The sequence below is a fragment of the Gouania willdenowi genome, chromosome 20 (genome assembly GCF_900634775.1).
Source record: "Gouania willdenowi chromosome 20, fGouWil2.1, whole genome shotgun sequence".
Taxonomy (NCBI): domain Eukaryota; kingdom Metazoa; phylum Chordata; class Actinopteri; order Blenniiformes; family Gobiesocidae; genus Gouania; species Gouania willdenowi.
This window is the reverse complement of record NC_041063.1, coordinates 6,548,063-6,836,420: the sequence shown is the minus strand read 5'-3', so window position 1 is coordinate 6,836,420 and position 288,358 is coordinate 6,548,063. Positions and strand designations below refer to the sequence as shown.

Here is a 288,358-nt window from a genome sequence, read left to right as displayed (position 1 = left end):
TTTAATTTTAGTTTTCCCCAATTAATTTGGAAAAAACACAATTCTTAATATAATGCACACAACATACAAATATTGTAAGTGCCAAATAGCACAGTGACTAAAAACGTTTTACAGGACCGCACTAGCCGACGACATTTGAATATACTGTAAATAGATACATATGGATATACTGTAAAGCAGTGGGTGTTGTGCCAATCTTTTGAATTTATTTTGGCAGGTCAATAATACAGCTTTCAAAACTTATGTTACAGAAATGAGAATTAAAATAAAAAACAGTTGGAATGGTACATTTGTTTTAATTCCTTATTTGTGAAGCGACACTCGAGACGTTTTATATATTTCATTCTTTTTTTTTGACCGCCCCTGGCAAGAATCTCAAACTCTGCCTAATATGTAATGCCTAATCGCAGAAAACGGACGGAAAAACACAAAAAACACTTCCTGAAAATGAAAGGCAATATTTTACCTTCTACATTTTTTTATTTGTTTTGGTTTTTTTTTAACAGAATTAAGCAGAAATTTCAATATCAGTTTAAATATAGCCTCACATGTATGTTTTGGTATGAAATATTACACATTTACTCACTTTTTGTCTTCATAAACAAGTGGACAGAGACAGAAACGTCATTTCTCGCACTAACTTGACACGATTTCACATACTGAGAGGCACAAGCTGAAATTCTAGTAAATCTTTATTCAAAATGTAACTATAGTGAACTGTAACTCATCTTGTTTTTTATTAAGCTACCAATCAGGGCCAAGGGGGCGTATCCACCAATCAATACATCAATCAATAAATCAATCCATCAATCAATCACACTGATGGGAGTGTCAGGAAGTAGCTGCTATAAGCATCCAGAGGAGAAGTTGTAACTGTTAAAAACATCATTGAACCAACACAGCATGTTTAACCTGAGCTAATAATTAGAGTGAAGTCCTGACTCATGTGTTTTATCATGATTAACATGTAAATGTTAAAAACACACCACAGACTGTGTTGTGATAGACAGATGACTATCAGCTAGAAATGATCAATTTTAAGAGTTCATGTGTTAAAAAAATGAAATAAAAACAGTTATACATAATCAGTAACTACTGGCTTGCTAGTTAATAAAGTGATTATTGCCTTTAAAAAGTGTTGTTCAATAGCAAGTCTGTTCACCATGAACTAAAAAATGGACAAAATTAATGAAACGATAATTCAGAGCTGCAAACATCCTCCTTTTTTTAATCGTGACCCCATTTTGACATCAACAATTTCTGGCAACCCTAAAGACATTTTTTTCTATAAATGCATTTTTTCATCATGCTACGCACATGTTTTTTTTTTATATTTTATTACAAATACAGAGTAGCCAGGATTAGTAGCAGCTCAGATAAAATTTTTGACTGTGTTTTAAATAAAATTATATGAAATTCATATTCGACAAAGTGAAAGTATAGAATTCAGTTTGTGTTTTCATTTAAGAAAGAATAATAAATAAAAATAAATAAATAATCAGTAATACATATGTTTTTATTATTTACTAGAAATTTCTGGTGACCCCAAGGTTGAAAAACACTGCTTTAAAGACTTGGAAGAAATGTATATCATATTAATAACCACACAGTAGGTCACTATGTATAGACACACGTTTCTTTGAGAAAAATCACAACAAACCAAGATTTGAATGTTTGAACTTTTGCAATGACTAGAGAGATTTTTCTTAATTATTTTTCAAACTGATGTTAAACAAGATCCATCTCAAATTTAACATGGGCTGTGTTGTAAATGTCCCACTCCATAGTACACACTATGTTATAATACTGTAATTATGATTATGATGAGGAGCGTTCTCACTGAACTATACTTCCGAGTTGCTAACTTCCTGTTAACTTCAGAAAAAGAGCCTTATTTACAAAAGAGTTTTAAAAAAAAACTAATGGAAGACAAGAGTAGTACGTTAGTGTGTGTAGTACGTTAGTGTGTGTAGTAGGTTAGTGTGTGTAGTACGTTAGTGTGTGTAGTATGTTAGTGTGTGTAGTACGTTAGTGTGTGTAGTATGTTAGTGTGTGTAGTATGTTAGTGTGTAGTAGTTAGTGTGTGTGTATGTTAGTGTGTGTAGTATGTTAGTGTGTAGTATGTTAGTGTGTAGTATGTTAGTGTGTGTAGTATGTTAGTGTGTAGTATGTTAGTGTGTGTAGTAGGTTAGTGTGTGTAGTAGATTAGTGTGTGTAGTACGTTAGTGTGTGTAGTACGTTAGTGGTGTAGTACGTTAGTGTGTAGTAGTACGTTAGTGTGTTGTAGTACGTTAGTGTGTGTATGTGTACGTTAGTGTGTGTAGTACGTTAGTGTGTGTAGTAGATTAGTGTGTGTAGTACGTTAGTGTGTGTAGTACGTTAGTGTGTAGTAGATTGTGTGTAGTAGGTTAGTGTGTGTAGTACGTTAGTGTGTGTAGTACGTTAGTGTGTGTAGTAGGTTAGTGTGTGTAGTACGTTAGTGTGTGTAGTACGTTAGTGTGTGTAGTACGTTAGTGTGTGTAGTAGGTTAGTGTGTGTAGTACGTTAGTGTGTGTAGTATGTTAGTGTGTGTAGTAGGTTAGTGTGTGTAGTAGGTTAGTGTGTGTAGTAGGTTAGTGTGTGTAGTACGTTAGTGTGTGTAGTACGTTAGTGTGTGTAGTAGGTTAGTGTGTATAGTACGTTAGTGTGTGTAGTACGTTAGTGTGTGTAGTACGTTAGTGTGTGTAGTAGGTTAGTGTGTGTAGTACGTTAGTGTGTGTAGTACGTTAGTGTGTGTAGTATGTTAGTGTGTGTAGTACGTTAGTGTGTGTAGTACGTTAGTGTGTGTAGTACGTTAGTGTGTGTAGTACGTTAGTGTGTGTACTACGTTAGTGTGTGTAGTTTGTTGGTGTGTGTAGTATGTTAGTGTGTGTAGTATGTTTGTGTGTGTAGTATGTTTGTGTGTGTAGTACGTTAGTGTGTGTAGTACGTTAGTGTGTGTAGTAGGTTAGTGTGTGTAGTACGTTAGTGTGTGTAGTACGTTAGTGTGTGTAGTATGTTAGTGTGTGTAGTACGTTAGTGTGTGTAGTACGTTAGTGTGTGTAGTACGTTAGTGTGTGTAGTACGTTAGTGTGTGTAGTATGTTAGTGTGTGTAGTATTTTAGTGTGTGTAGTACGTTAGTGTGTGTACTACGTTAGTGTGTGTAGTTTGTTGGTGTGTGTAGTATGTTAGTGTGTGTAGTAGGTTAGTGTGTGTAGTATGTTAGTGTGTGTAGTATGTTTGTGTGTGTAGTACGTTAGTGTGTGTAGTATGTTAGTGTGTGTAGTACGTTAGTGTGTGTCGTACGTTAGTGTGTGTAGTACGTTAGTGTGTGTAGTACGTTAGTGTGTGTAGTACGTTAGTGTGGTAGTAGGTAGTGTGTTAGTAGTTAGTGTGTAGTACGTTAGTGTGTGTAGTACGTTAGTGTGTGTAGTATGTTAGTGTGTGTAGTACGTTAGTGTGTGTAGTACGTTAGTGTGTGTAGTACGTTAGTGTGTGTAGTACGTTAGTGTGTGTAGTACGTTAGGACGACATTTACAACCAGTGTTTGGAATAACGGTGTTTAAAATAACAGCGTTATGTAACGGTGTTTGTTTTTCAGTAACGGGATAATCTAACTAACTACTTTTAACACCGTTACAACGCTGTTATGGTTAATGAACGTTAAATGCGGTGAGTTACATGTATTGATTGAATAAACTTTTATCCGAAAGCATCCCCGGATTCATACTCAGCTGTTGGTTAAAAACAAGTTGAGCGATTATGATTGGCTAAGACGACGTGCCAGCACACGCGACACACACAGACACACATACACACACACACACACACACACACACACACGCACACACACACGCACACACACACACACACACACACACTACAGATTTGATGAATCAGCAGTGATGGCGAGCGTGGAGCAGTCTGATGAAAAGTTATTTAAATTAAATTAATTGTGGTCAAAGACAAGAACGTGTATGTGAAGTGTTCATTATATCCAGGAGTGAAGAATTTGTCCACATCTGTTATAAGCAACTCAAATTTAATGAAGCACCTCACGATACACGGATCTAAAAAATCTGAATTCTTTGACATAGAGCAACTTTTTTTTAACAGTAACGCAAATAGTTACTTTCCTTGGTCATGAGTTACTTTTATTATAGAGTAATTTAGTTACTAACGCAGTTACTTTTTGTAACAAGTAGTGAGTAACTATAACTAATTACTTTTTTAAAGTAACGTTCCCAACACTGTTAGTAACACAGCCTGAGTCTTAAGGTCTGTCTTTGGTTAGAATTTTGTTGAAATCCATTCAGTAGAAAAACAAAAAATAAATGAAAGCTGGTAAAAATATAAATGTTCAGTTACTGTAGCTTCACCTTAACTTTAGATAAATGTTTAATTTCCACCTGACTATGCTACAGTAAGAGTAGAAAAGCTTTTATGTCCAATGCCAAAATTGTCCGGATTTTGGAGTTAAAAGGATTTACCATGTTTTTATAAAGTATTTTTTTTATTATGAAAATGATAAACTTCTGAGCCCTTTTCATAAATCCACTGCAGTTATTTGTGACAGAATGAATGCTGTGAGCAGATATTGATTAGCAGAGTGCTGAATCTGACCTGAGCCCCTAAGCCATCCCTCCATCACCCCCCCCCCCACCCCCCCAGCTGTCAATAGAGCTTGATGGGCCTTTTAGACACTTATCAATATTTAACCAGCATCCCCCAGTGACTCAGCAATTACTCCCTAATTGATCTTAGATTGATTATCATTAGCACCATCATGGTAGAGTCGGTCAGAAAAAAAAAAGAGCTGCAAAAGCCAGAGGGAAAAACAACAAACTATACAAATATCTTCAAGTCGTTTTGAGTAGAAGAAATGAATGAGAGATAAAGACGTAAAATAAACTGTAGAGACGGACAAGAAAATGTGACTGTATCTGATCACATGATCAACAAACTACAACATTAGAATAAAGACGAATCAAAGCATTAATACAGGAAACTACAAATGTTGTATTTCTCTTATTTTGTTATTTTCTCTTCTTTTGTTTTTGGAGTCATTTTGCAGATTTTTTTTTTTTTAAATCAATCAATACTTCATTTATAAAGTGCTTTTCATACATAAAATGCAACTCCAAATGAATTAAAAGATTTAAAACGTTTGTCATTTTTATTTATTTTTTTAATTCTCATTTTGTGTAACTCCAGCAAGACTCCTTTTGTCCTCTTTCTGAACAGTATATTCCTCATTTTGAGTATTATTTTGTACTTTTTTGTGTTTGCAGACATTTTGTATGTTTGTGGCCATTAGGTGTGTTTTTGGAGTCTTTTTGCAGGTTTTTGATATTCTTACCAATTTTTTAAAATCTCATTTTGTACAATTTTGCTGTCATTTTGTATATTTAGAGACATGTTGTGTGTTTATGGACTCATTTTGCACATTTTTGTATCTTTTGAGAGTCACTTGATGCTTTTGTTTTTCCTCTCTCATTTTTTAATTGTATTTTTTTCTGGTGAATTCAGTCATTTTTTTGTTCCATTTTTGTTGTAATTTTGTGTTTTTGGAGTCCTTTTTATGTATTTGTTGTTGTTTTGTACAATATTCCACTCACTTTGTTCTTATCATTTTTTGGAATCAATTTGCATATTTTTTCTCATTTTGAATATTTTTCTGTCATTTCATTTTGTTTTTGTATATTTTTGAAGTCGTCTGTTATGTTTTGCGAGTAGTTGTGTTTTTTTGGTTGTTGGTAGTGGCCGAGGGTGTGACGACCCTGCCTGACACGAGTCCCGGGCTCAGCTGGCTCCAGCTGACAGTACCTGGTATGGGCCCCTGTCCTGAGTAACGGATACCGTTCCGCTGCCTTGCGGCTCGTTTCTTTAACCAAAGGCTAAAGGAAGGTGTAACCCTGACAGAAAACCCGCGTTGCGCCCAGCGATCGGTGGCCCTCAGCAAACCAGGCTGCCGGCAGGACGTTGCAGTCGCTCTCGAAGCCAGTTGTTGTGGACCTCCCCATACCGCCGCATCACTTCGTAGGTGACCAAGTTAGTGGATCAAGGCCAGCGCACCCTCCCGCCACTTAAATCTTCATTGCTCACGTCTCATTGTGCGCCCCTTCCAAGTCCAGCGGCGATGGGCCTGCTGGTTGTGGATGCAGCTGGAAGCCCTCAGCCAACAACCCTCACGTAGGCGGCCCAGACAAGATGGTCTTGGGGGCTGGGACCGGAGCAGCAGCACCCCTCGGCAGCTATCTGGGCGACTGAGCAGTCCACTTTAGGATCCGCACTGCTTACCACGGGGAAGGGCCCAGAAAAGGTGGCCTAAACATTGTCTGCCTCTCAACTTCCTAGGCGGGGAACCGCACCCGCCAGGACATCCCTCTCAGTGGTCGAAAAACAGAAACAGAAAACGACAGACATACCGGATTGCCAACTGGAACGTTAGAACAATACTGGACAGGACTAGCAGTGGGCGCCCAGAGTGTGCACACGGCGCTCATTGCTGCGGAGCTGCGTTGTTTCCACATCGATACTGCAGTTCTCAGTGAGACTCGTCTTAATAACTGAATAGTTTCATCTGATTTCATTGACAAGTAGAGTTGTGTATCATCAGCATAGCAATGGGACTTTATATTATGTTCTGATGATGTTACCTAGTGGAAGCAATAAGTATTTATAATGTAAAGAGTATTGGTCCCAAAACTGAACCTTGTGGAAAAATCTGTGACCGCAGAGGGTGACAGTTCCAACTCTGCTGTTTCATAGATGGCATGAAGAAGAGCTCCGTGCATGTAAATACAAGCAACCAGGATTGCACTGCTGCTCTGTGCAGCAGTATAAGTGATGGTGTCATGGTTGCCTGTATTTACATGCATGGAGCTCTTCTCTTCTTCATGCCGTCTACAAAACAGCAGTTTTTGACTCTCAGATTTAGTTTTTCAAATGTCGGTAAACAAAAAAGGTTTACATCGACTTTTTTAACTTTTACTGCAGCACAAGTTTTCATTTTGATTGAAAAAACTGCTAAATGATCCTGAATGCTTCACCTCCGATAGAAGGCTATGCTGACGACACACAATGAGGCTGAAGGGGAGATTGGCATCATCAATGACGTCATTTCAACATGGCGACGCACAGGGTAAAGTAGTTTGTCAGTTTTAAAAGTTAATTAAGCAAATACGGTGCAAAATCATGCGTTTTGTTAGGTATAGATCTTCTAATAAGGACATTTCAAAGGTTTTAGGCCACATTTGTAAAAACAGTGGAAGATCCCTTTAATAATTGCAATTGGCAAAAGCTTCACATTTTGGTGAAATTTTGATTAAAGACTTTATATGGACTTTTCTCTCACGCAGAGAACAAGATGTATTTGAAAGTTAAAGAATAGAGATGAAAAATGGACGTACAGGGTCTCAAAGGTGTCAAATCTCTATCACTTAATCCATTTTATGAATGAAAAGTCCCTCTGTAGACTCAAAGATCTTCATGATGTACAACAGTCGCATCTTAAGTTCAAACCTTCTTGGTTTAACTGTGGAAAGTCTTCCTCAGAGCTCTATTAATCTTAGTCCAACACACTGTAGAGCAAAGCAGCTCTCAGAAGACCATTCAAGTCCCAACACTGTGTCCAATATATGATTAAATAGAAGAACAAACAAACTTTGAGGCTTTTTCCACAAAGTGCAGCCATAAAGATTGTATAGAATCCTGTCCAAGCTTTAGATTCATCACAAACACTTTGAATACAATACTGCAGCTTATCACTGCATATATGATTCTCAGTGTGAAACAAATATCTGATCATTAAGCAGCAAAAAGAAGAAAGTCACTTTGGTTTTTGATTAGGATGCAGAACAAGTGACGTTAGCTGCTCAGCCAGAAACACAGCAAACAAGCAACTATTTAACTGTATTTACTCAGAATTGTGCAAACCAAAGCAGGAACTAAAAGCTTTAAATGTATCCAAACATCAAGGCTTGGAAACATGATGACAGCATGTGAAAACACTTTGATTTCTGGATTCTTACAAGAAAAAAACTCTAATCTAATTTAATTTAAATGTCAAATAGAGAGAAAATAAATAAAAGCTGTAATAGCAAACCAATGCAAAGTGATCCTAACAACATTTAATATTGACTCTTTAAATCTGGGATGGGCAAAAAAATCTGAGCGTCATATGACGTTATATTTAGAATAATAACCAATGTGTGCATTAATACAGGGAAGAATGTTGTTTTACATTTTTGTCATTTTATATATTTTTCTATGATTTTGTGTATTTTTTGTACAAAATATTGTCATTTTGTGTTTTTAGAATATTTTTTGTTGTTATTTTCTATATTTTTCTCTCATTTTGTGTATTTTCGTTGTCATATTTTTGGAGTCATTTTGTATATTTATGTTCTCATTGTGTGTATTTGGATTTATTTCATGCATTTTTGTTCACCTTTTTTCACAATTTTGTATGTTTTTGAGTAATTGTGTATTTGTGTGCATTTTTTGTACTCCTATGCTTTTACTGTACCACCAGTTGCCCATTTCTACTTTAAATAATACATGTATGACAACTGACGCAAGCTGTTATTTAAAGCTTAATATAATATTTTTATTAAGAGTTAGATGGAGCATTAATGACAGTTTGACTTCATCTTTATAAATACAATCTATTTTTTCTGCAAGAATCACCATGAAAGACACATGCTCAACATTTGGCTACTGTTCAAACTATTAAGTAGCAAAGTGTCAGACAATAACAGGAAAATTAATAATGTATAATCAACACCAGTTTCCTATAATATTTACAAGTCACATGTTTGCCGTCCTTGCTTCAGTTATTAACTAAAGGTTGCTGATATTTGCATATTTTTTACTTTAAAATTTTAGGATGAGCACAAACATAAAACCATGGGCTGAATATTAATAACATTTAAAGACAGTAAAGCTTTTTTCTACTCACTTTTAAGGAGAAATAGTCTATGGAAGCCCAAAAGAGTCATAATTAAATAAATAAAAACAACATTTTGAAATAAATCCCATTTTGATAAATAAAAGATATATAATATGACTATTAAATTGCTCAATAAGGTAATATTATTGTGAAATATGTTTTATTATTCTTAAATATCTATTTCCACAATGGCCTTTTTTATTTCATAATGTCGTTTTTTTAGCAGAATGACTTCAGTCTGTCAATCAAAGAACATAAGGCGGAGCCGGTGAAGTGATTGGCTGATCTTTTATACAGACATGAGCAGCAGCACTTGCAGTATCGATTCGTGGAGACTTATCACTAATGCTGAGAAGCCTGAGCGCCACGAGTGCATCACACGTTAGAGTAACACAGTCTCATCCTCAATTCTTCACATATTGACCATCGCTCAGGACCCCTTAGCGTCAGTGTTCCACACACGGGGTACCCCTTTGGTGTTTATTTTAGACACTGAGGGTCCGTGTTCCACCCACAGGCAATGAAAAACATGGCGGACATGTATATTTTAATAGCAAATTGCCTTATTTCAAGATAGATTGTGGCTTTAGAAATGATTTGATGACATTTCTAGTGAGAAATGTACCCTTACATTTCATAGAATCCATTTGGTTTATGTAAACAATCTGTAGTTTTTTCGTTACAACGTACATTTGTCGGTGGTTGCTATAACAACTGCAAGCCAAAAGCAGATAAATATCCATTCACAGACTGAGTCATGTTGTAATTCTCTTGTGAAAACCTTTACTGTTTTCATCTTCTAATCGTGGTTGGGGGACCCAGGGGAGGTCCTTACTCTCCAGAGCTGAATGTAGCTCCTCCTCCCGTGTTAAATCCTCAGATAAAAGTGGAACCGCGCAGAAACAACAGGCTGTGTTGGTGTTGGAGAACTGTACTTTATTAACTACCTGCGTTTGTTTTATATGTTTTTGTTATTTTTGTCATGTTTTTGTTGTCCGTTTGTGTATTGTTGCTGTTTTGTGTGTTTTTTTTGTTGCCATTTTGTGTTTTTGTGTTTTTGGAGATAACTTTGTGTGTTTTTTTTGTTAACATTTTATATGTTTCTATCATTTTATTAATTTTTGTTGCTATTTTGTGCATTTTGTGTGTTTGGAGACATGTTGTGTATTTTTGTTGCCATATTGTGCATTTCTGTTGATGTTTTGTATCATTTGGGAGTCACTTTATGTGTTTTTGTTGTAATTTTGTGTATTTTTCTGTCATTTGGTATATGTTTTTTGTACGCCATTGTGTGTGCTTACTTAGGGGGCCACACAATATTAAAGCGAGGGGTTCATGTGGCCCCCAGGCGGCCAGTTGTCCACGTCTGTCCTCCATGTAACCATATTGTGTTGTGAAATTCATTTAGTTTTCATTAAGGCAGTGTAATCAAAACATTAACTTTTACAGATTCTAATCTGATAACCTTTATGATTTGAACCATTCCTTTCTTGTTTTTTGGCACACAAACATTCACCTTTAGTTTCACAAACAGCCATAATTACAGGGGAAATAAAAGGATTTCATGTCATGTTAGTTTTTATTCATCTAAAATGTGATTTTCCTCTTAACCTTTTCAGCTTAAGTCGTCTGCTTTGCGCTGATTTCATTTTGTTGATCATCTAACTCGTCTCATATGTTTGACTTTCATGCTTCATCTTTCTTTTCTTAAAAAGTCAATGCGGGTTACAGGTAGAGTGTCTGATTCAATGTACACTCGAGGGCGGCTCCTATTCTTTAAAAGTGGGGGTGGTCGTCGTGTACATTTATCCAAGCAATGAATAAAGAAGCACCCATAGAGGCCTCGGCTGAGCCCAAAGTAAAGGGACAAAAAGCAATTACTGTAGGGAAAGTATGGGCTTCAACCGGAGCTTTTTTAGAACTCGCAAAGATCAACAAAGATCCAGGAACTGTGATCATCATTTTAGGAAGCAGTACCGGGTCAACGGGGGCGTTAACCCTCGGCTAATCATCCAAGAGATCAATAAGTGGTAACCTTGAAAAAATCAAAGTGGTAAACAAAAGAACTCAGAGAATCAACCCTCCTCTAAGATCCAAATCTCCTCTTTTCCAGATATCATCAGTTTTCTGGATCATTGATCCTGATCATAGAACAATCATTATTCACACTTTAAAGGCTTGGAACATATATTCACATAAATTCATGTCCGATCCTGATGAAACCTGGTGGGATAAGTGATCTTGAATCAGTTTATTAATCCAGATTAAAATTTAATGGAATCTTCCATGATATAAAGTATGGTGACCATACGTCTGGATTTACCTAGACATGTCCTCTTTTCACGTCTTGTCTGGACCGTCTGGCCAGATTCTATGACCGCGATCCGGGTTCCTTGGTTATCTTGAGGTACACGTTACTGTAATTTAAAATATTTTCTCAATCTGAGAAATAAATGGATGCTTGTAATGTGTGAGAGACTTTTAGAACTGTTTGTTTAAACTCTGTGTGTGTGTGTGTGTGTGTGCGTGACCATGTATTTCTCTAGTTCACTTTCACTTTTCCTTTTGATGAAGATGTTCACTGTGATGACAATGTTTAACTCTTCTTTTATTTCTTTTTATTTAAGTCTTTAAGGAGAGTGGACACGTTCCTCTATAGACATGAAATCCATAAACTGACCCTGGACAGTTTCCATCACATGGTCTAGACCACATCACCTCCCGTCTCCATGACAACAGACAGGATAATGCTCATAGTCGGCACAGGACTATGTGATGTAAACCTTCACAGTCATGTATTAAAGTATATATTTAATGAGTATTTATTGTTCTGTAAACCTCAAGTTTTTTGTTAGAATTTAAATTTCTTGGAGGAGACGTTTTTCATTGATTGAGAGATTTCAATGTGATTTTTCAAGGACAGATTGTTATAATGCATAAAAAAAGGGGATTGACTTGAGTTCAGATTGTTTTTTTCAAGTCTTTGTTATAAGACTGCAACGATTAGTCGACATAATCGATAACGTCGACTACAAAAATGTGTTGACGCAGATTGTTTAGCGCCGAGGCGTTGTTTAATCTTGTAAACAAAGGACAAAAACTGGCGCTCGGCCACTTCCTGGTGCAGGTTTCTACATGAACTGCGGGGGGCAGTACCACTCCCACCTCAACGTTTAAATGCTGGAAATTGGAAAATACAAGCGAGGCAGAATGGCAGACCAAACTGTTGAAGAACCTAAAGTTTCTAAAGTGTGGGAACATTTCAGCAAAGATAAAACAGTGAAACAAGTTTGATGTATAAACTATGTGAGACGTGTACAACTGGTGAGCGCAAGCCGGTGTTCTTCATGTCCAGTGGAAAGGTGAGATCATAAGTCACGTTGATAGCTCAAGAATCTTTAATCTTAATCACATGCAGATTTGTTCGTTAGCCAACAAACTATGATTGGAATAGTTATTACGGTTATTTTACGCTTATCTGTCAGAAAACTACGAAAGAAGCTTGCTAAGTCAGCAAACGCCAGTTCAGTTTTGTTTAAGCATAATTTACTGCACTGAACCTGCTTTGAATTAAAATACCTTGTTTTCTGCTTATACTAATATTAATTATGAACAGTAAAATGCTTTTATCTACAATTTTGTAATTTTATATAATATTGAAAAATGAATTTTTTTTTTTTTTACTTGTAGGTAATCTGATCATTTGTAATAGGTATTTTATTGTGATAAACATATGGACTTGATTTTATATAGCGCTTTATCACCACACTGAAGCAGTCTCAAAGCACTTTACATATCAGCTCATTCACCCAATCACTCTCACATTCACACACCAGTGGGACAGGACTGCCATGCAAGGCGCTAGTCGACCACTGGGAGCAACTTAGGGTTTAGTGTCTTGCCCAAGGACACTTCGACACATAGTCAGGTACTGGGATCGAACCCCCAACCTCTCGATCAGAAGACGACTTACTACCACTACCACCTGAGCCACGGTCGCCCGTATTCAAATTGTGAACTAATATACATCTTTCTTTTTTTTTAAAATAGTGCTCTTAAGCAAAGGGGTTTGGATGAGTTTGTCACGAGGAAAGGTTCATGCACCCCCCAAATGGCTAAAGTACAAACAGAAAACAAACTGAATATGATAGTCATTGATATGAGACCAATATTAATGGTTGAGGATGATACAGACCTTCCATCCAGATTACACCTTACCATGCACAACTCTTTAGTTGAGCCTGTAAGGCAGATTAGCAACATCTTTTGTTACTTTTTTTTTTTTTTTTACAGTGTTTCCGTTATGAGTAGTTGCACTTTGTTTTATTTCATTTATTTATTTTTTATGGCGTTCGCAATTTTTCATGTTGAAAATACAACTATTATAAAAGTGTTATTTTTGTCCTGTCATTGTTTTATTTCCTTTCGGTAAAACATGCTCAGACTACAACAGGGTCACTTTCCCACGTGTGAGGATTTAAGCAGGTGGGTTAAAATAGCCATTTTAAAATATGTGCTCAAAACAAAAGCAAAAAAATTATCGTGATCAGTCGACTAATCGGAAAAAATAATCGATAAATTAGTCAACTACAAAAATAATTGTTAGTTGCAGCTCTACTTTGTTATAAAGAAATAAATGAATTTTTAAACCTCATGGTGAATAACAACTTATTTACTGTATTTACAGGATTATATTGTATTTTGTCTTTATAAGGTAGATTCAAGAAAACGTCGTGTACTTTTTCAGTGTGTCGAGGTCACCCTAAGTGTCCTCTTCTTTGGAAATTAAAATATGGTCACTCTATGTAAAGTCTCTTTAGACGTAATCCTACTATCAGACAAACAAATAGATAAATGCTAGTGAAAAATATTTCCTCCTTGATCTGATGACACAGACACACCAAACATCAAAGTAAACAAGCAGAAATCAAACAATTTAAGGATTTGGACATTTTGAAAGACATTTTTTCAATCTTGAATACAAACTTTAAAAAAAGAAAATGAAATATCCCTCTCCATAGAAATGGATCAAAAGAAAATACCACCTTGGAGCGTTTGACACTGTGGAAACATTTTAATTAACTCTAGAGGTATTTCCACTCACAAGAAAAACCAAAGTGAAAGAATGTGAGGCTGGTGTTCCGACCATTAGCTTCATCCATGCCTGGAATTCCTTCCGTGGCTGCAGTGCTCATTAAGCAGTGATATAAAGCACAATCTCATCATGACTAAAGATGTGGTGTCTGCTAAGCACTAACAAAGCCATTGATTGGTAAGCAAACTAGGAAAGGAGACCAAGTGGAAAAGGAGGAAATTATAATGAGGGTGGGGGGTGGTGGTGGTGGGTGGGGGGTGTGAGCATTTAGTTGGCAGACAGTTTCCTGATTCAGCCAGGCTGGAGAGCAGGGGTAGCTGTCTTCTTCCATGTAGCTCATCTATCACTGCCTATTTCTCAGAGTCTAACCACACACACAAACACACACACACACACACACACATGCACACACACGCATACACACGCACACACACACACACACACACATGCACACAGGAGGAAGCCAGGCAGAATTCAATCTGTCCCTGCCTCGCAGTCATCTGCAGAAATGCATTCATTGGCCGATTGCGACGACCCCCGAAAAGCTGCCAGTCTTCGCCCCTGGGCGGGAACGAATGACTGCAGGTGACCCCGGCTCTGCTTCTCAGATCTATTTCCCTCTGTGAAGTCCCACAGGTTAGATCAGGAGCAAGTGGATAGTTATCAGACACAGAAGGTGGCGACACATGAAAACGCAGTCCGCTGTAGACAGATGAAAAGATAGAAATGAGGACTCAGCTGTAGGTTCATGAACACTTTGTATCAAAGGCGACAACAGAGAAGTCGCTCTGGAAACATGTTTACTGTTTCAATCGCTGCTAAGCTAACGAGCCCCAAAGAACAGATGAAGAACAAAGACAATTTCTGCCTCCAAACTCGAGTATTAGCACACTTCTACCATTTCATTTGAGAAAATGATCTCAGTAAATGATAGTGTTCGTAGTAAATGTTTTACTGTATTTTCTTCAAGTTCGTATTTGTTCGTAGTACTTGATAGTGGTTGTTGGGAAATGTTTTACCTTGTTTTTTTCACACATCTTTTTATAAATTCCAGTATAGGAAACAAATCAGATTAAACTAAGGGTGCTTTTACACCGGTTTAGTCATGGACATGGTCCGAATAGGTGGAGGACAGGTGATAATTTGATCATCTTGGTTTGGCCTGAGTAGAGACTTCTCTAAGCAGAGAAACACAAACCTGAAGAAGAGGCTCTCATCTTCTTCCTTCTCCATTTGTTCTTTACCAACATTTAACAATGGAGCAGCAACAAATTGTTGTGCTTTTCATGGTTTTAAAGCCCTGGTTTGGACCGTCACCGGGTCTTCACGACCACCCACAATGCAGTGCGCTCTACGTCATCGCCGATACTTCCTGTGTTTGATCAGAGCGGTTAGTACTCCTAATCGCTCTAGATTTCGATTGGAAACGCTCCGAGACCTCTGCTACTTACTTTGTCAAAATGATCTCAGCATATGATAGTGGTTCGTAGTAAATGTTTTACCTTATTTCCTTTAGGTTTGTATTTGTTCATTTACTCATGAGGTTCACAGTTGAGTGGCTTTTGCACATCACATATAAATTCCAGTCTGTGAAACAAATCAGACTAAACTAAAAGTTTGGCGTGTGCACGTAGTTTAGAGATGGGCAACTTTTATTACAGCTGGGCCACAGAAATGTAACTAAATCCAATCTGAGGGTCACGTTATCAACATGTTAGCATATAGAACAAGAGCGCGAACCTCCACCAAGTTTAGAGGTGCAAAGTCACCAGCAGGTAGTGCTGTAGAAGCAGCCAGACATCCACATTATGCTCCAAAAGTGGTTCTGGATACTGTATCCACAATACCTGTGGACCTAACAGGATCATCTCCAAAATGAACTTGTTCTTCCTCTTGATTTTGTCTATCAGCTCTCCAATTTTACTTAAATCTATTCGAAACGTTTTGAGATATCTTGCTAACAAACTTGTACGACACTGGTATGCCTCCGTCTACAGAACTTCACATCCCACAATGCAATGCACCAAACTTTTCCAGGAATGTCAACAAACCGAGTGTTAATAGAAAACCCAAATATTTGCAGAAAATTATCTAAATTTTTGATAGTGGTTTGTAGGAAATGTTTTTATTCGAATGTTTTACTTTATTTAAGTTCATATTTGGGTTTTTTTTTTACACATAACGGTCAGAGTTGAGTTGCTTTTGCACAAATTCCAGTATGTTATGTTAAACTTTTATTACAGCTAAGCCCCAGAAATGTGATTGTGTCTGATCTGAGGGTCACATGATCAACATGTCAGCATTTTGAATAATAAAATGCATTTGCCATTTGCAGTGAAAAGAAACCACATTGGAATATTTGTACAAAAATACACCAGTATGCACCAGAGACAGCAACAACAAACACAAAATAATTTAACACAGTCAAAGTTCAAAAGGGAAACATTTGACACTATGAAGCGAGGTAATGAAAACACACATATAGCCTATACTTAAAACTATACAACAATAAAGTAATACAACAACAAAAGTGCAAAAACAGCCTTCAAAGTGCTTTGTTCAGCCTGATAACAGCTTGTGGGAAGAAGCTGTTAATGTGGCGAGGTGTCCGGCATCTCAACGAACGATGTCGGAAAGAACAAAGAGCTTGTGTGTGTTTGGATGTTTTCACTGAAAGTTACAGCAAAACAATATGGCAGATGTTTATTTTGGGGCTTGCACGGAGAGATCAGAATCCATCAAACAAATCTCTGTCCTCCTCGAAAAAGAGAAAAAAACACAAGAAATCACTGTAAGAATGAAGGGAAAACACTTCTATGCATCCGTCTACGGGACTCCACATCCCACAATGCAATGCAGAACGTTAGATCTCACCTCATTCCTCACAAAATATTTCTACTGTTCCTTTGATGTCCTCACTTGGTCAAAAGATAATCTGTCATTTGCTACAGAATATCATCAACTGTTGATCATGCTAATGTGTCTACTGGAAAATTTAAACGCTGTCATACTCTGAACAAGTTTACTTTATATAATTTCATGTCAAATTCCTCCTGGGTGGGTTAGATTTGATATTAATTGAAAAATATCCCATGTGGAAATATCAGGAAAAATCAATGGAACTATTAGATGTTCTTTAATACCAACGACGTTGAGATCAATACTATTTCATCTCTTTAAAAGACTGAGACTGACAGTTTCTGAGTCAAACCTAAACTTCTCCATTCTCGTGTCTTTACGTAAAATCAAAGGAGAGCAACAATCAAAGACGATCACGGCTTTGATCCGAGCCTTTCAAACTCTCTCCAGACTCTTTCCTTTTCCTCACTTCTTTCTCACACATTTGCATAATCCCTGTGACACTCCGATTAATAACTCCGGTGTCATTTGCATATCTATGCCTGAAATTGAGGACAGACATTCACAGTCAGTAAATACAGTCCACGTCCAGCCAGAAACAAACCATTAAATCTTTGGTTTGGTGACACATTTCTATAGAGAGTGACTTTTAGTTTTAAACACACACACACACACACACACACACACACACACACACACACACACACACACACACAGGGTCATAAATACACTAAAGAGGTACTCGTGGTTTTACATCTTCAACCTTAGAATAGTGCTTTTCTCCTTAAAAACACAGAGAGGCTGCAGGAGGAGACTTTTTAAAAACTGTGTCCAAAGCTCAAAGCTGGTTGTGTTTCATCTGTGTCACACACACACACACACAAACACACACACACACACGCACACTAAGACCTGGAAAAGGGCTAAGTTTGCTTCAACAGTGACCCCTAGTGGCAATAAATTAAAAACCCTACCATTTAATCATTAATTTGACAATTCCATTAACTCTTATGTTTTTATTCTGTCATATTTTACTAATTATACCTTATATATAACTATAACAAAAATAAATTAAAAAACGTGTCCCCTCTAATAGTCAGAATAGCCAATCAAATTTGAGTTTAAATGTGATATCAGTGATATTAGGCATAAGTAAAGCTCTACTAGTACTCACCAAAGAAGTAAATATACTCAGTTTCAGTTTATTAGTGTGCAAGTACACTTTATAAGTGAAGCAAAAAGTTTCACCAGTGCGACAAGTAAGTCTTATATGCTAATAAGGAGGCTGGGGAAACTAATTCAGGCTTGCTTTTAAAAAGATAACCAATCATGGAGCTGGATTAGATTATAAACCCATTAACTTTATTTGCATTAGGTCTACTAGTACGAGTGATTACTAGTACACAATTGTGTGTACTAGTAGGACTACTAAAATACGTTGCTTGTAAAAATTGAAAGGCTTTACTAGTACTACTAATGACACAAAATTGTGTTCTAGTAGAGGATTTTTCTTTATGGGTAAGGGCTACTCTCGCACTAGCAAACCAAAAACATTTTTTTTTTTTGTCAACTATACTAGTAAAGCCAAAAATAATAATAATAATAATATTAACTGCCAACATGCAGACTGTAAAGCCACTGATGAATCACAAAAGTTGTGCAAAACTGTCTTTCTTTCAGAAATCTAAAAGAAAGTTGCTCAAATTTTAAACATGGACACATTTCAAAACGTAGATGTAAACATAAACTGGTGACTTCTCCCAATGTTGTCACTTTGTAATTAATACTGATGATTCTAAAGTAGATTATAACGCAGAAAGAGCAGCACGAAGAGACAGGATCCCCACGTAAGAAAAAATTTGATGCATCAGTTACATTTTAGAGCCTGAACGATTAATCACCGAGCGATGAAATCTTCCTGAGTCATCAGTCAAGCTCTTGTGTGTAGAACCAGTCCACATGCATTTATATCAAGTCAAAGAATGCAGTGATACGATGACTGAGATGAAGCGTCTCACAGAAACCAACTGTTGCCTCCCCTTAGAGACCAATGGACAAAAATAACAAGGGGACAATGAGCTAATGACGTTTCCTCCGGTGTAATGTGAACTAATGCATGTGTGTGTGTGTGTGTGTGTGTGTGTGTGTGTGTGTGTGTGTGTGTGTGTGTGTCTGACCAGCTGTGGTGACATCTCCTCTGCTCTCATCATCAGGTACAGCTTCCACTGCGGCTCAGAACTAAACCACAGACCAGCGGCTGAATAATTAAACACACAGTGTTGAGTCTGGGTGGAGCAGCACGGCCCTGAGGAGGAAGAGGAGGAATGGTTTTAGACCCAAAAACAAGCTGCAGTCCAGCGTCCTGTATCAGATGAAAGCGTCTCATGTTGGTTTGGTGGAAAATGTCACAGTACTTTCCTCATGTTCTGAGCTCCAAAAACACGCTGTATGTTCTACTGCAGTCGTCCCAAAGGTCACGGCTGTCTGTGGTTCTTTGTTTAAAATAAAAACCTTTGACTTCAGACTCTCCAACATTCACACTGTAAAAATAGATCATCTTTATTTATTATTTTAGCCCAGCAGATATGTAGTAATATTACGCTAAGACGGGGATGGACAACTCGAGGGCCACAAAAATATGACCGTATCTGATCCAAGGGCCACATTATCAATATTGTCGTTTTTTGTCTTTGTCTGTGGTTTTGTCAGTTTGTAGTTATTGTGTTTGTTTTTGGAGTCATTTAGTGTGTTTTTGTTATTTGTTGTGATCTTGTTGTAATTTTGTGTATTTTTCTGCCATTTTCTGCATTTATTTTGTCGATTTGTGCGTTGATGTTCCTGTCATTTTGTGAAATTTTGTTAACACTTTGTGTGTCTTTGGAGCTATTCTGTAATGCATAGTTGTTGTTTTTTTTTTGTTTTTTGTGTTTTCATAGTCATTTTGCTTGTGTAAGTGGTTGTTGTGTCTGTCATTGTTGTCCTTGTGTGTTTTTGTGAGTTATTTTGTGCATTTTGCTGTCGATTTGTGTGTTTTGGGAGTTCTTTCGTGTATTCTTTTGGGCTTTATGTTCCTTCCAACTTCTTGAAATACAATTTTTGGGGATTTGCCGCCAGTTGCCTATGTCTGGACTAAGATGTTCACTTCTGGAAGAATGCATCAAAATGTGTACATGGGTTTTTTTTAGTATGCTGAATCTTTTTTTAATGGGATCCACGCTGGCAAACCAATGGTTCCCACTCAAAATCAAGAAATCCAAGATGGCCGCCATCTGTGTTGCCAATTTGGATATTTTGTAATAACTTGTTCTATTTGACATAGAAGCATGATCTCAGTGGTGAATAATAGGTTTTCAGGGTCAAGCAATTCAATAATATATCTTAAAATACCGTAAATTGTGCTCAGAGCAAGATCCAAGATGGCCGCCATCTGTATTGCAAATTTCAATCTTACCATAACTCTGGTTCTGTGAGATGTAGAAACACGATCTTTGTAGCAAAATGTAGGTTTTTGGGGACGAGGAATATCATGACATAGCTTAAAATACTGTAAATTCCATCCAGAGCCAGATATTAGATGGCCACCTAGGGCTCGAGACTGCAACCAAATTGGTCGCATATACGAGTATTTTTTCAGTGTGTGCGAGTGGAAATTTAATCTGGTCGCATCTGTGCGAGTGTGTAGGGTGCACTTCTCCCTCTCTCTCTCGTTCCATGCTGTGGGTGAGGAGATGGTGGGCGCTCACACACTGTGGATATTGCAACGGTGAATGTGCCAAGTATAAACACCAATGCGCTCCTTTAGAGTGCGCTCGCGGTCCGTGAAGCCAGGCAAAAGTAAAACGAGCCCTTCAGAGACAGTGCGCGCTCACATTGAGGGTAGCAGTGAAGGAAGAACGCGCCGAGCGCGCCAAGCAGAGCGATAGAGCTTACATGTGCAGCGAGGGCCAGTCTTCATACTGATACTGTGGAGGACCTCATCAGAATCAGCATCGAGGGACCAGAACTGATGGACTATGATGCCAGGCCAGATGTTCAGCTGTGGTTTTCCCAGGGGAAGAGGGTATGGAGACCTCACTATAAGATATATATTATATTAATATATATTATTGTTATATAAGTGCTGGACCCTCTGAATTGAATTCTATGGGGTGAAGCAATGCAGATGCTAAGTTGGTTATGCTACTGTAAAGTTAATTCAAGTACAGCATTTCTGCGAAATAAAAAAAACAGAATACATTTAACCTGTTGTTATGCTTTGCTGTTATTTAAAACATTTTTGTTACGTCTTCTTTTAAAAATTATATAAAATAAATGACCAGTTATTTCAACCACTGCTTGTTGCAGAAAAACTTAATATCAACACTTTACTACATACAAAACTACGATACGCCAGTTAAGTCAACTATTCATCAGCATGCATGGCTATGCTGTACACCCCCCTCCCACCACCCCCGCTCAAAAATGGGTGCGACCACATTTTGTGCCACCACTTGAAAAGTTTGTGTAAAGCCCTGCCACCACAACACTTTACACATGGAAAAGGTGGAATTTCAATTCAATTTCAATTTGAATTAATATATCTATTTTCATTTATTTCTCAGGAAGATTTTATCCATTGTGATCCTGTTGCATACATGAGCATTAATCTGATAGTGTTTATTTTGCAGCACTTGCCAACATTTGCAATGATTAAACTCAAACTTCTGATGTAGATATTTAGTTATATGTAGTTATGAAAAAATATCCACATTGGCAATACGGATGGTGGCCATCTTGCCAGCGTGGATCCCATTAAAAATGAATTCAGCAGACTTAAAAATCCCCATGGACACATTTTTGAGCTTTCTTCGAGAAATGAAGAATTTTTGACATATCTGCTGCTTTTGTTTTTTACTTTTCTACATTTAAAAGAAAAAAAAAAAAATATATATATATATATATTTTATCAGGCCAGTCTCTGGGTTGCCATGGAAACAAATTGAGATGCCATGCTGGCATTTCTCCCTCGTCCTATACCTCATGTTAGCAATGCCACACACACCTCCTGATTCCCCAGGAAAGGGTGTCAGTCCAGGTTTGTGTTTGCTGTGCGTGTGTGTTGTGTGTGTGTGTGTGTGTGTGTGTGTGTGTGTGTGTGTGTGTGTGTGTGTGTGTGTGTGTGTGTGTGTGTGTGTGTGTGTGTGTGTGTGTGTGTGTGTGTGTGTGTGTGTGTGCGTGCCTGCGTGTGTGCGCAAGTCAACTGACCTTGGAAGACTGTCCCTGTGCAGTGGAGAGAGACGGGGGGGGGGGAAGCAGGTATTCAGACACACACACGGCGAATGCCACAGCAGCAGTGAGCTGAAACAGACGTGCGAAGGCCACGAGCTGCCCCCTGACACCATGTAGCAGTGTATGTGTGAGGTGTGTGTGTGTGTGTGTGTGGTGTGTGTGTGTGTGTGTGTGTGTGATGTGTGTGTGTGTGTGTGTGTGTGGTGTGTTGTTTGTGTGTGTGTCACTGTGCACAAAGTACGTTTAACAAGAGTCTGTTCTGAGAACTCAAAAACTAGTAAAGAAAACGGAGTAATAACCGTCGTCTCAGTCAGTTTACCACGTGCATCTTTGAAATATTTGCTAATAATTGTATCCACTGTTATCCAGGACAGCTGTGGCTACAATAGTAGCTTACCACAACTAAGTGTGGAGTGAAAGAATAATGCCTTATTTCTGTAAAGCGCTTTGAGTGTCTATGATAAAGCGCAATATAAAATCCAATGCATTACAATAATTATTATTTGGGCCATCATATAAAGTCATCTTAAAGACGTAAATCAGAATCAGTAATCAAAGATAAAATGGGTTAAAAGTGACCAAAAATGGTGGAAAAGGGGGTGAAATGGGATTTTAAAAACCACAGAGATTGGTTCAAAGTCGTATATTAGAGTGGGCAAAAACAGACAGAAAAAGTGGTAAAATGGGTTCAAAGTGTCAATACTGGCTTAAAAGTTAAAAGTGGCAGAATCCTCAATGTAAATTGGCAATTTAAGTGACAATCAGTGACGTGCCATCAGGGTAGGCAAGGTAGGCAGTGCCTACCCAAGGGTGAATTGATATTTCGATTATTTAATAACAATTTTTTTTTTTTTTTTTTTAATTATAAATTATTTATTTTTCCATTTCCAATAGCCTACAGTACCTATAAGTTTGAAAGTGTCCGAATTTTGTGCGTTTCATAGCCTAAATTACTAAACAGCGCTGTTTCCTGAAACAACTGCAGTCTTTTTTTTTTGTTTTTCGCTCCGCTGTAAGGCAGAGGGAGGCCACGCCCCCTCCCAAAGGCAGGTCGCTCCTCTGCCTCTGTTCCCATTGCGTGATTTTACGTGTTTGCGCATGCGCAGTCAGGTTCCCAATATGACATCCATTTACGTGCAAAGGCAGCGTAGAGAGCTGCCTTTGCACGTAACCGCACTATGCTAAATGCTATACGTAAGTTCACAGTGAATGGATGCCATGTGACCGCTGCTGCTACGTTCTCTAGCTAGTGGGCTGGACAACACTAAAGTCATGATGACAGCGCTAGAGATGATAGAGAAACTTTGTTTTGAGGAAAAACGACAGCTTTTAAAAGATGGAGACCAACACCTGAGCTACCAGAGCTTCAGCAAAGATAAGGTCAGAAAATGTTTCATACTTTTCACAGTGAATGGAACAAAAGGAAGGATTGACTTTGTGGATGCTCCTCACTGAGGCTGTTCTAAGTTGTTGTCATTTTCTCTGTGTTTCTGTGTTTCCAACACAAACAACAAATGCGCTGCCGTGTCATGAGATATATCTTGCTGGGAGAGTATGGAGGCTATATTACATAATTGTTTATGTTTCTTTAATGGTGTTTATGATGTTGATTTTGTTAGATGGCTAAATACTTGTTCATGTGGATCTTATTGGGTTTTTTCTTTCTTATTATGAATTTTACATTTTGATAAGCGCATTGAGATGACTTTGTTGGAAATTGCTTTATACAAATAAAATTGATTTGAATTAAATTAACACTTGACAGCAGAAACATATGAAATTGTCATTGGTGGTCTCGATTTGCAACGTGCCTACCCAGCCCTAGTGGTTACGGCAAGTCACTGGTGACAATAATGGGTCAACATATATGACATTAGGTGTAAACATGGTGGAAAGGATTTATAAGTGCTGAAAATGTCTTGAAAGTGGATAAAATGTGCAGAAAATACATTGAAATTTGATGGAGAAGTGTCAGAAATGGGAGTAATGTAGCAAAAATGCATTAAAAGGAGCAAAAATATGTGAAGAAAAAGTGATGAAAATAGGTTAAAATATGGCTAGTTTGGTGTAGTTGCAGAAAAGAAGTAAAAATATGCAAAAATGGGCTCAAATTATTCAGAAAATATTATTTTGGCGACCCCCTATCAGTGTCTCTCTACCACATGGGGTCCGGACCCGAAGGTTGAGAACACCTGCTATAGACTACAAACTCAATGAGTATATACTGTCTACTATATACTATAAGTATGATTAGGATGATGAGCGTTCCCACTGAAGTATACTTCCACATTTCCCAAGATGCATCCTACAGCGTTAAAAACCTGAATCACACTGAGGCTAAATATCTCTATTGACTCTCCACCTTTGTTTTGAAACTTCTGAAAACATTTGAAATGGGGGTTTGGCCCGGGGGGTTCCCTGTTCTGCGGTGGTGCCCCTGGGGCCCGGCGAGCCTGGCCGGTGGGTGCTCGGCTGCTTGGGGCTTCCTCGGATGTGTGTGTTGGGGGCGGTGGCTGCCTCTCAGCCTGGGATCTTGGGGGCGTCTGGGGGGTTGCTCGGCCGTGGGGGGGTGGCCTGGGGCTCCCTGGCCCCCACTCTTTCTGCTGGCCTGGCTGCATCTGCGGGCCCAGGGCAGTTCCTGGGTTTGCGGTAGTGGTTTTTTGCACATATACTGGTATACGATGCACTGGCACGCCTTGGGATGTGGGATAGAATTCATACTGGGCTTAACTTAAGACATGTTAATCCCAAATACCTGCTTTAGATATTACCACACACTCATTCCCCCTGTTTACAGGCAACATTATTATAGCTAAGCTTCACACCTGTCACTATACTGGCTTGATTACACAACATAATAAGCACAATATATTCGACAACTTCATATCTCACCCTCACTGTAAAACAATCTATTCTTCCCCACCCTTTTTATTTCCTATCTTGAGTCTCTCCTCCTTGCTCCCTTTCCCCTCCCCCTCCCCCTCCACTTAGGTGTAACACTGCTCTCCCTTTTTATATCCTCCCTATAATAAAAGATTTCTTATCCTTCCTTAGGGAGGGCTGGTGATGGTCACAAATAAGCAATAAAATAAATCAATTTATTTTATTGCAATAACAAAACATGCGTTGCTGTCTCATAATGATTGCACTTCTTGTAGTGTTGACCTTTGACAGCATGTGCAGACAAGGAAGAAAAAAAAAAAAAAGAAAACATTTGAAGTGAGAAAGTGACCAAGTAGAATATCAACATGTGCTCGTTTGATCCATAAAACTCACGTAGACACATTTCGCCATTTACTACTGACAACATTTCCAGTTAACCTTATTTACAAAAGAATTTAAACACTAGGATGAAAAGAAGAGATGCTTTTATTTTGAAAAGGGAATGTTAGATTTTTTGCTTAAAGCTGGTCCCAGGTCCATTTTACATTCCGCTCGCAATGAATCATGGGACAGTTGAGTAAAAAATATCGCCATTTAGTGTAAATCTGGGTATTTCTCATGTACTGAATCGTTTCATACTATCTAATGTGAATGCACTACACACACATTTAGAAGTCACACTTAGTGTGAGTATTACATTAGTATGACATTAACAACACAGCCACAGTGTTAGTTAGTGATGCACATTTTATTAATGATTGTTAAATCCTACATTAAAAAGGCATGTGTGCGTTTCTCTGCTCTTTAAAATTCAAACACAGAAGTTATAACACAAACTGGTTTTGGGAGAGTTAAGAAGTCCAAAAACTGAAAGTTTCTTTTCCACATTATTACTGTCATTGTCCGAAACCTTTTAAATGATAACATGATAATATGTATGGTAATTTTGTGTTATTTATTTCTATTCTTTACAGATGATGACGTGTTGTAAATAACTTTCAAGGATGATGGTTCTCTGTAGAAACCTTCACTCCCTGATTACGTATTCATCACATTTTTCAGAAACATCTTCACGATAAATGAATAAATAAATGTGTCAAAGCTTTCCAAGTCCTTGTCACCACCCAAAAGTTTGAACGTGCCAATCAATCAAGTGCGACGTGGTGGCAGAATAATGTGCATTTTCTCCCTGGAACGCACGCCAAAGGAGTCGTTGTCATGGCTGAAACTTCCTGTGGACCCACTAAGGTGTCACAGTGAGCTCAGCTTGTCAGAGGCCTGTCATTGGCTGGGTTGAAAGCAGGAAAAATCCCCCTCCCTGGGGACAGGAGAAGAAGAAGAAAAAAAAAGTGTGGGTGGGGTGAAGTCCTTAACTCACTTCAGCCTGTTGCATCAACCCGTGTCACGTCTCTCCACCCAGCGGATCCTCCTCACCTGACGGCCGTATTATTCCACCTGACAAGCTCTTCAAACACACAGATCTGAATCTGTGGCTGATTGAACGTTGACAGTTTTGACTCTGGGCTAAACACAAAACACATTACATCCCTGAATGCCATTATTATCCATTCAGGATTCCATTACAAAGACATTTTGTCAGATTGACGTTTGAAGATTTACTGTCATTCATATCTGATGGGGATGTCGTTTAGCTTTAGCTTTAGCTGACAGCTACGTCTGAAAAGGAGAAACCCAGAGATCCATCACTGTTTAGTGTGTGGTAGCATCAGTTAGTGCAGTGGTTCTCAACCTTTTCAGCCAGCGACCCCTCAAAATAAAGGTTCCAGGAACCGGGGACCCCCAGCAAAAGGTGGTTGAACACAGACATGAACATCAAAGAACAGTCATGTAGAGACAGGGTCATCTATAAGAGGGAATAAAAGGGACAGATTTTTGGGGTCCATCCATAAAGTGCAAAATGATGGTCTATTGTTCAATGAATCTGTGATAAACACATTTATTTATTCATCTGAATAATATCCACTGTTATCCAGGAGCGTTTACTATTATTTGGGCCATAGTATATACTGAGAATGTGGGTAAATTGGCAAACATAAGCATGAAATATGGTAAAAAGAAGTTAAAAGTGACAATAATGGGTCAACAAACGTGACATTAGGTGGAAAAGTGGTGGAAAGGGTTTATAAATGGTGAACATGTCTTGAAAAGTGGAAAAAATATGCAGAAAAGGCATTGAAATGTGATGTAGAAGTGTCAGGAAGTGTATTATTATTTGGGCCATAGTATATCTTAAAGTTGTAAATCCTTGTTTTAATCAGAAAACCAAAAATGGTGGAAAAGTTGGTGAAATGGGATTTTAAAAACCACAGAGAAATTGGTTAAAAGTTGCAAATTGGAGTGGCCAAAAACAGACAGAAAAAGTGGTAAAAAGAGTTTAAAGGTGTCGTCCGCAACTCTTATAAAAGTGACTTTTTGTCATATTTGCTAAAGCTGTCACTATGTAAGGACAGCTTTACATCAAACTAGTAGTTTGTGTGAAAAAAACAGACTTATTGAGTCTGACAGCTGTTGCTCACAGTCCCCGCCCCTTTCCCAGGGCTGCAGCGCCATCTTTTTTACAGTGTATGGTCTGGAGGAGTAGAAGATGGAATTAGCGACTTTTCTGCTTGAAAGGTAAATACTGCTGCTTGATTTACATTATGTTTGATTTGTAATTGTTACACTAGAACTCTGTGGTGCATGTGTTGCTCATGTGCGCAAAGCAGCAGCCTCTGTTTGAGCTTCTGTAGTGACACTGTGCTGCTGCTGCTGAGGTGTGTGCACATTGAAAAAGAGAAGCACTGCAGTGATATGCTTTTAACAGAGCATGTCATATTACTATGTTGTTGTTGCTGACTAACGTTAGCTTGTTAGCTCCTCTGGGGGAGGGACTTTGGAAAGTTTGGAGGCCGGGCAAGAGAGCAGCGGGAAGGGAGGGGGAAAAAGGGATCTAAGAGTTGCGGACTGCACCTTTAAAGTGTCAATAATACAACAATTAGTTTAAACTGGAAAATAAAGGCAAAAAATAATCATGAATTATGGTGAAAAAGGTTAAAAGTACAATAATGGGTCAACATACAGTATGTGACATTAGTTGGGGAGAGGGTTTCTAAGTGCAGAAAATGTCTTGAAAGTGGTAAAAATGTGCAGAAAAGGCATTGAAGTTTGATGGAGACGAGGCAGAAATGACAGTAATGAAGCAAAAATGCATTAAATGTAGCAAAAAATATGGCAAGAAAAAGTGATGAAAATAGGTTGAAATATGGCAAGTTTGGTGTAGTTGCAGAAAAAGTGTAAAAAGAAGCAGAAATGGGCTCAAATTGTTCAAAAAATATTTGTAGTTTCTTGAAACCATCTGGCGACCCCCTCCCAGTATCTCGCAAGCCCAAATGGGGTCCTGGCCCCAAGGTTGAGAACCCCTGATTTAGTTAGCTTAAAGTTAGCTTACTGGAGCTAACTTTAAGAGACATTATCCTTTACTAATGCCTAATAATAAAGATGGAGCTTAGAGCATCCAATGATCAATGGTAATTCATATGTAAAAATTGATTTAAATGTGCTCATTTTGTATTATTTTATATTTGATTAGAAATCAGACGATGTCATGGCTCTGATTAGGATCAACTCTGTAGATTCTCTGTTTCCATTGCTTTGCCTTGATGTGATCCACAGAGTGAGAGATTCCATACATTCACTGTCACTCATATCAGAGTGATGAAAAACGCAGGTTTCCATTTAAAAAAAGATAAAATACCAGCTATCAGGTGGTCTTAGCCATGGACTACAGATCTCAGCATGATCATTAACGCTGCTACACACACTCACAGGGACACAGAGGGCATGCACGTACGCACGTGCACTAGTAATAAGTGCAAAGGGTTTAACTCATAGAAAACCTGCATGTGTGTTAATATCAAAGGAGGATCTTTGTCTTTCATGCAAACACTAAAGTAGACATAAAGATAATGATACACAGTTAGCATTAATGTTGCTTAAAGAAAACTAAGGAAATGTATTTATTCAATGCAATTAAATTCAACTTTATTTAAATAGCGCAAATTATAACAATAGTCATCTCAAAGCGCTATCAAAATATAGAATTTATCAAAGATCCATGACATGTTTCATGATAGCTTCAAACTTTATTAACCATGAAACAATCAAAGATAATACAAAGAAACATCAGGAAATGAAATAACTTTCAGTTTTTCAATTATAGTATTATTATTATTATTGTAAGATTTTCTTTCTTCAAAAATGATTTTGAACTGCTTAGTTTAGTTTAAGACAGGGGTCTGCAACCTTTATTCTCAAAGGAGCCATTTTGCCTCATTTCACCTGGATTAAAGTCCTCCCAAAAAAATACCTTCTCAATGATGACAATACAGTGTATTCAATTCTATACAGTTAAAATTATACAGAATAATGATTGATTTATAGTGATCATGTAAATGGCAACTTAAAAGGAGTTTAAAATAAAATAGAATAAATTGACATCAAGGAAATCTAGCATTTTCAAATGCTTACACATGAACACAATATTATATAAAGAAGATATGGTAGGTGGCTGAGTCATTGCACAACGTGATTTATTTTTAGGTTAACAAATTCTTATATCATGATTTCATTTGTCATTAATCATTAATAGCATCTGTAAAACAAAAAAATGACTATTTATTTAATCAGTTTTTTAAAGCTATAGGGAGCCATTGCATAAGAGTCAAAGAGCCACATTGGGCTCCAGAGCCGCAGGTCACAGACCCCCTGGTTTAAGAATATACAGATAAGATGCATTCTTTTTTTTTCTTCTTTCTTTCTTTCTTTCTTTCTTTCTTTCTTCTTTTTTCTTTCTTTCTTTCTTCTTCTTTCTTTTTTTTCTTTTCTTTCTTTTTCTTTCTTTCTTCTTTCTTTCTTTTCTCTTTCTTTCTATTCTTTCTTTCTTTTTCTTTCTTTCTTTCTTTCTTTAAACCTGTTCATTAATCTGTTTTTTAATCAAAACTCTCAAACTTATTAGAACAATCTACTCCCCATTTTTAGCTCAGTTGACCCCAAACTTACTACAACAAAAAACTTCCAGACTGTGCCTACCACAAACCAACCAAACATTTATATTTATTTTAAAATTGAACTACAGGTGCAATCAAAATGTTTGACTGTAAAATGGTGATGTAACATATACCTGCAAATTTAAGCTAAATACATATTCACTGCTCATTAAAATAATTGACAAAATGTTAGAGTCATTGTGAATGATGTTTGGAAAATATCAGAATTTCATCTCAAAAACTGAACTTTTTACAGCATTTTCAATTTCGCTCACATTGGAAAATTGGAGTCAATGCCAAAATGTAATTTTTTCAAACGTCAGTTTTTCACTTATGGAGCCAACGTCTCCATGCTGTATCAATGTAATTTGTGTATTTTTGGATTTTTGTATTAAAAACTGAGGTTTTGAGAGCCGATTGAAGTCTGGGATTTTTAATACCACAGAAATTGGTTAAAAGTTGTAAATTGTAGGTAATGGAATTTAAAAATGTACAAAAATGTGGTTAAACCACAAATAATGAGCAAAAAAACATGTGAATGTGGTTAAATTGGCAAAAAATAAACATGAAATAAAGTGAAAAACTGTTGAAAGTGACAATTATGGGTGACAACATATGTGACATTAGGTGGAAAAGAGGTGGAAAGGGTTTATAAGTGCTGAAAATGTCAGAAAAAGTGTTAAAAATGGTTCAAAGGGTCAATAATAGAACAATTGGTTTAAATTGGAAAAATAATGACCATGACAAATCGTGAATGTGGTTAAATTGACAAAAAATACGCATGAAATATGGTGAAAAAATGTTGAAAGTGACAATAATGGGTGACAACATATGTCACATTAGGTGGAAAAGTGGTGGAAAGGGTTTATAAGTGCTGAAAATGTCTTGAAAGAGGACAAAAATGTGCAGAAAAGGCATTGAAATGTGATGAAGTTTCAGAAATGGGAGTAATGTAGCAAAAATACTTTAAAAGGAGCAAAAGTATGGCAAGAAAAAATGATATAAATAAGATTTTGCAAGTTTGGTGCGGAAAAGAGTTAAAAAATTGGCCAAAAAGATTAAAAAACAAATTTTCTTAGTTTATTGAAGGCATCTGGCGACCCCCTCCCAGTGTCTCGCGACCCCAAATGGGGTACTGACCCCAAGGTTGAGAACCCCTGACATAGAGGATTGTCTCTTGTGCCAGAGAATGTGAGTTCAAGCCTAAACTAATGTAAAATAACATCAGAATGACACTTCTTCCTTCACTTGTTGCTCAGAATTTTCAAATTTTAACTAAATTGCCTAATTTGTTACAGTGTTTCTCCATCAAAATTAGTTATTGTTGATATAAAACCTCAAAAAGCCAACTTTATAATGTGAAAACATCAATCGTGTGCTAGGATGACCTTTCAGGGTGATAAATCTCTCAGTAAAATTCACTTTTCATTAAACCTAAATGTTCTTGTGTTTGCCTTTGAGCAGAATCAACTGCAATCGTCTGTAGAGGAAAATGACTGACAGCACCCCGTCACCCCTCTCCAACTCTGATGATTGAGGTTGTGACTGAGAGTTGGTCTGAGGGTCTGACAGCTGAGTGGTAGACGGACCCGACTATGGAAAGTTTGTTTTGTCTCATAAAAACCAGCGGTGGGAGGTGGACCCATCACTGCAGGTCTTTGTTTTCAGACTTTAAATCTAAAGCACGTGGATGTAGGTGTAAAATTATAACTGACCTGACTCACTTTAAAACCTCTAAAGCCCCAGCCACTTTTCTCCCAAAATCACATTACAAATAACGTTTTTCTAAGCTTCTACATGAACGACATGGCAATTTTTTTGTTCAAATTGAAGTAGGGCTCTTAGTGGTTACATGTTATCTAAAATTTTGGAAATGTATGATACTGAGTGACAATAAATTATGTTTTAAATACAGAGATCTGTAGTCCGCCTAAAAATCTAGAGATTTACATCAAATATAAAGCCAGTTATGATTATCAAAGGCTAAAAAAGCAGGAATAATTGAACTAATGTTTATACATCAACGACAAACACAAAGTTTGGTGATAAAAATAAACATTAGGCCAAAAATACATGTTTTTGTACAAAAAAGTTCAGGTGGAAGCCCACTTTGCTTATGTTTGACCAGGTCTTTGCGGTGCCATGTGTAATGCTATTTTTGGTTCCACTCTTTGGTGGTGTTACGCGTGGCTCTAGTTTAGCAATGCTTTGACCAATCAGAATGATTGACACAGCGTTGTAAAGCTGAGACCCTGTACAAATTGGTGATATCAAACACTATGGGGGCGGGCTTTAGCCCTGGCCAATCAGAGATAAATAAAGCAGGGACAGCCATTTTACACACTAGCACTAAGTGCTCATTGGACGGATTTCTCGGCTGAGGGGAGCTCAGATGTGTGTAACGGCGGATCTATCTGACTGCACGATTTGGATTGATCAAAATATGGAGTTTTATGCACATTGAAGCAACTTTTTGTGTATTTTCTGATTCTGTCAGGTTGTTTTGGTACGTAACATACCCGACCTGTATATCAGTGGAATCAGCTCAGCCTGTAGTTTCACGTAGGCTGTCGTTATAAAGCTCTTTGAACATAATGTCCTGGTGTGTGTGCTGTGGTCTTTTGATCTGAATGTGGGTTGGCTACAGTTTTAGCTTCTATAGTTTGTTAGGATTACAGAGAGCTATAGAATGTGTGATTTCATTCATTCTTTACAACATTTAGACCCGTGACAGTCACTGAAGGTGGAGCTGCCCCCGCCGGCGGGTCCGTTGTTTGAACATCAGATGATGATTTCCACTCGACTGAGTAATGAGTGCTGGCTGCCTGACAATGCAGTGCTAATAGAAGGGAACTGCAAAAGGCTGCCTCGGGAATCAATTAGAGATATCTAAATGGGATTAATATAAACAAATGACTACCTGTCAGTGACTGACTGCACAACAGCATGTTGAACGTTAGCCTCCAACAGAGACTGACAGTGGAGTCCCCAACATTCCTGCTAATTATTCTTCAAACACAGATTAAAATCAAATTCAAGGTACAGGTCTGAATGACTCTAATCCATGTGCCGTTCGTTCTTTGGTTAAATCAAAATAACAAATAAACGGTGTGATTATTTAGTTTTACTGACTTAAAACCAAAACAGAAATACAGAAAAAATCAAAAACCTGACAAGCAGTGTTTTTCTGTTTTAAAATGAAATCTTGTTCTGTTTGTGAGATATTTGGATATTTAAGTGAAACTAGGATGAGAGTTTCAAGTTTTAATCTCACCACACAGAGGGGACACACAGGTGGGCAGACTTTTACAATAAAAAAGAGCAACGCATAAGTCACATTACTGATGAACTGATGAATTGAAACGTTATCAATGAATAAATATTTTTTTTTTAAAAAAGGATGTTACGTAAAACGTGCACGATATGTGATTAAAGGAGCCAAAGGTGGTGTAATAAATCTACTGGTGCTCCTCGTATCTTGTGATCAACTTTCCTGTGTTGACTGCTGCTGTTAGCGGCTAGCAGTATTATTAAGTGCAAAAAATATATATTTTTACTGCCCTCAAAAAAGCTGTAATTGTTTTTGCAAAAATTAAATGGTAGAAGTTCCTCACACCAGCCTCACAGTCAATAGTCGCCAGAAGATTTGGATACAAATTGGACCTGAACACTGTTCGGTATAGTTGGCAGATGTTCACAGATTCAGACTTCTAGCATCAATAACTCTTTAATGAAATGTCATTGACACAAATTACGCCTCTTTACCATCGGTATGAGGTGAAAAACATGTAAGGGCTATGATTCAAACAAAAGGTACTCTGTCCTGAGTAGTTTAACACATCTAGATGTAAATATCATGAAAGAAAAGCTGGAATTCTGAACTTTTGTGTCATATTCATGTTTTTATCTGAAACCCAAATGTCTTCAGTATACAACAAAAACAAAGGAAATGACATTGCCATTCTCATACTTTTGGAGGGGACAGTAATTTAAAAAATAAACTAAATTTGGTTGGTTGAATTCTGAAAAAAAAAAAAAAAAAAGTGGGTCGTAATTTAATGACCGTGACAAAATGTGGGTCCCAGGGTGAGACCAGTTGAGAACCCCTGATCTAGATTGATGCGATGGAATAGAATGGAGCTGCTTTCCCAACTTTACTCTGTAACTACACTTGAAACAAGCCAAGGACAAGATGCTAAATATTGCACACAAACAAACACACAAATGAACACATTTCCCACTATTACACGACCTGTGCTGACTCAGCTCCCCCATGGCTGTCGGCTAATGATTGCGTCTCGTCGTGGATGGATGATGTTGGACAGTGAAGGCGAGGGCGAAGGCCGGCGTAGCCACATTAGAGCTCTACAGCACGGGCCTGGCTCTGTTTGGCATGCTGCGTGGCCTCCCTGCGTTAGTCACACGGTCACTGGGGGAATACTTCCCCAGCTCTACTGATCACCGGTCTGCACCTCCCGGCCCTGACAAATCAACACTCACGATTTATAGATCCGCCTCCACTTGGCCGTGCTGCGTTTGTGGCCCATAAATAGTTTTACAGCTTTGCTAATGCCCCCAGTGGGAATAAACAAGGTTATGGCACATGAGATGAGGAGGAGATTTAGTTGGCAACTCGGACGGCCCCGGAGCCACAAGGGTGGGGCCGTAATGTCAGAAAGGGAGAGCGTTAATGGTAAAGTGGGGGGGGGTTTACTAAGCAGGTGATGTGTGTATGTGTGTGTGTGTGCGTGTGTGTGTGTTTGCTCCACATTCACTCACTGCACACATTTAAAGGGATCCTCCACTGTTTTCACAAATGTGACCTAAAACCTTTAAAATGTACTTATTAGTAGATCTATGTCTAACAAAACACATTATTTTGCACCATAATTAATTTGATCAACTTTTAATAAAACAGTTTTAGAGCATGTGTTCCTCCATCTTGAAATCACGTGACTGATGATGTCACACGGCCCCATTCCCAGTAAACATCCCATTGTTTTCTGTTGGAGTGACAATTTTTAGATCATTTAGCACACACATATGTGAAACTCAAGGCCCGGGGGCCAAATCCGGCCCTTTACGTCATCCAATTCGGCCCACAGGAAAAAGTTAAAATGACAGAGAAAACATGAATCATTGCATAAATAAACAAATATCAAAATTGTAGCTATCTTTGTCCCTCAAAATACACAAATTTGATAAAATGGCACAATATTTGCTGTGGCTTTTTGTGCCTATATCACACTATCACACGACTGCAGTCTTATTTTATTGGAAATTGTGGAAATAACTACATTTTTCTAAATTCCAAGCATTTTCCCACAAAACTCGTCAAAATTACAAATAATTGGTCACAGAATCAAGTATTTTTGAAGTGTTGATCTTGCAGAGGCTGATATCCGTCATTTATTGCTTGGATACTGTCTGCTCCTTTCAAACTGTATGCATCAGTTATTTAATCAAATTCAACTTTATTTGTATAGCGCAATTTACAACAAAGTCATCTCAATGCGCTTATCAAAATACAAAATTCATAATAAGAGAAAAAACCCAAGAAGATCCACATGAACAAGCATTTAGTGACAGTGGGAAGAAACAACTCCCTTTTAACAGGAAGAAATCTCCAGCAGAACCAGATTATACATGGAAGTGAAAACTAGGGCACATTAGTGTTAAAATTGCACTTCATTTCTAGCTAATCTGCGTCCCATTTGAGCTCAAACTGCACTATATATGGCCCCTGAGCAAAAATTTGTTTGACTCCCCTGATTTAGCAACCGTCTGTGATTACTCGCTAACACAGCCACCAGAGCGTGTCAGCACACTGTTTAATGGAGAGTAAAGGCCCATAAGAGAGCTTGTCTTCTCTGTTTCATTGTATACTACCAAATCACAAAGTTGGAACTGTCGCCCTCTACGGTCACAGATGTTTTTCAGGGTCACAAATATTTTTTTTATCCTCGTTCTGTGAACAAAAGAGATTCACATCAACATCTTTACATTTTCCTGGGTATTTAGAGCAACCAAAAGCAGCACATTTTGCCCAAAAAAGCTGCTAAATGATCTAAAAAAGCTGCTAAATGATCTAAAAAAAAAGCTGCTAAATGATCTAAAAAAAGCTACTAACTGATCTAAAAAGCTGCTAAATGATCTAAAATAGCTGCTAAATGACCTGAGAAGCTGCTAAATGATTTAAAAAGCTACTAAATGATCTATAAATCAGGCTGAATGTTTCACTCCAAAACAAAAGAGATGTTTACAGGCAGTGGGGCCGTGTGACATCATCAATCACATGATTTCAAGATGGAGGAACACAGGCTCTAAAACTGTAAAGTAGTCCCGTTTATAAAAGTTAATAAAACAAATGTGGTGCATAATAATGTGTTTTGTTAGACATAAATCTACTAAAAGGTACGTTTCACAGATTAAGGCCACATTTGTAAAAACAGTGGAGGCTTCCTTTAAAATATGTCAGCTTTACACTTCTATGAGATCAAGGCGGAGCTAAACTGCTACTCTGTGTGTTTAAAATCGATACGACTCCTAAACAAGTGAAATACACACAAATGACGTGAATAAATGAACTTTTCACTTCATGAAAAAACATGACCTTGGTTGGACTACCTATTGCAAATTAATTATTCAAGCACATTACTTCACTTGAGTTTTAAACACTACTCATTTGGACAACTTCATTAAACTTTCATTCTCTAAAGTCATGAAAAATGCATGGTGGAGCCATCACTCTCTTCATAATGAATAAGCGTACCTTAGAATTGACACATCTGCTCTGAGGGAACCTCACCAGTCTGACGACATGTGTGGCGTGTGGGCTCGACGGAGCGGAGCGTGTTCTCTCACTGTGAAGCTGAAAGGTTACATTAGCCCTGGGAATGGAAATTAAATCAGCTTGATCAGGTGTTTGCACTGGTTTTAGATGCAGGGGGAGGGGAAACATTTTTATTCATGAATAAAGTCATGACACACAATGTTCTTTTGGACTAAATATGATTTATTCTGCTGAGCTGAGATGAAGAACATGAAGGACATGCTTTAAGCTAATGATGAGATCAGGAAATATTACTACTCTCTGAAACAAACACTATTTCAATTCAATTCAACTTTATTTATATAGAACACATTACAACCATAGGCATCATGTAGCACTAATGAAAATATCAAATTCTTATAGAACAACAGCCGCGCCCGCGCCGAATAGCACGTACCACGTTTGCGAGAATTCAGTCAAATGACTCAACCGGATAAAAAAGATCTCAGAGAAGTTCTTGACATCTGCTCATAGAATATCCATGTCAAATTACAGCCCGATTCAACAAGCATTAACGGAGGAGTAGTCATTTGAAAAACACCCCCGTGGCACATACGGGGTAATGGGCCCCATTCATATATTGGTATGTGCCAATGATTCGGTATCACCGAATTTTAGGCTCTGAGCATTGAAGCGTACACATCCATAGATTATAGCTACCAAATTTCAGCATGATCCATTCACGATTAACAGAGAAATAACGATTTTAACAAGAGTACACAAGAAGAAGAAGAAGAAGAAGAAAGTGAGTAGTGTTTTGAGTCTGGTTGCCCAGCGTAAAAACCCACATGAACAGCATCAGCTACAGTGGGAAAAAAACTGTTTTAATAGGAAGAGCAGCAGAACCGATGTCATGGACTGAGTTTACCTCATACTGAGATCGATTATGAGCATATATGCCGGAAAATACATTTTTGCTAAAAATAATAATTCAGTTTTGTTTATTTTTGTTTTCAAAGTGAAAGGACGTGTTTTTTTTTTTTTAAGGATTTTTTTAGGCTCTAGTGGCCTTTATATGACAGTTGCTTGACAGGAAAGGGATCAGAGAGAGCAGGGAATGACACGCAGCAAAGGGTCCCAGGCCGGGAATCGAACCTGGACCGGCTGCAGGTGAGGAACTACAGCCTCCGTACATGGGGCGGGCGCTGAACCCACTGAGCTACACACCACCCCGAAAGGACGTGTTTTAATAGTTTATTGGATTAGGTTAGGATTAGGGTTAGGGTTGCATGCGCATATATGCTCATGATCGATCTCAGAAAGAGGTAAACTCAGTCCGTGACACCAAGCTCAGAGGATACATTACATTACAGCTTTTTGAGCAGTAAACCAATAGACCAAGCACTAAGGGTGTAAGAAAAAATGTTATATCAGGATTTTTCAGCACATGATTATCATATTGATCCAAAAAATGTCCAAATCATTTTTTTTTAATCATGTTTTTAACAAGAAAAACATGACTAAAAAAAAAAAGCACGTAAACTCCTGGTCACTAAGTGTCAGTGAACGCACCATCAGACCTTGTTAAACTACCTCACTCTTCAATGCATTTTAGCTGGAATTTGATTGTTCTTTGTTTTCATAAAACATACTGGGCACTTTGATACATGTATTACTTTTTAAGAATTTAAGAACTTAACAGAATCAGAATCTGTTGTAGAAGCAAAAGTTAAACTTTTTTGAAAAATGTAATTTGACACTTTGATAAATAGTTCTTGGATTACAGTTAGTTGCCATTCACTTGTTCTCATGAGTTTAAAAAACTGAAATAAATTGTATTTCATGCCATGTTGTACTTGTAAAGGTAAAATTTTGTCATTATTGATATGGCAATATACATCGTATTGTTTAGTATGTTGTATAGTGACAAGCCAATCGGGAATCGTATCGTATTGTCAATAGAGCTGCAACTAACAAATAATTTCATTATCGGTCAATATATTAATTGATGAATCAGATTTTTTTTATAAAACACAGTCTATCTATAAGGCACATTTAAACCCTGCTTAAGCCGATTAAAGTGAAATAAAAGTGTCTCTCACGCACAAACGAACGCGCGCCACACACAAACACTGGCACAAAAACAAATACTTGTGCATGCACACACTATAACACTCATGCGCGTACACACAAAAAAGCTTGTGCACGCACACACAAACACACAAAAACTTGTGCGCACACACAAACACTCATGGTGCGTGCACACTCACTATAATATCACAAAGCCTATGAAATAATAATATAAAAGAATAACCCATCCCACACTGAATGGACTGTACCTGCTCTCTGGGGGAGGGGCCAATTTTTTTTTCAGTAATTCCAGAAAGTTTAAAAAATAAATTGTAATAAAGTTGTTTTGTGCAATTTTCCTAATTTGTTTTTGCAATATTATTAGTTTTGAAATGAAAAAATTTAATTGTCACTTGTTTAGAATATTTTAAAATTTTTGACATATATATAAAGTATTTTTTATGTTTTAATTTTATTTTAGGGTAACTATTTTGATTGGGTTCTTATTTTTTATTTTATTTTTTAATGATCCTACAACTGAATGTTTGCATTTGGTCCTGGTCTAGATTATTACCAGGATAAAAACTACAGCAAACTGTCATGAAAACCTTTCTCCAGAGATAAATGTGTGTAAAAGAAGGAATAGTGAGTTTATCTTTGAACATCTGCTCTGATACGAGCCAGCTGTGTCACATTAGAGGCCCAAAGCTCCTTAACGGCTCCTTAACAGTCCCTTAACGGCTCCTTAACAGCTCCAAGCTTTCACTGCGGGGGGAATCTACGGGAAAATCCTGCAACTGGACGTCTCTGACTTCACTGAATTCACTACAACTCTAATGTCACCTTGGCTTTAGAAATAACAAAGAAACGTGTGTTTGAAATATTTGGATCACATTGTTTTTTTAGGGATATTCTCACAATAAGTGTAATTATTAAAGGGACAATATCTGTTGCGATGAAATATATAATATAAGATATTAAAACATCACAATATCTATTGTTAATGATACGAGTGAACCCAAGTCTTAAATTTTAAAACTTAAAAAAAAAATAAAAAAATAAATATTGTTTTGAATATTTATCGAATCGTTCTTGTGAGCCTATTATCAACTATTACAGAGATGAGCAACTATTATAACAGGGGGCGGGACCACAAACATGTGTGACCTTCTTATCTGAGGGTCACATGATCAACATTCAGTCAGAATTTAGAATAAATCCAATCAGATCATTAAGAAACAAGAAAAATGGATTTTTGTTGTCATTTTTAAAATGTTAATCTGATGTTGATGAGTTTTTTGGAGTAAATTTGTGTATTATTGTTAACGTATTGTGTTACTTAGTAGTCTTTTGGTAAGTTTTTCTCAAATTTTGTGTATTTCTTATGTTGTTTTGTGTATTTCTGGAGTCATTCTTTGTATGTTTGTGGTTGTTCTGTGTGTTTTTGGGGAATATTTGTGTATTGTATTGTTGTTTTGTATATTTTAATGTATTTTTGGTTATTCTGTTTGTTTAAAATCAGACCAAAACAGCATTGTAAACAAGATAAAACCTCTTGGTGAGTGTGTATAGTGTGTATAGTGAGTTCATGTCATTAGATCCACTCCAGAGAAGAGCTGAAGTGTGACATTGAGCTGAGTCAGCATCACCAAACTGTAGCAGACAGGATTCATCAAAGTGTTTAAAAATGTAAGACCTTCTGCTTCCAGGGCTCGTTGATGCACACTGGGTGTTTGAGGAGCCAAACCTGGCCCTGGAGGGCTGCAGTCCTGCAGGTTTTATGCCTCCCTGCTCATCAGCCCTGGTGGTGTCATCAGCAATTTATCATTCTGACTTTATCAGTAACTGTAGAGTGTGAATCATATATATATATACATGTTACATAAAGCATGGCTGTTCCCACGGCAAGTAAACTCCTCCCATTCACATGCCTTTATTAGAGAATTAATGAAATAGCCTGAGATAAATTCATCACCTCGCTCACATTAAGGAAATATTGGAGGATTTTGACCAATAGCAACTGCCTTTACTTCTTATTATTAGCTTTTATTGGAATATTTATAGTATTCTGATTATATCTGATATAATTGTGTGGACAATTTGTGTGATTGTTGCAGTTGAAAATGCAAAACTGAATTTTCCGCAGCTTTTTCAAAACTATCGTGACTTTATTGTCTGCAATAAGTTTGCATAAATTAGTTAATTTCCACAATAAAAAAAAAAAAAAAAAACATTGGCTTATTTCCTAGCAATAAAGTTGAATCTGTGATAACCACATTTATTTATTGATCTGAATAATATCCAATGTTATCCAAGAAGTTTATTATTATTTGAGTCACATAGTCATCTTAAAGATGTAAATCATTGTTTTAATCAGAAATAAAATGGGTTAAAAGTGAGCAAAAATGGTGGAAAAGGTGGTGAAATGGGATTTTAAAAACCACAGAGAAATCAGTTAAAAATTAGAGTGGGCAAAAACAGACAGAATAAGTGGTAAAAAGGGTTCAAAGTGTCAATAATGACTTAAAAATGGCAGAAAAAAAGAAGGAATAATTAGTTTAAACTGGCAAATAATGGGTATGATAAATAGTGAATGTGGATAAATTACCAAAAATCAGCATGAAATATGGTGAAAAGAGGTTAAAAGTGACAATAATGGGTCAACATATGTGACATTAAGTGTAAAAGTGGTGGAAAGGGTTTATAAGTGCTGAACATATCCTAAAAGTGGGGAAAATGTGCAGGAAAGCCATTAAAATTTGATGGAGAATTGTCATAAATGGGAATAATGTAGCAAAAATGCATTAAAAGGAGCAAAAATATGGCAAGAAAAAGTGATGAAAATAGGTTCAAATATGGTGAGTTTGGTGGAGTTGCAGAAAAAGGGTAAAAATAAACAAAAATGGGCTCAAACTGTTGAAAAAAAATAAAAATATACATATATATATATATATACTGTATATATATATATATATATATATATATATATGTACGTATGTATGTATATGTCTCTAGTCCGATGTCATTCGGACTAGAGAAGTGTGGTCGGATGGTGACTAAGAGAGGGAAGGTAGTCCACACAGAAGGGGTCTCACTCCCAGAAGGAACAATAGCAGACATTGAGGACAGTTACAAGTACCTCGGAATCCCACAAGCAAATGGCAACCTCGAAGAGGTGACAAGGAAAGCGGCTACGGCCAAATACCTCCAACGAGTAAGACAGGTCCTAAGAAGCCAGTTCAATGGCAAGAACAAGACCCGGGCAATAAACAGCTACGCCCTGCCAGTAATCAGATACCCTGCAGGAATAATAAGCTGGCCAAAGGATGAGATACAGACCACAGATGTTAAGACGCGAAAGCTCCTAACCATGCACGGAGGGTTCCACCCCAAATCCAGCACTCTGAGACTGTACGCTAGCCGGAAGGAAGGAGGACGAGGACTAGTGAGTGTGAGAGCCACTATCCAGGATGAAACATCCAAGATCCATAAGTACATCAAGGACAAGGCTCCAACAGATGACGTGCTCAGTGAATGTCTCAGACAATGGGGAACAGAAGATGAGGTGCTGGAGGTTCCGTCATAGGAGGACAAGCCCCTACACGGGATGTCCACCGAAAAATAACTGAAGTGGCGGATATCAAGAAATCCTACCAGTTTTAGACAGAGCCGGACTAAAGGACAGCACAGAGGCTGCACAGGAGCAGGCCTGGGAGCACCAGAGTAATAGAGGCCCAGATCTATCACACCAAACAAGACCCCAGGTGTAGACTGTGCAAAGAGGCCAATGAGACAATCCAGCACATAACTGCAGGGTGTAAGATGCTGGCAGGGAAAGCTTACATGGAGCGCCATAACCAAGTGGCTGGTATAGTGTACAGGAACATCTGTGCAGAGTATGGGCTAGAAACCCCAAGGCCAAAGTGGGAAACACCTCCAAAGGTCGTAGAGAATGACCGAGCTAAGATCCTGTGGGACTTCCAGATACAGACGGACAGAATGATAATGGAGAACCAACCAGACATTGTGGTGGTGGACAAAGAGCAGAGGAAAGCCGTTGTGGTCGACATAGCAATACCAAGCGACTTCAACATCAGGAAAAAGGAACACGAGAAACTAGAGAAATACCAGGGGCTCAGAGAAGAGTTGGAGAAAACCTGGAGGGTGAAGGCATCAGTGGTGCCCGTGGTCATTGGGGCAGTGACCCCGAAACTGGAGGAGTGGCTCCAGCAGATCCCAGGAAATACATCAGACATCTCGGTCCAGAAAAGTGCAGTTCTAGGAACAGCAAAGATACTGTGCAGAACCCTCAAGCTCCCAGGCCTCTGGTAGAGGACCCGAGCTCGAAGGAAAAAAGAGAGACCGCCCGCGGAGGGTGAGGAAGAGATTTTTTTTTTTTTTTTTTGTACTCAGTTACTGGTTTCTGGTGACCCCAAATGGGGTTCTAAAAAAAATCCCCAAAAAATCCTAAAATAAGCACCCATGTTATCGGCCACTGCTACCACGGTTCTTTACAATATCATTAAATTTCTATTTTTGTGTTTTTTTTTTTTATTTTTTATTATTTTGTTTATTTTTGTTTAACATTTTATGTATTTTTGGAGTCATTTTGTGTAGACATTAAATGCATTCAATTTTGGCATCAGGGTTCTCAACAGGAAGTTTTCACATCATAGGAGGATCGCGTGGCATGCGAGCGAGCACCACTGGCGCGCACAATTTTAAAATGTATAGCTCTCTGAGGGCCAAACGTCTTCTCAACGTTGGTTTGCTTATTTAAGAAATAATTTCATTATTTCTTTAAAAAAATCGTGTGAAATACAACTGGATATTAACTTAGTGACTGTAAATAATTCTGAATAATGATTCGTAATAAACAGAAGCACATGTGCGTGCATGTTTGCAAGGCTGTGAGAAGATATCATTTCAAATATTTAACATCATATCAACATTCTGATGAGGTAATGGTGGTGATGTTCAGATACCAACCTATTTCAGATGTTGTCTAGACGTAGAGATGTGGTCCGGACCGATGACAGGAAAGTGACCTGGCGTTCCAGTGGACTTCGGATGTTTAGCGGGATGCATTTAACGTCAACAAGTGGAGATGAAATAAATTTTAAAGCAGCATTTTCAACCTTTGATATCTTGTTTTTAAACATCTTCAAACCCCAACGGACCCGCCAGCGGGGGCAGTTCCAGCATTTGTGACTCTGACAGGTCGAAATGTTGTAAAGAATGACTGAAATCACACATGCTATACCTCTCTGTAATCCTAAGAAACTATAGAAGATAAAAGTGTAGCCAACCCACATTCATAACAAAAAACCACAGCACAAACACCAGGACATTATGTTCAAAGTATGTCGACAATTCGGAAACATCTGCCTTTTTCCACTGCTGTGAGTCACAAAATAAACACAGAGTGTTGGAAACTCTGTCTAAAGACTGGCATGCTGGCCCTTTAAGGGGCGGAGCCTAGCCCACCAGTGTGTAGGATGCAGGAAGAGAGAGAAAAGAAGGAGAAACTAGAAAGGAGACAGATCAGAGTTTAGTTCTTAAGTACTTTAAGTATAGTTCATAGTTTGTTTGTTTGATGGTGTTTGTGCATGAACTACAAGTAAGTTGTGTTTATTGCTATAAACCGAGTTTGTAGTGAAATGTACCGTTTCCACTGTTAGTTGGTGCTATTCTCAGTTCACATGAACATTTAATGAGGAGCTACTTCTGCTGTTGTTTATTTAAAGTGTGAATATTGCTGTGCCAGTCAGTTTATTGCAGTAGTATTTGTATTCAATAGAGATTGACATATTATTATTTCTGTTTTAGAACCACACATTAGCATCAAAGTGTAAAAGACAAACTACAAATTCAAGTCTGCATTAAAACCCATCTAAATCAACTAAGGACTGCTTTTTGAGTTCTGACCGGACTCACCACAGTGATTTGACCTTATCCACCAGCATTATACATTCACTAGTTTTACACAGAGCTCTATAACAACAGCCTACGTGAAACTACAGGCTGAGCTGAATCAACTGATATACAAGTCGGGTATGTTACGTACCAAAACAACTCCACAAAATCAGAAAATACACAGCGGAAAAAGTCAGCAATTATGACAAACTGTCTTATTAAAACTAGCTCCAATGTGCATAAAACTCCATATTTTGATAAATCCAAATCATGTAGTCAGATAGATACTGCCACTATACAGTCGAGAATTCCGTCCAATAAGACGCATAGCGCTCGTGCGTAAAATGGCCGGTCCCTCCTTTACCCAGCTCTGATTGGCCAGGGCTAAAGCCCGCCCCCATAGTGTTTAATATTACCAATTTCTACAGGCTCTCAGCTTTACAACGCTGTGTCAGTCATTCTGATTGGTCAAAGCATTGCTGAACTAGAGCCATGCGTAACGCCACCAAAGAGTGGAACCAAAAACAGCATTACACATGGCACCGCAAAGACCTGATAAAAATGGATATTTGTTGATTTCAAGCCAAATTGCAACATCTAGTGGTCAAACATAAGACTAACAATGGTTGGAACCAATTTGACTGACATATTACAGTTACACACTTGTTTCCAAACTTGTGGAAAACTTTGTCACAGTTGTGGCAAAGTGGGCTTCTGCCTGAACTTTTTTGTACAAAATCACCAAACTTGCTGTAGTTGATGTCCACACATTAGTTTTAATTATTTCTGCTTTTATAGACTTCGATAATGATAATTGGCTTAATATTTGATTTCTGTGTTTAAAACATGATTTATTGTCACTCAGTATCTTATATTTCCAAAAGTTCCCATCATCTGTAACCACTAAGGGTCCTACTTCAATCTGAACAAAAATTAGCCATGTAAATCATGTGGAAGCTTAGAAAAATGTTATTTGTTTTGAGTAAATGGTAAAATGGACTTGATTTTATATAGCGCTTTATCACCACACTGAAGCAGTCTCAAAGTGCTTTACATATCAGCTCATTCACCCAATCACTCTCACATTCACACACCAGTGGGACAGGACTGCCATGCAAGGCGCTAGTCGACCAGTGGGAGCAACTTTGGGTTCAGTGTCTTGCCCAAGGACACTTCGACACATAGTCAGGTACTGGGATCGAACCCCAACCTCTCGATCAGAAGATGACCCACTACCACCTGAGCCACGGTCGCCCGAGTATGTGATTTACAGAGAAACGTGGCTGGGGCTTAAGAGAGGACCGACCGACCGACATGGACGTAATGCGTTCCAGTGAACGTCGGATGTTTGGTGGGATGCATCCAACGTCAATAGGTGGAGATGAAATAAACCTTTAAGCAGCAATTTCAACCTTCTACATCTTGTGTTTTAAGCAATTGATCTTTGATTTATTGATCATTGAGGCCTCCAATATGTCTTTATCCGATTGAAAAGTTAATGTATTTTATATATATATATATATATATATATACATGTTTATTTTTTGCCTCCAGCAGACTTTGGGGGACTTGGGGGGCCCCAGGATGCAACCGAGTTATTGGACGTTTCTCAGAAGGTCGTCTGTTTCACTTTTTAAAGATCTGTGTAAAAGTGAAGATCACCACATGAAGGTTAGAATCATTCACTCAATCAATGTGAGAGCGGCCGACCGTCCTGGTGTGAAAGCCACGCTAGTCCTTTAGCGTTGGGTCATTAGCTGAATTTTTGATTGATGGCTCGCAAAGTTTCCACGTTCAGCTCAACTATGTCAACTTTCTAACGATGAACTTAATATGACAAAAGGAGAGAAAAACACAGACAAGCCCAGAGCCCCATCGCAGAGAGAGTGGGAAACAGTGATTTATGCTAACTTATGACAGATTTAAAATTCAGCTGCGTTGTGACTTGGCAGTAGCAGAGCACCAAGACAAATAATAGACTTTCACATGAACACAGAGACGCCCACAGGTGGATTCAGACATCAGCAGAGACACCAGGAGACGTGGCGTGTCCTCAGGCGAGCTGATGCTGCATCACAATTTCTACTTTTTAAACAGTACCAAGTATGTTTTCAGTGAATAATGTCCTTGGTTTGGTAGATAACTGCAGTTTATGTGAGGAAATAAATTCACAAGTTGACCAAAAAAAAAGAGAGCTGAACTTTTGGCAGCTGTTGCTTTAAACAGTGCGCTGACACGCTCTGGTGACTGAAGTTAGCATTTAAATTACAGACAGTTGAAGACACACAAACCCTAAAAATAGAAGGACTTTCGGGTGGGGAGTCCTTCAACTGTCCGCGATTTACACTCTAACTTCAGCCACCAGAGCGTGTCAGCGCACTGTTTAAGGGAAAGTAAAGGTCCCTTAGGAGAGCTCTTCATCTCTGCTTTATCAACTACTACCAACACTCAGTGTTGGAAATATTGCCCCCTGCGAACATAGATTATTTTTCAGGTCACAACAGTTTTCTGTAAACAAAAGAGGTTCACATTGACATCTTTAACTTTTACTGATTTTTTAGAGCAAACAAAAGCAGCACAAATTGTTGTTTTGATCAAAAAAGCTGCTAAATGTCATCGTTTTTGTGTAAGGTTCTTATTTTGTGTTTTTAGTGTCATTGGAAAACATTTTTGTTGTCCTTTTGTGTATTTTTGTCATTTTGTGTGTTTTTGGAATTATTTTGTGCATTTGTGTTGTATTTTTGTGCACGTTTCTGTCATTGTGTGTGTTTTGTGAATCTTTTGTGTGCATTTTTGCTGTCATTTTGTGTAATTTTCTCTCCTGTGTTTTTTAGTGTTATTGCATTACTTTGTGTTTACATTTTGTTTACCTTTCTGTCATTTTGTGTGTTTTCGGATCTTTTGTGTGCGTTTTTGTGTAAGGTTCTCCTATTTTGTGTTTGTAGTGTCATTGTAAAACGTTTGTGTTTTGCTAATGTGTATTTTTGACATTTTGTGTATTTTTCTGTCATTTTATGTGTGTTTTTTTTTTGTATTTTTATGTCATTGTGTATTTTTGTTGTAATTTTGTGATTTATTTCTGTCTTTTTGGAATCATTTTGTGCATTTGTGTTGAATTTATGTGCACTTTTCTGTTATTTTTTTCATTTTGTGTTATTTTCTCTCCTGTGGTCTTTTAGTGTCGTGAATTTTTGTTGTCCTTTTGTGTAATGTTCTGTCATTTTGTGCGTTTTAGTGTCATTGATCTAAAAAGCTGTTAAATGATCTAAAACTCAGGCTGAATGTTTCACTCCAATAGAAAACAATGGGATGTTTACAGGCAGTGTGGCCGTGTGACATCATCAATCACATGATTTCAAGATGGAAGAACACAGGCTCTAAAACTGTAAAGTAGTCCCATTTTTAAAATATGAATATGCTGAAAAATAATGTGTTTGTTAGACATAGATCTACTAATAAGAACATTTAGAAGATTTTAGGGCAGATTTGTGTGATCATATTTTTATTATATTAGTGTGTGTTTTTCTGACATTTTGTGTGCTCTTGGAATCTTTTTGCATATATTTTGTTGTCTTTTCATGTATTTGTCTGCCATTTTATGTATATTTCTGTCTTTTTGTGCATTTTAGTGTAATTGTAAAGTTTTGTCTAAATTTTGTTGTTTACTTGTGTCATTTTGCGTGTTTTTGGAATATTTGTGTATTTTAGGGACATCTTATTTGTTGTCCTTTTATATATTTGTCAGTTATTTTGTGCATTTTTGGATCTTTTGTGTGCGTTTTTGTGTAATTTTCTTTTATTTAGTGCCACTTCAAAAATTTTAGGCCACATTTGTAAAAACAGTGGAGGATCCTTTAAAATCCAACTCAAACTTTACCAACGTAATGAAACCCAGTCGAGAGAATAAAAGCATGGGCATACGTCTTTATCTGTGTCCACTTTACCAAAGGTTATGTTTCATATGCTAGGCTCTGAGCTGATGAATGCTACGCTAACTCTTCATATTTCCACTGCGGGAGAAACATTTGTCATCGTTGAGTTGGCGGCAAAGCGTCGGGCACAGATGGGAACTCCACCCTCACACTGGCTTTGACATACGAGCTGCAGGTCGGAGCAGACGTGCACGTGTGATTGATGGGGGAGCGAGGAGCACGTGGAGGTAAAGGTAACCACAGAGAAGCTGAACTCCTGAAGAGAAGCAGAAACTTAAACCTGCCATTAGCTTTAATATTTATCAGAAAACAAACATCTACGGTTAAAATCATCTTCTGCAAACTTTAATAACACTAAGATTGTTCAATAACTTCATTTAATTATTTGTCTTTGTCACATAATACAATGTAGCATTATAGTGTGCTAGCAAACCAAAGCTAACTCAGTTACAGTAACTTTCCTGAGGAAAATAAAAACTTTTCTTTCTTTGGTCTGGTATGGAGGGTAACCCTAACCCATCAGGGCAACAAACATGTGACTGTATCTGATCTGAGGGTCACATGATCAACATGCATGTCATCATTTCGGATATTTGCTGAAAAAGTTAATCAAAATCCAATTATTAATTTCATAACATACCTCCTTGATGGAGCGTTTGTGTATTTCTGGACTCATTTTGTGTGTTCTTCTATATTCTTGTTGTTTAGTGTATTATGGTTGTCTTTTGACTTATTTTTCTCTCTTTTCTGTAGGTTTTTTTTAAATGCATTTTTGAGTAATTGTGTGTATTTTTCTGTCATTTTGTGTGTTTTTGGAATATATAATATATTTTTGCTGTCATTTTTGTCCAGTTTTCTCTCATTTTGTGTTTTGTTGTGTCATGATGTTGTGCATATTTTTGGAATCTTTTTTTGTGTGCATTTTTGTTGCCCTTTGCATTTGTCATTTTGTGCATTTCAGTGTAAATGTGTATTTTTATTATAATTGGTGTGGTTTACTTCTGTCATTTTGCATGTTTTTGGAATATTTTTGGAATTTTTCTTTTTGTGTATTTTTTGTTACTTTGTGAATGTGTTATTGTAATTTTGTGATTTATTTCTGTCTTGTGTGTTTGTGGAATCTTTTTGAGCATTTGTGTTGTCGTTTTGTGCACTTTTCTGTTTGTTTTTGGAATCTTTTGTGTGTTTTAGTGTCATTGTTGTGCATTTGTTTTGTCCTTTTATGTATTTGTCAGTCATTTTGTGTCTTTTAGTGTCCTTGTGTATTTAAGTTGTTATTTTGTGGTACATTTATGTAATTTTGTGTATTTTTGCTGTCATTTTTGAACAATTTTCTCTCATTTTGTGTTTCGTTGTCATTTTTGTGTATTTTTGGAATCTTTGTCAAATTACATAAATGTATAACTTATTTTTATTCCAATGTAATTCTTATTTTGAGTATCAGTAACTTCCAGTATAACCAGTAACCATGTGGCTAACAGGAGACGGTTGTGCCAGACGTTCTGGTTCCCAGGTTAACAAACAGAATAAAGCATCTTCACCTCAGGCTGAATCAGACTTTAAACTATAGGATGAGAGCAGCGTAACCATGGAAACGGATATGAGCACAGACCTGAGTGTGGGCGGAATCATAAGACTTCAAGTGAGAAAATAAATTAAAATAGAGATTCTTACCTAGACATAATAATACAAGTTATTTACATTTTTTCAACAGTTGGAAAGTTAAAAATAGGAAAGTCTAAATGTGTATTATTATAATTATTATGTGACGTTGGTTTAACTTTGTCATTTATTCTTCATTTACATCTACTTGATGAAACTTTTCTATACGTTTACAGACAAAAAAAAAGGAAAAACAAATGAGAAATAATTAAAAAATGCTTCTAAAAGAAGTAAGACTAAAATAAACACAGACCAATTAGTGATATAACTTTAGCCTTTGCTTAGAAATAGTCATGAGAAAAATTATTATTTATGGCTGACCTTTAGATTCTATCGTGCTGTGTCATTGTTACAGGTGAGTGAGGAGACAGAATAAGCTTTCAGTGTGTGTGTGTGTGTGTGTGTGTGTGTGTGTGTACAGGCTCCCTTTGTGTTGGCTAATTATGAAAAAGGTCATTTTTACTTTTACTCTAACGTAACTCAACACAAACAAGGACGTCCTGCAATCACAAAACTCTCCTTGACTCAGCGTTTGTGTATTTCTCGACTCGTTTTATTTTGTTTATCATGGTTGTCATTTGCTTTATTTTGCTCTCATTCAACATGTTGAAATCTTAGTATTTTTGGTGTCCTTTAATGTATTTGTTTGTGATTGTGTGTGTTTTAGCATTATTGTGTATTTCTTTTAGTCATTTATTTCTGTTTGGTGTGTTTTAGGATCTTTAGTGTGTATATTTGCTTTAATTTTTGTGTAATTTTCTCTCATTTTGTGTTTTTTAAGTGTCATTTTTTTGTCATTTTGTGTTTTTGGAATCTTTTTCTGTGTATTTTTGTCATCCTTTTGGGTTGGGTGTAGTATTTGTCAGTCATGTAGTTTATTTCTGTCATTTTGTGTGTTTATGGAATCTTTTTGTGCAGTCGTGTTTTCATTTTGTGTTTGTTTTTTTAATATGTTTTGTGTATATTTACATTCCATTTATGCATTTTTCTGTCATTTTTGTTGTGTTTTAGTGTAATTGTGTATTTATGAATAAAGAAAGGCAGTGGAGTTGTGTGTAAAACTACACACAGCTTTGTTCTTGGTTCACACTTTTCCTGAGAGCCAGATTTTGATTAAAACTATGAAACGTGTTGATGTTTTCTAATAATGGTGTGAGGATGAGGCCATGTGAGGTGAGGTAAACCAACGCTCAGTCTACAGACTGTTTGCTCTGCTTATTTTTCCTCTCTGTGTTTAACTTCTGACAGCCTCCATCTGCTGCTCTGCTAATCCACATCATAAAAACCTCAGCGCTTCGCTCACTGTTTACTCCAGGAGTCTACAGACAATCAGCGGTGATGGTTTTGGCTGAAAACGCTTCCATAAACGAGCGACAGAAGGAAACCACGACCAGAATTTTATTAAAAAACACTTTTATTCACTCACACAAACGGACGACGACGCGTTGTGATGATCAGCACCTGAAATCCAGTCAAATACAGAATACAGTAGAAATCAACCAATCATAGAGCAGCACCGTCACGACATCACTGCATCTTTAAAAGGATATTTCACATTAAGGATACAAAGGCTTCAGCGGGGCCACAAAATCAAGCCATGGCATCTTGAATAGACAATAGTGACATGAACACACCGTTACACTTATCAGACTTTCTAAAGTACACACAAGCACAAAGTATCTGCAGATTTCTCTCTTTTCTGCACATTTCTATATAAAGAAGGGGTGTAAAACTTATTTTAGTTCAGGGGCCAAATACAAAGTAGTTTGATCTAAAGTGGGCCACAGATTTTATGCTGGAAAACAAGTAATTTCAACATTAATTTCCCCATGTTTGCACTTTACACGACTTATAAATGATACATAAATTATATAATGGTAATATCCAGGCAATAAGTGACAGATATCAGTCCCAAAAGGATTTTCTCTTTTAAATGTCATTGATTTTGTGACCAATTTTATCTAATTTGGGGAAATTATGTGAAATATATTCAGGAAAATTTAGTTATTTGAACATTCTCAGATTTAAAATAATTGTAGTCATGTGAAAAAAGCATGGGGGGAAATAAAGATCATCCAAATATTGTGTATTATTATTATTTTTACATTATAACAACAGAATAATTTGGTAATTTAGACAATGATTTATGATTTTCTCCTGTGGACCAAATTGGATGGTCTAAAGCAGGGGTGTCAAACTCATTTTAGTTCAGGGGGCCAAACAAGTAGTAGTTTCAACATTATTGTGCTTAGTTTGAAGAAAGCGACCATATCCAAGCAGTAAGTGACATTTATCAGTCCCAAAACGATCTTCAATTTAAATTTCCTAGATTTTGTGACTCACTTTTATTTAATTAAGGCAAATATTATGTAATGATTTTTGGAAAATTTAAGCATTTTGAAAATGACTGGAATCATGTGATATAAGCACTGACAAAACTGTGAGCACCTCCAAATATTGTCGAGTTTCATTTACACAATGATTCATGTTTTCTCTCATTTTTATTTTGTCCTGTGGGCCGAATTGGAATCTCCAAAGGGCCGGATTTGGCCCCTGGGCCATGGGTTTGACATGTTTCTTCTTTGTTTAACGTTTATGCTTTTTATGTGTAATATTCCTTGAGCAGCTGTAACAAAAGTAATTTCCCTCTGGGATAAATAAAGGACTTCTGATTCTGAAGAACCAATAATGGCACATATTATGTTTATTAGTTGAATAAATCCAATGGGCATCACATTAAAAGCAGTATTAACCTGTTATTCCCATAAAGATACACATAATATGACCTAAAGTTAGGTTAAAGGGGGAGGAGTCTATCTATATATCGGTGTTAAGGATGTAAAAAAAAAATCGATTTAGTGATATTTTGCGATATTTCACCCCATGATTAAGATCCAAAAAACATCCAAATTGCTTACTATTTTATTTTTTTAGGAATTTAAGAACTTAAGAATTTAAGAATCTGTTGCAGAAGCAAAAGTTAAACTTAAAAAAAGAAGCAATTTGACACTTTGATAAACACAAACCACTTGTTTTTTATATTTGTGCTTGAATTACAGTTGGTTACTATTAACTTCAGTGGTTCTCAAACTGTTTTGGCTCTAAAACCACCTTTTATCTTATTTCTGAATCAAAGACCCTCCTTTGTCGACTACAACATTTTGCTTAAAAACAATTTAAAACATTCATTATATCATTATGTTCTATAGATGAGTGATAACACACATTTTAAAGAATCTATTTTTGTCGCGACCCTATTTTGATATCAAGAATACCAAATACATTTTTTTCTAGAATTTGTTTTTAATAATGTTTGAACTTTTTTCCTCTCTCTTTTATTTCCTTTTTTTTTTTTTTTTACTGCAATTTAGCTGAACTAGATTTATATTTCACAAAGTGAAAGCATAGGAATGCACTTGTTTAAGATTGAGTATTGTTTACAAAAAAAATTAAATAATTAATACAAAATTTCAAAAATCTATTTAAATTTTTCAGAAATTTCAGGTGACCCCACATGGGGTCCCGACCCCAAGGTTGAAAAACACTGATTCAGTGGCTCCTGAATAAATTTATTTCTATAGTTTTTATCATCTCATGTCTGGGGTGGGACCAACACTGACACTTTGATCATTTTCCACTCTCTCTCTCTGGTACCCCATGTAGTACCATCGCATACCCCTAGGGGTACACGTACCCCCATTTGAAAAACACTAATTTACATGTTCTCACAAGTTTAAAAAAAATGAAATAAATGATGTTTCATACCATTTTGTACTTGTAAAGGTGAAATTTATAATTATTAATATTGTGATATATCGCAACGTATATCGGAACACATTGTATAGTGACATTCAAATTGTGAATCTTATCGTCAGCTTCATGGTAGTGCACACCCCTAATAGGTATCGTTAATATTGGCAAAAAGCTAATATTAAACATCTCTAAACAGAACGGTTTGATTTTGTCATAATAAAGTGGTTTAATATTTGCCTTAAATGTGATTTAAAATGAGTTTTTAATCATGTTAGAGCTCAGATTTTACACAAAAATGTAAAGATCACAGCAGATAAACTAACTGGCATGTTGTGAGTTGTACTTAAATACTAATCTGTGAAGGTTTAATATGTTCTTACCTGTGATCTTCAGCGATGTTTGGCTCCTCTCTTAGACTCACCGCTCTCTGCTTTGGGTCGAGCAGAACGAGCAAACTGCTGCACAGATCAGGTTAAGGTAGGTAAATATTAAATAAATGTAAATATTGTTGTGCTTTGTGACACTCGCTCCTTCACAATCCAATAGGACAAAAGGTCACGGCTGTTTGTTCATAAAGGTCAGGAGACGTTATAAGAGCTTCTCAGAGTCACTCAGTCACTGCTGCTGTTAATCTCACAGACTGACGAAGGACTCTGACCTCTGCTTAGAAAAGGAAAGGAAGAGGGGGCGGAGCCAAGCGTGGGAAGTCAGTGAAGATTAAAGGGAATAAAAGCAGGAAATATAACATGTTTACCTCAAAATGTGACACTTAAAAACCAAGAGAAGAACCTAGAAATGTTCATCATAAATGGAACCAAAACATCTTATCAGATAAAAACATTTGCTAAAAAAATAATATGTAAAAAGTTAAAATTGTTTTTTTAAAGACTTTTTAACAATCTGATGTAATAAATGTTAGTAACGCCACTGAACATTTAACACAAATGCTTTTCAACCCTTTTTTACTTCTATCATCAGCCTTTTTGTCCATTTTTAAGCAACAGAATTCCATTTATTCCTTTTTGTTCCTGAAATTTGAGCCATTATAACAATTAAAATGTGTCACAAATTGATTTATAGTTTTGAGCTCATGTAACCTTTTATCAAATAATAAACTCACCAGATGCCTTCAAGAAACTACAAATATTTTCTCAACAATTTGAGCCCATTTTTGCTTATTTTTACCCTTTTTCTGCAACTTCACCAAACTTGCCATATTTTAACTTATTTCGTCACTTTCGCTATTTATCATGTCCATTATTTGCCAGTTTAAACTAATTGTTCCAATATTGACACTTTGATCCTTTTTACTACTTTTTCTCTCCATTTTTCCCACTTTAATTTTTAACCAATCAATTTCTGTGGTTTTAAAAATCCAATTTCACCACCTTTTCCCCCATTTTTGGTCACTTTGAACCCAAGTTATTTCTGATTAAAACAAGGATTTACTGTGTGTGTATATATATATATATATATATATATATATATATATATATATATATATATATATATACATATATATATATATACACACTATGGCACAAATAATAATAAACTTCCTGGATAACAGTGGATATTATTCAGATGAATACATAAATAAATACATAAATGTGGTTATCACATGTACTCCAAATGTGAGTAGAGCTTAATAATAGATGACATGTGTGGTTGGAAAAGTTCTAAAGGTGACGTTTAACTTCAGAGGGATGAAGAGGAGGAGGAGGAAGAGGAGCAGATGGTGCCTCAGAGCTGCCAACAACACATCTGTGAGGGAGTGTGTGTGTGTGTGTGTGTGTCCACCTGATTCCAGACTGACCCTCCACGTGCACGACATTTTGTGCACGTGGGAGCGCAGCCACAAATCACCTTAGTTTTCACGATTCAAATAGTTACCGTTTTAATTTGACGGCACATACAGGGAGATAGAACCTACACACACACACACACACACGAGAGGGAATAAAAGGATACAACGACGAGCGGTTTGTCGTAGAGAACGTAGCCGTTGGTTTCCCGCAGAGCTTTGAGGGCGCTCTGCTCACTGGGGAGTCCAACGAAGGCCTGTCCTTTCATCCTTCCCTCCTTCATTAACACAATGTCAAACCTGAGAAACAAGCCACAGCACGCACACACACACACACACACACACACACTCGTCATTATAACACCACGGCTCAGACTGTGGGATACGGAGGCTTAGGGAGAAGAAAGAAAGAATATCTGCTCCTGGAACACATGATGCAGCAGCTATCAATCACTACCTGTCACTGCTTTATTCAACAATGATTGGAACAAACGGAGCAGCTGCAGCTAAAACACAACTAATGTCTCTCTCACACACACACGCACACGCACACACGCTGTAAATTCATCTCTTTATCATGGAAACTGTTGGAAGCTCATTTTGTCCTCATTTGATGCTTCTGGGAAACATTCTCCCAGAGAACACTGGGTTCTCCCTCCCTGGGTTGGACCAGACATAGGCAACACGCAGCCCTCGGTCTAATTTTATGCAGCCCCCAAAGTAAATGTACAAAATGAGAGAAAAATACACATAAGTGCAAGAATACATAAAAAAAATACAAAGAATTACAAGGAAAATACAGTAAAAGACCAGAGAAAAACACATAAAATGACAGCAAAACTACAACAGAAATACACAAAAATGACTCCAAAACACACAAAATGGCAGCACAAATACACAATGAGTCCAAAAAACATATATTTTACAGGACAAATACACAAAAGGACTACAAAAATGTACAAAATGCCTCACAAGTAAAACAAAAACAAACATACACAGAATGACAGAAAATCACACAAAATTACTAAAAAAAAAACCTTTGTGTTGTCATTATTCATGTCAACATTCATGTCATACTGACATGAATGTTGATCATGTGACCCTCCAATCAAACAAACACATTCCACACAGCCCTCGCTGTGATAAAGGTTGCCTACCTCTGGGTTAGACATTTAGATTATAATGAAACGCACACATTCATATATTGTCACCCTCAAAATAAAAAGTGCTTTAAGTAAGTAAGTAAGTAAAGTTTATTTATATAGCGCTTTTTTCAGACCAGGGTCACAAAGTGCTTCACAATTTACAGTTTAAAAAGGGCGCAATGCATATAAAAGTCCACTACAATGATGCTACAATGTATAAAAGAGTCCATTCACAAACAGGAGTGTGTCAAGAAAGCCTCCATAAAAAAGTGAGTCTTTAGATGACTTTTAAAAACATCCACAGAGTCCAGCATCCGCAGAGTGTGTGGAAGAGCATTCCAGAGACGAGGAGCTACCGCCTTAAAAGAGTGATCACCTCGTGTTTTAAAGCGGGTGCGGGGGACCATCAGCAGGTTTTGAGAAGAAGACCTCAAGCTCCTGTTTGAAACATAGGGCTGGATCAGACCCTCAATGTATTCAGGCGCCTGGCCATGAAGGGCCCTGAAAGTCAGCACAAGGATTTTAAAATTCATCCTGTAGATGACAGGGAGCCAATGTAGAGTTTTTAAAATAGGAGTGATATGGGCTCTCCTACAGGTATGGGTCAGGAGGTGTGCATCAGAGTTCTGGACCACTTGAAGACGAGCCAGATCCTTTTTGCTAAGGCATGTAAACAGACTGTTACAATAGTCCAACCGTGAGGAAACAAACGCGTGGATGACCATCTCAAGCTCAGGACCAGAGACTATGTGTCTCAGCTTTGAGATGTTTCTCAGGTGGAAGAAACAGTTCCTGATGAGCTGCTTAGAGTGACGTTCTAGGGACATCCCTTCATCAAAAATTACTCCAAGGTTCCTTATAGAACTTTTAACAGTGCTACTTAGGGCGCCAAGGTGCTGTTTGATGAGAGGAGCAATAATGTCCGGGGCAACGACTAGGGTTTCCGTTTTACTGGAGTTCAGTTGGAGGCTATTTTCATTCAGCCATTGTTTTACCTTTACCAGACAGTTTGTGAGGGAAAGCACATTTTGGGGTTCGGAGGGCTTAAAACTGCAGTACAGCTGGAGATCATCTGCGTATAGGTGATAGGAGACATCAGGGCACTGCTGGATCAGCTCACCGAGAGGGAGTAAATAAATCAGGAACAAAAGCGGCCCAAGGGCCGAGCCCTGAGGTACACCCCACTTTAAATCCGCAGTTTCTGACGTTTCGTTGTTGTGGTACACAGAGAATGTTCTACCGGTCAGGTACGATCTGAACCACTCCAACACAGGGCCTGACAAGCCAACCACATCCCGCAGTCTGCCAACCAGGATATGATGATCCACCGTGTCAAAGGCAGAAGACAGGTCCAACAGGACCAGGACGGAACATTTTTCAGTCCTTTTTTTCCAAAATAAAACACAAAGAAATGTTGCATTTACTTTATTCCTGTTCAAACACCAATCAGTGTTAACACAGGAAACACCAACGAGTTTAGAGTTTAGTGTGTGTTTTTAATGTTGTTATTTCATTTTGTCTGTTTTTTTTTGTTTTTGTTTATTTTTCTCTAATTTTGTGTGTGTTTGGTGTTTTTGGATTCTTTCAGTAATTATTTTCTTGTCATTTTGGGTGTTTTTGTTTTGTGTTTTTGAGGTCATTTGTGAGTATTTTTGGTATTGTGCAGTATATTTTTCAGTTATTTTGTTAATATTTGTTGGGGTTTGTCTGTTTTTGTTATTTTGTGTGTTTTTAAAGTCATATTGTGATTTTTGTTGCCCTTTTAGTGTATTTCTGTGTCATTTTCAATGTTTTTCAGAGTTTTTTTTAATTTATTTATTTATTTGTCATTTTTGGGGTCAATTTTTACCTTTATTTTTGAGGGCCACAGCCTCCAGTTGCTTATGTCTGATCCATCGTCACAGCTATTGTTTTTTTAACTTTATTTCTCTCGTTTATTTTGATGAATAAAACAAAATAAAATTCAAATTATAAATAAAGGATGGACTTTTGCATCAGATTTAGATAAATAGACGGCGTGAGGACAGTCCACCTCTGGTACCTTCCTGTTATTCACCCATGTCTGTCCTCAGAGTAGCTCAGGGTTTAATGACTGAAGTCCTGCTGATGCACGGACATAAAACTGTCCCTCATGACCTCGACATCAGTTCATACCACAAGACGTGGTCAGCATGAAATGGAAGGATGTAGAAATAGGTTGACGTACATTTTCCTTTCGTCTTCTGATGAACAGTCTATGAATCTCCCGTAGATGTATCTCAAATCCTGAAGGACAAAAACAAGCAACATTAAGAACGATAGTTCCAGGTAAAGAATCGATGATAAAAAGCTACAGATCAACTCACCTTTTCCTCCACTTGCTTTGCAACGTTCTTCACGTACAGTCTGCACGTCGGCTCTCCCGCTTCATAGTTTTTAAACACAGACATCCTCTTTATCTCTGTTTTTAGAAAAATAAACAGAATGGGACACAATAAATGATCCATTCAGTTTAACAGTTTCACGATTCCTCACTCCTGGTCCTAGAGACCATCTGTTCTGCTCGTTTTCACGTCTTCCTGCTTCAACACAAGAGGTCTGATTACACATTGATTAGATTTAGGTGTAATGGAGCAGGAAGAGATCTAAAACATGCAGGACAGCAGCTCTCTATGATCAGGAATCCAGTATATTGGGAGAATACACTTTATTTTCTACCTTTCCAGTCATGTTCAGGCATCCAACACTGGTATTTTACTAAGTGTCAGATTTAGACTATTAATATCTATACTGTCCTGTACTCCGAGGGAAAACTCCAGAGTACTAATCAATTTTAACACTTCAAACTTTACTAAATTTTGTTTTAGGTTATACCTAATTCTGACAACTTCTTTTTCAGGAAATTATATACTTTGGAATTTACTTTCCTTGAAAGTAAAATTTCACATTTTTCCTGCAAAAAAGTTGTTTGAATAAATAAAACCATAACATATTATTTCAAAAAAGAAGACAAAATGAACTCGCTGGAATTAAACCTATAATTCAGTTTTTTTCTGTTTTAGAATCACGCATTTCCATTTTATGGACTTTCTCTAATTTGATATAATTAGTGACAGATCAAAAGTCCCAAAATCATGCCGAAAATACAGAACAGGGATTAAATTTAGTTAAAAAATATTTTAACTTTCTATTCTTCAGAATTTACACAAGATTTTGTAGCAGTTTATAGTAGTCCATGTGTTTTTTTCCCTTCCTAACACCTAATACGTCAGGAAAATTGGGGGAAAATGTGTGATATCTTCCTAAAACATGTGAGGATATATTCTGTCAGAAAGGTAATTCCAAGAATTCCTTCCAATTCCTGTAATCAGAGGCCCTATCCTATGAATTGTAGATTATCCTGAAAGTTCTCGCATCTGGTATCATGGATGTTTTCTTACAGCCTTTAAAACTTCAGAGTGTACTGTGGTTGTTCTAAGTCAGCGTGTCACAGGCTGGTTTACCATCTCTGGACAGCCGTCCCTTCTCCAGCTCCTTCCTGGAGATGACGTCTGACAGCAGACCCTGGTCATCATCACTGATCTCCTCCTGCTGCTGGGAGCACTGGGTGCTGGGGTAAAGCTTCCCAAAGCCTTCTGCTTCTGTCCGGTCCTCACAGCTGCTGGGCTTCAGCTCAGGGTCAGCGCCTTAGAGACAGGGAGGGACGCATGCTAACTTTAGCTTTGATACGCCTTCAATGGCTCATTTTTAGCATCACTATTTCAACTTTGTTGTTGCTTTTGCATGTTTTTTTTTGTTCCAGCTCTTTGGTGAAATGTAGCTGATTGTGTTAATAATATAGTCTTAAATTAATCCGACACCCCCAAATCGTGGCAGATGTTGTGGTATCAGCAATTATCTAAAGAATCAATATTGTACCGTATGGTCATGAAAATGGTTATTTACACCCCTGCGTATTTCATTCATTGATTAAAAAGACAAAACAATGTAATATTAACACAAAGGTTCCCTTGTCTTGAATAAAGAAGAATAATCTTTTGTAATCTGCCTCTTTACACCATTTAATCAATTTACAAAGAACACAAAACGGAACACGACAACAATACAATAAGCAACAAAAATACCAACAATAATAATAATAAAAAAAAAAATTAAATAACTGTCACTGAAAAATCCTAATACAACAGTGACACTCAGGGTGCTTTCACACATATAGTCCCATGTGACCAGTATGAGGAAGAGAGACAAGTCAAATAAATTAATGGAAGAGAGTGTGGAAATGTGTTTGTTTGTTTGTTTGTTTGTTTGTTTGTGTGCTGACAAAGCATCTCTGAAAATGGATAAACGGATGGATGGATAGATGGATGGATATTTGTGTGTGTGCTGCCTAATGGAGCGCTAGGTTGTGTGTGTGTGCGCGCGTGCCTGTTTTCGCAACGGCAGTGTGAGTGATTGCTGTGTTGCTGCTGAGCTGTCACTACATGGAGTCGCTCCGTTCCTCGGACAAAGATCTTCTCTGCCTTTTTTTTGCTGGCTCCGCCATGATATAAGTTTGAGAAAAGTGAATTTGTAGACAACCGTGAGCAGCCACAGGGCTGGTCATAATCTAGCATTAGTGAGTACTGGGCTGACGTAAAGCAGTACGTTTTGCCACCAGGTCGGAGGCAGGGGAGTTGCAAGTGCGGTTTTCAGGCCAGAGACAGCAGGGGGAGATTAAAGACCCCCCAATCACCCCATAAACAATTTTATTACCCTCACAGGGACTACGAGAAAGATTTATTAAGATGAAAAAGTTACTTAGTTCTGCTTTAAGGCCTTATTTTTAGATTATTTTTTAAGGATCTACAGGAACCCTGTATATAAAAAATGCATCTGAGAGAGAAAAACTAGTGACAGGAAGATGTTCCCGTTTCAAACTAAGGAGCTGGAGTCACAATCACTATATACTGCTGGTTTGCAAACAGGAGTTAGAAAGGTATGGAGCTATGGAGCATGAACACACCTACACACATACACACACGTTGATGGAATTACCAGAACCAGTGAGCCTGTACTAATCCATAGGTGTGTGTGTGTTCTAGAACTAGATCTCTGCACACACTGATCCTTCTCTCTCTATCTGTTCCAACCTCTGCTCCTTTTCATTTAAATGACTTGTTTATCGAATCCACCCCTCCACCCTTCCCGAAACAAGACTAATGCAAAAAGCCACCTGTCGTAGTTTATCTTTCCTCCGCCTCCAGGAAATCTTTTGTGTTTGACTTTGAGATCTTGTTTTACTTTGTGCAGTGTAGAGAGGAGCAGAGATAAGGAGAAGGAGCAGCTGAGGAGTAACACAGACCAAGCCCTCACTCACATTTCCATACACAGATAGGACGGTAGAGAAAGGTGTGATCTCACAGCATGCAACACTCCGCTCTGACTTCAGCCATAGGAAATGCTTTAACTCAAAGCAAATCAAATCTCCTGCTTGGATAATAATAATAACTAATAAGTTTTATGCACAATAATAATCACATTTTTCATAGATTTAGTAAAGACTCCCACTTTAAATGTTTTTCCACTAATCCGCAAACAAATGTAATTCATCGATTCGATTCCAATTATTGAACTTTCAAGTCAATTACAAACTATTATTAATGATTATCAATTAGATTTTCAATTATTGCAGATCGCACGGGGCGACCGTGGCTCAGTAGGTTGTCCAGTAACCGAAGGGTTGGGGATTCAAATCCTGTTCTAACAGAGTCATTGTCGTTGTGTCCTTGGGCAAGGCACTTTACCCACATTGCCTTGTATGAGTGAGTATGAATTGTGCGTGAATGTTGGTGGTGGTCAGAGGGGCCGTAGGCGCGAAATGGCAGCCACGCCTCTGTCAGTCTGCCCTAGGGCAGCTGTGGCTACATTGTAGCTTACCACCACCGGTATGACTGTGTGAGTGACTGGTGTGAATGAATAATGGTTTCTCTAACGCGCTTTGAGTCTCCTTGAAGATAGCGCTATATAAATCCAAGCCATTATTATTATTAGATCAATCATATTTTGTTTAACATCAGTCTGCTGCTAAAGTTAAAGAATTGATTCATAATCATCAATAACAACATTGCGATAAATCAATTATCCATTTTATTTTTTAATGAATAACTGTTGTTGACGCACCAAAAACGGAGGACATTTTGACGCAAAACAAGAAAAAAATAAGTTCCCTAGAACTGATCATATGCCTAATTACCTTAGCTAATTCAGAATTAAAGACCGTATTGATTAAAAAAACACCTGTAAAAAAATACAAACACAAACAATTTGATGCTTGGGATAATGGCCACAATATTTAAGCTAAAAGGCAGCATTCCTACATCTAAAATCCAGGGACCACAGATGAAAATGATCTTCATAGCTAACTCTGGCTCAACAGTTTTGTTTTGCATGGTCCCTGTCAAATAAACCAATAGACAAATAAATTAAATTTGTTTATCCTCAGCTGCACCATTCACTGGTTTCCATATTTAGTTTCTAATTACCGAGGTGATTCAGTTACACAAAGACATACAGAAATATGGTGGATTAAAGTGTTATTCTGTCATTTTTCAGATTATTCAAGGTTTAAAATTGTTCCAAATTTCTGGTTAATTCCAATAAACAATTCCCATGAATAGTTTATATTTCTTAATGAACTCTGGATATTTGGTATCATGTTCCTGTGGAAATGCACCGTCCCTTTGCAACCTTACTTTAAATCACCACTTTCTGAGCACTAAAATGTTCCATTAATTTAAGATATTAAAAAAAATTAACTAAATTAACACAATGTTGTTTCCTTCCAGTGTTGACTGACCCCTAACATTTGTTCGAGTGTGCAGCCATAAACATAGAGACATATACATAGAGTGATAGACATAGAGACATAGAACAGCTGAATACCGCGCAACAATGGGGGACGAAATATCTGGCGGGAAGTTTTACTTTAAAAAGTTTACTGACAGCTCTATGGAGAAAACAAAAGTCATTAAACTTGTCTTTGAATTAAAATGTACTTTCTGTGTATTATTTCGACATTAATTCCATGCTTTCCCATATTTACATAATATCTATTATAAGCTTCAGTCTTACGTTAAAAAATGCCATTAATCACAAATAATTACAGAAAATTGTGCGATTAATTAGTAAATTTTTTTAAAATTGATTGACAGCCCTACTAGGACCATAATCATAAAACATTTAGTGCATTTGTTTTACAGACCAGTAGGAATGACAGTGTGATGTGTTTGTTCTGCAGTCGTTACCTCTGACATCTTCATCAGCTCCACTCACACCATTTCCAGTCTTTTCCGATGCAGAAATGTTAAACTCGATTTTCTTTGGTCCGATTGGCTGAGGCTGCTCAAACACGTCAGACGGCTGCAGCGCCACCGCCGCCGCCGCACTGAAAACAGGAAAAAAAATCCTGAATAAAGTCTCATAAAGAGCCGTGAGCAGCTCGTGCTTTGGGATGTTTTCTGTTTTCTTCTGGTCAAATCGAGACAAACAGACAAACATCCCAGATGCACACAGAGCACGTGGTGTCATTAAGGGAGTGTGTATAAAACAATAAGTCTCTGAGCCACTAAGGCTGTGGTTATGAGCAGGACTGATCGTCTGGAGGGTTGCCTTGTCTGTTTTTAGCTGCCTTTGAAGACTGTACGTGAGGACAGCTCCGTGCATCAGTGCCTCTGGGTTTTACCTCTGAGAGTCGCTGAGTTTGGGAGCATAGAGCAGATCCTTGATCTTGGGCTTCTTTCTTTTTGTGGCTGTTTTTGGTCTCGAGGGTCTCTTGCACGCTTGGTTGGCCATCAGACCCCTCAGATGAGCAACGCTTGAATAAAGCAAAAGCAAGAACACATTCATGATTGGCCCACCTTTGTGATTTCAACAAACATTTTGATTGCATTCGTTTTGTTGTGATATGGAGATATTTTGATATCACAATATTGATATAAACCCCAATTTAAAATTTCTTCCTTAAAATTACATGAAATGAATAAAAAATGCCATTCATTATATATTTTATTCCATGTAAAAATAGTTTCTATAAATACATTGGTAACATGACCTTTTCCTATTTCTCAGTACCTTTACAATTTCTGAAATTGTTAAGGCCTAAAACGCCTGATTTTGGAGCAGATTTTTCCAAATATTCTTTCAAAAGTTGTGACTAAGGTTACTTATTTTATCATAATTATGCTTTACTATATTCTATAACTTTGCATAGACGGGCTGCACGATTATGGCCAGAATGATTATCATGACTATTTTGATCAATATTGTAATCATAATTATAAACACAATTATTTATCATGTTAGGGAAAAATCTGTACGTCTTTTGCACTACTTTAAAAAAAAACAAAAAAACATCAATAATGCCCACTTCTATTGTTTTAAACTGTACCTTTAGTGCCTTTTTCAAAAATCATACTGTAGGTAGACGTTTTTATATCACACTACCACATATCTATTGTTATATAACACAGTATTAGAACAGACTGACTGTAGCCATGTCCTCCTCTTCCTCACCTGGCTTTTTCTTCATCTCCACTCTCATACTCTGACTCCTCCTGACTGGACAGGTCCATCTCCTCTACTGGTAGGGGGGGGTAGTCTGGGGGGAAGGGAGGAGGCATGGGGATGTGCGGAGGAGCAGGCAGCATCTGAAACAAACACACAATGTTTAGCTCTGAGATCAGGTGTGTCAAATGTATTATTTTAGATACATTTGAATAAATGAAATACATTTAATAAATCGATATGAATTTTACATTTAATGAACTGCTGCAGCTGTGTAGGATAATTTTTTTCATTAACAGCATGCATGTATAATAAGTGCAGTTGCAATGGCTCATTTTTAATTTTTAAAAAGAGGTATCTTACTTTTATAAACCTACAACATCTTCCATTGAGTCATTTCACTGCTTGTTGTTTTACTTTTCCAAAATATGTCACATTCCAGCTTCAGTCCACATCTGTTATTCCCTCCAATGTTTTAGTTAAAGCTGCTTAAGATGCTTAATGTTTTATAATCAGATAAAGACACAATGTTGGCCTCATAGATCAATCAATTTGAAAAGTTGTTTAAAGAGTTAGGTGCATTGTATTGTGGGATGTAGAGTCTGCTTTTACTTCATTCTAATCACTAATTGGAAGCTATAAACTGCTGACCTATTAATGTAAAGGAGAATCGGGGGCGAGACAAGTGGGCGGAGCTTATCAGGACGTACAAAGCGCTCCGTCTGTGGCGCAAACATGTGATCACTGTACCTCTGTAAGCACTGACAGCTGTCTGTGTGTTACAGCTGAGTATGCAGCTGTTTGACTGGGAGTGAAACTACAGAACATCACTATGCAAAAACATGTGAGTGACACTTCCACACAGGGATTAAGAGCAGGAATATTAGTATAGAGTTGTAATTATTAATGATAACATTTCATAGGAAAAGAGATGTTCTTTCTTGCAGTAATGTACACAGACTGCTTTGCCTCAGTAGCTGAATGTAAAAGAGCAGTAGTTTGTGTTTGATCCCATTTCAAAATTTATTCTTCAATTCTCAAGTCTGCATGGTTTACATTCTACATGTTTTACAGGTTTTTCTTAGCACCTCTGTTAGCACTGAGTCTATAGCCGTTTGCTTTGACTGGGAGTGAATCTACAGAGCGTCACTATGCAGAAGCCTGTGAGCAACACTTCCACACCGGAAATAAGAGCAGGAATATTTGTATAGACTTGTGATTCATAATAATACCAGTATATAAAAAATAGAGCTATTTATGAAAATAGAGGTATTCATAAAAATAGAGCTATTTCCTGCAGTAATGTGCTTTGCCTCAGCAGCTGAATGTTAAAGAACAACAGTTTTGTCTGAACATATTTAAATTTATTCTGCACGTCTCTCATATTAACACTGAAGTTTTATAAACCTGTGAGTTAGAGACTTTGTACATTTTAACTTATGTTATTTTCTTTAAATAAGTAATATTTTTGGTAATAACAGACTTTCCCTCCTTATTTCCTTTAATAAAACTTAAACCTCTAAAGTCTACATGGTTTACATTCTAAACATTTCACCGAGATAAATGAATAAATAAAGAATACCTATGTCATAAGTTGATAATTCAGTGTGCCCTTCACAAATTGAGATTTGCAATTATGAATTAATAGTTTTTAATCGATTCAGACCACTACTATAAACATATTTGGGTAAAAATCTTTCATCAAACACACACTTTTATTTGTTCATAGCTCACCAGAGGCGGCCTGGCAGTGACCGGACCAAACGGGCACGGTAGATTCATCTTGTTCATCAGATGGAGCACCTGTATAATTTAAGATATGAATGTGAGGAGGCAATCTGGCAGCATCCAAACACGGCTGCAGCCTGTGACTTGGACTCCATATGCAGAAACAGATTGCAGAGCTTCAGAATACAAATTTATGGATCAAGGTGAGATGGAGGCTGAGGTAGGAGAGCTACAGTGGGGGCCAATCTGCAACACGCTAGCACCACCAAGATGCTAACGTGGGAAGTAGCAGTGCAGACAGACAGACAGACACAGTGTAGCTCAGAGGAAAAATTTTCAACATATAATTCATGCCTCCCACATCAGGTTTAATATTAATACATCCAAATTTACAGTTTTAAAGGGCAAATGTTTGATCTTTAGGTGTTTGAATGCAGTTCAAACACCTCAGAGAAAATATAAATTATTCAAAACATTAACCTGAAGGCAACACATGCTGTGTCGTTTTAAAATGCGCACATTTTTACTTTAAAATATATATATATATATAATTACAGAATTTTTTTAATATTCCGACATGCACAGAGCAAACAGTCAGCTAAACAAACAAACATCGACCTCAGACTTTAACTGCAGAATGTATGGAAGAAAGTGAAGCACTGTTTACTCACTTGAACATAAAACCTGGGCACGCTGATGAGAGCGTGGCTTATATTTGTCAGGATGTCGTTGGAGGGAGGAGGGTATAAATATTTCAACGTGGGGTTCGGCTGAAATTTCAACCTGCAGGAAACCGACGGGAAAAAAGGAAGTTACGGAACAACAAATATCTAAAACATCCAATTATGGTGCACCAGTTTAGTTTTTTTACCTGATAGAATAAAGACTGTGGTGATTTTAACTAGTGAGAAGAAAAAGAAAAAGAAAAAAAAGGAGGAGGAGGAGGAGGAGGAGAAGGAGAAGGAGGAGGAAGAAGAAGAAGAAGAAGAAGAAGAAGAAGAAGAAGGAGGAGGAGGAGGAGGAGGAGGAGGAGGAGGAGGCCGGCTGGCACTAGGACCTGGAGACGGGGGAAAATGCATCCCCGTACTGCATTCACAGGCTGTAATATCACCAGGTTAATCATTTTATCTGTTGTTAGAGTTACTATCTTTACTAGGGAGCAACTATTTATTCCTGGTGATTATCTTCCAGAGTTTTACTGGGCTTTTTAGCAGTGATTAGTTCCTATCTCTCTTCTACTCTGCGGTCCAAACTGAAACCGTATGTTATTGTCCAGCTGCTGCTTCCAAATAAAATCAAAATAAAAGTGAAAACAGTTCTCACATGTGGTCTTCTGTGTTATGGCCAACAATAAAAGGTTTGTTGTGTGTTTTTCCCGATAAACGATACGTCACATTCTCCCCCTGTCCAATCAGAGCCTTCCCAACCCCCAGACCTAAAGCGGAATTGAATAAAGCCGAATAAACCGGTTTTCCATGTAAACCTCAATTAGGGAATTATTATTTACATGTAAACACGAAGCAGAACACTTTAATTCAGAATGATTTAATTCAGAATAACTCATTCTGAATCAAAAAAACATCACGTAACCATGGTCAATCACATGTTTGTGGCCCTGCTGTGATAGAGGTTGCTCATACCTACAGTTTATCTATTTGAATGTGTGAAGAAAACATTCAACCATGAAAACACTTCTCCAGCATTGACATCGCTATCAGTCACAGTGGAGGGGCGGGGCCTGTATACTGTCAGATCCTGTTCACAGCTTTTCAGGTTTGATCCATGATGCAGTCACTGCTCTCATCTACGCCTGAGTAACGATGTTTCACTCGAGGGATTTCCAGAATTGAAAATTTACACAAGTTGTAGAGCCTCTGATTTTCTGTGATTATGAAAAAAATGAACAGAAAACACAGAAAAGTATCTGAACCACGGTTTTCTCTTTCTTTTAAAAAAAATCAGACCCCAACATGACAATATCACACATTTACACACTATTTTTCCACCAAATAAGGGGTGACTGAATGTTTAGTAAGTATAGCAAACGACCGAATACATCAATTTATCTCATAATCTACGTGTTATGGTTCGATTAGGGATCATGTTATCCTGTGGTTGAAAATAAATGCAGAGCTACATCTGAAGCGTGTTTTAATGTGTTGGTTCATATTATTATGATTGCATTCAAATGTGAAAGAGTAATTGATGGTTTATCAGCTGAACTGGTGATAAGTTTACCTGGTGACATGTCACAGCCTAAGCATTATTGCACGTTCACACCAAACGCGTCCAAAGCGTCAGGTGTACCTACTTCTAGGAGCGTCAGAAGTAGGTACACATCCCGCACCTCCTGTGAGGCGTGTTTTGAGATTTCAAGCTTTTGACATGCGTCTGTTACCTCCAACGCGGCCGATGCTAGAGTTGGGATTATTGAACTTTTGGGGCAAATCGCGGTACGGCGACCAAACAGGAGCGTTCCCCAACCGTGAAAAAAAAACACTAACCGGAGGCAGAGACAGATGGACAGGCTCTCTTCTGCTGGAACAGAACGCCTAAAGTTGGTGTCCTGGTAGGAGATGCAAGCGCCAATGCGGGTCAGCAGGTTGTCAAACTGGACAAGGGAGAGACGGAAGTAGCGCTGAAAGCGACTCTCATCCGAGCGCAGCTCTGGTGAATCCAGAAACGGCGCTGAGGCGCAAATAAAGCCAAGCCACTCTCTGGATAATGTAGAGCCCATGAACGGGAGTCAGAGGCGGCGTGTTCAGCATGAAACGTTTTATTCTCCATTCACCCACACTTCTCTATAGCCCTCTAACATCACAGAGCACACACTGAGTCACACCAAAATACATCTGACCAGAAACACCGCCTTCTCTACACAATAATGTTTTCCACCACTTCAGTCACTGGGTGAATTATAAACGTAACTGATCGCCACAATATCATCCATTGTATGAACACCATCGGTAACAGAGAAGCCCCTCCCCTAAACGCGCTCTCTTCCCAACTTGTTTGGAAGCTTGCCCAGAGCGTCTTCGACGCTGGTGACAAGCGTCTGTGATTCAACGAGCACAAGCGTCCAACTAGGGGCGTGAGGCACGATTTTGACGCCCAAAATGCATTTGGTGTGAATGCAGCATTACACCTTCAAATTAACGGTGGAAGGGGGATTTTGTGAAAAATGTGATGATGATGATTCCCAGTTAGTGATAATTATCATATCACACATTTCCACAGGATTTTTCCTGTAAAACATGTCAAACGGACATTCCAGAGTAACATCAGATGACGTTACTCTCGTAAAGTCATCTGAAGCATATAGATACAAATCAATAATTATTTTTGCTACAGAAAGCTTAGACCACTGGTTCCCAAACTGTTTTGCGTCATGACCCCATTTTCCTTTTTTATCTACTTTTTACAACGAAGGGAGCACACCAAAGCAGTGTTAGGGTTCAGTGCCTTGCTCAAGGGCACCTCGGCAGTGCCCTGAGCTACTACTGTCCTTACAAACACAAAGTAGCCACGATTAGTGCACAAAGTGGCAAGATATATTATACTGCATTTTATTTGAGAAATTGAAAGTATAGAATACTTTTGTTCATGATTGTGAGTGGTGAAGAATAATATATTAGTTTCTTTTTTCCCCCCTTTTTTCATTATTATTTATCAAGAATAATAATTTTATAATAATAATTTAAAAAACAAAAATTTCATTTTAATCAGTATTTTTTTTTTAATCAATTACTAGACATGTCAGACGACTCCATTTTAATTCCAGGCGACCCTACATGGGGTCACGACCCCAAAGTTGATACACACCAGCTTAGACGTTTGCCTCTATCTTACGTTCCATCCATACGATCACACTCAAATATTTCAATTGTTCAAATCGCTACTGGAGTGTTCAGTAATGTCTTGGTTAATTTCCAACATTCAGAAATATTTTGGATCAATATGTTTTTTGTGTTTATTTAATAAATATACTGGAAAAAAAATTAAGATTTTTCTATTTATAACACAATTCTAACACCTTTGTGGTTTATTTATATGTATAACTGTTTAGCTTATAGATTGTAAGGATTCTAGGAATATAAAGTATTTGAAGATACTCCAATGAATGGCATCAAAATGAGCAAAAACACTAATTTAGGTTGTGGCAAACCCTTACTATTACTGTCCTCAGAGTGTTAATAGCTTCTGTAATCACAAAATACTGAATAAAATCTACTTTTTCTGGCCTCCTTTAACCCTCTGGGGCCGACGGACGCGCCGGCGCGTCCTGATCACATGATCGTATTAAAGAGCCAATAGCGGAAAAGTGCAGCGTCCTTGGATCTCCGTTTCAAAAGTGCGGATGTCAACCTACAAACCAGCTTTAAATCATGTTGATAGGCCAAATAGAAGTGGAGTTATGAGGAAAAATGTGCGCGTGTTTTTTTGTGACATTTTCTTGAGCTGTCCGTGCAGGAAGACCGCTGCAGAGCACGTCTAAAACGAAAGCGAAAGTGTTGTGCAGCAAGAAAGAACCACGCTGAAACCTCTCATTATAGCTGCTTCCTATTGGTTGAGAAGAAGAAGGCCATCGTCCAATCATAATGTCCACATATAGCGGGAATTTTGTTTTCAAGCGACAGGTAAACAGAGACGGAGAAAGAGAGGGTGAGTTGAGAGATTTGAGATAATAGTGATTATTACTGTGATTTGACTGTTTAGTTAGTGTGTAGTGAGTGAGATTAGAGTGTAGTTTAGTGTCAAATATATTAGTTTATTGTTTTATATCAACACAATGAGGCACAAATAATTTGCCTTTCCCTGTATTTGTGATTCATACTTTTTTGTAAATAGTTGTACAAAATCACCTTAGACATTGCTTCCATTTCACTGTAAATAGCTATATATAACTGTGTTTTTTGATTCATCTGTATATACGTTTTTGAAATATATAGTTTAGATTTGCTATACAAGCAATAAAAATGATTCGTTAAAAATGTTTGTGACTTTTATAGTAAAAAAAACTAACTTTTTCCCACTCGAATTTTAGTTTTCATAGTGGTTTTAGATCCACTGTGTTAATAAAGTTGCCGTATTAAATAAAATACTTCACAGTCATATTTGGGAGGTTCTCCTGAAAAAAATGATACCAAACATGCAAGGTTTATGGATTTCCTTATATGAAATATAAAGGTAAAATCAAACACAATGAAAAAACAGCAAAAACGTCTTAGGCCCCAGAGGGTTAAACACAAGCGCCTCCTCATCGTTCTGAAATTCCATTTTTCTCGTCTTTCTGCCAATATCGAGCGTAAATTGTTCAGCAGCTTGTTTATAAGAGAAAACCATTGGTGAGCTCCTTTGACCATTTACGGTAGAATGTGGGTGTGTCCAGGGCTGTGATTTATAAACTTTTAGTATTGATTCTGATCTCATTTCTTACCCCAGACTTGGTGCGATGCCCGTGTCGATGAGGGGAATACGAGGTATTTTCATTTCCTTTTTCTTCCTCTCTTCCTTTACATCAGCACCACTGAAGAAGAGTTAAGAGGAGCTGTAAAACTGTTCTCTATACGTATGAAACCCTCTAATGCTACACACCTGTCTGATAAAGGCGGGTCCTTTAACACTGTGATGTGATCCTGGCCTTTAGCAAACTCTACCACGAGAGTCTGACCGAGAACTTCCAGCTGGTGTAACCTGCTGAGAGCCTGGAGACCAGGTGAGAGAGAAAACACACACTCTCACACACACACAAATCACAAGAATAGCAGCAGATTGAACAAATAACAAAAACTCACGTTTGTAGCCGACCTTTCATTTCTGAACGTTGCAAACGCCGTGTGTTTCTGTGGAGACACAATGTTTCTATGAAGAATTTTTACAAATTTTCTGCAACTATACCAAACTTGCCATATTTTAACTTATTTTCATCACTTTTTTTTTTGCCATATTTTTGCTCCTTTTAATGCATTTTTACTACATTACTCCCATTTTTGACACTGTTCCACCAATTTAACCACATTCACGATTTGCTATGCCCATTATTTGCCAGTTTAAACTAATTGTTCCCACTTTTAAGCCAATAATGCCACTTTAAACCCTTTTTACCACTTTTTCTGTCAGTTTTTGGCCACTCTAATTTGCAACTTTTAACCAATTTCTGTGGGTTTTAAAATTTCTTTTCACTTTTAACCCATTTTATTTCTGATTAAAACAAGGATTTACAACTTTACTTTAAGATGACTATATACTATGGCACAAATAATAATAAACTTCCCAGATAACAGTGGATATTATTCAGATAAATAAACATTATTATAACATTTATTATTACATCCTTTAGCTTTCTCTCATCCGTATTGAGCAAAAAGCAGTAAAAGTGCTTTAATTTATTACTATTTAATTTGTGGAAGTGTTATTTAATAATTTAAAATGAAATTAAAGGAACAAAATAATAACTGGCCTCAAACAGGAATACAAAAAATTATTATTTTAATAGCTTATATTATCGTAATATTATCGTATAACAGGATATTTTAAATTTATTTTTATTTTATTATTCACCGACACCTTAGTATTAGAATCATTTTATTTGTACATTTTAGTTACTTTATTAGTAACGTGTTTTGTTACGAGAACATCCCAAATATGGAAACAAACTATAATTCAAGACTGATAATATGTTTTCGAGTTATTTCACTGATTCAGGCAAATATAACCGTGATAATCGTTAGATAAAAATTATTTCTCGGACAATTCTCGTACTAATGAAATGTGTAATCGTGTCACGCTCCTTACCAGTCGCCCCCTGGTGGCTGAAACCCGGACACATTCTGCTCCAAAATACTTGAGCAGGTCCACCTTCTCGTCCACACTGAGCTCAGCAGGAAGGTGACGCACCAGCAGCGTTTTACTGCCTGGAGCCGGAACATCACCCATGGTTTCATGGCCCTCCATCACACTGCAAGAGAGGCAGACAATTAAAACTGAAACTAAATGGAAAAATGGAAGAAAATTACAAACAATCATTTGTGTACAAATCAGGCTGCAAAGCGGCAGGAAAGATCTGGTAAATGAATTCCACAGGAACAAAAGCTCTGTGATTCTGGGAATATTCATGAATTCATTTTCATAAACTTTTCATAGGATTTATTGGAATTAACTGGAAAGATGGAGTAATTTAGCAGATATTCTCTGGCCTTTTGCAATCCTAATTATATTTTTTAAAAAAACACTCATCCTAACAGCTTGAGTTTATTGAAACATTTAAAAATATGACCCTAATATTACTGATTTGCATCTGGAATATTGTAAAAATTAAAAACATTCATTGTTAAAAAAAAAGAAAAAGAAAAATGGTGAAAGAGACCAAATATAAATCTGAAAACATCACTTTTAAATCTGAAATTTTACCTCAAACAAGATAAATTCAATACACTACAGTCTCAATCATTGGCTGTAAGGAATGCAATTTTCTGTAATTTTTTGTGTTTTTAAAATAATTGTGTGTGTTCTGTTGTTTTTTTGGTCTTTTTTATACTTCTCTTTAATTTTGTGTTTCTCTGGAATCATTGTGTATGTGTTTGTGTGTTTTTGTTGTCTTTCAGTATTTTTCTGTCATTTTCTCTGTTTGTGGAATCAGTGTGTGTTTGTTTGTGTAAGTTTATTGTATATTTCTATATTTTGTGTGTGTTTGCAGTTGATTTGAGTATTTATTTCTTTTTGTACTTTTCCTTCATTTTGTGTGTTTCTGGAATCATTGTGTCTACGTTCGCTATTTTGTATATTTTTGTCATTTTGTGTGTTTGTGGAATCATTGTTTATTTTTCTGTCATTTTGGGACTGTACTACTAAGCTAGATAAGTATATCCTGATCTCTCTCCGTTAGCTTCACCTATTATTGTTGTTATTCACCTGGAAAATTTACAAAAAAAATAAATAATAATAACTTCTGTCTAAGACACCTGAGGGGTATTCCATAAAGCGGGTTATGTTCAAACTCTGAGTATGTTCAGGCTCAAATGACGGAAACTCTGAGTATCCCATTCCAAAAAGCGAGGTATGTTCTTCTCTGAGTATGTTACCCGGGCAACATTGTCCGTGAACTAAACCTGGTCGCTGGCAGGTTTTATCAAAGAAACCCTGGGTTTCTACCCGCCCACCTGAACACCGTTTCTGAACACTTTAATAAACCTTAACACTTTTCTCTGAAACACATTATTAACATCACACACCACAGACGTGTTCACATCATTACTAATGTGTTGCTTTACGTTTTGTTTTGTTTTTTGTCCAAACGGTAGTTTTCTTTCTAACATTGTGGATACAGATCATTAAGTGAAAGACACTGAGAGGTTGATCTGCATTAAAACATCTACTGACGTCTGTAGTAAAGTTCACTGGATACAAACCTGTGGATAATATAAAGGAGGAGATGATAATCTAAATAAATCCACTTTTAAGGCTTAATTGTTGTTTTATATTGTTAGACAGTTAAATCTGTAGATCATACGTCTTTGAAGTTATGATGGTGCAGTGAAGTGTGACGCTGTGCTTGTTAGTGACGAGTTGCGGGTTCGCGTCCTGCTTCAGTGTTTTTTTATGACATTTTTTAGGACGTTGAGATGACTCTGGTGACAATATTACATTAAAAACCAATATAAATGATGCGATATCAAGCGGCATTTACTGTATTTATATCCAGTGTAACAGGAGGACCCTCTATGCAGCCATCCTATGCAGCTGCCACGTCTCCTCAGACACATATTATTTATATTATTCACCGCTCGTCACGTCACTGAAGCAATAAAGTGATGAAGTGACCAAAAAGTGTGACTAATTACAGGTGATTTAAGCCACTATAGTCACTGAAGACTGAACACACCTTTAGAACAGGCTCATATTCATCAAACAACGGCTTATTTCACCCATTACGGTGAATAAATCACTCTTTTCCGTTTGGTTGCCATGGCAGCTCGATTAAATCTCTGATCCATTGATGATGGCTTTTTGTCGCGCGTGCACGTAAGTAACCCCAGGTTTACATACTCAGGGTTGATTAACCCACTTCATACCAGCTTTAATGGAATCAGATACCCAGAGTTTCCCATCGTGGGGTATGTTGACCCAGAGTTTATGGATAGACTCAGAGTTTGTTAACCCGCCTTTATGGAATACCCCTCTGATATATTGAAGAAATCTGAAAATATCGCTTTTATATCTGACAATTCAGCTCACACAAGATAAATTCAATACACTGACTACAGGCTCTATCGATGGCTGTAATGAATGTCAATCTTTCAAGTTATTAAGCTTTTATTTCGTTGAGAACAGAACATTTACTGAATTCCACTGATACGCAGCAGGAACAGGTAGGTTTGCTGGTTTGGAAAAAGTTTCAAATTATTTTTAGTACTGAATAAATTGATTATTTTGATGTTAGTCTCATCATTGCCACTTTTAGAAAAGATGTGCAAATTGTTAACCTGCAAATTTATAAAATCTTACGAAAAAGGAGCATAAGGCTGAAAAATCTTTATTCTTCAGTTTATCACACAAACAGCAGCACAAGGTGCTAATCACTGCTGGGTTAGCTAATGCTAATGCTGCAGTATGAGCCTATATCGTGTATATAAATGTGGTTTATTCTTCCCTTCTAGTGACTAAGTAGACATTTGGAAAATATGTATATATATTTCAACTATTTATAACAAAAAAAAGTAGAACTACTATAATAGATATAGAAAATAGCAGATGTTTTACGTACCTGCTTTATAGTCACGGAGTATACACAACTTCCGGTTATTCTTCTTCTGCAGAAACCAGCTGCAAACATGTGCATTATCGCCACCTGGTGGATATAGGACATAACTAGGAAAATAGTAATAATTATTATTATTATTATTATTATTATTATTATTATTATTATTATTATTATTATATTTAAGAGAGATTTTTGAGACACACGTTCTTATGGAAACACATTTGATAGAATAAAAGACAACCCATTGCATTTATCATAATTCAGTTTTATTTGTTATGTAGGATTATATTACAGTTACATGTATTTTACTATGTTAGTTTTTTTTTTTTTTTTTTTTTTAATGCAACGGTCTAAATGATGTGAATTTCCCTAAACTATTGATTGCATCTTGTTGATAACTAAATATTTGCCATTTTGTATTCATATTTGACATTCAAAATGGTCAACCAAACTGAGGCTTTAAAGAAGAAGAAAAAAATACGTATAGATAAATCTATATGTATAGACTTATACATAATTACATGGACATTAGAAAAAAATACAGCGAATATTGTTTATACAAACTAAATGACAGAGATGTCATCAAATCTATGATTTAATAAAAATAAATTCATTAAATAAAAATAAAAATTAAATGAATTAAAAATTGATGTTTTAAAGACAATTTTCATATTTGGTCATTTCTGCTGCGAGCATGACCTGTTGAACTACTAAAACTGTAGGTTCTGTGTTTCACCACTAGGTGTCAGCATTAGTACATAAAATGAGCTACTGTAGGAGTTGTGAAATAACCCACTTCTTTTTTTTTTACCCTCATATGTTCAGTGAGATTATCAAATGTTCTTTTAAACTAATACGTCTTAAAGCAAAGTGTAAATATAGCTGATTTTTATCTGATCATAAGGTAAAACTGCACCCCCATCATTAGAATGAACTAATGTTACTATAGACCCTGTGTTGACCTACACAAAGATGAGTGCTAATTTATGCCAGTCAAAGGTTTAATAGAATCATTTATTCTTCTTTTTAAAGTCTTGTGAACATCCTCAGCCCCCTGTAAAAAAAAAAAAAAAAAAAATCCACCCCTACTTCTCGAGATGCCTCCAAATTCCAGGGCAAATGAAGCCTTTTCTTTGACAAGCAACGCAGGGGCATTCCTCACCGGGGGGACACAATGGCCCCTTTCACCATGGTCTGGCTCTGAAATTTCACAGGTGATGTGATGGAGGACCTGTGGACACTCGATCCTTCGTCCTCACCCAACACATCAGGCTGAGGTAGAGGAAAGGAATTGTAGAGATGGTAAAACACACTGGATATGATGGAGGAGTGACTCCTTTTTAAACTCTCAAATACATGAAATATTTATTTATCAAAGATGGTTCTTCTTCTAAATGTAAGGACAAAATATTGGTTTTACATAAAGATAAATTCTAGTTCCATTCCCATACAATAGAGATGGGCAACTTTAATCACAGCGGGGGCCAAAAAATATGATTGTGTTATCTGAGGGTCACATGTTCAACATTCATGTTACCATTTAGAATAATGATCATTTTAGAAATTAATACAGGAAAGAACAAAGGGTTTTATTCTCTCGTTTTGTTTATTTTTGTAGTCCGTCTTGTACATTTTTTTAAGTAATTTTGCGTGTTTCAGGAATCATCATGGGCCTGTACTACAAAGCTAGATCAGTATATCCTGATATGTCTCCGTTAGCTCTACCTAATCAAACATTCTCTGTCACAGAGCAGCTGTACAACAAAGCAAGATATAAACACGTTCACTTAAAGGTCCATATCATGCTGATTTTCACTCATCTCCATTTGTTCTAAGAACCCCAAAAACATAGTTTTTAAGGGTTATTTTCCCAAACTCTCCTGTTTTCCAGAGTTTTAGCCTCTGAAAAGTCACTTTCTGAGCTACTCTACACAAACAGGCTGATTTTCATCCTACTTATGCATATTCATGAGTGGGCGTGTCTATAGACGGGACACTGACTTCCTCCTCCCCGCACGGTGACGTAGGGCCAGAGGACGGCCCGCCCTCTTCCCACCCACTCTGTAGCGGAGCTCATGCTGCTTTATAAACACGAGACAGAGTGTGGGGGCGGGGCGTTCACCAGTACATACATAGACTGTAGAAAATACATACATAGCACTGTGTGAAGGACGCTGAAATGCTTACCTTTGTGGGTGTGTCTGTTTACATGTCAATCACGGCAGAGAGCTTCCTGGAGGCGTGGCTTCTCCAGCTCAGTGCCACGTCGAATTCGTCATCAAAGTGGGAACGCGTCATCATTATTGGAGCAAGGTGTTTGGGTTCACCCTGTAGTAAGAATGGAGCAAATCACCCTCTAGCTATTGATTGAGGGAATCAATGAAAAAACACTTTGGGAATGTGTATGAAGCCTAAATAACACTTTATGATGTTTAAAGCTCAAAAAAATTAATTTAGCTTAACATGGGCCCTTTAAGACAGGTGCGTCCAGCTTGGCTACGTGCGTGTTCGCATGAAGCGGGCGGAGATTGCATCGCCAGACCAATCACAATCACAGAGAAACTTTGGAGAGCAACTTATGTCACATTTGTGGAATAATTATTTAGAAAATCCATAATTCAGACCAAAAACAACACTGATGCTGCAGAAAAAGCAGGAAGAAAAGAACACAGGCAGGAAGCTGATGACACTGTTAATGATGATCAATATTAATCCATTGGATGATAAACTTTATTACAGCACACACGTGTTTCTATTCAGGTAGTCCTCCTCAATTTATCACACTCACACTGGGATGAGACACATTGTTTCACTGTATTATGTTCCTGCTGATGCTGTCAGCCTCACTATAGCGTATGAAGGAATACATGTATGAATAAGTTGATGGTGTCTCTCCACAGGCTTCATCAGCTGACTGTAGATCAGTCCATCAGATATGAATCTACAGTATGTCTTTCCTAAATGATGTCATCACTAAATGAAAGGATTAATTAATCTGTTAATAATCTCTCTTTCCTAAACTCAGCTGTCTGATCTGCACCAGCCAGGATCAACTAACAATGGGCAGCTCAATTTACATAAGAACTGATTGGAGGCGGGACTTTAGTACTCGCACAGATCTGATCCACTTCATAACCTGGTCCTGACCAGATTAGGTGTTCAGCCTAAATTGCCATGGTGATTTAGCCTTGGTTACCATGGTGATATAGCCCGGTTAGAAGTTAGCCAGTGTCGTGGTACAGCACACACCGATTAAATCCAGGAAGTTAGCGCAATAAGAGGAAATCCAGCTTCGTAGTACAGGCCCTTAGAGTGCTTTTGCTTTGTGTATTTTCTGGTCCTTTTTTGTATTTTTCTGTCATTTTATGTGTTTATTGTTTCTGGAATAATTATGTGTGTTTGCTGTTGTTTTGTGTATTTTTGTTGTGCTTTTTATATTTCTCTGTCATTTTGTGTAGTTTTGTGGCTGCACAAAATTAAACCGAGGGCTGGATGTGGCCCCTGGCCCCTGGCCCGCCAATTGCCCATGTTTGTAAATGTAGCAAATATAAACGAAGAGCACTTGTATTTTATATAAAATGTTGAGGTTTACATGCTGCTAACAATTAACCTTTGCAAGTTTTTGTGCTTGTTTGAGAGATAAATCAATAAATAAAAACATATAAATATGGAGAACATGCACTCTCTGCTCTGAGCAGTGCATGTGCTCGTGTACATTGTGCATCATCAGCAGTTAAACTAACAGTGTGGACAGTGGACTCTGGTTGTGACTTTAAATGGACTCTTTCATGGTGAAGGAAGGAAATGAACCAACCTTCAGAGTTTTTCTAATGGTCCAGGTTTCAGCCAGGGACCTAGATTGAAAACGGTGATGATGTCATCGTTGTGAAACTATGGATAAAGTGCCAGCATCACACAGGACTTCATTCAGATAGTTAATCAGCTATTCACAGTGTCATGCTATTATTGAGACACCATGTTTTAAGCTTATTAAAACCCAGAATTAAGGTGTATGATCGACACCAGATGTTATCAACTGAAGGCCTGGGGGCCACAAGTGGCCCTTAAAGTAGACGCACAAATTGAGTCCAAAAAACATACAAAATTACAGAAAAATCCACAAAAATGCATACAATTATCGCAAAAACACACAACAATTACAGAAATACACAAAAATACCTGAAAAATATAGAAATAACAACAATAACACACAATCCTTTTGTTCTTTCTTGTGTTCACGCTCAGATTAGTTATTATTCTAAATGAATGTGGCCCTCAAATCAGATACTCTTGTTTTTTGTCCCCTGCTGCATAATAGGTCTTGCTCATCTCTGATCTACACAATACTTTTATGGAAGGACAAGATGTCAGCGTTTGCTGAATCCCTCTTGCCTAAACATGACTAATCTTGTATACTGAGTTACGGTGATGCCACTGAATAAAAGATTAGATTTTTGAGAACGGCCTGTGGAAAAAAGTTGCTGAACTTCTACAGATTATACATTTTCATTTTCAGACTTTCAGTGTTTGGAATGTAGAACTAACTCTGTCAGATATACCTCCAAGGATTCTGGTTGACTTTTTGTGAATCCATGAATCAATAATGATTGTAGCAATAATATGCTGTATAATATAGTATACTGTAATATAATATAATATAATATAATATAACATAATATACTATAGGTCAAGTTGTGCTGCAGTGGATCAGGTCTGACTGATCATGTTAATATTTCTCTTCGCTCCGCTGTGATTGTACCTGATCTGAGGGTCACATGATCAACATTTATATTAGCATTAGAATAATGACCAATCAGAGCATTAACACAGGAAACAACAAAGGGTTTGTGTTTTTTTTTTTTTTGTTTTCTATTTTTTTTGTATTTTTGTTATTTTGTATATTATTGTGTCAGTTTTTGGAGACAGTTTTGTGTATTTTTCTGGAATTGTAGTGTGTATTTTTTGTGTCGTTTTGGTGCAGTTTTGTGTGATTTTTTATTTTCTTGCCATTTTGTGTTTTTGGAGACAATTTTGTGTATTATTTGTATATCTTTCTATCATTCTGTATACTTTTGTTGCTATTTTATGTTTTTAGAGACAATTGTCTGTATTTTATGTATGTTTTATATAATTGTGTTATTTTTGTTTTGTGTGTTTTGGAGTAATGTTGTGTATTTTAGTTGTTCTTTTGTGTGTTGTTGCTATTTTGTGTGATTTATTTTGCTATTCTGTGTTTTTGGAGACCATTGTGTGTATTTTTGTGTTTTTTTAATTGTCGTTTTATATAATTGCATTATGTTTGTAGTCGTCTATTTTTTGTTGTCCTTTTGTATATTGTTGCTGTTGTATTTTTTTTTTTTTTGTTATTTTGTGTTTTTACAGACAATTTTGTGTATTTTTCTAGTGTTTTTGGAGTCAGGTTTTGTCGGTTTTTCATTGTCGTTTGATAAAACTGTGTTATTTTTGTAGTCGTCTCGTGTGTTTTGGTGTAAATTTGTGTATTTTTGTTTTTCTTTTGTATATTGTTGCTGTTTTGTGTGATTTTTTTTTGCCCTTTTGTGTGTTTTTTTAGTAGTTAAGTGCTTTTACTTTTGGGCGCAAAATTTAGGCCAAGTTAGGCCGCTAGCTGCCTATGTCATGTTTAGACGATAAGGTAAAGAAAAGTTGGGGAATCACTCACATTAGGACGAGCTCTGAAAGTGAGGAAAGGTCAAGAATCCAGAATGTGAGGAATGTCGTCCAGAGAGGGACAATATCTCAATATCTTCAGGCTTCATGAATGAAGAAACCCAAAAGGTAAAGGTTCAGAGTGATTCTGCTTCTCCTCAATCCCATCAACGAAACTCAAACCACGAAATGATCAGAAAACATCTGCCTGTCTGTATTTAACTGAAAACATGTTTTCGTCCCTTTGAAATAATCCGAGGTTCTTCATCTGCACAGCGTCGACAGCACTGAGCTCAGACTTCACTCATTATATCATCTGTAACCTCATACCAACATTTGTGATTACGCTGACATCATCATGTAACTAAGTACACGTGCGGCATTTTAAGTGTTGCAAAGAAACCTTTTATGACACTTTGGGGCCTTTGTTGTCTTGATGAAAGACAGATTTTGTTTCAGATTCTTTTCTTAAAGATTCTTATTCAGAGCAGCAGTGATGTGGGCAGAAAACATGGAAAACGAACATGGAGACGCTGAACACATGATTAACGTTTAGAATGAACGGTGATGAAAAAGTGTCAAATACATGGAAATGATGACGAGTCAACAAAAATATTATAGTTTTCAGTTTAAAACGTACAAAAGAAGTACAATAAAACAACAAAGGTAGTTTATTCTCATACAACACGTTAAGCCCAGAAGCTAGTGCATAGCTTAGCTTTGTTTAATTCAAATTATAGATTAAACTAGTACAGTGCCCGTCGGAAGTATGTATTCATATAGTGGGAGGAGCTTAAGTAGAGTTGTCAATTATGGCCAGATGAGTGTGTGTTTGAAAGTTTCATGTACAAAGTGGTGTACATACTCTGTTCTCTGTAGTGTTATAAAGGGGTATATTTGCTGGTGCAAAGTAAAATAGTGTGTACAATTTCCCTGGTTTAATTCTATGGGACATGCGCATGATAAATGTGTTTGTAGTTTTTTATTACTCATTTTTATATATTTTTTTGTTTGGTGTATTTTTCTGTAATGTATGTTTTTTGGAGTCAATTTTGTGTATTTTTGTATCTTTCTGTTGTGTTTTTGTGCATTTTTTGTACAATTATTGTTTTTTGTTGCCATTGTAGTGATTCTGGAGTCATTTTGTGTATTTTTGTATCTTTTTTGGTAAAGTTTTGTGCATTTCTGTTCTCATTTTGTGTTTTTTTGTTGTTTGGTGTATTTTTCTGTAATGTATGTTTTTTGGAGTCATTTTGTGTGTTTTTGGAGCCTTTTTGTATATTTTTGTGCATTTCTGTTGTCGTTTTGAGTACTTTTTGTATAAATAATGTTTAGTTTTTTGTTATTTGTTTATTATTTTACTCATTTTGTATATTTTTATTATAAATACCTAATGTGTGGTGTGGTGAGGGCGTGTTTTGAGAACTTGTTGGCAAAAGACTCACCAGTGGCTGACGGTTTCAAATGATCTATTCAGAGAGACGCTGACGGTAGCATGGCATAGTGATAGAGACAACTATTTAAAGGAAATTTGGGATCACGGGAATGATTAAAAATAACCATGAAATATTAACGTAAATAAATTTTAGTACTACAGAAACGTTTTTAATAATCACCTAAACCCAAACAAACTGCGACACAGTGACTCGGCAACCCGGAACCGGAAGTAGCGCGCTTAATACCGAGAGGGAGCCGAAATCTTAAAATTAAAACGTTTGAACGTTTTGCAACACCAAATTACTCCAAAATGACGCATGCGCACACTCTGGCTATGTGGAAGCCTTTGACAAAGGTTCAGGCCAAACACACACACACACACACGCACGCACGCACGCACGCACACACACACACACAGACCTTTCTTGCATTATAGATGTGAGGATGAGGACTTAAAAGTGGTGAACAGATTGCACTTCTTGTAGTGTTAACCTTCAACAGCATGTGCAGACAAGGTAAAAAAAAATTAAAAAAAAGTGGTGAACAGGGTTCAAAGTGAAAATATTGGAAAGATTATTTTAAACTGGCAAATGTTAGACATTACAAATGGTGAATGTGGTTAAATTAGCCAAAGTAATCATGAAATATGGTGAAAAGAGGTTAAAAGACAATAATGGGTCAACATATGTGACATTAGGTGGAAAAAGTGGTGGTAAGGGTTTATAAGTGCTGAACATGTCTTGAAAGTGGAAAAAATGTGCAGAAAATGCATTGAAATTTAATGTTAAAGTGGCATAAATGTGCGTAATGTAGCAAAAATGCATTAAAAGAAGCAAAAATATGTCAAGAACAAGTGATGAAAAATATGGTTTGGTGTAAAAGGGTAAAAATAAGCAAAAATGGGCTCAAATTGTTCAGAAAATATTCTTAGTTTCTTGAAGGCATCTGACGACCCCCTCCCAATGTCTCGTGACCTTATATGGGGTCCCAACCCCAAGGTTGAGAACTCCTGGTTTGAGGGAAGACAACGTGGAGAACATTGGTGGAGAAATGAGCTCTTCTTTTTTCAGTCTGTTGGTGCTCTTGTTCGCAAAAATAAAAGTCCTCGCTGTTGCTTTTCAACCATTTTTTTCTTTTTATAAATGCGCTGACATTTCCAGTTCCTGTTCCATGTATTCTACTCTTTGATATTTGGTATTGCATTGGCTGTGCCAGCCTACCATCTCCATCTGTAGCTACTAATTATGGCTCTAATACGAGGCCTCCACCCCAGGCTTCAGCTCTGCCACGTGCACCATGCACGGGGAATGGAGGGATGATGATGATGATGATGATTATGATTATGCTTACTGTAAGCAAGAGCTTGGCTAATTTTAGGACATAAATCACACATTTTGTCAATACTGATTATTACCTCCTACAAGTAGGTCATAGTTTGGCCAGCTTTTTTTTAAAGTTTAATTCCTTTATCTTTCAACAGTCAAACTCAAAAACTAATGGAGTAATTTAGAAGAAATTTCAGAAAATATTGGAAGTGGCATAAGGATAAATAAGAGTAAAACGCCACAGATCTGCTTTGTTTATTGTATTCCCTAGTGTTCTAGTACTCCGGACCACAATTTAAAGGTCTTGGTCTTGTCTCGATATTTGCGCCGTTGTATATAGCCATCTTAAAGATGTAAGTCCTTGTTTTAATCAGAAAAAAAATCATTTAAAGTGGCCAAAATTGGTGGAAAAGGTAGTGAAATGGGATTTTAAAAACCACAGAAAATGGTTAAAAGTGGTAAAAATGGTTCAAAGTGTCAATATTGGCTTAAAAATGGCAGAAAAAAGTAAGAACAATTAGTTTAAACTGACAAATAATAGGGATAACAAGTTGTGAATGTGGCTAAATTGACAAAAATAAGCATGAAATATGGTGAAAAGAGGTTAAAAGTGACAACAATGGGTCAACATATGTGATTTTAGGTGGAAAAGTGGTGAAAATGTCTTGAAAGTGAAAAACTGTGCAGAAAAGTAAATGAAAATTGATGGAGAAGTGTCAGAAATGGGGGTAATGTAGCAAAAATGCTTCAAAAGGAGCAAAAATATGGCAAGAAAAAGTGATGAAAATAAGTTAAAGAGTCCTGTAGACCAGGGGTTCTCAGCCCCTGGTCTACAGGACTCCACATCCCACAATGCAAGTCATTTCATCCATTTGCATCTTTATTTGGATCTTTGATTTATTGATCTATGACCCCTACATTGTGTCTTCATCTGATAAAAACAAAACAAAAAAAAACAAATAAACAAAAAAAAAAAACATTTCTAGCAGATTTCATAAGATAATTAATAATGTAATTCTTTTTAACAGCGTAGCTGAGTTGAATGGATGAGATAAAATGAGCAGCTCCATATGCAAACAGAAGCTACCGCGACATGCTTCGTCTTGAGCTGTGGTGACCTGTGGGGGTCAGAGGTTAACCAGGGCAGCTGCTCACCAAAGCAGCGTGACACCCTTTTTCACTTACACACCCTTTAAAGAGAGGTCAAAAGGGTTTCATCCCAACCCTGAACTGGTTATGCAACCATCAACCTCCCAATGTTTCACTTCTCAGCTTTGATTGAATTATTTGGAAAAAAGACTTAAACATGTTGAATGTGTCTTTTGAACATAGTCAGTCTGTCACTCTTTATATGACGTGCGCTTCAGGCTGTGGATGAACAAACACAGAAATGCAGTGAGCACCAGCGTGCAGGAACATGTCATACCATCACATACAGTAGTAGCTAAACCTTCAAAATGAAATATGCTGAATGTTCACCTTTTACTATCACTGCAGGCTAATCAATAATCAATGCCTTCAGGAAGCAAAGAATTGCCATGAATAGTTTACAATGGAGCTTCAATTGTTTTTATTACCGCAATAAAACCAACATGGATTACATATTTTGCCTTTTTTTTAATGTAATATTGAAAATAAAAAAGTTAGAAAAAGATTTTTGTTGAATTTGTGTGAACTACAATTTTTTTTTATGAAAAACAAGATATTTTTAGGGCCGCTATCAGTAAAACAAGGATTTTCTGACTGCAGTAAATGTTTGATTATTCAATATTACAAACAAGAAACAATATGTTGGTAATGATTGGTTTAATAGAGCAGGTTTTAAGTTAAACATATCTAAAAAAATACATATACAGTATATATACATATACATATATATATATATATATATATACAACGAAAGACATGGAAAAAAATACAAAATTACCCCAAAAACACAAAATGACAACATAAACACAGAAATCTAATGTTCTTTCCTGTTTTAATGCTCAGATTGTTGATAATGGGGCCCTCAAATCAGACAATTGCATTTTTGTGGCCCCCGCTGTTGATAAAAGTTGCAGATTTCTGTTATTGAACATCTACCAGGACTACATTTACAGCTGCCAGGAGCAGCAGTGGGAATATAAGCTGCATCATTACAGATTATAGTTTGGATATAAGGACAATATGCAGGAAAAAAGACTTGTTTTTAAAATCAAATGTTAAAAAGGTTCTTGGAATGGACGTTTTGAATCATTACCAGGAACAACCTTATGTAATATCATAATCAACAATGATGGTAAAAGGAAGTGGAAAGCCTCATTCCAGGTCTCTTATTTTGAAAGAGTAGAGTCAATTATGCTTTATATGTGCAACAAAGACAAGATCCGTGAACAGATTTTGTTGTTTTGTTTTAGGGTTGGGGTCAATTACATTTTCCAATTACAAATATATCGTCAATTATCTAAGCTCAATTACAACTCAGTTACAATCACAGTGACTGGCATTTTAATTACAAAAAGCGTTCTCAATTACCAAAGTTCAATTACAAAATGGTGGTCCATTGTTCTATGAATCTGTGATAACCATTTATTCATCTGAATAATATCCACTGTTATCTAGAAAGTTTACTATTATTATAGTCATCTTAAATATGTAAATCCTTTTTTTAATCAGATATAAAATGGGTTAAAAGTGACCAAAAATTGTGGAAAAGGTGGTGAAATGGGATTTTAAAACCCCCAGGAATTGCTAAAAAGTTGCAAATTAGAGTGGACAACAGGGGACATAAAAAGTGGTAAAAAAGGGTTCGAAGTGTCAATATTAGCAGAATTATTTTAAACTGGCTAATAATAGGCATGACAAATGGTGTATGTGGTTCAACTGGCAAAAAAAAGCATTAAATATGGTGAAAACAGGTTAAATAATGACAATAATGGGTCAACATATGTGACATTAGGTGCAAAGGGTTTATAAGTGCCAAAGTTAAACTGAAAGTGGAAAAAATACACAGAAAAGGCACTGAAATTTGATGGAGAAATGGCAGAAATAGGAGTAATGTGGCAAAAATGCATTAAAATGAGCAAAAATATGGCAAGAAAAAGTGATGAAAATAGGTTAAAATTAGGGATGTAACGATTCACTCCCGATACTCAACTCCCAATACGATACGATTCGATTCGATTCACGATACTGGGTTCACGATATGGTTCTCTCACGATTAATTTTACAAAATGGGACTGTAGACAAATAATTATTGAAAAATATTCCTAGAAATAACGGTACTATTTTCCTTTTATGTTTCATTGTCAAAAGAATCCTTTGATAAACTATTCAATTTAACTAAAAATAAATCTTGAATGAAATAAATAAAGGAATAATACAAATGAAGAAGAAGCCTATTAATTTAAATTCTGGTTCTATAGTAAACAATGCAAAACTGCATAATAGTGCTTTTTAAAAATGCAACTGAAAATGTATTTTGTGCCTTAACAATTGGACTTTAAAAAAAAAAAAAAAACAGTCTGAATTGTATTTACGTTAGATATTTGTTTAGAACCAGCAGAGGGCGCTGGTAACCCAGTGGTCGGTTGGCATGTAGCTAATCTGTGCAGCAGACAGAACTAATAGAAAAACGTGATTTTTACAGATATTCACGTAAGATTACTGATATTTTTTCAGTGCTAAAAGGTAAGGAATCATTTCTGAACATGTTTAAGAGTAGAAGGCGGCCAGAAAGAAAGTAGTAGCAGTTTCCGCCCACCGCCTCAGCATTTGGACAAGAGATAGATAAATAAAAAAAATACTGCGATTCAATTTTCAGAAAATCGATATCAACCGTGTTACCTATGAATCGATTTTTAACTGCCGTACGATTAATCGTTACATCCCTAGTTAAAATATGGCAAGTTTGGTGTAGTTTCAGAAAAAAGGTAAAAATAAGCAAAAATTGGCTTGAATAGAAATTATTCTTAGTTTCTTGAAGGCATCTGGTGACCCTAAATGGGGTCCTGACCCCAAGGTTGAGAATCATTGCTCCAGAGAACTGACAGGTAGTGGGAAAATTTGATATGAATCATAATTTAATAACTATTAACTATGAATGTGTAGGCAATAGAAATGTACTATGGTTCTATGGGTTTGTGTTTAAATAAATTGTAAATGTAAATGTTTTTTATAGAATTTCTATGCCAATTACAAATATTTTCAATTACAATTGTAATTATAATTCTACAATCACTCCTAAAGCCATAAGTCATGAACATGCTTTAGTGTGACACGTATCCACAGCCAACCGTGTTAATTCCTTCAGTGCATGAACAGTGAAATACAGTTGAACATCTACCAGCCATCACTCTGCACACTTCCGGCTCTGTGGACTCCCAGTCAGAGGCCACAGTATTTCCAGTGGCTCCTCCCAGTCCCTGCATACCAGTACAGGACAGTTGTACAGCTACGGCGAGGGAGGAGGAGGGAAACTAATGAAAAGGAGCTCTATATGAATGAAGCTCCACTCCTGCTGCTGCCCATAGAACAAACCCAGCAATATGAGAAAGAATATTTTAGTCAGGCTGTGGCTGAGAAGAGTAAACCTCTGCTCTATGTTGGAGATGTCCCTTTAAGACACTGGGAGGGGGTCACCAGATGTCTGAGAGAAACTAAGAATATTTTTTGAACCATTGGAGCGCATGTTTGTTTATTGTGTTACCCTTTTTCTGCAACTACACCAAACTTGCCATATTTTAACCTATTTTCATCACTTTTTCTTGCCATATTTATGCTCTTTTTAATGCATTTTTGCTACATTACTCCCATTTCTGACACTTATCCATCATATTTCAATGTCTTTTCTGCACATTTTTTACCTAATGTCACATATGTTGACCCATTATTGTCACTTTTAACCTCTTTTCATCATATTTCACGCTCATTTTTACAAATGTAACAACAATTCATGATTTGCCATGCCCATTAATATTAATATTCTAATATTGACACTTTAAACCCTTTTACCACCTTTTTTGTCCACTCTAATTTGCAACTGTTAACCAATTTCTGTGGTTTTTAAAATCCCATTTCACCACCTTTTCCACCATTTTTGGTCAATTTTAAACCATTTTATTTCTGATTAAAAGAAGAATTCACATTTAAGATGTATGAAACTTAAACTTCATGACACTTCATCAAATTTCAATGCCCATTCTGCACATTTTTTCCACTTTCAAGACATGTTCAGCACTTATAAACCTTTTACACCACTTTTTCCACCTAATGTCACATATGTTGACCCATTATTGTCACTTTTAACCCTTTTTCACCATATTTCATGCTTATTTTTGCAAATTTAACCACAATTCACAATTTGTCATGCCCATTATTTGCAAGTTTTAACTAATTGATACAACATTGACACTTTGAACCCCTTTTTTCTGTCCGTTTTTGCCCACTCTAATGCACAAACTTTTAACCAATTTCTCTGGTTTTTAAAATCCCATTCCACCACATTTTCCACCATTTTTGGTCACTTTTAACCCATTTTATTTCTGAGGGTTAGGGTTAGGGTTAGGGTTTCTATCTTTAAGATGACTATAATAATAATAGACTTCATGGATAACAGTGGATATTATTCAGGTTGAAATGGGAATTTTTTTCCCCAGTTTGACAATAATAATGAAAAGCTTTATTGTCCTGTTTGGTTAACAAGTATAGAACGTGTTGTCGTGACCTTAAATAAACGTGAGCCTCTCCACCTGTGAACCTCAGTCTGAACTCTAATATTCTGTCCCTCAGCCACAGCTGCACAGTGTGTTCACAGGATAATACGTCTATGACTGCTTTACACTCCACGTGCAGTTCATAGTCCTCGCTAAAGTCCACATTTCTTTTCCCTGGGGCTCAGTGAAGACACGCCCTAACCAGGTGGTGAGAAAACACGGCCCTACCTTCACTTTTATGCTTGACTTGAAGAGGGTTTGAAATTGTTCTCTGAAGGCAGGGAAATTTGTGCAGCCTACACACCAATTACCTTGAAGACGTCTGGTAGATTGAACATGCTGTATGTCGAACTTTCTTTAAACCTTTAAGCCTGTTGGGCTCCTATGAAAATCAAAGGATGATATTCAGGGTGTTTTGATTTATTTTGAAGGAGATAAATGCAAAGAAATAAGATTGAAATAGTTATTACTAGGGCGCACGGTGGCTTAGTGGTTAGCACGTCTGCCCCACAGCTAGAAGGTCCTGGGTTCAAGCCCTGGGGTGGACTTGGGTCCTTTCTGTGTGGAGTTTGCATGTTCTCCCCGTGCTGCGTGGGTTTCCTCCGGGTCCGCCGGCTTCCTCCCACAATCCAAAAACATGACTGTAAGGTTGATTGGAGTCTCTAAATTGCCCAGAGGAGTGAATGAGAGAGTGAATGGTTGTCAGTGTCTGTGTTGCCCTGTGATGGACTGGCGCCCTGTCCAGGGTGTACCCCCGCCCAGCGCCCTATGAGAGCCGGAGATTGGCACCGGCAGACCCCCTGTTAAACGGGAATAAGCGGGTATGAAAATGGATGGATGGATGGATAGTTATTACTACAGTTAATAGTTCTATATTTTTCAGTCAGTCTCTCTATGAAAATTAGGTATAATAGTTTAGATTCTTAGTGTTGTAAATGTCACTCTCCACACTACAAACTACAAACTCATTGAGTATATACTGTCTACTATAAACTATAAGTATGATTAGGATGATGAGCGTTCCCACTGAAGTATACTTCTAAGTTTCCCAAGATGCATCTGGAACCTACACTGTTAAAAACCTTAATCACACTGAGGCTAAATATCTCTGTTGATTCTCCACCTTTACTTTAAAAGTTCTGAAAACATCTGACGTGAGAAAGTGACCAAGTAGAATATCAACATGTGTTCATTTGATCCATAAAACTCACGTAGACACATTTTGCCATTAACTACTGTCAAAATTCCCAGTTAACTTCAAAACAAGAGCCCTATTTACAAAAGAGTTACAAAAAAAAGCTGATTGAAGACAAGAAGAGAGGCTTTTATTTTGAAAAGGGGATGTTTTATTTTCAGCTTGAGGCTGGTCCCAGGATCATTTTACATTCAGCTCCCACTGCATCATGGGACGGTTCAGTATGACTAGTGTGCCCACCGTGCATACTTAAACAAGTTTGGATAAAGTTTGTTCATTTGTCCCCTAACGGCCCCCGTGACACATACGGAGTAATGGGCCCCGATCATTCTGCATATTGCTATGTGTCAATGATTTGGTACCATCAACTGTCGCAATATTTTACTTGTAAAAAAATGAGAAATCGACTTTTTTTCGACTTTTTTTGTCAACATCCATAGATTATAGCTACCAAATTTCAATTCGATCCGTTCGATCAGAGCAATTTTAACTAGTGTACACAAGAAGAAGAAGAAGAAGAAGAAGAAGAAGAAGAAGAAGAAGAAGAAGAAGAAGAAGAAGAAGAAGAAGAAGAAGAAGAAGAAGAAGAACCAAGTGAGTGGTATTGTGAGTTGTGAGGTATTTCTCACGTACTCAGTCTTTACATACTAGTTCTCTGCCTCCGTCTACAGGACTCCACATCCCACAATGCAACGCACCAAACTTTACCAACAATATAAATAGCAGAGTGTTTACAGTGGAGAAAAAAATAACTTTTGAGTGACAATTCAAACCTTTGACATCTTTTTTCAAGCAAATAATCTTCAGTTATTATCGATCTTTGATCTATGAGGCCAACTATCGTCTCCATTAGATAACTGACGTAGATCAATAAATCAAAGGTATTTCTTCTGAAATAATTTAGTTAAAAACAAATGTCGAGGGTTGAAATCACCCCATGCAAGTTTGGTTTTGACTCCATCGCAAACATTTGGTTTTTGACAAATGGTCATGCTACTTGAACTTGAATTTCAATCTGTGAATATTACATTTGGCATAATTAATGGAAGAGAACAACTTTTAGATGAAATACAGGCACAGTTTAAAAGATTCAAGGATTTTTTATTTGTCATTATGTCATTAAGCCCCTGAAAAATACATAGAGTAAAGAATAATACTATAAAAAATTAAAAATAGAAAAACAAATCAGAATCAGAAATACTTTATCGATCCCAGAAGAAATAGATTTTTTTTTTTTTTACAGATGCTCCAGAATTTTTTTGAATGAAAAGAAGAAACACTAAAACATAGAATTGAAAGAAAAGAGAGAAAAAAAGAAAACACATAACTAAATAAAAGATAGAAAAATTAAAAATGAATACATATAAATAGAAAAACAAATAAAGAATAGAAAAACACCAGGAATATAAATAGAATATTTCCCAAAAATAATACAAATATAGAATAACAATAATTATATAATATACAAAACAGTTATTTCACTATATACTAGTATATTTTCTAATCAGGTTTTCTTTTTTTTTTTAACAAAATAGCAACTAATTTCATTAGAGTCTAGGTCTTTCCTGCTGAAAAAAGACATTTTAGATGAAAACTGCTCAGTCTACTCCAAGAACTCAACTGGATGGGGATCACTGATCAATGGAAACTGGATTAATTAAAGATAAATAATAACAACGAACAGAGCCGATGGACTTGCAGTTCTCCTAGTTTATCCTCTTGGCTCAGAAACAAGTGTCGGTTCTATAATATTAACGTTTTCCTGGTTCCTTACTATCATTTTCTCCACAGAGAACATAGTCCACGCCTCACACAGTCTAAATAAAACTGTAATCATACAGTAAAGTCACAAAGCAACATCAGCAATTTGGACATTGATCAATCCAAATCTTTCTCTGCCTCTTTCAGCCGTTCTTTATAAGAAAAGCACATCAGCTGCTTGGTGCATGTGTTTTGGTTTGATTTCTGCTTTGTGAAACCAGGCTGGTTCCCATTATAAACACCTGTAGCACAGTTCCACTGCCTGGATCTCATTCTATGGGTTTTTGTCTTCTACATGAGTGAAACAGGGCAACAGTTTTCAAAAGAAACGTTTCAAATCGGCATTTTTAGCTAAACAAATGACAAAACTCATTTCTTAATGTTTAGATTCTCACATAAAACACAACTTAGAGTACAAATCATGAAGATTACTAAAGAATAAATGGTTTTTCATTCAGTTTTGGGTGTATAAAGAGATAATCTGGTTTTGGGTTAAATGTTATTTCCAATTTGTCTGTGCTTTGATGAAAGAAGAAGCCCTAAATTAGGCCTGAATAAACCACATAATCCCCATTGGCACAAACTCCACATAATTGCATATCTTAGGCCTGCGTGCATTATCTAAAAAAAAAAAAAAGACACCAGATGTTATTCCTGGTGAGCAAAACGGTCGACCACAAAGAAAAAACAGTTATCACAGACAATATAAGACAATGAAATGTGTATTTCTGACACTGCAAACATTCCTGAAACCGTAGCAAAGCTTTTCCAAAGTGAGAATTCCAAATGTTAAATTGATAGAAAAATTATAAATGTGTTCATTCTCTTGAAATAAAGTGGAACGGCCAAAAATAACCTTGGTGTGGACTGTTTGTTGCTTGTGCTGCAGAGGGAACCGGGGTGACTTTGGAGAAAGGGGTCTTTATTCTTTCTGCTCTGCTAGAGCTCCAGTAAGCAAACACTGGCCAGTGGTTGGCTCCAGTTTGCATTTGAAAGGTTTTAATGTTTCAAAAGCTTTTCATTTAAGCTCAAAACAAGTCAAATCACCATGTTACCAAAACCATTTCTACCCACAAGATACTTTTAAAGTCCTTTTTTAACCTGAACCTAACAAACTTTTCCTGGAAGCTTCAGATCTCACTTTTTGCCAAAAATATTGGATTAATTGGGTAAATTCGGTATCTCCTGAATGTAAAAGTCTAACTAAATCTTTATTATGCAATGATTTATCCTTCCGTTAGTTATTCTAATATTGCCTGGGCCAGTTGCTCACCTAACTAAACTGGAGCCAATATTTTGTTTGCAAACAATGAGAATTACTACTTTCTCAAATCCAAGAAGTCCTTCATTAGCCCTCTTTCGCAAACTTAACATTTATCAAAGCATTACACTTCCAATTGCTTAATTTGTACCTGGTTCATTAAATAAAACACGCCCACTATTTTTGAAAAATTATTTTACAGCCAATAGAGGGTTTTCAGCTACGTCACGTTCTGGGCAGTAACCCAGATGTGCGGCCATATTGGAGGCACTCGGAGGTAAACACTGCGATGGATAAATGTCTTAAACTACAGAAAAGCTTCTGAAAATGTGTTATAGATGCAAAGGCATACAAGGAAGGACTTGGTCAATATATGGAAAAGTTAGGGTTTATTAGTGATGATTGGCTTCCTCGTCTTGGATCAATGACGACCCGGAGAGTCTTCCATGGATATGGTCAACTACCTGGTTATAACCCTAACCCAGTCTAGGTCATCCTTTAGATAAAGTTCAGACCTTTTATCTGGAATACAATGAGAAACGCAGCACATTTTAGCTCTACATTTTAACAACTGTGTTGCTACTGTAGCAGACGATTTAATGTGATTATATTAAGTCAATAATACCACATGCAGTAGCTTGATATGAATTATATTATTATCATCACACTGGAAATGAGTTAAGAGCTGCTGCTATCAACAATTCCTTTACCTGACAAGAAATGGGACGAACTAATTAGGATGTTGTCCAGATTTTTGTCTCGTACAGATCCTGGTTTAGCGTCGCTAGCCAAAAGTGCCTCCTTTCCTCTGATAACTTTTGAATTTGTTCTCCCTGATTTATTCTAACTTTTGGCAGTCTATGAAACTCCAAATGTTTTTCACGGTCTGACTGATTGGTACAGCCAAAAACACGGCAATAATTCACCATTTCCTTTTGTTTGACGTTCGCGATCTGCTTTGTTTATCTGCTGATTAGGGGTGGGAACCTCTGGGTACCTCACGATACGATACGCGATGCTAAGCTCACGCTAACGATTATCTTACAATATGAAGAGACTGCGATTATCGATATATGGGTCAGAAATCAATATGACATAACGAGAAAAAAAAAGATTTAGTGAAAAAATACAATTTTTATTTTATATCTCTGAAAGACAATAAATTGAAAAAGTGTCCTATGAACAGTGACACTATTTTAGTGCAACATTTCTGTAAATTAGTGTCAACATACCAATGTAAACTAATAAGTATCTCCAATAATGCTTTCTGTAAACAAAAAATAGGGTCTTTCTTACCAGTGACACCATTATAGTGAAATATTCCAGTAAACAATATATTGGTTCCTTCAACAAACAGTGACAACATTTCTGTGAAGACGTACCTGCACATTTTAGTAAAAAAGCAGAAAAGGTTTTGAAAAAAAATAACAATTAATTGATACGAGCATATCGATAATCGATCGTGCGGAAAAATATTGCGATATATTTCCGTATCGGGATATTGTCACCTACTGCTGAATGCCTCCAATATGGCCACTTTTGGTTTAATATATGATTAATATATATAATTTTCCTACCCAAACAGCTCTTAACCCTCCTATTATCCTTAAATATCACTATTTGGTGACTATTTGGTTATTCTGACTAGGGATATTTGCCTCCAGAAAATTCAGAAAATTATTGACCAAGTTTTTGTGTCAGACACTTTGTTTATTTGTTAAATACATAAATAAGCCGATGATAATGAAATCTTGACCTGTTCTCTAGCGCCACCATCAGGAGAGGTAAAAAGGTAAACCATTGATTTCCACGACTTCACACTTTTCTGTTTTCTTTCTGCTTCATATTCTTTCCCTGTTTAGTAGCTAATAAAGTTATTGAAACCACACCAAAAATGTTAAGTACGGTCAACTACTGGTATTAATATTGATGTTTTATATTTTAAATAATTTACTTAAACTGGTTGGTTGAGCTGAAATCATGTGAGACAATGTACCCAGAACGACGTTAGCCACACTGCTAACCCTCAGCTGCCCGTTAAATGGAAAAAAAATCCATAAAAATGTGTGATATGATCCCAAAACATTATTTGTGAAACCTTTAATTACCTCCAACAGGAGAATCACCCTCACGTTTTACATGGAATCCTTGCTTTAATTTTTTTTCTCACAGGTTGACATGATTACTGCTTGAATCATAATGTAGCACGAGATATTGAACTTACTAGACATTCAATCATTAATTTTTCAGTAAAAAAAGACTGCATAAATGCAGGATAATGTCCCAAAACATGCATGTGTGGCTTTTCTGTGTCATGTTGGGGTTCATTTTTACCCTCCTATTATCTTCAAATATTACGAACACATTTGACTCTTGGGGTCATTCTGACCCCAGAGATATTTGTCTTCAGAAAATGAAAATTAAAAAAAAAAATGATTGACCAAGTTTTAGTGTCAGGCACTTTGTTTATTTGTTGAATACATAAATAAACCCTTGATAATGGAACCTTGACCTGTTCTCTAGCGCCACCATCAGGACATATTAGATTGAATTGATCTTGAATCAAAAGCAAAAAAGGAAAACTATTGGTTTTTCAATGATAAACATTCAATGGGGTCAAATGGAATTTATTTCTTCCTCATTTAATTTAAATCTACTGTTTAATGAACAATCAAACAATGGTTGCTTATAGGGTTTTTTTTTGTTTGCTTGTCTAATGATGTTAATGTTGTTTTTGAGTGAAGGTCAAGGTCACACATTGAAAGGACATGCTGTTCAATGGTACTAGTGGCCAAGTTATAGGGCCAATCGTAGGTCGTACAGCTTCGGTCCAACGAAATAAAATACTACACTTGAGATGAGCTTTTCATAAATGTAAGCATTAAACTTGTACAATAAATATTCATAGAGATATGGAAAATTGTTAGATATGACACTTGACATGACCTTCACCTTGACCTTGTGGCTCCATTAAAGGTCGACTGCACATCTTTGACATTACCCCTATGAGATGACCTACTGTATGTGTCATTAGTGCTGCATTAATGGCCCTGGAGGAGTTCAAGGACAAAGGAAGAAAAATAATAAGAAGAACTCCTGAGAACCATGTATTTGGCAATTTTCAATTGTCATAATTATATGTGGCAATTTTCAATTGTCAAATACAATTATGAAGGGGGTACACATGATTTTACAAAAATGCAAAGGGGGTATACGGGACAAAGAAGATTGAGAACCATTGCAGTAGATTAACACTGTACAGTTAATAAGAAGTTCTAAAGTTTGGTTTATTCTTTTCCTGGGGGCTCATCATCTCCAACCCACAGCTGATGGGTGGTGGGTGGGACCAGCAGGAGAATTTCCAGCCCCATGATTTGCTAATCGGGGGCTGGTTCCTGTGTCACTTCTCTGTAATCGTGGCTGTGGTTTGTGGAGCTCGCCCAGCCCTCCTGTCCTATCCTATCCTGTCCGTGAACGCGCACAGTGGAACCGACTGCGCTCTGTGCGTAACCACCGCTTTAAAGCGCGTCTACCTTCACCGTGGAGTGGAGGCTGGGGAAGGAGGACCTGATCTGGAAACAAAGCCTAGAACTAGAGGCTGGAGCTCCTCACGCATGGCTTTCCTCTAGGAACGTTTCCATCATCGTTTGGGATTGTTGGAAGGAAAGTGGTTTGAAGTTCACCTGAAAAAGAAGAAGAAGAAGAAGAAGGAAAGAAGAAGTCCCACAGGTTGAATTCACTCCCACACGATGGAGATGAGAAGGTGGAACACGAGGTGGAAAACGAAAAGGTGGATTATGGATTCCACTGTGAGCGTGCTCATCACTGTAACCCTGCTCATGCACGCGGCTGCTGCTGATGTCACAGCAGGTAAGATGTCCATGATCAGTGCGCACTGAGGAAAGGATGGAGACGCACACTTTACCTGGACAGGACACGCACACACACTCGCGCGCGCGCGTTGACATTTTCGGGGAGCAGGCGCGCGCTCACGTAAAAACTGCCTTTATTCCTTCAGATTAAAATCACCACTACCACCACATGTTAACGACCACATGTGTGTTATTATTAAGTTCTCTGGCAACTTTACGCACGGACTTCACAGGTTTTGAGAGAGAAAAGAGAGAGGAAAGTCATTATGAGAAACACAAGGAAACACTATTGGACATATTTTAAGCATTGGAAACACTTAAGCCAATTCAACCCCCCTCTCACTGTTGGTCTGTGTCTATAAAAGTCAGGAAACAAAGCAAAACTGCATGTCTTTGTTTGGTTCACTCCATTATAAACCAGTGCTTTTGTGTTTCCTGTTAGACTCAGAGGTGTCAAACAAATACAGAGCACTGTGATATCAAGAAAACAAGAAATTTCAACATTATTGTGCCTTAGTTTGCACTTCTGTGTATACATAAAATACAAAATATGTAAGAATGCGACCATATCCAAGCAATAAATGACATATATCAGTCCCAACAGGATCTTCACCTCAAATTTCCCTGGTTTTGTGACCAAAATATTTTTAATTAAGGGAATATTATCAGAATCAGAAATGATTTTCTGTGCTAGGTACAGTTTAGAACAGTACAAGGAATTTAACTTGGTAGTTGCAGCAGAAAGAACACACATCAACACACCGCGGCTGCCATTTTCAGAGTAATTTGAGGAAAATTGAAAGACTGTAAGAATTTGGCGTTTTTTCAACATTACTCTGCATAGATTGCACTTCTACGAATACATAAAATATAAAATATGTAAGAAAGCGACCATATCCAAGCAATAAGTGACAGATATCAGTCCCAACAGGATCTTCAGTTGAAATTTCCTTGATTTTGTGACCAAATTCTATTTAATTAAGAGAAATATTATGTCACAAACTGAGGAAAATTAAAGGATTTTGTAAGTTTTTTCGACAGTTTAACATTAAAAATGACTCGATATAATCACTGGGAAAACTGTGAGTTTAATTTACACATTTTTACTTTCGCCTGCGGGCCGAATTGGATGCTCCAAAAGGCCAGATTTGGCCCCCGGACCTTAAGTTTGGCCTCATTTTGTGAATTGGTGTGTTGTGGATGTATTTACGTTAACCTGCGTCTCCAGTTGTCTGCTGGCCTTAATCCCATAATAAAAGGAGGAGGGTAGACTAAACAGGATGAGTGATTAATTGAAGGGTGCATGTGTAGCAGCACCCATCATTGTTTATCCAGACGTTTGATACGCAGTGACAATAAACAGCTGATGTGGGACCCTATCTCCACACTGGCCCGGTCCACCACACTGAAGCCCTCTGCTGCAGACCCCCCCCCCCCCCCACTCCCCCTCCACACCCCTCCAACCTGCAGCACCTCTGCTACTTTGCACTCCCAACATTGCACTTAGATGTTTGCTGGACTGCAGGACAAAGCCGGGTTGTGTGAGTGGTGGGAAGAATGCTTCCCCTCTAAGTACTGAGGTAGTTATTTGATGACGGTCCTTGTTGCACTTCCCTATGATTTCAGTGCCTTCAAAGAGCGAGCGAGGCCTGCACATGGAGCTTTAGCTTATATACGAGTCACACATATATAGCTCAGGCTTGACAGCTTTGCTCATGGATAAGATTTACAGCAGAAATAAATTTTTATTTTGTGTTATCACTAGTTTACTCCCAAAATATAACTGAGATAAGTTGAATTTTGACAAACCCTTGTTTTAATTAGAAATAAAATGGGTTAAAAGGGACCAAAAATGGTGGAAAAGACAATGAAATGGGATTTTAAAAACCACACAAATTGGTTAAAAGTTCAACGTTTCAATATCGGAACATTTAGTAGTTTAAACTGGCAAATAATGGGAAAGACAAACCGTAAATGTAGTTGAATTGGCCAAAATAAGCATGAAATATGGTGAAAAGTGACAAAAGTGGTGGAAAAGGTTTAAGGTTTAAAGTGGAAAAGAATTGCAGAAAAGGCATTGAAATCTGAAGAAGTGTCAGAAATGGGAGTAAAAAGGGATTTAAAGGAACAAAAACATAAAAAGAAAAAGTGATGAAAATAGGTTAAAATATGGCAAGTTTGGGGTTAGTTGAAGAAAAAGGGCAAAAATGGGCTCAAATTGTTAAAAACTTCCTTGAAGGCCTCTGACGACCCCTCCTAGTGTCTCACGACCCCAAATGGGGTCCTGACCCCAATGTTGAGAACCCCAGATCTAGATTACCACATCAATAAATCAGGTTTTATTCCTTGACAGATTTAATTTACTAATTCCCATTTTAACTTCAAACACTTGTCTTTCCTCCTAAAGTTAAAGTATCCTCCTGCACCAGCAGTGCTCTTTATGGCAGCTGAAGTTATTTGTGCAGGATGCCCTCTCCACTCTCCATCCAGCAGCACTGTACAGACACGTTTTCTCAGCCCCCAGGGCGCAGGCTCAGATGTGCATTCCAAGCAGACAAAGCTTGCATTTTCACAGTTCCTCTCCCCCTAATACGCTCCACGGAGACCATCGGCTAATCAACTCCATGCTGCACCTTTTGTCTGCAGAAGCTTTTTCTTTTCCTCGCAATCTTTTCGTCTGTCAACAGAAGTGTAACTTTAGATTTCTTATGGATTATTTGTGAAGAAGAGAAGTCTATTTCTGACATTAGAGGTACCTGAGCATTATGGAGTTAAGGGACCCTTTAAGACACAACGTGAGGAATGAGAACAAGAGGGAAAAATGCTTTTAAATAATTGGGAAGAGCTGTGTGAAAACATCAACATAAGGCTGTCTTGTTTTAGCTGGGTAAAGGAAGGAGAGAGAGAGAGAGAGAGAGAGAGAGAGAGAGAGAGAGAGAGAGAGGGAGCATATAGGCAGAGAAAGACACACTCTGACTGAAGATGTTATTGGAGTCTCAGGGAGCAGCAGGTGGAAAGGTCCTGCTTTGTTTTACAAGTTGTTTTACCTGCAAAAAGGTAGAGTAGAATTAACCAGAGGTGTAAAGAGTACTGATATACCCTACTCAGGAAGTAGAAGTACTGTTACTTTATACTCGAAATTGTACTCAAGTACAAGTAAAAAGTAGCTCAAACAAATAGTATTTAAAGTAAAAGTTACTAGTTACTGTCAGCCCCCCATGATAATAACTCTTGGTACGGTTCCCTTGTATACAGTAAATATCTCATGTAGAAACTGAAAAAGGAAGAGACCAAATCTTACACAATTGGAACTTGATTTATTTGTATTAAATAAAAGGTTTGTCAGAATGTACGCTTCTTTTTTTAAATAAAATTACACCAATGAATACAAAAAAAATGAAAAAAATATACCATGTGGGTATGTAACAACATAATAGGTAGAAATCACAACCTGAACCCAAGAACATGGCTGGGCGTTGATCAGAAATGGCACGAGTAAAAACATATGGATTATGTTTAATGTGTCATTAAACAGAAATGAAAAAATGATCACAAGAAATAATAATTTACTCACTAATGTTTGGGTGTAGAAACATCATTAATTACATTACTTTTTAAAAAAAAACTTACTTAAGTACAAGTAAAATATCTGATTTAAAAATATATATTAACAAGTACCCATAGAAAAAACACAATTACAGTGACGTGAGTACATGTAATTCATTACTTTCACCTCTTGAATTAACCAGCAGCTGAAATAAGACTAGAGACTTTGATATAGATCAGGGGTGTCAAACTCATTTTAGTTCAGGTGCCAAATACGGACCAGGTTGATCTCAAATCGGCAGCAAATTTCACCTGCGAAAATTAACGATTTTTACATGAATGTTCCTTAGTTTGCACTTCCACGTATCAATGATATAGAAAGTATGTGAGGAATCTCCAATAAGTTACACATATCAGTCCCTGCAGAATCTTTACTTTAAATTTCTATAATTGATTTTCTAGATATATTTCATCTGGGTAAATTTTGTGGATCGATTGCTGAAAAAAATTGAGATTTGAGTAAAAAAAAAAAAAACTGCTATTGTGTAATATAAGCAATATATTGTGGAGTTTCATTGACTTTGTGTATTTGGAGGTACTGAGATATCTACAACTGAATTAGTTAGTCATTTACACAATGATTCATGTTGTCGCTGTCATTTTTTACTTTCTCCTGCTGTGGGCTCAATTAGGAGCTTTAAAGGGCCGGATTTGGCCCTCGGGCCTTGAGTTTGACACATTGAGACTGGGATATGATTTTTAACAGATGTCATGTCCATGTCCTTTGTGAACCCTATATGATATTGTTGATGTAGACCTATGTAAGATGAAGGCTCCATCCATCCTTCCATCCCACCCGGGCTCTTCACTATATGGCCTGTTTGTTCACACACTCGTTTGGTTCTCCTTAATGGATCGAGGCCATTGTTGACGTTTTCTCAGCACCTCTGTGTGAGGGTCGCAGCGTGGCCACGAGCCCCCACATCTGGAACGTGTACCGGTAGTTTAGACAGAAAGCAACTCTGCACGAGCTCACAATGAGCTCCTCAGTTCACTCTCCAAGATAAGTAGCTGGTTCTTCCTCAGCGTTGAAGAAAAAAAAAGCTCCCATTGTCCTCACAGACGGACATTTATGTTGATTTTATGGCTTGAAAGTAAATAATATTCTAACCTTAGTGAACTGTACAGTCAGAGGCTGACTTTGTTGACATGAATCCCAGAAAGCAGATAGGCTGTGTTTGCATTTCTTGTGAAATTAATCAACCTTTTCAGTCCACGACCCCCAAAAATAAAGGTTCCAGAGAGCGGGGACCCCCACTGTAGCTGAAGGTGGTTAAACACAGACATTGAAGAACAGTCATGTGGAGACAGGGTCATCTATAAGGGGGTATAAAGGGAAGAGATTTTTGGGGTCCATCCATAAAGTCAGTAAAATGATGATTCATTGTTCTATGAATCTGTGATAACCACATTTGTTTATTCATCTGAATAATATCCACTGTTATCTAGGAAGTTTATTATTATTATAGTCATCTTAAAGATGGAAATCCTTGTTTTAATCAGAAATAAAACCAAAAATAGTGGAAAAGGTGGTGAAATAGGATTTTAGAAACTGTAGAAATTGGTTTCAAGTTGGAAATTACAGTGGGCAGAAAATAATAATAATAAAAAAAAAGGGTTCAAAATGTCAATATTGGAACAATTTGTTTAAACTGGCAAATAATGGGCACGACAAAGTGTGAATGTGGTTAAAATAATCATGAAATATGGTGAAAAGAGGTTAAAAGTGACAATAATGGGTCAACATATGTGACATTAGGTGGATTAGGTTGAGAACCCCTGATTTAAGGGATATAACTAAAATAAATGTTAAAACAAAAGGAAATGAAGTAGTGAAACTGTACATTTAAAAAAAAAAAATTGATTTTTTTGTGAAACGTCCGTGTCATATGATTAAATGCAAGTAGGCACCTTAATGAAGAATAAACTGACAAATAATGGCCGTGACAAATGGTGAATCTGGCTAAATTGGGTAATTATAGGTCAACATATGTGACATTAGGTGGAAAAGTGGTGGAAAGGGTTCAATGTCAATGCCATGAAATTTGATCAAAAAAGAGCAAAAATATGGCAAGAAAAAGTGACGAAAATAGGTTAAAATATGACAAGTTTGGTGTAGCTGCAGAAAAAGGGTAAAAATAAGCAAAAATGGGCTTTAATTGTTCAAAAGATATTCTTAGTTTCAACCCCAAGGTGGAGATTGAGAACCCCTGATTTAGAAACAAACACGACAGTTTATTATTATTATTATTATTATTATTATTATTATTATTATTATTATTATTATTATTATTATTATTATTATTATTATTATTATTATTGTTATTATTATTATTATTATTTTTTTTATTATTATTATTACGTGTAACAGTCTGTCATTGGGTTTGTGTTTGGTTTTATTTATTTATAACAGTTCCTCCCATGCATGTGTTTGACTAGAGAACATTTTCAGTGTGTGTGTGAATCACATCATGTCTGAAGGTGGACTGTTTATAGATGTGGGTTTACATGATTATAAATGATTATAATGCTTTCTGGCTGAGTATTAAGGGGCCCAACCCAGGCCCCTCTATGTAAACTACCTCAGGTTGGAGAGGCTTATCACAGTAAGCTTAACTAACTCAGGTGTTATCAAATCACAGCTCTGATGGCATACAGGTTATTATGGTGTTTGGTTCAGCTCTGTTATAGAACCTTTTAGGGCTGGGCGATATATCGAGATTCAAGATACTGTATATCCAGTTTTTTTATTTTGTCGATATAGAAGGTCAGTTAGATCATCACTGAGGGCTCTATTCTCCCGTCTGGACTTCAGCGTTTTTTTGCGCGCCTGCAGTTACGCGCTTCTCTCTAAAGCGTATTCTCTGGTCCAGGTTTCTGACACGCCCACCGGGCGTAAGGTAGACCAAAAGCGCGTATGTGTGAATGAAGGCGGGTTGAAGGAAAGGGGGCGGTGATGTCATTTTTTTGGGCTGTTTAGAAATCACGGAACATGGAGTTTTCCCAACGCTTGTAAATGTCATTGAAATTTGGGAAAATGATAAACAATGTAACAGGTTGATTTGATCAGATTATTGCAGTGTGACTGAGTCACAGTTAAAATCTCTTTCCTTCATCATCATCACCTTCATCATCATCATCATCATCATCATCATCATCATCATCATCGCTGTAAAGCATGAGCGAGTTAGATGTGCTGGAGATATGAGGAAATAACGCGGCCGCAGAGCGTCCTGCTTTAATACAAGGGGATGTTTGCAGTGAAACAGAACTATTGACTTCCATAATACACAGTTTTATATATAAATAGTTTAAAGTGACCTGAGCTGAGCCTCCTTGAAATATGTCAATCAATCAATCAATCAATTATTTGTATAGCGCCAAATCATAACCAATGGTATCTCAAGACACTTTACAGTAGAGCAGTCTTAAGGATGGACTCTTCATTTTATGGATACACACATATGCATATATACGTATATACACATACATATGTATCCCACACCCACCATGAATTCATCATGTGTGGGAACAGTTTCTGGTAGGGATGTAATGATTCACTCAACTCCCGATACGATTCGAGTCACGATTCTGGGTTCACGATACGATTCTCTCATGATTTATTTTACAAAATAAAATACATTTTATTTTATTTTGTAAAATGTAAAATAAATGATGACTGAAATATATTAATAGAAAATAATGTACTATTTTCCTTTTATTTTTCATTGTCAAAAGAATCCCATGATAAACTATTCAAAACAATACAATTTCACTAAAAATAAATCTTGAATGAAATAAATAAAGGAATAATACAAATGAAGAAGAAGCCTATTCATTTAAACTCTGGTTCTATAGTAAACAATGCAAAACTGCATAATAGTTCTTTTTCTTTTTAAAATTGCAACTGAAAATGTATTTTGTGCCTTAACAATTGGACTTTAAAAAAAAAAAATAGTCATTGCACTGTATTTACATCAGATATGTGTTTGGACCAGCAGAGGGCGCTGGTATCCCAGTGGTCGGTTGGCATGCAGATATTCTAGCAGTGAAGAAGAGATGCTACGCGCTAGCACACAGAGCTAATAGAAAAACCTGACTTTTACAGATATTTACGTAATATTACAGATATTCTTTCGGTGCTAAAGGGGTAAGGAATCATTTATGAACATGTTTAAGAGTTGTAGGTGGCCAGAAAGAGAGTAGTAGGAGATGCCGCCCGTCGCCTACGCTTCTGGACAACAGAAGGATAGATAGCACCCTCTGCTGTTTAAAAAAAGTACTGTGATTCAATTTTCAGGGTATCGATATGAACCGTGATACCTATGAATCGATTTTTAACTGCCTTACAATTAATCGTTACATCCCTAGTTTCTGGTCCATCCTCATCCGAATATGACAGCTTGTTTCACTCTGTAGTGGGTCAAACTGTGACTTTACGTTGGACATGAAAATAGTTAAATCACTGTGACCAACTTGGACAGAAGTTTGCGTCTGTCAGAGTTTTAATTAATCGTGCAGCAGCAGCTGAGTGATCACAGCTGCTGCTGCGCAAATGTAACTAAGTCCATATTTCTAGTGCAATATAATGTTTCACCTTATCGGGGCGCTGCACTTATTTCAGGGTTAGAAGTGTGTAACAGAAAAAGGAATTACGCACACCGGAGAATGTTCGTAAACCCAGATTTGAATGGGAACACCCACATTTCAGGGGCGATCAGCCCAGTGCGTAACTGGGATGAAGGCGCGCAGCGACTGACTTAAGTACAAGGGGAGAATAGCATGCAGCCAGAAACAGTGCCACTGCGTGGCTTTTTGGACTTATGCACATGGGAGAATAGAGCCCTGAGTGCATCCTAACCCAGATCTACCACTAAACAAGCCACACTACAGAACTCACTCACATGTGCTGTCCCTTAGAGGAGAAAATGGCAAAAGTGGCACATATTGTGCAGCTGTTTGTTATTAAATGAGCCTGTGTGGCATTTTTTTTATCAGCAAATATAACCCTCATCATTGTAAGACTTTATTTGAATTAAAATTATTATGATTTATATGGTATATTGCCATTTTGAGAAAAAATACAAGTTTTGGCCCAGCCCTAGAACTTTTACTGAGTGTCTGCTAGGTGATATTTCTTAACGTAATGATTGATGAAGAAACCCATAAAATTCTGCTTTTCTTTTCATTTATGACATTGTTAAACAAAATTTAAAAGACAGAAAAAGAACCCTTTAGCTTTAGAATTAAATCTGAATCTGAAAAACTGAGACATTTATTTTTAACCAATAAGTTACTGACATTTAACCTTAAACAGAACAATATTCTACAGAAAAATAAAATAGATCCGTTTTAAAAATACAAAAACAAATTAGAAAACCCTGAAAAATAACTTCAGTAAATCCAATAAAAACAATGTCATATCGTAGATTGAAAATGATATAAACCTGATATTCCTTTTTTTGCTGAAAAAAAATATATTCTGCAATATATCGCGATATTTCAACACATGATTATCATATCCATCCAAAAAAAATTTATTTCGTTGCTCTGTTGCTTTGTAACATGTGCAGTGACAAATAAAATAATCATCATCATCATCATCATCATCATCATCATCATCATCATCATCATCATCATCAAAATGCTCAAATGGATTTTTTTAATCATGTTTTTTAACGAAAAAACCATGTCATTGTGCTAACATTAGCATAGCACGTAATGTCCCAGTCACTAGGTGTCAGTTGTTAAACTACATCACTACTCAATGAATTTCAGATGGAAGTCGATTGTTCTTTATTTTCATAAAACATACTGGACAATTTAATAGATGTATTACTTTAAGAGCTAAACAGAATCAGAATCTGTCGTAGATGCAAAAGTAAAACTTTTTTGAAAAATTTAATTTTAACAGTTATAATCATATCACTTTTTTTTTCTTTTTTCTTGAATTACAGTTAGTTACCATTTACTTGTTCTCACACGTTTTGAAAAAAGTTAAATAAAATGTACCAATTTGTAATTATTTATATTGCAATGTATATTGTATTGTTTAGTATTGGGATATATTGAGATATATTGTATCGTGACATGCAAATCGTGAATGGTATCGTACTGTCAAATTCATGGCAATGCACCCCTACATTGGAGCGATATCTAATTTTGATGAATAAGAGTTTCTATTATCAAATAAAGTACAGGACGTTCATTGGCTGCTTGTTGTTTAGTTGGTTAACCGCCCATCAGGTTTTATCTCATTATTGTTACTGTAAACAGGTTTATTGATTTAAATTGGGTTTTATTTGAAAGTTTTTGTCCTCTAAACGTCATGATCTAACTTGTGTTTTTAATTGTATTTTTGAACAGCAGAGCCAGTGGATGTCCTTAAAGTTTTAGCTTTTCAAAATTACCCCGAAGGAGTGACGAAAACATCTGGATTCTGTCCACACCGACGAGCCTCGAAGCCCGACTCAGCGTATCGCGTCTCCAAGAACATCCAGATCAGCGCCCCCACCACCCAGCTGTTCCCAGGTGAGAAAAACCACCAATATGTTCTATTACTGGTTATTACAACCTACCCTGGTAATTACTATTTTACCATCAGGTAATAACTGCTTCTGTCTCAGATCAATGGGGTCGTGGAGAGGTTTTTTTATATAATTTAAAGATGCTAGTGACAATAACAAACTTTTTTTTAATATTGCATAAAGACAGTGTAGGCCTCATAGATCAATAAATCAAAAGTATTTACCTGCAAACAAATGTCAAAAGTTGAATTTTCCACTCGCAAACCTGTTTTTGACTTAAACAATGGGTTTGTAAACATATGGTCATGTGACTTTCGCTTTGTAAACATTCTGAGCATTGCATTGTGGGATTGGGAATCTCATAGAACAGGAACTGTTTTTAGTTTAGGGGCCAAATACGGACCAAATTCAACATTATTGTGCCCAGGTTTACACTTTCACATGTAAATAATAAAGTATATGAGTAAATAAATGGGAATTTGGGGAAATTTTGTGGAATAATTTGAGGAGAATTGGCCAGAATTTGGAAAAATTCAGTTTTTTCAATAATTTAAGATTCAAAATGACAGCGGTCATGTGATATAAGAAGTGGAAAACTGAGCTCTGCAAATATTGTGTATTTTATTTTTATTTTTTTATGTATTTGGAGGGGCTGAGATATCTACAACTGAATTAGTTGGTCATTTACAAAGTGTTTCATGTTTCTTTTGTCATTTTTATTTTCTTGCGTGGTCCCCGGGCCTTGAGTTTGACCCATGTACCGTAGAAGAATGAAAACTTGGCGTCGAAGCACAAACAGATTCAAACAGACAGAAACAGACAGTTTCAGCAAGAGGTTGATTTGTCCGTTAGCAGGATAACGTCAAAAGTACAAAACTGATTTTGACTACATTTGAACCAAAGTCAGACCGTACACCATGGATGATTCCATAACATTTTGTTGGGGATCCGATCAATATATTGATTGTGATGCAGTTTGAAATGTAAAAAAATCCCTACTTCTCATCATTGACTGATCTTTGATCAAATTTGACCTAAAAATGGAAGTATTTACACACAGAGAAATGTCTAAAGTTGAATTTTTCTACTTGCAAGACTGTTTTTTTACTCAATGAGTTTGTTGACAAATGGTCATGTGACTTCAGCTTCATTAACATTCTGAGCATTGCATTGTGGGATTGGGAATCCCATAGAATAGAGATGGGAAACAAAAATCAAAAATGTGTCTGGTCTGAGAGCGTAGTTATTACAATCATGACCAATGGACATTAATACATGAAAAAAGAAATGAAGGGTTTGTGTGTTTTTGTGGTCATGTGTATTTTTTCATTGTTATTTTTGTAATCATCTTATTTTGGCTATTTTTGTTGTAATTTTGCATTTCTTTGTTGTAATTTTGTATTTCTTTGTTATTGTGTTTGTGTTTTTGTTGTTGTGTTGTGTGTTTTGGGAGTCAATCTGTGTATTTTGTTGTGGTTTTGTATAGTTTTCTGTCATTCTGTGTACTTTTGTTCTCGTTTTGTCGTTTTTCAGTTATTTTTCTCTTTTTTTGTGGTCAAATAATGGGTATTTTTCTGACATTTTGTGTTATTTGGATTAATTTTGTGTGTTTTTAGAGTATTATCTGTGTTTTTCTTGTCTTTTACTGTATTTTTCTGCAATGTTGTAATTCTTTGTCATTTTTAATGCTTATGTTTTGTGTGTTTTTCTGTTATTCTGTCTATATTTGTTGTTGTCTTGCTTGTTATGATTGTATTTTGTGCTTTTCTGTTGTTCTTTTGTATATTTATCCAGTAAAATTTGTGTTTTTGGAGTCATACTGTGTATTTATGTTGTCATTTATCTGTTGTCGTTTTGTTTGTTTGTTAGTACTGTGGGTTTGCAGAGTCATTTTTTGTATTTTTCCTGTCTTTCTGTGTACTTTTGATGTCATTTTCTGTAATTTTGTATTTTTTAGTCATTTTATGTATTTTTGTTGTTGTTTTGTGTTATTTGGAGTAATTTTGTTTTCAGTTTGTTCATTTTTGAAGTCATTTAGTTTTTCTTGTCTTTTACTTTATTTTTCTGCTATGTTGTAATAAAATAATGCATTCTTGCTTTTGTTTTGTGTGTTTTTATCTTTTTTCTGTGTGTGTTTGTTGTTGTCTTGCTTGTTATGAGGCATTTTGTGCATTTCTTTTGTCCTTTTGTGTATTTATCCTGTAAAATGTATGTTTTTTGGAGTCACAGTGTGTATTTATGTTGTCATTTTTGACATTTCTGTTATTGTTTTGCTTGTTTGTTAGTACTGTGGGTTTGCAGAGTCATGTTTTTGTGTTTTCTGGTCTTTTTGTGTACTTCTGATGTCAATTTCTATATTTGTGTTTATTTTTTAAAATTTTTTGTGTATTACTTTTGTCAGTTTGTTCATTTATGTAGTCATTTTGTGTATTTTTTGAGTATTTTCTGTGTTTTTCTTGTCTTTTACTGTATTTTCCTACAATGTTGTAATTCTTTGTATTCTTTAATGTATTCTTACTTTTGTTTTGTGTGTTTTTCTCTTATTTTGTATGTTTATTTTAGGGGCTGCATAAATTAGACAGAGGGCCACATTTCTTTTCATCCCAATCATCAGTTTGATCCAGATTGGATTCGGATTGCACATTTAATCCTGATTCCCTATGTTGTCTATGTCTGCCTTTAAAGCAGACATAGGCAACTGGCGGTCTGGGGGCCACATGCCACCCTCGGTCTAATTTTGTGTGACCCCCAACACAAAATTGTAAATCATAAAGTTGAAAGTTATATGAAAGAACAACGTTATACATAAAACTCCAGAAACACAGAAAATGACAGCAAAATGCAGAAAATGTCAAGAAAAGTACAAAAAGTAACAACAAAAACATAAAAAGATTTAAAAAAAATTAATAATAATAATAATAATAATAATTACTAAAATTATTCATTAAACCAACAACATGACAACAACACTAAACAACCATTTAAACACACAGAATTACTACAAAAACAACAAAAATACTTAAAAGACGCATGAAGTTACACAACATGACAGAAAAATACACAAAATGACAACAAGAACAAAAAAGTATAATTAAAACACACATAATGATTTGAAAAACGCACAAAAAGACTGCAGAAATGTGCCTACAAAATGAATTTAAAAACAGGAAATTTGTGTTTTCAAGCTTGTATTAATGCCCTGATTGGTCATTCTTCTAAATGCTGACATGAATGTTGATAATGTGGCCCTCAGACCAGACTGTTACATTTTTGTGGCCCCCGCTGTGATATTTGTTGCCCATCTCTGCTTTAAAGCCTTTAAAGCGCCAAATTCTCCTCTTTTCTAGATACTGTCAGTTATCTGGATTAATCTGCTCTTATTATTAAGAAACATTTTTACTTTATTCTTACTGTTATTCCTTGAGTTTTCTTTGCCAGCCAAGAAAGGCATTAATTCTCTTGACGTCATTATTGTTCTGGTTTGTTCATGTTGTCACCCAACATCACATCACATCACATCACCCCGCTAGACATTCCATTTCTGCTGGATTCTGGTGTTTTTTATTAAAGCCACATTACCAATACCCACCTGATTTTTTGGCATAACTTTTAAATCTGAAAACAGCAGAAATGTGACTTTAGGGGTCAAATACTGGCATCAGTAGTGGATGGAGCAACTTTTGGTTTTGAAATACAGGTACAGATTAAAACATTATAGGAATCGTCGCCAGCAGCTTTAAAAGATGTAAATGTAAATCCTTCTTGCGTTTTTAAATAAGTACAGTTTGAGGGTGTGCACAACTTTTATTTTTGCAATAGTAAGCTTGTTTAGAGTTATTTAAAAGTTGAAATTGTCTTTTGAGACTTCTGTCAAATCTATATTTTTATAGTTTATATGTTATATTTTGCCCATTAACCCTTCTATTAGCCTTAAATATTATTAACACATTTTACCCTTGGGGTCAATCTGACCCCAGGGATATTTTCCTCCAGCAAATGATTTTCCGAAAATTGCTGACCAAGATTGTGTGTCGGACACTTTGTTTATTTGTTGAATACATAAATACGTCCTTGATAATGAAACCTTGGCCTGTTCTCTAGCGCCACCATCAGGACAAACTTTTAAATTAGAATGAATTTATCTTGAATGGTTTTAATCCAAATATTCTCAAATTTACTGACAACATTAATGGGGACAAGAGTATGAACTCTATTGGTGATGGTGATGATATGACCTTTGACCTTTCCTGCAGCACCACCATCAGGTCAAACTTTCAGTTTTAGAGTTAGTAGATTTAGAAAATCTTTCATCCAAATCTTTTCTAATTTAAGGTTCACATTCATGACTCTTACATTTATTTATTGACTTATTTTTTTTTCCTTTATGTAATATGTATTGGGTTATTCACTATAAAGAACCACACATTCTCCTCTACATCACTTTCACTGTGAAAGAGCTGTTCCAAAACCTCACTGATAGTGAACCTTTTCCTAAAGGATATTTTCTAGAGAGAACGTGCAAATTGTAAAATTGGGTCTATTCTCCCATTTGGACTTTGCTCTTTTTTACGTGCCTGAAGTTACGCTCCTCTCTCTTTCACGTATTCTCCGGTCCAGGTTCCTGACATGCCCACCTAGCGCAAGTAGACCAAAAGCACGTAGTGTGGGAATGAAGGTGGTCTGAAGCAAAGGAGGCGGACTGGCGCATGCCATTATTTTTGGGGCTGTCTTGAAATCACGGAGCATGGAGTTTTCCCAATGCTTGTGAATGTCATTGAAATCCGCAAAAATTCTAAAGTTTACTTTTAATTTGAAATGCCTTTGTTGATAAACAATGGAACTGGTTGATTTGATCAGATTATTGATCAGATTATTGCAGTCACAGTTAAATTCTCTCCTTTTTTCCCCTCATACTAATGACAGATTATAGTTTGTTTGTGTGGAAAGCCTGATTTTATTAAGTTCTTCCATTCCTGCATTCATAAATGATCAGCGCATCAGCATCTGTCACCAATATGGAACCTGCTCTAAAGCGTGACCATGTGTGATGCGCTGTAGGTTTAAGGAAATAATCCTGCTTTAATCCAGTGGAAACTGAGATGTTTGCAGTGAAACAGAACCAGTGGCTTCCTACATAATACACAGTTTTAAATATAAATTGTTTAATGCCTTATGGAGCTGATGTGAGCAAGTCCGAACTAAAGATGAGCCTCATTTAAATATGTGTGGGAACAGTTTCTGGTATCCATCCTCTCATGCGCATTTCACCAACCTCTGCATATGACAGTTTCACTTATTATTTACTCTGTAGTGGATCAAACTGTGGCTTTACGTTGGACGTGGTATGAAAATAGTTGGACATCACTGTGACCAACGTGGACAGAAGTTTGCGTCTGTCAGAGTTTTAATTAATCGAGTAGCAGCAGCTGAGGCACAACTCAGGTGTGCACAGCTGATCAGCTCCACGACGCACAACCTACCGCCTCTGCAGAATAAAGAGTGGACAGCACGGATAAAATATAATGAAATGTAACACACTTGTGTGTAAGGCCAGTATTGAATGGGAACGCCCACTTTTCAGGGAGGTTCCACCCAGAGTGCGCAACTGGGATGAAGGCGTGCAGTGACTGATTTAAGTACAGGGGGAGAAGAGCGCACAGCCAAAAACGGCGTCGCTGCTTTTTACTTACGCCCACAGAGCCCAGTGTTTTATTTAAATGTAAAGTTACTGTATTTTATGATCCCTATGTTCCTTGTCCTGTATGTAATCCTTTTGTTTATTGTTTTGTGTCTCGCCTTGTTTAATTGTTAAGTGTGAATTTTTTATATCAGCCTTTCTAGGGACAACAGATGGAATATAGTCTATGGCTATAATCTGACATATTTACATTTGTTGATTGTTCATTGATATGTACTGTCCCTACTTAAATAAAAAGAATACATACAAATAAACAAGTTTTACACAGCTAAAACAGCTTGGGGTCAAATTGACCCTAGAGGAATACCAATGCAAGCAATATGTGTTCAGCACATTGAAAAAATACCAACATGATAATTATATGACATGATCATTTTTGTTTATCCATTAGGGCTGGGCAATATGAGATTCAAGATATGTTGAGTTTTCTATTTTGGTGATATAGAATATTACAATATCGCCAATACATATATATATATATATATATATATATCGATATTGGCAATATTGTAATTTAATATAATATATATATATATATATATATACATATTTTTTTATTGCTTATTTTGTTTCAGAAATACGTTTTAGGAGTCGCTGCTTTCACTACTTCTCAGAATAACATGTAAAGCTCAGTTAAGTGGATTTCTGAGTGCGTTCTAAATCAGACCTTCCCTTAAACACACTCACTCACATGTGCTGTCCTTTATAGGAGAAAAAGTCAGAAGTGGCAAATTTTGTGCTACTGTTTGTTCATAAATGAGCCCGTGTGGCATTTTACATCAGCAAATTGAACCCTGGATTGTATTTCTGGCAAAACATTATTTGAACTTACATTATTGATATTTATATCATATATCGCCATTTTAAGAAAAAATGTGAGATATGAGTTTTTGTCCAATCGCCCAGCTCTAGTACCTATCAAATGTGGAAAAGTTATGAAATATGAGGCAAAAAGAATAAAGTCCACTATTAATTTTTGAATGATAAACATTGAATGGGGTCAAATTGACCCTAAAGTTAAGAGGAGGATTAAAGACTTTGCATTTTATTGTTGGTCAACTTATTTTGTATTGTACTTGTTGTGATATCGACAGGTGGCGTTTTCCCAGAAGACTTCTCCATTCTGACCACAGTACGCCCTAAATCTGGCCTCCAGTCCTTCCTCCTGTCCGTCTACAGTGAGCAGGGGGTCCAGCAGCTGGGTGTGGAGCTGGGACGCTCACCAGTCTTCCTGTACGAGGACCAAACTGGCAAACCAGCCCCAGAGGATTACCCACTGTTCCGTACTCTCAACCTCGCTGATGGAAAGTATGTCTGATCTAACATCATATATCTCACAAAGAGGAGGGGGATATTTTTTTGTTTGTTAAAGATGTATATTGTTGTACATATTAGTTAACGCAGGGGTTCTCAACCTTGGGCTCATGAGACACTGGTAGGGGGTCACCAGATTCCTTGAAGAAACTAAGAATATTTTTTTGAACAATTTGAGCCCATTTTTACTTTTTTTTTACCCTTTTTCTGCAACTTCACCAAAACTTGCCATATTGGAACCTCTTTTTATCACTTTTTCTTGCCATAGTTTTGCTCCTTATAATGTATTTTTGCTACATTGCTCCCATTTCTGACACTTCTCCATCAATTTTCAATGCCTTTTCTGCACATTTTTCCACTTTCAAGACATTTTTGGTACTTATAAACCCTTTCCACCACTTTTTATACATAATGTTGACCCATTGTTATCAGTTTTAACCTATTTTAACAATATTTAATGCTTATTTTTGCCAATTTACCTACATTCACGATTTGTCATTTCCATTATTTGCCAGTTTAAACTAATTGTTCCACACAATAGGAATGTTTAGGATTTATTTCAGCATTTTTCTGGTCCTGCTCCTGTTTTCATTCAGTCTGTGGATGGTTCAGCTCGTATAAAGCTGCTCACGTTTATGTTTTGTTTCTCCGTGTTACGGTCCAAGTAGTATCTAAATAAACTGGTGACTGACTATTGACTGTGAGGCTGGTGTGAGGAACAATAGATGTTAGAACTTCTATCATTTGACACTTTTGCAAAAACTATTACAGCTGTAAACACACATGGAAGTTGATTACAAGAAACAAGGAGCACCAGTAGCTCGTTACACCACCTCTGGTTCCTCATATCATGTGGATGTTTTACATAACATCCCTTTAATTGGTTTTGATTTATTTATGTATTAATAATGTTTCAATTCACCAATAATGTGACTTATGCATTGCTTCTTTTATGTCCGGACTGGGAGCAAAACTACACCCTGTCACCAGTTTATCTGGATACTATTTGGACTGTAACTTTGTTCGGTAAAGTTGGCAGATATTCACAGATTAAGACTTTCAGCATCAATAACTCTTTTAATGAAAAAGAGTAAAAATCTGTGTGTGGGTCCCCTCTGCGTGGTGAGATTAAAACACGAAGCTCTCTTCCTAGTTTCCTCGTAAACATCACACAAACAGAACCAGATTTAGTTTTAAAACAGCTTGTTTTTTTCTGTTTCTGGTTTTAAATTAAAAAAAAAAAACCCCAAAAAAACCAATCAGTTTTTTCAATTTTTTTAATTTGGTTTTGAAAAGAAATATAACCAAAGAATGAAAGTTACTCGGATTTCAGATCAAGTCAAATTGTCCACCTTATATTTATTTAAATGGATGGGACACTCCTAATGTAAAATAAGAATTAATAATATTTTTTCACGCACACTTGTTTGATTACCAAACACAGTAAATATTTCTCATATGTCCCGCCTTGTTCTCCTGCTAAAAGCCTGAAAACAGTGCAGATCTTGCCCTCGTTGCACCACAGGTGCTCATCACCGGATTATCCGTCTCATCGGGAGTCTCCAGGCCCAGAGACAGGTCAGAGACAGGGAGACACTGGATTATTGGGGCACAGCAGCAAGCTGACCTCAACCATGAACTCCCCGCCTCTGTTATTTTAGAGAGGGAGGGGGGAGGCAAAGGGGTGGAGGTAGTACTTCAGAGCCCCCCCTTGGATTACCTCACCCAACCAGAAACAGCACTCCTAACCTTTTAGCATAAACCTGATTATGGCGGCTCCAGCCTCAGAAATGTGGGAATTCTCTCCCAGCATAGCTAACGTGACTACTGGGTAGGGGGTGCGGGGGAAGTGGGGGTGGGGGAGTTAGCAAACACACACACACACACACAGGCTAACAGTAAAGTGCATTTCCAGCCAACGCCAAACTTTTTAAACACTTTGAGCTTCCGTATCACAAAGAACTTTGTGTGCGTATGATTTCTACGCTGTTATGATAGAAGAAAGATTGTAAAATCCACCTCAATCCCCATGTCAACAATGAGCCTGTGCTATAAGCCTTTTTTCACTCTCTGAGAATGATACACACAACAAGTCTCGTCCTGTTTTTGACTCGTGAACTGATTTTTCCAGAGAGTCGCTGACAGTCAACGACCTCCTCTCTCAAGGATTTCTAACACTAGTTGGTCTGGATGCATTCCTACCCCAAGTATGTGTTCAAAATGACAAACTCAATGAGTATATACTGTCTACCATATACTATGGTTAAGATGATGAGCGTTCCCATACTGTATCTCTGTTACTTTGAAAGTTCTGAAAACATTTGAAGTGAGATAGTGACCAAGCAGAATATCAACATGTGCTCATTTGATCCATAAAACTCACGTAGACACATTTTATTCACACATTTAGGAGATTTTCAGAGACCCTCCATTGTGCTACTGACTAAACTTCCTGTTAACTTGAAAACAAGAGCCCTGTTAACAAAAGAGATGCTTTTATTTTGAAAAGGGAATGTCAGATTTTAGCGTGAAGCTGGTCCCTGGACCATTTTACATTCCGTTCGCAATGCATCATGAGACGGTTTAGTATCACTGGTGTGCCCACTGTGCTACTTAAACAATTAATTGAAAATTGCCAAATACATTGTTTTCATAGGAGTTTTGTAAATTATTTTTCTTTTGCATCTCTTTTGTCCTAGAACTCCTTTTAGGCTATTAATGCAGCACTAATGACATGTGTGTCATCTCATGGGGCAATGTCAAGGATGTGCAGTCGACCTTTTTTGGAGCTAAAATGTCAAGGTCAAGGTCGCGTCAAGTGTCAAAAACCAACGTTTTCCATATCTGAGAATATTTATTATACAATTTTGATGCTTACATTTATGAAAGCTCATCTCAGATGAAGTATTTTATTTCTTTGGATCAAAGCTGTAAGACCTACCAGTAAAAAGATCGGTAGGTGTCAAAGTTCATGACGTCACAAAAAAAAAAATATATATATATATATATACTTTTTTTCCCTATAACTTGTCTACAAATTGAGATACTGTGCTGAGACTGGTACCATTGACCATTTCCTTTAAATGTGTGACCTTGACCTTCACTCAAGGTCATATTTAAGGTGAAGTCAGTCTTCTGTTTTCCCACATTATTACTTTAAATTTCATTAGTAAAAAGAACAAATTTGTCAACGAATCCAGATACAGGTTGTCAATTATTTCAAATTTTTAATTGCCAAATACATATTTTCCTTGGGAATACAGGTCTTGCTTAGTTATTGTTGTTTTAGTGGAAAACAAGCAGAAAGATGCTCGTATTGTCTAAGGAATGTCTTTAAGTCCATTTAAGTTGAATTTGTAATTGTATTGAGCATAACTACGGCAAATTAAATTTTTTATGTGTTGTATGTGGGTATGTATGTTGATTAGTTGATTATTGATACTGCTTCTCGATTTGATTCCTTACCGATTCTCTTATCGATTCTCATTGGGTGAGGGAATTAAATAATACAAATGGATTTTGTTTGCTTTAACTCTTTATTATATTATATTTGTCTTTTTAATTTCCTGCAGGGATATCAGCTCTCTTTTAATCCACCAGGTATAGATTGTTTTCACTGAATAATAATATATACAAAAGCGCAATATAAAATTGCTGAATTATTATTATTATTATTATTATTATTATTATTATTATTATTATTATTATTATTATTATTATTATTATTATTATTATTATTATTTTTACATATGACACATTTTGGCTACAAACATTTGAGAATATTTACAGTGCTCCTTTTGAACTTGAACAACTTGATCCAAAACTAATTCAGAAATAAAACAAATAATTCTTCTGTAAAAAAAGAACATATTAACCAAAAGTACAGCTGCACCTATTATGTATTTAAACGGTAAAGCTTTAGTTTAGCCTTTGTTTACATTTCTATAAATGGACCTTCAGAGACGCCGTCCCCGTTGTTACATGTGACGTCATCAGGTGTGTGTGTGAGAAAGAGCAAACTAAAGAGAACGATCAGCACCAGTCCGCGTTTGAATACTTGTTATGAGGACATAAACTGTTGACAAGGTGTGTGTTCTTGTGGAAGTTTGTTGTTTTCGGAAGAAAAGTCAGAGCAAGAAGCAGCTTTATTGCGAGTGTACAGAACCCGGAAGTGAGTAGCGTAGCAACATAGACGCTAAAAACACAGCACGGAGGACAGCACAGCTGCGGGTGGACAGCAAACAACTATAGGGTGGACAGAGCTTCACTTGATGCTAGCATTAACACAATATACAGGACCTGGAGGAGTTTATCGTTAGGTATTTGCGACATAAGAGTAACCGATAACTGGAGTTGAAGTACAAGCAAACCGACGATTCCTAGGAATTGGATTACTGGGAGCCGGTTCTCAGAAAGAACCGGTTTTCGATTCCCTGTTGATAAAACACTTTTCTTTTTATTTTCTTTTATTTAATTGGAAAATAGGGTTTTTTTTTATTTCTCTCTGAGTTTTGTTTTAAGAAAGAGGACTCGTAAAGACCACAGGCATCTATTTACTTTATTATTTTATCTGTCAAATTGTAGTATGCCACCCTTTGTAAACTTTGCGTGATTGTTCCAACAAAAATACAAAAAAATAAAGAATAATGAAATAAATATCTCCATATAGTATATATTCGTGTATTTCTCGCGTACTCAATCTTTTCATACTATGTAATGTGAACGCACTACATACTCATTTCGATGTCAGGCATAGTATGAGTAGTATGCTAGGATACGATTTCAAACGCAGCCAAAGTCTTTGTCTTTCAGTCTTAGAACTCTGTATATCTTCCATTCAGGGTTAGGGTTTTACAACTCACTCAAGTCAACAGTTGCTTGTCCAATATTGTCCAAATAGCCCTGTTTGTGCTGTGGTGTCCACAGAGATAATGAAGTGTTTATTTTGCTTCTCATGGAGACTTGTCTGTAGGCTTCAGCCATGGGAAAGACTGCTCTAGAGTAACACGATACCTCTTAAACAATAAGTATTATTTATCGAGATCCAGGACCAGTTGTGTGTGTGAATCCCTGACTTGAACTGCAGAGTCTTCCGGGTCAGAACAATGTTTTGACTGCGTGTCTCCTGCCTGGCCGAGGCAGACCTTTCCTGGATCTTGACACACACTTTCCTCAATGTTCACCATGTCTGTCATGGCGAGTAAGTCAGAAGGAGGATTAAGTTTGGAGTTTAATGAGTGTAATCCTGTGTTAAACAGGGCCAAAGTGTGTGGATAAGAATGTGGTGGACTGCTGCCTGGGATGCCACGGGCTCTGAGTGCACTGGGAAACGGTCCCAAGGCTCACGTGTGACCCCGATTAACCCTTTGCATCCGTGACAGTTGTCCATCAAAAAAAAAAAAAAAACTCTGCGTGTAACTACAGGGCTCGTGTCTCTTAGAAGATTTACTTTTCTTCAATCACTCTGATGTTTTTATTTGTTCAGACACTTGAAACCTTAAAATTAGTCATTAAAGAATCTGTTTCTTTTTCTAGCATAAACATTTATGTAGCAAAGCTACGATGTGATGTCTGGTGGGTGTCTTTAGGAATAAAAGGAGCATAAAAAAAGACAGAAGGTACTTTTCCAATAGCAGTTTTTCGAGAAATAAAAGCAATATTTTTAATTAACGTATTTCCATTGAAGGTTGTTTTGGAGGCTGGTAATTCTGGTGAAATCTCATTCAGAGAGATTTCTCTGCAGGAAGATGAACACTCCAAACCTCCTTAGAACACTCTGCATTCCTTTGTTGTTTCACGTCTAATAGTATAGTAAATAAATTTACTCGGGCTGCGTTCGAAATCGTATATTAACTTACGACTCATCCTAACGTACTATTCATACTAACGTACTACTCATCCTAACGTACTACTCATCCTAACATACTACTCATACTAACATACTACTCATCCTAACGTACTACTCATCCTAACATACTACTCATACTAACATACTACTCATACTAACGTACTACTCATCCTAACGTACTACTCATACTAACGTACTACTCATACTAATGTACTACTCATACTAACGTACAACTCATATTAACGTACTACTCATACTAACGTACTACTCGTACTAACGTACTACTCATACTACTCATCCTAACATACTACTCATCCTAACGTACAACTCGTACTAACGTACTACTCATCCTAACATACTACTCATCCTAACGTACAACTCGTACTAACGTACTACTCATCCTAACATACTACTCATACTAACGTACAACTCATACTAACGTACTACTTATACTAACGTACTACTCATACTAACGTACTACTCATACTACTCATCCTAACGTACAACTCGTACTAACGTACAACTCATACTAACATACTACTCATCCTAACTTACTACTCATACTACTCATACTAACATACTACTCATCCTAACTTACTACTCATACTACTCATCCTAACTTACTACTCATACTAACATACTACTCATCCTAAATTACTACTCATACTACTCATCCTAACGTACTACTCATCCTAACGTACAACTCATACTAACGTACTACTCATACTAACGTACTACTCATACTAATGTACTGCTCATACTACTCATACTAACGTACTACTCATACTAACGTACTGCTCATACTACTCATCCTAACGTATGTTACGGCTGAATTTACGGTTGACCTCATTTGGAGACATGATTTATTGCTCTGGTTGAATGATGGAGTCCAGGCGAAGCATTGATGGTTTTATAAAAAAGGGTTTATTCTAAAACTAAGAAAAAAGGTACAAGATGGAACAAAGTGAAACAAAATTAGCGTCCGTCCAGGCGGACGTCCGAAGGAAGTGCCGCGCCCTCTAACAGTTTCAGCTTAAGGTTTTATACAGATAAGAAAAGGTCCCAACCCTGAGAGACAAAAGGGAGGGAGTCAGATGCTCCCACAGTGAAAATGTTGGAGGATGATGAAGACATGTATAAAAGTGAGGAAGATCGGGCGCCACTCTTATCTGTCCTTGATAAGTGTGTGCGTCAGTGTATATCTGCATGTGAGCAGAGACTCTGTGCTGCACTGAGAATAATACGATCTGTACTGTTTAATCATGATTCAGCTGTTCAAAAGTGTAAAGAGTAATGGAGTCGTCATGTATTAAAACATGACAAATTGTACACATGAACATACATTTGACGATATGATGATGAATATAAAAATGACCATAACACGTACTACTCATACTAACTTACTACTCATACTAACGTACTGCTCATACTACTCATACTAACGTACTGCTCATACTACTCATCCTAACGTACTACTCATACTAACGTACTGCTCATACTACTCATACTAACGTACTACTCATACTACTCATCCTAACGTACAACTCATGCTAACGTACTACTCATACTAACATACTGCTCCTACTACTCATCCTAACATACTACTCATCCTAACTTACTACTCATACTAACGTACTACTTATCCTAACGTACTACTTATCCTAACGTACTACTCATACTAAACTACTACTTATACTAACGTACTGCTCAGACTACTCATCCTAACGTATTACTCATACTAACGTACTACTCATATTAAGTGTGACGTCTAAATTAGTATGTATTGCGTTCACATTAGATAGTATGAAAAGATTGAGCATTAGAGAAATACCTGGATATATACCATATGGGGACAAGTATGCACGGTGGGCACACTAGTCATACTCAACCGTCCCATGATGCATTGGGAGTGGAATGGAAATTGGTCCAGGGACCGGCTTCAAGCTAAAAATCAAAACATCCCCTTTTCAAAATACAAACATCTTTTTGTCTTCCATTACGTTTGTGAATAGAGCTCTTATTCTGAAGGTAACAGGACATCTTGACAGAGGCACAATGGAGGGTCTCTGAAAATGTGTGAATTGTGTGAATGAAATGTGTCTACGTGAGTTTAATGGATCAAATGAGCACATGTTGATATTCTACTTGGTCACTCTCTCACTTCAAATGTTTTCAGAACTTTCAAAGTGAAGGTGGAGAATCAACAGAGATATTTAGCCTCAGTGTGATTCAGGTTTTTAATGCTGTAGGTTCCAGATGCATCTTGGGAAATGTGGAAGTATACTTTTATGGGAACGCTCATCATCCTAATCATACCTGTAGTATATAGTAGACAGTATATACTCATTGAGTTTGTAGTGGATAGTACGGAGTGTGACATTTACAACACAGCCTCGGTCCCCTCTTCTGTCCACACGTACCCCAACATGTTTTCTCAGGGAGAAGTGGTCATGTGACCAGGTACATCACGTCCTGTGACGTGGAATTGTATAAAAAGTCGGGCCGGCAATCAATTTAAAAAAACAACAACTAATTAATTGCAAATCTGAAAAAAAATAATAGCAATCAAAATTGCCAGCAATTAATGGCAGTTTATTGCATTGTCAGCTTCTAATAAACACGCAATAATGTCGAAAAAAAAGGTTTATTTTAACCAAATATTTGCATAGAACATTGATTCAAAAACATTGTTTGTGCAACATTGCACTAAAACATCAGTCACGAAAATGAATTGGTTTCTATCAGTAAATTCATGCAAAGACTGGAATTGTTTGGCAGTACAAAACCCTGTCCAAACAAAATAACCACCTGTCTTCTAGGGTTCTTAAAAAAATCTAAAACCTGTTTGTCCTGTACTAAATCTTCTGAGATGTATTTGATTTGTGCAATAGTTTAACAGCTTTCAAATGTTGAACAAAATCTGCAGTTCGCTTATTTGTTGTGTCAGCTTTGCTAGTTTAACCAAACCTATTCCTCTTTCACATTGAGCCAGTGCTGAGACACACCAGTTTCTCTACATTAGCAGAGAAGAGAGAAGCCCTGCTTTTCTGAATCACATGTCCTGAGAGGAACAGGACACAGTGGTGGCAGGAGCAACGGGTGCTAGTTTACCGTAGGAGTCCTTTCTCTTTAGCCACCACTGCAGAGGGCATTCATCCATCTTAAGTTTGGATTCTGACTTATTTATTTATTTCTTTGACAGGGACAATGCAGACAGACATAGTTACAGCAAAAAAAAGATGCAACTGATGCGATGCATACAGAGTGTATAACTAATGCTAATTCTCGACTCCTGTCCCTGGTTGAGCTTTTCCCTAGATACAAAATGTATAAACGTACAATGTTAAACACATATTAACTTATTTACAACAGTTATCCAGCATTTATACATTCCCACATTAAGCTGACACAGATACACACTAACTCTTCACACCGCACTATTAAAAACATTATTTAAAAGTGGGTACAACTTTGATTTGTTTTAAGCCACAACTTGAGCCTGGACGTGAACAATTTAAACTCTGTATTTGAGATGGTTAGGCAGTGAGTTCCACAGTTTGGCCTGTTTGATGGAAAAAGCAGACTGACCGAACGTGGTCCTACGGCTGGGGATTGTGCAGTTATTGCTGGAGGTGCTTCTGGTGACTCTGTTGCTTCTTGTAGTGATTCAACATATTTGGATGGTGTCCGACAAGCAATTGCATTGGTTGACTTGTCAATAATCTGTTTGGAAAGCGGTCTGCCTCTCACACCAAACTTAAGCGTGTGTTTTGAGCTTTCCAATGCTAGCTCAGGCTGTAGCAGCATTAGCTACAGGAAACGGAAGTGTGTCGTCTTCTTCTGTGAGAAAACTGTGCAGTGGGTGTCTATGTCACATCACTTCCTCTGCTCTGTAAGGAGTTTATCATTGTACTGCACCTAGGGAAGGAGCAGAGGTCAAAATTAATCTTAATTAAAATTAATTTTAACGCTTTAATATGAAAAAATTGACGCAAATCGTTAACGCGCTCATTTTCCCGACCCTAATAAAATGTTTTTCCATTGAGCTTTTTTTTGATACATTTCAATATGGAAACATCTGAAACACTTCCTCATGAACGAGTAAAAACTTTTTTGCGATACCAGTTTTTATTGCGTTGTTTAGCTTTTGCACATTTCCAATTTACATTTTTCCATTTCCTTTTCATCGTCTTTCCTTTTTTAAATGACTTTACTATTTATTAAAATTCCTAAAATTGTACCAAATCTGCTAAATAGGGTGAATAGAGTCAACAATTGTTTTTACAGAAAAAATCCTACGGAAGAGTGTGATATGGTCCCCAAAACATGGAAGTCAAGGTTATATAGATAGTTATATTTTATTTTAAGTGGAATACTTCCACAGTCAGGTGATTTTGAGCAAGATTTGACATATTCATCCATTTTGTTATACTTGCTCAACATTGATTCAGTCCCTCTGTGACGGCTCCAGAAACCAAGACGTGATTTATGATAAATAAATCTTTATTCTCACATTAACAAAAACAACACAATTTGACAATGTAACCCCAAAAATTGCTAAACTAAGGTCAACTTAAAGAAACCAGGAACCTAAGTCTAACTTACCTGGACCGACCGGCCTACAAATAATTAAAGGGTGAAAACAAACAAAATCATTTTTTAAACTCACAACTAAACTAATGAAACACAGTCTCCAAATAAAACCGTGTAAATAAGCAAACATTCAAATATAAGCTAAACTAGAATTTACAATATTTTACTCAGAAAATATTGAAATATAGAGACCAGGCTGTAGTTTCCTCCCTCCCAACGACTTCATGAAGTGGTTGATCCAACTTAAGCTCCGCCCCTATAAAGCGGCCATCTTGGGCGGAGTCACTTCCTTTAGGATCTGTGGAGACAACATGGTGAGTTTCACCTTAAACAAAGCAAACATTATCAAACTGCTCATAAAATTACGTGCACTCAACTTTATTAACTGTCAATTAATGTTTGTAAAGCAAAAATATGTGTGTGTAATCTTTATAAAAATGAATAAACTCAACTTAAGTGGAGCAATCATGAAGTGGGTCCACCACACACGTTTTCTGGGAAAACAGTCGTTTAAATCTGTCATATTGCTCTAAAACATGCATGTGAGATATTCCCGTCTCATATTGGAGCCTGAATTTCATGTTTTTTGTCCTTTTTCCATGAACAGGGAAAAATCGAGTCCATATAGCTACGTATATCTTACTTTTTTCTTGATGTTTTGGGCTGTATTTTGACACCTTAAAATGTAAGGTGTAAGAATCTGCATGTGATTTGACTTTCTCTGATGACGTACGTTGTCCAACTAAAAAACGTAGTTTGCGTGGGCGACGAGCTAAAAACTAACATCAGGTATTTTCCTCACGACAGAGCTTTTGTGTATTAGCAAAAAAGTTAATCCACCAAAGGCCTGCTCAGACATTAGTAGGTGACAGTATTCTACTGGCCTGATATGTCTGTGGCCAGCATTATAAAAAAAATCAGATACCCCTCCCTTCCCATGGTGGAATGAAACACAACTGTATTTTTTTAAGTATGATATATAAGAAGTGAGAAAATGATTCTTGTGGTCTCCGGAATTGATGGCAGTGGTGATATTTAGCGCATTTTAGATATATACAGTACCCTGGTGATGATTTTAGCAATTGATCAAAAACACGTAATTATTCAATAAATATATTTCAAAGATTTGTTTATGTCGTATTTGATATCGAAATATTGACAATGATGAGACACGTCTTCAACAAAACAATTTGAGTCGCTTCAAAATCTATTTTGTACTATGATAATCTGAATTCTGATAGACTAAAGTCTCTAATTTCATTAGAAAACATAATTTTGTTTCTAGCTTGTTTTGTTCTTCTGTAATCCGCAGTTGAATAGAGGCAAGTTTCACACAAATCGCCAGTTTGTGAAAAAAAGCTGAGAAAAACGTCTTTTTCTAAAAAAAACCTTTAAACCTTTAAAGCAATTTTTTTTTGCTTTAGTGACACCTCAACATTAGGTTCCTTCTATAAAACAACAAAAATAACACTGAGACTGGGCTTTGGATGGAAACATTATTATTATTTTGCTATCTAGGTCAGAATTGAATGGATTTCTTACTGTATTTTAGTATTCCTCCAAGTCTCTCCCCCGTCATTCTCCCCGCACGCATCTTCCTCCTCATCCCGGACATGCCGAGTGTCAGAGCTTGCCCCGTTTTTTTTTTTCCTCACCATTACAACACTCTCAATAGTTCCACACATGCTCTGATCAAGTTTGAGCTGCTGTGAGCTCCTGTGAACTTCAGCATCAACTCCCATAGCACCATTTTCTGTCTTGATCTCTCGTCTAAAGGTGCTCTGCTGCCACCTACATGGCACCAGTTGGTCACTACATTATGATACAAGTTAGATATTCACAGGAGAGCTTTGTCACGCTGTCTCCTAGCAACCCCAGCCGAAAAACACAATTAACGTCTTCAGACGTCTTTGGCAGTCAATGTTACTAAACAAAAAAACGTCTTTGGATGTCTTTGGCAGTCAATAAGTTAACAGTCAAAATGTTTTGACTTCCTAATTAATGTTGCACAAGATTGTCCATAACATTGTCAATATACACAAGGTAATGTTAGTTGGGAGGCTATATTATATTCACACAATAATTGTTTCTTCTTGCCAAAAGTATTGTTTTATGAGCTTGGGGAATGGACTGTGATGATTTTAAGACCTTAAATGATACTCTGCCATGTATAATGACGAATTTATCGACAATCTTGCGCAAAATTATTCCCAAAGTCAAAATATTTTTGACTGTTATTTAAAAGCGACCCAAATTGTTTTGATGCGTTTTGATGCGTCTCATCATTGTCGAAATCTTGGTAGAATCAAATTCACGCTTGTTGTTTAACGGAGAGCAGATAATCATCTGCAAACATGGACATGATAACTTAATTTATTGACCTATATTGATGCAAGTGATTAATTGCTTCTCCTGTGTTCTGCTTCCTTCCACCAGGTGGCACCGTGTAGCCATCAGCGTGGAGAAGAAGACCGTCACCATCATCGTGGACTGTAAGAAGAAGATCACCAAACCTCTCCTCAGGAACGACCAGGCCTCCATCAACACAGACGGTGTCACAGTGTTTGGGACTAGACTCCTGGACGAGGACGTGTTCCAGGTACGACTTATTTTATTTAATCTACATCACCTTCACAATCAGTCAGAAAAAAAAATAGTTTAAAGAGTGTACAGAATAGGTTTGTTGTTACTTCTTCTTCAGAGTTTGTTTTGGTCAAAAGAGCAGAAAATCTGATTTAATGAAAACTTAGCATGAAAACCATACAGCTGTTATGGTCATGAGACAACTGAAGCCTTTGTCTGGTGTAAATGATGTTCTTTTTTACCTCCTGACCTGAATTAGCATTGCTATTTAGTCATTAGTTATCTACGATAGCTGAGAAGAGCAAAACCTTTACAAATGTTGAAACAGATTTACAATGGTGCTTTGTAAGTGTACAAGTGTTTCCATTTTTGTTCATTTGTTTTGACTTTTTGTAAAAGTGTTGCAGTAATTTGTAAATGTGTTGTATGAAATCAAACGGAAAAGGGGGGAGATAGTTTTAAAAATAAAATACTATAAATAAAGGCGTAATTCCATCCATTGACAGAGGTTACCCCTGGCAGAGGAAAACACCCATCTTCCGGGGCCTCCAGCGGGCCCATTTCAGACTGTATCCAAAAACCGAGCACATATTCAGACTCAGGGGAATAAAACCTTTCCGCTGATACCACATTTTACACAAAATTAACACTTTTCTTTTAGCCCGAAAATTGTGCGTTTCCGATAAATGCAATATAATTTATATGTGATACGTGGTATCAACAAAAAGGTCTGGTCCCCTTGAGTCCGAATATGTGCTTGGTTTTCAGATGGAGTCTGAATTGCGCCTGCTAGAGCCGAAGCGCACCGTAGTTATCTCAGGCCGCCCGTGACAGCTTTAGCTCCCCTTTAATTTAGAACAAAAATGAAATTCTCTTTAAATTGACCTTGTAAACACCTAATTCCAAATGAAAATGGCCATTTCGAGTTAACCTTAAATCCGAAATAAGTGGTTTATTCTGATTTTAATTCCGAATATAAGTCCTTGATCTTGTAAACGTTTATTTCCAGTCGTTCTGCACATGCTCGTCCTGTCGTGATAACGCGATGGCGATGACATATTCTAAGATGGCCGCTCCGGACTCAAGACGAACTGTTTATTTTAATATGAGCCTTAGAAGACATGTATATAATGAAAAGAGTGGATGGACGGACGATTCAAAATGGGGATATTCGGTTATAAACCTGTTTTCCATGTAAGCCTCAAGTCGTAATTATTATTTTTATGTAAACACAAAGCAAAACACTTTAATTCAGAATTATTTAATTCGGAATAATGAAGTGTGAATTAAAAAACATCATGTAACCGTGGCCAAGTGTTAATAATAATAAGGACTGTGATTGTTGTGGTGTGTAGTATGTCCAGTTGGCAGCATGTGGTCAAGACGTTTAGAGGTTTAGTGATTTAATTCAATCAAATGTATTTTTATATGCAATGTGTTCTCGGGCAAGCCAACGAACATATTTAGCTTTTTATTAATGTTAATTTTTGAACAGATTTGTGATGATTTGAGGCAACAACACAACAACTGAAGGTATAACAGTGCTTAAGATTTTTTGTGATCATGGAAAACTGGAATTCACTTCCTGAAACCGAAACAACAATATCATTTTAAAAATAAATGATTTTTATTTATTTGTTTTTAAACAATACAAAACAGAAATTGTAGTATGACTCGTGAATATAACCGCATGTGCATGTTTTGGGAAAATATCACGTTCAATTCTGTTTTTGTAAACGAGTGGTACGGAAATGTCTTTTCTCGCACAAAATCTGACGTAATATGTGAATAATGAAATGTAAATGTCTCTATAACACGGACTAAACCTTTACCCACATGTTTTAGAACAATATCAAACATTTCTACCATATTTTTCACTGTAAAAAGATGGGCTAATGTTAGCTTTAGCATGTGTGGCTAACGACTGTACGTCAAATCTCACAAAAAATGATGCGTGATTTCAGCACGTGCTTGTTTTGGTTCATTTCTGCTTTGTATAAATATGAAAAAAGATAGTTAACTTCATTATTAGGTAGGGGTGATATTAATTTAGGAAGTTAAATAGCTCTACTAGATACAGATACAACTTACCTCCACCCGTGGGGTTATGTTGGAATAATTGTTTCTGTCTGTACTTTGAGTTTCCGAAGCAGAATGTAGCTCTTCAAATCTCCTAAATAAAAAATATAAGAAAATTTTAACCTGAAAAAACCACACGGCTGAAACAGAGAGCAATCAACCACCGTGGTCAGTGCTCTTGTCTGTAAACTACGGTGGCTGAGAAGTGCAAAACACATTTACAAGAACCACAAACAACACATTTACAAATTATTGCAACACTTTTAAAAATGCCACAACAAATTTACAATTTTGAAAACAAGTATACGTAATTATCTAAAAAAAACAATACAAATAGCAAAACACTTTTACAAATGTTGAGACAGACTTACAAAGGCACGTTGTAATTGTAAGTGTTTCCATATTTGTTCATTTGTTTTGACCTTTTGTAAAAATCGAATGTCGGTTGGTGGTACTGAATCATTGGCACATACCAATATATAAATGTATATATATATATATATATATATATATATATATATATAAATGCCCATTGCCCCGTACGTGTCATGGGGGCGGCCCCATTTTTTACTCGGTAGAACCGAACGTGGTATGTGCTATTCGGCGCGGAGACGTTCCACGGGCTCGGCTGTAGTTCATCCGATATCGTTTTGTGAGTATTTCATATCGTGTTCCCTATATCGTATTTCCTATCATATCGACTATAAAAAGATTTGCATAAAAAGAATGTAAAACAAAATGCTAATGTTACCATGCATTTGAGCTTCAGTTAGCAGGCTGTTTTGTCACAACGATTCTGGGTCAATGGGTCAAATTTCCTTTTGGATTTTACTTCATTAAAGTACCGGTAGCTGAAAAGTTGCAAGTCACGTGCAGATACAGTCATTGGAAATAGTAGAATCAGAATCAGATATACTTTATTTATCCCAGGGGAAAAAGTATATAAAAGACAATTTTTTATTTTTTTTAATTAATTTGCTTTTTTACATCAAGAAAAGGCAGGGATTTGGCCTTTTAACTCTTTTTTTGTGCTTTTATAAAACCGATAATCAAAATAAACCTTTATAATGATGATGTTAAGCTGCTGGTTGTGGTCAGCGTGTCGGTGTGTGGGTGTGTGGGTTCACTCAGGCCAATATTAGCCTCAGACTGTGTGTCTGGTCAGCTGTCGGTGTGCACACTAACAGGGTGTTCACTGAGTAAAGTCTAGAACAAGTCTCCTGTCTGTTCTCTGAGGGCCTGGTGCATGCTGGGATATTTAGTCCAAAGACTCAGGTACCTTTTCTTTAGCATCCGTGAGAGAAATAAAAGATGTTTTCATCTGATTTAATTAAAATTAGAATAAAAAAAACCAAAAAAAAAAAACATAATAATACATCATCAGATTCAGAATTAAGTGGAAACTGACAGTTTTGATTCCATTTGTAGGTTTATTGATTATTTTTTCTTTAGGGTAGATTTTTCCTGCTGGTATTTGTTTTTACAGTCCAACGTGTATTTTTCATAGAAGTCTATTCATGCCATCTATACCTGCTCAGGGCTGACCACCGTCGCTGGGGGATCTGGCTGAGATGAGATGAATGGGAGTCTTTCATTGCCCTGTCGTCCCCTCCCCTGCCTGTACACACACACACACACACTGCTGTAAAAACCTCTCCCTCCCTCTGCTCCCTGTGCTCCCGCCTTACTTCACGGCCTCTCCTGTACCGTGTGTCGCTCTATTCATTCCTCGTAGACAGTACTGTACCTACCTGAATCCAGATAAAAGTTACATTTCTCCTTTAAACAAGGACATTGTTTTGCTTGTTTTTCTTCAGTAACATGTTTAAATTAGGAATAAATTCAGCTAAAGTTTGGTAGAAATACAGACTTGAATAAGGCCACGATGGCAGAAAACAAACAGAAAAATCAATCTGATCAGATTTTCTCCCTCTTTATTTAAAAATGAGCCCAAACGTGACACAGAAAAGCTTCACATGCATTATTTTGGAATAATATCACACATTTACATGCTCATTTTCACAGAGAAACGGGTGATTGAATGTCTAGTGCACATGTGTCAAAAGTAAAAATGACAGAAAAAACATGAAACATTTTGTAAATTAATGACAAATTCAGTTGTAGTTATCTCAACCCCTCCAAATTAGGGCTGGGCGATATATCGAATATACTCGATATATCGCAGCTTGTAGTCTGTGCGGTGTTGAAAATGACCATACCGTTAAACTCGCGGACTTTTTTTTGATTTTTTTTTTTGAAATGTCATCTTAATGACAACATGCACAAAAGGGCACTATTTGTTTTAAAATATTGTAGTGGCATTATGTACAAAAAGTGCACTTTAATTTTGTGTTTTGAAATGCCATGTGAGTTGCATCCTGCACTAATGTCTTGTTTTGAAATGTCTCTGTGACAATTTTGCACAGAACGTGCACTTTCTGTTGACAATTTTATGTTTGAGCCACTCACTGTTTAATAAATACAGTTATGTCAACTTTGACTTAGTTGTGATATCCCCTTTTTTGCATGAAAGTTTAAAATTGGCATATATTAATGCAGTATGATCAAGAATGTTTTAATGTAGACATATAGAATCATCATACTGGTGTGATTTTGTGCATCAAAGTGTTAATTCAAGGGTAATGCAAAATATCGAGATATATATCGTGTATCGTGACATGGCCTAAAAATATCGCGGTATTCATAAAAGGCCATATCGCCCAGCCCTACTCCAAATACAAAAATTCAATTAAAATCCACAATATTTGCAAAGCTCAGTTGTCCAGTTCTTCTATCACATGATGGCAGTTGTTGGAAAAACTCTACATTTTTCCAAAATCTGGCAAATTTTCCTCAAATTATTCCTCAAAATTTCCCCAAAATCAGGTACATTTAAGTGAAGATCTTGCAGGGACTGATATACTCACATACTTTATCATTTATATATCATTTATATGTGGAAGTGTAAATCTGGGCACATTAACGTTGAATTTGCTCTTTTTTTCACAAAAAATCTGTGGCCCAGTTAAGGACGAACTGGTCTGTATTTGGCCCCTGAACTAAAATGAGTTTGACACCCCTGTTCTATAAGTTCAATATCTTGTGCTATGGTTCAAATAGTAATCATGTTATCCTGTGACAGAAAATGAATGCAGATATTCATCTGAAGTGTGGGGATTTCATGCAAAACATGAGGGTAATTCTCTGGTTGGAGGTAATTAAAGGGATCATAAATAACGTCTTAGGATCACATCACACATTTCCATGGGATTCTTTCTGGTTCTACTTAAAGCTCAGGGGGAAAAAAACAAAAACAACACTCAAATTATTCTGACTGTCAAATATTTTGTGTCCGTGTACCCTTCATTTTTTGGTTATTCCCTTTCAAAACCAAATCAAAATAACAAAAAAAAAATGGTATGGTTATTTTGTTTTACTGACTTCGAACCAAAACAGAAATACAGGTACATATACATATACAGTGATATTTGGATATTTAAGGGGAAACTATGGACGAGAGCTTCATGTTTTAATCTCACCACACAGAGAGGACACACAGAGGGGCGGATTTTTACTCCCAGACAAAAAAGGAGCAATGCATAAGTCACATTACTGATGAACTGGTGAATTGAAATGTTATTAATAAATTAATAAAAATGAAAATATGGATATTAAGTGATAGGTGATAATATTGCCATTTCCATTTTGAAAAGTAAATTAACGTCCATCTTCTGCGATCACGGAAAATTGGAATATTGTTGTTCAATGAGAAACAGGCTAAGTTTCTTCCTTCCTGTAAATCTCTCAATGTTTGAGGAGGTAAAAAATTAATAACACGTTAACAAGTCAATTTCCCTATGTCATATGTGTCAAACTCAAGGTCCGGGGGCCAAATGCAGCCCTTTGGTTCATGCAATTCGGCCCGCTAATAAAAGTACAAAATGACAGAAAAAACATGTCTGAAAACTACCAACTAATTCAGTTGGATATATCACAGCCTAGAAATTCAGCAAAACTCTAAACTATTTTCCATGGCTTGCATTTTTATATATATATCTGAGCTCAAACATGATCAAAAACAAACTCTAGAAAAAAAAGTCTTTGGGGTTACCAGAAATGGGGTCACGAACCAAAAAATGTTGAGAACCACTGCACTAATTACTGTTTCTTTTCCACTTAATTATTAATAATAATAGTGATAGTGATAATGATTATGATTATGATAATAATAATAATGATAATAATGATAATAATTATAATAATAATAATAATAATAATAATAATAATAATAATAATAATGATAATGATAATAATAATAATAATAATAATAATAATAATAATAATAATAATAAAAAGGGATAATAGTGAACTACTGTTATTAATTTTAGATCTGAAAAGTTTCAGATGATTCACATAAACAGGGGGTTACACTGTAACATGTCCGTTAGCCACACTGCTAGACCCTTAGCCACCTGTTTAATGGCATAAATACAGTGGAAATGTCTAATGTGATATCACATTAAAAAAAAAAAACAACCTTTGATTAGAACAGTGGTTCCCAAACTTTTTCTGTTGCGCCCCCGTTTCATGAATGAAAAACTTGCGAGGCCAAAAAAGGCGTAAAACAATATTTCTTTCAAATCTCATAAAAATAAATAAAATCTGCAATCACATATTTTAGAAGAGTAATACAATTATTTATTATTAAAATGCAAAGAAAAAAAAAACATTTACTATTTTTCATGCTCAAGGTTGTAGTGCCGCCCCCCCCACCCAGTCATGACGTCACGGGGATGCGCCCCCCAGTTTGAGAACCACTGAATTAGCGAGTCACCCATTTTTTGCTCTAAAAATAATGTGGCACCTTTATTTTGGGGGTCGCGAGCTGCAAAGGTTGAGAAACACTGCTGTAGACGGATGTGTAGCAGTGTTTTCACATTCATTTAGATTTAACTGCATATGTTATCAGGAGAGAAGTCTTTACATTTTACGCAATCTTCTCTCAAAATAATCTAATATTGCGGATTTCTGTACAAATGTGTCTATTTTCTTCTCTGTGACGTTGTCACATCTTTAAAATGAATCCTTTAAGTCCTAATTTTAATTTCTGGAGAGTTAAATGATTCTCAAACATCAGCTGTTGATCTTGACCTTGTGTTAATATTGTCTCTTTTTTTCCACGTTAACCTTTGACCCAGCAGTCGTTAGGACACAACCTCAGGGCTATATTTATGTGTTGCACTGTGCTAAGCTAATGCTAGGAGGGGCACTTTGCTCTGAAAGGCCTTTGTGTGTCTGTGTGAGTCTCTGCAGGTGTTTCACACAACAAAACATCTGTAACATCCCTGCAGCTGCTTCTATATCTATATCTGTGTCTGACTTTGGTTTTCTACTGTTTTCTCACTGTGTTGGCGTCAGATCAGTTTTCTAAATCGGACATGGGATAGTTGTGGTCCTTGGGCTAATTTTTTCTAGCCCCCAAAGTGAAAACACATAAAATTTCCTTAAAAAACCTACAAAATTAAAGAAAAATACACAAAAAAGCAAAAGTACACAAAATACACTAAAAAACAAACAAAAATCAATATCAACTGCGCAAGGCAAGGCAAATTTATTTGTGTAGCGCATTTCATACACAAGGCAACTCAATGTGCTTTACATGATAAAACATTCAACTGTTTAAAATAAGAACATTTTAAATCCTTTTTACATATAAATCATACAGTTGTGGTCTATATAAAGCAGAACTGCAATGCTTGGGTCTGAATTCCTCATTATTATAGCTCCACCCCTTTTTCTACCCTTTTCTGATGAGCTTCTGAGAGCAACTCGTTTTGGTGCTGTCTCTTTAAATGCAAATGAGACACTTCATACCCGCCCCCTCTTCAGGTTGCAGAGGTGACACTCGGTTCAACTCCACCCTGTTCGGCCATTTTTGTAGTTTGATAGGAGAGATGCGATTATTTAGCGGCACAGAAAATGTTTATTCACACGTTATTTACAAAATGTCAACAACAGAATACTTGTCCATCCAGCTTTACATGTTCGAGCCAGAGTCTGACCCGGTGGAGCGAGATGAAAATGAAGATGATGAACCTGCTGAACAACGTCTTCATATGGATGTTAACAAGCTAACGCTAGCGCCAAGCTAACGTCACAAAATGCATTTTAATACAGTCTTTTCGGAGACAAAAACAACAAAATGAAATGACTAATGAAAACTTTAGACTTAAATTAAACCACGTAGACCATATCATCAAGGATCTAAAACGAGCACACAGCGTTAACATATGAAGACGGTGCAACTGCTAATGCTAACAAAACAATGACAGAGACGTCTTATCATCACACTTTTTAGCGTTATTTACAGCTTACCGAAGTGCTCTGTTCGTCGTCTCTAAAGATAGAAGGAATTGAACCCTCAATCAGACAAAGTCTTTTGGCAAATCCTTCTTTATACTGGCGGAGGTTGCAGAAGCAGTCATCCTTGAAGTGCTTCGCGCACACAAAAATGACCTTACCCACAGATGTGGGTACATTTCTGTGAAAAATAAAACTCAACCAGGCACTTTGAAAAGGTTCTGATGCTGGGAGACGGTGTAATGAAGCGTGTGGGTTACTACATCCAACAACCCAACATTTTGACTTATCCTCTCGTAACTTCGGCATCCTTGAGCTTGGACTACAAAATAAAAGCGAGAAATAAAAATGGTGGATTGCTCGAAGTGTTGGGCCTGGAGTCGATGTACTAATTTGGCAGTTCCGCTGCAAATACTGTGACGTTATTGTTTAAAAAACGTAATAGAGAATAGAAAAATCAAAACAGAAAAATATGACCAAGACAGAATATAAAGATATCAACAGAGCACCTGAAGAGACTAATTTGAACTTTTCTGTACTTCTAAACACTCTAAATATACAACAAAATGCATTTAAGGGCTAAAAAAGTGGATTTAGCATGATATGTCCCCTTTAAAACTGGAGTAATGTGTTCTGACCTCTTTGCTCTGGCCCAAGCTGCAGCGTTCTAAACCAGATGTAGCTGTTTGAAGACCATTACAATAGTCCAGTCTGCTGGAGATAAAAGCATGGACCAGTTTCTCCTGATCTTTCTTAGTCATTAAACCTTTCACTCTGGAGATGTTCTTTAGGTGGTAGAAGCTGTTTTTGTGATAGATTTGATCTGACTGCTGAATGTAAGATCTGAGTCAATCAGAACACCAAGGTTTTTGACTTGGTTTTTAGCTTTTAAAGATTGAGACTCAAGATAATTGCTGACCTCAGTCCTCTTTTCATTGTTACCAAAGACAATCACCTCCATCTTGTCATGGTTTAGTTGAAGGAAGTTTTCACTCATCCAGCAGTTTACTTTTTCTAAGCAGTCACACAACACCTCTATGGACCATAGTCATCTGGGTTCAGTGATAGATATAGGTGTGTGTCATCTGCGTAGCTCTGATAATCAACCTTACAGTTCTGTAAAATTTGTCCTAAAGGAAGCATATAAAGGCTAAACAGAAGGGGTCCAAGAACAGAGCCCTGAGGAACCCCACAGGACATTGGTAATCTGTCAGATTCAAAGTTTCCAATGCTGACAAAATAACTTCGCTCCTCCAAGTAGGACTTACACCATTGCATTACTTTTCAATTTAGTTCCACCCATGTTTGCAATCTGTGAAACAAAATTGTATGATCTACAGTGTCAAATGCAGTACTTAGATCCAATAGAATGAGATACTTTTCCTGAATCAGTGTTCAACCTTATATCATTGATCACTTTGATAAGAGCAGTTTCAGTGCTGTGATGAGAACGAAAACCTGACTGAAATTTATCAAATACTGAAAATTGTGCCAAAAACACACAAAATTACAAAAAAATATGCAAAACAACAGCAAAAGTAGACAAAATTAGACCAAAAACATACTAAATGACAGAAAAACACGCAAAACAACAGCAAAAGTACACAAAATGACACCAAAAAACACAAAATGAAAGTAAATCAAACAAAATCACTCCAACAGAGACTACAAATATAGACAAAAATAACTGAAAAATATAAAAAATGACAACAAAACACAAAATGAGAAAAAAATACAACATACTCCAACAACACTCAAGACAACTAAATGTGCATTAAAACAAACTGATATAATAAAAAGTGATAACAAATATACACTGAAATATTGATATACAATGATAACACATACATAATAAAACAGTTTTTGTGTTTTTGATGTAGTGTGTGTTCTTGTGAGAAATGTTAATGTTTTAAGAGTTTCCTTGTCTTTATACCTACCTGCGTGCATGAATACCTGCCAAGCCTAGTGATGCCACCTGATTATGGGATTATGTCTAGTAGAAGGGAAGTAGTAGTGAAAAAAAACCATCTGGCTCTAATCACAATATTGAAATAGTTAAAGTAAGTAAGGATTATTTTATGTTATAGTAGTAGTATTTTTTAAATATAACCTATACAATCACACTTAAACATACATTTTAGATTACAAGTCAAATGCTAATATCCAGGACTCTTATTGTGAAAAACTAAAAGATGGTGTTAAAAAAAAAAAAAACACCTGTTATTGATGTATTTAATTTATTCATCATACCTTAGATTAGATTGGATTACTGTAGGTTGTACTTTATTATCCCACAACGGGAAAATTCTCTCCCAGCAGTTACAAAACAAGCAAAAAATACACAGATTACCCTTTGTAGATATCTCGTACTGAACTATATATATATATATATATATATATATATATATATATTGAAATGTTGTTCAATGGTACCAGGCATAGCACTGTCTCTCATTTTGTGGCCAAGTAATAGGGGAAAAAGTTTTTTTTTTGTGTGTGTGTTTTTTTTTTTTTGTGACGTCATGAACTTTGACCTTTACCGGTCATTTTACTGGTAGGTCACACATTGAAAGAAATTGTTCAATGGTACATGTTTGAGCACTGTATCTCAATTTGTGGCCAAGTTATAGGGACCTCTACTGATCTTTTTACTGGTAGGAGGTACAGCTTCGGTCTAATGAAATAAAATACTCCACTTGAGATTAGCTTTTCATAAATGTAAGCATCAAATTTCTACGACGAATATTTGTCGAGATATGGGAATTTTTGCTTTTTGACACTTGATGTGACCTTGACTTTGACCTTGACATTTTAGCTCCAAAAAAGGTCGACTGCACATCATTGACATTGCCCCTAGGAGATGACATATGTGTCATTAGTGCTGCATTAATAGCCTAGGAGGAGTTCTAGGACAAAGGAAGTTGCGGAAGAGAAATAATAAGAACTCCTACAATTACAGTGTATTTGCTAAATACAATACTGTACAAAAGGATTTAATAGAAGTAATCCTTATACAGTATATGTTCTGCACATCCCTGGGGAGTATATAAAGTGTGTGTATCATGTGCAGTGAGCTCAACTATAGAAAAGATTGTTAAAGTCTGATTCCCATTGGATGAACAAGAAGGAATTTGTCCTGTCGACTGAAAGGAGACAGCGTTGATGATAGATGATGGAAACGCAGAAAGAGTTCCATACGTGCATGTTTCTACTCATCTACATGTTAAAGAATCCATAGTTTACAGTGCACGCTCACACACATGCACATTCTCATGGCGAGTTGGAGCTTGTTTGATTCATCTCGTGTTTCTTTGTGAATCTACCATACTTTTCTCCAGCAGTGTCCACATGTGCATCACTGTGTTCATTATTTTGTGTATTTTTGTGTATCTTTGTGCATCACACTGTGTTTGACTCTTTGTAACCAAACACGTGTCCGTCACATCTGCTGTGATTTTCTGCAGTAAAATCATCTGCTTTAGTTTACAGTGAGTTTGGTTTACAATTAATAACAAATGTAGAAGTTGTTGGAATAAAACCAGGACTTTTATGTTCATTCTCACCAGAAGGAGAATCATTGAATTTCATTGATTTCCTCTCTTTTTACTTTCTGCTGATTAATTTATTTCAGACCAATGACTTGTAGCTTTATTTTTATCTGTTGGTTTTTATTGTACACTTTCGTGTTGATTCATGACGTTTTAATAACGGTCTACATTCATACAAACTTATCCATGATTTAAAATTGTTAAGTGATAAAATTATTGAGTGTTTGCGTTGTTGGAGCACCAATGTTAAATTCATATCTCGTCCACAACCTCACAGTTACATTTTGTCTGTTACTCCCTCAGTTTTATGACTTTTACATTCACCGAGTCAAATTCCTCGTGTGTACAACATACACTTGGCCAATAAAGATGATTCTGATTCTGATTCTGATTCTGATTCTGATGATTGTTAAAAACTCTGAACAAATCTTAGATCAGATATAAGCAACTGGTGGCCCGGGGTCCATATACATCCCTAAGTTTATTTCTGTAAGTCCACAAAAGTAAACGCATAAATTGACAGAAAATAGACAAAATGTACTTGAAAAACACTCAACACCAAAAAAATACAGAAACATTACGTTAAAAATATACAAAATGACTCCTAAAACACAAAATATACAAAACAACAAACAAAAATACACAGAATGACAAAGTAATGCAAATTCACTCCAAAATACGGTGGCTGGGAAGTGTCAGGTGACTGCATTTACATAAACGAACACAAATGCAAACCGGCCACAACGGAAGTGTTTCCGACGGACCGGTATTACAGTCGGACGGGTATTATGATATGATAGCCTGATATGAAAAATATAAGAGTATCCTAATCAACTTTCACTTACTTTCATACGTGTTTCGATGTTTTCTTCTTGTTCTTAACTGTTCTGGTGGGTTAAAAACATCTGCCAGAAACATGTCCGTCTGTAATACCGGTCCGTCGGAAACACTTCCGTTGCGGAAACCCGGTGGCTGGGAAGTGTCAGGTGAATGCGTTTAAAGAAATTAACACAAATGCAAAAAGGTCACAACACGAATGCAAAATGGTCGGAAACACTTCCGTTGTGACATGTTTGCATTTGTGTTCGTTTCTGTAAATGCATTCACCTGACACTTCCCAGCCACCGTACCAAAAGCACACATAATGACAAAAAACATATACAAAACCACAGCAAAAATACACAGAATGACAGAAACGTTTGCAAAACAACATAATTGAATTTCCCTAAATTTACAAAATCACAACATAAATTCACAAAATGGTCCCAAAAACATACACTAACATTTTTACAAAATAGAGAAAAATATACAAAATTACATTTCCTTTACAAAACACAAAATCACCAAATTAAAACACAAATTTACTCCAAAAGTGAAAGAATACTATAGAAAACCACCACAAAATGGACACAATGACAGAAAAACATAGAAAACAACAAAACATCACAACAAATGCATCCAAAATCACAAAAAAAATACAATGTATTAACAGCAATACACAATATGACTCCAAAGCACACAAGATGACTATAGAAATACACAAATATAACAGAAAAAATACACAAATGACAAAAAAACCCCCAAAAAACCCGCACACACCCTTTGTTGTTTCCTGTCTTAATGCTCTGATTGGTCATTATTCTAATGCTGACATGAATGTTGATAATCATGTGACCCTCAGGTCAGATACAGTCAGTTTTGTTGCCTCACTGTGATAAAAGTCTCTTGATCCACGATGATTGATATAAGAACCTCTCAATATGAGGTTACATTATAATAATACTTTGTTATACATTCTATTCTTCCCTGTCTTTCCATCTGACATGTTTGTGTGTGTTTTGTCTGCAGGGCGACATCCAGCAGCTTCTGATTGTGGCCGATCCTAAAGCAGCGTTTGACTTCTGTCAGCATTACAGCCCAGACTGTGACACCCCCCACAGTGAATCACTGCAGGCCCAGCAACCACTGGAAGAAGTAAGACAACCAGGGAGGGTGGGAGGGGCTAAATACAGTAATCAACTGATCAACAGGAACAGGCAGAACACAAGGAAATAGAACCTAATCTACCAAAACATGCAAACATACAGTAAACACCCCAAAATAAAACAAAAAAAAACACAAGAAGTCACTGCAAAAATTAAGTAAAAACACGCCTACAGGACTCCACATCCCACAATGCAAAGCACCAAACTATTCAAACAATGCCATTAAGAGAGAGTTTACAGTGGAGATAATAATTAAATGGTTTAATCCTGTTTGCCTTCAGTGAAGTGTGATGTCACACTGGAATCAGCCAATAGGAGTCACCCCTGACCCAAGCCTAATAAACGTACCTTTAATCCTAAAAAGCTTCTTTTTTTTCCATTTTAACTCAGTTTAACACACTTACAAGCATAAAATCTGTTATATGTGCTCACAAATCATCATATATTGATTATGATGGACAAACAGGAAGTGATTAAAAACAGTTCCTGGTTTAACTTTAGTGTCTGAGCTGGCTTTTAACATTTGATTAACACACGTTACTTATTCTTCTTTCTAATCATTCATTCAGTTTTTTAATAGTCATGATTGTAAACAGTATATTTTATCTAAAATATATATTTTCGATATGTTTACGACGGAGCATTAGGGCCACATTAAAATAAAAAAAGATACAAATCTGGGCACTAGGAGATTAAAGTGCTAACATTTTGAGAAAAAGTTGTAATTTTTACGAGATTAAAGTCATAATATTTTGAGGGAATAAAATTGAAATCCAAACAGGATTGAAATATTACCACTTTAATTTAATAAAATTACGATTTTATTCTCAAAATATTACGACTTTAATGTAATAAAATGACGACGTTAATCTCAAAATAATACAATTTGAATCTAATAAAATTATGACTTTATTCTCAAAATATTACCACCAGTATTATAGAATTACAACTTTAATCTCAACATAATACAATTTGAATCTAACAAAATTATGATTTTATTTTCAAAATATTACAACTCTATTCTCGAAATATTACAACTTTAATTTAATGTAATTCCAACTTTATTCTCGAAATATTACAACTTTAATCTAATAACATAACGACTTTAAACTCAAAATATTAAGACTTGTACTGTATGTAATAGAAAATAAATAGATGAATAAAGACTTGCATCTAATAAAATTACGACTTTATTCCCATAATTATACAACTTTAATCTGAAAATATTATGACTTTAATCTAATATAATTCCGACTTTATTCTCGAAATATTACAACTTTATTCTCGAAACATTACGACTTTAATCTTGAATTATTACAACTTTAATCTCAAAATATTAAGACTTGCATCTAATAGAAAAAAAATAATGAAAAATGATTCTTGAAATACTTAAATATTACGACTTTAATCTTGAAACATCACACCATTAATCGAATAGAATTACAACTTTATTCTCAAAATATTACAACTTTATTCTCAAAGTGCAGAGTTTTCTTTTTTTAATCTGGCCCTAATATGCCATTGTGCATGATATAAGAACACAGCATTACTTTTTATTTGGCGCGTTTCACTAAAAAAATTCATTATATGTAATAGGGAAATTAATCATTAGTAACACTCTATTCAGTGGGTTAAGATCAATAATAAACATTGAACCACTGTCTGTTATCATACTATTTAAGGGTAGTTTTATTTAATTTTATTCTTTATTTAACATTAGGTTAATGCACTAAGAGATATTTTTAAAAACACCTCCATCCTTTCTTATTGTTCTCCTGTTGTAAACGTTTTAATATTAACATGTGATATAAGCAGCATGCCTGAGATGATATTGTCTAAATGTATCATGGCCTTGTATTTACATCAGCTAACACCTCCTCTTTTCCTCTCCAGTACACTACTGATGATTTAGATTACTCTCAGTTTGATGATTACTCTGAGGGAGCCACTGACATCTTTCCCACCGATGAGTATTCTGAACTGCAGGTAAATGAAAGAAAAAAGGACAAAAACAAACACACACACGTCTCTTTGTGTCCAACCCTTCACTTCATCGTGTGTGTGTGTGTGTGTGTGTTTCCTCTTTCTGACACACTGCTTTGTTGACATACACACAGTGCTAGAAGGGATTATGACTTCAATACTTTGTATTTTTAATGCCGTACCTACAGTACGTTAGCATGCTTCGGCGTGTGCATGTTAGCAAACACACAGTGTAAGTCCTTTGTGTGTGTTTTTAATGTGTTTTTTTCTGCTTTAATTGATTTGCTAGTTTTTGAATTTAATTGTTAACTATGAAATAACACAAGCTGTTTTATTTCTGTGATAGCTCCAAAGTGTTTTTTTTTCTCTCTTTGTGTTTTTGTCAGAGTGAAATGTGTGTTTCTTGTGTGAGTTTAATTAATAGCTCAGTCCACAGTTGTTGTACAGGCCGTTCCAACAAAAAGTCACATCTCATCTTTATGGGATCAACTTCCTGTGTAATAGATAGATGGATTGAAGATATTATTGTGTATTAGAACACCCACTTCCACTTCTGGCCTTTCAGAATAAAAGATTTGTGTATAGTCCAGACATGGGCAATGGGTAACAATCAGCCCTACGTTTAATTTTATGTGGCTCCCAAAGTAAACTCTCAGAATACTAAAAATACATAAAAAGGACAACAAACTGACTCCAAAAACACAAGTGAAGACTCAAAATATATAGAAAAACCTTCAAAATTACAACAAAATGACACAAATTTACTCAAAAAACACACAACAATTACAAAAATACACAAATACAGTAAATTATGCAACAGAAATACACAAGAATGATGCCAAAAAGTATACAAATTTACAAAAAATACACATAAAACAACAAAAATATGCAAAATGACCCCAAAAACACAGATGATTGCAAAAATATAGACAAATATTCAAAATGACAACAAAGTTACTCAAAAACATATGATAATTCTGAAAATCCACAAATACAGAAAATGATGAAAAATGTATACAATAATGTTGCCAAAAAGCATACAGATTTACAGAAACATACACACAAAAATATGCAAAAGGACTCCAAAAACACAGGACATAATATTCTAAATTACACAAAATTACTCTAAAAATACACAAATACAGAAAATTATGCAACAAAAATACACAAGAATGATGCCAAAAGTATACAAATTTCCAAGAAATATAAATAAAACAACAAAAATGTGCAAAATTACTCCAAAAACACAGAAGACTACAAAAATATAGAAAAATATTCAAAATGACAACATAATTACTCAAAAATTCCAAAAATCTACAAATACAGAAAATTATACAAGATGACGGCAAATTTTGCCAAAATTTTGTCAAAAAGCATACAGATTTACAGAAAAATACACACACAAAAATATGCAAAAGGACTCTCAAAACAGAGAACACTAGAATAATGTTGAAAAAATATAAATTACACAAAATTACTCCTAAAACACACAAGATATTTTCAAAAACACACAAAGTACAGAAAATTATACCAAATAACGACAAATATACATGAGAATGATGCCAAAGCATACAAAACTCCCCAAACATACAGCAAAAATACGCCAAATTACTCCAAAAACACACAAGAATTACAAAAATACACAAATAAAGAAAATTATAGAAAATAGTGACAAAAATACATAAGAATGATGCCAAAGCATGCAAAATTAAAGATAAATACACTTTCACTTTAAAATAGAAAAATATGCAATGGAGCAAAATGTTGTATTGCATGTTTAATATGTAATAAAATACTACTAAGAGATATCCCTGTAACTTTAAACATATGCTATCTCTTCTATGACACAGGAAGTTGTGCCTGTCATCATAAATACTAAAGAGCTTACTGGTGGAACTACAGGACTCTAAAGCCTAAGTTTTTAGCAATTAAAGTAAAGAAGTGACTATTGGGTTAGAACGGAGTGTGTGCACCAGTTCTTTTCACTTGTGGGTGTTCCATGTTTGTCTTGGTGTTCTTTGTTGCCCGTCAGCGTCTCCAGAGAAAGAAACGTAGTGTCTCCATGAAAAAGAAGAGGAGCAGAAAGTCCCTCAGTAAAACTAAGAGCAAGCCCTTAAAGTTCTTGGCTGTGAAAAAGTCTCCAGCTAAAAAGTTTTCCTCTAAGAAGAAGAGACAGATGCCTGTGTACCAGGCCACAGCTCCAGCTCCACCCCGAGGCCATTTTAGGGTAAAGGTCAACCTAAAGAACAGCCCGGGACCCATCAAGATCTTCCCCTCCTCAGATCCAAAGGGAAGAAGATCTGTGATGGGCGACGTGGCGCTAGCTAGTTAGCTAGCTAGCCAGCTAACCTCTCCTGTGTAGAAGTAGAAGTAGCCCCGGCTTCAGCCAGCTCCAGGACACCCTTAACACATCCCTGCCGTCTCAGTCTTTGTGTTTAACCCTTATTCTTCTTTTCCTTTTCCCAACATGACTCAGCTAAACAATGTAGAAGGAGATTACAATACAGGCTTTGACTACGGAACTATAGATGGTACTCAGTCCCCCTTTGCCGCGAGTGGACCCAGTGAGGTAAATGTTCATTTTATTCAAGTCTTTTGCTTTAAAAAACACACTGTGTGGTTATTTGGGGGAAATATGAGCAAGGACGACTTTATCTGCGAAGGTATTTGGTAGAAGAAGACACTAGCGTTCATTGGTTCTTTGTGTTGTTGGGTTAAATGGAATACTGAGTTGCTAAACTGATTGACAGAAGGCTTTTGTACATGCATTACAGACACGGTGAAGCTTATCTGAGTTACATCAAGTATGTGAATACATACATAAAGTGAATACTTTTGATTGGGATACAAGAGAGAAATCCAGGTTTTATCCAATAAGGTCAGTAGTACAAGTATGGCACATTATGATATGCACTAGTTAAGGAGTTAAAGACTAAAGTTGTATTTTCTAGACAGGGCTAAAAGGCTTTCCCTGTAGCCTTGACTTTATAGACTTTCCATTGGGACAGATTTATCATCTCTAAAATTGTACAGCACCACACCAGTGCCAGTGAATGCATCAAAGTCTTTAAAGGGTACCTGTATTGGAAATGTATATAACAAAAATGTGTTTAATGTATTAGCATTAAACTAAATATGTGCACATTTTTATAAAAAAACACACACTATAAGGACTTTTTAAAATGATTTTATATCTTGGGACATAAACTATGGAGAGCCAACATTTTGGTCAGGATATGACACACGCTTGTTGATTCCTGTTATCTGTTGCTAGGCAACAGTGTTCCGTTGCTATAACAACAGCAGTTTCCTTTGTGGTCTCTGGGCCAAATAATGACACCAAGTCAGAGTTATCCAGATGTTGGCTCCATAATATCAGTACAGGATACACACTTAAAACATTAACTACTCAGCCATGGCTCGTTACTGCTGCTAACAACAGCTCTGTCTGTTGCTGAGTGGGTGCAGGGAGGCTCACAAGAAGCAGGAAGTTGGTGAGAAAGGTGCTATTTAATCCTTTCCTAATATACAACCTGGATGCTGCCCTTTATCACTGAGGCAGAGTTTTACACACAGCTGCTTAGCGCCAAGAGCTAACAGAAAAACTACACTTTCCACAATGTAAACACGCCTGTTGCGCCTCTACCTCCCACAATGCACCATTTCTTTAAAGTGACAGGCCATGGCGATCAACCAATGTGTGTCATATCCTGCACAAAATGGTGGCTCTCCATAGTTTATGCCCTTTTAAAAACCTTCTGAAAGTCTTTTTAATGTGTTTGTTTTCTTCATAAAAAAAGTTCCACGTATTTTGTTTATTGGTTGTTTTCTACATTTCCACTACAGGTACTCTTTATTACACACACAATTAACAAATTGCAATTAGTCCTATGCAGAAGTTGAATTAACGCTCTCTCTTTGAAGGTAAAAATCGCTGTAGTTGCAATCTTTCTTAGCATCTTGTCAAATTAAAGTCGTGGTCACAAATACAACCAAAACATGGACGGATTATTTATTCTTTTACTCTGAAAGAGTGTTGCAAATTTCCTTGTGTGCTTTGCCAACAATGGCAATAAACCATTTTTATTCTGATTGTGAAAGGTGAACGTTTGCTCACCTTCAAACTTAAGATGTGTGGGTTTATTACAGATCACAGAAATGGTATCATATCTAATGAAATGTGTGAAGTGTGTGTGAATCCATTCAGCTTTGACATCTGTTGGATGAGTCAGACAATCCATGTCTCCTTTATCACTGAAGAATTACCAAAGGTGAACTGAATTCTCCATGCTAGCATGCTAACATAGCTTAGTATTAGGGCTAAGACGCTTACTTTGCTTTTATAGCCTCATGGTTGAGTTGAAACATGGAGCTAAGATTCTTCTGAGAGCAAAACTAGTGTTGAATACACGTTAATACGTCACATACTGCACATGATTTGTTTGCTAAAGTATGTTTTTTTGAAACTGTGGCTTCCTTTAGTGACGGCCACATGTGTTGACTTACTGTATATCTACTGTTGGTAGAAGTCAATGTGATGTCAGATAACTTAACTCAGTGGTTCCCAAACTGGGGTCCGCGCCCCCTTGGAGGGAGCGTGGAATCATGACAATGCGCATGAAAAATAAAGTGGTTTTTTGTGCACTTTATTAATAAAGAGCTTTATTAGTGTTCTAAAATTATTAGTTATCAAAAGTTATCTTTGTGAGATTTAAAGAAGATTATTCCAAATTTGTATTTTTTTTCCAACAAAGGTCACGCTTTTTTTCAACCTTTCTTTATAATTAAAAATATATATATTTTGTTGCAATGGGGGGTCCCAGAAAAAAAAAAAAAACAATTATTTGCACTTTATTTATAAAGACCTTTATTAGTGTTCTAAAAGTATTAGTTATTATTAATTATTGGTATGAGGTTTGAAGAATTGTCAATTTTTTTTTTCAAAAAAAAAAAAAAAAATAGAAAAGAAGATCATTCCAATTTTGTATTTTTTGTACAATAAAGGTCACACTTTTATTAACCGTTCTTTATCATTTAAAAAATACAGATTTTGGTGCGATGGGGGGTCCCTGAGAGTTTTTTTATTCTTTGCACTTTAATAATAACGAGCTTTATGACAATTCTTGGTAATAAATAGTTATTCTAAGTAATAAATTGTTATTTTTATGAGATTTTAAGAATATTCCAAATTTTCTTTTTTTTCCCCCAAAAAGGTCACACTTTTTTAACCTTTCTTTTTTAAGAAAAAAAAAAAGTATATATAGTTTCTTCTTTGCACTTTATTAATAAAGAGCTTTATTACTGTTGTAAAATTATTAGTTACTAATGGTTATTTTTATGACATTTAAAAATTATTCCAAATGACATTTTTCTTAGAAAATAAAAAGTCATAATTACTTGACTTAACATTTTGTTTTGTTGGGGTACCCTGAGAGTTTTTCACTCTTCAAAGTGGGGCACATCTGAAAAAGTTTGGGAGCCACTGACTGAACTAATGATATTTATCGTGAAGGTTACTAGGGACAGATTAAAATACATATTTCCTAATTCTCCGTCTTTAAATCATAAGCTTGGGTTTGATCAATAGTTCTGCTTTCTTTGAAAAAGAACTATGATAAACGCGGCTAAAGTCCCCTCACAGCCAGCGCTGACCCTGCACTCTTTGATACGTAGCATTTTGCACATGCACAGTAATTACACAGCTTGCTAATTTGATGCATTAGCCGTGTAATTACCGTACTCGTGCTGCTTCATGTTCCAAAGCGTGATCCGGAGTGATCGCTATTTGGAAAGAAAGTGAGCGTAATGCCCAGTGGCTGCGGTTGTAGTAATTGTGCCAAACATGGAGTAGACCTGATTAAGTGAGAGATAAACTCCATCACACTGGATTTGCTCTTCCACAGATCTTGAATGGATTTACACGTGTCTTGATGCACAACTACTACAATCAGGCCATTATTAATGAAGCTTTAGTGCAAACTGCTGTTCGTTTACAATGCTTTCTTATGCTATTCAATGATGATGATGATGATTATTGTTAACTAGTAATCCTAAAGTCTTAAAAAGTACTTTAAACCAGGGGTTCTCAACCTTGGGGTCAGGAGGGAGAGGGGTCGTCAGATGCTTTCAAGAAACAGAATATTTTTCGAACAATTTGAGCCCATTTTTGCTTATTTTTACCAGTTTTCCGCAACTACACCAAACTTGCCATATTTTAACCTATTTTCATCGCTTTTTCTTGCCATATTTTTGCTCCTTTTAATCCATTTTTGCTAAATTTTTCCCATTTCTGACACTTCTCCATCACCTGCAATGCCTTTTCTGCACATTTTTTCTACTTTCATTTTCAGCACTTATAAACCCTTTCTACCACTTTTCCACCTAATGTCACATATGTTGACACATTATTGTCACTTCTAACCTCTTTTCACCATATTTCATGTATTTTTTTGGCCAATTTAACCACATTCAAGATTAGTCATACCCATTATTTGCCAACATTGACACTTTGAACCTTTTTTACCACTTTTTTTGTCATATTTTCGCTCCTTTTAATCCATTTTTGCTACATTACTCCCATTTCTGACACTTCTCCATCACATTCAATGCCTTTTCTGCACATTTTTTCCACTTTCATTTTCAGCACTTATAAACCCTTTCCATCTAATGTCACATATAGTGACCCATTATTTTCACTATATTTCCTGATTTTTTTTTTTGCCATTTCAACCACATTCATGACTTGTCATGCCCATTATTTGCCAGTTTAAACTAATTGTTCCTGCTTTTAAGTCAATATTGACACCATGAACCATTTTTACTACTTTTTCTGTCTGTTTTTGGCCACTGAAATTTGCAACTTTTAATTAATTTCTGTGGTTTTAAAATTCTATTTCACCACCTTTTCCACATTTTTTGGGCCCTTTTAACCCATTGTATTTCTGATTAAAACAAGGATTTGTTAAAATTTAACTTGTCTCAGTTAAGTTTTGAGTTTTAAGTAGTGAGAACACTTAATTTGGGGGTTGTGTGCTGAAAAGGTTGAGAACCACTGCTTTAAACAACTGTACATGTTTAAGTTTTCTCATTTGAGAAGCGATAAATCCAGGTTATTTGGCTTTATTTGTTACCATTATTTCTCTTTTTCTCCAAGGTAACATACAATTTCCAACAAATTTGAACAAGTAGACCAAGTGTTATTTTGCTTTGCATATCATCTTGTATCAGATGCTAATCTGCTTTAACATTACAGAGCAGACCAGTGGTCTGAGTTGCTTAACTAACTTAACTCCTTTTCCTTTGCTTGCTCACCTTTGCTTGTCTCTTCTGCACTTGGATAACGCCTGAAAGGCTGTGGAGGAGGATGTTGTCGGTGCTTATGTCACTGAGGCCGTTCCCGTCGCTCCCGAGCTCAGCGTTGTCCCAGAATCAGTGGACACAGTGGACACGGGCGCTGAGGCGTATGACTTTAAGGAGTATGACCTAAAGGAGTATGACTTGGGCACGGTTGACAACAGGTTGTATGATTACGGGGCGTACGATGAGTACGGCCAGCGTCCGCCCAATCCCGGCGCAGCCTATGACGATGATGATGATGGTGGTGTTGGGCCTGGGGTCGCTGCTGAAACCGGCCGCTCTGAGAGCACCGTAAGTATCGTGCACAGGTTGTGTGTGCATGTGCAGCATGTGTCTGGGAGTCCTTGTGGTTTGTGGTTAGTCGTTATAAGAAATATTTCGGTTAATAACCGGGTGTGGAATTAAGTGCAAAGTGCATGCGTTTGATTTTATCTGAAGTGATTTCTGTGTGAGCATGCTACATCTTTACACTGTGCACTCAACCAAGCAACATATACTTTCTTTGTCTATTTTCACACACACTTTATCTGTTAAGTATGATGAATCATTTCCCATCAAGCAGGCTATCTTAATCATTGTTTAACATTTTATTACTTGTGAAAGTTATACATTTGTAATGCATCCCTATTGTTGATTAATGCCAGTTTGACAGACATGGGCAACTAGCGGCCCCTGATCCTGTCCAAAGTTTTCAAAATTACTCCAACACACAAAAAGAAACAAATACACCAAAAAAGAAATAAACACAATCACACACAACATCAAATTACTCTAAAAGCCATGCAACAATACAAAAAAACACACAAATAGGAAAACACAAATACCAGAAATTACTAAAAAAAAACACAAAATCACATAGAAAGCAAAAATACACAAAATTACTCCAAAAATCATACAAAATTATTGAACAATACACAAAAAGAACAAAATGCAAGAAGTTACCCCAAAACACACAAAAAGGCAGAAAATGACTGTATAGAAAAGAAAAAGACAAAACCATTATTTCACAAACTCACAAAATGAAAGAAAAATTCACAAAAACAGCAAAAATAGAATCTGTGAGACTGGAATGGAAACAACCACACTCCCCCCTCCCATACCTCTTCAAACACGACTTTCTTCCTGTTCCCTGTCGTTTTTTAAAGATTTGAAGAATGAAAGTCCATATTTCAGGCCAAAAGCCACACTTGCCGCTGCAAAAGCAGGAAGGAAGGAATGCAGGAAAATGCCCACATCTTATTGTGTAAAATCATCAGATTATACAATATTAAGTCATTGGACAGCACTGTGATCAGTGAGAGCGCTGTCCGTTCTGTAGGCAGGCAGCTTTGCCAACAGAGTGCATATAAGTACCTGAGGTCTGAAAGCACCCTGGTAGAGGAAAACAGCGACCTTGCGGGGCCTATCTGAAAACCGAGCACATACTGTATTCAGCAGTTAAGCCTTTCCGCTGATACCACATTTTGACAAAATAAACACATTGTTTTGTGTTTCTGCTCTACCTGAAAACCAAGCATATAGTCGGACCAGACCTTTCTGTTGATACCATGTTTGATCCAAGCACTTTTAAAATTGTAATTCACATATAAATATTGTATTTATTCATGGTTGAATATGTATGTATATATATACAGTATATATTACATGTGCTGGGCTGCAGATTGTGCTGCAGTTACGCAGAGGAGCAATTTGGGAGCAGTTACGATCCAGTGGAAATCCAGGGTTACATTGAATGCAGCATGAGGACAGAGACTTCCTGGTGATGATGCAGCCTGTGGGCGGGACTAAGAATCCACATGTGGGGTGCAAACTGCTGATTGGCTGAAAGCCTTTCACTTAAGTCTTTCTTTGGGCTTGTTATTGGATGAACAGCACCTGGGTGGGCCTGGATTAAAACAGCTGACTACAGTCCATCAGTTGTAAATCTATACCTTTCCTATAGGATGTCATCGGTAAATGTAAGGATTGTTTTTATCCATAAATATTCTTTCTTTCCTAAGCATAGCTGTCAGATCTGCACCAACCAGGATCTACTAACAATGTGCAACTCAATGCGCAGGTCATTTTCCAAGAGAACTGATTGGTCAGGAGGCGGGGCTTCTTTGCTCACTCAGATCTTATCCAGAACAAAATCTAGTCTCGATCGGGTTAGCCGTTCAGCATCAGTTACCATGGTGATTTATCCCCGTAAGAAGTTAGCACACACCGAACCGAATAAATCGCAGAATTAGCGCAGTAAGAGGAAATCCAGCTTCGTAAGTCAAAGATCACTCAAGATGACTACAAATAAATAACTGAAAAATGTACAAGACATGAACAAAAACACACAAAATGACTCATAACACACAGAATAGCCATAACATGCAGGATTAGAGAACAATATACTAAATGTAAACGACAACAAAAACGTACAAAAGATGACCAAAAAAAAGACACAAAATGAAAAAATAAACATACGCTTTGTTTTTGATGCTCAGATGGGTCATTATTCTAATGCTGACATGAACATTGATCATGTGACCCTCAGATATTGTGATAAAAGTTGCCCATCTCTGTACTACTAATAGTTTATAAGAGTCTATCTGTGTGTACGATGGTAACTAAACGTGTTTTATAAACCTCAGATGCTTCTTAGCGTCTATAAAAAAAAAAAAACTGTTCCACTCAGAATATTGAAACCAGTTTAGACTCTCTGAGGCTTGTTGTGTTTCTGGCTCAGTTTAACCATGACTGCTAATAAAAAAGGCTTCCCTATGGCTGTGTGTCCTTGGCTATTGTTTGGATGGAAGGACGAGGCCTTTATTACGTCGCTCCACACACTGTAACTTTCTCCTCCTCTGCATGAGTAAAGCATAGTAAAGCCTCCACTGACTGAGACTGTGAATAATCCCGTGGTGAAGGTAACGTTGACTTTGGTGACTTCCTGTTACAAACATTCCTGGATAGCGATGCATGTGGAGCAGAGGTTTGTGTGTGTGTTTGCTGTGTAGCACTAACATCTTGTGTTTTTAGTAGTGGTTCCTTTGCCCTGGGCAGTCGCTGCAGTAGTTTCCTCTGAGTACATGATGCTGACTGAGTGTAATGTGTCCCCTAGTCTTCCTCAGTCACTTCATTACTCATCAGAGCTGCTTTCACCTGTGGGGCGTAACTGAAGTGTGAAGAATGCCTCCTCTTTTCCTCTAACTGCAGGTCGCTGGAGCAGAGGGAGTGTTTGGACAGAAGGGAGAGAAAGGCGATCCGGCTGTCATTGAACCTGTGAGCTCCACAATCATCTTTAATAATACGTTTACTCATGTGTACAGTAAAGGTTTGTTTATAAGTGCATTTATTTTGAAGTTTGTAAACCCTACACTCTGGTCTGGGATTTATTGGAATTTTTTTCAATGAGTAATAAATCATTTATTTTATTTATTTATTTTTTCCTTTTAAATAACCAAATGTGTTTTTACTTTAATTTAATATAATTCGATTGAATTTTATTGAATTTTATTTTATTCTATTTAATATTATTCTAATTATTTTTTTTTATAAGTAATGGGTATCATTTTTATTTTGTTTCATTTTTTATTTTACTTTACTTAATTTTGTTTTATTTATTCTATTTTTCATATTATTTTTTCAATATGTAATAGATCATCTTTATTCATTTATTTTATGACCAAATGTGTTTTAATTTATTTTGATTTAATGAAATACAATTTTTATTTCATTTAAATTTTTCAAGTAATAGATCATATTTATTTTATTTTACTTTACTTTATTTTGTTTTATTTTATTCTATTTTTCATTTAAATTTTTCAATGAGTAATAGATAATCCTTATTTATTAGTCTTTCCTTTCAAATGTGTCTTAATTTCATTTTAATTTCATTAAATACAATTTAAGTTCATTTAATTTGATTTAAAATTTTCAATGATTAATAGATGATCTATATTTTATTTTACTTTGTATTATTCTATTCTATTTTTTATTTTAATTTTTCAATGAGTAATAGATCATCTTTATTTATTTTTACCTTTTAAATGTTTTATTTCAAATTTTATTAAATGTAAGTTTATATGTTTATTTGATTAAAATAAATTACATTAACTTTTTTTTCCAATGAGTAATAAATCATGTTTATTTTAATTTACTTTAATTTTATTTTAGGACATTAATGTAATTATTTGTAACAATTTGGGACTATAGCAGAACTATTTCAATGAAACGTCATTGTCAGTAAATTTAAAAAAAATAATAATAATTAAAGAAATAAAATAGTGTTGGTCTGATCTCAGTTTAACATTAATATTGCTTGAATAGGGTTTAATAATAATTAATAACATTTAGTTTTCCTATCTTAGTCGTATATTGTGAATTCATGTTTCTTTCCTCCAAAGGGAATGCTGATTGAAGGACCTCCAGGACCCCCCGGACCATCTGTGAGTTTATCATATTTAAAGAGACTACAATATATTCAATGACAGACATTAAGCCATTTTTTTTAATTATTTTTTTATTTTAGGGCCTCCCAGGACCTTCAGGTCTGCAAGGCCCCCCGGGCACTGCTGGAGATCCAGGTGACAGGGTAAGTTTTCTCTTTTCTGACTGGACGAACAATTTACTTGGACATTTTAAACCTGGATATAAACTGAGAGCGTTCCTTTCCACTGTCGGGAGTTTAGTTTATGGTTTAACCAATGGAGGTATTATTATAGAGTGGTTCACACTCTTATTATTTTTTGGAACAAAAGTATTTTCAGATTGACACAGTTTTTGATCCTCTTCTAATTTTTTATTATTAATGCTGCTGAGTGATTTATTTTTGTCTCATTTTTGTTTTTCCTGTGTGTGTGTGTGTGTGTGCGTGTGTGCGTGTGTGTGTGTTACAGGGTGGTCCAGGACGCCCTGGTCTGCCTGGTGCTGATGGTTTACCAGGACCTCCTGGTACCATGTTGATGCTGCCGGTAAGAGCAGGTCCATCAGACACATCATTATCATGTAACAAACCAATGTTCCTTTAAATCAGTGGTTCCCAAACTTTTGAAGAATTAAAAACTCTAAATGCACTAAATGTTCCACATTATCCATAACGCACGATTGACCACAACACACACATTATGTTTGGTTTTCAATCTCAAAATATTACGACGTTAATCTAATATTATGACTTTCATTTTGAAATATTACGACTTTAATCTCATAAAATTACAACTTTATTCTTGGAATATTACAACTGTAATCCGAAAATTTTACAACTTTATTCTTGGAATATTACGACTGTAATCCGAAAATCTTACAACTTTAATCTCAAAATATTACAACGTTAATCTTGAAATATTATGACTTTGATCTCATGAAATTATGATTTTATTCTTCAAATATATTGACTTTCATCTTATGAAATTATGATTTTATTCTCATAAAATTACAACTTTATTCTTGAAATATTACGACTTTAATCCTGAAATATTGCGACTTTATTCTCATAAAATTACAACTTTATTCTCAAAAAATTACTAATAACTTTTTTCTCAAAATATTGTGACTTTAATTTCAAAATATTACAAAGTTAAACTTGAAATATTATGTCTTTAATCTTATAAAATGATGACTTTATTCTTATAAAATTAAAACTTTATTCTCAAAATGTTATGACTGTAATCCTGAAATATTATGACTTTGATCTCTTAAATTTACGATTTTATTAAGATACGACTTTATTTCTCGTAAAATTACAAATTTATTCTCAAATTATTATGACTAAATTTTTAGTGCCCAGATTTTTTTTAATTTTAATTCAGCAAGGCCATTCTAGCGCCTGCGCCCCTTGCGCCCCCGCCTAGGGTGCGTGCCCCAGTTTGGGAACCGCTGCTTTAGATATTCAATGATAAATCCACCTGCTTTGTGTTTGTGTGTGAAACAGTTCCGGTTTGGAGGTGACGGTGAGAAAGGTCCTGTAGTTTCAGCTCAGGAAGCCCAGGCTCAGGCCATCCTCTCACAGGCCAGAGTGAGTATGCGACAGTACCAATCTGTACGAGTCAGGCTCAAAAGCACTAAGGCACTAAGGCTGGGGAAAGCACAGCACACACACACCCTGCTTTCTACACACAGCTGTAGGAGATGATGGGATGTGCTGGGTTTGGCCTTTCAGGGTTAAAAAGAGACGTTCACTGACCTCTTTAAGCAGGTGGATGGGGGGGGTAGGGGTGTTAAAAATACTGTGGGGGGGCTGAGCAACAGGTGGAGGATGAAGCTGTGGGAGGCAAACACTTGGATTTATATTCCAACACTACTGCAGGGAGAGAGATTTACATACAACCAGTTTTGGGGTCAATTATAATTGTAAAAAACTCTATAAATCTATAATAATCAATTATAATTTAACACACAACTGTGGAACCATGCTACTGGTCTTTGTTCAGTTCTACTGACTTGTAGTTAACAATTATTAAAATGTGTTTCATATCAAGCTTTCCCACATTTTACCGTCTAAAAAAAAATCTGGGGGTGTAATGACACAAAACAGGCTCAGACGCCCACACTAAAAATATTAAAACCTATATTTTCATTGATTAGGAAGCCAAACAAGGTAACCAAGAGCTAGGAAATAAATTAGATAATAGATATTGGTGTTTAGTGTATTTTACAGCTGATTTAGGACCTGTTATCATAAGAGATGCTAACAGAAAGCTAACACAAGAGGAAGGTTAACTTTTATTAGGTTATTTATTTCAGGCTCAGTAATTGTGATTAATTGTAACTGCACTTTAGTAATCGAGAACATAATTGAAATTGACTTTCTGAGGATAAAAACAATTGTAATTAACTTGTAATTGGAAAAAAGGTTGGTCACTGTACTCGTAATTGAATTGCAATTGAACATAGGTAATTGAAAACGTAATTGTAACTGAAAAATGTAATTGACCCCAACCCTGTGAATCCATTTAGTCTCAAATAAGCACAACAAAGCCAAATTGATTTGTGCATCATTAGATAATGTTTAGACACATTTATGTGGTGTATTTAAGTGTCTGGACTGTGTTTCTGACCCACAGCTAGCCATGAGGGGACCCCCAGGACCAATGGGATTGACTGGAAGATCTGGACCAGTGGTGAGTCTTTGTTTTAAGGAATTAGAATTTAAAAGTGTTACCAATACCAATTTCTGGACAGAAATTTGTTGTAATACTTTTAAGATGACAAAAAAAAAAACCACAGACCTCTCCAAGACCTATTCCAAAATGACATGACATCTCAAAATGGTGATACGGGTACTCCAAGGGGTACGCTATGGCACTACAGACAGAGAGTGGAAATTTAACAAATAAAGTGTGAGTCTTGGTTCCACCACAGGTGTGAGATGACTGGAAATGATGAAAACTATACAAATAAATCCATTCAGGAGCCACTAAATCAGTGATTTTCAACCATAGGGTCGGGACCCCATGTGGGGTTGCATGGATTTTAAATTTTGTCGCTTGAAATTTCTGAAAAAATGTAAACAGATTTATTTATTTATTTTTTTTAATTATTATTCCTTTTTTTTTTCATTTTTTTTTTTTAAACAACACAATCTCAAACAACTGTATCTCTATACCTTTACGTTGTAAAATATAAATCTAGTTCAACTAGAATGCAGTAAAAAAAAATATTTGAGCTCGAACATGATTAAAAACTAATTCTAGTAAAATAATCTTAATCTCAAAATGGGGCACAATCCAAAAAAGGTTGGGAATCACTGCACTAAATACTGTTTCTTTCCACTTATTTACAAAATGAGATTCTTTAAGATGTGTGTTATCACTCGTTTATTCCATCATTTTGATCTATAGTTGTTTTTAAATAGTTTTCTAAGCAAAATGTTGTTTGACAAAGTGGCTACTTGGATTCAGAAATAAGAAAAAAAGTGGTTCTTAAAAAAGTTTAAGAACCACTGTTCTACAGTACTTGCAAGTAACAGAGACAATCAAGAAAAAACACTCCAGTAGATCCAGTTACTTTACAACCTCCAGAACTGGTTATATACAGTATATTAAAAAAATCTCTTTCAATCACCACCAATACCAATTTCTGGACAGAAATGTGTTGTAATACTTTTAAGATGACAAAAAAACACACACTTTCAGCTAATTCAATACAAAGTCCTCCACAGAACCCACATTACGCAATAGAAAATGCATAAAATAGGCTCCTCCCCAACAGACATCTGCTCTCAGTGCCTTATGGTTTTGCTCCCCAGTACAGTAATTTTTGGTCTTTAATTACTCTCCATTGTGGACTACAGGCAGGCATGTCTCACCCGTTGGGATTGCGGGGGATGTGACACCCGCGCTTTCATAAAAACTAAATTTCATCACCCTCACATTTACAGAGGGATTTGTTGTTGAAAACGTATTGGTCCAGTTATAGATTAATTGAATGGTGATCAAGCCAATCACAGCCAGCCATTTGACAAAGGTAAACACAGAGTTAACAGCAATGAGTAAAGTGTAAGTAAAATGACAAAAAGGTGGCAAAAAATGTTCAGTGGCAGAAACGTGACAAGAAAAGAGTGAAAAGTGACAAAAATGGGCCAGAAGCAGAGTGGCAAAACATTTTTACAAAAAAGAGGAAACAGAAGTTATTTAGTGGAAAAAAGGTAGAGCAAAATGTGGCCAACACTAGTGAAAAATGTGGAACAAAAATAGGCAAAATGTAGGGAAAAAGGAAACAAGTGTTATTTAATGGGAAAAAGGAGCTAATTTGAATTAAAAAGGGCAAAAAAAATGGTTAAAGAAGGGACAAAAATTGGATAAAAGTGTCAATAAGAACTTGCAAAAGTGGACAGAAATTACGAAAAAGGGGACATTTATTGGCAAAAGGAAGCTAAAATCTGAAAAAAACTAAAAAGTATCACATTTTTTGGTTATATTGTTTAGGATTATTAATACGTACTGTATATGTTTACCATATGTGAATATTTATGATGTTGTATGTTGTTTTTGTGTGTTGGATCTCTTGGATTTGAGCGAGTGCGAGTGTGTGGTTCAGCCTGTGTGTTTATTTTTAATTTTTTTGGCTCTCAGCATCAACTGTGTAAATCACTTGAGCATGATGAAATGTAAATGCTATAAAAACACATTGAGCTTGTGCCTGGTGCACTGTCTTAACTATTTAAAAGGTCTTAGTGGAGCATTTTGCAATTGAAAATTATGCAACGGCCTCTAAATATAAGCTTTGTTACCCCCTTTTTTCTCCAGTTTTTATGTTTGAAAAAATAAAATAATTTAGAGATGCTAATTTCTTTATTCAAACTTTTGAAATGTAATTCAAATCGAGCAAGTTTATCCTAAAAATAAGAAGAATTTATTGGGAGTTACGCTCTGTTTATCGAAATCACGGAAAACAGATTTTTTAAACTAATACTTGAGGAACTAACGACTACTTAACTGCACAACTACAATGTTGTCAGTCCAAGCCCTGGAGCATAATTTATAAAACATTGCGTAGGATCCGTACTAAAAGTGTGGATGCGCTGAAAATCTGAAAATTTTCAAAAACTATTCAGATTTCTAAAATACGTGCTGAGTTCACCTGCACGCACTCTTCCTTTAATAATCACAGCCCACCATGAAGTTTCCACAGGTGATTTCATCTCGTGTCCCACACTCGACACACCCACATTCTACCATATATGGTCAAAAGAGCTCATTATATGTTTTTTTTTTTTGTTGTTTTTTTTGCATCTAAACGAGCTGCTGATCAATGGGATTTTATGCTTCATCACGGCGAGAAAAACAAGGAAAAGGAATTTCAGCATGAAGAGGAAGTTTGTGAATAATGGAAGCCAGAAAAATGTATATGATATATTTGGTGTTCACGGTAGTGACATCACTAATTAATGCTGTGTCAGGATAAATAAATCATATCTTGATGCTGTAAATTTTCAGATTGTAGATTGATTGGCTCTCAGTTATCAACCTTGCGTGAAAACAGGTGCAAATCTGAGTTCACATTGTGTCGTACGACAGGACCAACGTGATCAGGTGTTGATAGATGCGCTGGCTAAATTCTATCGTCATTTACACGTTACGCCCTTAAATGTTCCTAGTTTGGAGGCTCCGCCCACTGAAGTCAAGCAAACAATGGCAAGAAAATAAAGAAAATCCTCACATCTGAGGTGGAGCGAAAGGTGTGTTTGCAGCGTTTTGCTGCTTGCTGTGCTTTTATCCCTGTGGGGCCACCGTATCATAGGCGACGTCTGCCCCCCTGTGCGCGCTGCTTACAACTTTACAGCAGAAATCCTTGAGACAGACACGGAAATATAGTGTTCATATCAGCATCAGTTGTTCACATGCTGGGGCAATACAATAACACATTAAAATAAATTAACGAAACACTTAAAAAAAGCCTTAAAATTAGTAAATGTTGTCCCTTAACTGTGTTTATTGTGCCTTGAGCCACGTTCACCTATAATTCATCATTTTACTGATGAAGTTTAAGGTATACTTTACATTTTATGATACACAGCAGTGTTCCCAAGGTCCATCACAGCAGAAGCAGCACTGCGTCCCGTGTGTGTGCACTCCTCATGAATTTTATTTTGTTTATTTTGATTTAGTAATGTGTTTAGATCTGTTCTGAATGTGTGTCTGCTTATGCTCCAATGATAGCTGAGGTTTGTTTAATAATAATTTTCAGTCTCAGTCACATTTTGCTGCTGCTCGTAGCGTACAATCACGTCAAAATTGATAAATACCGAAGCGTGTGTGAATTTGGTCATACACACGCCGTACGCTCAGATTTGAACGTACCAACGGTGGATAAAAAACTTTTTACGTCATGCATTCATTGATTGTGAACATATTAGCTTACGTGCAGCTAATGGCTAACTAAAGGAACACAGAAGACTGCAGGTTTGGCTATTTATGTTCACGTAGATTTATACCTCCGATATAAGACGACATTAAATGCAGGAGACGAATCTGGCTTGAATTCACCACCTCACCAGCGGCGCCGTCGTTTCCCCAAATGCTCCACCTGTGCTGCCCCCCAGGGATATGTTTGTACCTGTGCACATATGAACACAATAAAGAAACCCTCGCTCATCCTAATGAGTCAATGTTAAAGTTTAGGTCTAAACTCCGACTGTAGCAAACCAAACATCGCCACCTGCTGACGACCTTTTGCAGGATGTCTTTTGTTTTCAGACAAAGTGTTTTTGTGCTGATCGTGTTGCTTTGTCGTCTCTCTCTTCAGGGTCAGCCTGGTTCTGCTGGGCTGAAAGGGGAAAGTGGAGACCCAGGTCCACAGGTGAGGATGACGAATGAACCCACAGATGATGGAGAACCTGGAGATGGTCGGTCTTGAGATGTATTTGTGTGTGTGTGTGTCTGTGTGTGTGTGTGTGTGTGTGTCTCTACAGGGTCCACGAGGCATGCAGGGACCTGCAGGACCTGCTGGAAAATCTGGAAAGAGGGTGAGAGTGGACTTCATGTTTTATTAGTGTGTTTTTTAAGAGTGGGCTTGTTTTATTAGCGTTTCGTATTGTGTGCCCGTTGGTGGTCACTCCTCAGATGCTGAGAGGCTTAAACTTTCTTATTTTGCCTTCAACAAACAAATGATTAAGAGGTGGCTTAATGTGCTTTTGCTAATCTGCCTAAAAACTCCCAAATTATATATGAAAGTAGGGCGTCGTGCTTTGGACAGAGTGACACGAATCAATATCACATTAAACTGGTCGTAATCACATCTGGAAATAAAGTAAAATGAAACAGTAGTAAATACTTCAGCAATTTTATTTCAGAAAATGTAAAAATGTCTCTTTTTCAGCGTGTTTTCTTCCAATGTTTTAATGTAACTTCAATAGATTTATAAAAATGTTGCCAATATTGGCAAAACTTGTATTTTCCTATTTTAAGCGCTAACAATAAATACATCAAACCCACTCACATTATTATTATATCTTTCTCATGTAAGTTCTACCTGATTTTATTGTGATGCCCATCTCCATGTATTTAAGAAAATAAACATAAGCTGTGATAAACAAAAAAAACATATAATTCAGCTTCAGTTATGGAAGAAGTATATTTTTATGGCAAATATCAGCTAATAATATCAATTTGTTTTACTGCAAGATCATCTACAAGACTTACATTGTTTTTTTCTTTTATTGGTTTTACTAATATTATTTATTTATTTATTTATTTATTTGTGATCAGTTTATTATTATTATTATTATTATTATTATTATTATTATTATTATTATTATTTTATATTTTCACATTTTTAATATTTTTTTATAATTATTATTATTATTTTCTTCTATTATTACTATTATCTATATTATTTTTTATCTATAATCTGTGCTAAACTAACAACAATAATTCAGCTTCCATTAAGTGAAAATAATTATAGTATAGTATATAACTGATGCCAGTGACGTGCCGTAACCACTAGGGTTGGGTAGGCACGTTGCAAATCGAGACCACCAATGACAGTTTCATATGTTTCTGCTGGCAAGTGTTAATTCAATTCAAATACATTTTATTTGTATAAAGCAATTTCCAACAAAGTCATCTCAATGCGCTTATCAAAATATAAAATTCATAATAAGAAAGAAAAACCCAATAAGATCCACATGAACAAGTGTTTAGCCATCTAACAAAATCAACATCATAAACACCATTAAAGAAACATAAACAATTATTTAATATAGCCTCCATACTCTCCCAACAAGAAATATCTCATGACACGGCAGCACATCCGTTGTTTGTGTTGGAAACACAGAAACACGGAGAAAAAGACAACAACTTAGAACAGCCTCAGTGAGGAGCATCCACAAAGCCAATCCTTCCTTTTGTATCATTCACTGTGAAAAGTATGAAACATGTTCTGACCTTACCTTTGCTGAAGGTCTGATAGCTCATGTGTTGGTCTCCATCTTTTAAAAGCTGTCATTTTTCCTCAAAACATCATCTCTAGCACTGTCATCCTGACTGTAGTGTTACCCCACCCTCTAGCTAGAGAACGTAGCAGCAGCGGTCACATGGCATCTATTCACTAATGTACTGTGAACTTAGGTATAGCATTTAGCATAGTGCGGTTACGTCGAAAGGCAGCTCTCTACGCTGCCTTTGGACGTAAATGGTTGTCATCTTGGGGACCTGACTGCGCATGCGCGAACACGTAAAAACACGCAATGGGAACGGAGGCAGAGGAGCAACTGCCTTTGGGAGGGGGCGTGGCCTCCCTCTGCCTTACAGCGGAGTGAGACTGTGCAGCTGTTACAGGAAATAGCACTGTTTAGTAATTTGGGCTATGAAAAGCACAAAATGCAGACAATTTCAAACTTCTAGGTACTGTAGGCTATTGGAAATGGAAAAATAAATAATTTATAAATATATTATAAATAAAACAAATAATCAAAATATCAATTCACCCTTGGGTAGGCATTGCCTACCTTGCCTACCCTGATGGCACGTCACTGACTGATGCTGATGTCACTTGATATTACATTTTATGGCAAATATCAGCCAATAATATCATCAACTTTTAACTGCAAGATTATCTCTATCTAGATGTATGATTATTATTGCATAGGACCCTATTGTAATGCATCTCTTTTTTATTATTATTATTCTTACAAAAAAGTAATCGCATTTTTCAGGGCCTAAACATGTTCAAAAACTCATGACAATTTCAACACAGTAGGTCTGGCGAAAAATGTGATATTTTGGAGGAATTGGCCACGTGAATGGCAAAATGATTCAATAGCGCCTCCTTGAAAATTGTATTTGTTCCCAGCTGGAACAGATGACATCATCACTGTGGAACTTCTGCAAAATTCTGACATCCAACACTGCACTGTTAAAGTACTTCACACATTCATATTTTTATTTTAAATATACATGTTTATCTGGTTGTGTTATAAAACAATCTTGACAATAAAGTTAAATCTTTATAGATGTAAATATTCCTCTTAGCAGCCTTTTCACTTGGATGATGTGCAACAATTATGGAAGTTTGTAGAGCTAAGTAGATGCTAATTCATTATAGCAGCTTTCATTTCTGTCATTCATAGTCATAGTGCCACCTATTGATAAATTAAATCATATGCATTCTATTTCCACAGAACATTGCAGGAAAGTTTGTGATATAATCCTTGAAAATGGTCAGCTACGTCTCAACACTTCTGCCACACCCTGACATGCAACACACCTCAACGTGTGCCACGTCCCGACATGCGTGTGGTTGTGAGGGCCCGTTCATCGCTGCTTGCAGCTTTGATTTATTATTATTTTTACTCTTACTTTTTATTATATTAAGAATTAGTATTATTATTATTATTATTTTGATCAATGCTTTTACAGCAGAAACCATCCACACAGTGTAAGTTTTCTAATTATTTTCTGTTTTCTTAACAAAGCCACAAAGCGGTTTACAGCAGTGTGCACAGCACAGTGAGAATAAGAGGATTAGAGCTCTAACACTGAAGCAGAACAAACAAACAACCAAAAAACACCTAATTATCCTGAACACGCAGGGATTTTCTCCAACTCCAGATCTGCTTTAGCTATGATATGAACTCTTTTTTTTTTTTTACCCTGTGGTCATCGCATTGCTTTTCTTTCTTTTGTTTTGAAGGGTCGAGCTGGAGCGGACGGTGCCCGAGGAATGCCCGGAGAGTCAGGTTCCAAGGTACGAATGCCCTCACACACACACACACACACACATATTAACACACACACACATGTGCGGGACTCTAACTTAAACTAATTCTACTTGTTTTATTGCAGGGGGACAGAGGATTTGATGGACTTCCTGGTCTTCCTGGTGAAAAAGGACACAGGGTGAGGTCCTCGTTCACATCCACAAAATCATCCACTCATACTCAGCTGTGATATAGAAGTATATACCAGTAAATATGATGGAATGTATGGTACTTTATCAGTGCTTCTTTAAGGGTTAACTTCTGAATTTGTGTATTTTTATGCATATGACATCATCTGTAGTGATTACAAGGTGGTTATTTGGATTTTTGTAAGGTTTTTTTTTTTTGTTTCTTTGCCGAAAATGAGTAGATTATGCCAGTTTGAAATATTGGAAGTAATAATGATTTTTAAAAAATGCACAAAACCAAAAGTTAACCTTCTGTCAATCCAAAAGATAAACTTATTCTATTAAAAATACAGCTGTTGAAGTGACGTTTTGTACTGTATACTTTTATATGTGTGTTTTGTTGGTTGTAGAATTTAACTAACTTCTTTGTTACTTTTTTTTTAATGTGGAACCCTAACCAGGGATGGCATTTACGTTGTATGTCAGGGGTTTCAAACTCAATTTAGTTCGGGGGCAAATACGGCCCAGTTTGAGCTTGACTGGGTCTGAAAGAAAAAGATAAACATTAATTTTGCACTTCCACGTATAAATAACACACTGTATAAATGATAAAGTATGTGAGTATATCAGTTCCTGCAGGATCTTCACTTAAATTTACCTGATGTTGCGAATTTAGGGACATTTTGTGGAACAATTTGAGGAAAATTTACCAGATTTTGGAAACATTGAAAGTTCTTTCAAAAATTTTAGATTAAAAATGACTGCCATCATGTGATATAAGAACTGGAAAACTGAGCTCTGCAAATATTGTGGATTTTAATTGAATGTTTGTATTTGGAGGGACTGAGATATCTACAACTGAATTAAGTGGTAATCTACAAAATGTCCTGTTTATTTCTGTCATTTTTACTTTCTCATGCAGGCCGAAATTGATGCTCTAAAGGGACAGATTTGGCCCCCGGGCCTTGAGTTTGACACATGTGTTGTATGTCCTATGAAGCGATGGATTTGTCCCTGTTAAATGAAAAATAAATAAATTACAACAGCGCATTAGGGCCACATTAAAATAAAAGGGAATATGAGCACTACCAAATGAAAGTTGTAATAATATTACATCTTATGAGAATGGAATAATTTTATTAGATTAAAGTCATAATATTTTGAGAATAGAGTCGTAATTTTATGAGAATGAAGAATTCCTTGTTGAAGTGAACACAACTAACGACGATATCCCTGAAGTCGACCACTTCCACCCCCGTCCTCCTCCACAATAAAAGAGGCTATTAGCTCCAAATCATGTGGTTCTTTGGTCGGAACAAATGCAAACATCTGCAAAGTGTCTTTAAAGTCCTTAAAGTCATAACAGTGGTGACGATTGATTATTATTTCACCTAAGGTCAATAATAATCTCACTAAATATTCCACATTCTCCATAACGCACGCTGTGACCTGTTTGTATTTCTTTTTTATTCTCATAAGATTATGACTGTATTCTCAAAATATTACGAGTTTAATCTCGTGGTGCCCAGACGACAAACAAACAAACAAGTTTAAGGGATGAAAAGTGAAACATGGGGATTGTCTTTGTGTTTATGGCGTTGTCTTATTTCTTAACTCTTCTCCTCAGGGGGAGCCGGGGCCAATGGGACCCACAGGTGCTCCTGGAGAGGACGGTCAGAGAGTAAGTACTTCCTCTTTATTTTAACCACTGCTTGTTTGCTTTATCAGCAGTAGATCATCAGCCTGAGGGCTGCAGCAGCACCTGGGGAGGCACTGAGAACACACACACACACACACTACACGGACACACACCTTCTGCTGCGATCTGTCAAAATAAAACGTGAACAAAAGCGTTGGCCATCCTGACCAAACCCATGTCAGTTTTGTCTGAAAAAACACTTATTTAACTCATTTTAAAAAAGTACATGAGGAACACAATCAATCGATTGATTATTGTTTATTGTGGAAAAAAGTTTCTTACATTTCTACTGTTTGGTATATTTTTCTGTTATTCGTTTTTAGTCGTCTTGCATGTTTTATTTCTGTCTTTTGCATATTTACTATTTCTCTGTAACTTTGTCAGTTATTTGAGTAAATTTTTTGTGTGTATTTTTGCTATTTTATGCATATTTTTCTGTCAATTTGTCTTTTCTGTATTCACTATTTCTCTGTAACTTTGTATGTTTTTTGAGTCAATTTGTGTGTTTTGCTGTGTATTCTTCTGTTATTCATTTGAAGTTGTCTTGTGTCTTTTATTGTTGTCTTTTGCGTATGAACTATTTCTCTGTAACTATGTTAGTTTTCTGAGTCAATTTCTATATTTACAAAACAAAACAGTGTATTTTTCACTCATTTTCTATATTTTTCTTTCATTTTGTGTATTTTCATTTTTGTTTATTGTCCTTTGGTATATTTTGGCATATTATGTCATCTTGTTTCCTTTATTGTTGTCTTTTTTGTATTTCACCGTAACTTTGTATGTTTGTTGAGTCATTTTATGTTCTTTGTGTATTTTTTTGTAATTTTGTGTATTTTTTGGAGTCAATAGACCGAGGGCCGCATGTGGCCCCCGTGCCACCAGTTGCTTATGTTTGAACTTTGTCTAGTGACACCTTAAGATCAGTGCTTTACAAAGATCTCATTTTGCTTCATTATATAAAATGTGAGGTTTTTTTTTATCTCAGAGTTTAGTTGTTGGTTTTCTACTGAGACTCAGATCATTATCGTTTACTTTTGTCTGTCCTCTTGTTCTCAGGGCGAGGATGGAGAGATCGGACCCAGAGGATTGGCTGGAGAGAGTGTGAGACACTTTTTATCTTTTATTGATATTCACATCATCCAACCACCAGCTGGATTTTTGTAGTCGTGTCTTTAATGTTTTTTTTATTTATTTATCAGTGAATCTGAGCTCTTTTCTTTCTTTTTAGGGTCCTCGAGGTTTGCTGGGGCCACGTGGTCCTCCTGGACCCCCTGGATCCCCCGTATGTACATCACCTCCTTTCACTCCTTTCATTTGTCTACATCACTGGGTGACACTTTCTTTATTCCTTTCTTTTTATCTGTGCCCCACAGGGTGTTGCTGGAGTCGACGGACCTCCAGGCCCCAAAGGAAACATGGTGCGCATTTATCAAACTCATTCAATATCAAGACCTTTCAATATCAAGGCCATTCAATATCAATGTCATTCCCTCAGATTTCACTCAGTGTTTAGTTCAGGCTTGTGGAGGTTGATATGATTGAATAACTCTGACGTAGTGATTACTCAAAAAAGTGCTCCAATCACATACCTCATGCTCGTTTGATGAGATTAAAGGCTTCTGATGGTTGCCATGGTAGCGTTGACTTTGTGTTTTAAGGTGTCTTACTTATAGTGCATTGAGTACATGATACTGTCAAACATTTCTGCAGGATTTGAAGTGAAACATACGGAAGCCTATTGCATTCACTTGGAAAAAAAAAGTTTTTTCTGTGTAATTTATTTTTTTGGTTTGTTTTTTGGACAATTTTTTTACTCTTCTGTTTTTCATGCACATTTTTTCTGCTTTTTTGGACTAATTCTTTTCTGTTTTTCGTGCAATTTAGTTTTCCTATTTTTTGGACTCTTTTTTTTTTTGAGCGTAGAGGTTGAGTTCCAAAGTTGGCTGGCTTGTTTCATTTGATAAAAATGTACTTTGAACTTGGTTTTTAAGACACTGGGAGACAGTTGTCACTGTGGTTGTTCAGAAGGAAAGAACGGTGGGACACAGCAACATTTCTCCAGGATCAGTTGGACAGATATGGCAGGTTCCATGGATATAAAATGATGCATTTGTTCTCATGGGATTTTCAAGCATCTTGATAATTGTGAAAAACTGAAAAAGTACACTGAAAAACTGAAAACAAAATTGTGTGGAAAACAGAAAAAAAAAAATAGTCTGAAAAACTGAAAAAAATTTGTGTGAAAAACTGAAAAAAAAAATAGTGTGAAAAACAGAAAAAATTGTCTGAAAAACAGAAAAAAAGAATTTGTCCAAAAAATTGGCCAAAAAAAACTAACCAAAAAAATCAATTATTCAGAAAAACTGATTTTTTTTCCCTCTAAGTCGGGGGTCTGCAACCTGCGGCTCTGGAGCCTCATGTGGCTCTTTGACTCTTTTGCAATGGCTCCCGATAGCTTTCAAAACTATTGAAATGAAAAATTATTTTCTTACAGAGGGTATAATTGATTAATGATTTTGACACCAAATAAAATCACGATATAATGATTTGTCAACCTAAAAATAAATCACATTGTGCAATAACTGCCACCTTCCTACTTCACCTCCTGAAACATCTACAGACCATTAACTTTCTCTGCACCTTAAGTTTTAAATCCCAGGTAAAATAACTAAATCAACTAAAAGACTATTCTGGATGTAAATATACATTTTAATTGTGTGGGGACAGATTAATTTAACCGCCAACAGCTTAATATGCATGCTTGATATGTGGCAAGAAATTTGTTATTTTTTGTAGCCCTTCAAATACATTGTCTAAAAAATAGATATTTTCACATAACATTATCCAATATAATTTTAACTGTATAGAATTTTATCCACTATGTTGTCTTCATTGAAAAGGTTTTTTTTTTCGGCTCCGGAAGGACTTTATTTCAGGTGAGATGAGGCAAAATGGCTCTTTTGAGAGTAAAGGTTGCAGACCCATGCTCTAAGTGAATGCAATATGCTTCCGTAGAACCAAGTATAACATATATAAGGAAAAATGACTGACAGTGATGTTGTCTTTTTTCTCATCTTCTGCAGGGACCACAAGGAGAACCGGGTCCTCCAGGTCAACAGGGGATCCCTGGAACCCAGGTCAGGAAAAAAAACACTCCCAATGAAATAGAATAAACACTAGTAGAGGTTTGTGTTATCAAAGAATGTTACATTTAATAGAAAATGTAAATAACAAATTGAAAACATTCTCACAGTCAGAGCCAACGGTTTCTCTTCTTACAGCGTTGGTAAAATTAACATTTTTAAGATATCTTCTTGCTTCTGGGACATTCCATGTCATTTCAACAAATGGTCCATGCACTTTGATCTAAAAAAATCTGAAATTGTCCTAATTATTCAATAGTCACACTTTAATGTTTTAGTTTGATTTGATGAATACTTTTTGAGAAATGGACAGTTTAGTGAGGGGGGTGTGTCCTTATTTTACTTCCATTTTCAGCTTCCAATATCTCAGGAACTACATCACAGGAAACTGAAATATGGTATAGTAATATAGCTCCTCCTACTCTCTTAGAATATACAAAATATCTACTATACATCCTCTCTGGTGGACATGCCAGCTATTAAAATAGTAAATAAGTTTGTCAGGGAACATGTTTGGTCCATCAGTAAACAACTTAGCATATGCCTCAGCTCCCTGTAATTTGATCAGCAACATAGACTGTTCACATAACTAGTGATTAGTCATATATATACATTGGTTCTTGGGTGACACGCTCTGAAAAGGAGAAAAAATACTTTTTTTTTTTTTTACTATTTTCATTGACCCATAACTGCATGTGGGAATGTAAGAAAAAATCTGATCTGTTTTAAGGATTTATGGTATAAAGGTTACTCTTTCTTGGGATGTAAAACAATTTTTCTTCATATGACTTATTTTGGACCCCACCTTTAGGTTACCATTCCCAAATATTGGAATTTTTTTTTCACATGAGGCTGTTGTAGCTTTGCCTCTGTGTCTTATAATCATTTAATGTTTATTAGGTTTTCACTAGTAACATCGCAATTTTTAATGTCCCGAAAATGTGTTGAATTGACATGGAATAGAATGACTTTTATTCTCTTCAACCAAACTTGAGCACATTCCGTGTTTTCAGGTCGATATACGTATACGTTGGAAAAAAGGTTTGAAGGGCTTGTTCTTGTGTTTGATTGAATTCCTGCAAAGCTTCTACACGTGTAGGAGCAAGCCTCTGTACCTTAAATTACCCTGACATCTACACACACACACACACACACACACACACGCACGGTATATAGACACACACAGGCACATGGACACACACACACAGTAACAGGGGAACACACAAAAAGCAGTGACACAGCAATGTATGAATGACAATATTTACTGTACATGTATGCAATTTACAAGTGTGGACGTGCACACACACACACACACACACACACACACGCACACACGCACACGCACACACACAGAGTTCAACATTCCTTTAGTTCAATTATTTATAGCTCGGAGCTGGTTTGTGTATGTGTGTGTGCATATGTTATTAATATACATTTTTTTCATCTGTCTCCTTGTCTCTAGGGTCTTCCTGGTCCTCAAGGTCCTATTGGTCCTCCTGGAGAAAAGGTGTGTTTTGCCACATTTATTAAAATGTAAAAAACTCAATTAAACTAGTCAAAGCTCAATAACATCAGTCATTTAGAACAAACTCACCAACATCAATGATTGGACATTGTTTATTATTGTGTATGTGTGTCATTGTCCATGTATTCATTCATGTTCCTGAAGAGTTAAAGTTCTGCTTGATTTTAACGTCAAACCTTTATGTGACGCGTAGCTTTTTATTGAATACAGATGTGTTGGAGCAGGGTCATGTGTATAACATGGACCAGGACCATATATAGAAATATTAGGGCTGTCAATCCATTAAAAAAAAAATAATAATAATAATTAATCGCACAATATTCCATAATTAATTGCAAATAATTGCATTTTCCTACTTCAGACTGACACTTGTATTGGATATTATTTATTTTTGGAAAATCATTAACTTAATATAGAATTAATACACAAAAAGTATATTTGAATTCACTTTCTTTCAACTTGAAATTAAGTTTAGCAAATCACTTACAGAATATAAGAAAACAGATCTATATAAGTAATATAATAAAGTTGCACTTTGAGATTTGTGTTAAATGTAAAGTGCATTATAAATAGAATGTGTTATTATTATTATTATTATTATTATTATTATTATTATTATTTAAGTGCAGGCTGACCACTTTGAGAATAAATATTACAGGAAAATAAGTTTTAAACTTGTTCCATAAACGAAGGTTCAGTAATATATACTATAATATCCACTGACACCAAATGTCACTAGTACTAGTACTGCTTGTAGTGCTTAAAATAAAATGATAGATAATACATTAATGTTTTAGTGAATCTTTGAATTTTTACTAATAAAAATATCTTGTTACTACTAAGAACACAACATTGCCTATACACCATTAGTTGCCAAAAACCTTTACTAGTCAGACAAAACTTTTGTTTACTAGCACTACTAGTAGCTCTACTAGTAGCACTACTAATAGTTGGGGGTGTAGTTACATTTAAAGTAAAACTACACCCCCAGGTTTGTGCTGACCTGCCACTCGGAGGAAATAATGCCTTGATTATGCGGCCCCACCCCTGCAGCACTGCACAGTTCCACATGGTGCTGTCAATCAATGCTCACTGAGGAAACCTAGTCCCTCCTCCATCATTTATAGGAGGGGTGGGGCCAACAGTGACGGTTAGTGACATCACTGATTTAATCTCAGCCAATAGTGAAATTCAATTTAGTAACAGCGTTCAACCCATAGAAGGCAGTAACTCTGACATTTTACAACTAAAAACACTACATTTAAATACTTAAACTAAAATGTGAAGAGTGGGAATAGGATCAATAAACTACATTTGTTCATACCTGATCATATATTTATGTATTCAGCTGATTTTAGGGTGGACTTACTTTTTAAAGTTTGTTGTTTTTTCCACTTATTTAAATGATTTTTTCTCCTACTTTTACAGGGACCTCAGGGCAGATCTGGTTTGGCTGGATTACCTGGAGCTGATGGGCCTCCTGTATGTGAATACATCACACACACACACACACACACACACACACACACACACACACACACACACACACACACACACACACACACACACACACACACACACACACACACACGCACACGCACGCACGCACACACACGCGCATCCGCCTTAAAAAACAATCTAAAATATGTTATTTAGAAATAAACACAGAATAAGTGAAATAAACCCTCCTGTGAGGACATTGTTCATCCACAGACATGTGACGGACTGTCTAAGATTGACTTTATTATTCCATTATTCATGTTGGACCTTTGTTTCTCTCACTGATAGAGAAAGTCAAGTTGTTCAATCCCTGGTTGTTCACAGAACAAACCTTTCTCCTCTTCTGTGAGATCTTTGTGTATCTGTGTTATCCCTCCGTTAGTGTGTCAGTGTGTGTGTGTGTGCATGAAAAATGACAAGTATTGAAAGTAATTTAAAAAAAAATACATATTTCTGTTACTAAAGAACTAATAAAATTCAATGTTTTTGTTTAGCTAACCAGACTTTACATTAGCACCATTACATTTGTGCTTTGTTTAAAAAAAAAAAAAAAAAAAAAAAAAAAAAGCCTTTACGTGGGTCTAAAATACGTCCCGTATGAAGGTAACGAAAAGTTTTTAGTATTTAAACTGAAGCAATAAAAAACCTGAGCTGACAGGAGAGAAAAAGTACTGAGTCACCAGAGTAACTATAGGAATGTAGTAGAGTAATAAGTATGTAGCGATTAATCGTAAGGCAGTTAAAAATCGATTCATAGGTATCACGGTTGATATCGATTTTCTGACAATTGAATCGCAGTACTTTTTTTAACCGCTATCCACAAGTGTAGGCGGCAGGCGGAGTCTGCTAATACTTTCTTTCTGGCTGCCTTCTACTCTTAAATATGTTAATAAATGATTCATTACCCCTTTAGCACCGAAAGAATATCTGTAATATTACTTGAATATCTGTAAAAGTCACGTTTTTCTTTTAGCTCTGTCTGCTAGCATAGCATCTCTTCTTCACTGCAAGATATCTGCATGCCAACCGACCACTGGGTTACCAGCGCCCTCTGCTGGTCCAAACAAATATGACGTAAATCAGTGCAATGCCGGTTTTTTTTTTTTTTTTAAGTCCAATTGTTAAGGCACAAAATACATTTTCAGTTGCACTTTTAAAAGAAAAAGAACTATTATGCAGTTTTGCATTGTTTATTATAGAACCAGAATTTAAATTAATAGGCTTCATTTTCATTTGTATTATTCCTTTATTTATTTAATTCAAGATTTATTTTTAGTTAAATTGCATTGTTTTGAATAGTTTATCAAGGAATTCTTTTGACAATGAAAAATAAAAGGAAAATAATACAGTATTTTGTAGTTTTTTTCCCAAAAAAAAAATTTGTCTACAGTCCCATTTTGTAAATGAAAAAATCGTGAGAATCGTATCGTGAACCCAGTATCGTGAATCGAATCGTATCGGGAGTTGAGTGAATTGTTACATCCCTAGTAATAAGTAGAATATTTGTCTTTCAAATGTAGTTCATGAATGAATTGTGGCCCGAAAACAACACAAATACTCTAAAATACTACTTGATTAAATGTACTGTCCACCACTGCCTTTGGGTGATACTTGTTAGCATTAAGAGTTGATTTTAGCATTTTTGTTCACAGGCTAAATGGAGAGTAATTTGACTTAAAAATGGGCCAAAGATTTTAACATTTCATGACAATGTCTAAGCAAAAAAATGACACATGCTATTCATGCTGATCTTCTGTTCAAAATTCTATAAATATGTGACCAATTTTTGTGTAACTGAGGATTTTGTGTTATTGTTAAAAAAAAAAAAAACTGCAGGAGTTTTTGAAGATGGGAGTGTTCTGTCAACGACTAGGATTAGATTGTGTTTTAAAACGTTGTCGCGATTAACGCCCGTGAAAATTGCGAGTTTCATTAGATTTCAAGGGACAGAGATTTCGACTTCTGAATTATTTGGGAATTTACACAAAGACGAGTGTTTTCTCTTGCATTTTTACGTCCTCCCACGGGCCGATGCTCTAAAAGGCCGGATTTGGCCCTCAAGCCTTGAGTTTCACACATGTGATTTAAAGCCTTAGTATTATTATGAACTTTTATCATTTTTTAGATCCTGAAAACTAAATTTGCGATTGGAGTTTGTTTTATCTTGAGGAGGACATTATTCTCCTCCAAGCATGCCTTATGTTCTACTTTATTACTCTATTTAATTTTGCTTTTATTGACTTTTCAATTGTTACATTAATTATTAGATTTTCTGAAATTCTGTGTCTGTTCTATTTTTTTATTTATCAGTAGTTTTATATATTTATAAGTGTCAAATAAAGTATGCACAAGTTATTGTCTACACACTTCCTCCTCTGACCTGTGGGGGGCAGTAACGCCCCTCTGCTGATTCTAGTCTATAGAAGAAGAAGAAGAAAAACTACATCTTCTTGTCACTAAATACTACAGATTGCCTCCTAACTCTACTACTAAATACACAAAGTTTTAACTGTATTTAAATGAGTGTGTCTGTTATAAATGTGTGTATTTTGTTCTTCTTTAGGGCCACCCTGGTAAGGAGGGGCCACCTGGAGAGAAAGGCGGGCAAGTAGGTGTTTTAAACTCACTTTGACTCAACTTTTACCTTTTATGATTTAAAAATATATATATTATCACGTTATAGGGAAGATATTGGACAGTGTTTGTAGTTTAATTAAATATATTCTGTAATAACGTTTCCCTGATAGCATTGAGCTAGTTAGCATGGTTTGTGTAGCTTTAGGTGATTCAGGTTAAGGGTGTAAGAAAGAAAATCTATTCGGTGATATATCGCTATACTTCACTGCACGATTATTGTATAGATACAAAAAATATTCTTATCATTTTCTTTAATCTTTAAAAATTAATTGTGCTAACATTAACATAGCACGTAAACTCCTGGTCACTAGGTGTCAGTGAACGCACCTTCAGACCTTGTTAAACTACCTCAATCCTCAATGACTTTTAACTTTATTTTCATGAAACATACTGGGCACTTTGATAGATGTATGTGGTTACTTAAAAAAAAATAAAAAAATAAAAATAAAATAATAATAATAATAATAATAATAATAATAATAATGATAATAATTTATGAACTTAACAGAATCAGAATCTGTTGTAGAAGCAAAAGTTAAACTTTTTAAAAATAAAATAAATTGTAATTCATACTATTTTGTACTTGTAAAGGTGAAAATTGTAATTATTGATATTGTGATATATTACGATATATTGCGATGTATATCGGGATATATCTTGACATGCAAATCGAAGCAACGCACAGACCTAATTCTTGTGGTGAGGTAATATAAAGTTAATATATCTTCTTTTCTCCAGGGTCCTTCAGGTCCTCAGGGTCCCATTGGATACCCAGGACCACGTGGTGTCAAGGTGTGAACTCTAAGTGATTATCTGTGAATTTACACACTGCACTCTATCCTTCGTACGCACTGACTGTGTGCGTGTGCGTGTCCAACAGGGTGCTGATGGCGTCCGTGGTCTGAAAGGAGGGAAAGGAGAAAAGGTAAACACTTTAAACACCTGCAATAGAAAAGAAAAGAGGAAGAAGATCAAGTTTCTAAATTATATTATTGATATTTCCTTCCTTAAATGTGTTGTTCCTACCAAAAATCTTACTTTATCATGAGTAATGTAACCAAACAATAAGATATTAATAGACTAAACTACAAGTAAAGTTTTGATTGATTTTACTAGTAATGCATTTAAAGTCTATTTGTACTACTAGTAACACAAAATTGTCCACTAGTACCTTTGCACTAGTGCACAAAAAACCTTTACTAGTATTACTAGTACACTCAATCTCACTAGTAGTATTACTAGTAGCATGTTTTTAGTTTACTAGTAGTACCAGTAAGGCCATTAAATTAAATTAAATTGCCTTTATTGGTCATATATATGTTGCTACACATATATGAAATTTGTCCTCTACATTTTAACCCATCCCTCGGGAGTAGGAGGGATTCTAACTAAATCCAGCTCCCTGATTGGTTGGAATATTTTCTAAAGCAAATCAAAAGCCTGGATTGGCTTTCTCCACCCCCATGTCTACTTGCATACAAGTAAAGCTAAACTGAGCACTAGTAGAGATTCACTATGGTTATTATCACTGATATCAGATTTATGCTCAATCGGCGTTCCATAGGCTTTACTAGTAAACGTGGTGAATCTTTTTTCGTTGTTATTATAATTATTATTTTTTTAAATTTATTTTATTTTTATTTCATCATTTCATTATTTATTTGTATTTTGTTCTACTACTTCTACTCATGAATATTTTGGCTTTACTAGTACTAACTAGTGTGGTTTTGATTGTACTAAACTAACTAAAGTAAAATGATAAATAATAAATACTGAACTAAAGCTTTGAGTTTTTACTAGTAAAATATTTGAGTACTTCTAGTAACACAAAATTATCTACTAGTAGATTATTTTGTTTTACTAATGCACCAAAAACCTTTACTAGTAAAACACACATTTTCTTTTAGCACTAGTAAAACCAATAGATTCACTACTAGTACTAGTAGACCTAATGCAAATGAAGTAGGAGGGCTTAGAACCAAATCCACCACCCTGATTGGTTGGAAAACTTCCGAAAACCAATGGCAAGCCTGAATTTGCTTTCCCCGCCTCCTTATTAGCATATGATGGTAACTAGTGACAGTTTTCTTCACTCCTAAAGTCTACTAGTGCACTAGTAAACCTAAATTTGACTCCAATATGAGTTCTAGTAGAGCAGACATGGGCAACTGGCAGCCCATGGGCCACGCTTGAACTAAATGCGCAAATTTAGTAAAAACATGTGAAATTAGAGAAATATACGTCTAGACAACATGAATGCACAAAATAACTTCAAAAGCACACAACGCCAACAACAACAAAAAAACACCAAATTATCAAATTTAAAAATGACAACAAAAACACAGAAAAAGAATACACAAAAAATGTCTCAAAAATGACAACAAAAATTGGCTCATAACACATAAAACAACAGAAAACATAAAATGACCACAAAAAACAAGAAAAAAAACACAATAAATTACACCAAAAACACATGAAATAACAACGCAAACGTATTATTTTTCCCTGTATTGAAGCTCTAATTGGTCATTATTTTAAATGCTGATATGAATGTTGATAATGTGGCCCTGGGATCAGAAAATCCCTTTTTTGTTGCCTCACTGTGATTAAAAATAGATAATGGTTGATATTACTGAATGACTTTCCATACTGCTCTACTAGTACTACGAGTAGATATTTGGGTTTTACTGGTACAACTAGTGTGATGTTGAGTGTACTAGTACTACGAGTAGATATTTGGGTTTTACTGGTACTACTAGTGTGATGTTGAGTGTACTAGTACTACTAGTAGATATTTGGGTTTTACTGGTACTACTAGTGTGATGTTGAGTGTACTAGTACTACTAGTAGATATTTGGGTTTTACTGGCACTACTAGTGTGATGTTGAGTGTACTAGTACTACTAGTAAATATTTGGGTTTTACTGGTACGACTAGTGTGATGTTGAGTGTAATAGTACAACTAGTAGATAATTGGGTTTTACTGGTACTAGTGTGATGTTGATAGTACTAGTACAACTAGTAGATATTTGGGTTTTACTGGTACTACTAGTGTGATGTTGAGTGTACTAGTACAGCTAGTAGGTATTTGGGTTTTGCTGGTACTACTAGTGTGATGTTGAGTGTACTAGTACAACTAGTAGATTTTTGGGTTTTACTGGCACTACTAGTGTGATGTTGAGTGTACTAGTACAACTAGTAGATATTTGGGTTTTACTGGTACTACTAGTGTGATGTTGAGTGTACTAGTACTACTAGTAAATATTTGGGTTTTACTGGTACTACTAGTGTGATGTTGAGTGTACTAGTTCAACTAGTAGATTTTTGGGTTTTACTGGTACTACTAGTGTGATGTTGAGAGTACTAGTACTGCTAGTAGATATTTGGGTTTTACTAGTACTAGTGTGATGTTGAGTGTATTAGTACAACTAGTAGATAGTTGGGTTTTACTGGTACTACTAGTGTGATGTTGAGTGTACTAGTACTACTAGTAGATATTTGGGTTTTACTGGCACTACTAGTGTGATGTTAAGTGTACAAGTACTACTAGTAGATATTTGGGTTTTACTGGCACTACTAGTGTGATGTTGAGTGTACTAGTAGTACTAGTAGATATTTGGGTTTTACTGGCACTACTAGTGTGATGTTGAGTGTACTAGTACTACTAGTAGATATTTGGGTTTTACTGGCACTACTAGTGTGATGTTGAGTGTACTAGTACTACTAGTAGATATTTGGGTTTTACTGGCACTACTAGTGTGATGTTGAGTGTACTAGTACTACTAGTAGATATTTGGGTTTTACTGGCACTACTAGTGTGATGTTAAGTGTACTAGTACTACTAGTAAATATTTGGGTTTTACTGGCACTACTAGTGTGATGTTGAGTGTAATAGTACAACTAGTAGATATTTGGGTTTTACTGGTACTAGTGTGATGTTGAGTGTACTAGTACAACTAGTAGATATTTGGGTTTTACTGGTACTACTAGTGTGATGTTGAGTGTACTAGCACAACTAGTAGATTTTTGGGTTTTACTGGTACTACTAGTGTGATGTTGAATGTACTAGTACTACTAGTAAACATTTGGGTTTTACTGGTACTACTAGTGTGATGTTGAGTGTACTAGTACTACTAGTAAATATTTGGGTTTTACTGGCACTACTAGTGTGATGTTGAGTGTAATAGTACAACTAGTAGATATTTGGGTTTTACTGGTACTAATAGTGTGATGTTGAGTGTACTAGTACAACTAGTAGATTTTTGGGTTTTACTGGTACTACTAGTGTGATGTTGAATGTACTAGTACTACTAGTAAACATTTGGGTTTTACTGGTACTACTAGTGTGATGTTGAGTGTACTAGTACAACTAGTAAATATTTGGGTTTTACTGGTACTAATAGTGTGATGTTGAGTGTACTAGTACAACTAGTAAATATTTGGGTTTTACTGGTACTACTAGTGTGATGTTGAGTGTACTAGTACTACTAGTAAATATTTGGGTTTTACTGGTACTACTAGTGTGATGTTGAGTGTACTAGTACAACTAGTAGATATTTGGGTTTTACTGGTACTACTGGTGTGATGTTGAGTGTACTAGTACTACTAGTAAATATTTGGGCTTTACTGGTACTAGTGTGATGTTGAGTGTACTATTACTACTAGTCAATATTTGGGCTTTACTGGTACTAGTGTGATGTTGAGTGTACTATTACTACTAGTCAATATTTGGGCTTTACTGGTACTAGTGTGATGTTGAGTGTACTAGTACTACTAGTAAATAATTGGGTTTTACTGGTACTAGTGTGATGTTGAGTGTACTAGTACTACTAGTAAATAATTGGGTTTTACTGGTACTACTAGTGTGATGTTGAGTGTACTAGTACTACTAGTAAATAATTGGGTTTTACTGGTACTACTAGTGTGATGTTGAGTGTACTAGTACTACTAGTAAATAATTGGGTTTTACTGGTACTACTAGTGTGATGTTGAGTGTACTAGTACTACTATAAGTATTTAAAGTAAATAAAATAAAGTACTATTTAATTAAGTAAAGCTTTGAGTTTTTACAAGTAAAGTATTTTAGTCAGGGTTAGGGTCAGTTATAATTATAATTGTGTAATTGATATTGAATTATTATTATGGTGTAATTTTGAAATCTGTTGCAGTCATAACCGTAATTGAATTGTAATGAATTTACTTTGTAATTGCCATGAAAATTCTCTAAAAAATTGTCAATTGTAATTTAAGGCAAAATTGTGGAACCATGTTACAGTTCTATGTACAGTATGTGGTTGACAATTTTTAAAATATGTTTCATATCAAGCTCTCCCACATTTTACCATTTAAAAAAAAAAACAATCAGGGGTATAGTAAAAAAGGCTCAGATGCCCATAATGAAAAAATATTAAAAGTTATATTTTCATTGATTAAGTAGCCTAACAAGGTAATCAATACATAGGAAAGAAATGAGATGATAGATATTTGTTTTTAGTGTATTTTACAGCTGATTTAGAAGCATTAGAGATGCTAACAGAAAGCTAACACAAGAGGAAGGTTAACCTTTTTTTAAGTTATTTATTTCAGGTTCACTAATTGTGATTAATCGTAATTGCACTTTAGTAATTGAGAATGTAATTGATATTTACTTTCTGAGGATAAAAAAAACTATTGTAATCAATTTGTAATTGGAAAAATTGCTGGTCACTGTAATCGTAATTTAATTGTAATTGAACATGGGTAATTGTAACTGAAAAATGTAATGACCCCAACCCTGATTTTAGTACCACTAGTAACACAAAATGTCCTACTAGTGCACCATAAACCTTTACTAATAAAGCCAATAGAGTCACTAATAAAGTGCACTAGTGAACCTACATTGATCCCAAATGTGAGAATTGGTAAAGCTTAACTATAATTAATATAACTTTGAAGTAATTTATGCATTAACGACTTTGTGCATAAATCTGTGCGTAAATCTGTGATACTCTCTATTTAGTTCCAAAGAAAGCTGCAACCATTTCTCAGGCACTTTTAGTTTAGTTAGTTTATTTTTCGTTCAGTCATTAAAACAAGGCTTTACACCAAAAAAAAAAAAACTAAACAACAAAAAAAATGTCTATACATAATGACTGAAAGGGTTAAGGCTGAAGTATAATACTTCTATGATACACAGAACCAAACAGCAAGCAACATGATGACAAACCATAACAGCCTACAAAGGACTACAACCAAGAACAGCATGCAACATGCAAAATATATTCATTTGGTTACAGTCATCATCAATCACGTCCAAGTTTAAACACACAAAACAACGGATAAACAGAAGGAAAAAAACTGTAAACAGTGAGTTATCTATTTAATAATCTATATATTTAGATTATTTCTCCTCCCTGACCTACCCCCCTCCCTAACTCTCCCACACACACAGCACATGAAAAAAAACACACACACACACACACACGACAAAAACACACACAGAATGCGACAAAACAGATCAACCAAAAAATTTAAATAATAATACGGATAAATCCCAATCAAGTATTTACTGTGTTATTTTCACTAAGAATGTGACCTGGGCAGTTTTCAGCCACTCCTGCTATTCAGGATCAATCTGTGATGATGATGATGATGATGATGATGATGATGATGATGATGAGCCCTGTAGTGTAAGCTCACTGTGATGGCAGGCAGTCACTGTTTTTATTGAATTATTTCTACCAAGAAACCTTGTTTTGTGCGTGTGTGCGTGCGTGTGTGTGTGTGTGACTGCTACCTTGTGCATTCAATGCTTGAAAGGCTTGAAAAACAACAAGTCACAGACTATAGATGACCAGGTATCCATGACAACGGACTGGGTTTTTTTTATGTGTATAAAATTGTTTTGTATTGATTAATTCATATTATTTATTCACTTAATAGTAAAAATACACAAAGGTCGAGTCAAGCACAGACTTATTCTACCTGCTGTTCTATATTGTGGCCAGCAGGTGGCAACATAGATCAGTGGTTCTCAACTTTTTCAGCAAAACCACATTCATTTATTCATTGATCTGAACAATATCCACTGTTATCCAGGAGGTGTATTATTATTTGGGCCATAGTATATAGTCATCATAAAGATGTAAATCCTTGTGTTAATCAGAAATAAAATGTGTTAAAAGTGACCAAAAATGGTGGAGAAGATGGTGAAATTGTATTTTAAAAACCACAGAAATTGGTTAAAAGTTGCAAATTAGAGTGGACATAAATGGACAGAAAAAGTGGTAAAAAAGGTTCAAAATTGGCAAAAATAATCATGAAATATGATGGAAAAAAGGTTAAAAGTAACAATATCGTAAAAATGTCTTGAAAGTAGAAAAATGTGCAGAAAAGGCATTATTCTCCATTTGATGGAGAAGTGTCAGAAATGGGAGAAATGTAGCAAAAATACATTAAAAAGAACAAAAATATAACAAGAAAAAGTGATGAAAATAGGTTAAAATATGGCAAGTTTGGGGTAGTTAAAGAAAAACCGTAAAAATAACCAAAAATGGGCTCAAATTGTTCAAAAGAAGAGTGGTAAAAAGGGTTAAAATTTTCAATATTTGCTTAAAAGTAGGAACAATGAGTTTAACTCTCAAATAATGGGCATGACAAATGGTGAATGTGGTTAAATTAGCAAAAAAAATAAATAAGCATGAAATATGGTGAAAAGAGGTTAAAATTGGTGGAAAGGGTTTATAAGTGCTAAAATGTCTTGAAAGTTGGAGAAACGTGCAGAAATGGGAGTAATGTAGCAAAAATACATTAAAAGGAGCAAAAATATGGCAAGAAAAAGTGATGAAAATAGGTTAAAATATGGTAAGTTTGTGGTGGTTGCAGAAAAAGAGTCAAAATAACCATAAATGGGATCAAATTGTTAAAAACCCCAACATTCTTAGTTTCTTGAAGGCGTCTGGCGACCTCCTCCCAGTGTGCACTCTAAGGTTGAGAACCTCTGCTCAAAGGAACAAAAAAAAAAATACATTACCAACTGCTGTATTTTCAGTGAAAAGTCCAACTTATCGTTGCTTCTCTCTGATTTTCAGGGTGAAGACGGATTTCCAGGATTCAAGGGAGACATGGGGATCAAGGGAGACCGGGTCAGGAACTGAACCTTTGACTCTTCATTATTTTAGTATTAATGGGAGCATGCAGTAAGGTGTTCTGTGGGTTCCAGGGGGAGCTGGGAATGATCGGACCCCGAGGTGAAGACGGTCCTGAGGGTCCTAAAGGCAGAGCTGGTCCCAATGGAGAGTCTGGTCCCCTGGGTCCTGTAGGAGAAAAGGTGCAGAGGATCATATTTCATTATTATTATGTTTGTAAAGCTTTACTGACGTGAAATGTGTCTGTGTCAGGGTAAACTGGGGGTGCCCGGGTTGCCAGGTTATCCAGGAAGACAAGGACCCAAGGTAAGACAATCTGAACTTACACTAGAACTCTGTCAGAGTTTCCCCTTTATATGACAGATGTGGCCTTTGGTCTAATTTTGTGCGGCCTCAAACAGAATTGGAATCCATGAAGTTGGAAGTTATATGAAGATAACACACAAAACTCCAGAAACACAGAAAACGACAGCAAAATGTCAACAAAAGTACACAAAATTATAACAGACACTGAAATGACTGAAAAATTTGCCAAATGACAGGAAAAACACAAAAATATATCAATAACACACACAATGACATGAAAAACATACAATAAGGCAACACAAATTCACTATATTAACAAGAAAATAGGCAAAATTAATTAAAAAACACACAAAATGTCTAAAAACTAAAAAAAAGTAAATAAAACCCACATAAAAGGACTAGAAAGGCAGAACCCTTTGTTCTTTCCTGTAGTAATGCTCAGATAATGGTCATTACTGTAAATGCTAACGTAAATGTTGATAATGTGGTCCTCGGATCAGACGATGGCATTTTTGTGGGCCCGCTCTGATAGAAGTTTTCCATCTCTGATGTACGTGCATTATAATTTCATGTACATCTTGATAAGTTTATTTGATTGATTTTTTTTTATTTATTTTTTTTTATCTCTGATTAAATCTTAATCTTAATATATATAATAATATTTATTTTTGTGTTTTCTACTTCTGTGTTTAGTGTTGGACTGTGGCTCAGTGCCAGAGTGGGTTTCTCTAACACACTTTAAGTCTCACTGACCAGAATGAGCGTTATATAAATTATCATTATCATTCTGTGCACTATGGCTGGGCGATATATATCGAGATTTCAGATATGTCGAGTTTTCCATTTTGCCGATATAGAAAACTACAGTATGCCTATATCGATAGCGTATTTATGCTGGCTTTGTTTTAAGAGTTTCTGCTTTCACTACTTCTCAGAACAGCATTACAAGCTCAGTTTGATGAGTTTCTGAGTATTGTGCAGCTCTTTGTTCATAAATGTGCCAGAAATGCTCAAAAAGATGAGAAAAATACATCAAGTGACTCAAAAAAACACAAGGTTTATAGAAAAATACACTAAAAGACAACAAAAATACAGAAAAAGGCAAGAAAAGCTCAAAAAGTTACTTTGAAAACACGTAAAACTACTACAAAAATAAACAATTTAATAACAAAAATACATGGAATGACATCAAAGTATATCTAGTTTTCTATTTTGGCGATACAGAGAATTATATTATTGCCTTTATCAATAACATTTTTAATTTATGTCTTATTTTGTATTAAAAAAGGCACAGTTAGATGATCACTGAGTTTGTCCTAAAATAAGCTACACTGCAGAACTCACTCACACGTGCTGTCCCTTAGAGGAGGAAAAGCCTAAAGTAGCCCATATTGATTAGCTGGTTGTTAATAAATATGCCTGTGGCATTTTTGCATCAGCAAATTTAACCAAGAATTGTCTTTTTGGTCAGACTTCATTTTAAATAAAATTATCAATATTTGTATCGTATTGTATATCACTATTTTAAGAAAAAATATCGAGATTCAAGTTTTGGTCCATATCGTCCAGCCCTACGTGCACGTCACACCAGAAATAAAGGGCACTCATCGTGGAAATTATTCATAAAATTATTATTATGATAAAAAAATTTAAAAAACTAATAGCAGGATATTTTCAACTTGTATACAGTTATTTTAGTTAGCATAACCAATACAACCTCAAATTATCAAATTGAATAAATAAATGAAAAACCGGCAAAAAAGACAAAACAAAGCCTCAATGCTTTTTTAATAACCAAATAATATATTAAACAATTAAAACGTCTGCAGCGGGTCGTGAAATGATTCTCACAAGAACTGAAATAAATGAATTTCCCGTCAGATATCAAACCTATTTGAGGGGAATTCATGACAGAGAGAATTGTTTATATTTTCAAATGAATGAGAGAAAAAAAATTAAGCACCAGCAGAAAATAATTAACTTTTCTCCTGCAGGGTAAAAGGGGAGGAGCTATCTGCGCACGTTTCTTTGTGTTAGTGTCATTTTTGATACCAAGGATGTGAAAATTAAGCATCTGTTCTGAGCTTTTGCTGATTCAATATTGACGTCGGTCCCATATCAGAAAAAAAAAAAAAAAAAAAAAAAAGAGTATGGAATTATCGATCAAATTGGCCTGCATCTAAAAGCATTCTGTTACATAAATTGATTCTATTGATTTATATTATTATATAGTGTACAGTGAAAGTGTATTATTGTGTTTGATGGTTTCCTTCCGTCTCTCACATACAGGGATCCAGTGGATTTCCAGGATTCCCAGGTGCCAATGGAGAGAAAGGAGCCAGAGTAAGTAAACATTACCACGTCGTTACATCACATCTTTGACATGTTGATTAGGGGTGGGAACCTCTGAGTATGTCACGATATGACGATACTGCTGTTATCAATATATTGGTCAACATTTCTGTAACATACCAATGTAAATGATTAAGTATCTCCAATAATGCTTTCTGTAAACAAAAAATAGGGTCTTTCTAACCAGTGACACCATTATAGTGCAATATTCCAGTAAACAATATATTGGTTCCTTCAACAAACAGTGACAACATTTCTGTGAAGACCTACCTGCACATTTTAGTGAAAAGTCAGAAAAGATTTTGGAAATAGTAAATAAATCTTAAGTATAAAAAAATGAAAATTATTATTAATTTTTAAATTGGTACTTAGCGCAAGCATATCGATAATCGATCGTGCGAAAAAAATTGCGATATATCGTAGTATCGATATATTGTTACACTCCTAATGTTGATGTCTCAGAAAACTCAATATAAAAAAAAGCAGTAACATTAGCTGAGATGAGTATTTCTTTTAAACAAACTGGGCCTAATAACAGACAGTGTTCTCTCATCACACACCTTGTTCCTCTGTGACCTGTTAAAGGAGGAGGCTGAACTCAACATTCCACTCGGATGGATGAGAACCTGATGGAGTGAAGCTGTGCTCATTGTGACTTTCATTAGCTTTTATACAGCGTAGCAGCTCCTCAACAAATCACCTGTCACAGTTAATGTTTGAGAATGCCAGTGAATAAAAGGTGGACACAAGAAGACGTCAGGATTCTAGAGTGGAGCTCAGATTCATTCTTTATAGAAGAGATTTAAAATAGAGATTTAAGCATGTTTACAAATTACCGTCCAATTTCTATTTTACCTTGTTTCTCTAAAGTTTTGGAGAAACTGGTTTACATAAGATTATTGAAACATCTGATTGTAAATAATATCGTTTATCAGCATTAATGTGGATTCCGAAAGAACATTTCTACATATATGGCACTTGTTGAACCACCTGAAAGAAAATATTTAGCTAAATAATAATACATTTACAATCGGTGTGTTCTTAGATTTCTCAAAAGCTTTTGACGCTGTACATCACGGGCACTGTTTGGAATAACGCCGTTTAAAATAACAGTGTTATGTAACAGCGTTTTTTTTTTTCAGTAATCTAACAAATTACTTTTTACGCCGTTAACGTTACTGACCGTTAAATACGGTGAGTTACATGTATTGATTGAATAAACTGTTATCCGAAAGCATCCCTGGCTTCTTACTCAGCTGTTGTGAGGAAGTGGGTTAAAAACAAGGTGAGCGAATATGATTGGCTAAGGCGACGTCATGTTTCATGGTTGCCAATCAGAGCCAGTGTTTTTACACGTGCCAGCACACACACACACACACACACACACACTGCAGATTAGATGAAGCAGCAGAGATGGCGAGCGTGGAGCAGTCTGATGAAAAGTTGTCATTTTTAAGATGGTGATACAAACACTACTTTAAATTAATTGTGGTCAAAGACAAGAACGTGCATGTGAAGTGTACATTATCATCTAAAAAAATCTGAATTCTTTGACATATAGCAACTTTTTTCTTTCCTTGGTAATGAGTTACTTTTATTATAGAGTAATTCAGTTACTAATTTACTTTTTTAAAGTAACGTTCCCAACACAGATCACGGGATATCGTTGGAAAAGTTGTTCACATATGGTTTCTAAAGGATTTGTTCATAAATGTTATCTAACTACGTAAACAATAGGACACAGTATATGTCACTGAATGGCTTTGATTCTAAGAAAAATCTAATTCAATACGGAGTACCTCAAGGATCCATTTTAGGTCCTTTGTTGTTTTTAATATATGTTAATAATCTTACTAATGTCACTAAATCTACAGTTCCTGGTTTGTTTTTTTTCATTTTATTATTGAACTCTCACAAAGATAAGATCTGATAGATTATCTTTGAATAAATAAATGTCATTTTATGGTATTTGTAGGGTATAAGAAATGTAAATGTGATAAACAAAAATTAACTTTTGTATTCAAAATTAACAAATTGTTACTTTCTCTTGTTTTTGCACATTTAAAAACATGGATTTTTTTTAATTGTAAATTGTTCTGTACATTCAATATTTTATATATTTGTTGAAAAATGTGTTTCATTGTTTTCTTCCCACTAAATCTCCAAAAATCTATTTAATTTGTGTGCTTTTCTTCATTTTAAACTGATATTACACTGGTAGAACATGTACCGTAATATATTGTAAAAAAATAAATAAATATTGGAAGTCTAAAGTGTTATGGAAAAAAGAGTAAAAGCACTGTAAATAGGACATTTACTGACCATTTTAGAACATTTTATAGACACAGATGTTAATATTACAGGTGCTAAAGGGTCAGATGTTTGCTCTCAGCGTGTGCATTGTTCTAAAGTATAGACAGAATGCGGCTCTAAATGTTGTGTTTTTGGGATGACAGGGCGTCGCTGGTAAAGCAGGTCCAAGAGGACAGAGAGGTCCAACGGTACGTCGTCATCATCATATTTCCCTCCATGGTTTCTCTGCTGTTTGTTTGTTCTTACAGTGTGAGTTTTTGTCTCTTTAAGGGTCCGCGTGGGGCACGAGGGGCCAGAGGTCCGACAGGAAAACCAGGACCAAAGGTAATAACTCAGTGGTTCCCAACCTGGCGATCCCAGATAAATTAGTTTTTTCATCATGTTTGTTATATTGTGTTAAAAATATAGAGTTGTATAAAGGATTAGTGCAGTCAGATTATTTATACTGCATTATATTTGAGCTAGATTTACATTTGAGAAAGTGAAAGTATAGATGTACAGTTGTCTGTTGTAATTAGCGCCATATAAATAAAGTTGAATTGTATGGAAATGAATTGAATTGTCTGAAATTGTGTGTGGTGTTTTAATTTGTAAAATTATTATTATTATTTAAGATCTATGAGCTTTCTGCATTTTTTGCTAAATTGAGCAAAATGGATAAATAACAAAAAAAGAAAAAATTTAGTTTTTGTTTAAAATTTAAAAAGGATTTGTTTATTTATATATAAAAATATTTTTTAGATTTTATTTTTTAACATTTTCTTAAATTAAAAAAAATGACATTAGTATCAATTTAAAAAAAAAAATTATATCAATTTGAAAAACAAAATTTATATCAATTTAGAAACTTTAATTTTAATCAATTAAAAATTTTGAAAATGTCATTATCAATTTTAGGATTTTTTTTTTTTTTTTAAATGTATTTTTTTTCTTTTAAAAAAGCTATTTAAAAATATAATATAAAATATAATTTTAATCATTTTTTATTTATTTTATTTTAATTATTACTAGACATTTCAGGCGACCCCCACCTGGGGTCACGACCCAATGTTGATGAAACCTGTAATAACTGCTGTTTGTGTGTTGTAGGGCACATCTGGTAACGATGGTCCTCCAGGCCCCCCCGGAGAGAGAGTAAGTCCATATTTACCTCACCATCACTAACTAACCAGTGTGTCTCAGAGAGAACATGCAAACTCCCACACTAACAAACTGGGAACGTGATGCTATTAAATTAGCTTCAATAATAGAGGAGAATCTGACTTTTTAAACAGGAGAGTTTTTGTGTGAAATGACTCACCGTGTGAATATAAAGAGCATTATTTATGATAAAAAATCCTTTCAGTTCTGCTTTAATTTAAAGTCAGTAGATGTAGTGACAGTGAAACCTTTTGATACAAAGAAAACTCTCTTTATAATAGCTCTAGATTCTTTTTAGATGTGGCAAAAATCTAATTTGCTTGTCTATGGATTGACGTGTTTTCCTCCTTTGTTAAAGCTTCTCCTTTGTTACTTTTTAAGCAACATGAAGAATTAAAAACCTAAACTGATCAATAACATGTGATTCTGATGGTCAATAAATGTCCTTCAGCCTCTGAACCTGATTTTATTCAGATTACTGTGGTGTTTTATTCAGATTATTGTGGTATTTTATTCAGATTACTGTGGTGTTTTATTCAGATTACTGTGGTATTTTATTCAGATTACTGTGGTGTTTTATTCAGATTACTGTGGTATTTTATTCAGATTACTGTGGTGTTTTATTCAGATTACTGTGCTGTTTTATTCAGATTACTGTGGTATTTTATTCAGATTACTGTGGTGTTTTATTCAGATTACTGTGGTATTTTATTCAGATTACTGTGGTATTTTATTCAGATTACTGTGGTGTTTTATTCAGATTACTGTGGTATTTTATTCAGATTACTGTGGTATTTTATTCAGATTACTGTGGTGTTTTATTCAGATTACTGTGGTGTTTTATTCAGATTACTGTGCTGTTTTATTCAGATTACTGTGGTGTTTTATTCAGATTACTGTGGTGTTTTATTCAGATTAATGTGGTGTTTTATTCATATTAATGTGGTGTTTTATTCAGATTAATGTGGTGTTTTATTCAGATTACTGTGCTGTGTTATTCAGATTACTGTGGTCTTTTATTCATATTACTGTGGTCTTTTATTCAGATTACTGTGGTCTTTTATTCATATTACTGTGGTCTTTTATTCAGATTACTGTGGTCTTTTATTCAGATTACTGTGGTGTTTTGGTTTAATTTCTTTGGAAATGAATGGCTTTTTATGATGAACTTCAAATTAAATACAAGTCATCATGATGGTCATAATTTGTCGAGTTAGAGTTAAAACTTTAGTTCTTACTAAACTTTTAACCCTTTTTACCTTTGTCCCATTTTTGCCTCTTTTAAAATGTTCTGACACTTTTTTCAGGGTTCAGCTCCTTTTGCCAATAAATATCCCTTTTTTCTTATTTATTTATCCATTTTTGCAAGCCCAATGCATTGTTTCCTTTCTCCCTTTATTTGACCTCTTTTTGTTTCACATTTTGCTCTTTTTTACTATTATTTGCCACATTTTGCCAATTTAAGGTACCTTTTGACATTACATACCACCTGGTTCCTCTTTATTTGCCCATTTTTTGGCCACTCTTGACTGCTTTTGGCCCATTTTTGTCACTTTTGGCTCTTTTCTTGCTGCGTTTTTACCACTTTTTGACCATTTCACCACCTGTTACCATGTCTGCCTCCACTCGCTTATCAAAAAAAAAAAACACGTAGCGAACCGGATGGTGTAATTGATATATAAATGATAAAGTATGTGAGTATATCGACCCCTGCAGCATCTTCACTTAAATTTCCCTCGTTTTGGAAATTTGAGGAACATTTTCCAGATTTTTCAACAATTTGAGATTAAAAACAACTGCTGTCATGTGATATAACAACTGGAAAACTGAGCTCTGCAAATGTTGTGGGTTTTATTTGAATTTTTGTATTTGGAGGAGCTGAGATATCTACGACTGAATTAGTCAGTTATTTACAAAATGTTTCATGTTTTTTTTCTATCTTTTTTACTTTCGCCAGCGGGCCAAATTAGATGCTCTAAAGGGCCGGATTTGGTCCCCGGGCCTTGAGTTTAACACACGTGCTATAAATGATGTAGAATTAAATAAATAAAATAGGGGTGGGACGATGTGCCTTTGTCTCAATCGTTTTTTATCACGTTATGTTTTGTGATTCTGATTTATTGTGATTCGATAGTAACGATTATTGCGATTTTTATTTCCTTATTTTCTTTATCTAAAAACAAAAGTTGAATCATACACTTGAAGAATGTCCCTCCAACATTTATTTACATATGCAGACATGGTCCATTTAAAAATAATTTAAATAAGTAAATAAATGAAGATTTGATTTAAAAAATGGTTTACGAGAAGAACATTTTTTTTTTATTTCATTAGTTGTTTATTTAATATTTTTTCCGCGTAATGTAGGACATTAATCTCTGAGAAAATAACAAACATTTTATGTCTAAACATCCATCATGAAACATCTGAGATGGTTCGAGCCAGAAATAAAGTTTATTAGAATATGTTATGGTTAGGGTTTCTATCTAGTAATAAAGTTTATATTTATCGTATACTAAAGTATAAACCCAGGACCATCTTTTCAGTCATAATTAAAATCACGATTATTATTGGACAGGTTTTGTACAGTGTTGCTGATGAAATATTTTGCTTTTGCTGTTTATTAAGTTTGTTATCAAGTTCAACATTGTCTGATAAGTAGGATATGTAATAAATTGTATTCATTAAATCATTGGATTTACTTAATTTAACTGAATGGATGAAATAGTTTCGATTAAACTCCATAATGAGGTTGATTAGGCTCAGATTAATCCTGTTAAAACACCTAATCCCAGTTTAAATATGGACCTGACATTATTGTTTTGAGCAGTTTTATCATTTACAGTTATTTGGTATCTAAAGTCGTTGTTTTTTTTTACTTTGTTGAAACAAAACAAAGATAAAACCTTTATTCTGAAATGGATTCATTCAATCATCTTCATGCTTCTTCTTCTTTTAAACTTTTTTACCAGTGTTTTTTTTTTTTTTTTTTTTTTACCAGTGTTACGAACCCTTTAGGTCTAGGAATTAGGAATACAACATAATCTGATGAAAAATGGTTTAACCAGAATAATTTACTTATCAAATTAACAAATGGAGCAATTAAATCAAAGAATCACAACTCTTTCGCAAAAATCCAACTAAGAACAACCCCTGGCAATTCTAACAAAAATTTACAGTAATAAATGTATTTGTATTTTGTATTTTAAATTTCACTTTGATCTTATTTTGTTAGGATGAAAACATGTTACCCAATGCTTTTTTTTATGATTATTTCTCATCAAAACAAACCTTTTCATTCTTTGAAATACTTCCACTGGATCCCTCAATACGAAAAATGTACATCTAATGATATTCAAGATGGTTTATGGTTAATAGACTTGACTGATTAAGCCTGTGAAGTTTATCCAAAGTACCGTGACCCCGACCACCTGAGCCGTGAGATTTTTAATTTAGAATTTAAAATTCTTTACTTTGTAACATTTGATCCCTCAGACTGCTCAGAAGAGTGATGTCAGGTCTTTATCATTTACCGTTAGTTGGTATATTTAAAGTCATTGGCCTGTTTTCAGTGGATTTTTGCCTTTGAGCAAAACGAAGAGAAAACCTTTATCCTTTTTATTTTGAAATGGGTTTATTCAGTCAGCATTATGCTTCTTTTTTTCTCATTTTTCTAATTTTATTATTTTATTTTTTTACCAGTAAAAGACAGAGATGTGTAAAATATTTAAGTAATTCAATAATTGAGAATTACTTGTATCCCCCCTTTTAAATTGCACTTTGATTTTAATTTTGGGGGAATTTGTTGATTAAAAAAATGTTTTTTGTTGTTGTTTAGGTTTTTTCTCAGCAAAACAAACCTTTTGATTTTTTTTTTTTTTTTTTTTAAATTACTGGATTATTATTATTAAATTATTGGATCCCTCTATAGAAATGATGGTGGGTCTGGAAACCCACAGAAAACGTACAAACCTCCTCTTTCATTCATAGATATTCTAGATGGTTTATGGTTAATGGACTGATTAAGCCAGTGACGACTGTTTTTCTTAATAGCTCTATTGAAGTATTTATTTATTTGATTGGATTTAGCATTTGTTAATGGTGAAAAATGTAGGTAGGACTTGACAAGCCTTGGCTTCTCCTATTCCTTGTTGAATGAGTCAAATGTGTATTATATTAAAATAAAGACATGTTTTATAGAGATTTCTGTTATTTTTTCCATTTGTTTATTAATTTTCATCTATTTTTAATGGTTCGAAATAAATATTGTTTCCGAATCTCGAGAATCCGAGTCCTCGACCACATAAGATGTATAATTTAGAATGTAATAATCTTTAATGTGTATCATTTTATCATTCTTTAGTTGAGTTCACTACTAAGTGATTTTGCTGTATTTTTTAGGGTTTGTGAGTTTAAATTTCATTTTATAAACATAAATTTAGTGCAAATTATCTTCCACGTGTAGTTTATACATATTCCATACTCTGCAATTTATTTTATTCCCAGAATAAAGAAATTTACTACAAACGACGAGAGGACTTTGTTGTAAATTGCCTTTTTGTGTTTCATTAAAGTATCTTTGTTATTTTCTCTGTTTGCTGACTATAGGGACCTCAAGGGCCACAGGGACCAGTAGGTTTCCCAGGACCCAAAGGACCACCAGTAAGTGTTTCACCATTATCACGCTTCTAACGCAGGGCCGTCCAATTTAGGACCCGCGGGCCCAAGTTGGCCCGCAAATGATTTATTTATTTTATTTTTTTTCATATTTGAAATAATTTTTTATTTATTTTATATATTTTAAAATTAAATGTAATACAGTACAGTGATTTATAAGAAAAAAAATAAGCTGATGTCCAATTACATTATTTTTCTCGAGTTTAATAGGATTGTTTAAGGCAGAGGAAAATGTGTTTTGATTGTATAGGCGGGCCATGTTGTGTCTTATTTTGTTGAATTTATCTTGAACTGTTTTTGAAGACATTCAGATGTTTCAATATTTTATGCTATGAAACACAATAAAGAAAAGTGTTCTTCAATTTCAAAACTACTTTAAATGTTTATTTTGAATATTGGCATATTCAACTTCATGCACTGGAACATGCTTGTTTAGTTTTGGCCTGCAGCCCTCCACCGCAAATCATTTTACTTTTGCCCTTCAATGAAAATCCTTTGGGCATCCCTGTTCTAACGAGTAAAACCATTCAGACAATAGCGTCTTTTCCGACTTCGTCGACATCAAATTAGCCTCATTTTCAAACATGAGCTACAATTGATTAGATTTGCTGTGATACATTACAATAATACTAAATCTTTGTAAAGATCATTAGTGGAGCTGTTATTGAAGCAGAACCCATTTTCTCAGTCCTCAGTCTGGAGTAGCAGATGAGCGGTAATTTCCACCTATTGATCCCCCCCCCCATCCCCACCCCCCTTCCCTCACTGGTGCTGTGCCATGAATCTAAAGCATTAAACCTTGACTTTGTGTCTAGGTGATCTATATGCTATCAATGATCTGCTTTAGAGTCTTTGTTGCATTATTTTGTACAGTTATTAGGTTGTTAGAGTATGAAAGATGTTTAATCAATGATTAAATATCTGGTTTTCTGCTCAACAGGGACCACCAGGAAAAGACGGACTTCCCGGACACCCTGGTCAGCGCGGAGAAACAGTAAGACCTCTTATCTTTAAAATGACTTTATTCCTACTTGGATAAAAATAAATAAATACTTGGAGTAACTTATTTTAATTGTTTCACCTCAATAAGTTAAGTTCTTTAAGTTTAAATAAAGTTTACAAAGCTCAATAATTTGTATAACCCCCAAAGTGTACTTTCATAATAGACCTATGCCTAACAAAACACATTATTCTGCACCATATTCATTTTATTAACTTTTAAAAATGGGACTTCTTTGTGGTTTTAGAGCCTGTGTTCCTCCATCATGAAATCACGTGATTGATGTCACACGGCCCCACTGCCTGTAGACATCCCATTGTTTTTTATTGGAGTGAAACATTCAGCCTGATTTATTGATCATTTAGTAGCTTTTTAGATCACTTTTTTTTTTTAGCTTTTTACATCACCGAGCAGCTTTTTAGATTATTTAGCAGCTTTTTCAGTCAAAATGTCAACTTGTGCTGCTTTTGGTTGCTCTAAAGAATCAGTAAAAGTTGAAGATGTGGATGTAAACCTCTTTTGTTTAGCAAAAGAGGATAAAAACATTTGTGACCTGAAAAGATCTGCGAACGCAGGGGGCGACAGTCCCAACTCTGTGGTTTGGTAGTAGTCAATGAAGCAGAGGAGAAGAGCTCTCCTGAGGAACCCTTGCTCTCCCTTAAACAGTGCGCTGACACACTTTGGTGGCGAGTAAATCAGACCACAAAGAAGTCCTTCTTTACACAAATACACAAAAATGTGCAAAATGACCACACGAATACACAAAAATGACTACATATGTGCACAAAACAACCACACAACACAAAATGAGCAAATAAATGCACAAAATGACTACAAAATACAGCATTTTTTAAGATAAGATAACCTTTATTAGTCAAGCAAGGGTAAATTTGCACAGTTTCAGCAGTAGATAAATCAAATAGAATTAAAAAAAAACAGCATCATAAAAAAACTTATACTGTATTATATTTTCTGATATATATATTTTTTTTGTTTTTAGAAAAAAGGAAATTAAAATCAACTAGTTTTTAAAGTTTTGTTCATCCCTTATTGACCCTGATGGAGAAAAATGTTTTGCATTTTTTAATTTTAAAATGAAAATCAAGCAACCACTCGTTTTGGTTTCTTGTTTTTTAATATCCTTTTCTGAGCAGAAAATCCCAAATCCAAAATGTACACGGATTCTCTGAGCCGTGTTGTTGTTATAATAGTCAAATCAATTGCTGAGTGCACATGTCCTTATACGTGAGTTAATAACATTTTGATTATCCAACACATTCTTTGATGTACCACCCACCTGGCCATTACATATCTCTGATTGGGAATCTCTGTTTTATTTTAGCCTCCAGTTGTCGAGCAGATTTAAACTTTCCTCCCTCTCCTTCTCTTCACATTTCCTCCCCCTCAGCCTTAATGCAGCGCTAACAATCAGTGATTCCATCTCATCAGAATGCCAACGAGGTGTTTGGATGTCTCACAAAGCAAAGACTTCTTAAGACAAAAGCCTCAATGGACATTTGAGTCCAACGCTAGACTAATCTCATAATCTCAGGGCCTGAAACACACTTTTCTTCTGTGACCACAGTGGGAAACAGTTCCACCTCTGTGGTTTGGTAGTAGACAATGAAGCACAGAAGAAGAATTCTCCTAAGGGACTTTGAGGGTGCGTCCGAATAGTCCCTCCTATCGCCTTTCCTATTCACTTTTCCTTAACTCCGTGACCTTATTCACAGTTAAGGAAAGGTGTTAGGAGACTTCCTAAAGGAGGTAGGGAAAGGCCATCACGTTGTTTTGACAATCAGACGTACTTGCACTAGGTGACGTAATAATCCGACGGCGGTGAAGTTTAGTGACGTCTGCCATCATGAAAAAAACTACACATTTCCGTAAATAGACTAAAAGCACATTTCTAACACTTTCTCCTGTGCCTCTAACCAATGATATGATCTCAAAAATCACAAGGTTTGAATGTAAACCAAAGGAAAAGAGGTTACCAGGCTACGAAGAACAAAAGTGAAACTAAAAGAACGTCGCATTGAGAATCAACATTAATCCAAAATTTTATGAAATTGTTACATTTATGCCAGATATAGGCCTACACAATGTTGTAGTCATACACATGTACAACCACACATATGTTGAATATAACATAATGTGGATAAAAATGTCTCTGATCCCTTTTTCTCGCCGCAAAGAATTGTGGGTCAGCATTATGTGATCTTCTTTGGTAAAGGATGTGTCAGTGTTTCCTAGGCTAAAGGAGGTTATAAAGGAAGGATTGAGCCTCCCTTCCTTAGCTTTTATGCTGCGTTCACACCGGATGCGTCACAAATTTTAGAGACGCGGGCATCGTGCGAAAGCTTCCGCAAGTTCTAAAAATGTTTTCCCCATATTCGCTTCAGACGCGCATAAGAAGCGAATAGAAAAGTGCTGCCAACTAGACTCCCCTTCTTTTTGCCATCAACTATGGCGGACCCCAGTAAAATCAATGCCGTCAAAGCGCTTGACGCCGGCGTTCCTGGATTCACCAGGTTAACCAGCGACGCATCCAACTTCATGAGTTTCACTGTTTTCTACAGGAGCTACGCCAAATCCTTGGCGGTCCGGTCCCGGTATTAAAAAAAAAAAACTGTCAGTGTCGTAGAGTTCTGGTTGGTCACACACCTCCATGATTATTTTATCTTCTCCTCCATGCTGAAATGGGTGAAAAAGTGTTTGTGTTGACGGCCTGACATCATTGTCAACAAGGACACAGGAAACATTCGCTTGAGTTCAATATTTTCAATTCCAGTGAATTACAACTATCACGGTAAATCGGGTGCGTGCATGCCACGGCCAACGCTCTTGCAGCACGGATCAGACCACGCCGCCCAACAGGAGAAGAATTTACCTCTTACCGTCACTAATCTAATCGCGCAAATTTTGTGATGTGTCTGGTGTGAACGCAGCATTAGAGAATTGAAACGCTCTTATCATGGCCACCACTTAAACACTTCCAGGGTTAAGGAAAAGTGGATAGGAAAGGAGATAGAAGGGAATATTCAGACACAGCCATACTCTCCTTAAACAGTGTGCTGACACGCACTGGTGGCTAAAGTTAGCATGTAATCACGGACAAAGTTGAAGACACACTAACTCTGAGGATAGAAGGACTCCCACCCAAAAGGGCCCATAGCAATGACCCCAGGTGGGGTTAGAACCAGCAACCCTTCAATCAAAAGTCTGCTTCTGTAATCATTAGGCAACCACTCCACTTCTAACCTGATACTCTTTGGTTTAATGACAATTACTTCTTGTAGTAACCCTGAAATGAAATTTCAGTCTCACATTTCCACCCCCTCAGCCTTAATGCAGCGCTAACAATCAGTGATTTCATTTGATCAGAATGCCAACGAGGTGTTTGGATGTCTCACAAAGCAAAGACTTCTAAAGACAAAAGCCTCGATGGACGTTTGAGTCCAGCGCTCGACTAATCTCATAATCTCAGGGCCTGAAACACCCTTTTCTTTTCTGAGTTGGTGTCCTTGTGTAGAAGTGCTTGCACAACAGGGTTTGGGTCAATTACTATATTAAATCACAATTATGTCTTCAATTCTACATGTTCAATTAAAACTCAATTATGATTACGTTTACCTGCATTTTTTCAAATTCTAATTCTAATTACTATTATTTATTTCCCCCTGAAAGTCAGCTACAATTATCTTCTCAATTACTAAAGTTCAATTACAATTAATCACTATTACTAAGCCTTTAATAAAAAAGCACCTAAAATTCAACCTTCCTCTTGTGTTAGCTTTCTGTAGCTTTTTGTAACAGGTCAGTTTTAACCCATGTCTTAAATCATCCGTAAAATACACTAAAAATATTATCTATCATTTCATTGTTTTTCATCTCTTGGTTTTTTTGCTAGGCTTCCTAATCAATGAAAATATTGGTATTAATATTTTTGGTGTGGGCATCTGATCCTTTTTTGTGTCGGTATACCACAAGATCCTAAAGAGCAGGGATTCTTGACCTTTTTAGCCCATAACCCCCAAAATGAGCAGGGACCCCCACTGTAGCTGAAGGTGGTTGAACACAGACATGAACATTGAAGAACAGTCATGTGGAGACAGGGTCATCTATAAGGGGGAATAAAGGGGAGAGATTTTTGGGGTCCATCCATAAAGTCAGCAAAATGATGGTCTATTGTTCTATGAATCTGTGATAAACACATTTAGTTATTCATCTGAATAATATCCACTGTTATCCAGGAAGTTTATTATTATAGTCATCTTAAAGATGGAAATGTCACGGTTCGGTGTGGACCCAAATGCAAGGAGAGACGGAGGCAGGATAGACGCATAACGTTCTTGGAACCAGTCCATGTTTATTCTCAAAATCAAAACTTAAATCCAAAAACAGGAGGGGAGCAGGAACAGGGAGCAAGACCAGACACACTGCACACGAAGGGAGACCACAAACCTGACAACATAATACAACGAACCAGCAACCACACTGTGACCAAGCACTCATTAAATAGTGGAGGAGGCCTGATTAGGAATGGGCCACACCTGGGTGCAAACATGAGGGAGCTACTCAATCACCAAGCACTCACACAGACATCACTGGGGGGTGGAGCCACAAGCAGGAATCCCTGAAACACAGACAAGAGTTAACAAGACTAGACTCAAAATAAACAAAGACACAGAATAACTAAACTTAACCAACAGAACATGACAGGAAATCCTTGTTTTAGTCAGAAATAAAATGGGTCAAAAGTGACCAAAAATGGTGGAAAATTGGGTGAATGGCCAAAAACTGACAGAAAAAAGTGGCAAAAAGGTTTTATAGTGTCAATATTGAAACAATTAGTTTAAACTGGAAAATAATGGGCATTAGAAATCATGAATGTGGTTAAATTGGCAAAAATAAGCATGAAATGTATAACTGGTCAATATATGTGACATGAGGTGTAAAAGTGGTGGAAATGGTTTATAAGTGCTGAAAATGTTTTGAAAGTGGGAAAAAATGTGCAGAAAACATGTTGAAATTTGATGGAGAAGTGTCAGAAATGGGATAAATGTAGCAAAAATGCATTAAAAGCTGCAAAAATATGGCAAGAAAAAGTGATGAAAATAGGTTAGAATATGGCAAGTTTGGTGTAGTTGCAAAAAAAAGGGTAAAAATAACCAAAAATGGGCTCAAATTGTTTAAAAGAAATTCTTAGTTTCTTGAAGACATCTGGCGACCCCCTCCCAGTGTCTCGAGAACCACTGCTCAAGAGAACCAACAGGTAAACTTGATATTTTAATCAATAACTATGCATATGTAAACCATAGAACTGTATCATTGTTCCGTTTTGCGTTCAAGTACAGTTTTTATAGAACTTTTTGCCAATTATAATTACAAAGCCAATTATCTGAACTCAATTACAATTAAATTAAAAACAGCAGCGTTTTTTTTTTTTTCAATTACGTAATTACAAATATAGTTGACTCCAACTTTGGTTCACAACAACCACAACAAGTTGAAGGCGAACAAAGTTAGCAGCAGAAGTGTAAATTGGATCGATCGTACAGACAAATAATGGCTGTTTTTAATCTGAACCGAGGCTAGACCTAAGATTTAGCTCACAATAAAAAAGTTGGATTTCACACCTTCTCCAGCCTCTGCTCTTAACTCTGATTCCTCTGTACTTGATATGCATCGTTGCACCCTGGGTGCACGAGGCTCGCGGGGCCATAAATTCCACTAAAAGCTTGACAGATCATCGACTCTGTCATTAAAGCCTTCCTCTCTCTCCCTGTAGATAACGTAATACAGCACACACCGCTGCCATCCGGGCGACAACATTACAGCTTTCATCCTGGGTTTTTTACGGCTGCTGATTTACACGCTGATGAACGTTCTTCACATGCGTCCGATATGAGGATGAATCACAGCCGTAAAAGACGCTCATATGCATCGAAGCACAAGTGGCTTTTTGAGCAAGTGGAGATAAAAAGATGAGCTATTGTCAGCCGGTGGGTGCTGATGATGCTACACAGTGTTTTTGTTGAATAATACATCAGCGTAAATCACAGAGTGCACTGATCAACACAGGAATGATGTCCAGGAATCTTTCATGTAACACAGGGTTCCTGCAGATCCCTAAAAAGTCTTAAAAGGTGAGGGATGTCCCGATACAACTTTTTAATTTCTGATGTTATACCAATATTGCAGCCTTGCATATTGGCCGATACCAATATTGATCTGATACAATATCGGCATGAATCATACATACTTTTATTACTTTTTTTTTTTTTTTGTAGTGTGGAATGTTAGAAAAGGTTTGATCAAGTGATGTTACTCAACCAGAGAACAACAGTCAGCAACAGCAGGGATGAGAAAAACGGACTAATTTATTTTTAACCAATTAGTTACATACATTTTAACCTTCAACATAATATCTACAGTATTCTACAATTGAATAAAATAAATAAAAGATGAATTGCAAAAAAATCGGAAATTTGTATATGATATTCGTTTTCAGGCTGATATCGGACCAATATCCGATATCAATATCAGATTGGGACACCCCAACTAAAAGGCATTACATTTATGAATCTCAAAATAAGGCCTTAATTGTCACTAAAATGACTTAAATCAATGTTTCAAAAGTATTACATTTTAACACATAATAAGTTTGATTTTATGATTGTAATTAGTGCTGTCAATAGATTAAAAATATTGTATGATTAATTAATTATGCTCTGTGATTAATTACTCTAATAACCTGTTGTTTTATCTAACCTAAAAATAGCTGAGAAACACCCTCAACTTGAGGTATTTTCATTTAAATTACATTATTGTGGCAGATTGAAACATTGATGTATAACAAAGTGGCTTTATAAAGTCATTTATTGTTTTTAACAGACTTGGACCATTTACATTCCTCAGTATGTGAGACTAGACCCAACGTTTAGACCATCAGGGGAAATATTGATATGTACTCTAGTCAATCTGCAAATAATAGAAAATACAAATAAAATAAAACATCAGGTCCATAAGAAGTGCTATAAGTTACTGTAGCACATCATAAACACTAAGAACACGTTACTGATCAATAAAATGATCAAACACCAAACTTGTTGCTTTTTTCTTTCCTTCAGATAATAAAACAGACCCATAAATCACAGTGCTGTAAATTAGCACACCAAAAATAACATTGTTCATCACAAAAGAAAGTACTGTAATAACAGCAAGTAATCACTTCTAGTAGTATTAGTAGCCCCGCCCACATCCTCTACCACTACATTCTTTTACACGTGCAATCAGAAAGATTCCGCGCTGTTAGGGGTGCAAAAAAAAGAAGCGATTAATGGTTTTAATTTTTTTTGTGCGTTTTTTTTGTCCTATAATGAATTAACATGTCAAAGTGACAGCCCTTTACAAATAAATGGTGATATTTGTTTTTAAAAATACATATAATTTTTCGGAACATTGCACAATCACAACAAATTGCAACAAATTGTAAATTGCCGCTCCAAAGTTAGTTTTGGTCTCCATTGTAAACTCTCTCATCGACATTGTTGGAAAAGTTTGGCGCATTGCATTCTGGGATATGGAGTCCTCTCGACCAGGGGTTTTCAAAGATACACAGAAACACGTTTTAAACAAAAAATTTAAACTTCTATGCATTTTTTGTGTCTTGTGACTAATGTGATGTCACTGGGGATACTGGGAACAAGCTAGAAAATTGTTGTCTGGAGAAGAAACAAAAGAAATTACAGTAATAATTAGTAAAAACACTTTAATGTATCTGTCTACAGGACTCCACATCCCATAATGCAATGCACCAAACTTTTTTCAACAATGGGAAAAAATGAGTGGAGATCAAAACAAACCTTTGGGCAACAATTTTAACCTTTTACATTATTTTATCTTTATTGAATGATCTTGGATTTATTGATTTATAATGCCGTGTCATCATTTCCAGCAGCTTTAAGTGAATGTTTGTTTTTTTATCATATTTTTGGCTCTTTCAGGTGAAGGATACGAAATCCAATACATCATATTGACTTCACATTACATGTTTTTATCAGCTGTTTAATTTTCAAAACAATTCACTGTTTACTATACACTTTAAATAGAAAAATATAAAATTGTATTGAAGGAATTGATTTCTCAAGGTCAAAAAAATTATAACATTTCAATACAATACTGTTTAGGCCATAAATGATATGTAAATTTGAGTTATATGAATAGAATCATAACCTTCACGTTTGGTTCACAGTGGATCACTAAATTCACTAAATAACTATAGCAGATGAGTTTCCTTCACTCCTAGAGGACAGATGTAATGTTTGCTGCTCATTCTCACAATAAGGATGCAATGCATTGTTAATTGTTAATTGTCATTGTGAATGTTTTGTGAATAAATTTATTATTGCAAACCTTTTCCCATAATTGCTTATCTACTATTCATACTTTTTAGGGCTTCCAAGGAAAAACGGGTCCACCAGGCCCTGGAGGTGTCGTTGGACCTCAGGTAATTAAATTAAACTATTAGTAACACTTTGAGGCTTAGTAATGCTACTTTATAAACTGTACAACCCATTCTGTGTAAATTAAATATGCAGTTTTTTTTTATTATTTATTTATTTTCTAATGAAATAATGACTTATAATTTTACTGCTTTTGTTTGACAATAAACTAAACAGCAAATGTTTTCTCAATGGATGATTGCACTTTTAGGGACCCACAGGAGAGACCGGTCCCGTTGGTGAGAGAGGCCACCCTGGACCCCCAGGTCCACCCGGAGAGCAAGGTCTTCCAGGAGGTGCTGGCAAAGAAGGAGCAAAGGTAAGGAACCTTTTCACTAGAGTTATTGGGCATGTTTGGATTGTGTTGTTAAGTTATAGGAAGGTCAATGACGCATGATATTTCATAAAATTATCATCGTCGGGCAAGGTTTGCACAAATATTCTGATGGAAATAAAAATAGAAATACTTTTAAATTTTACATAGGACTATAATATAACTAAAATATAGGGCAGAAAATACATTTGAATAGATTTAGAGTAATTTCAAAGATTTTTTCAAACAGCCTAGACCTGTGCATCAGTATGCCAGGGACACTTTATGGAGGTGTTTGCACCAAATCCTTTTTCACCATCCAAGCCTGTACCTCCAGGTTTGCAAATAAAGTCAGACTGACAGTATAAAAGCAGTCATTATGCTGTCTGTCTCTCATATTACATTTTGATGCGACTTTAAGGAGTTTTGGTTGCTCAGGATTCACACCGTATTGAGATATCAGACTTAATAAAAATAAGAGCAGCTTTAATTTAATTAATCAATTAGTTCCCGAATTACATTTACAGCATTTTCAACAAAGCTTTGTGCCATTAAATTAATAAAAAAATATTGATTTATTCATTTTTATTTTACCTTTATATAACCACATATATTATTATGAACTCATTATCACAACAAGACAAGTTTAAGTTGTCTTTATCACTTACAACTCACTTATCAATAACCACTTTGTCAATTCAAGAATTTTAAAGTTACTCTAAACGTATTTCATATTTGTTTCGGAATAAAATCAAATACAATACAAAGCAGATCAATAATAGTTAAAATGTATTATTTATTTATAATTCCTATAATTCTATTATATTATGCTATTTATTTATGTATTTATTTCAAGCAATTTAATACAAGCATTTTATACATTTTCCCATTTGTGCCCTGCATGGCCAATGTACATGATATGTATTATCAGAAATACTGTAGATAACATAAATAAATACACTCCTTGAAATGGAGTTAACACTACATTATGAATGGGAGAGGTTACATTATTGTGTCTGCACTCCCAGTTTAGAAGCCTTGCTAAGAGTTAAAACCAATCATTATTTTATATTGTAAAAAGTCACATGCATACAAATGCATTAAAAAAAGTGCATGGGCTGAGATCAAAAGGATTAATTGTTGTTTGTGAGTAAAAGACTGAGAATCTCATACAATACAATATGGATTATTCTCATCCATTTCACTAAAATTTAAAATCCCAAACAAATCCCAAAGAAACAAACCGTGTGACCTTGGAATGACGACACGAAGAGTCCAAGTAGTTAAAAACAAACACATGAGCTGCTTACATAGTGAGGGAAGGCCAACATGGAGATGAGCTTCACCTGTGTGGAGACAAGAGGAATATCTACACACAAACAGGACAGGAAGGAACTAAAAGCCATAAATAAAGCAGCGTATGATGCCAAGAAAGAAGACTGAAGCAAAACCAAACCCATACATAAAGATAAAAAAGCCTAAACAGGGGTTGAACCCACAACCTTCATTACAAAAGCACAAAATAAACCCAGAAACAGCTGCTCAGAGCCCAGGCTGTGACCATGTGTGATGCACTTTGTTTTTATCCAGCTCGTAGCGCAGCCTCAGGCCATTTATTTTATTTATATTTAACACACACACACACGTCTGAATGTTTGATGTCAAATCTCACCTGATCGAGCTGCATCCGCACATTGTTTTTTTTTTTTTTTTTACATTATAGCTCGTTTTTAATCGTTCTTTGGAAATGTTCAGAAAATCCACATGGTTCATTGTAGCTAATGTATGGAGGACCAAACTTGCCAAAAATAAAAATAAATTAATCACTAAATAAACATGAAAAATAACAAAAAGGAACATTTAAAATTAAATACAAATGAAAAAATATGTGTGGAAAAAATAAATAAAAAGTTAAAAAATGAAAGAATATTGTCCAAAAATGTAATATACAAAATAGAAAATACAAATTTAGTTTCTTTTTATTTAATTTTTACTTTTATTCATTTAATCATTTATTTTATACTTAATAAATGTATTTGTGTTTTTTGTTTTTTGTTTGATTGTCTTTTTAATTTCAATTGTATTAATTTATTTTGGCAGGTTTGGGTTGCAACAAAATATAAATGTAAATGAGGGAGCTGTCCTAAGTGTGTCTGTGTTAAACTGTTTGCCTAAATGAATAAAAGAATGAAACAAAAATAAAATAGAAATAAAAATTACTTTTATATGTAGAAAATAAATGATTAAGATAATAACAGTAAAAATAAAAAATAAAATAAAATAAAATTATATATATATATTTGTATGTAGAAAATAAATGAATTAAAGTTTAAAAAAATTGAAATCAATTATATTTATATATATATTTTTTTTTTTTTTCATCTTTTAGTTATCAATCTATGGTTAATTTTTTAACAATATTTTGTATTATTTTTGCATTTTTTTTTGTATTTATTTATTTAATGTATTTATAATTTAACCTTGGTATTTTTTTCCCACTTTTCCCACCACCACACACACACACACACACGCACGCACGCACGCACGCACGCACGCACGCGCGCGCACACACACACACACACACACACACACACACACACACACACACACACACACACACACACACTCTCTGCCATAATTAAAAGTGTAAATGCTGAAACTTTATTCAAGGCTGCTCACTTTTACCTCGTGGTTACACGCGTTTAACAACGTGTTTTTCCTCTTTACATTCAAACCCACGTTCTGCCACACTTTGTTCACTCGGGGCGACGTGACACAAGTTGTTTGTGGATGTTTTACTGAAACAGGAAAAGCCTCGAGTGGATAAAAGCATGTTTGGTTAATGCACATGTTTTACTGAGCAGCCACGAGGCTGGTTTCACTGAAGATTCAAGAGTTTTAATGGACTTTAATGTGTAAGTTTGGAACTGAAAATGTATCAAACTTCTGGAAATCCTGCAGACGAATGCATAGAAGTGTTTTTACTTCAATCTTACATGCACTACAATCTTGATTTTTATTTTTTTTTTATGGACCCCAGAAAAATTAGCAACCACCACGGTGGAAGCTAATGTGGATCCAATGAACAAATAAACAAATAAAAATGAATATTAAAGAAATGTTATTATGTTTTAAAGCAACACCTCATTGTGAAAAATGTGCTTCACTTCACAGGGAGATCCTGGACCCCAAGGATCTTCCGGTAAAGACGGTCCTCCCGGCCTCCGTGGGTTCCCAGGGGAGCGAGGACTACCCGGTGCAACGGTAAGATTTTTTTTTCTCTTTTCCTTCCACTTGTTTTCTCGAGGAATGTGACGGAGTTCTGCACCACAACAAAAAAACCGACCTCCATCTAAAGACGTTTACTTCATTAAAGACGTCGGCCCTGGAGTTCAGCCCTAACCATCAATCCGTACGCTCCAAATCTGAGGCGACATTTTACAAATGAACGCGCTCGTGCCTTAGTGTGTCTCGCTTTACTGCTGCTGCCAGCCCGCTTTAAACGCTGCAATAGATCATAGTCCTTTGTTTGCATGTTTTTCAACCTAAAAACCTGTTAATATTTTACTGCAACATTTTTTTTAAAGCATGAAATATAACACTTGTCCAATGAATATTTCAGAGAGGCATATTTACAGTTACTGTGACTTTGAACGGCTGCAGGAAACGTCCTCCAAGGTCAGTTAAACTGTGCAGGACGGCTGATTGTTTTCTGCCGTTGTTAATTTAGCGGCACTCACAGCCACAAACTCATTACCCATAGTGCATTGCTCCTTTGTGGCCCACTGGGAAACTGGAGCTCCACACAGACACACATGTTTGACACTGGGAGGGGGTCGCCAGATGACTTCAAGAAACAAAGAATATTTTTTTTACAATTTGAGCCCAATTTTGCTTATTTTTCCCTTTTTTCTGCAACTATACCAAACTTTTGATATTTTAACCTGTTTTCATCACTTTTTCTTGCCATATTTTTGCTCCGTTTAATGCATTTTTGCTACATTACTCATATTTCTGACACTCCTCCATTAAATTTCAATGGCTTTTCTGCACATAACACTGGATATTATTCAGATGAATAAATAAATGTGGTTATCACAGATTCATAGAACAATGGACCATCATTTTGCTGACTTTATGGAAGGACCCCAAAAATATCTCCCCTTTATTCCCCGTTATAGATGACCCTGTCTCCACATGACACAGACGCACACAGACACACACAGACAGCGCGTCCTTCTGTGTCAATGAAAGCATCAGTGTTGGCGATACATTGGCTGTTTATTTTCCTGATGCCAGCACCCTACAGCATCTAAGTGTGGACATCAGTGCTGTGTCTGGAAGGTTAAGTGCAACCTCAGCACATTCCGTGTGCTGTCAGAGCGTAGTGACACCTGGTAAACAAAGCTTTGTCTCAGGTCGATGGCTGAATAATCGCTCCTTCTATTGAGAGGCAGGATCGTAGATGTTTCACACAGGCTGAGCTCAGATCACCTGATTCTGATTCTCTTCTGTTCTTCACCTCAGGGACCTGCAGGTCTGAAGGGAGGAGAGGGACCCCAAGGCCCACCTGGTCCTGTGGTAAGTAAACTCTGACTGTTACAGTAAATATAGAGCTCAAACATACTTAATGAATCACTACTAAACCTTGGGAAAAGTTGCAAGAGTTCAAATTGTTTGAGCTGCAATCAATAAAACCTCCCTGTGCACGTTATATGGAGTATTTAAAGTGTGTATGACACCATTTTTCATGTTGATGCTAAATGTAAGAACACAAAATTTAACATTTTTATGTCCCCTTTAATGTTAAACTTTGCATTTAAATGTTGCTTTTCTGAGAATGAATCATAAATGCGTTGTGACACAAGCAGGAGGATCTTGAGAGGTTTCTTTAGCTTTTATCATTTATTATCATTCCACCAACTTTTTTACTGTAGTGTAATCTCAAAATGTGTTTGTCATTTTTGTGACTTATTATAGGTTTTTTTTCAAATTTTATTAATTATTTTTGATACTTAACTGCTTTTTTTTTACCCATTTTAAAGTGTGATCATTATTTTTGAACTAGTTTTTAGGGTCTTACCGTACTATGAGCTTGTCAAATTTTTTTCTTTTTCATATTTTTAAGTCTTACTATATCTAGATTCTACGCCTTTCACCACCATTTAAGTGTCCAGTAAAATCCTAAAATGTAGTTTTAAATGGAGCATTATTTTAAACTTTCTCCATTTTCTATGCCTTACCTCAGAATTTAAATATTTTCATCATATTTCAACTAGTTTTAAGGGTCTTACTGTAACCAAAATCTTTACATTTTCCTACTAGTAATAAAACTACAACGGTAGTCACAGACAGGTGTTGTGACATATTCTGTAACCTAACAAAATGATGCTCTGTGTTTACTTGCAAGCTTCAGAAACATCAAAGTCGGCTCTGGTAGCTTTAATATAAACTAATATAAAGCTTTAATAAACACTGTTCAGTATTTTCACTCTTCCTTCTACACACTGAGCACAGCCTTGATTTGCTGCATTAAAAGCAGACTGTCCACTTTACTCATCACTCAAATAAGGATCATAATCAATAGGCTGAATGATTCCTTCAAACCGAATGTTTATCTGCAATTTATGCTCAGACTCACTCGCATCTTAAGATTAAAAGTAAACATTTTCAGAGTTTACTTCTCCACACATCAAACTTTCTTTAATGGAATAAATATAAGATGTCAAAAATGGTATTGATTACACTTTAGGCAACTCTGATTGCCTAAGTAGTGTTATTTATGGGTTCATAACCCTTTAGGGAGCTTTTTCAGAGGCCTGTTTAGTATTATTTTTACAATAAACAGTTAGATTTTTGTAATATATTTAATATAATAGCTCCAAGTGTTGATGTCTATTCTACAGTTCTTACATTTTGCACTATTATCATGTTGGTATTTATTTTTGCTCCTCACTGTGTGGTCTTTTTTACTGTGTTGCTGCAACAAGCAAATAGATAAAGGTGTATTTTATTCTATTCAGTCACAGTGCTACCAAACTGTGCAGTTTACCCAGATGGGCTGAGAATAGCTAGTGCTATTTCCAGCCTTACTATTTGACCATGGTCACTGAACTGGAAACCTCTGCTTATGTCAGTAAATTTCTGTGTGTTTGTTCACATTACTTCCTGGACCAAAGAACAGAGATGAAACTGCGTATTATCTATTACCATTTAGTGTTAAAGCCTCACATTATGTGTGAAAGTGTAAATGTGTGTTTGTTTCCCATTCTATTGTCGGTTTGTGTATTTCACAGAACATAAAGTTAACGGCCCTGCATGTAAACAGAGTTGATGTAGTGCAGCAGAGAGTCGTTGATCATCATGTTTGGCCACACACACATCCTGAGCCTGAGTATTGATACATTTAAGCAAAGAAAAGCAGAGTTTCTGCCTCAGAATGAAGCTCTGCTCAGGGAACCAATGAGACGAGAGCTCTTAGAAATCAGTTGGAAACTAAACGCTGACTTTACAATATACTTTACTTCTAGGGTTCTCCAGGTGAGCGAGGTCCTGCAGGTTTAGCCGGGCCCATTGGCTTGTCTGGGAGACCTGGTCCTCAAGGCCCCCCAGGTCCTGCTGGAGAAAAGGGAGCCCCCGTAAGTGTTTTCATTTAGTTTGATTCCTTCATCTTCTCCACCTCCACTTTATCACAATCTGATGAAAACAAATGTGTCTGATGACCCAGGGAGAAAAAGGACCTCAAGGACCAGCTGGTCGTGACGGCGTTCAAGGCCCTGTTGGTCTACCCGGGCCTGCTGGACCCCAAGGACCACCCGGTGAAGATGGTGATAAGGTTAGAAATGAGTACTCTGCAGCACCAAATGTGTTTTGGTTTTATTAGCTGTGACATTTTCCTTATTAGGCTGATGGGTTTACATTTGGGACTCGACTGAACTACCAGAGTGTTTTGTCTTTTCATTTTCATAACCAAACTCATTCAGAGTCACGAACTGTTTCCATTACCCTTGGAAATGCGCAAAATCTAAATAGCGCAATAAAAGCTGGTGATGGAAACACCTGAATTGTGAAAAAAGCACTCAAAGTGTAAAGCAGAAATAACTTTATGTTATGAGTTTGTCAAACCACAGAAACATGTCATTGACCACTTCTCTCTGCTCTGAAACGCTGGGGGCGTGTCAGTTAGAGGCGCTGGAACCATGTGTGGAGAGAGCAGTGTGAAAGCGGCGCCAGCGTCGATAGTGTTCCTCACATTGGTTTTCCAAAAATGTCAGCGGAAAGGTCTGCTCCGCCCAAGTCCAAATATGTGCATCTCTCCCGGGTAGAGTCAGAACTGCGCCCGCTATAGCCGAAAAACTAAATCGCGGTGCAAAAAAAGTGCTCATTTCATAGAAAATGTGACACCAGTGGACGCGTTTTCTTCCCGAGTCTGAATATGTGGTTTGTTTTCAGCTAGGGGCCCGAATTTTGGCCACTTTAGGGAAGTTAGAAATCGATTGTAGTTTATGAAAAACTGTAATGGAAATTGGAATTGTTTTCAATAGATTGCAAGAAATATTTGAAATTGTACCGAGACATGATGTAATCAGTATTGTTTCTCTTTTTAGGGAGAAGTTGGAGAGCCTGGTCAGAAAGGAAGCAAAGCAGACAAAGGAGAGCAGGTGGGTCGTCATGGAAACCATGATTAGATATTAGTTCAGACCCAGTGCTTTGATCAGTTCACTATTTTTATGTTGCGTGTTACAGCTTTTCATCTTCTCTTCTTGCTTGTTTGTTAGGGTCCTCCGGGCCCCGCAGGTCTCCAAGGTCCCATCGGTGCCCCAGGTCCTGCTGTAAGTACACCACAGCAAACACAGACTAGGGAAAACATTTACTACACAATTTACAGCATCAGAGAAATCATGACTGGCATCATGTAAATGTTGGTTCCCAGGGAGCAGATGGAGAGCCCGGTCCCAGAGGTCAGCAGGGTATGTTTGGACAGAAGGGAGACGAAGGCTCCAGAGGTTTTCCAGGACCTCCTGGCCCGATTGGTCTGCAGGTTTGCATTTTTATTTATTTTATACAAAACATTCAATTCATAGAAATGTTTGTCTTTTCTCCCTGACCTTCCTGAAACAATAAACATTTCTCCTTCAGTGATCCAGAGGAAAACCATTTATTTTCTTTAAAAAATAAATAAATTCATGCCAGGCTCATTGAGAAAAAACATCAGCTCCAAAAATCCATTTACATGTGGTTCATTAGTCACAAAGCTGTTGCATTTATGTTGCCACACATTCATTATTTATTTATTTATTTATTGTGTTAGGTAAACATGTTAAAGGTACTACTATGTGAATACACACCAAAGCAAGGCATGTTTAGATTGAGAAAGGAATTACTGACTCACTAAAATAATTACATTTCTAACTCTTTTTAACCCTTAAAATAACCAAAATAGATGTTTCCAAGCTGTTAGCTGTGAGTCCTTTCCGTTGCGTTGTGGTGGTATTTCTACTTACTGTCTTGGCTGGAAATATATTAATGCATTAGTAAAAAAACAATAAAATACATTTAATTGTGTTGCTTTAAGATGTATTGACATAATAAAGCATCAAACTGATGAAAGACTTAAGAATTACAATAATTTATACTTGAAATCCTGTAAAATTATTAAATTGGATAAATGTAAGTGCTTTGAGCTACTGTAACTCCCAAATTCCCCCCTTGAGGATCAATAAAATATATCTTATTTTATCTTAAGTGAAATTAGACCTTGTTGGGAGCAAGAACAAAGGTTTACATAGTATTTTGTTGTGGTACGACATAACCCCACAGGAGAATGTAAAAATGACAGAAAACATGTCATTGTGTAAATTAAACTCAACATTATTTTCAGGTGCTCATAGTTTTCCCACTGCTTATATCACATCATTGCAGTCATTTTTAAAGTTAAACCATTCAAAATTCTTACAAAAATCTTTAATTAACCTCAAATTATGACATATTTCTATTAATTACATAGAAATCGGTCGCAAAATCTTGGAAATTTAAAGTAAAGATCCTGTTAGGACTGATATCTGTCACTTCTTGCCTAATATACATTCACGTAATGTATATTATATATATATACTGGAGTATATATTTATGAGGACAAAATCTAACCTCCACCTTGTTTAATGTACTGTATATATATCAGGACAACCATCTTGTTTATCCTGTTTTAATTGTCCGGGGTTAATTCACATTCAGTGTTCCGACACACACAGGGTTAGCAGAGAGAGCACCCACAGTCGACTTTCAGTTAAGGGAAAAAAGAGGGAAAAACATACATTCAAGAAGGAAACACAGGGGAAAAGGAGAAAAAAAAAAGATTCTACCTCACCAGACAAACTGTGTATTTGAGCTCGGTTCTCTCGGTTCCTATCGACGTGAGGATGAGTTGAGGTGAGTGACCCAGGTTGTAAGCCACAGAGTCCCGCGTCCACCGACGTCTACTTCTGACACCAAATTGTTATGGAAATCTTCGCGCATACACCATATGTCTGATTAAATAAATTTAAAATAGACCAAACTGTATTTTGTGGATTTTATTCCAGAGCTCTGGCGTGGAAAATGGGTACAGATGAAAAGGGTCTTGTGAGGGGAAAATGAAAAAGTGGCAACTACACAGTAACAACACTTATTTTTTATAGGCTGGAAAAGACAAAATGATCAGAAAAGCTGCTATTGGCTAATCACACTGAAGAGGGGAAGGGAATACGTTTTTTCCCAGCTTAGGACACCTGCAATAACTTTGTTATGAGATTTTCTGTGTTCTGACACTAAGAGGGAATCTTTGTGGGAACAAGACATGTTTTGTGAACTTGTCCGAGAGAGACACGTAACACTAGGGAAACAGAGCTCTGACATTATGGGGGGAAAATATACATATATAAGTATCTATATTGACATCTTATAAGCTCAGAATTATAATGTGCATATAGTTCTACCATTACATGACATTTTGTATTTTATGTGTCTGTAGAAGTGCAAACTAAGACACAATAATGTTGAAATCACTCATTTTCCCAGCATAAAATCTGTGGCCCTCTTGAGATCAAACTGCTCTGTATTTGGCCCCTGAACTAAAATGAGTTTGATACCCCCGGCATAATGGGATTCCTTTTGTTTTCAAGACATCTTTAGATTTTCTGATGTTCTTAACCAAAATGATAATGTTATGAATGAAATGAACTTACTCAATGTACTCACTAGTTTCTGTTCATTTTTCTATATTCTTTGTGATTCCCAAACCCATTCCTTTCAGCTGTTCAGCAGCTGTTAGCCCCTCCCACCCGGCACAGATTCTGCTTATTGACAATGTTTTTCATTAGATTCATCATTTTTAGGATGAAATAGTATTTGTAGATGATTGTGTGTAGCTTATCAGAACAAAAGGCCTCAGACACGCAAATGCTCACCTCAAGCTAATTAGTTGTAAACTATTTATTATCCTTTCCTTTTGTATGAAATGTTAAATCATACAATCATTTTAGCAGTTACTAAAACAAAGCATCCTGTCAGAACGAGATGTTTCCATTCAGTATTTCTCTGTAATAAAGTCGTACTTTGACCAACTTGAATCATGCGTTGGTTTGTATTTCATACATAGGCATGATTTAATTCATCCAAAGATCACTTTTAGTGGCGTATTTGTGTGCTCCTCTGTGACCTTTATCAAACAGTGCTCTGCACCTAGTGTTGCAGATTCACTAATATTAATTAAGTGTTTTTTGTGTGATGGACTTTAACCTGCACTCATCACACCAAACGTTAAGGTTTTTAGTATTTTACACTAGATGGCAACAAACGTGACCCCAGTCATGAATAGTTTTGGTATAAATATATAAATAAACTCCAGATGGGCAATATTATCCATCGATATTTGTCATAAAATGTAACATCGGTATCGTTTTTCCACCTGTGTTTCTGTATTTACTACAGCACCAGTTATTGGAAGGAAAGAATATTGTTTGGGTTTTCCGACCCAGCCCCTGAATACGTGTCATTTCCTGTCAAAACAGGAAGTACCTAGAATAGAATAAAAAAGTATTGATCCCCAATTAATTCTACACATTGCAGCAACACCATAGAATAGCAGACAGTAAGAACAAAAATAAATAACAACATAAGATAATAGTGCAAATCTACGATTGTGGGACAGACAAATTAGAAAGAGATAAAAAAAATAAAACAAAAACTAAACAACAGCGGCATAAAAAAGCACAACAATATGCAAATGACAAACACGTCTCCAATTATCCATGTTCAATTACTTTTTTATTCAATTACAATTTATTGTTTTTCCTTTGAAACTCAATTACATTTACTAAAGTTCAATAACATAAATCACAATTGCTGAGCCTTTAATTAAAAAAAAAAAACATTAATTTGATTTTATTTATTTTGAGCAATTTAAACAGAAAATCTTTTGTTGTATGTGTACATACATTTTTTTTTATTTTTGACCTACATGGCTAATATACATGATATGTATTAACATAAATACTGTAGATAAATATAGTACTAAATCTTTTTTTTCTTTATTTTTTGGTTAGTATACCCCTTGATTTATCTTTTTTAAATGGTAAAATAATCATCATTAGAACTAATGGTAAACTTGACCTTAAACATATTTTAATAATTTTTAACTACTGTATGTACTTATAAGCTATAAAACTGTAACATGGTTTCCTAGTTTAGCATTTAATTACATTGTAAATTTCAGTTTTTATAGAATTTCCATGCAAATTGCAATTACAAAGTACATATTCTGAACTCAATTACAATTCAATTACGATTACAACAGCATCTTGTCTTTTTCCAATTATGATTACAATTATAATCATGCCACTTCTCGACTCGGCCAAATCTTCTAGAAAAGTCTTGTTAACCTCTAATCTGTGGCTAATATGATGTGTTTTGAGTTGGTAGACAGTGTTTATGACGAGTTTCAGTCATTTATATACACAGTGTTTCACTATTTCATACATTTGTATACATGTAACATGTTTGTTGCACAATACTAGGTTATTCTATTCTGTTTTCTTCCAGTTTGACCGTAAAACCTTGTTTGTTGTGGAGTTCTTCCAACTGTTTAATGCTTTAATAATTAGTCTGGACGATGAATGAGGCTGAACAGCTGCTGTTTGAAACAACAGATTAAAAACCAATATGGTGCTTTTTCCCATCAATAAAGATGAATACATATGTTTATTTATTTTGCACAGATGATGTTTGTTTGTAGAATATTACACATTAAAAGAAGAATGAACCCGTTATTTCCATGGAGAGCGATATATTCTGACCTCAGATTACTTTGAAGGAGGAAGAGTAGGAAGTCTGTGCATGTTGGTTAATATTTGAAATATAGTGTTGGATAATGTCAGCATATTAAAAAACGCTAATATCGACTAGTTTAAGAATGTTTGATGATAACAATAAAGGACATTTACCACAGCAGACCCAACTCTATCACCTAGTTATTAGTAGTCACCATCTTAACCCTCCTTTTATCCTCAAATATTACACAATATAACACATTTTACTCCTGGAGTCAATCTGACCCCAGGAATATTTGCCTCCAGAAAATGATTTTCAGAAAATTGTTGAATACATAAATAAGCCCTTGATTAAAAAAAAAACCTTGACCTGTTCTCTAGCGCCACCACCAGGACAAACTTTTAAATTAAAATTCATTTATCTTAGTTTTCATCCAAATGTTCTTAAATTTAATGACAACATGAATGAGCACTAGCGTATAAACCCTGTTGGTTATAGTGATTTGACCTTTGACCTTTCCTGCAGCGCCACCATCAAGTCAAACTTTCAGTTTTAGAGAAAATCTTTGTGGTGCACATTCGTGACTCTCACAGAATGAACCATATTGATTGATGTTGGTGACCCCCACTTTCCTCTCATTATGATAATGTATTTAATTTTTATCTCCTTTTTGCAACATATTTGGCATTATTCAGATACATTCTCCTCTGTCACTTTCACTGTGAAAGAGCTGTTACAAAACTTCCTTAGCTGTATTTCTGTTACCCTCAGATATGTGCAAAATAATGGAAACACCTAAATAAAATTAAAAAAAAACAAATATCGCTAAAAAGTTTATCAGGCATTTCGATATTGAAATGTCGCAAAAGCGCTATGGAAACACTTTTTCCGCAAATACACATCACAGGACGTGACGTACCTGGTCACATGACCACTTCTCTCCGAGTAAACATGGAGCGGTACTTGTGGACAGAAGAGGAGACTGGCACATTTCTTAGCGTTATACTTAAAAAATGATTGCTGCCACATTAGACGTGAAACAACAAAGGAATACCTCCGTGTCAGAAGGAGGTTTGGAACGTTCGTCTTCCTGTGTCGAAGTCTCGCGGGATGAGATTTCGCACAAGTTGCGAGGCTCCTGCCCAAAACAACCTTCAATGGAAAAACGTTGTAAAAGTGCAATTATAATTTGTCGACATTTAGAAACATTTTGAAATATTTATTTTGCAAAAAAATTGTAATGGAAACCCAGCCATTTTTTGTATTGATATTAATGTACACAGTCCCTGTCAAATAAACCAACAGATAAATACAAATAAACCTTTTCCTTGAGAACATTTCCAAGAGAGAGAGCAAGGAGATACACAGCTAAAACAGATTGGGGTCAAATTGACCCCAGAGGAACCCCAATTCCTGCAATATGTGTTCAGCACATTAAAAAATATCATCATGGAAATTTTATGCCCAATCAATTGCAACCATTAAATTAGGAAAAGTCATGAAAAATCACTAGTCAACTATTGTTTTTTTAAATGATAAACAGTGAAAAGGGTCAAATTGACCCCAAGGATAATAGCAGCGTTAAACCAATAAGTCAGGAGTTAACCACAGATTGGGGTCATCGTCCTGATCATTTCACACATACACACACACACACACTTGTCATTGTTCCAAGGCTTTGTCCTTTTTCTCTGTGGGTTTGAATTTAATAGGATTTTAATTGAAAGTACTTAACTTTCCATTAATGGTTCACACTGACCTGCTGAGGTTCTGTTTCTCATCAATGCTGCATTAACAGAACCACTAATAATCATATTTATCACCACACATTTTCTCTGTGTGTTTACATGTTTCCTTTATTTCTACCTCACACTGATGATAAACTACCTTCAAACGAAGAAAACAAAAGCTATGTAATCAGGACAATTACCAGTAGAAATGTCAGTGAAAATGTATATGCAAAAAAAGTAAATGTCAGTGAGCAAACGAATAAACACAGTGTGAAGCATGAACAACAACAGGCTGCTCTCATTAGATTTGTCAGCACTATTATATCACATGTTTAAGTTTAGACTGTATATCCATTTATTACATTGAATGTTATTTAGGATTGTTGTTTAAAGCTGTTGGAGCTTTGCATTTCACAGCTGGTTTTTAAGTCTTTTAATACAAAAAAAAAGCACTGCTTCATTATTTGTATTTAGTTTAAGTAGAAACTAATTAGTGAGGAATTTCTGGACATTATTCTATGTATTGTTTTCATATATATATATATATATATATATATATATATATATATATTTTCCCATTGACTTTATCACAATAATGGCTGATGGTCTTTTGATGTTTGTCACCAGCCAATCAAGAACCAGTAGAGGGAAATGCTCGCCTTTGATGTTTGTCACCATCAGTTGCTTAGTTTACATAGTTGGTTGCTTAGTTACAGTTACTTAGTTACTTAATTACAGTTGTATGGTCATCAGAGAAATGCTTGCTCCTGATCTTCAGCAGCCAAATAGGGGTGCGTTTCATCCATACAACTATTACTTCAGGAAATGCTAAATATTGTAGTTGATTTTGTTGTATATTAGCGTTATTGTTGGGATGTTTGTGTCCTATTATTGACATTTGTTTGTCCTGTCTTCTCTCTACAGGGGCTTCCTGGTCCTCCAGGTGAAAAGGGGGAGAACGGTGACGTTGGGCCTATGGTGAGAGACGTCACCACATTTTGTAAAACTTGTACTTGTTTAATGGCCGTCACCAACACTTTACCTACCATTGCAGGGTCCCCCTGGTCCTCCTGGTCCCAGAGGTCCTCAAGGTCCTAGTGGAGCTGATGTACGTATGGGCTTATATTTAATACAATGAAATAAAGTAAAATCACCTCTACTGACACAGTGGAAGGTTTGATGGAATAAATGACAGCTCATCTGCTTTCTGTCCTCTCACAGGGCCCTCAAGGTCCTCCAGGTGGTGTGGGTCCTGTGGGATCTGTGGGGGAGAAGGTGAGACTCAGAACTTTGCACAGCGGGGTTTCTCTATCTGTCAGAGAGGACGACACTAACCATTGAACTTTATTCCCCTTCAGACAGCTCTCTGTTATCCCCCACAGTCTGTCAATGTCACATTTTCTGCTTTTATGTTCAACTAAGTGCTTTATCTACTAGTTAGTTGATTTTATTATAATATCATTATGAAAACATTCAAGGACATATGTCAGACTGACTGTATTTATTCCCAAATGTGTTTTTTTTTTTTTTTTTACCTATAGGGCGAGCAAGGTGAAGCTGGAAACCCAGGACCCCCTGGAGAGTCTGGTATTGGAGTGAGTATATCTTATTTTAATGTGAAAGTTAGCGAAATGTTTGAGAAAGTCACTATGACACCGTCACTGTTCTGTCCACTGCCGTTTGCTACAGGTTATTGTTGCTCGAATGGTTGTTTTTAGGTGAAAAATATATTTTAATTTGTGTATTTATCAATAAAAGCTCAGCATGGCTCTTGTGTGAGACACATGGCCTGAAAAGAGGATTCTCAACTCAAACCTTTAAGATATATTTATCAGCAGAAAATGTCTGGTTCTGAGTAACACATATGAAACCCAACAGACTGTTCTCTGGGTGCAAATTCAACTGTGGCTTGTCCCATAATAAAAGCAACATAAAAAAATATTAAAAACCACAGGTTTTATACTTAGAAAATAGAAACTACTACATTTTTTTTAGGTATTTTTCAGATTTCTGCATCAGCTTACCTTTCACTTTCTCAACTTTCCTATATTAATTACTTTGTTGTCTGTTAAACTTCCTGAAACCGTACCAAATATGCTAAATCAGGTTAATGCAGTCAATTATTGTTATTCATTTTATATATATTCATATGGCTCAGATGACTTAAGGGGTTACGCTGAAATCACGCGAGATCTGACATGTCTGTGTGCTACCCTTGTGAGATGCTCAGCCACCCGTTTTAGAAGAAAATGTGTGCTATAGTTTCAAAACATGGAAGTGAGGGTTTAAACCTTAAATTAACTCCAAATGGTGAATCACCCTCAAATCTCAAGCAGCCGTGTAATCACATAAAGCGAGAGTTTGAATGACATTATGAGCAAAATTTAGTCAAATTTTGACACATTTGACTAATTTTCTTGGTAGACCTATAGTCAAATTGCATGTAAATGTGTGACATTGTCCAGAAATGTTTTTTTTTTTTTTTACACATTTTCCAATTAAGAATGTGAATTTTATGTATAAGATAGTTTTTCTACCTTTGTTTATACGCTGATGACTCTCTAATCTTTCAACGGACTTTTTCTATTTCTGATCGTTAAGGTAGAACAGCAGACTGAAAGAATCGCCTATTTCTAATAGACGAGACTCAGGAGTGTAATTAGAAACATGTTATGAAGGCATCAGCATTTTTGTAGTTAGTATGCCACTAGAAAACGGAAATAAAGATGATCAGATGAATATATGACAATGACAATAAATAGAACGTAAAATAGAATTATCTCCCAGTGTAAAATGTTTTATAAAAAAGTTCTTCTCAATTTAAAAAAAACAGAATGATGATTAAGATGTTGACTTTTTTTTTTTCTTAAAACAAAGTGACGTTTTAGACAGAAACTGTGAACTAAACCAAATCATGCAGCATTTGAATAATCAAATCTAAATAAAACTTTAATAATCTAATATCTAGATTGTTATTATTGTTCATTTGTTTTAATATAATCTTTAGATTTCTTTACCTCTTTACTCTGGTGGCTTCATGTTTGTCATATATATATGTGATTGATTTACACGATTGATCACTATAGGGACCTAAAGGTGAGAGAGGAGAAAAAGGAGAGGCAGGCCCCCCTGGAGCTGCTGGCCCTGCAGGTGCCAAAGGACCCCCTGGAGATGACGGTCCAAAGGGTAACCCTGTGAGTATAATGGATAATGAAAACTCCGCTCATGCCTTGTTTATGTAATGGAACTCAGTGACTGTGTTTCTTGAGGTTTCTTTGATAATCGCAAAAAAGAAAAGTAATCAAATTACTCTTTAAAGCTGTGACCAGCTCTGAATTACCAGTTAATCCTAACCTGAATGTCTAAGATTTATTTATTCAACCGAACCTAAGCCCCTGTTATTCTCTTTTTTTTTTTAACCAATTTAAGGGTCCTGTTGGATTTCCTGGAGATCCGGGTCCTCCTGGAGAGCCAGGTGTTGCTGTAAGTTTGAACAGTTAACGATTCTTTATATATTTTAGCAAAAGGTCAGATGATTTAAATGTGTTAGTGAATTAAATCTCACAAAAATTGTTGATTTAAACATGGATTTATGTCAACACTGAACATATATTTACAGTAAATTGCGTCCGAGTTATTGAACGCGTACTTCTCTGTTTTCAGGGTACGGATGGAGAACCAGGAGAGAAGGGAGACGACGGTGAGGCTGGTCAACATGTAAGTTCAAACGCGTGTAATATACATTGCCTTCTATGTGGTTGTGAGTTGAATGCTTTAATGTATCATGTAATTAGTATTCTACAGCAGTAGAATGGATCTAGTAAAAGTTTTAAATGTATAATGTGTGTCAGTAATTACACTGTGTCATGTTAACTCTTATGTACGTGATACACTTGGGTCTAAGTTAATTAAAAAGTCATTTGCAGGCCCATGTGTTTAGTATTAATATCCAGGGCTAACATTTAAATGTAACCAAGCTGTTATTATTGTTACTATATCTTACTACATTTTATTTTTTTTTTCATTTGTTTTACACAATAATGTTTTTGTTTTCTGAAAATTATGCAGTATTTTTGTTTGTTTCAGTTTTTTTTCAAACATATAATGCAAAATTACAAGAATTGCATCATTACAGAAGGACAAGGGTGTTTTCTTTCAGTTTTACATATTCAAAATGTATTTAATCCCACCCCTTCTCCCCAAGTAAATCACAGCATCTCATTTCATAAGCTTTCCTATAAATTACAGTATACACCCCCAGAAACAGAAAGTATATTGTATTCATTTGTGGCAAAATAAAGAAAATAATAAAAAGCAAGAAAACAAATAACAAACAATCAGTTCAAATCTCCTCCAAGCTCCAAATCTCCTCTTTTCCAGATATTCAAAGTGATTTGGATTAGTGATTCTGATCATGGTTACATTGTTATTTGTGAATCTCAATAAAAATGCCCTATCTGATGCAGATGAAACTCGGTGGAGTAATTGAGGAACCGAATTGACAAAACTGAGTCAAATTTTGTGAAGATCGGTCAATTGATTGATGTCAACATGCTGTCCATGCCCTTTGGCAGACAGATGTGGTGCTACAGGGGTCACCAACTTTTCTGAAACTGCGATCAACCTCAAAGCTAGTGAATAATCTGAAAGGCTACCAGTTTAAAAGGCACTTATTAAATACTAAATGTTCACGTTTTCACTTAAGGTTTAAAAATGTAACACTTGGTTTCTCCTAATTTATGCAATTGCTTCATTTGCATTACGTTTCACAGAAAAACCCCATGTTCCTTAATTGAATTCAAAAACATATAAAGTGCAGCAGTGTGTAACTCTATAAGGCACTGACTACATCTGTCATCTGTATTTATCTGCGTGGCTTTGAAGCCTAGCAAGTAAATCAGATTTTAGACGGAGCGCATTGGTGACGAAGACTCCAGAACAGGCCTGAGGGCACCTCACATGTCCACGCTGGCTACCTTGGGCCCACGGGCACGATTGATACTCTTGCTGCCCTTTGGCAGACAGATATGGTGCTATATGTTGAGCATATACATGAAATGGACTCCTTATTAGAGATAAAAAGTATTAATAATGTGTATTAATAATAACATGCTTTATTATTTGTTTTCAGGGTCCTCCGGGTCCATCAGGGGAAGCTGGCCCTCCTGGACCACCTGGAAAGAGAGTGAGTCTGAGGTTCATTTAATTTATTGCTGACTGGAAAGAAAAGTTTAATCAATGCTAAAATCGCTATTTAAGCATCCCTTCTGTTAATGTTTAAGCAGTGTTTTATAATAGATGAACAGAGTATCACATTGTAGCGTAGCCAGTATTCTCCTTTTGCTCCATTCTAACAGTAAAAACCCAAAGAGATTCATTTTTATTACCATCAGGGTGTGGCAAACAAAACCAGGGATTTAAGGAGGTCGAAACGTTTCTCAGTCTGCCAGGAAAAACGAGAAAATCATGATTCTGTTTTTCCTTCGGGGCAAGAAATTGCAAAGGCTTACCAACAAAAAACCAGCAGAGCCGTGGGTTTCAAACTCATCTACGTCTCTGTGGCAGCGGAAAGAAATGAGAGATTCACAGCAGGGCTAAAAAACATTATTGATCCATGAATGACAGAAGCAAACAAACATACAACAAGGACGGAGGGAGGGATTTATCAGGTTTGCACAGAAGATTTAGCATTTTAATACTTTAGGAGAAGTCCATTGAAATGGCTTTTATTGGACGTTTCAGCTCAGGAAATGTTACAAAGGTCAAACAAATAAAAACCTCAGATAGTACAATAAATAATAATAATATTTATTTATATAACACAGGGTTACAAAGTGCTTTACAGATAGTAAAGACAATGAATGAGGAAATAAAACCAGCAAATGTGAGGGAAACCTATGATAATGAAGATAAAATATCAAATAAAACAAAGTCAAATTAAAACCATCAGCCAGTAAAGATAAATTAAATTATACTGTGACTTAAAAGAACCAAAAGTACTGCCTGTGACACTGGCTAAATGACAATAAAAAGCACATTGATAAAAATGTGTCTATAAAAGAGATTGAAATGGTTTTACTATAGCTGTGTTTCATTAACCTTGGAAATATGCAAAATCTAAATAGTTCAATAACAACTGGTAATGGAAACAAATGAATTTTGTAAAAAAAAACAATATCACTAAAAAAATTTTATGCTTTCATGATGGTTTTTCAGACGTTTCCATATTGAAATGTATGGTTAAAACTCAATGGAAACACGTTTTACACAATTATGCCTGGTCACATGACCACTTCTTTCTGAGAAATCATGGTGCGGTACAGAGAAGTCTAACGGGATGAGATTTCACCAGAATTATTAGGCTCCAAAACAACGTTCAATGAAAAGCCCATTTATACTTTGTCGAAACTATAGAAATGTCGCTTTTATTTTGCGAAAATCTGAAATGGAAACCCAGGTTATGAAAAGTTGAAGGCTGCACAAAGACAAGATAATATCAAACTAATTCAGAATCTTAGTTAAAGAGTAACTGTAACTAAAGCTCAAAACTAATGTGTTTGTTATGAAGTAGTAGTGCTGTTGATTGATTCTAGTCCAAATCTTGACCTTCTAGTCAAAGTCTTTCAATTTGGCGTATTTAGTAAAATGTCAGCGTAACTGTCCTCTATAGCAGGGGTTGCCAAACTTTCAGCCCGCGACACCCCAAAATAACGGTGACAGAGACTGCCGACCCTCACTATTCCAGGTGGTGACTGAAAACGTAAGAAAACGTGCACACAGGACTTGTACATTTATTACATTTTTAAGGGCTTTAAACTCGTGTGCAAGAATCCCCTTTGCGGTTCTCTCCTCCACCTCATCCCTTCCGCATCTCACCCGGAAGCACGACGGGGAGGGAGGTGCGAGGGACCGGTGCTGGCAGGCGCGAGCCCACAGCCCCGGGGACGAACCGATAGCTCCCACGTAGGAGGAAGATAGGCCTGCTGGGTACCCGGTCCGCCGACGCAGAGTGGGGTTTCAAGCGAGGGAGGGTAAACAGCCTGGCCGGTGGCGGTGCCCGCTCACCCCCACGGTCGCCGGCGCATCCCCCACAAGCACGTCTGCGGCTAGTTCCTCCGTCGGGGGGAGGCCGAGTGCCTGAGGGGCGCGGAACAGCTAACTACTGCCTCACACACCCGTGCATGTGGTGCAGTAAAGTGACGTGCAAATGTGAGTGCCGTAAATCTGTCGTTATCGCCTCGAGGAGCATTCTTGAAATCATCCCGCGACCCCCACTCGGCAGGTTCGCGGTCGGACCCCTGAATTGGGAACCAAAAACAGGCTATTACAAGTTCATTTGAGGACGGAGTTTTATAACCAGGGTTTGACGTTAACAGCAGCAGCAGGAATACGTTTTGGTGGCTTCTTACATCATAAATCAGCTTTGTTGGCCCCGCCCCTTCTACATAAACCATCACCTGTTGACTCTAATCTGTGATGAGTAGGTTGGATTGAGAGAATTAATTGAACATATAACAGTTAGAGATGCACATGTATAATGAATCATTTTACAGAATATTGACAGAGCATCATTAAAATCTCAATATTAAATGAAGAAGCAATTCAAGTTGTCAGAAAGTGCAACGTACGTGTGTGTGTTAAATGTAGAAAAAGAGTGCTTTCATAACCTTGAGGCAGAAACTCTCTCCTCCACTCTGACTTCGGATGCTGCACATGCACATCCCGCCAGCGTCCGATTGGCTCTTTGTGCAGATCAAGGGCGAACCTCTTCAGCACCAGTATAAGGAGAGATGAAAGCTGGGAGACATTACGGGTTCTCAGTCAATAGCACTCAGCCAGCAGTGGGTTAGATCAGAGCAGGACGTGAGGATGAATAGATGCTCTGAAGAGTTGAAAGAAAAGCTTGTGGCTCTAGGAGGGAAATGTACCAACCGTGTGTGTGTGTGTGTGTGTGTGTGTGTGTGCTGTGTTTAAAATCATAAGATGGATGTTCTTTATCTTAAAGCTGATGCATTCTGTAAACTTTACCTGTAGTTCATCTAAAAGTTATTCTCACCCGATAAAAATGCCAAAACTTTGCCAATGTGACTCCCAACACATTTCTGGTCGACTACAGACAGTTATTGTTTGTGTTTATTTTTCATAATCCTTTTGAGTTGAAAAGCTCATATTTAGAGTTAGTATGCAAGTATGTCAAGAGTTAGATACATTTTTTTTGGTGTTTTTTCCTTTCGAAAAGTATTATATCATCATCGTGAGCCAAATATTGCCTATTGTATTGTGTAAAAACTGACTCCAAAACATACAAAATGATAGAAGAATATATAAAATAACATAAGAAATAAACAAAATTACTCTAAAAACACGATATGAAAACAGAAATGAATAAATTTATCCCCAAAACACACGAGACAACTACAAAAAGACACAAAATGACCAAAAAAGATGCAAAACAACAACAAAAACACACAAAATTTTGTATATACATCTAAATTACACAAAATGACTTCAAAAACACACTGAATGACTCCAAGAAAATCACAAAAGAACAACAAGCACACACCTAATGACTCAAAAAATACAGAAAATGACAACAGACGTGCTCAAAATTACTCAAAAAACATGACATGAAAACAAAAAGGCAGAAATGTATCCCCCAAAAGACACAAGATGACTACAAAATACACAAAATTACTCCAAAAACACAATATGAAAACAAAAATGAACAAATTATCCCCAAAACCCAGAGACGACTACAAAAATACACAAAATGACCAAAAAGATACAAAACAACAAAAACACACAAAATTATGTATATACATCGAAATTACACAAAATAAAAAAAAAAAATACTCAAAATGACTTCAAAAACAACAAAAACACACTGGATGACTCCAAGAAAATCACAAAAGAACAAGCACACACATAATGCCTCAAAAAATACACCAAATGACAACAAAAATACTCAGAATTACTCCAAAAACACAACATAAAAACAAAAAGGCAGAAATGTATTCCCCAAAACACACAAGACGACACAAAATTATTTTAAAAATACACTGAAACGATGTTCTGAAGTGGCAGGCGTGAGTTGAAAGATAGATGTTCTTCATCCTAAAGCTGATGCATTGTGTAAACTTTACCTGTAGTTCATCTACATCTGTAGTTTTCCTTTTCAAAAAGTATTGTATCATCAGTGTTTCAAAAAATGATTCCAAAACATACAAAATGATAGAAAAATTACATGAAACAACAGAAGAAATACTCAAAATTAATCCAAAAACACAATATTAAATGAAAAATGCACACATTTATCCCGACTAAAAAAAATACACAAAATGACACAAAGAAATAGAAAAAATTACTTCAAAAACACATTGAATAACTCAAAAAAAAATCACAAAACACACACAAAATGTGAGAAAAAAAAGCAAAATGACTCAAAAAAAATACTCAAAATGACAAGAAAAAAAATCACAAAACTACTAAAACTACTCCAGAACACATGAGACGACAACAAAAATACACAAAATGACAGAAAAATATAAAAAACAACAAAAACACACAAAAAGACAAATATTCAAAACAACACTGAATTTACACAAAATGACAATAAGAAATACACAGAATCTCAACAGAAAATGCTCATATTTACTCATATTAAAACATGACAAAACATACTGTACAAAATGATAGAACAATACATAAACCAATAGAAGAAATACCCAAAATGACGACAAAAACATGACATAAAAATAAAACTGCACAAATCTATTACCAAAACACATGAGATTACTACAAAAATACACTAAATGACCAAATGTATAAAAATGACATCAAAATTTCACAAAATGACAAAAGAAAATACACTAAATTACTTCAAAAACAAAACAAAAACACTGAATGACAAAACAACAACAAGGACACACAAAATGACACTCAAAGCGATCAGCCTCTGAGGAAGACTGGCAGTTAACAGTCGAGACATGTCAGGAGATCAAAGGTAATTTCCTGAAAAAAACGGTTGTTTGAATATCAAACCTTAACATACCTGTATATAACATGCAAAATGAGACAAAAATATGCAAAATGTCTCAAAGAATACACAAAATGACAAGAAAAAAAATCAAAAATGTATTCAAAGTAAAGAAAACAACTATATCAAGCCCACACAGTGAGACACAAATATAAAAAACATCAACAGACACGTTCCTGTAGTAACATTATCGTCGCAAGCAGCTTTAAGGTGACAAAAACAGAGATTAATTGGGGTCAGCTGTGAAATAAATGTAAAGTAAAAGAAGGAACGAATAGGAGATGAACTGATTTTATTTCTACGTCTGTCTGTAAAACTGTTCAAACAGTATTTGTGTTATTTTGTTTGTAATGAAGCTGCTTTGAAATGCTAAGGTTGTGTCCTGTCGTTTTTCTCAGGGACCTCAAGGAGCTGCTGGAACAGAGGGCAGGCAAGGAGAGAAGGGCGCAAAGGTAACTAAATCAGTCGAATTAAAAGCATTAAAAAAACACAGCAGGCAATTATTTCCATCTAAGATAAGATGTAAATTTATGGACAGATCCTGTTGGAGTAAAACTAAGACTCACTTGCTTCCTGGAATTATTCAGCTGTTGAATTTAAATGCAGACTAAATAGGTGAAAACCTTTTTATATGTCGAACTCTGAGGTCTTATTTAATAATCATACTTTATCTTTTTTTAATGAAAGTCACTTTTTTTGCTCTTATGCATCAGTCTCCTTCAATTTAAAATGAATATCCTACATGCAGCTCGTCCTAATGACAACTTACTTTGATTTTTTTCTATTCAAAGTTCGAGTCCAATGACAACATTCATATATCGGATGAGTTTGATGAGAGAAAAAGAAGTTAGAGGGAATGTCTTTTTTTTTTTTTAATGTGTTTGAGTGTTTATTGTAGCTCTGCTGCAGGCTCTAATAAATATGGAAATGACAGAAACCAATTAGAACAGCAGGTAATATTAATGCAAAGGAAAAATCAATGGCCTTTAGTATATGGATGTGCAATAACAATAGAGGCACTCTGTCTGATTCTGAATGACAGGTGATTTGCTCTATAGTAATCTCATTAAGATGGATGGATGCATGGATGTTCAACTTTAAAATGTCAAAATAAAACCCTGCTGAATTGAACACAGTCTCTTTCTACTCTGAGTCTCACACAATGAAACTAGAAGCCCTGATAAGGCAAATATTATATTTACCTGATTCACACAGTTTTAGATTAAAAGAACGCTGATAAAAACTCTCCAAACTCTATTCAAAATATGAACAAAACCCTAAAAGAGTTCCTTCTCGCAGTAAACTTTAAACATTGTGATGCGGGCTATGATGCATCAAACCAGAGTCAGCTTTAGGTCATTCTGTGCCCTAGGCAAGAGTGGACTTTGCTGCCCCCCAACAAGTAGTTGTTTTTTTTTAAGTTTATACACAGTTTTTACACATTATTATGTATTTTAAATATCACAACAAAACGATGCAATTCTCCAACACAAAAAGTTTAAATTAGAATAATACACTATATTACAATATAACACCTGGTGCAAAATCCAAAAGCAATGCAAAACAGTGCAATCAAAAGTTAAAATAAAATATAAAAGTTTTAGTGCAAGGATATTTCTACTTTTCTGTTTGGTTTTACTAGTCAGTAACAAAAATATTAAAACCAAAGAACATAATGTGCAAACAACACAATATAATTAGAATAGAACAAGAATTAAAATAAATATAAATATGAATTCATAAATATTTTTATTAATATTTAATTGAGAGAAAAAGTGTACAGTAATTGTAAATGGTGTGTTTCACATTCATATTTTCATAAAATTTTTTTTTTTTTTTTTTTTGGGGGGTGGGGTGCAATGTGGTGCCCCTCCATCAGACGCCGACCTAGGCGGCCGCCTGGTTTGCCTGGCAGGAAGGCCGACCCTGCATCAAACCCCACATTAAAAAGACTAATTTTTAATATCTTTCTGTCCCCAATCTAAAATTGTTCCAATACCAAAAAAAAAGATAACCAGGCAAAATATTATCCAATTATATCATGGTTTACAGGGTCCACCAAGCCAGTTAAAAAAACAGATAAAAAAACTCCAATAATGGTTGTTTTCCCAACACATACAGTGTTGTGCTTTTAACATTTTTTCCTAATTGGTAAAAACAAACCACAGGGCGAGGCTGGAGCCGAGGGGCCGTCTGGTAAAACGGGACCTGTTGGACCCCAGGGACCATCTGGAAAGCCTGGTCCAGAAGGTCTGCGTGGAATCCCTGGACCTGTGGTGAGTTGGAGCTGCAGCTACATCACTTTAACTGTTCAAAACACAACGACAACAAAACCACACAGAATAGTCAATATTTCTATTGAGCTTCTACGTCACTTTCTCTGTTTTTATCCTGAACTGTTCAGGCTATTAATCATTACACTGACCATTGAGAATCAATGAAAAACTAGTGAAAATACAGCAACAGCAGAGTATAATACTCTAATTTGTTTCTACACAGGGTGAACAAGGAATCCCTGGAGCTCCAGGTCAGGATGGTCCACCCGGTCCAATGGTTCGTAATGGAGCTTAGCTTTTATATTTGTGCTTTTCATTATTTTTTGTTTGTTTTGAGAGTTTTTATTTGATTTTATTTCCTTTGAACTTGTCTAAACTGATTGTAAACTTTCTTCCAGGGTCCACCTGGTTTACCCGGCCTGAAAGGTGACCCTGGCTCCAAAGGTGAAAAGGTATGTCAAGTATTTAAGTTTCTTGGTAGTTCAGTTATTTAATTTTCTATTTTGAGTTAGCCTGAGCTACTTTCTTCCATTGTAAAGCTTTGAATGGACTGCTCATCATTGGCTTTTCTTGGTCATTTCAGGGTCATCCAGGTTTGATTGGTTTGATCGGCCCCCCGGGTGAGCAAGGAGAGAAGGGTGACAGAGGTCTGCCTGGGCCCCAAGGATCTCCTGGTGGCAAGGGTGACAGTGTAAGTGATTGATGACTCAATTTTCACTCTGGTTTACTGGGACTTTAGGTCAGTTTGTCCTTTCAGTACAACATTGTTGTTTGGTGCTGGCCACCAGTGATGGGCAGTAACTCATTAGCAGTAACGCATTACTGTAATCTGATTACTTTTCCCAATTAACTAGTAAAGTAAGGGATTATAATTGAAGAAACAATAATTAGATTACAGTTATTTTTCCCCAAGCAGGCTGCGTTCCTGCGTTATTAAATTAAACCGGCTCACTACACTTTGTTGGGCGTCTCGCGTTTTATAGCGCATTATAACCCCAGTCGGCCACCATAGTCTCTCTAAGCCAATGACGTAAGCGGCGCAACATCAACACACGCGAAAATGGAGCGTGAGAGAGAGAATGTCCAAGCAGCTTTTAATTATTTGAAGTATCGACATTACTTTGAGTTCAACTCCGTAAACAACGACTGTGCGCTCTGCGTGGGAAGAAAACTTGTATCTACATCAAAAAATTCCACCTTAAATCTGAGTCAGCACCTAGCAAGCCAGCACAGGAATGTAAAATGAATTAAGAAAGTCCCAGATCAACATCCACTTCCACTGAGGGCCCATCTCCTGCTGAAAAAGGTGAAAATAGATTTAGGAGAACAGGAGTTACTGCTGCTGAACTCGTTGCTGGCTGTGTTCCCAAGGACGTGTTGCCAGTTTCCAGTGTAGACTTTAAATCATTTCGACGCAGCGTAGAAAAAAATACTGGCCAAAATGGTGTCAAGCTGCCACAGAGAAAGTCATAGATATAAGTTAATAGAAGAAAGAGTTGTTTTATTTTATTAAAATGTGGTGGAATGTGCAGTAAATAGGTTTAAATTTTCAAAAAATGTCTTCAAGTCAGAAAAGGCTGTGTTTAATTTTTTGCTTAATGCAATGTGCATAGTGTTAAAAATGTAATGAAACAAGATTTAAAAAGAGACTGTTTCATTTGATTCAATATTTAACGTGGAACATGACAAAAGAATAGAATTAGGCTGAAAGGTCAACTGGTTAATATTTTGGACATCACTTTTTTGAAAAGTAACATGATGTAATTTAAAATAAAGTCATTAAAGCACTTAGTTACTTTTGAAAATAAGTCATCAGTAAAGTAACTGGATTGTTTCATTGGGGAGGAGTAGTCACTAATCATAAACTAATTACTATTTCTAAGTAACTTGACCCACACTGCTGGCAACAGCGAATTGCTAAAATATTAACCAATAATAACCTGCATTTAAAAAAAAAACTTTACCAATTGTTTTTGTTTTTTTAGTAAATTGTTTCAAAGGTTAAATGGTGTATTGAAATCTTATTCCTTTGTGTTTGTTTTCTAAATGAGAGGCTGAATAAAAGATATTTTCTAGGGAAAAGATATCAGATGTTCATCTTTTTGTTGTTATTCCAGGGCGTTGGTGGATCTTCTGGTCCCCTCGGTCCCCCTGGACCTCCTGGTCTGCCTGTGAGTTTTGCCACTTCCTCCATTATTCATTTGGATTCCTCTCTCATGAAAGCAAGACTTTGAAAAATACCTGTGCACTGTTCTGTCTCATGCAGGGTACTCAAGGTCCCAAAGGTTCCAAAGGTTCAAGTGTGAGTATTATGAATGTATTATTAATGTGTTTCAAAGCGCTGTGGATAAAAACCGTGGGTTTTGTGCTGATTGCAGGGTCCTGCAGGTCCAAAAGGAGACACTGGTACAATCGGCCCCCCGGGTCCCCCTGTGAGTACTCCATCCTTCACTGTAGAAAAGAAACTGAAACTGTTGAAAGTGTCAAACCAACTCCCCCGTGCACCAATCAGGGCCCACCAGGAGAGGTTATCCAGCCTCTGCCTATTCAGTCACCAAAGAAGACCAAACGCTCCAGTGACGTTCAGTCCGACGCGGCCGGAACCTTCATGGACTACGGCGAGGGAATGGAGGACATTTTTGGTTCCCTGAACAACCTGAAACAGGACATTGAGAGGATGAAGTATCCAATGGGAACGCAGAACAACCCGGCCAGGACGTGTAAAGATCTACAGCTGAGTCACCCAGAGTTTACTGATGGTGAGATGGATTTTTTTATTACACTTGTTTACTGGAATACTGGTGTCTTTGAGTTCTAGAATGAACTGGAAATGTGTTCAGGGTGTGACGTCAGAGACAGATCTTAAATGGATCCTCCATTGTTTTTACAAATGTGGCCTAAAATTTTAGAATTGTTTTGCTCATTCTGTGTATTTTTGTTGTATTGTGTATGTATGTGATAATTTTGTTTATATTTTTTCTTATTTTGTGGATTTTTGTTGTATTGTGTATGTATGTAATAATTTTGTATATATTTTGTATTATTTTGTGTATTTTTGTTGTATTGTGTATGTATGTAATAATTTTGTATATATTTTGTATTATTTTGTGTATTTTTGTTGTATTGTGTATGTATGTAATAATTTTGTATATATTTTTTATTATTTTGTGTATTTTTGTAGTCTTTTTGTGTGTTTTTTTTTTGTGCAAATTTTGTGCATTTTGGTTGTATTGTGTGTTTATGTAGTCATGGACTTTTTTTGGATGGGAGTCCTTCTATTCTCAGGGTTTGTGTGTCTTCAGCAGTCTCGCTAACTCCAGCCACCAGAGCGTGTCAGCACACTGTTTAAGGGAGAGTTAGAAGAGCTCTTCTTCTCTGCTTCATTATTGACTGGGAGTCAGATTTTTAAAAAATATTTTAAATGTACCTGTTAGTAGATCTATGTTTAACAAAATACATTATTATGCACCGTATTCATTTAATAGCCTTTTGAAAATGGGACTACGTTATAGTTTTAGAGCCTGTGTTCCTCCATCTTGAAATCATGTGATTGATGATGTCACACTGCCTGTAAACATCCCATTGTTTTCTATTGGAGTGAAACATTCAGCCTGATTTTTAGATGATTTAGCAGCTTTTTTCAGTCAAACTTACAACTTTTTACATCATTTAGCAGCTTTTTCAGTTAAAATTACAACTTTTTTAGATCACTTATCAGCTTTTTCAGTTAAAATTACAACTTTTTTAGATCACTTATCAGCTTTTTCAGTTAAAATTACAACTTTTTTAGATCACTTATCAGCTTTTTCAGTTAAAATTACAACTTTTTAAATCATTTAGGAGCTTTTTAAATCATTTTGAAGCTTTCTTCAGTCAAAATTACAACTTTATAGATCATTTAGCAGCTTTTTCAGTTAAAATGACAACTTTTGGTTGCTTTAAATAATAAGCAAAAGTTAAAGGTGCCAAAAGTTTAGTTTTGTTTACAGAAAGAGGTTCCCTCTCTGAGATTTGGTAGTAGACAATGAAGCAGAGAAGAAGAGCTCTCCTAAGGTACTTTCACTCGCTCTGGTGGCTGAAGTTAGCCAGTAATCACATACTGTTGAAGACACACTTAGTGAAAAACTAATAAACAATAAATTGATTATTAGACACAGAGGCAAAGCTACAGTGACCTCATGTAAATGATTTCCATTATCAGCGAGTGGTGAAATAACCCAAAGTATGGCTTCAAAATAGAACTGAAGAAGTTATATAAAGAAAAACATTTTCTTACATTCTCACATGCAGTTATGGGCCAATGAAATTAGTAAAATAAAAAAAAAAATCTCAAGAGACTGTTTATACTGCGATATTGGAAGCTGAAAATGGAAGAAAAATATGGACGACCAAAAATTGACACATTCCCCCCTCACTAAATTAGTCATATTTCAAAAAGTATTCATCCGATCAAACTAAAAATGTACAGTGTGACTATTGAATAATCACGGAACAAATGGTAAAAAATTTGGAGCAAATCTTGGATTTCTTGATCCATGAGGCCTACAGTTTGTTTTAATCTGATAAAATGATTGTATCAAGTAGCTTTAAATATGATAAACAGACAAAGTAGTGCAGTTTACATTTATTAAAATCTGTTGGTAGATTCTTTTTTTATCAATCAATACGATGCAATTACTCTGACTGACCAAGAAGGCAACAGTGGTAGCGTTAGCATACATTAGCCACAGTAACACATAATCAATGAGCTGTGTGAGAGCTATAGTATGTAGCTCAGCAGATATCAGAGATAGTTGTGATCAGTTGATCAGTAGTTGTTCTCCTCCTGTAGGTGAATACTGGATCGATCCAAACCAAGGATGCTCTGGGGATTCATTTAAAGTCTACTGTAACTTCACCGCTGGGGGAGAAACCTGCATCTATCCAGATAAGAAGTCCAATGGAGTGAGTAGATTTACATTAGAAAGAGATTCAAAAGAGTAGAAACGTCATGTTTAATGCTGTCTGTCATTGTGTTTTCTATAGGTCAGGTTATCGTCATGGCCCAAAGAAGCTCCAGGTTCATGGTTCAGTGAATTTAAGCGTGGAAAAATAGTACGTTGGCTTTTCTTTCTTCTTTCCTTCCTCCTCCAACACTCACTCACTCACTCACTCACAGAACACCTGCTTTAGAAGTCTGATCTTTTCCCACACGTACCTGTTCACAGACCTGAGACTCAAACAGCTGCAGTGAAATACTGTGGCATTGACCCAGAATCACTGCCTGACTGAAGAACCCAGAACAGCTCCAGTGTGTCGCGGTTTCACAATAAAACCCAGAGCAGAGAGAGTTAGTGATAATATACACGCTTCATTTACACTCAGTGTTAATTCTGCGTTATCCAGCCTTTAACATGAATAGAAAAGAATCGGAGAGAATTCTGTTCAAAAAACAATATTAAAAAACAAAAAAAAATAAGCATTTTTTGGTGTTTTTTTTTTTTTCTTTTCGTTTTTTAATATTTATAGAAAAAGAAAAGGGAAATCAAGTAGTTTTTAAAGTGTTGTTTATCCCTTCCAATTAGAGAAAATTGCCTTTAATTTAAATTTAAATCTTTGAATTTAAAATTGTCTCTTTATTTACATTTTATTCAGTTCTATACACAGAAAATGAAACAGAAACACACAAAATGACAAATATACATAACACCAAAATTACACAAAATGACTTCAAAAATACACAAATCTACAACAAAAACTATGGGCTGAGATTTGTACCACTAGAAACTGAATTTGAATAGTTGGTATTAAATTCGAAAGTAACAAATTGAAATTGAATTTACTGTTTTGAAACTGAATTAGTAACTTGAAATTGTATTTTTCCTGTTAAAAAAAAATCATTTTAATACATTCCAAAAATTAAATTGACAAAATTCAGATTCACTGAATTTGAATATTGCATTTTTGGAAAGTATTAAGATTAATGTTTTTCAACAGGAAAAGTACAATTTCAAGTTGTTACTAATTCAAAATCAGTTTATAGTGGCACAAGTCTCAGCCCATAGAAAACATAATGGAGTATTTTAAAAAATATCACTAAGAAAATGGAAATCAACCGTTTTTTTTTTTCTTTTTTTTAAAAAATGTTTATTCCTTTCCATTAAATAAAATTGCCCTGAATTTCAATTTAAAAAAATTGACCACTAATTTATCAAAAATCAAAAAGGCCAAAACATAGAGTGACCCAGGGACAATATTAAAAGCTAACATTCCTGTATTTGTTTAAATGTAGTTTTTATATCCTAATATTTTAATACTTTATTTATTTACATTTTATTCAGTTGTATACACACAATAGACATGATAGAAACTATTACAAAATACAAAATGACATCAAAATTACACAAAATGACAAAATGATTAAAAAAAAAAAAATATCACAAACAGAAAATAAAAAGCAACTGGTTTTTAGAATTTTAAAATGAAAATTAAATAACCACAAATGTATTCATTTATTTATTTAAATTTCCTTCCCTGAACAGAAAATCCAATGATCAAAACTCACAGTGACCCAAGGAAAACAAAACTTATGAATTAAATTTAGTTTTTATATCCTGATATTTTAAAGACTCCCTTTGTGTCCCATTGTCTTTATTTATTTACATTTTAATCAGTTCTATAATCAGAAAATGATAGAAAAATTCTCAAAACAACAACAAAACACACAAAATGACAAATATACAAAACAACAACAAAAACATGCTGAATGAGTTAAAAAAAAAATATCACAAGCAGAAAATGGAAATCCACCGCTTTTTAACATGTGGTTTATCCCTTTCTGTTATAGAAAATTGCCTTGAATTTCAATTTTAAAATGAAAATAAAATACCCACTCATTAATTTAATTAAATATCCTTTTCTGACCAAAACATACTGTACAGTGACCCAGGGAAGACAATACTAAAGACTGCCTTTGTGTCCTATTGTTTTCTATTATTGTTATTTATGGTATATTTTATTCAGTTCTATACATTTATTTTTGTTGTGTTTACAACTTAATCAAAGTTGTTTTATTATGATATGATAATAAATCCTGTGTGTGAAGCAGGGAATATATTGGAAAGGTGACGCTCATACATCTTCATTAAACTCCATTTTTATGTTTTATTCCAGTTTTCATACGTGGACGCAGATGGGAGTGTAATAAACGAGGTTCAGATGACGTTCCTCAGACTACTGACGGCGTCGGCCCGACAGAATTTCACCTACAGCTGCCACCAGTCCGTGGCGTGGCTCGACGGCGCCACCGACAGCTACGACAAGGCGCTGCGTTTCCTGGGATCCAACGATGAGGAGATGTCGTACGACAACAACCCTTACATCACCGCCATCTCAGACGGATGCGCGGTAAGCACCGACAGGAAGCTGGGATTTATTTCAAAATATAGACGTTTGTTTAATTGATGATGATGCTGATGGTTCGTCCTTAAAAGACACATTAGCAACCAGCTAACAGCAAAAAAATTATTCAAAATGATAGAAAAATATAGAAAACAACAGCAAAACTACACAAAATGAGCATGAAAATACACAAAATGACTCCCAAAACACACAAAAATAATTAAAATTACTTCATAAACATACAGAATAACAGAAAGGTACACAAAGCAACAGTAAAAGTACACAAAATGACAACATAAATACACAAAAATGACTCCAAAACACAACATGAAAACTAAAATGAGCAAATTTGTTCCCAAACACACACGACGACGAAAAAAATACACAAGATGACAGAAACAAATGTACAAAATGACTACAAAACAACAACATAAACACTCTGAATGACTCCAAAATATCACAAAACAACAACAAAACATAAAATGAGGAATAAACAAAAAACATCAAAATTACCCAAAATGACAACAAAAAATACACAAAATTACAAAAAAAATGTACACAAAATCACGACAAAACACACAAAATGACAACATAAACACACTGAATGATTTTTTAAAAATCACAAAACAACAACGAATGCACAGAATGAGATTAAAAATTGCAAAATTACTCAAAAAAACACTCAAAATGTCAGAAAAGTACACAATTTGTACACATCAGTAAAAGTACATTAAATGATAACATAAATACCCAAAAATTACTCTAAAACATGACATGAAAACAAAAATGCACAAATGTGTCTCTAAAACACACAAGACTGCAACAAAAATACACAAAATGACAGAAAAAACAATAACAAAAACACAAAAAAAACCTAAACAAATTTACAGAACAACAAAAATGCACAAAATGAAAGAAAACATTTGTACAAATTAACAACAAACTGATTAATCATAATAACACTACAAAACCACAACAGCATGACAAGAAAATAATCACATAACAAAGTACACAAAACAACAACTAGCCCACAAAATGGCACAAATATATACAAACTTTCACAGACACTTTGCTGTATTGAAGCTCAGATTGGTTTGTAATCCTAATGCTGACGTGAATGTTGGTAATGAGACCGTCTGGTCAGACTAAATTAGACGATAGCGCACTAAATAGTTTAGAAAGTGTAAAAAATTAATTCAGATGTAATGAACTTTGTGCTGAGGATTAAAATGTAGCTACAAATCAAACGTTGTGACACGGTATGAGCCAGATTCCCAGAAGTGAGTGGAGGAGGTAAAAAGTGCAAGTCATGGTTAAATGAAAATAGAATGTGCGTCACATTCAGGAAGAGACGCTGGTTTTGGGGAAATCAGGTCAGAGGCTCACAGAGTTTGTCTTAGAAAAAGGTGAAAGAAAATCTATGATGAATTAATATTACCATAAATGAATTAGTGTCAATATATATATATTAAATACAAAATATACCATACACATATAGATTTACTGATACATTTGTAATAACAATAACATTTCTTAGTCATTAAAAAAGTGTTTATGATATTAGGTGATATTAATTATATCATGATAAATGAAAAAAAACACCCAACATTTACACATGAGAAAAAAAATAATATCTACATTGTTAAGGTGATGCCATTTTATAGCAACAAAAAATAAAGAAAAAGAAAGAAAACTGCAGTTTTGATGCATTTTCCAAATATTTTATAACGTCAGCAGTTATTTACAAATACCTTAGATTATTATCAGAAACAGAAATGTTTTATTGCGATGTATGTTTACACAGGCATTTTGTTAGAAGAAGAAAACGAATCCTTTGATTTTAGCAGATAATAGCTTAATCAGCATGCATTTTAATTATGTTTTTAAAGTATATATAAAAAAGACAAATTTAGAAGATAATTTGCTTTAAATTAATTGAAAGACATTTGTAATCCAACAAAATGAGACTCACGTTAGCAACCAGCTAACAGCAAAAAAATTACTCCAAAACATACAAAATGATAGAAAAAATAGATAAAACAACAACAAAATAAGCACAAAAATACTCAAAATTACTCCAAAAATACACAGAATGACAGAAAAGTACACAAAGTACTGTAAAAAATAAATAAATAAAGGAGAATTGAATTAAATGATGATAATTAAAGACTTGTTTGACGGCTTTAGGTCCCCCAAATAAATGAATGCAAATAAATAAAGTTAAAAAAAAAAAACAGTGTACACACATTATTATATAATTTAAATAGCAAGACAAAACAACATAACACATCATGGAACAAAAAATACAACCTATTTTAAAAATTAGAATAATACAATATAACACGTATAGTGCAATTGTTCTGAGGGAAAACAACAACAATAATTGTGCAAAATCCCAAAGCAATGCAAAACAGTGCAATCAAAAGTTAAAATATTCAAGTTTTAGTGCAAAGACATTTCTACTTTCCTGTTTGGTTTTACTAGTCAGTAACACAAATATTAAAAAAAAGAACACAATGTGCAAACAACACAGTAGAATTATATAGAATAGAACAAGAATTAAAATAAAATAAATACAAATATGCATAAATATGGGCAGAAGATTAGCAGGTATAGTTACAGATTTTTAATATTAATATTTAATTAAAAGAAAACATGTACAGCGATTGTAAAGGGTGTGTTTCACGTTTATTATACCTTGTTAAATTATTGTTATTATTCTTTGGGGTGGGTGCAATTTGGTGCCCCTCCAGCACATGGTGTCCTAGGCGGCCGCCTGAGTTGCCTGTGGGGAAGGCCGGCCCTGGTTTGACCTGATGTTTGTCTGTTTGTCTCTCATTGCAGATGAGGAAGGGCTACGCAAAGACTGTGATGGAGATCAATACTCCCAAAATTGATCAGGTTCCAATTGTTGATGTCATGTTGACTGACTTTGGGGACCCCAACCAGAAGTTTGGATTTGAAGTGGGGCCCGTCTGCTTCCTTGGCTAAGTTAAAAAAAAAAAAACAAGAAAAGAAAAAGAAAAGGACTCAACGGGACCAGCAAAGAAAGTCCAGCCGAGACTTTCTGGGAACCAGCAAAGACCAGTTTGACCCCCCCACCCTACACCCCCACACACACCCACCCACCCTTTTCTATGCCACATGCAAGTTTTGAATCCGATGGTGTAGCGTATGTTTGTGCAACCCAGAGAAATGCGTGTTGCCCTTGTAGGGCTTTGAACCACATGGGCTAAAAACCTGGGACGTTTGGGGGCGTGGCCGACCACGTTCTCCTGGTGCTACTATGGTGCTTGTTCAAAAACACACAACAACAACTACAGGTGCTAACAACGAAGGTGTATTTAGCTAATAATAATAATAATAAAAATTGTAATTAATATTTTGTACAATGCTGTTATTTCTGAGTCCACTTTCAAAACTTGCATGTGTTTCTGGCTCTTTACCTTTAAGTCGGCTTAAAAATAAACAATGTAAGTTAACAATTCTAAATAAATCTATCTTTCTGCTTGTAAACACTCAACCTGTTCCTATTTTTGCTAAATTCCAGCCCTTGTATATATTAACAATCCAACGGTTTCAGGTTATTTGCTGCACATCTCCCACTAATATTGTGATTCTGTGCTTGTAGGAAGCAAACATGGCATATATTTTTCCTTTATTTAATTCTACCTGTTTTTTTTTTGTTTTTTTTCTGTTTCATTCTCTGACAGGCTTTTATTTTGGTTGTATACCTCAAATCTTTCTTGATAACCTTAAAGATGCAAGGATGCTATGCCCTGTATATACCTTGGTTACGCAATTAAGTTTATATATTTTGGGTGGGGATTTTTTTAATAATTTTTTTTTTTTAAAGAGTACAATACAGCAATTGTTACACATCCACTGTAACTAAAAATGAGAAAATGTTTTCATGTGCTTTTTATAGTTCCTTTAAGTATTAAAAACTGGATTCCAAACAACAATGGACTGAACGTCTCAATGGTTTGTGATAAAATAAAATAGAAAATGATGAATCCACTCATGTCACCGCACGTCTCTGGGATGCTGCAATTCTATTTCTCGTGAAAACAATAAAGTTTCATTTTACAGTTGTTTGTGTTCAGTTTGAGTACATATCAATGGAAACTTTGTTTTGGAGTTTCAAGCTGCGGAAAAAATAACTAAAAAGTTTAAAATGCTGATCAAAAGTTTGTGTCGATCTCCACTGTAAACTCTCTTATTGACATACTTGGAAAGGTTTGGTGCATTGTGGGATTTGGAGTCCTGTAGAGCAAGGGTTCTCAACCTTGGGATCGTGAGACACTGGGAGTGGGTCGCCAGATGCCTTCAAGAGACTTGGAATATTTTTGAACATTTAAAAACCATTTTTGCTTATTTTTACCATTTTTCTGAAAATGCACCAAATGTTTCATATTTTAACCTATTTTCATCACTTGCCATTATTTTTCTCCTTTTAATGCATTTTTGCTACATTACTCCCATTTCTTTCTTTTTTTTAATCTTTTTTTTTGTCTGCACATGCTGTCAAAGGTCAACACTACAAGAAGTGCAACCTTTTTTAGACAGCAATGCATTTTTATTTATTTTTTGTTATTGCATTTAAATAAATTGCATTATTTTATTGCATAATTGTGACCATCACCAGCCCTCCCTAAGGAAGGGTAATAAACACTTTATTAAAGGGAGAATATAAAAAAAGAGGGCAGTGTTTCACCTAGGTGAGGGGGTGGGGGTAGAAGGAGGGGGAAGAGAGTAGGGAGGAGCGATTCAAGGTAGAGAAACGGAAGGGTGGGGAGGAGTTGATTACTGTAAAGTGAAAGTGAGATGTGAAGTTGTAGGCATGAGGCTTAACTATAATGGTGGTGGCTGTGGGCAGAGGGAAGGGTGAGTGGTAATACCTGAAACAGGTATTTGGGATCAACGTGTCTAAAGTTAAGCCCACTACAAGTTTTATCCCACAGTCCAAGGCATGCTAGTGCATCGTAGACCAATGTATATGCAAGAAACTGCCCCCAACTCCCAACCCCAAGGCCCCCCACAGACATCAACCCCACCAACCCCACACCCAATCCCCTGAGGTGAGGGCCCAGAGAGCCCCCCGCCCGAGACCCCAGCAGAGGGGCCAAGGCCCACGCCCAGCAGACGGCCAGAGCCGTGACGAATGGGCAGCCGGCGGGCACCCGTCAGTGGGCCCAGAGCCAGCAGGGACCGGACCCCAGGCCAGAAGGACCCGGAATAGAAGCAGCACCGGGAGCAGCATGCCCGAGGACAACGACCACACCCCCGGCCGCCCTCAGCAACGAGGGGACGCCGCACCACCAGCCCCCAGGCGCACCGATCCAGCCCCCCAGAGCGCCCCAGGTCACCCTTTTTTGACACCGCCAGCGCGATGCGCCTCAGTTATTGCTAAAGTCCCCCCGCCGCCCCACCCACCCCCAAGGGCCCAGCCAGACCGCCACACCGGCATGCGGCGCAGACAAACCAGAGACGGTACTTTGGGTACCGCCCAAGCAGGGGCCACCCCACGCCGCACCCACTGGTATGCAGGAGCGCGGCCCGCACCACCCACCCCGGAAGACCCCCGCCAGGACCGGCCAAGCCAGCCGACCAAGCCCGCCGGTCCCCAAGAGCAACCCCCGGGACCGGGAACCCCCAAGGGCGAGACCCCGGGCGAAGCCCCCCGGGGAGCACCCCCCCCACAACCCAGCCCACGAACCGGCGACAGTCAAGCAGGACCGCACAGCCCCAGACGGCACAAGGACAGTAGCCCAGGCCCCGCCGCCCACCGGACGGCGCAAGCCACAAGGCAATGCCACCCACCGGCGAGCGACCGGCGGCCGCCACCGCAGGAAGGAGGCTGCACACCATTACTCCCATTTCTGACACTTTTTCATCAAAAATCAATGTCTTTTCTGCTCATTTTTCTACTTTCTAGACATTTTTAGCATTTATAAACCCTTTCTACCATTTTTCCACCTTATGAACCCTTTTTTTTACCACTTTTTCTGTCTGTTTTTGTCCACTCTAATTTGCAACTTTGAACCAATTTCTGTGGTTTTTAAAATCCCATTTCACCACCTTTTCCACCATTTTCAGTGACTTTGAACCCATTTTATTTCTGATTAAAACAAGTATTTCCATCTTTAAGATGACTATAATAATAATAAACTTCCTGTATAACAGTGGATATTATTCAGATGAATAAATAAATGTGGTTATCACAGATTCATAGAACAATGGACCATCATTTTGCTGACTTTATGGATGGACCCCAAAAACCTCACCCCTTTATTCCCCCTTATAGATGACCCTGTCTCCACATGACTGTTCTTCAATGTTCATGTCTGTGTTCAACCACCTTCAGCTACAGTGGGGGTCCCTGCTCTCTGGAACCTTTATTTTGGGGGTCGAGAGCTGAAAAGGTTGAGAACCACTGCTGTAGACTGATGCATAGTGGAGTTTTTACTTCATTCTTACTCTGATTTCTTGTGTTTGACCCCAAACACACTCTACCTAAGTGACTCCCCAACACATTTCTGATGTTTTCATGAACTAAAAGTAAACTGAATGTCTCATGGAGTGAGGTGATATACTGTAATATCACGGGGAATATCGAGAACAGTCAAACCAGTCACTTCTCCTCGTAATCCCAGTAAGAATGAGTAAAAACACTAATATGTAACTTTTCCAACAATGTCAATAACAGTGTTTACAGATGAGAATAAGATCTAAAACTTTCAAGCAGCAATTTCAGCCTTTTGCATCTTTGTAGTGAATGATCTTATATTTATTGATCTATGAGGTCTACACTTCTCTAACTTATTGATGTTTACACAATAATTCATGGACACTGTCAGTGGGCGTCGCCTCGCTTCACTGCAGATGATACTGTTCTTCCTTTAAGAATTCAGGCTGCTACTCTGTCTATAAGTGAATATTTCAAGAAATTCTGGTTTTACACAACGTTACATGTTATTTTTAACAAAACCTTCGTCCTCTTTCATCAGAGACCATTTTTTTATGTAAATGTGCAAAAAACATAAGGGCTATTCGGGTCCTTTTAAAGTTGGATTCACAAAACCACAAAGAAAAATACTGTGAACAGATATAGTCAGAGCTTTAGTAGAGTTAAATAGATTTTAAAAAATATGAAATGGAAGAATAGACCATTAATTTGATCCACAAACACTTAAACGTCTCAATTCACGCTAATAAAAAGTGTTTAATCTGACCCCTTTATTTACTACCGATTTCTCTTTTTTAAAATACAACTAACAATTCAATTATCTCCCCATATATCATCATTCAAACAATCTAAATATTATCAAATATCCATAGCTAATCAGTATTACTTAAAGACAAATATATATATATTTTTTGTATTAAATTAACAATGTTTAAATACCAATTTTTACTGAAACATTCTGACAAATGTGTTCAAGCAACACAAATAGGATTTTGTTATTTATTTATTTTTTTAAACAGTATATTTTAGTAAAATCTTACATAATTGTTCATATTGTTACATATTTTCCGACGAGTTAAAAGTTGTAAAATAGGAATTTGATGATTTCCTGTTAAATCTTTCAGAAGTGTTCATTTGAAACAATTGCATAAATTAAAAGAAAAAAGAGTATTTTTTTTTTTAAGTTTTTGCCTTTAATTCTTCAGTAATAATTAAAGTGAAACCATGAAATTTACCATGAAGTATCACGGTTTCACAAAGGTTGGTGACCCCGATTGTAAAGGTCAGTATTTAATACATTGTTGGTGTTTTTGAGCTCTGAAAAATAAAACCAGGTCCTTCCTGTGATAGAGACAGAATTACAAAGTGCTATAGGTGATAATTTCATACATTAAACATATTATTTTGTGACATATTAGCATCTGATGTAAGTCATGGAGGCCAATCTTTTGTGCTACTTTAAAAAAACACCTCTAAAGATCACAGCACAGAAATTATTTATTCATTTATTTTGAGCAATTTATTACAAACAGAAAAAGCTATAGTAGTATGTGTACATTCATTTTTCCATGTATAGCCTGCATGGCTAATGGCAACACATGTATCAACATAAATACTGTAGATAAAAATTAAATAAATACACTGCTTGAAAGTAAGAAAGAATCAACCAATGACAGATTAGCTTGTTAGCGTGTATTATGACGTGTTCACACCAAACGCGTCAAGGGGAACATACAACATATATATGGTGGCCGTATTTCTAGGAAGCGTCAGAAGTCCCGCTGCGCGTCCCACGCCTCCTGTGTGGCACGTTTTGAAGCTTTTTGCGCGGCTGACACTGCGCGTTTTGAGATTTAAAGCTTTTGACGTGCGTCTGGCGCTTCCAAAATCGGCCGACGCTGGAGTTGGGATTGTTGAACTTTTGGGGCATATCGCGGTACGTCGACCAATCAGTAGCTTTCCTCAATCGTGACATATTCAGTAGGGAATGCGAGCAACGATGCGGGTCAGCAGGTCGTCAAACTGGGCCCGGAACAGACAGAAGAAGCGCTGAAAGCGACTCTTGTCCGAGCGCAGCTCTGGTGAATCCAGAAATCTCTTCGACGACATTGTCTGGTTTTATGCTAATCTCTTGATAATGTAGAGCCCATGAATGAGAATCAGAGGCAGCTGGAGTTAGAGGCGGCGTGTTCAGCAAGAAACTCCAAACTTTATTCTCCATTCACCCACACTTCTCTATAGCCCTCTAACTTCACAGTGCACACACTGAGTCACACCAAAATACATCCGACCGAAAACACTGACTTCTCAACACAATAATGTTCTCCACCATTTCAGTCACTGGATGAAATATGAACATAACTGATCACCACAATATCATCCATTGTATGAACACCACCAGCAACAGAGAAGCCCCTCCCCAAAATGCACTCAACGCGCTCTCGTCCCAACTTGTTTGGACACGCATCCAAAGCCTCTTCGAAGCTCGATGACAAGTGTACAACTCGGGGCGTGTTTGGTGTGAGCGTACCATAAATCTGAAAAAGCTCCTTATATGCTAAGCTAGGCTATGCTAGCTTCTTATAACTATAAGAGTCAGCTGGACTTCTTGTTCTGTCATCATGTTTGGCAGTCTCTCCCCCTCCCTTTGTGTGTCTGTGGTTACAACCTCCCTGGGTATGGCTACTCCTGGCTGCAGAGCAACACACCTGCCAGCAATCACCAATTACCTCCACTACGAGAAGACCAGTTTCCTTGTCAGTTAGTTTGTACTGCTGCTTTTGGCTCTTTTCTTGTATCTTTTGCTAAGCCAATGTTTTTGTCTCCAGCCTACCTGTCTACCTGTCTGCCTGTCTGCAAGTCTACCTGTCTACCTGTCTGAAAGTCTACCTGTCTGCCTGTCTACCAGCCTACCAGTCTACCTGTCTACCTGTCTACCTGTCTACCTGTCTACCAGCCTGCCTGTCTACCTGTCTACCTGTACACAAGCCTACCTGTTTGCCCGTCCACCTGTCTACCTGTCTACCAGCCTACCTGTCTACCAGCCTGCCTGTCTACCAGCCTGCCTGTCTACCAGCCTACCTGTCTGCCTGTCCACCTGTCTGCCTGTCTACCAGCCTACCTGTCTGCCTGTCTACCTGTCTGCCTACCTACAAATACTCACCTGTCTGCTACTTACCTTCTTACAACTGTTCATCTGGTTCACACATCAAAACTTACCTGTACAATAAACACTTGGAATCACTAAAACCTCCTATGCTCTGCTTTTGGGTCGTATAGAAAACCATGACACATTCATGTTATGAATAATTTTGTTGAAATTGTTATTGTATGTAAGCCATGCAGGGCCATGCTTTCATACATTTTTTTTCCTTCATTTTCCTGTGATAATTTAATTTTCTCGAGATCTCGACCTAACGAGACTTTGTTTTCCCATGATAACTAGTTAATTTATATAGTTTTCCCGAGATAATGGGATAATAGACGAAACAATAATAATGTAGCATAATAAATCATTGCAGGAAACATTCAGTGTAACAATGCCAGAGGAGCAGGAGCATATAGATCACAGCATCAGGTTTCTGTTCAATCAAGGCCTGACACAGGCTGAAATAGCATTATGCCTTGCTATTACAGATAATATACACATTGGTGTGCGTACTGGGAAAATACTAGAGTAATGCCATCAGCGGTTTAAACTAGAATGTCCGTTTACATCACGCATTACAGTAAAGCCGACGGGAACTTCATGGTGCGTTCAAGTACACCTCAAATCACACCAACAATACTGTATAGGCGCATTGTACCAAAAATTCATGAAAAATCTAATTGTTTTCAGTAAACTCCAACATATTCTTGTTCTACAGGCCCCCAGGTACCTCTGTGCCAATTTTCAACTAGAATCACTGTAGCATTTTCTCATAATTACACAAATTTTGTTTTTTAAATGAATTTTTGGAGCAGTACTGTATGTATTATGTGTTTTGTGTAATTATGATTTACAGTGTCTTATGTGTCAGACACCAAACACTGGGTTATCAGTCCATTTGATTTCATTTACTTGATGAAACGTCTGATTTTCACATATTTGAAATATTTCTGGACTTATCAGTGGTTTTTGAACAAATTGAGCAAAGAATTTGGTTGAACAAATTTTTGTCATGGTTTGAGATTTTTTTCATGTTGTGCTTTGAAAGAGTCCTTGTTTTTTCTATAATATTTATTTAAAAGAAAACTAAAATTAAAGAGAGAATGATCTTTATCTGTTCAACCTTGTCATAGTGTTAAAATAGATTTTTATGTTCTTGAGCTTGACTCAGTCTTTGCTTGGTCCAGTTTTTGTCTCGACTTGGTCTTGGTCTTCACTCATTGTCAACTTCCAAAAGTCTTGGTCTTGACTTGGTTTCTGCTTGCCCCAATTTTGGTCTTGTCTTGGTCTTAACTCACTCGACTCCCAAAAGTCTTGGTCGTCTTGATTCGGTCTCTGCTTAACTCTGTCTTTGTCTTGACTCACTCGACTCCCAAAAGCTTTGGTCTTGGTCTTGACATAGTCTCTGCTGGTTTCAGTTTTGGTATTGACTCACTGTCAAGTCCCAAAAGCTTTGGTCTTGACTTTGTTTCTGCTTGCCCCAATTTTGGTCTGGTCTTAATCTCTGCTTGCCGGAGTTTTGGTCTTGACTCACTGGACTCCCAAAAGTCTTGATCGTCTTGACTCGGTCTTTGTTAGCCCCAGTTTTGGTCAAGAAGAGTCAAGTTTTGATCTTGACTCACTCGACTCCCAAAAGCTTTGGTCTTGACATGGTCTCTACTTGCCTCAGTTCTGGTCTTGACTAACTCTGGTCTCTCTAAAGTTTTGGTCTTAACTCACTGGACTGGTCTTGACTTGGCCTCTGCTTGCCTCAATGTTGGTCTTGACTTGGTCTTGGTCTTGACTAACTCTTGACTCTCTTGGTTATCATGCATTCTGGTCTTTGGCAAGTCTTGGTCTACGGTAATGAGCTGTTGAGAACATTATTCAACTTTCTTTTAGTGAAATAAATTCACTGTTGTATGTATTTATGAATAAAGCTGTAGTCATTCAAGAATTTGCAACTTATCATCGAACGTTCGTTATAGCTCCTATGCTATCCCAGCTATGCTAGCTAATACTCCGAAATGGCTAGTGGTAATTCCATGGCACAATAAAAAAAAGCCTTAGTATGCATTAGTCTTGCTCCCCTTGAAACAAATGTCAGCACCAGCCTGTGTCACTTCAAAGGTTCAACCCACGGTGAAGCTTTAATTTTCTCCTTGAAAAGTGTTGAAGAAAAATCCACATAATGACAACTGACATGCCTGTGTACAGCAGAGGAAAAGCACCGTCTTTATGTTTTCTTTTATCTTTGTTTCCTTTGTAGAGACTCAGCCAAAGAGAATACAAGAGCCACAGCCTATAGCGACAGAGCTAAACCCTTCATGTTCGCCTCCTGGGATTACTGGCATTCTTAAGACATTTTTTATGTATTCAGGACACACTGATTATTAAAATGAAGTAATCAAACGTTCTCCAGCCATCATGCTAATATTCCCACATTATCATACAAAGGTCACATCTGCTACATTTACAGCTGTACAAAGTGTAGACAGAAAAACGCCATCGAAGAAACAACGTCACAAAGATTAAACTATGTGTCAATTATAGAGAAGAGGCAAAAAAAAAAAAAAAAACATTTTATTTTCAATGGAAATTGAAATGTTTGTTCATACAGAACAAAAATAGCCAACTATTATCATAGCAGGGACACAAAAATGTATCTGATCTGAGCGTCACATGATGCACAATAATGAACTATGAGAATTAACAAAACAAAAAAACAAAGGGTTACTGTGTGTTTTTGTTGTCATTTTGTGTATTTTCCTCTCATTTTGTTTACATTTTGGTTTTTTTTAATTCATTTTCTGTCTTTTTCTTATTGCTTTGTGTAAATTCTCTCATTTTGTGTGTGTTTTGTGTTTTTCTGGGTTTATTAGTTATTTTGGGCCTATACTACAAAGCTAGATTTCCTCTCATCGCGCTAATTTCTGGTATTTAATCAGTGTGTGCTGTCCTACGAAGCTGGCTTACAAAGCTAAATCGCCATGGTAACTTAGGCTTAACGACTAACCTGGTCGGGACCAGGTTTTGTTCTGGTTAAGATCTGAGCGAGTACCAAAGTCCCGCCTCCTGACCAATCATTTCTCTTAGAAAGTGACGTGTCCAAAAAGAGGAGGATCATTGTGAACACGTTTCTGTGTGGATCTGATGTGACGCTGACAGGAGAGAGATTATTTATTCTTTACCATGACAACGCATAGGAAATATACAGATTTACTGCATATCTGATGGACAGATGAAGTAAAATAAGTCAGCTGATAAAGCCTACGTGCATCGGGCTCTTTGAGACCAATTCATTCATTCATTCATTCATTCATTCATTCATTCATTCATTCATTCATGTATTCTGGGGCAAAGAATCTCAGTCCTGTGAGATAATATGAAATATAATTATATTCTACTTTATGATGTAGGCTGACCTGTATGAACGCAGCATCAGAGCCACAGACAATGTAAAAGGGAAAGTGAAACTGATCAAAGTGTCTGTTTATTCTCCATTTACAGTGCCTTGCGAAAGCATTCGGCCTCCTTGAACTTTTCGACCTTTTGCCACATTTCAGGCTTCAAACATAAAGATATAAAACTGTAATTTTCTGTGAAGAATCAACAACAAGTGGGACACAATCATGAAGTGAAACGAAATTTATTGGATATTTCAAACATTTTTAACAAATAAAAAACTGAAAAATTGGGCGTGCAAAATTATTCAGCCCCTTTACTTTCAGTGCAGCAAACTCTCTCCAAAAGTTCAGTGAGGATCTCTGAATGATCCAATGTTGACCTGAATGACTAATGATGTAATCAAGTCTCCGTATAAATGCACCTGCTCTGTGATAGTCTCAGAGGTCAGTTTAAAGCGCAGAGAGCATAATGAAGACCAAGGAACACACCAGGCAGGTCCGAGATACTGTTGTGGAGAAGTTTAAAGCTGGATTTGGATACAAAAAGATTTCCCAAGCTTTAAACATCCCAAGGAGCACTGTGCAAGCGATAATTTTGAAATGGAAGGAGTATCAGACCACTGCAAATCTACAAAGACCTGGCCGTCCCTCTAAACTTTCAGCTCATACAAGGAGAAAACTGATCAGAGATGCTGCCAAGGGGCCCATGATCACTCTGGATGAACTGCAGAAATGTACAGCTGAGGTGGGAGACTCTGTCCACAGGACAACAATCAGTTGTATACTGCACAACTCTGGCCTTTATGGAAGAGTGGCAAGAAGAAAGCCATTTCTTAAAGATATCCATAAAAAGTGTCGTTTAAAGTTTGCCACAAGCCACCTGGGAGACACACCAAACATGTGGAAGAAGGTGCTCTGGTCGGACGAAACCAAAATCAAACTTTTTGGCAACAATGCAAAACACACCATCCCCACTGTCAAACATGGTGGTGGCAGCATCATGGTTTGGGCCTACTTTTCTTCAGCAGGGACAGGGAAGATGGTTAAAATTGATGGGAAGATGAATGGAGCCAAATACAGGACCATTCTGGAAGAAAACCTGATGGAGTCTGCAAAAGACCTGAGACTGGGACGGAGATTTGTCTTCCAACAAGACAATGATCCAAAACATAAAGCAAAATCTACAATGGAGTGGTTCACAAATAAACATATCCAGGTGTTAGAATGGACAAGTCAAAGTCCAGACCTGAATCCAATCGAGAATCTGTGGAAACAACTGAAAACTGCTGTTCACTAACGCTGTCCATCCAACGTCACTGAGCTCCAGCTGTTTTGCATCCAGTCTCTCAATGTGCAAAACTGATAGAGACAAACCCCAAGCGACTTACAGCAGTTATCGCAGCAAAAGGTGGCGCGACAAAGTATTAACTTGAAGGGGCTGAATAATTTTGCACGCCCAATTTTTCAGTTTTTTATTTGTTAAAAATGTTTGAAATATCCAATAAATTTCGTTTCACTTCATGATTGTGTCCCACTTGTTGTTGATTCTTCACAAAAAATTACAGTTTTATGTCTTTATGTTTGAAGCCTGAAATGTGGCAAAAGGTCGAAAAGTTCAAGGGGGCCGAATACTTTCGCAAGGCACTGTATAATCTCACTAATTTAAGCATTAACAATCATCAATTCCTGTATTAATTACTTGCTGCTTTTACTGCAGCAACAGTGTTGTTATTGGTCTGAATTGTGGATTTTGATTTTTCATATTTTTAAAGAATTATTCCTCAACTGTGACAGTGATTGTGATTGGTCTGACGCTGTAATCTCCACCTCTGTCTCAAGAACCAGGCTAGTTTAATCTAGCGTGTTGTTATCGAGATTCGTAGGACAGCTTCTGCCTGAAGGACAATGTTTGGTTAGGTGAAGCCCGCTAACAGAGATGAATCCAGGATATAATTATCTAGCTTTGTAGTATAGGCCCTGAGTGTGTTGTTGGTGTCTTTTTGTGTGTTTTTGTTGTTACAGTATTTTTCGCTCATTTAGTGTATTTTGTAGTTGTTTTGTATGTTTTGTCCTATTAATTTCATTTCATTTTAATTTTATTTCAGACCAATTCGGTTTATATCAAAAAGGTACAAACAACAATAAATACAATATAGTCACATAAACGTAAATAGGGAAAAAACATGCAAACATTCTCGCCAATGTTTTTCAAGTCATTTTGTGTATTTTTACTGTTGTTTTGTGTATTATTCTGTCATTTCGTTTGTGTTTTTCTTGTTTTTTTTTTGTCATCAAGTGTGGTTTTTTTGTTGTTTTGTGTATTTTTGAAGTCATTTCATGTATTTTTGCTGTTTTGTGTATTATTGTGTCATTTTGTGTGTTTTTGTTGTTGGTTTGTGTATTTTTCTCAATTAGTGTATTTTTGTAGTTGTCTTGTATGTTTTGTGAGTAATGTTCATTATTGTTGTCATGTTGAGGTTTTGAAGTCGTTTTGTGTATTTGCTATTTTGTGTATTTGTGTGTTTCTGGTGTCATTTCGTGTGTGTACTTTGGGACTAACACAATATAAAATGAGGGCTTCACGTGGCCCCTCGGCCACCAGCCCAACATTCACACACACACACACACACACACACACACACTGTAGGAAATATGAATGCTGTATAGAACCGCGACATGCAGAGAAGTTCATGACAGACAAGGCACAGACCATTTCTGACAACCGATTTGTTTTCACAAAAATAATAATAATAAAAAAGGTACATTTTTATAGCTTTTCTTAGCTTTACATATATTTAAAATCCATACGGACAAAAGTGTCTGTTAAGTAAAATATGTATGTTGTCCATGAAACAAATAGATTGCTGGAGTTGATTGAAGTGATTACACTTTTCTATTTGCTACGAATGATTAGAATCATATATTAGTGTGAAGTAATGGTACATTGTGTAATTAAAACTGCTGTAATTGTGCACTGCTGATTAGTCTTTGTAACTGCTGTAGGTTGATTATATATTCCTAAATCAATTTCTTCTTCACATTTTGCACAATGTTTCCTTAATGCGTACAAAGATCAAAGTAAAATAGTATTTTGATATGGGACGCGGATTGTAAAGTCATTTAGGAAAACAAAAACTTTTTTAATGTTACTTTTGACCAGATTTATTGCAATATTTGTTAAATTTGTAATATTTACTTTTCTTGTAAAAATATGTCAATGTTAAATCTAAATGTTAAATCTAAATGTTAAATCTAAATGTTAAATCTAAATGGTAAATCTAAATCTAATTGTTAAATGTTAAATATTAAATGTTAAATGTTAAATATCAAATGATGAATCTAAATCTACATCTAAATCTATATCTAAATGTTAAATATTAAATCTAAATGTTCCATTAAAATATAAATGTTAAATCTAAATGCTAAATGTTAAATCTAAATCTAAATGTTAGACCACGGATAGCACTCGTTCGCATCAATTATCTTTTATTTTGGTACTCCCAATGAATTTGCATATTAGCTAAATATTTTGTTTACCCCTTGACATTTAGATTTAACATTTAGGCTTAGATTCAACATTTAAATTTAACATTTAGATTTAACATCTAACATTTAAGATTTAACATGGAATATTTAGACTTAACATTTAGCATTTGGTTTAGATTTAGATTTAACATTGACATTATATTTTTATGAGAAATGTAAATATCACACATATCACAAATATTGCTGTAAATCAGGTGAAAATGTAACAAAAACAAAAAAGTACTTACGTTTTTCAAACATGGTTTGTTGCTAAATGTTGTGAGCTGTTTATTTTATCATGCGCAGCTTTACAATCGACGCCACATATTTGTTTTCATATTTCCTGCTACACAGTGAGAAATGACTCTCAGCCAAATGAGATAAAGAGCAGATTGACTCCTCTGTACTTTCATGATACGAAACCTAATATCACCTGTACTTTTGATTACATTTTGGCGATGAGTTGTTAAAGGAAAACCTGAATGTCAGCAGGAAACACACACACACACACACACACACGCGCTGCTTCAAAGTCTTTGTGACTCGCTCCGTGTTTTCTAATACTCAATTATAATAATTTAGTTCCATTGTATAATAAGAATTATGTTCTTCCTGATGCTCCACAAACAAAGGCAATTTAGTTAAAAGGTTTCTAATTGAATTCGTTTGGAGGGAGGATGTTATCACTGTAGGACTGACGTTGGTCAACACGGTTCACGTGAGGTAAAGTAAGGACGAGAGAAAACTGCACTTTCAAACAGTTATTTCTTCACAAACACTTTAATCTACCATTTGAACCCTCCCTCCAGCTTTGTTTCAAAGATTGATAGTCGTCCTAACTTCAGGACCAGATACAGTAAAGTGTAGGGAGGAGATGACAGATGGATAATCAGCTTCTCTTTTACTGTTCCTCTGTAGCTCACTGACCCAAAGCAGTGCATTAAACATGCAGCAAAGTGCCTGGTCAGCACAAATAGGAGTGGAATGGTAATCATTTTAAAGCTCTGTGCTCCACAGAGACCTCACAGAAAGAAAGAAAAAGGGAAATCTATAACGTGTCCAGGGCTGATGGGACTCCATACTGTCACATCTACTGTATATCTAAACATCCCACTCACTGTTGTTCTTTATGCAGGGTTGCTCATTATCAATGGAACTGTAATCTGTAAATAAACGGGACTGTTCCAGACTTTAGGAGAACAACAAATATAGACTGCTTTAAAATCAAAGGAACATTCAACCTAAACGACAAAGACTGAAAAACGTTCTGTGTAAACGTTCCAGGTCAGAATAAGAAGAAATGGAAGCTTTTCATATGGTTGTAGTATTCCAGACCGTTGTTGGTCTCTGGACCACAGTTTGGAGCTCTTGGTTTTGTCTCATGAATGTGATAATAAGGAGACACACTGTGAACTGTTCCTGGTCAATTCATGCTGTAGTTTGACTTCAAACACAGCGTTAGCGATAGCACTTAGCTCACTGATTTTAAATCTTTTCCAGTGTCTTATGTGTCAGAAACCTGCAAACAATGGGACATCATCTTATTTTTAGTCAGGAATCACTCTGAAGTCACACATCTGATTACTTCTCTGTTGTTCATGAACGAATCGGGCTGGTAGTTATAATCTATGGATGTGTACGCATTGACGCTCTGAGCCCTTTTTTGAATTGGGGCCTGGGGGCCCACCCCTATTTCCAGTCATTTCCAAATTTATGGGAACAGTCTTGTGACAAGGGTAATAAAATGTAGAGTACAATTATGCCTTGCATAATTCAATTAGGCGCCCGAGGGGCCCGGTGGCCCACCCCCCTTGTTTGGCAATTTCCATTAAAGTTGCTTTCTCATTTATTTGTGAGTCAAATATTGCGACAGTTGGTGGTACCGAATCATTGACACATACCAATATATGAATGGGCCCCATTTCTCCGTATGTGCTACGAGGGGGCCCCATTTTTCAAATAACTACTCCTCTGTTAATGCTCGTTGAATAGGGCTGTAATTTGACATGGATATTCTCTGAGCGGAGGTCATAAGTCTCTCTGAGACCTTTTTGGTCATTTCTAAAATTATTGGAACATAGTCGTGTGATATATCATTTCAAAGGCAATTCAACGTACATTACGATTTTACGTTGCGGAATATCATTTGTTTTACTTGGTGGAACTGAGTCATTTGACTCAATTCTCGGGAACGTGGTACGTTCTGTTTGGCGCGGAGATGTTCCGAAGGGCCCGGCCGTAGTTCATCACAACTTGTTTTTGCATGAATTTAGTTGAACAAATTTGTCAAGATTTGAGATTTTTGCCAGTTTCTTCAGTCAAATGTATTTAAAATAAAACTGAAATTAAAGAGAATGATCTGTAACTGTTCAACCTTTTTTTGTTTTGAAAATCCATTTTTATGGTCTTGGTCTCAGTGCGTTCTGGTTTTGGTCTTGAATAGTGGGACTCGGTGTAGTGTTGCATTGATGTGGTTCCCTTTCACCTCTTTTAACACAGACAAAGACATAAATAGGCCTCACAGATCAATATATCAAAGGTATTTCTTCTGAACAACTGGATAATTTACTCACAAACATCCATCCATCCATTTTCTGACCCGCTTGTCCCTTTTCAGGGTTGTGGGGGCTTGTTGGTGCCTACCTCCAGCTCTTAGTGGGCATTAGGCGGGGGTACAACGTGGACAGGGCGCCAGTTCATCACAGGGCAACACAGACAACCACTCATTCACTCCTATGGGCAATTTAGAGACTCCAGTCAACCTAACAGTCATGTTTTTGGGTTGTAGGAGGAAGCTGGAGTACCCAGAGAAAACCCACGCAGCACAGGGAGAATAGACATTTGACTTCAACTTGGGAAAAGTTTTGCATATTGCATTTCAGGATAATTGCAGAAGAATCCAATAAGTTTTTATGAAGTGTCCATTTTTTTCTCTCTTTCATGTCTTGTCCGGCCTCTCCAGGAATATTTTACAAAAGTAATTAAATTGTCCAGGTTTCCCAGGGACCCTGAACGCATCAAAGGGAATATGTTCATTTTAATGACCCTAACTCTAATATTTATTCAATCTGAGAAACTACACCAGTTTCTGAAAGCTAAGGAGTTGCTTTTTAAAGCCAACATGGTTAATTACAGTAATTTTACTCACACGTGATGGAATCATTAAAGATGCTGCTTTGTTTTGACGACACAATGAAAAGAGAAAAAAGAGCAAAGTCTAAGAGAAAGAGAGAGAGAGAGATTAAAAAGAGACTAAATAGCAGTGGATTGAACTGAAACGTTATTTATTGTTTATATTTCATGATTATTTACTGTTCTGTAAGCAAAATGTTTCTAGGAGATCGTTCTCATTGTTCCAATGATTTTAAGAAAGACATATTGTTATAATGTATAATGAAGGTGATTAACTTCAGTCACCACCGATTTCAGATTGTTTGATGTCTTTGTTATAAAGAGAGAAAATTATTTTTTAAACCATGTGAACAACAACAACCTATTTATCTGCTATATTATATTTTGCCGTTACAAGGCAGATTCAGGAAAACATACTTTATAAGTATGCCGAGGTTGGCCCAAGTGTCCTCTTTATTAGAAATCAAAACATAGTCACCCTAAGTAAGATGGCTGATAGCGACGTCCAAATGCTGCAGGAACCATTATTTTTAAAGTCATATTTCTCCTTTCCTGAAGAATCCATTGTTTAAATCCCTCCACCATAATGTTTCTGGTCTTCTTTGGAATAACGTCCAAGGAACTGGACGACACCTAACTGGGGGTTTCCACTGGATACGTCTCCGCTGCGCCACGGCACCGATCAGGTTTTGCTCGGTAATCCACACTGGTTGTGTTTTGAGTGCGCCACGGGGCACTCCGGTTAGACGACTGTGACGTCACGAGACAGAGGAGTTCTCACGATATTTCTATAATAAACAGATAAACAGGTCAGTGTTCCTCACAAAGGAGAACAAGAAGGTTGGAGTCTCTGGATTTGTCAGAGCCACATTTGAATGTGATTTTGTTTTTACACATTATGACGTTTTGGTGATGTAGTTACATGAAATATAATCTGAAGTGTTTTATTTTGAAAAGCAACCCAATATTTTATTGCTGAGTACGTGCTTAATTTCCTGTTTAGCTTCATTTGCTCTGTGCTGCGATAGAAATAGAAGCCCTGCGTATATCAGGAGGAGGGCACTGGACTACCGCAGGTGGGAAGGAGCAGATACGCACCTCAGCGGACCCGGTGGAAATGAACACATAGACTAAAGTGGAAACCGATCAGCTCTGGTGACACGGTGGAAACGTAACACAGCGGAGCCACATCCAGTAAAAATTGGGGGTAACTAAATACTAAAACCTCAGATTAAAACCATTTTTAACCATGGACTTTCTATGGGAGATCAAAAACGAGTGAATACAACAAATGTGTGAAAATACAGCTCAGGACATCTTGAGAGAAAACCACTACCTCCACTGTAAACACACTGACACCTCTGTGGAAGCTTTATAATGCAACCTACTGCTACGTGCTGCAGTGTGTTTGGCTTGTTAAACACTCAAGGGCATTTCAAGGTCCTAATTAGAGTAGAGCTAACAAAGCAGAGACTTTGAGCAGAGAGGGACACCATCATGCTGCTACTCAGAAACACTTGAGATGGTCAACAGAAGATCCAGTGGGACTCGAGACAAAGCAAATGCTTCAAAGACACAGTGAGATGTGAATGAGTTCAGATGAGCCTGTTCTCATACAGTGAGGAGGGAATTGTAGCCCAGGCGTGGTAATGAATGTCAAACAGGACAACAGCCTCTCTGACCCCCCCATCAATGTGTTTTAGAGCTTCTCCAGGGGAGCAGAAAACCTTAAAGAGTGAGTCAAGGACAAGTGTGAAGATAGTGTTTAGCAGCCGAGCACGAGAATGCAAAGAACACATAATGGAAAAGATGTTGGAACCACCTTTAACACATTTAACAGGTAGAACAATCCTTTACTTCAGAGGAAAGTGAAAATGGATCAAAGGTGAACATCAGGAACATGATTTATTGAGTCTTCATTTAAATAGATAATGACAAGATAAACTTCATTAGTCTTGATAATTCAGCATTGATTAAACTGACATGGACACGTCCATTAACCTGAGTCCTTATTGCAGGGGTTCTCAATGCTGGGAGGGGTCACCAGGTGCCTTCAAGGAACAGAATATTTTTAAAAAAATAATGCCCATTTTTGTTTATTTTTACCCTTTTTCTGCAACTACAACAACCTTGATATATTTTAATCTATTTTCATCACTTTTTCTTGCCATATTTTTGCTCCTTTTAATGCATTTTTGCTACATTACTCCCATTTCTGACACTCATCCATTAAATTTCAATGTCTTTTCAGCACTTATAAACCAATTTGCACCACTTTTTCTACCTATTGTCACACATGTTGAATATTTCCTGTTTATTTTTGCTACTTTAACCACATTCATGATTTGTCGTGCCCATTATTTGCCAGGCAATGGCTACGTTTAACGTATCTCTAAACACTTTCTTCAGACAAACAAGACTTCAGAGGAAATAAACTGGATGGATTCAGTCCAAAGACGCCAATGGACGGTAAAATGTTTATTTATTCTCACGGTCTTTAAAATGCTGCTAAAAATGGACAAGTTGTGTTTAACTAAATGACATATTAATAATAAATCATTGCAGCATTGATTTCATTGATTTGTGTTGAATGAGTTTGAACAAAGACAAGATTTCATTTCGAGTTTGGAAAATTCAAAAGAATAATACACAGTTAAAAATGTTAAAATCCTATTTAATTTTAAAACTTTACTGAACATTGGACCGTACCTGTAATAATAATAATCTCTGTAATATTGTTATTTGTTTATATCTCATTGTGCACTGAAGGAACTTTATTTCATCAGTATTCAGATGTTGATATTGTGCAGCGGCTCCTTTAAAAATAATGCAGTTATTCGATGCATATCTTCTACATTTAAGTGGAAAAAAAAGTTTCCATTTCTGAGGATAACAGGATACTTTGTCTTCAAACATCAACTTCTGAGGAGAAACATATTTCCCAACAGAGCGACTGAGTTTCACTCGAAGTGACGGAATTTTATCTGACAGATAAAAGTGACAAAGGAGACAAAGCTGTTTTGATAAATGCATAAATGTCAGAAATGACAAACGGCATTCAGCCAAAAGTGAGAAGAAGCTCTGTTCGCTGCATTAATACTGAAAGTATACTGTATGTGCTTCAAGGTTTTACTTAAAAAAAACAAAAAAAAACAGTCAATATCTTATTTTCTTTAATTCTGTGGAGGAAATCTAAAGAGTAATCTCACATCTGAGATCTGAGGTACGTAAAACTCGCCCTAAGCTAAGAATATGTGAATGAAAACTGTTGGAGAAGCTTCTCTGACACTTTTCTTCTGATTTGCACACTTTCTTCACTGATCAAATGTAATTTCTTATCATTATTCAGCGCCGCAATCAGCCTTTTCCCTTTTTTTCCGTGAATAAAAATCACTTAACCATGAGGAAAGTAATGTTCACAGATAGAAAAACGTCTTTAAGTGAAAGATCCTGTCAGATTTAACCACCATCCACGTTTTAAACCTGAGTGGATGTTGATCAGAGTTGGTTGTGAATAAGCAACTCTGACTATGAGTGTATATATACTGTATTTATTGTCTATAACTCTCTCTGTTAATGAAGACTGCTGACAGCAGAAGTGAATAACTCAATGAAACTGTAATGAAATATGAAAATCAAGGGAGGGAATGAAAATGAAAACTCTCAGGGACCGGAGTGGGCTGAAGAATTAGTTTATGAAACATAAAGTGATTCTTATTTTGGGGCATGTGGCCTTGAACTACTCAGAGAAACCACTTAGTGATATATTTGCAGAGTAATTCTATATCTACACAGGTTGGTCACTGCACTCACACACACTCAGAGAGAAGAATGAAGCTCTCACTGGATGATTGCACCCTTACATTCTCCCAGCAAAGTTTAAACTCTATCATTGGAAAGAAAAAAAGGAAAAGAGTTGGTTTTCTGTGCTGACTGGTTAATGTTATTAAGGCTACTAAACACTCAAGAGGCTCATGACTTTTATTACTCATCATTGAATTAAAAACTTACGTCTCAAGTTAATAGGTGATACCGACATGTGGCCAAATGAGTGCTGGAGCTTTCTGCTCTCTCTCTGTACAACACACAGGGTTCTCACCTGGAATTTTTCACAGCTTGGAGGGATCGCGTGGCGCGTGAGCGAGCGAGTGCCACCGGTGCACAACAGTTTAAAATGTGGCCAAATTTGGTAAAGTAAAGCTAAAATTAGTTTGTTTTTTTTGTTGTTTTTTGAATCTATGCTTCAGCCTTACTATAAAGCTAAAATGTATTTGTTGAATTGGTGATGATGAATGTAGTTAGAGATTTAATCATCCCTGGTATATATAGTCGAGGTGTCCCGATCCGATATTGATATCGGATATCGGTCCAATATCAGGCAGAAAACGAATAACGGATTTTATTGGACTGCATCTCCCACGATAAAATGTTCCGCTCCAGCACTTCTATTCATATGTGACTGTGGTTCACACTCCAACAACGTAACCTACTGTTGCTGACTATTGTTCTCTGTTTGAGAAACATCACTTGATCAAGCCTTTTCTAACATTCCACACTATAAAATCAATATCGATATCATATCGGTAGTGAAAAAGTTGTATCGGGACATTACTAGTATATATATATACAGTATATATATATATATATGGGACTGGAGTTAAGGGTGCTGTGTTTGTCCCTTAGTTTTGGTTGTTTATCCCCTGTGTTTCTGCTTGTTTATATTTGGTACGGTCTAAGTTGTATTTAAGTTGACTCCTGTCTCATTTGAGGAGGTCAGTTTGTTTGTGTTAGTTAGTTCCTTTTGCACATTCTATCTAAAAAATGTAAAGTTACATTAAGCCTCACTGCTTGGTCCATATATATACAGTATCTATATCTATCTATATACACACATACGGTATATATACTGTATATATAGGTCCTCCACTAATAAATACTCAGACACTAGATACAAGAAACAACATTTTATTCAAAAGACTGATTCCAAGAGGAGCTTTTCAAACTTAAATGAGGTATTATGTGAGAACTGCAGTAATATTGGAACAAAAACACGAGCGGAGGACGGGGACACACACACACGGACACACACACACTAGAGCTGATTTGGCCGAAAAAAGAAGACCCAGCCCGACAGAACACGACCCGAACCCGTCCGACCAGAATGAAGCCGATGTCTCTTTAAGCCTGAACACCTTTCAACGGAGGGGGCGCCATCGCTCCATAGGGGAGCAAAATTCCAACGTCGGGTACCCCTACGCTCAACAGCGCTGGCGAGAACCCTGACACAATATGAATGTATTAAAGTCCCACCAACTGATGATCATGGTTGTACTAAACAACGGGCATTCTGATAGTGAAACCCAGAATAACCAAGAGAACTAAAACTTGTTCTTCCTTTTGACATTGTCTATCAGCTCACCAGATATCATTTCAATCCTTTCAGAACATATTGAGATATCCTGATAACAAACATCCATATTAACAGACGAATGAACGGACAAACGCTGGTGAAAACATGTCATAAACACTGCTCATAATTGCAATTTTTTTCCGTCAATATGCGATTGTGATTATTTTTTCAAGGTCCTCTTCTTATGTATTTGTATATGTACAAACATAATCAATAAATCAATAATGTAATTTCAGATGTATTATACATAAACTGTTATGTTAAGATATGAATTCATATTATAGACAGTTTATTTCTTAAACTTAAATACTGCTGGGTACCCGGGGCAGCGTTGGACAAGGCAAGACCGCCACGCCCACCAACGCAGTGTGGAGTTTTTGTTCCGAGCGACGGATTGCGCACCCCGGCAGATACGGCGCATCCCCCACGAGCGTGCCCTCGGATCAGGCAGTGAGACGCGTTGCTTGACGGAGGAGCGCAGCATCTTCTTTATAGTCAAAATAATTCCACACAACTGACGTGCTGCTCCTCTTTGGTTCTGAACTTTGTGCAGTGTCGGCGCCTGTCGAGTCTGAGGCCGTTGTGCAACAAGTTAAGGCATCGTTTACATTTCCATCGCCTGCTTTGCTTTAGGCTGCTCCGCTCACAAGCCACGTGACCAGAAATTTTGTATTTTTGATTTTTTTCCCCCAAAAATTGCAGCCTTTGCTGAAAGGAAATCTCATTTTATCATATCGCAATATTATCGCAAATGTAACTAATGGTTACGCCATATGGTCTCTCCAGCCTTCGGGGTAGAGCTAGCTGCTGTAGCTGATGATGGGATCACCTGCCTTGGTCTGCTGACAATAATATTAGACATATTTTGAGTAATTTTTATAAATAAACAATATTTTGCCACATTGTAATGCAATGTAATTTTTTTGTTTTATAGAGTTTTAAAAACATCCTGCAGGTGACCAAAGTGCTTTACAGAAGATCAGAACAATAAAAACAGAGAATGTCATGGGTATTAAAAGCCTTTCTGATTAAATGTGTTTTAAAGGTCCATATCATGCTATTTTTCACTCATCTCCATTTGTTCTAAGAACCCCAAAAACATAGTTTTTAAGGGTTATTTTCTCAAACTCGCCTGTTTTCCAGAATTTTAGCCTCTGAAAAGTCACTTTCTGAGCTACTCTACACAAACAGGCTGTCTACAGACGAGACACTGGCTTCCTCCTCCCCGCACAGTGACGTAGGGCCAGAGGACGGCCCGCCCTCTTCCCACCCACTCCGTAGCGGAGCTCATGCTGCTTTATAAACACGAGACAGAGTGTGGGGGCGGGGCGTTCACCAGTACATACATAGACTGTAGAAAATACATACATAGCACTGTGTGAAGGACGCTGAAATGCTTACCTTTGTGGGTGTGTCTGTTTACATGTCAATCACGGCAGAGAGCTTCCTGGAGGCGTGGCTTCTCCAGCTCAGTGCCGCGTCAAATTCGTCATCAAAGTGGGAACGCGTCATCAAATTAGAGCGAGATGTTTGGGTTCACCCTGTAGTAAGAATGGAGCAAATCACCCTCTAACTATTGATTGAGGGAATCAATAAAAAAAACACTTTGGGCATGTGTATGAAGCCTAAATAACACTTTATGATGTTTAAAGCTCAGAAAAATTAATTTACCTTAACATGGGCCCTTTAAGTTTTGATTTAAGAAGGTCCAAAGTAATAAATAATGTAAGAATAAAAACAGGTCTTAATAATTACTGAGCAAACCTAACATAATGAGTAGACATTGTGCTTGTGACTGAGTTTCATTGTGACTGAGCATGTGCGAGATGACTTCATCCAGACCTGTCTGTGGGCCACAGAAACCAACATGATGTAATGGCAGCAGTGCTTGTCTGCACATGTGAGCAGCAAAGTGTTTTATGTCAAACTTTTACCATAAAGTGAGCTATTTCAAGTGAAAAGGAAAACTCTCAGTTGATGCAAGGCTGGAAATGTTTGTGAAAGCTGAATCACTGTTAGATGGTGTGAAAACTGAAACGATAACACCGTTATCCTCTTTGTGCCTTCCTCTAATGCCATCACTTTATACGGGGCTCACGGTGGCTTGATGAGCCCAGGTTGGCTTGTTTAAAGGTGCATTATGCAGATTGCTGCAGCGTGCAGATTGTAAATTAGCATAAATTATTTCAGAACTTTCTGTTCATGATGACTGAAGTTACATATTCTAAAGCCAGTGACAGCATTAGCAGCTAGAACCTAATCTGTATATTCATGAGATGGTGTATACATTAAAACATGCAGTGTGCCTGATTTACACAGAACAATATCCTATGTTAAATATATGTGCGTGATTTACATGAACAAACAGCTGAAGAATTAGAAAAAGAAGAAAATGATTTATTCTCTTTTTTTTATTGCAAATGAATCGAAAAAGATAATTTTTATATTTAAAGTTTCCACCATGGAAAGATGAGTATTATTTATTCTGTGATAAATACTTTTATCAGAAAAACACACTTTTTCACCAGTGAAAACTCTGACCTGTTAACTAATCAATTATGAATTCAGATCTCTAGTTCACACTAGTTACTAGTTTGCTATTGAAGGCCAACATGCTCACGAGGTAAGTCTTTCAAGTTTTATTTTGCCCTTACTAGTGAACTAGATGAATCCAACATGTTTACTAGTGAACCAGTAAAAGAAAGATATCGACAAGTTGACTAGTAAAGTCATTTGCTGCAGTACTAGGGAACTAGTGCTGCTAAAAGCATGGACTAGGGGTTGAACAGACTAGTCGACTTTAGTGTTGTCTCACAACTCTGTCCACGTGAAGTTGACTAGTCGCAGTACCTGAATTTTGCTAAAGATGGCAGCGCAACACATCAAACGAGGGTTCTACTACCCCTGCACGGCAAGGCAGCACAAAATCAAGTGTTTCTCGCTCCTTCCTGGTTTGTCCTCAAACTGCAGCTGGTGGGCAGATACTACGACTAGTACACATGCTAACGTTAGCTGTAGTGGCAACATGTCTGTGTATTGAGTTGATCGGGAAAACATCAGCAGCACAGAATGGACGCTCCGTTAGCGGGGGAAGACCGCTGTTGTGCTCAAATCTGTGACTCAAAAAATTCTGTGTGTAGGTGGCGACAGTTCCAACTCCTGCGGCTTCTCGGCAGACATTTACTCCCCCTTAAACATGTTTGTAATTCTTCTCCAGTCTGCATTTACTTCTCCTGTTTAAGGGGAGTAAATAGCTCCCTAAAAACTACGAAGAGGTTTCTGCAGTTAACGTAGCACTCTTCTTCTCTACCGCCGAGAAGCAGTGGCCACAGGTTTTTTTTTTGGGTCACAGATTTTGGCATAACACCGGCTTCGGTGAAGGAAGCCGAAACAACCCTAAAAACAGGCAAAGCAAGGCAAGGCAAGGCAAATTTATTTGTATAGCGCATTTCATACACAAGGCAACTCAATGTGCTTTACATGATTGATCTGATCTGCTGAATGTAAGATCTGAGTCAATCAGAACACCAAGGTTTTTGATTTGGTCTTTAGCTTTTAAAGATCCAGACTCAAGGTAATCACTGACAGGAGTCCTCTTTTCCTTGTTACCAAAGTCAATCACCTCCATCTTGTCTTGATTTAGTTGAAGGAAGTTTTCACTCATCCATCAGTTTACTTTTTCTAAGCAGTCACACAACATCTCTATGGGACCATAGTCATCTGGGTTCAGTGATAGATACAGTTGTGTGTCATCTGTGTAACTCTGATAATCAACCTTAATAATTGAATTCTATAAAATTTGTCCTAAAGGAAGCATATAAAGGCTAAACAGAAGGTGTCCAAGAACAGAGCCCTGAGGAACCCCACAGGACATTGGTAATCTGTCAGATTCAAAGTTTCCAATGTTTACAAAATAACTTTGCTCCTCCAAGTAGGACTTAAACCATTGCATTACTTTTCCATTTAGTTCAACCCACATTTGCAATCTGTGCAACAAAATTGTATGGTCCATAGTGTCAAATGCAGCACTTAGATCAAATGGAATGAGAACAGATACTTTTCCTGAATCAACCTTATGTCATTGATCACTTTGATAAGAGCAGTTTCTGTGCTGTGATGAGAACCAAAGCCTGACTGAAATTGATCAAATATTTTGTTGAATGTTAAGAATTGACTCAGTTGGTTGAAGACCACCTTCTCAATGATCTTGGCCATTAATGGAAGATTGCTGATTGGTCTATAGTTAGCCAGTATAGAGGCATCCATGTTCTCTTTTTTAACAGAGGTTTCACAGCAGTTACTTTCAGGGATTTTGGTACGGTGCCTGATTGGAATGAGCAGTTAATTATCTGACACAAATCAGTGACAATTGACTTTACAACAGTTTTACAGAAGTTTGAGGGTATTGTGTCAAGGCAACACGTTGATGGATGTAGCTGCTGAACAGTTTCCTCTATTGTTTTTGGGTTCACTGTACAAGTACACTGGAAAGTACAGATATTTGTTTAAAAAAAAAATTAGTCCATCTGTGTTTGTTTAGTAATATATGTATTAGTCCCATTCTGCACCACTGCCATCTACACAAATGTCCTTTTAAATTCACCATAACATACATAGAGTAATTTAAACTAAAATGACACTTTTCAGCTTCTCCTGTTTTCTTCATTTTTCCTTTCACACACTTACACAGTGTTGTTCTTTAGCTGCCAAAAGACAGCATAGCCGGTGAATGTTGTGTTAACTTTAGGAGATTCCTGAATGTGTGTTCTTAAAGTTGTTTTGGATGTCTTAGTAAAAATAAAAAAAGTAAATAAATGTGTTTTCTTGATTATTTACATGGACAGAAGCTGGCAGCTGCTCTGTGTGGTTAGACTGGAGTAAGATGGCCGCCTCAATGATGCCATCATGTTCATTCTCCTTTGTCCACACTTTGTGGACCGAACCACTCAATTTATTACACATATGTTATAATATTGTGCTTTAATACCACTTATTGTATATCAATATAAATATGATGTTGTCAGAAGTTTTTGGTACTATTATTTTTTTTTTAATACAGAAATAATTTGGTTTATTTTCAATGAATTAACACTACCTACTTTTCTTATTTCCAATAAAACAAAAAGGCAAAGTTTTGTTTATATTTTGTCAATATTAATACATTATTTTACGATGATTTTCATTTTCTGACGCAAACTTAATTCTCAGTTCACCTTAACAACTCAGTTCAACTCAAAGCACATTTTTTCATTTTTTTCACATGGTATCTGTTTATTATCGTTGTTCATCATCCTTGTTTGCTCCTCTGCTGTTTGTTTTTTCAGCTCCTGTTCCTCATTCAGCTTGCTGTGGTTCACAGGGACTCATTGGAGCAGCTGCTGATTCAGAGTGGCTGCTGGATGCTTCACTTGTACCTGACTCTAGTTTTCAGGAGATGAAGGTCAGTTTCCTTTTGGGCCAGTGTCTTTTTTCTTCTCCTGCTTCTTTACCTTCTTCCCACAAGTCTGCTTTGATCCCCCTTCCGGTGGAATGACACCCCACAGGTTTCTTTTATTAGGGGGTCATCTTCGTCAAAGTCACCAAAAGTGAACTTTATCATTGTTTTTTCCTCCTGCTCCTGAACCTCATCTTCAACAAAGTCACCAAAAGTGAACTTTGTCACAGTTTTTTCCTCCTGCTCCTGTACCTCATCTTCGACAAAGTCACCAAAAGTGAACTTTGTCACAGTTTTTTCCTCCTGCTCCTGTACCTCATCTTCGTCAAAGTCACCAAAAGTGAACTTTGTCACAGTTTTTTCCTCCTGCTCCTGTACCTCATCTTCGTCAAAGTCACCAAAAGTGAACTTTGTCACAGTTTTATCCTCCTGCTCCTGTACCTCATCTTCAACAAAGTCACCAAAAGTGAACTTTGTCACAGTTTTATCCTCCAGCTCCTGTACCTCATCTTCGACAAAGTCACCAAAAGTGAACTTTGTCACAGTTTTATCCTCCTGCTCCTGTACCTCATCTTCAACAAAGTCACCAAAAGTGAACTTTGTCACAGTTTTATCCTCTAGCTCCTGAACCTCCTTTTTTGAAAGGTCGACTTTGTCAAGTTCAGTCTCTTCCTTTCCCACCAGGCAAGCTGCAAAATATTTCTTTTTCCCCCTCTTTCCAGTTAATAAACGCCATCCTGGAGTTTTAGCTAGCCGTTCCTCAATCTCTTCTTCGTCACCAAATAGAAAATTGTCTAAATTAATATTTTGCTCCATTTTCAATGTTTGATAATAAAAGCAGTGTCTGTTAAGCAAAAAACTGGAGTTTTTAAGCCGTGAGCTCTGAACTGTGTCTGTTTGTCTCAAAGAATCCAGGCCTTTTAGGTGAGTATTTTGGAACTCCTGTTTTTTATCTTTCTGATGTCATGGTTACAATCCACAGTAAGAGATTCTATAAATGCTGATTGGCTGCTTCTGTGTTTGCCTTCTTATTGTCATGGTTACAATTCCCAGTGCAAGATACTCAATTCTGATTGGCTGCTGCTAAGAATTAGTTTTGCCAAAATTCTCAATACTGAATAAAATATCGATACCAAAATGTGAGTATCGGATACATTACTCACTTGCAAAAGTATCAATTTTTTTTTACACACACTACCTCATCATAACACTAAGTTAGCTGATGGCACGACTGCAGCATGGTTAGTGCTGCTGCTGGGGGGCCTGTGCAAACAGTTTTAGTCAAAAATGAGAAGGAAAAAGTCGCATATGGAAGTATTTTGCATATCAAGCAAATGCCGAAGGGAAGGCAACAGATTTTGACAGGCCTGTATGCAAGCAATACTTCAAAGCCGTGACTACAAAGTCCAGTAGCACCGTAAAGCATCTGAAAGACTGACATCCTATGAGGAATTTCGAAAAGTCAGTAAAGCTCCCGTTTCAGCAACATTAAAGTATTACACAGTTATCATGAACGTTAATCCAGCCAGCGGGACACGTTATCATTGGACGTTTATCTCATTGAGTGCCATTCCCGTCTATTGATGTTACTTGTGTTTTTTGGCTTGGGTTGCTAGGAGATTTGGTTACTGGTCTTTAGCTTTTAAAGATCCAGACTCAAGATTATTGCTGACAGCAGTCCTCTTTTCCTTGTTATCATAGACAATCACCTCCATCTTGTCATGGTTTAGTTGAAGGAAGTTTTCACTCATCCAGCAGCCCAAACAAAATCTAAACGCCCGGCTCTGAGGAAGCCTCGGGCCTTAACAGTTACCGTAGACTCATGGTGGGCGAAGCAGCAGTGTTTCTGGGTTTACTTAGCAACTATAACATGTCCCAGGTGCTGGCGGTGTTGTGTGACCACTTCTCGGCGGTAGAGAAGAAGAGTGCTAAACGTGCAGACTGGAGAAGAATTACAAACATGTTTAAGGGGGAGTAAATGTCCGCCGAGAAGCCACAGGGGTTCGAACTGTCGCCACAGATTTTTTCGGGTCACAGATTTTGGCACAGCCCCGGCACTCGGCTGCCACTCGGCCAGGCTTTGGCTCTTGGTGACTTCATCGACTAGTCGACGTCGGATAGTATGCACAAAAAGTCAACCTTTAAAATTATGAAGTCGTTCAACCCCAGTGGGGAGTAGCTTACTAGCGTAATGCAAAATAATGACTAGTTAAGTAGTTATGAGGTGGGAGGAGCCTGCACTGGGGCTTCCCATTGAAACGTGACAACCAATGAAAACTCAAGGAGGCGTTTCAGGGCAATAAAGACATCAACAAACAGTTTCTACCTGAGAACTGTTGTTGCCCTGAATTCTTCAAACCCCAACAAACCCTGAATCTGCTGTTTTAATATCCCTCTTGTCTTGTAAATATCGTCTGGATTGTACAGTTGTTTAAGATTTTTATGTCCTGCACGATTCTATTATTTTTGCAGTTTTACAGACTTTGATTTGATATTATTTGCACTATTTACCTTTGCTCTACCTTTTCTCTTTCTGCTGTTTGCACTGTTTCTAATAATAATAATAGAGCTGCTATTTTTGAATTTTGTTGTGCTTCTGAAAGAGGAACAAATGACGATAAAAGCATTATGATTATGATTTTGTTCTAATCAAAAAATGCAGCCTGTTATTATAACGTGCACCCATGGTGTCCATAATGACAAGTAACGGGAACTGTGCTAGTTCACTAGTGAGGGAGAGCCACAGTGTCACTGCTTTTGGTGTTTCTCACTTTACGTTAATGTGTACATGTTTTGTTTTGTTTCGTGAGCTAATTGTATTCAGAAAAATACAGCACACCAACCCTGATTGAACGCTGATTGCTAACCCTTTAGCTATTGATTATTTCACTTCTTTCTGAACTCCTGCTGCCAAAGTAGTCACAGAAAAACAACACAAATCAATGCATTTCTACCTTAGAGTACAAGGCCTATAGTTATCACACAATATGTCTCCAATGTGCACACTATTCAAACACAAAGATAGATAACAGTTATTCTTTCTCGTGCAATACAAACCAAAAGCCTGATGAAGGCTGAACTTTAGATAGAAATTATGAAAATAGTGCCTTTGACTTTGGTAAATAAATATTACACAGCAGCATTTATCTCTTTTCACATCAGTTATTTAGTTTACAACGTTGCACAGAAAATTTACTGATGCATAATTTGACAATCACACTAAGTCAGAGCGAAGCAGATATGAAAGGAGAATTTTGAGGAAAATAACTTCAGCAGTAATTAATTACATATTTATCTCGGTGATGTCTTTCATTAAAAACTTTCAAAGACATAAAAACAACAACAACCAACACTCGAGCCGTTCTGATTGGCTGGCTTTCTTGCTGTGTGCAGAGCCGTTTAGAGACAAGGTAGGGACAACGAAAGTTCCAAATGCTTGACCGTCACGTGATCCATGTAGACGCAATTTGTTCCCAGAAGTTAATGGCGAGCAATTACAATCCATTGATTCCCAGTGACATAACTGGTAATTTCTCATCAATAACTGCATTGATTGCCAATATTTATACAGCACACAGTCATGTGTATTTGTATATACAATATATGTTTATGTGGTTCCATGAATAGTTTTTTTTCTAACCTAAATTTGTTTTAAATATTAGTGTAAACAGCTAGCTTACCTGCTTTTTTGACGTAGTTAAGGCTAACATTAATTTGGTTAAAAACCTATGTAATATTACTAATGTAATCTAATCTTTAGACAGGACAGCACTACAGAGGTGAGGATTAGCATCAGCAGCATGATGCTGTTGCGTTGTCCAGGACTTTGGCGCGTTCTCCGGTGGGTCACAGAAGAAGTTCATCCAGGTGAGTCCACATCTTATGAAAACATGCAGAGATTGATAAGAGAATTGGATTCAAAGCCTTTCACTGCTTTGTCGTTGTTTTTTTCTTTTCTGGTGTTTTTCAACCTTTTCGAGCTGATTCAGACACACACTGACCTCCATTACTGACGTCAGTCCTTCTGGGAAATATTAAAGCCATGTGTTGCTCACTGTGAGCGTCGTACCTTTCAATTAGTACCGTGCCAGGAAACTGCTGTCAAAATAGCAACTCGTAATGTCAAAACCTCAATGAGGCCCCATTAACCGCATCAAAAAAATACGTCCATTGGAACCAACCGAGATTCTGATTCTGAAGAAATGGGTTTATATCCAATCACAGACGTGTGTTTTGACTCCTCAAAGCAAAGCCTGAGTGATTTCCCTTTCACTATTATTCTTTACCAACAACCTCCACTTGATGTTGCCCAGCAACTAATGCCCTAAAAAATCATGGGTTGATAGAAAAAAACAGGAATAAAAAGAATCTCAGCAGAGGGAATGACGACGTAATGAAGGCAGAGCATGTGGAGAGAGGACGGAGTGATGATCTGAAACAAAACGCTAAAGAATGTATCAAACCTTTGAATTAAACACAATCAGTTCATCTGACATTGCTTGACTTTTTAAAAATACAAATGAATGCACTGTTTTTTTCAATGCGGTATTTTATTACAGATCGTTTTTGTTTTTTCAAATAAAAACGAGCATTATAAGAGGTAAAAGTAATGGATTACAAGTACTCACATTACTGTGATTGAGTTGCTTTTATGGGTACTTGTACTTTTTTCTAATTTTACTGGGGTTTTAAAATAACTTAAGTAATTCATTACATTTCTACACCCAACCGTTACTGAGTAAATTATTATTTTTTCTTTAAAAATGGACATTGTGAAACTACAAAAAATGAAATGACCAGAAAACAATCAAAATGCATCACATCATAGCCGACCAACCAGATTAAATGTAATGCACGGCGCCAAAATAGCATTGAATGGAGATTATTTTACCACTTTCTTCAGTTCAGTTTTTCTTAGTTTTTCTACCTATTATGTTGTTACCCACAAGGCACATTTGGCATGGCACTGTTTTAGAGTTCATAAATGTAGCTATTTGTTTACTTATTTATATTTCTTATTTTCAATTGCAATTAATTGGTGTTATTTTATTTAAAAAAGAATTGTACATTTTGACAAACTTTTTTATTTTATACAGATGCCTTTGTGGGAAATAAATTAAATTCCAATTATTGTGCTTAGATGAGATGTTTACTGTATGCAAGGGAACCGTGGCAAGATTTATTACCAAAAATGAACATGGGGGGAATTAACTAGTAACTCTGAGTACTATTTAATTGAGCTACTTTTTTACTTGTACTTGAGTACTATTTCAATCAAGTAACAGTACTTCTACTTGAGTAAGATATATCAGTACTCTTAACACCTCTGTGTAATAATAAATTACTGAGGAGTATCCTGCCTTTAATATGATTTTCCTTGGTGTAAATAGTTTCCAGTAACTATTATTTATTAATTAGTAATATGACTGAAACCAGCATCATATCTGAATAGGGTGAGGGTTCATCCATCCTCTCTATCTGATGAACCCTGAGCCGTTTAATAGCCACTCTGAACTGGAAATGTGAACATCCTGGCACTTGCTAGGTCAATATCCACTCATGGAAGATGACAGTCTGTTCCTCTCAGTGAAGAGGAGTGTCTGCTCTACTTCAAGAGTTTTTTTTTTTTTTTAATGTAGGATATTGTTCTTTTAGCCTTAGCTTAAAGGGATCCTCCACTGTTTTTACAAACGTGGCCTAAAACTTTTAAAATTCACTTATTAGTAGATCTATGTCTAACAAAACACATTATTATGCACAGTATTCATTTTAAAAATGGGACTACTTTACAGTTTTAGAGCCTGTGTTCCTCCATCTTGAAATCATGTGAGTGATGATGTCACACGGCCCCACTGCCTGTAAACATCTCATTGTTTTCTATTGGAGTGAAACATTCAGCCTGAGTTTTAGATCATTTAGCAGCTTTTTCAATTAAAATGACAACTTGAGCTGCTTTGGTTGCTCTAAATAATCAGGAAAAGTTAAAGATGTTGATGTAAACCTCTTTTGTTTATCGAAAGAGAATAAAAACAGCTGTGACCCAAAAATGTATCTCTGACCGCAGGGGGCGACATTTCAAACTTTTTGTAGTACACAATGAAGCGGAAAAGAAAAGCTCTTCTAAGGGGCCTTAACTCTCCTTAAAACAGTGCGCTGACATGCTCTGGTGGCTGAAGTTAGTTTGTGTGTCTGCAAAAGTCTGTAATTTACTCACTAACTTCAGCCACCAGAGCGTGTTAGCGCACTGTTTAAAAGAGAGTAAAGGTCCTTTAGGAAAGCTCTTCTTCTCTGCTTCACTATGAGGAAACCGAGGTAGACACACAGTCCAGCTTGAAATTTCCATTACGTTTACTGTTAAAGCCGTTGGTTGAAAGGCTGTTGAAGAGATAAATGGTCCACTTCCATGATCACTCAAACCTTGACATTTTGATGTGGTATAAGAATATATTTGCCTTTTGTGTAATAAATAAGGCAGGGAAAATTAGCGTGTTAATGATTCGCGTATATTTTTCCATATTAACGCGTTAAAATTAATTGACGCATCGATTAATTTGACCACCGCTCCTTCCCTTCCCTAGGTGCAGTACAATGATAAACTCCATACAGAGCAGAAGAAGAAGACACACTTCTGTTTCCTGTTGCTAATGCTGCTACAGCCTGAGCTAGCAATGGAACACTCAAAACACATGCTTCTAAGTGGACAGTTTAGCTAAAGTATTGCCAGAAGGGGATGAGAACAAGACAAAAGTTAAACGAGTGCATTGCAAATTGGAATTTAATCACCACCGCAGTAATTCTTCCTTACGAGCGAAGCATTCGGGTTCAATGGAGGCGGCGTCAGGCAGACCTGACGGACTACGACAAACAACTCTGGAGGAGACGTTTGGTGAGAGAGGGGGGCAGCTTTCCAAACAGATTAATGACAAGTTAACCATAATAATTGCTTGTTGGATAGCTACAAATTGCCGCCCTACAAATATTGTTGAAGATGTGGAATTGCATCAGGTACTTCAAACTGCAACGGGGACACAACGTGTAAACTGCCTGCCAGAGAAACGATTCTTTCCAAAATCGACACACTGTTAGACAACAAAAGGGCTGAAAAACTTGAAATATTGCAGAAAGCCCCTTATGTCGCCCTAACAGCAGATCACTGGACTTCATTTGGAAATGAGAACTATTTAGGCTTTACAGCTCACTTTGTTGACAATGAATGGCGTCTGCAATCGTTTGCTTTAACGGTGAGCAAACCCAATGAACGCCACTATGCTGAGACATGCAAGTGAAAACTCACATGTGCCAGATAGATGCCAGAAAATGTAAAATCGCATGCATCCTCTTTGGCGAAGTTCTGAAGAAAATTGCAATATTTCCCATGATTTGTTCCATTTATGTTCAGAGAAAGGCTGTCCACCAGTTTCCTGAGATCACACGTAATTCAGTCGTACCCCAAACAGTGTGAGTCCAGTACGCTCCAAAGCAGTGGCCTGGTACATCACTACTCATCCAGCAACTGCTCCAAATCATTCCCACGCGTTAAACAGGTGCACATACCGTATCCACAAATTTATGAAACTGATATTTACAACGCCACGTGCCAGTAGGATACAAACAAAGCAGTTAACGCAGTTTAGCTCATGTTTATTGCCGCAGCAGAGCATTTCCTAGATGTGGTGTCATGTGACCTCGGCGTTGCCATGGATACGCGCAGCTTTGATCAATATTTATGCTGCATTCCTGTCCGTAAATCTCTGCGGACATTCCTGATAATAGTGATGATGAGAATTATTATGAATATTCATTTTAAATACTTGTATAAAGAAATTCTCATAGTAAGAAAATATATATTAAATGCATTGGATATAATGAAAGAATCGTTTAAACTTATTTTGTTTATAAATTCTATTTTGAAAATGTTATGACCATACTGCGCTTGTTACAGTAGGACAATTTTTGAAAATGTGACTTTTTATAAATAGGATTTCTACACAGCTAACGCTCCTATCCACCTCCTTATTTCACATATTAAAACATTTTAACATTGTCTGTATTATAATGACACTTGGAATCTGCAGCCTTATTACTTTTTGAGATAATTGGAGTCAAAAGTGCTTATAGAGGCTAAAATGTAAATTTTTTTCACAAACTTCTCAACTTTAGGAGCTAAACTGCAGGGAGTCTGCCTGTGGAACCTTTCGTGGAAGAAGTTTAAGAATAAACTACTTGATAAAAAAAATAGTTTAAAAAAGTATTTCCTATTTCCTGGAACAAAAGTCATTTTCTAGGCACATTCTGAGCGCTAGCTTATGGCCTATTGGAACACACAGCAGCTGTGAGACAGCTTCCCTATGAACATCTGCCGTGCAATGCACACGCTATACAGCGATCAATCATAGTCGCACTGCACAAAAGTGGCTTTGACAGAGTTTTGGCCAAATGCCAAAAAATATTTGGTCACTTTAAGCACAGTCCATCTAATACTCGAGAGCTGAATGAACAAAAAGTGGCACTTAATCAAAAAGAAGAATCCCTCATTATAGACGTGCCTACGAGGTGGAACTCTACTTTAGAGATGAGCAAAATGGTCCAGCAAAATAAGGCACCAATAGCTGCAACACTGTCACAGCAAAACAGTAAAACAAAGCTGAAGAAGTTGGCAGAGCTTCTTCAACCATGCAGGTGAATATTCTATTTATTCATTTTTTTTAGAAATTAGATTTATTGGTTATTCAAGTTATTGCTTATTTAAATGCATTTATGAACCATTTGTGTGCCCTAGACCAGTGATAGTTATTGATATTGAGGGCCCCGCTGGAATTTTACGTTTTATTCATTTTAATTAGAGATGATTACATTTATACTTTTGTAATACATTTAGGTTAGGTGTTTTTCTGGTTTAGGCATGGTTTACACTCAGTTCAGCCTTTTTAGACACATTTTAGTCCTGATTTGATCTTGATGTTTTTAAGTGCACTAGTGCGCTAGTATATTAACCCATTTCTCTTTACATATATCTCACAGAAATAATGGGTGGAGACCACGACATCTCCTGCTCAGGCCTTGTGCCACCTCTTCAGAGTAATGGAGCCTTCAGACGATGATCCGGTGAACATAGTTCGGCTAAAAAAGGCCTTTTCTGAGGACCTGTCTCAACGAAAAAACAGATTGCGCAAGATGGTAACTGCTCTTGATGTGAGATTCAAGGACTCAAAATGCCTTCCCAAATCTGAGAGAGGTGAAGTGTGGAGTTCTCTAACAGAGCTACTAAAAGAGGAGGAAACCCTCAAGATTCCTGAAACAACAGATGTGCCAACAAAGAAGAAGAAGGTTTTTTCTTGAAAGCATCATCTGATTCAGATACGGACGAAGAGGCGGAGACGATCCAAATGATGTTGAACTGCTACAAGTCAGAATCCAAACTTGAGATGGACGAATGCCCTCTGCAGTGGTGGCTGAAGAGAAAGGACTCCCACGGTAAAGTAACACCTGTTGCTCCTGCCACCACTGTGTCCTGTCCCTCTCAGGACATGTGATTCAGAAAAGCAGGGCTTCTCCCTCCTCTGCTAATAACACACCAGTTGAGACACACCAGTTGAGACACACCAGTTTCTCAGCAGAAACTGGTGTGTCTCAGCAGTGGCTCAATGTGAAAATAGGTTTGGTTAAACTAGCAGAGCTGACACAACAAATAAGCAAACTGCCTTTAGTTACTGATGTTCTACTGCTGCTGTGAAAAATGACTGTACGTTGTTTACATTACATAATTGCATTTCAAACCAAGTTTTAAACAAGCAAATTGTGTCAGCTTTACAGCTGAGGTTCTAATTTTCTGTTCATCGTTTACATTATAGAATAGTACAATGTTGCACAAACAATGTTTGAATCACAAGAAAGGTATTTATTATAAGCTTTGTCTTTTTAAAGCAATATTTGCACAGGATTAGTTTTACCTAGAGACCACATGTAATAAATAAAACGTCTGCTTTTCATGTAATAATCGAAGCCTGAGATTTTTCTGAAATTTACGGACATCTCCCGGATATGATGTCAACGCGCTGAGTAAAACAAATAAAAAAAAATATATTAAAAAAACGGATTGTTTTTTTTTGTTTTTGTTTTATTAATTTAAAACTAGAAACAGGAAAACAAAAAAACAAAACAAACAAGCAGCATTTTTTTCTGTTTTAAAATTAGATCTGGTTCCGTTTGTGTGATTATTAGATATTTACGAGGAAACTAGGACGAGAGCTTCATGTTTTAATCTCACCACACAGAACGACCAACAGACGGACTTTTACTGTTGCGTTTGATAAAAAAATGTATCATGTTTTCCACCTCACACTGATGGCAGAAGTGTAATTTGTGTGTCGATGACGTTTCATGAAAGAGTTATTGATGCTGGAAGTCTGAATCTGTGAATATCTGCCAACTTTACCGAACAGTGTTACGGTCCAAATAGTATCCAGATAAACTGGTGACTGGGCGGACTTTTGCTCCCAGTCCGGACATAAAAGAAGCAATGCATAAGTCACATTATTGGTGAATTGAAACATTATCAAAAAATCAAAACATAAAAATGGATGTTCCGTAAAACATGCACACATGTGGAACCAGAGGTGGTGTAATGAATCTACTAGTCCTCCTCGTTTCTTATCGACTTCAGTGTGTGTTGACGGCTGCTGTTAGCTGTATTTATAACCTGCAAAATAAACAAATTTACTGCCCTCAAAAAAACTGTAATTGTTTTTGCAAAAGTGTCAAATTGTAGAAGTTATAACATCTATTGTTCCTCACACCATTCTCACAGCTGATAGACTGAATGAAATCATGAGCAAGACCAGAAAACTCAAAGAACAAAGGGTACACGCAGGGCCGGCCCGTGGCATAAGCACTATAGGCAAATGCTAGGGGCGCTGGCCATCTTAAATTTGAAAAATAATAAAAAAATTTTTTTACTCGCGCTCCCCAAGTTCAGTTCTGAGGTGTGACATCAGCTCGGACCTGTTTACTGTTTACTGCTGCAGCAACGAATGAACTGGTGCCCAGGGAAGAAAAAATGGAAAGAAGAGGAGGAAAATGTAGAAAAGCCAGAGGTAAGTCAGTGTTTGAAGATCCATGACAATTTATTAATCCATGATAGTCAAACAAGCTAGCAGAGCGACCATGCTAAGGTATGTTAGCAATAAAATGCTAGCTCAACAAAATTATTGATTGCATGGCAACAGTGGTCTATTAATTTATTATATTGTAGTTTAATGTCATTTTAAGAGAACTATGTATTATTATGTACAGTTCATGTAAGGAGTGACGTCACAGTTTGTGTTTTATACAGGGGGCCTTATTTATTTAATCTATATGTATATATGTATGTGTATAAATGACTTGACATGATCTATAGATTGGTAAACATTTTACAGATGCATAAATTATTAAAAAGAAATGTAATATTTCTAATTTAGCCGAGACCTTTTTATTTTTAAATGAAACTGTATTGTACATGTAAACTTGTGTTTTATTAGTATTCTGTGTCAATCTACTTCATAAATAATAAATAACTTTCATCTACTTTTATTTGCATTGTGCTACATATTAAATTTGTACAGTTTTTTTCTATTTATAAATATCTATATATTTATCAATTTCTAGTCACAACATGCACATCCTATGACTTGGTTTGATTGATAGACGAGCCAGTGGGTTCACATTCTTTTTTCCCCTTCAGATTCACTGAGGAAATGTGACGACGTCATCGATGACTTCACTGCCAGAAAAACCAGGAGAATAAACTCGTAAGGCTGGACTAAAGGATGAATGGATAGGGGCTTTTTTTTTTTTTAAGCTTGTGTTGGTTAAAGCTGCTTTATAAAGCACCACCAGAAAATAACACTATTTTTACTAAATAGTTTCTTTGTGCAATACCTCTGTGAACTGTAATTGTTTAAGTTGATGTGTGTTCATTACTGCAATTTCAGTATATATATATATATATATATATAAATTGGAAGTTTTGTATCTTTTCACAAAATGTGAATGTCAATAGTGAAACATTTTAGTCATAAGTATTGAAATTAAAAAGAATACTTGATGAGCCAACCCACCACTATCTATCTATCATTTATTTGTGTCTTGATTTTGTGCAATGCATTACTCTAATAATATTAATAAGTTGTATTTTGAAAGTGTAACTAAGATATTTAAATTGGCTTTTACTTACTTGTTTGTGTTTTTTTATATGTGTATTTGAAACCCTTTTATCAAAATTAAATAAAATGTCAAAAAACTAATTTTGCTCATGTTTTCTCCTTATGTAAAGCATCTGTGTGAATATGGTGACGACCACTATGTAAGTGTTAAAAAATATTCTGATAATAATAATATAACAATGATGTAAAAATCAATTACTTGGTTTAAAAAACGGCATATAAGGGGGCACCAACTGAAAATCTCACCAAGGGTGCCAGAGAGGCTGGGGCCGGCACTGGGTGCACGGTTTCAGGTCCCACCCATTTTGGTCCAAATCACGCCTATTTGCATTGGATTAGTATTGTCACAGGACCTTGGAGTTCAGCATTATATAGTAGGAATTTTTACATTACAAATTACTGACATGGCATTACTTATGTCATTTCATGTGCTTCTTGAGTTTTTGTTGTATACTTTTTGTATTTTTGTTGTCTGTGTTTTTCATTGTTTCATTTTGAGTCATTTTTGTTGTTTTTTTCTCTATTTCTATTATCCTTTTGTGGGTTTTTTGTAAAGTTGTATGTTTTTGAGAATCATTTTGTGTCAATTTGTGTATATTTTTTGCTCTTTGAATATTTGTTGTATTTTTGTTGTTTTTGTGTATTTCTGTTGTCCTTTTGTGTGTTTTTTCTTTAAACTAGTATGTTTTGGGGCGTCATGTTGTGTGTTTTTTTTTTTTGCTGTTTCGTGTTTTCTATCATTTTGTGTGTATTGTGAAATAATTTTGTGCATTTATATTGGAGGCCACACAAGTCACCACATGTGCCCTCCCCTGGTGCACCAGTTCCTCATGTCTTCTACGCTTTCCAACTCTTCCCAGTGAGTCGATCAAATCAGTCAGTGAGTTTTTCTCATTTAGGCACAGAGTGCAGAGAAAATGTGTTGACATTTTACACTCATGCTTCGGCTGTGATGCATTAACCTTTACCGACCTATATACATCGGATAATCTCTAGTGTGTACATATAGAAGAAGCTTTCAGCGCGAGTGAAAGGAGTTTCCTGTTGTCCTGCTGCCGTTGATGAGTCCACGACTCTTTGATGGTTCTCAGAAATGACGAAGACGATGAAGAGTATTGTGCAGAGCTGAGTTTGAGCTTCTTTCAGGACGAAGAACGACTGAATAGAGGTTGAAGCTTTGAATCTGCAAAACAAATACCGTCCCTCTGAGTACAGCCTATATAACCCAGTGAATAATACAAGAGCATTATATATATCTATAGATAGATAGATAGATGTTAATGGTAGAGTCCATTGTTCTCAAACACAATCTTCTAAAAGAACATAGAATTCCTGCTGCTGCTCTGTTTGATTTTAATTACTCCAGTTTAACCCTGTGAACCAGCTCCAATTTAAACTGCTCCATTAACATTTCATTATGCTGCTGTGAAGCTTCATTTGATTGTTAAGAGCGCTTTTATCCTAAATAATGATTTATAGATGAGTTTTTGCTAAATGTAATGTCAGTTATGTCCAAATCAAATCAAAAAACAAGAAATGTCTTTTTTTTCACTGTAAATTTTATGTGAGAATTTCTTAAAAACAGCCTCGTTTCTAGTTCATATCCTGCTTGGGTCAGTAATGGGCGAGGGCAGAGGCGGGCAACTTTTATCACAGCGGGGCCAAAAAAAATGGATTTTCTTATCAACATTCATGTCAGCATTTAAAATAATGTCCAATCTGAGCATTTTTACAGGGAAGAGCAATACGTTTTAGTTGTTATTTAATGTGTTTCTGGTGTCTTTTACTTGTTTTTTCTTGTTTTTTGTAGTTATTTTGTGTAATTCTTTTTCTCATTTTGCACTTTCTGTTGTTGTCTTGTGTGTTTTTACTAACGCTTTATGCATGTTTTTGAAGTCATTTATCCTATTTTCCTCTCATCTTGTTTATTTTTAGTTGGTTTGTGTGTTATGAGCCAATTCGTGTGTTTCTGTTGTCGTTTTGGAGACATTTTTTGTGTATTCTTTTTTTGTGTTTTTGTTGTGATTTTGTAATTTGATCATTTTTCTCTTATTTGGTGTTAACCAGTAAGTGGAGGGTTGAAATAACCATCACCACCACTGTGGGCTTTTGAGATACTGCAGCTGCCCATTTTTCCTCAGAGTGCCTCAATGCCGAGTACCAATTTACATTACTGATTAATAAATGCTGGTTAAACAAAATAAATGAAAATGAATTAGTAAATGATTACTGCTGACTATATAAAACTATAACTGTATATATACTGTGTATCCATTTTCTGACCCGCTTGTTCCTTTTTTCAGGGTCGTGGGGGGTCTGCTCGTGTCTAACGCCAGCTCTCATTGGGCCTTACTTGGGGGTACACCCTGGACAGGGAGCCAGTCCATTGCTGGGGAACACACACACACCCAACCAGCCAAACACTCACTTCTGCAGCCAAGTTAGAGACTCCCATCAACCTAATGGTCATGTTTTTTGGATAATGGGAGGAAGCTGGAGTACCCTGAGAAAAGTCACACAAGAACATGCAAACTCCACACAGAAAAGACCCAAGTGTAAACACCAGGGCTTGAACCCAGGACCTTCTTGTCTATAATATTATATATTACATAGGGCATATATTTTTCAAAACATGTACTACTGTATTTGGCACCTTATTATTCATGTTTTAAATATACATATATGCCCTCGGGGATAAATAAAGTTTTTTCTGATTCTGATATATAATTTGACAGAAAATCTCAAAGATGCATTAACACGGAACACGACTTCACTGATTACAGTTGCTTAATTCGTCCGTGATGAGTTGCTTGAATATAGTTGCGCTTTTTGTTCGCTTCGTCTACCGCCAATTTCAAAGACCGTTTCCGGTTCAATTTTAATTTTAAAATAAAACATGGCTGATCCTACCACTGTACGTCTTGGCTGACTTTCACCCATGCTTGCTCCTTTTTAAAGGAGCACATGTGTCGTACAGGACTGGGTAGCCTCATACAGCCATGACTCTTTCCTCCATGTTTCTACTTGTCGCCGATTGGATGTTGTGTCATTTGAAATTGGTTTAAAAGTTCTAAATTTTCAACTTTGAGCCACTTCCAGCAACTCAGATCATGCAATTAAGTCACTGGAATTGTGTGAATCGCGTCGCATGAAGGGAGGTCGCTTGACGTTATCATTTACATTGATTTAAATAAAATCTAATCACTAGAGTCTACTGGTAGTACTAGTAACACTTAATGCTTCACGAGTAAAGTCTAATAACGCACAAGTAAACCAAGTATGAGTACAGGGCTTAACTATCACTGATATCCAGTTTTGTTTTTTTTTTTTGGATTGATTTATTTATATTTGAACATGTAAAAACAAAAACAATACATTTAAAACAAAAGGAATGTCACAAAACAAATTAATTTCCAAAACAAGTCAAAAACACAAGGTAAAAAAATATTCCAATAAAACATTTACACGTTCAAAAAAGGAGTAGAAAGAAGTCTGACTTATTTAATCCTACGCCCTTTATAACCAGTATAACCAATTATCTATGTGCTACTATTATATATACATACACATATATGCACCCATACATATGTATACAGATATACACCTATACATACATCTATATACATAAACAATGTACATAGAGTAATATTATTTACTACCCTATTACATATTGTTCACTGTGTTTTACAATTCTTACTATGTTTTCAGTTGTAAGCTCATATATATATATATATATATATATATATATATATATATATATATATTCACTAATCATTCTAAAATATTCCAAACCATTAATAGAATAGAATCAATGCAAAAGTAGAGTTTATTTCCTTAAATGTATTTCCTCAAATCCATCGTAGGAGTTCATATTATTTTTCTTTTGCATCTCCTTTGTCGTGGAACTCCTCCTAGGCTATTAATGCAGAATCTCATCTCATAGGGGCAAAAAATGTCGAGGTCAAGGTCGCGTCAACAAAGTCAACGAAGCTCAGCCAATGTTGACGAAGCTCAGCCAAAACAAAACAAAAAATAATTTTCCCTATAACTTGGCCACAAATTGAGATACAGTGCTCAGACTGGTACCATTGAACAACATTTCCTTTCAATGTGTGACCTTCACCTTCGCTCATATTTAAGGTCATATTTAAGGTCAAGGTCAGTCTTCTGGTTTTTCCTGCATTATCACTTTCAATTTAATTAGTAAAAAGAGCAAACTTGTCAACAAATTGGGATACAGGTTGTCATTTTTGCCAATTTTTTAAATTTTCAACTGCCAAACATTTGCCTTGCAAATACACGCCTTGCCTAGTTTATTCTTGAATTTCCAGAAAGAGAAAAAGGATGGTTCAGAAACGAGGAGCTTCACAAAAGGAACAAAGATTAGATGCGTCAGTAAGTTCAGGCTCTGTCAGATTCTGACCAACAACCATTGATGAGATGATGAAAACGTGTTTACTGCCAAAGCCTGAACTGCATGTTTCACCGCTTACAGCTCGTCTCATTTCCACTGCTGCACCACTGATGAATAGTTTTATGAATAACTCAGCCATGACATATTCATCAAACCATATAAACGTGTGAGCACAGAGCGGAGCCTCACCTGGTGAAAAAACTACAGATTCAGCTCAGAGTGACTTCTAATGACACAGAAACGCTAGAGTGCTTCAATGCCCAGTGCTTTTTAACTGGTGATAGGTCTTTCAATTCATCCTGTTTTATATTGTTTAAAATGTCAGATTACCAGTAAAATCCCAGAACAGAGCAATGCATGAAAAAAGCTTTTTCTGAATTGGTAGGAATGTTTTGATGGAATTTGTCCGACCTGAATTAGGGATCATGAATATTTTTTAGGATTTTGCTCTTAGTAGCAGAGGTAAAAGTAATGTACTCACGTTACTTAAAAAACCCAACAAGTCCACACGAACAAACATAAGCAACAGTAGGAAGAAAAAAACTCCCCTCTAACAGTTTTTCTTTTAACAGGAAGAAATCTCCGTTAGAAC

General features: G+C 36.2%; 3 protein-coding genes across 7 annotated transcripts; 1 reads left to right on the top strand and 2 right to left on the bottom strand.

The window, feature by feature from the left end:
* Positions 1-51,870: 51,870 nt before the first annotated feature.
* On the bottom strand, positions 51,871-77,238 carry rnpc3 (RNA-binding region (RNP1, RRM) containing 3). Of its 3 annotated transcripts, none has more exons than XM_028477296.1 (16): positions 77,188-77,238; positions 74,220-74,382; positions 73,220-73,267; positions 73,020-73,129; positions 72,862-72,951; positions 68,096-68,207; positions 67,431-67,499; positions 65,706-65,839; positions 64,876-65,007; positions 64,439-64,578; positions 60,659-60,841; positions 59,522-59,616; positions 59,383-59,441; positions 56,199-56,331; positions 54,608-54,685; positions 51,871-52,078 (listed from the first exon to the last, which is right to left on the bottom strand). In XM_028477296.1, exons 2-15 carry the CDS (start codon positions 74,376-74,378, stop codon positions 54,617-54,619), a joined length of 1,533 nt encoding a protein of 510 aa, XP_028333097.1. In that variant the 5' UTR covers positions 74,379-74,382; positions 77,188-77,238; the 3' UTR covers positions 51,871-52,078; positions 54,608-54,616. The 3 variants fall into 3 exon arrangements, with proteins under 3 accessions (XP_028333097.1, XP_028333099.1, XP_028333098.1); XM_028477298.1 differs by having other exon boundaries at positions 51,871-52,010; XM_028477297.1 differs by having other exon boundaries at positions 51,871-51,935.
* Positions 77,239-98,983: 21,745 nt separating this feature from the next.
* On the top strand, positions 98,984-244,328 carry col11a1a (collagen, type XI, alpha 1a). Of its 3 annotated transcripts, none has more exons than XM_028477294.1 (67): positions 98,984-99,396; positions 109,374-109,535; positions 116,324-116,537; positions 129,421-129,583; positions 143,403-143,528; positions 145,433-145,525; positions 147,999-148,091; positions 152,873-153,169; positions 156,068-156,133; positions 157,258-157,299; positions 157,383-157,445; positions 157,750-157,824; positions 158,784-158,867; positions 159,916-159,972; positions 164,099-164,152; positions 164,265-164,318; positions 167,486-167,539; positions 167,638-167,691; positions 169,308-169,361; positions 170,436-170,480; positions 170,608-170,661; positions 170,753-170,797; positions 172,463-172,516; positions 173,985-174,029; positions 175,476-175,529; positions 178,111-178,155; positions 178,923-178,976; positions 179,065-179,109; positions 186,253-186,306; positions 186,384-186,491; positions 186,562-186,615; positions 188,905-188,958; positions 191,424-191,468; positions 191,551-191,604; positions 192,370-192,414; positions 197,029-197,082; positions 198,038-198,091; positions 206,556-206,609; positions 206,816-206,923; positions 210,092-210,181; positions 211,445-211,498; positions 213,448-213,555; positions 213,645-213,752; positions 214,525-214,578; positions 214,696-214,749; positions 214,851-214,958; positions 221,878-221,931; positions 222,008-222,061; positions 222,175-222,228; positions 222,495-222,548; positions 224,040-224,147; positions 224,383-224,436; positions 224,617-224,670; positions 226,085-226,138; positions 231,388-231,441; positions 233,158-233,265; positions 233,489-233,542; positions 233,664-233,717; positions 233,849-233,956; positions 235,383-235,436; positions 235,532-235,567; positions 235,644-235,697; positions 235,778-236,024; positions 238,097-238,209; positions 238,291-238,359; positions 240,418-240,651; positions 243,490-244,328. In XM_028477294.1, the coding sequence occupies exons 1-67, from the start codon at positions 99,276-99,278 to the stop codon at positions 243,634-243,636; spliced, it is 5,445 nt and encodes a 1,814-aa protein (XP_028333095.1). In that variant the 5' UTR covers positions 98,984-99,275; the 3' UTR covers positions 243,637-244,328. The 3 variants fall into 3 exon arrangements, with proteins under 3 accessions (XP_028333095.1, XP_028333094.1, XP_028333096.1); XM_028477293.1 differs by having other exon boundaries at positions 109,371-109,535; XM_028477295.1 differs by lacking the exons at positions 98,984-99,396; positions 109,374-109,535; positions 116,324-116,537; ... (3 more) ...; positions 147,999-148,091; positions 152,873-153,169 and adding an exon at positions 149,711-149,793 and having other exon boundaries at positions 243,490-244,326.
* Positions 244,329-270,981: 26,653 nt separating this feature from the next.
* On the bottom strand, positions 270,982-272,059 carry LOC114454416 (X-linked retinitis pigmentosa GTPase regulator-interacting protein 1-like). Its single transcript, XM_028434871.1, has 2 exons — positions 271,737-272,059; positions 270,982-271,610 (listed from the first exon to the last, which is right to left on the bottom strand). The coding sequence occupies exons 1-2, from the start codon at positions 271,963-271,965 to the stop codon at positions 271,201-271,203; spliced, it is 639 nt and encodes a 212-aa protein (XP_028290672.1). The 5' UTR covers positions 271,966-272,059; the 3' UTR covers positions 270,982-271,200.
* Between the last annotated feature and the right edge of the window lie 16,299 nt (positions 272,060-288,358).

Bases quoted from the DNA above. Each gene is read 5' to 3' on its own strand.
- rnpc3 (XM_028477296.1), bottom strand. From the start codon at position 74,378: ATGGAGGGCCATGAAACCATGGGTGATGTTCCGGCTCCAGGCAGTAAA. The intron at 73,130-73,219 runs GTGAGTTTTTGT...CCTGGTCTCCAG, and splicing joins ATGAAAGGTCGGCTACAAAC to GCTCTCAGCAGGTTACACCA. The intron at 54,686-56,198 runs GTATCCTTTTAT...TGATCTGTGCAG, and splicing joins ACGACAAACCGCTCGTCGTT to CAGTTTGCTCGTTCTGCTCG.
- col11a1a (XM_028477293.1), top strand. From the start codon at position 99,276: ATGGAGATGAGAAGGTGGAACACGAGGTGGAAAACGAAAAGGTGGATT. The intron at 159,973-164,098 runs GTGAGTCTTTGT...CTCTCTCTTCAG, and splicing joins CTGGAAGATCTGGACCAGTG to GGTCAGCCTGGTTCTGCTGG. The intron at 214,959-221,877 runs GTTTGCATTTTT...TTCTCTCTACAG, and splicing joins CTGGCCCGATTGGTCTGCAG to GGGCTTCCTGGTCCTCCAGG.
- LOC114454416 (XM_028434871.1), bottom strand. From the start codon at position 271,965: ATGGAGCAAAATATTAATTTAGACAATTTTCTATTTGGTGACGAAGAA. The intron at 271,611-271,736 runs GTGACTTTGTTG...AGTTCACTTTTG, and splicing joins TGTGACAAAGTTCACTTTTG to GTGACTTTGTTGAAGATGAG.